Source organism: Erinaceus europaeus, chromosome 7, assembly GCF_950295315.1.
Source record: "Erinaceus europaeus chromosome 7, mEriEur2.1, whole genome shotgun sequence".
Lineage (NCBI taxonomy): Eukaryota > Metazoa > Chordata > Mammalia > Eulipotyphla > Erinaceidae > Erinaceus > Erinaceus europaeus.
Genome location: NC_080168.1, coordinates 19,552,972 through 19,841,329, shown reverse-complemented (window position 1 = coordinate 19,841,329; position 288,358 = coordinate 19,552,972). Strand labels below are relative to the sequence as shown.

Here is a 288,358-nt window from a genome sequence, read left to right as displayed (position 1 = left end):
ACACAGGTGTACTTTGACCTTGAAAGTGTAAGTCGGTTCACAATACTCTAGCCCCTGATGACGCCCCTCTAGTTTCTCTCCCTATTCCTCTCATTGCTCTATATCTTCTACTGAGTCTCATATTGACAGACTTCTCTTTTTCTTATTTTTCTACTTCACTTTGTTGTAGTCATTCAGAACTAAATAGAGTGCCAACCTCTGAACCAATCTATAGTATATTGCTGTGACCTGGATCCCATTTTCTCAGTTACCAATAAATTGCAATTCATCCCTCACAGCTTCCTGACATAACCTCTGACTGGTTCACACTAAATCTTTACTGTATCCCAGAAATCCAACCTGGTCAAGACCTGAGTTCACTTTTATGGTAACTCAACATATCTAAGAGCAGAGTTATCCTAGTTAGCACTATATATTTTTTTTCTTGAGGTTTGAAACAGTATTCTAATATTTTGGAGAGAATATATTAGTTATGGAGGAAGATTTAAAAAAACCTGTTTTCTTGAATGATGTATAATGCCTCGATGGAAATGCATTAAAAAATACCCCTTTTATAAAGTCACTCCAGCTTAAAGAAACGTGATACTTTTGTTACAGAATGGCTGAATTTGATATATATATATTTAAACTACCAAAGTATGCATATTTCTGAAGTCAAGGTTTTGCTTTGATAGGTTGGGAACTTTTCTGAATCTTTTCTATGAGAAGTAATTGGATGTGTGCATAAGATGAATTATAATTCAGGCTAGTCATTGCAAGCATACCAATTGGCATCCTTGAAGATATGGCATATTTACTGCTGTTGCATTCTCAAAAAATTAGTTTGGTGGAGGGGGAGTGGGGGGGCATAGGTTGTCAGATAGTGGTGCTCTGGGATAAGAGCACATAGTTCAAAGTGCAAGGTCCTGGGAGCCAGGCTGTAGCACAGCGGGTTAAGCACACATGGCACAAAGCGCAAGGACTGGAGTAAGGATCCCGGTTCAAGCCCCCGGCTCCCCACCTGCAGGGGAGTCGCTTCACAGGCGGTGAAGCAGGTCTGCTGGTGTCTGTCTTTCTCTCTCCCTCTCCTTCCTCCATTTCTCTCTGTCCTGTCCAACAACGACAACATCAATAATAACTATGACAATAAAGCAACAAAGACAACAAAAGGGAATAAATAAATGAATAAATATAAAAGAAATTAAAAAAAAAAACAACAACAAGGTGCAAGGTCCTGCACAAGGGTCCTGGTTCAAGTCCCTGGCTCCCCATCTGCAGGGAGGACACTTTACAAGTGGTGAACCAGGTCTTTAGGTGTCTTTTCCTCCACCTCTCTATTTCCCCCTTCCCTCTGAATTTCTCTCTGTCCTATCTAATAAAATAAAGAAAAAAAATGGAAGCTAGGATCAGCATAGTGGATTTATGGTGCAGGTACCACGCCCCATCTATAACTCAGGGATATATATATATTAGTTTGGCAAAGCAAGGCAGAAAAAAATGGTTGTATCTACTTATATTATTGACAACTCAATGTATAAATTAGTTGATATAATTGAATGTTTATCAGTGGCACAACTCAATTGAATTTTTTTTAACAGATAAGAGACCATGCTCCACTGATACCACTTTTTTAACGCAACCATCAGCCTGCCACTACCAATGAGAAACAGCACAACCTACCACTAGATTTCTAGATAATCCTTTCCAAAGAGAGAATTTATACTTCACTTTATATATCAATCTGGCTCCCATTGTCTGACATGCAACCCACACTGAAGATAGTATATGAATTTTTCAGGTGGAGAATGGAAAATGAAAACTTATTGTGGAGAGTTTATTCTCATAACACTGAAAAAGAATCTTCAACCACTTATTCTGTGGAATGACACTGAGTACAGAGAAGCACATTTGTGGCTGTGCATAAGCAGAGTAGACTCACAGCAAGAGGAAAGCCATAATGGGTCTACCTAAGGGCTCCACGTTTCCACTGGAAACTCTTGTTTGTTTCTGGCTAGATTCAGTTGATGCAATTTTAAAAATTATTGTGTAGTGAGGAAAAGTTTTAAAAATCCCCCAAATGGCATTTCTACCTGTTTCATCAGTGACTAAAATGATGCTATAAAATGAATGACAAGAAGCATACAGAAAGGATAGGTAACGAGATAGAAGGTGAGCCTCCTTGATCAAGTCAGTGTAGTACTGCCCAAGTCATCAAGTTCTTCAAAGTCATATCAAGATTTACTCCCTTAATATCAAGATACAGAGCTTTGGGATGAACCAAGGAAGATAACATAAATGCTGTAGCCTGTGGGCAAATGTCACTTTGGAAGCAAGAGGGAAGTCCTGCAGAAAATTCAGAACTAGCATGGTGGGGAGTACAGATTACAAGAAAAATAATAGAACAGAAACAACCTTCAGTTAGAGAAGTCAAAGCCTTCAATGGCTTACACATTTTTTTTTCCCCAAAGGAAGAAGTACTGACATGTGAAGTAAAGTTGTAAAGATTTAAACAAGATAGCGAAAGTTATATTGTTGTATCTGAACGTTAACATAGTAGGGAGCTTCTATTTTATTCGTACTCTTTATAGACTTCATGAATTCTATTCATATTCAGTGGTCCCCCAACAGGAGCTCTCCTGGAGCTGATGGGCAGCACCAATGGTAGGTCAATTAGGAGGCTGTGAAAGAAAGCAGTCAGTCTAGAAGACAGAGGAAAAGACTTTTCTTCTTGTAAAAGTCTCCAGTTAAACTACGAATTTTATAAAAAACAAAAAAGTCCCCAATTACAGTATAAGAATACCTTCAGGAACATGATGGGAGAGGACCCAGTTGGAGTTGTATTGTTATGTGGAAAACTGGGAAATGTTATGCATGTACGAACTATTGTATTTACTGTCGACTATAAAACATTAGTCCCCCAATTAAAAAAATATATCTTCACTAAAATGTGACTCAGTCTTCCTGCCTGAAGAGCATAGATGAAACTAACATATTCAACTACTCTGACACAAGGAAACTCCTTTCTGAATTGTGTTGAATATTTATCCCAAGGGAGTACAAATAATACCACCCAGTCTCCTACTTACAGAGACATTAATAGAGCCTCTCTTTATACTTATGACTCAAAGACGAAGAACAGAATATATGCACAAATAAGACAAAAGGAAGTTGAAATTGGGCTTATCCACATATTTTTTACGGAGAAAAGAAGAAATAAAAAGAAAAGGAAAGAACGCACCAGAAATTTCTCAGGGCTGGAATGAATTTAGGCAATCTTTTGAAGATGCTTGGAAGGGGATTCAACAGTAGAGAAAGAGATCTACTGTGAGTAAATGATGACCGCTGAGCATAAACTTATTTGCTGTTATTTCAATTTTCTCTTTGATTTCCATTGATTTCATCATGTTCATAGTTTGCATTTCCTAGCTTATGATCTTAACAGAATTTAAAAATGTATTTATTTATTTATTCCCTTTTGTTACCCTTGTTGTTTTATTGTTGTAGTTATTATTGTTGTTGTTGGATAAGACAGAGAGAAATGGAGAAAGGAGGGGAAGACAGAGAGGGGGAGACCTGCTTCACAGCTTGTGAAGCGACTCCACTGCAGATGGGGAGCCGGGGCTCCAACCGGGATCCTTAGGCCGGTCCATGAGCTTTGCACCACCTGCGTTTAATCCGCTGCGCTACTGCCAGACTCCCCTTAATGGAATTTTTTTTGTTATTTATTTATTTGTTTACTATAGTTCTGAGGAATGCACTCAGGGCTATGCACTTGGGTAATATGACTGAACTGCCTTCTAAGTCCTATGAATCAATCTTTCTCTCTGTTTCTTTCCTTTCTTTCTTTCTTTCTTTCTTTCTTTTTCTTCCTTTCTTCCTTTCCTTCTTCCTTCCTTCTTTCTTTCCTGCCTCCCTCCATTCCTTCCTTATTTCTTTTTTCCTTTCTCTTTCTTTCTTCCCTTTCTTTCTTTCTTTCTTTCTTTCTTTCTTTCTTTCTTTCTAGCAAAATAGAGAGGGACAGAAAGACAGAGAGAACAATACCTTTGCACTATTTCACTATCTATGGAGTCCCCTTGTTGAAGCAAACCTTAAATCCAGGCTCCCAGACATGGTTAAAGTTACATATGACAAAATGATACCATTCACACAGTTCAAGTTTGCATCAGTAGTATCTCGTTTCGTTTACTGAAGCATTGTTAGATGATAATAGAATAGGCCTTTGAATAACCACAATTGGATGAAATCTTTGCATCTCTCATTCCTGTTCCTAAGGGCTGCCTTTATTGGGTTCTAAGCAATCAGTATGTCTAGGGGTACAGTCATTACCTACTACCTGCTCACGTTTCCTGCTTTTTTTTTTTATAAAAAGTGTCCATCTATAGCATTGTATTTTATTTTTAATATTTTATTTACTTATGAGAAAGATAGGAGGAGAGAGAAAGAATCAGAGATCACTCTGGAACATGTGCTGCCAAGGATCGAACTCGAGACCTCATGCTTGAGAGTCCAAAGCTTTATCACTGTGCCACCTCCCGGGCCACACGTTTCCTGCTTTTACCACTTAGGAGGGACTAACGGATTTTCTGTTTGATTTAATTCAGATTAAAAATATATACCTTAGGAAGTGTAATACCCACTTTTTAAGAAAAAACTTAGGACCTAATTTAGTTTTGGTAATTTTATATTTCAAAAAAATTTAGATAGAGAGAAAGCAAAGGGAGAGAGAGAGAGAGTGAGACAGAGAGAGAGAGAGAGAGACTATAGCACTCAAACTTCAGCACAGTGGGGACTAAGTTTTTTTTTTTTTTTTGGTTCTAGATCTTATTTTGAAATATTTTTATTCTATTTTTAAATTTATTTATTTATAAAATGGAAACACTGATAAGACCATAGGATAAGAAGGGTACAATTCCCACCACTAGAGCTCCGTATCCATATCCTATCCCCTCCTGATAGCTTTCCTATTCTTTAACCCTGGGAGAGTATGGACCCAGGGCTATTATGGAGTGCAGAATGTGGAAGGGCTGGCTTCTGTAACTGCTTCCCCTCTGAACATGGGCGTTGACAGGTCGATCCTTACTCCCAGCCTGTCCCTCTCTAGCGGGGACCAAATTCTAACCTGGGTGGCACACATGGCAAACAGCACACTGTTCAGGTGAGCTATTTTGTCAACCCTGTGTTCTTATATTCTTAGGGAAATCACTCTAATTATAAATGTTTTAGGATCATGAAACCAATGTTAGCAAGTGTGGACATGGGTACAGCTGAGGAAGGGGATCAGGGAGTAGAACACAGGATTTGCATGTGTGCAGGCTCTAGATTCTAACTCCTACACTGCACTTCTCTCTCATAAAATACATGCTGTTTGTTTGTTTGTTTGTTTGTTTAAGGCTATGTCAGTTTCAGACTAGGTAAAATCTTACCTCTCCATTGTCTATCCTTGAAGCATTAAACAATGCCAAATTAGGGGACCAGAGAAGTTAAAATCATACTAGAGCTTAATGACTGAAAATATTGTGGCATCATTTGGACGTATGCTGATGTTATAATTTATAAGGAACATAGCGATACATTCTCAATGAGCACCCATGCAAAGACTCCGTGCTCTCTAGATGGGAACGGGGGAATTTTCTCAAGTATGAGCAGATTTTAGCCCAATATATCATCCCAGTGTAAGGACTTATTACTGAAGAGTTTGTGGGTGGGCTGGAGGAAAGTAGTAATAGAAGTTCAAAGCAGGGCGGGTGAAATGACTCATTTGGATATGTTGCTGCTTTGCTATGTGCACAACTCAGGTTTGAGCCCCCCCCCCTTCTGAAAGAAGCTGCAGTGCTGTGGTCTCTTTCACACTCTTTCTGTCTTTATCTAAAATAAATAAATATAAACATGTTTAATGCAGAATTTAGGAACTTATCATACAATGGAAATGATGTCAGTTATGCTTATTTTAATTTGCCATGAGATGCTTATTAAGATATATACATTTTTTTTCTTTGTCTTTTGCCTCCAGGGTTATTGATGGGGCTCGGTGCCTGCACTACAAATCCATTGCTCCTGGAGGCTATTTTTCCCCCTTTGTTGTTATTACTGTTGTTGTTGTTGCTGTCATTGCTGTTGGATAGGACAGAGAGAAATCGAGAAAGTAGGGGAAGACAGAGAAGGGGAGAGAAAGACACCTGCAGACCTGCTTCAATGGTTGTGAAGCAACTCTCCTGCAGGTGGGGGACCTGGGGCTCAAACCAGGGTCCCTGAGCCTATCCTTGCGCTTTGTGCCATGTGTGCTTAACCCACTGCACTACCACCTGACCCCATTAAGATATTTTCTACTTAAATCTCTGTTTTAGGAGCCCTCAGTAGGCACTGTTTATAGCAAACATCTAGTACAGGGAAGTGGGACTACTTGGTTAATACAAGGTAGCTAAAGAAGGAATGAAAGCAGTTTAAATTAACATAACAATAGGGAAGTTCTCATTTTTAAGTCTGTAAAACTTCTGTAGAGAAAATAATTGGCAAATTCCACTTTGCACACTGAAAGGAGATAACTAAAATTTAGGAATTAATTGTATCTGGTAGTCACTCCTTGAGAAAAAAAAAGGGGGGAGTCAATATTAAAGGCTAATGTAGCTAATTATACAGGTAAACTCCCAGGCACAGCAAGGCTTTAAATGCTATTCAGTTCAGCCATGTCGCCCAGGGAGTGGTGAAGAGAAAAGTGCTTTAATTAAGACAATTATTTTGCAAATTTTCTTTTTGTATGTTGATAGAAAAAAGTACCAGGGGTCGAGATGTAGAGGAAGAGAAAGAAACAAAGACACACATCTCTGAGAACCAAGAGAGGTTTATTGGAAGAAAGCTGGGTGTTTGGGTGGTGCAAGGGACAAAGTTGTTGTGGCTTAGTCATATCTTGTTTTGTTTGGAACTTCAGAGACTGGAACTTCCAAGGTCTATGATGGAAGCTCCAGGTAAGGTTAGGAACTATAGTGGTTTCTTCCTCATTCGGGATCTCTCATCTGACACCCCAAACTCAATGACTGAATTGATATACGTTTTGCTTTGTGCAACTTTATCATTTCTGAAAAAAATATAATGGGTATTTTGTATGTAAACCCAGATCTGGCGTGGTGCAGCAGTGTCTGCGTTCCCCTGGGTACTTCCTGTCATTTCTGACCTCAACAAAAGAACACTATTTATGTCTCCGTAGACAGCAGTTTGGGGAGAGGATGCACAAACATTGAAAAATAAATCCAGCTAAAAGTGGCTACTTCAGCATTACTGGTGACTTGAGTATCTGCTGTTTCAACACTCCATAGCAGAGCTGCGGAACTAAGGAGAATAATCCACGATGATACAAGAGAACAGGGTCATCCACTCTGCAGAGATAGCAAGACTCAACATCTGAATCAGTCTTAAAAATGAAAAGATACTGTCAGTGGAAAGGAGAATGGCTGGAAGTGTGGAAGCTGAATGTGTCTGTGTGAGCGTGTGTGTGTGTGTGTGTGTGTGTGTGTGTGTGTGTGTGTGTGTAAGAGAGAGAGATTGTTGAATAGATAGCAGTGAGTCAATGGAAATGTCAACATTACACTTATTTTATTTTATTTATTTATTTTTTTATTTTTATTTTTTTATTTAAGAAAGGATTAATTAACAAAACCATAGGGTAGGAGGGGTACAACTCCACACAATTCCCACCGCCCAATCTCCATATCCCACCCCCTCCCCCGATAGCTTTCCCATTCTCTATCCTTCAGGGAGCATGGACCCAGGGTCATTGAGGGTTGCAGAAGGTAGAAGGTCTGGCTTCTGTAATTGCTTCCTCGCTGAACATGGGCGTTGACTGGTCGGTCCATACTCCCAGTCTGCCTCTCTCTTTCCCTAGTAGGATGGGTCTCTGGGGAAGCTGAGCTCCAGGACACATTGGTGGTGTCTTCAATCCAGGGAAGTCTGGCCGGCATCCTGATGACACCTGGAACCTGGTGACTGAAAAGAGAGTTAACATACAAAGCCAAACAAATTGTTGAGCAATCATGGACCCAAAGCTTGGAAAAGTGGAGAGGAAGTATTAGGGAGGTACTCACTGCAAACTCTAGTATACTTCTGCTTTCTTACTTTGGTGCCATACTCCAAACTCAGTCAATTTCTGCTTTGTGTTTCTACTTCTTTTTTTTTTTTTTTACATGCATAACATTCCCCAGATTCCCATTTAGCAATACAACCCCCACTATTTCATTCATCATTTTTCATGGACCTGTATTCTCCCCACCCACCCACCCACCCCAGAGTCTTTTACTTTGGTGTAATACTCCAATTCCATTTCAGGTTCGACTTGTGTTTTCTTTTCTAATCTTGTTTTTCAACTTCGGCCTGAGAGTGAGATCATCCCATATTCATCCTTCTGTTTCTGACTTATTTCACTCAACATGATTTTTTCAAGGTCCATCCAAGATCGGCTGAAAACGGTGAAGTCACCACTTTTTATAGCTGAGTAGTATTCCATTGTGTATATATACCACAACTTGCTCAGCCACTCATCTGTTGTTGGACACCTGGGTTGCTTCCAGGTTTTGGCTATTACAAATTGTGCTGCCAAGAACATATGTGTACACAGATCTTTTTGGATGGATGTGTTGGGTTCCTTAGGATATATCCCCAGGAGGGGAATTGCAGGGTCATAGGGTAGGTCCATTTCTAGCCTTCTGAGAGTTCTCCAGACTGTTCTCCACAGAGGTTGGACCAATTGACATTCCCACCAGCAGTGCAGGAGGGAACATTACACTTATTTTGACAATAAACTGATCTTGGGTACAGAAGATGTCACAGCTAGTAAAATAGTACAAAGACTAGATGCTAATGCATATCTTTGGTTACTTATTTATTTATTTTATTATTGGATTGAGACAGAGAGAAATTGAGAGGGGGGGAAGGAGAGAGAGAGCGAGAGAGTGAGAGAGAGAGAGAGAGACTTGCAGTCCTGCTTCACCATTCGTGAAACTTTGCCCCTGCAGCTGGGGACCAGGGGGCCTGGAACTTGCATCCTTGCGTATTGTAATACATACTCTTAACCAGGTGCACCACTGCCTGACCCCTAATGCATATCTTTGTAGGAAAAGTGATACCTAAATCCATCTAGGTCTTTGTTTACAGGTTATTACTTTGTTATCTGCCATCTGGACTGAAGTCCTGCCTTTCCTACAGGTTAGACAAAGTCCATGAATCCATTTTGTCCGTATGACTGTTTCATTCTTATTTCCAAGGCCAGACTTCCTGTCTGCAGAACAGTTAAGTATTCCAAGTCTAAGCCTCCACTTTTTCATCAGGTTTGTTTGATACTTAAGTTATAGCACAGCTTTACTTTATACTTAAGTCCTTTATTATATGCCCTATTATATTTATGGAGTTATACCATAAAATCAGTTTTACTTATAGTATAACATTTTTATGCTATGTAAGTTTGGGATCACATGGATGTTTTTAGAGTTAAAATTATCAAAAAAATTAAAAGAGTGTATTATAATTACATTTAAAAGACAATAGGTCCAGAATTCAAGAATCTTCACAACAGCAAATACCACATCAAAAATAGGGAGAACTGAATAAATACTTCACAAAAGAAGGCAGGAACATAAAAAAAAATGCTCTTTTTCACTTAGTATCAGGGCAAGGCAAATCAAAACAGTGAGAAAACACCTCACACCTGTGAAAATGGGCAAGGTAAGCAAGACAACAATGAGCTAACACCTCACACCTGTGAGTATGGGCAACATCAAAAAGGACAGAAACAATAACTGTCAGTGACAATGTGGGAGAAAAGGAACATTTTTTACAGTTGGTGGGAATGTAAATTTTTTAATTGGGGGATTAATGGTTTACAGTAAACAATAAATACAGATGTTGATACATTTGCAAAATTTCTGTTTTCTACAAAACATTCTAAACTCTCCCTCTCTGCCCCTTGCCTAGGGCCTCCTTCATCATCTCGCACTAAGACCTAAGTGACCCCCCCAATCCTTTACTTCGCTGCAATACAGCAAACCTAGTCCAAGTTGTGCTTTCTTATTTCTCAACTTCTGTCCATGAGTGAGATCATCCCATATTCATTCTTTTCTTTCTGGCTGATCTCACTTAACATGATTCCTTCAGGTTCCATCCATGATGAGGTGAAGAGGGTGAAGCTGATCTTCTTCCTATAGGAAACAGTATGGGTATTTCTCAAAATATCAAAAATAGACCTACCATATTATCTAATAATCCCATTTCTAGCTATATATCTGAAAGAGACAGAAACACTTATTGGAGGAGTCTGGTGGTAACGCAGCAGGTTAAGCGCAAGTGGCACAAAGCACAAGGACCGGCATAAGGGTCCCGGTTGGAGCCCCCGGCTCCCCACCTGCAGGGGAGTTGCTTCACTGGCAGTGAAGCAGGTCTACAGGTGTCTATCTTTCTCTCTCCTTCTCTGTCTTCCCCTCCTCTCTCCATTTAACTCTGTCCTATCCAACAACGACAAAGACAATAATAACTACAACAATAAAAAAAAAAAAAACAAGGGCAACAAAAGGGAATGAATAAATATAAAAAAAAAAAAAAAACACTTACTGAAAACTACACACACACATACATCCATCACAGAATTATTTATAATTGTCAGGATATTGAAACAATCCAAGAAGTGAAGAATAGAGGAAGAGGTAAAGAAGACATGTCACTTGTATACACAGTGAAGTACCACTCAACTATAAGAAAGGATGCTACCGGGAGTTGGGCGGTAGCACAGCAGGTTAAGCACACGTGGAGCAAAGCTCAAGGACCAGGTTAAAGCCCCCAGCTCCCCACCTGCAGGGGAGTCGCTTCACAGGCGTTGAAGCAGGTCTGCAGGTGTCTATCTTTCTCTCTCCTTCTCTGTCTTCCCCTCCTCTCTCCATTTTTCTCTCTCTTATCCAACATCGATGACATCAACAACAATAATAACTACAATAAAACAAGGGCAACAAAAGAGAATAAATAAACATTTAAAAAAAGGATGCTACCTTGCCATTTATTATAACATGGATAGAGTTGAAGGGGGTCATGCTAAATGAATTAAGCCAGAAGAAAAAGGTCAAATACAGGACAATGGTACTCACATGTTGGATGCACAGAAATAAACAGTGCATGAACACATAAAGACAAAGTCAAACAAAAACAAACCATGAAACTCTGATGCAGAACTCAGGTTACCGAAGGGTGACCTACCCAGTGGACTTCAGAGGAAAAAGGTTGACTGACACCTTGAAGGTAGATGTGAGTCACAATCTGCAGAGAGGCAAAAATGCACAACTAAGATGCACAGTCTTATAAATCAATATTACTTTAATTTAAAAAAATGCAAAAATACAAAGGATACCAAACTAAAACTAATCATTTTTCTCCCTGTAACTTACTTGTAGTATTTTTATGTTAACTGTCAATTTCATTTTTCAAAAAGTTTGGCCAGGTGACTAAATAAACTTTGTTCTCTATAATATATTCCTTTAAAAAAAAGATTTCTAATTATCATACGATTACCGTATGACACAGTGTGATATAGATTATGGCTTACTTGCATCAATGTAAAGCTTATTGATAAATTATCTTGTTAACATCCAGAGCCTTCAGGCCATAAAAGTCTCACTAAACAAAACATGCTACCACAAGTCTTTTCATAGAAAGGCAAATATGAGTTTTAAAAAATGGGAAAAAGGGAGTCGGGCTGTAGCGCAGCGGGTTAAGCGCAGGTGGCGCAAAGCACAAGGACCGGCGTAAGGATCCCGGTTCGAACCCCGGCTCCCCACCTGCAGGGGAGTCGCTTCACAGGTGGTGAAGCAGGTCTGCAGGTGTCTATCTTTCTCTCCTCCTCTCTGTCTTCCCCTCCTCTCTCCATTTCTCTCTGTCCTATCCAACAACGACAACAATAATAATAACTACAACAATAAAACAACAAGGGCAACAAAAGGGAATAAATAAATAAAATAAATATTTAAAAAATGGGAAAAAAAATCAGGACATTTAACAATTTCTTCCTAAGGTATACTCAGCATTGGTAAGGGTTGAAAGGAAGCATTGAGAAGTATGGGAGCCATATCTGAAAATTATAGTGAGATTTTTTGGTAAATATCTGCATTTCTTTCCAGAGTGATTAAATCAGCTGCATAGGGAGAAGGTACTGGACAGTGGTGTATTTAAAATTTCCCCAGCTAATTCTAATTTGCATTAAGCATGAGAATGCTAATTGGAACAGCATCTTGCAAAGTGTAGCTCTTTGCCTGGCTACTTTGTAAATAGAGTTTTATTTACACAGTCACACCCACACATTTATGTATCATCTATAGATGTTTGGAGGTTATAAAGACAGAGTACTCTGAGTAAGAGACCTTGGGTCCTGGAAGCCTAAAATATCTACTATCAAGATTTTTAGGACAAAGCTTATCACCCCTGTTAAAAGTTAGTATATTATCATGGCATTTGAGTTATGCTATTTAGATGTGTTAAACTTATCTAAAGATGGCAGGATGTCCCCACCTGCCGGGGTGGGAGGAGCTTCACAAGTGGTGGAACAGGGCTGCAGGTGAGTCTCTTGTCTTTCTCCTTCTCTATCTCCCTTCCTTTCTCAGTTTCTCTCTGTCTCTATCCAATAGTAAAATAAAAGAAAAAAAGAGAAAAAAAAGATGGCAGGAAGCAGAAGAAAAGATTATGCACTCCTTAATTTCCTAACATTGCACACAGCTGCAGTACTTAAGTTCCGTTGCTGAGAACTTAATCACATGCTTCTATATTTTTTTTAATAATTTATTTCTTTATTGGGGAATTAATGCTTTACATTCAACAGTAAATACAATAGTTTGTACATGCATAACATTCCCCAGATTCCCATTTAACAATACAACCCCCACTATGTCATTCATCATCTTTCATGGACCTGTATTCTCCCCACCCAGCCACCCCAGAGTCTTTTACTTTGGTGCAATACGCCAACTCCAGTTCAGGTTCTAATTGTGTTTTCTTTTCTAATCTTGTTTTTCAACTTCTGCCTGAGAATGAGATCATCCCATTAGCATGTGAATATGGGATGATCACATGCTTCTATTTTGGAGCATGGGAAGCTCTATTGCATAGGGCAAAAGGAAATACCAGCATTAGGTGACTAAAGAAGTCTCTTCCATATCAGTCTATTTTCACATTTAAATTTTACGTCTAACTACTATAATGTAACTGGAAAAAATGCTTCAGATCAGAAAAAAAACTAGAACCTGACTGATCCATCAGTTGAGCTAGCCAGATATCCGCTGCTGAAAGAAAGGTAGAAAAAAAAAAAAAAAAAGAAGTACCATTGCTCATTCCTCCCATGACAAATGCTGGCATTTTATTTTAATTATTTTCAATTTTATTGCTTAAAAACTGATTTAGTATTGCTTAATATAGTATAAAGCTTAATTAAATAAATTTGTTTCTTTTTACTTGATAGGACAGAGAGAAATGGAGAAGGGAGAGGTAGATAAAGAGGGAAAGCCAGAGACAGAGACACACTTGCAGCCCTGCTTCAGCACTTGTGAGGATCCCCCTCCCCTGCGTGTGGGAACCAGGGGCTTGACTGTGGTAAGGAACATGCACGCTCATGCAGTGAACCACTGCTTGGCCCCCTAAAATTTTAAGGATATAATTCCATAGCTACACATGTGTTTAAAACTTTCCCATGCCTTACACTAAAGTTCCAGTGAGGGGATCTTACTGGTTTGTAAATTGCTGGTGTTTAAATTAATAAGAGAATATAGAGTATTTTTTTTAACTAGTGAATTTTTCTATACTTTATTTGATGGTTTTTTGTGGGGCCAAACATATTGTGGTAGTCATTATCTATAGATGCCAAAAGGTTGAAAAGAACTGAGTGTAATTTTTATTTATTAAATAGTAGGATTTTCAAAATCTACATAAGACAAATAGTAAAAAGACATGCTGTCAGCTCACAGTGAATTTAACTTTCAACACCTCAAAGTCTACTTCCTTCTCTGTCTTTTTTATTACATCTCCATTGTCATTACTTTAATTGGGTTCCTTGCTACCAATAAATTTACCTCCTTATTTCTGCACCACTGAGTCCCCAGAGCAAGCTTTCTAAAACACCAATCTTTAATGGGGGAGATAGAATAATGTTATGCAAAAGACTTTCATACCTGAAGCTCTAACGTACCAAGTTCTACCCCCAACAGCAGTGCTCTGGAAAAAAGGAAAAAAAAGTAAGAAAGAAAAGAGAGGGCCAGGTGGTGGTGCACCTGGTTCAGTGCATATGTTACAGTGCACAAAGACCCCCAGGTTCAAAACCTTGGTCCCCACCTGCAGGGGGAAAGCTTCACAAGTGGTAAAGCAGAGCTTCAGGTGTCTCTCTGTCTCTGTATCCCTCTATACCACCCCCCTCCTCTAAACTTCTGTCTCTATACAGTAATAAAAATAAATATTTTTTTTAAAAGAAAGAAGATAAAGAAAGAGACAGAATACAAATTTTGTTGATTTCCTTTTAGATTGACTGTATTCCAAGACTTCCCGCACTGCCTGTTCCATTCATGGTTAAGTTTTGACTAGAAAACATATTTTGTGGGGCTCGTTAAAAAAAATTAATATGTGGGGAAGTCGGGCGGTAGCATAGTGGGTTGAGTGCACATGGCGCGAAGCGCAAGGACCCGCGTAAGGATCCTAGTTCGAATCCCGGCTCCCCACCTTCAGGGGAGTCGCTTCACGGGTGGTGAAGCAGGTCTGCAGGTGTCTATCTTTCTCTCCCCCCTCTGTCTCCCCTCCTCTCTCCATTTCTCTGTCCTATCCAACAACAACAACATCAATAACAACAACGATAAAACAACAAGGGCAACAAAAGGGAATAAATAAATATTAAAAAGAAAGAAAAAGAAAAAAGATCTTAAAAAGAAAAAAAAAGTTAAAATGTGGTGTCCTGGTTCCAGAGACAGGGAAAATAGTGCCATTGCAGTTAACAAAATTTAATTTCTTTCGTGTTGTGCCTTTCAACTTATTGTAGTGTCATCATTTGCTAATTAATATTATTCTCAGTAAGGAAAAATTAAATCGTAAGTGAAAATTTTACTGTTTATTTTTATAGTACAAATGGATAGATACTGTTCAAATAAAGAATGGTGAAATAAGAGCAATTTTTAAAAGACTGTCTTGGGAGTCGGGCGGTAGCGCAGCGGGTTAAGTGCATGTGGTGCAAAGCGCAAGGACCAGGTAAGGATCCCGGTTTGAGCAACCTCCTCCCCACCTGCAGGGGAGTCGCTTCACAAGTGGGGATGCAGGGCTGCAGGTGTCTATCTTTCTCTCCCCTCCTCTCTCCATTTCTCTCTGTCCTATCTAACAATGACGACAACAATTATAACTATAACAATAAAACAACAGGGGCAGCAAAAGGGAATAAATAAATTTTTTAAAAGGACTCTTAGTTGTACCTATGTGCCAATAACTTTTCTGTAAACTATTAAGTCCCCAATAAATTGGATAACACTCTTTTTAAAAAATTTTTTTATTATTTATTTTCCCTTTTGTTACCCTAGTTGTTTTGTTGTTGTAGTTATTGATGTCGTAGTTGTTGGATAGGACAGAAAGAAACAGAGAGAGGAAGGGAAGACAGAGAGGAGGAGAGAAAGATAGACACCTTCAGACCTGCTTCACCACTTGTGAATCGATTCCCCTGCAGGTGGGGAGCTGGGGCCTCAAACCAGGATCCTTACCCTGGTCCTTGCATTTTGCACCATGTGCGCTTAATCTGCTGCACTACCTCCGACTCCCAGGATAACACTCTTAAAAAGGCTCTTTTAGATGTATTTAAATATACATTATATAAACTACTTTTATTATCTTTATTTACTTATTGGATAGAGACAGCCAGAATTGAGAGGAAAGGGGTTGGTAGAGAGGGAAGGAGACAGAGAGAAACCTGCAGACCTGCTTTACCACTCACAAAGCTCTCCCCCTATAGGTGGGGATTAAAGGCTCAAACCCAGGACCTTGCACATTGCAACATGCACTTTTATATACAACACATCTACATGCATACAATCCTCTATGTATCTTTATTTTATTTACTTATTTATTTTGTTTTATTTATTATTTTTATTAACTTTATTATTTAGAAACAGCTAGAAATTGAGAGGACGGGGGGTATAGAGAGGGAGAAAGACAGAGAGACACCTGCAGCATTGCTTCTCCACTTGTGAAGCTTTCCTTGTGCAGTTGAAGATTGGGGGCTTGAACCTGAGTCCTTACACATTGTAATGTGTGCTCAACCAGCTGCACCAACACCCAGCCCCTCTCCATATTTGTATCAATGATGTCATTTTCTCTCTAGCAACCTTCTATCTGTTCTATAACATTCTAAGAACCACATGTAGGTTGGATCATGTAGTATTTGTTTTTATATGCCTAACATTCTGCTTTCACAAAAATTTTTTGGTGTAAAACACTATTTGTATTTTATAGCTTGTGTTTCAATATGTAGAAATGTTGTACAAGATCAGCTCAAATATTTGCAGTTTACTTCTTGATTCATTACTCTCTCACACTACGTCTTGGCAAAACATTCCTTCAAACTGCTTCCTAGCACCTCACTTTCAGCACTTAAAACATTGAATGTTAATGTGGTTTCTTTCTCCTTTCAACTAAACTGTGAATTCTTTGAAATCAATAAACATCTAATCACCCTTGTTTCTCTAATGCCTAGAGAAAAGTAGATATTTGATACTTGTTTCTCTAATGAATAAGGAGAGGATTAGTGAATTAATTGATGACAAGACCTATTTCTTGATTTCCAATCCCCAGATCCTCAGATGGAATTGTAAATTAAGATTTTCAAAGATTCCCCAAAATAAACCCTATAGTCGTCTTATATAAATCCATTCCTAATACTTTAACAATTCGATTGTTTTTTCTGATTGTCACTTGTGTGTGTGTGTGTGTGTGTGTGTGTGTGTGTGTATGAATGTGACAGTCTCTTTTTAAAGAATCCTCCAATTTGGGGATCTTTCTCAAAGAGCTATAACCAATATTATGTCACACTGTTAATTCATAATAACTACCAAAGAGTAGATCTTCAAGAATGGTTTATCTTCTTTTCCCCCTGTAGACACCAAAATAGTTTCTACATATTCGCATAGAAATTATCTTGTGTCAGAGATAATTTTAAATTATAACACACAATGAATCCATTAGTGGCCCAAAATATTTTAAACTAGATCAATGTTCTTTTGTGTTTGTGTGGCACTGGCTATATTGTTTAAAATAATCCCCATGGGGCTGGGTGGTAGCACACCTGGTTAAGCGCAAATGTTACAATGTGCAAGGACCTGGGTTCAAGACACCCTGTCCCCATCTGCTGGGGGAAAGCTTTGTGGGTGGTGAAGCAGTGTTGCATGTGTCTCTGTGTATCTCTGCCTCTCTACCACCCCCTTCCCGCTTGACTTCTGACTGTCTCTATCCAATAAATAATTGAGATAATTTAAAAAATAAAATAAAATAATACCCATTACACAGTTTCCCTATGACTCTGCAATTCTTCTCCTGGGAATACATATACACATACACATATAATATACATATATACCCTAAGGAACCAAACATAACCATCCAAAAAGATTTGTGTACACCTATGCTCATAGCAGCACAATTTGTAGTAACCAAAACCTAGAAACAACCTAGGTGTTCAACAACAGATGAGTGGCTGAACAAGTTGTGGTATATATACACAATGAAATACTACACAACTGTTAAAAATGGTGATTTCACTTTCTCCACCCCGTCTTGGATGGAGCTTGAAGGAATCATGTTCAGTAAGATAAGTCAGAAACAGGAGGATGAATATGGGATAATCTCACTCATAAACAGAAGTTGAAAAATACTATCATGACACCAACCTGCCTTCCCTGGGCAGATGACCTCACCAATGTGTCCTGGAACCCCACCACCCCAGAGCCCTGTCCTACTAGGTAAAGACAGAAACAGGTTTAGGGTATAGATTGACCTGTCAATGCCCAGATCCAGTGGAGAAGCAATTACAGAAGCTAGGCCTCCTACTTTCTGCCTCCCTTTGAGATCTTTGGTCCATACTCCCAGAGGGATAAAGAAAAGGGAACCCTCCAATGGAAGGGATGGAATACAGACCTCTGGTGAGCAGGTGTTGGCGCACCAGGTTAAGCGTGCATAGTACAGAACTCAGGTGGTGGGGATTATATAGAATTGTACCCCTCTTATCCCACAATCTTGTTGACTATTATCAGATCACTAATAATAAAAGAGAAGTTGAAAAATAATAAAAAATATCATAAATAGTCCACATTACTAGTAAATTGTACACTATAATATATAATTTAATTTTATGTGCTTTATGCTTCAATATACTTGACAATATATGAAATAATAAAAATATACTAACATGGTGTCTTTTTTAATTTGTAGTATCTGTTTTGCTCTTTAAAAACAACCCTGAAATTTGAGAAGTAAATTAAATTTTTCACAGTTTTGGAGGATCAAGTTGTTGACAGGTTGAGTTTATGTTAAAGCCTCTCTCTTGCAGGTGACTGCCTTCTGTGTCCTTATGTAACTTTTTCTCTCTGCTCTGGTATTTCTCATGTCTTTCCTCTTACAAGAACAACAGTCATATGTCCCTTGTTCTAAAGTCCCCAGTATAACCTAATCACCTCTTTGAAGGTATTATCTCCAAATACATTCACATGGATTATGAGTCATTCTCTCTCTTTTAAAAAATTAATTAATTAATTATTGGCTAGAGACAGAGAGAAATTTAGAGGGAAGGGAGTAGATAGAGGGAAAGAGACAGAGAAATACCGGCAACCCTGCTTCAGCACTCATGAATCTTTCCCCATGCAGGTGGGGACCAGGGACTTGAACCTGTGTCCTTGTAGACTGTAACATGTGTGCTTAACCAGGTGCACCACCACCTGGCCCCTGCCATTCTCAATAACTCATTAACACTACCACCTCTTAAAAGGTTTTTATATATTATAATACTTTTATATATTGAGATGCTGGGGATTGAAACTCCACTGTGCACATATTGTGGGGACCACAGTATAGCTCAAACACCCCACTTCTTCTTTATTATTATAATCTTCTTCTCCTTCTCTTCTCCTTCTCCTTCTCCTTCTTCTTCTTCTTCTTCTTCCTCTTCCTCTTCCCGTTTCTCTCCCTCCTCCTCTCCATCCCCTTCCCCTTCTCCTTCTTCTCCTCCTCCGTTTCCCCTCTCCTTCCCCATCTCCTTCTTCTCTTCCTCCTTCTCTTCTTCTCCCTCTTCTTGTACTACTATTTATCCTCTTCCTCCTCCTTCTTCCTCTTTTTATTTTTCTTCTTCCTCTTTTTTAAAAAAAAATTTATTTATAAAAAGGAAACACTGATAAAAACCATAGGATAAGAGGGGTACAACTCCACATAATTCCCACCACCAGAACTCCATATCCCATCCTCTCCCCTGATAGCTTTCTTCTTCTTTTTAAAGATTTTATTTATTAATGAGAAAGATAGGAGGAGGAGAGAGAAAGAACCAGATATCACTCTAGTACACATGCTGCCAGGGATTGAACCTCAGCACCTTATGCTTGAGAGTCCAATGCTTTATCCATTGCACCACCACCCGGACCCCCCAAACACTCTTTTTTATTATTATTTTTTTATTTAAGAAAGGAGACATTAACAAAACCATAGAATAAGAGGGGTACAGTTCCGCACAATTCCCATAACCTGATCTCCATATCCCATCTCCTCCCCTGATAGCCTTCCCATTCTCTATCTCTCTGGGAGTTTGGATCCAGGGTCGTTGTGGGTTGCAGAGGGTGGAAGGTCTGGCTTCTGTAATTGCTTCCCCACTGAACATGAGCATTGACTGGTCGGTCCATACTCCCAGTCTGCCTCTCTCTTTCCCTAGTAGGGTGGGGCTCTGGGGAAGCAGGACACATTGATGGGGTCGTCTGTCCAGGGAAGTCTGGTCAGCATCTTGCTGGCATCTTGAACCTAGTGGCTGAAAAGAGAGTTAACATACAAAGCCAAACAAATTGTTGAACAATCATGGACATAAAGACTGGAATAGTGCAGATGAGGTGTTGGGGGGTATTCCCTGCATGCTCTTGTGTACTTCTGCTTTCAGGGATATATTCATATATTCTTCCCTAGTTTATGGGCACGTGTGAACCTATGCTCTATCTCAGGGGACCTGGACTATATCTAGGTTTGGGGACTTTTTTGGGGAGTGGTCCACCTGGGATGGAATTAGAGAATACTATGAAAGGAAAGGTCTCACCTGAGTGATGAAGCTGAAGGGTTGTCATTCTACACCTGAAGTCTCTGGTCACAGTCTGAAGTGAAACATGCTGGGGTGGCACTCGTTGCGTTGATTAGGTTGTGATCCGCAGATGCAATATTATTTGATTTGAATTGAGAGAAGCATGCAGGAAAGTGGGCCCCATCCTAAGGTTCCAGGACTGGGGGAAATATAGGCAAAACCATAGCATAAAAGGGGTACAGCTTCACACAATTCCCACCACCAGAACTCCGCATCCCATCCCCTCCCTTGATAGCTTTCCTATTCTTTAACCCCTCTAGGAGTATGGACCCAAGGTCATTGTGGGATGCAGAAGGTAGAAGGTCTGGCTTCTGTAATTGCTTCTCTGCTGAACATGGGCGTTGACAGGTCAATCCATACTCCCAGCCTGTATTTCCCTAGTGGGGCGAGGTTCTGGAGAATCAGAGCTCCAGGACACATTGGTGGGGTTGTCTGTCCAGGGAAGTCTGGCTGGCATCATGCTAGCATCTGGAACCTGGTGGCTGAAAGAGAGTTAACATACAAAGCCAAACAAATTGTTGACTAATCGTGAAGTTAAAGGCTGGAATAGTGCAGATGAAGAGTTGGATGGGGGTCTCCGTTCTGTAGATAGCTAGTAGGCATATTTTAGTTATAGTCCAAAGGACCTGTGGCTATACTAGTTTTTCCCCCCTGAGCCTGAAATCTGATATGCAGGTGAATCCTAGTTATTATTATTATTTTTTACCAAAGCGCTGCTCAGTTTACATCTGGTGGTTGGGGGATTGAACCTGGGATTTTGAAGCCTCAGGCATGAGAGTCTCTTTGCATAACCATTATACTATCTACCTCCACCCTAGCCACTGGTGTATTTTAAAACAAACTTAGACTATATCTTTCCTATTCTCAAATGCAATTCTAATGTTCCAGATTATATCCAAACATGGAGAGTACTTAATATTTGAGAAAATGCTGTGTTTCTATTTAACCTACTTTTTCCCTCATGGTCTTGCCTCAAGGACAGACCACTATGAATCAATTAATTAACAAAGTTGAGACTTTACTAGAACCACCATAAACCTCTTTTAGAACTGCATTAGCTCACACAGTATTATCAGAGAGATGACAGAAGCTTAGAAGCATTATTTTCTTTATGCTGATCAAGATTGCCTGAGTACTTGCCAATTTTTTTTAAGTTGTGAAGCAGTATCTCTGGATAAATCAACCATGAAAACGAGCTGCAGGTAAGGTAGGTTCTAGCTTTTAGAAGCTGTTTATTAGAGATTGTATGAGGTTGAATACAGAATATTCCATCATAGCAATAATGGGGCTAGAATAGAATTGCTTGCCTCTGGTTTGCTGCTGCTTTAGTACATAAATCGTAAAACCTGCTGTCAGGCTGGAATAAACAATCAAAATAGCCTGTAGCAGAAAAACATCATAAGCCAACGGTTCGCAAAGTAAAGCAGATGTAAGTCAAATTTCTGGAGCCCACTTCTTCCTAAGGCATAATTCACACTAAAAATCCTCTAAGAAACCTGCTCTTCTCCTGGCTAGGAGATAAATAGGTTTGCCTAAGAGGTAAGACAGGTAGATACATCTTCCATATTTCTCAAGTTTGGCTGTACAATTAGTCCTGATCTATAATGCCTCGCATCTTCTAGTGAGTTTATAAAAGCAAATACCTAAAAAGAAGAATGTGCTTTCACAAACATAAGTTACCTGTGATTGCCACAGCTTTGTTTTCCCAGAGAATAGCAACTGGATAGTTGGAAAATGTAATTAAGAGGTGATACTGCTTTGTCATTTCCAGTTTCTTCCTGTCACCCCCTCTCTAAGGTTACTCAGCTGAGGTAAGACATCTGCATTAGTTAAAACAATTCTTTCACACAGTTGGCTTTTCATGCCACTGGCTGTGGAATGCATGACACAAAAAGACCACATTTTAAAAGAGGCAGATTAACAATTTCTGTTAATCCTTATGTTGTTAAATGTCAATAGCTCCATGAAGGCTACAGTTTAAAGTAGCAATTATTTTAAAGTATGTCTCTTTTGTACACCACCAGTAAATTGGATTATGTTTTTCTGAGCCTCCCAGGAGCATTAGCCGCAGCATAATCTAAAGCTTTTTCTGTATTATAAATCATCTTTATAGGCTCACAGATATTTTATAATAAAGGTTGGGATTTCCCTAATCTTTTTAATATGAAATTCACATTTCCTTCTCTCCATTAATCCTTATCCCATTTCTGTGACTCCACTCACATGTTCAATTTATCCGGGCTATCAGCCCAAGTAGAGTGCTTGTTTACTGTCTCTGAAAGCCAGACTCTTCATCTAAATTATCTATGGTAGATTAGAACTCTGCTCTAACCTTGCTGCAAAAAAGTCAGGCAACTCAGTTATCTTCAACAGTGAGCAGGTAATAAGGCTTACAAATATCCCACTTGTTTTGATAGTATTACCTTAAAAGAGCCGTGTGTGTGTGTGTGTGTGTGTGTGTGTGTGTGTGTGTGTGTGTGTTAAAGACTGAAAAAGGTAAGATTATTCCCTTTGTGGACTTTGAGTTGAACTGCAACAATATGGTAAATATTAAAAACCACTATCATTGGCAATTTATAATATATATTTTTAATTTTTTTTGCAGACATCTAACAGGTGGAGTTGAGAAATTGTACCTTGTGTCAACAATTGAACGGTAAACCATGATCTCGCTAATAAAATAATTTGAAAAGATTCCCAGATCTCAATGTATTTTCATCCTCAGTTCTATCTGATTTTGAAGACATTCTTTACTAGCCCCACCCAAAATTAACAAGCAAACCAAAAAAATAATAAACAAAAATTTATTTATAAAAAACTTCAGCCCCCATAAAAATAACAACAAAAAATCAGAATGTTATGTTTAAGTGGGAAAATGTCATCAAGATCTGAATCTATTTGAATGTAACTTTAAAATCAAAATCAGAGAAAGAATTGTTAATGGAGAGATTTTTCTGTAGCTTTAGTAAAAGAATATAGTAGCTATGATTCAAATAAATGTACTTAGGGTATTATGTAATTATTTTTCTAAATAGCTATAGATTTGCAGTCTTAGTCAGCACATCTCTCAGTGCGGTGGTTTTCTCTTGCATTCTTTTGGCAAGTAAAAGACTCTTCTACTTAAATAGCTTTTACTCCAAGTAACATAATTATCTCATCAGAAGAAGTGCAAAGACTGGGTGCTTTCTGCATTGGTTCAACAGCTTAGTAATATTTTGAAATATGTAAATCTTTTGATATTTCAGTTCTCCATCCTTAAAGTCTTGTCTTGGGCCTTCATTTTATTTAAATCTCTTATATATAAAAATGCTGTAGTTCAGTTATCATATGTAAAGATGGCATCTACCATGAAAATCCAGTTTCCTTCTACATATCTTTTCTTCTTTTAATAGAAATTTTCTAGAATTCACTAGCAGATATTTCTTTTGATATTTCTAAAGATTTACTTATTTATTTATTTATAAGAAAAAAGATAGAGACAAAACAAACAAACAAACAAAAAAACCAGAGTATCACTCTGGCAAATGCACTGTCAGGGATCAAACTCAGGAACTCATGCTCCTGAATCCAATTCTTTACCTACTGTGCTACCTCCCAGGCCAGACTACCTTAGTGGACTTTTCTTTTAGTCCTTTCTGCTACAATTGAATTTCAAGTACATGACCTAACTGCAACAGAAGTTAAGAAAACCATGTGCAAATTTTTGAGTAAGGAAGAAATAGGATGGGGGGCAAAATATGCCGGTTGGGAAGATAACATTTGTTTATGAACAGTTTCTATAACTTTTTATCACTATATCTGCAAAATAAAGTTACTAAGAAGTAACATTTTATTCTAAATAAATGATTTAAAACAATTTTACAAAGATATTTGTATAATAAATTATATCTACCTGATAAAACATTCAAAGATTAACTCAAAGTAAAGCTCCTGGAAGCCTTTCAAGTGAATTTGCAAATGTCTTGCAAGCATACTTGGTAAAAGTAGACTTCTTATTGTGGTATTATTGGTCTAAGTAATAATAATAAAAACAACAATAATAGGATGTGATGAACTGGGAAACCAAATCACTTATTCAATGGAATATGGCAAGGACGAAGTGACTAGTGAAATAGTTAAGAAACAAGACCCTACACATAGACAAAGGCGCAAAGGAAACCAATCACATTAGAATGACATCAGTGCTGTAATTATATGCCACAGCAGATGCAGAACAGAAAACACCAGGGCACCTGTTTTGTTGAAATTGAAGCTAAATTTTGTAGGCACAGTTTGAGAGACAGAGGGCAACATTAAATCATTTCTCTTCATTTGACTTGATTCACTGGGGATGCATCTATATTTTCCAGGAGTAGAATAATTCCATTCAGGAAAAAAAAAAAAAAAGAGGCAACTTAAAAGCATCAAGCAACAGTAAGCAAAAATGTTAACTTCTTCTGACAGTTCCCATTCTAAAATATTTGAAAGTACATTTCTCTTTTCACAGTGTTCTAGTTCTGTCTGAAAGGAGGCTGGGGAAATAAAGTGATAGCTATGAATAAGTCTTTTTGCTGTTTATGATTTTTAAAAAATCTTTTGTTATTAATTTTTATCATTTTATTCAGGGATTTAGTGGCATATAGTACAGTTGTTGACACATGGGTATAGTATAATTTTTTCATCTCCCTGTGATTGCTGTCTGTAAAACACTCTTTTCCCAAACTGAGGTCCATTTCCACCATCATGCTTCTCAACCCAATATCTTCCCTACCCCATCCCTTGTCTACACTCAACCCCCTTCCTCACCCAGAATCCTTTGCAATTCAGTCCAAACTTGACTTTATGTTTTCCCTTTCTGTCCTTGTTTCTTAAGTCCCATCTGTAAATGAGATCATCTTTCTTTTTTTTGGGGGGGTTGGGTGGGGGACTGATATAACTTAGCATGATCCCTTCTAACTCCATCCAACATGAGGCAAAGGAGGTGACTGTGTTATATTTAGCAGTCAAGTAGTATTCTATGGTGTGTATACCACAATTTCTCATCCACTTATCTGTCATTGAGCATCTGGGGGACTTTCAAGTTGTAGCTATTATACATTGTGCTGCTGTGAGCTTTGGTGTCTTCGGACAGGTGTTTTTGTTTTCTTTGAATAAATTCCCTGAGAGAAATTTCTGGGTTATGGTAAGTCCATTTCTAGTGTTCTAAGGAACCTCCAGACTGTTTTCCAAAAGGGTTGGACTAATTTGTATTCCCACAAGCAGTGGGAAAGCAAGAAAAACTTTCTTTCCCCCCATATCCTCTCCAATACTTGTTCATGTCCTCTCTAATTTATGACATTCTCACAGATGTAAAGTGATATATCATTGGCTTTATGTACATTTCTCTAATAATCAGTGGCTTTGAGGTTTTTTTTTTTATTTTCTTGTCTATTGACGTTCTGCATCTCTTCTCTGGTGAAGATTCTGTCCATATCTTCTCCCTACTTATTAGTGAGGTTGTTTGCATTTTTATTGTTGAGTTTAATGAGTTCTTCATAAATTTGGTTACTAGCTTTTTATCTGATATATGGCATGTAAAGATCTCCTATGTAGGGTGTCTTTCTGTTTTCATGATAGTTCCCTTTGATATGCAGTTATCCTTCTGTTTGATGTCCCAATGGTTTATTTTTGCCTTTGTTTTTCTTGTTGTTGGACTTGGGTCTTTGAAGCATAAATTCTGAAGCACAGATTGTTGTTGGACTTGGGTCTTTGAAGCATAGATTATAAAGTACTCTGCCAATATTTTCTTCTATGTATTTGATAGTTTCTGGTCTAATGTCCATGCCTTTGATCCACACGGATTTGGATTTTATGCATAATGGTATGTGATAGTCATTTCATTCATATGCAATTTCAACCCAATTTCCCCAACACTTTTCTCCAATTAATATTTTGTGCTCACTTGTCAAAACTTTGTTGTCCATTTGTGTGTGTTTGGTCACGGTGGTGGGAGCGGCAAAAGACTATATACCTGAAACTCAGAGGTGTCCAGTTGAATTCTCTGCACCAATATAAGACAAAGCTATAGTATTCTGATTTAGAACATAAAGAAAAAAATGAATATAAGTTTTGCTCAGTACAAATAAGCTTTAATGCAAAATATAAGTCAAGGGCACTGTAAGCAGAGATTTGTGGATCTGCACACAACTTACTTTATTGTTTCCCACTTTTGACAGAAAGAAAACAAAATAGAGTTTAAGGTGAGTTATTTAGTAATCCCTCCAAAGCAGGAGCAGAACTAAAGACCTCTTTACACTTTAACCATAAAAGAGATCTTCAGGGAGTAGGGCGGTAGCACAGCGGGTTAAGCGCACATGGTGCGAAGCGCAAGGACCAGCAAAAGTATCCAGGTTCGAGCCCAGAGCCCCTGGCTCCCCACCTGCAGGGGGTCTGTTAACAGGTGATGAAGCAGGTCTGCAGGTGTCTCTCTTTCTCTCACCCTCTCAGTCTTCCCCTCCTCTCTCCATTTCTCTCTGCCCTATCTAACAACAATGACATCAATAACAACAATAATAACTACAACAATAATAAAAAGAACATTTAAAATAAAAGAGAGCTTCAAAGTTTCTACTAAATACAAAATGAACACAATTCTGGGAGCATTTAATTGAAGATTAATCAGAGATATAAAAACTACAGCACATTATTAAGGACCTATTCCACCTCCTGAAAGAAAGGTCCTTTTCTGGCAAAATAAATAAATAAATAAGCACTTTGTATAGAAATTTCCTTAGAAAAACACAAGCAACAACAACAATGTTCAGCCTAATGAAAACAGAGAAATAGCATTTTATTAATCTATTAATTTTTCAAGATTAAAGTCTTTTTATAGTCTTAATCATCCTAAAAGTCAAAATCTCCATTTCAATAGAGGGTATTTAAGGGAGGTGGAGGGAAGTTCTAATGAATATTTATGTCTAATTCTAACAGGATTTCCTTGGTGACAGAGGACAGAATTTTTTTTTTATGCTTTTGAAAACATGTGTGGATCTTAACATGAAAGCTGGAAACCACATCACACTCAATGCTGAGGCTGGTTGTATTCCAGCCTATTATTACAATGACCTTAAAACATTTTTAATTTTCATATAAACAAATGGCTTTTCCTCCAAGACAACAAAGCAAAACCGGTTGTCATTTCACTGCAGTCTAACTAAGCCTGAAGTGCCAGGTTTAAATTTAAGGAATATTTGAACCAATAGTCACAGTGCTTCTCCCTGAATATGAAGATAGAGCAGTGGACAAATATTTGGTTCTTCCTTCAATTTCCAGTCTGCCTGCCTGCCTTCTTTCCTTCAACCCTTCCTTCCTTCCTACAGTGCAGCCAGAATTGTATTCATTTTGTACTTAGTAGAAACTTTGCAGCTCTCTCTCTTTTATTTTAGTATTTTTTATTATTATTTATTTATAAAAAGGAAACACTGACAAAATCATAGGATAAGAGAGGTACAACTCCACACAATTTTCACCACCAGAACTCCATATCCCATCCCCTCCCTTGATAGCTTTCCTATTTGAAGCTCTCTTTTATGGTTAAAACGTAAAGAGGTCTGTGGTCTGGGAGGTGGTACAGTGGATAAAGCATCAGACTCTCAAGCATGAGATCCTGAGTTCAATCCCTGGCAGCACATGTACTAGAGTGCTGTCTCGCTCTCTGGCTCTTTCTCGCTCTTCCTATGTTTCTCATTAATAAATAAATAAAATCTTTAAAAAAAGTGTAAAGAGGTATTTAGTTCATTACTTCCTCCCTTCCTTCTTTCCTTCCTTTCTTCCTTCCTTTTTCCCTTCCTTCTGCCTTTCCTTCTTTTCTTCCACCCTTCCTTCCTTCCTGGAGTGGGATGTGGTATTCTAATACTAGTTTCTAATTTTCTAGCAATGATAGAAAAAGCAAACCATTTGTAGATACTCTATATAACCATTTGTAGATAATCTATATAACCATTAGTAGATAATCTATATAATACATCAGGTTTCAGATGAAGCATAACTTTATAGAGAGCTCTTGACTTTCCTTCCTCCAAATAAGACATATCTTAATACAATTAGCTCAGACATTAGTGGACTATGGTATTATGTTTTTTTTCCCCCTTACATTTATTTATTTAAACCACTGAAAGAAGATGACTGGGAAATTAAAAGCTGTGAATAGGCCAGTTAGTGGTCTACAAAAAATTCTGAATAGAGCAGAGGAAATAGGATGGTTATGCAAAATCTTTAATGCCTGAGGCTGTAAAGTTTAATCCCCAACACCTGGTTTAATCCCCAACAAGTGGTTTAATCTCTAACACCTGGTGTAATCCCTAATACCTGGTTTAATCCCTGACACCTGGTTTAATCCCCAACATCATCCTATAAATGAGGTCTAAGGAGAGCTTTAGTGTCTGCCTGTCTCTCTCTTTTAAATCTTGCTAACATGATGAACTTGAAAATAGAAAAATAATTTAAGATAAAGAATTACAAATTCCAGTACACCTTTAGATCTGCTGTTACCTAGTCACTTTGCCACTTCAGTAAACTGCTGTTATTTGAATTTTATTGTTTGTTGCTTTGCTGCTTTATTTCCCCCACATGAATGAAGTCATTCAGTATTTTTCTATTATATAATTTCCATTTGGTGTTTTAATTTTTGTGGGGCCAGGCTTTTACTCACGTACAGTTTCACTACTCTAGGCCACATTTTTCATTCAGAAAGAAATTTAGAGGGTGGGGAAAGATAGCATAATTGTTATGTAAAGAGACTCTCATGTCTGAGGCTCCAAAGTCACAGGTTTAATATCTCACAGTGTCATTAGGCCAGAGTTAAGCAGCCTAGGTGTCCAACAACACATGAACAGCTGAGAAAGTTGTAGTGTTTATACACAGTGCAATACTACTCAGCTATTAAGAATGATGAATTCACCTTCTTCACCTCAGCTTGGATGGAACTTGAAGGAATCATGTTAAGTGAGATAAACCCTGATGAGAAGGATAAGTATCGATGATCTCACTCATGGGCAGAAGTTGAGAAATAAGAACAGAAGGAGAAACACAAAGGAGAACTTGGACTAGGTTTGGTATATTGCACCAAGGCAAAGGACTCTGGGTGGGGGAGGGGTTTTAGGTCCTGGTGCCATGATGGTGGAGGACCTAGACTGAGAATGAGACCTACTTGCAGAAAATCAAGAAGTTTTACCCATGTATCAATTATTGTGTGTACTATACACCATGAATCCATCCAATAAAAGAAAAGAAAGAAAAACAGACAGACAAGCAGAGAGAAAGAGAGCTGAGAAGAAAACACAGTACTGAAGCTCCTTAAATAGCACAGAACTACCCACATGGTACAAAATCTTGAACTTGAGTCACACTTGATAATACAGTTACCCTATCTAGTCAATTGTCTCTCTGGCCTCCATTAGAACTTCTTCTGGTGTGAATTTAGAAATAATCTGTTCACTTATTTGGCAAATATTTGTTGAATGTCTGCAATATATTAGGCTGTGCTCTCTGCACTGGGGATGTTGCAGTTACCAAGACAGAGACTGTCTTTGTCAGACTGAAATTTTAATTCAGGATAAGGGTTATTTATTTATTTATTTATTTTCTACCCAGGAATGTTTGAATATTGATAACATTTCCAGGCCATACATAATAGCACCTAATGTTGTTATAAAAAAAAGTAAAAGCATCTGGATGTATTGAATTTCAATCCTACCTGTTATTGCCTTGGCAAGCCCAGATCAAATGATTTTTCAGACCACAGTCAACTCACAGGCCTGATGCTCCCACCTCTACCTACTTTAGGTCTAGATTATGGGGGATGGGAGAATAAACAATTAAACAAGTGGACAAGAAAGAATAAGTTTAGAGAATAAGTCTCATCAAGCAAACAGGAGAGTAAAATGACATTTAGGAATTTGTTCTGAATTTGAATTGTCAGAAAAGGTGTCTTGAAGTCCACAAGTCCCACAAGTCCCAGGATCAGGAGAAATTCTTAAAGCAATGGCCCCAACAGGACAGACTCTAGAGCCACAAAATATTCTCAAAATGATAAATTGGATTCGAAAAAAAGATAATAACATTCAACACCAAGTTTACAGGAACTGTTTTTGCAAGAAACAGTGTTACTATGAATTTGCAAAGAAAGAATAATGAACAGAAAAACACAGTTCATTTATCCCTGCATGTCTGCTGTCTTCAGAGCAAACAGCAGAGCTTCAGACCTATTACAGATGGGAAGGATCTGAAGACACACAATGATCCAGAAGGTCAGCTGACCTCTGATGACATCAAGACCCCATCTTGCTTTTTCTAATCCCACCTCCAGTTTTTAATGAAATGAGATAGAAAGTTGCAGTCTGTTTCTTTCTTTCTTTCTCTCTCTCTTTTTTTAATGTTTGCTTATTCCCTTTTGTTGCCCTTGTTGTTTTATTGTTGTAGTTATTATTGCTGTTGTTGATGTTGTCGTTGTTGGATAGGACAGAGAGAAATGGAGAGAGGAGGAGGAGACAGAGAGGAGGAGAGAAAGATAGACACCTGCAGACCTGCTTCACCGCCTATGAAGCGACTCCCCCGCAGGCGGGGAGATGTGGGCTCAAACCAGCATCCTTATGCCGGCCCTTGGGCTTTGCACCACCTGCACTTAATCCGCTGCACTACCGCTCGACTCCCTGCAGTCTCTGTTTCTATCTGTAAAAATACTCTCTAAAACCATGAGAGGGCATGCCCCTTACTCCTATAAACATTGGTCCCATTTTTACAAATCTAACACGGTGCTATTTGTGTCTGTGGCATCTGGCAGCAGCAGACATATGTTCAGATTCACTCTGAAGAGCCAGTAGCTACGACAAACCAGAGAAATGTGTGACTCAGGGCCAGGTGGTAGCGCAACTGGTTAACCACACATACTACAGTGTGCAAGGACCCTGGTTCAAGCCCCGGTCCCTACCTGTAGGGGAAAAGCTTCAAAGATGGTGAAGCAGGGCTGCCTCTCTGCCTCTCTCTCCCTATCACCCCCTCCCCTCTCCATTTCTGTCTCTATCCAATAATAAAACTAATAAGATTTATTTTAAAAAAAGAAAGAGAGAGAAAGAAATGTGTGTCTCCTTTGAACTTCAGTAAACTATTTCAACATGGCAAAGAAGATGTGACTCACAGCGGGGAGATTATCGTGCCATATAGACTCACATAACTTGTTACGATACTTTTTTGGTTTTTAAAAGAAATTTAGATTTTAAGGAAAATTCACTTTGTACTATAGGAAAATGAATAAAATTTAAAATATTTTGCCATGTGTTGCTTACCACTAAAAACAAGGACATACAAGGGATTGATTAGGTAGGATTCTGCTTGTGCATTTAATCTCTACTCTAAATATCTCTCTCAATCTGGAATATCTAATCTAAGAAGTTAACAAGACTTCGAATGTTAAAGACAGAAAATTGCCTGCTCTATATAACTTCCAGAGGTAATGTTTACAATTTAGCCAAGACATTCCAGGAAACGTGAAAGATGAAACATGCCAGAAATATTAAAACAAAAATTAAAAATAGGGAGTTGGGCGGTGGCTCAGTGGGTTAAGCGCACGTGGCGCAAAGCGCAGGGACCGGCATTAATGATCTCGGTTCAAGCCTCCAGCTCCCCAACTGCAGGGGCGTTGCTTCACAGGGGGTGAAGCAGGTCTGCTGGTGTCTTTCTCTCCCCCTCTGTCTTCCCCTCCTCTCTCCATTTCTCTCTGTCCTATCCAACAACAACGACATCAATAACCCCAACAATGTTAAACAACAAGGGCAACAAAAGAGAAAATAAATAAATACTTAAAAAAAAAAATGCCAGAAGGAGAGAGATGAGTCACTGTGACCTGGCTGTCTCCCTCAACTAACTGTTAGGCTTCCATCTATATTCCTATTCATTTTTCTTCTGTGGTATCCCCCTAATGTGGACATACAAAAGAATAATTAAAACTAAATTGATGGTAATTAGCCTGATGATTAAGATCATTTAGGTGGGTTTTTTTTTTATGGATCACTGTAGGTATATTTCTAACTATATTAATTTCCCAGTCATCTCCTCTCCCCTGGTTTAAATTAAAATAAATGGGAGGAAAGAAAATGAAAATTGGACATGAAGGTTCTTTGATTTAATAAGGGAATAGCATGTAGATATTGTCAGCAGTGCATTATACAATTAAAACGTGCTCTGTAGCAAAACGCAAAAATCTATTTGGTAGTTTCATCTTCAGCTTGCTTTATTTTTTAGGTTTACTTGGTATAATTTTCCATTGCTTCTTTTATCCAACTCCTTCATCATGTCCCAGCATCAATGTCAGATTCCAACTATGATTCTTGGGAAAAATATCACAACATATTAATACTTCACTATTTCTAAGAAAAGCTGCATTCTTCTCACACTGAAGCAGAGAGAGTATTGTAATGTTTCCTAATTAGTTTTTTTTAAGATTATCTTTTACAAAGCAGTGTTATGTTCACTACAAAATTGAGAGGACAGACACAGGGATTTATTATCTACTACCCCACCTCCACATATGCATATCCCTCTGTGTTAGAAGATTCACTCCTTAAAGTGGTATATTTTACCAAGCAGGACCATACACTGACATATCACAGTCACCCAAAGTCCATATTTTAACTTGGTTTTCACTTTTGGTTTTGCATATTACCTTATTTTGCACAATACCTTACTGCTTTAAAAATTCTCTAAGCTGGGAGTCGGCCAGTAGCACAGCAGTTTAAGTGCACTTGGCGCAAAGCACAAAAACCGGCTAAAGGATCCCGGTTCGAGCCTCCAGCTCCCCACCTGCAGGGGAGTTGTTTCACAGGCAGTGAAGCAGGTCTGCAGGTGTCTATCTTTCTCTCCCCTCTCTGTCTTCCCATCTTCTCTCCATTTCTCTCTGTCCTAACAACAACGACATCAACAACAACAACAATAATAACTGCAACAATAATAAAAAAACAAGGGTAACAAAAGGGAAAATAAATAAATAAATTCTTTAAAAAAAATTCTCTATGCTACTCACAGGCAGAAGTTGAAAAACAAGATCAGAAGAGAAAACATAAGTAGAACCTGAACTGAAATTGGTGTATTGCACCAAAGTAAAAGACTCTGGGCTGGGGGGCGGGGAGAGTACAGGTCCTGGAAAAGGATTCCAGAGGACCTAGTGGGGATTGTATTGTTATGTGTAAAAATGAGAAATGTTATGCATGTACAAACTATTGTATTCATTGTCAAATGTAAAATATTAATCTCCCAATAAAGGAAAAAAAATCTATGCTCTGCTTACTGATTCCCATGTTCTAGATTAATGTCTATTTTTAAACTTCAATATCATTTTATTAAGGAAGATTTGATTTATTGGATTGTTATTATCTCTGGCATAGTTTCATATCAGCCAAGATAGGTTGGTGAGATATACCTGACCCTCCATGAAACTCCCATCTTTCTCCACCATAGGGAGCTAGATCACCAATCTTCTTTCACTATCCCTTCTTTACCAGCTCTGAGTCTTCAGATATGCTATGACAGACTATAGCTTATTGAAGTTTCATCTGTAATGTTCTTTGTCTTGTTTTGTAGTTTTTTTCTATTAGTGAGGTCATCCAGTGTTCATCTTTTTTTTAAGTGTTTATTATCTTTATTTATTGGATAGAGACAAACAGAAATCGAGAGGATAGGGGTAGATAGAGAGGAAAAGAGAAAGACATCCGCAGCACTGCTTCACCACTCACAAAGCTTTGCCCCATCAGGTGGGGGCTGGGGACTTGAGCCTGGGTCCTTGCACATTATAACATGTGCACTCCACCAGGTGCACCACCACCTGGTGCCTCCTCTTTTTTCTTCTGGCTGTTTTTGCTCAACATCATTCCCTCTAGTTGCATCCACATCGCAGCAAGAGAAGACTCATCATTCTCTAGAGTTGTGCAGTATTCCATCCTACCACAACTCCCTTTAAACGCTCACCTGCTGTTGAATACTTGGCTTGTTTCTATGGTTCTGCAGGGGAGTTGCTTCACAAGTGGTGAAGCAGGTCTATAGGTGTCTATATTTTCTTCCCCTCTGTCTTTCCCTCCTCTCTCCATTTCTCTCTGTCCCACCCAACAATGATGACATCAGTAATAACAACAATAGTAACTATAATAATAAAACAACAAGGGCAACAACAGGGAATAAATAAATAAATAAATGAATAAAATATATTAAGCAGAACAAAATGTTTAATAAACAGGAACCAGAAAGCAGGAACAGAGTAGGTGAGAATGGGGATTTTAGGGTAGTAAGAAGTGAGAAAGTCTATCTTATGTATGTTCCTAAGGGTTTATGACTTGAGTAACTTTTGCTTGAGCTTGATAATTAACATGGAGGTGGACTAAGAATATTGTTTGGATGACCCCACCAAAGTGTCCTGGAGCCCCGTTTCCCCAGAGCTCTGCTTCACTAGGGGAAGAGAGAGACAGGCTGGGAATATGGATCGACCTGCCAATGCCCATGTTCAGCGGGGAAACAATTACATAAGCCAGACCTTCCACCTTCTGCAACCCATAATGATCCTGGGTTCATACTATCAGAGAGATAAAGAATAGGAAAGCTATAAGGGGAGGGGATGGGATGGGATACGGAGTTTTGGTGGTGGGAATTGTGTGGAATTGTACCCCTCTTATCCTATGATTTTTGTCAGTGTTTCTGTTTCATAAAAAAGAAAGAAAGGAAGAAAGGGAGAAAGGGAGAAAGGGAAAAAGGAAGAAAGGAAGAAAGGAAGAAAGAAAGAAAGAAAGAAAGAAAGAAAGAAAGAAAGAAAGAAAGAAAGAAAAAGAATATTTTCTGGGAAGATGTATTCAGAGTTGAGAATAGAACTAGAACTAGAAAGCTGGGTCAGGGCAGAGAGTAGCTCCCAAACTTGAACAGAATATATAAATACAATAAACTGCTTACCACATCAATCTGACTTGGGGGCCATGTATATTCATATTTAGCACAGGAACCTGTATAACCTCAGACTCCCTGTCATTCTGAGCTTTCAGTCCTTGATCACAGCTGGGAACATTCTAGGCTGCACTCATTTCAGGGCCTGTCTTCCTCAAGTGGTAGAGTAGGTTGGCTCAGCTTTCCTTTGGAGAGTGGGACAGTCACTACTACTATTTTATATTGAGGTCAAGGTCCTGGAGAGGCCCTCAAAAGGGCTTTTGATGATGCTCCTGATGGAAGAGAGCAGTGATGGTGGGAAGAAGGGACTATTAGAGGTGCAGGCCAATCATATCTATGAAGGAATCCTAGGGTTCCCTAACTAGGGCCCCAGGTGATGTGTAGGCCCATTTCTAATGTTTGGAGGAATCCCCAGACTGCTTTCTAAAGGGATGAACCAACTTACATTCCACTATTAAAGTATTCCTTTATCTCCACATACTTACCAACACTTATTTCCATAGTTTTATCTTTTCTAGAAGTGGAATAATACAATGATAGTCTTTTTATATTGGCTTCTTTCACTAAGTAATGTGCAGTTAAGTTTTCTCCATGTCTTTACATGTCTCTGCTTCAGCATTGAAGACTATTCCTTTGTTCAATGTGCCATAACTTATTTATCCATTCTCTTCATGAAGGACATCTTTGTTATGTCTATATATTTTATTAATTTTTATTATCTTTGTTTATTAGATAGAGACAACCAGAAATAAAGAGGATAGAGGGAGATAGAGAGGGAAAGAGACAGAGAGATGCCTGCAGCCCTGCTCCACCACTTGCAAAGCTTTCCCCCTATAGGTGGGGACTGGGAGCTTGAATCCAGATCCTTGCCATTGAAAACATATGTGCTCAGCCAGGTGTGCTACCACCTAGCCCCATTACATCTATATTTTGATGTTATGAAGAAAGCTACTATAAACATTCATATGCAAGTATTTTTTGGAGGGAAGGGTATATTTAAAGTTTTTTATTAAATACCAAAATATGTGATTGGTAGATTTTGAGGTAAAGAGAGAAAGAGAAAGAATTAGCAGGGCCAGGAGTAGAAAGCAAAATAACCCATCTTCCTCACGTGTAGCATAGAGTTATGTTGTCCATCCTCCCTTTGGAGGATGGAACATTCTCTACCATTATTGATCCAAGTTGAGGGCAAGGCCCTAAGGGGGCCCACAAAGGGGTCTATTTTGTTGTTCCTGATAGACATGACCAGTAACTACATACTCTATGCTACACTTGAGGAAGATGGGTCAATATTAGGGCAGCATGGAATGTTCCTACTCATGACCACTGAATGTGAGCTCAGATCTAGAGTGATACAGAGGTCACACAGGCTCCTAAGCTAATTATGGGCCCTAGATCACATCAAATCAATGGTGTTTACAGTCAACAATATTGATACCCCTTTCCCATATTAGGGAGCTACTCTCTTCCCTGATCCTGCTTTCTGGTCTTTTTTCCAGTCATGACATCATCTCCCCAGACAATAACTTGGATCCACTGGCATATCAGATTTCAGACTCAGGGGCAAAAAGAAAAGGGAAAAAAAAAAAAAAAACAACAACACAAAAAACTAGTATAGCCACACGCCCTTTGGAATTTAACTAAAATATGCCTACTAGCTATCTACAAAATGAAGGACCCCTACACCCACTCTTCATCTGCACTATTCCAGCCCTTAGGTCCATGATTGGTCAACAATTTGTTTGGCTCTGTATGTTAACTCTCTTGTCAACCACCAAGTTCCAGATGCTAGCATGATGCCGACCAGACTTCCCTGGGCAACCCCACCAATATGTCCTAGAGCTCCGCTTCCTCAGAGCCCCTCCCCACTAGGGAAAGAGAGAGACAGGCTGGGAGTATGGGTCAACCTGTCAATGCCCATGTTCAGCAGGGAAGCAATTGCAGAAGTCAGACCTTCCACCTTCTGCATCCCACAATGACCTTGGGTCCATACTCCCAGAGGGATAAAGAATAGGAAAACCATCAGGGTTGGGGATGGGATATGGAGTTCTGATGATGGGAATTGTGTGAAGTTGTACCCCTCTTATCCTATGGTTTTGTCAATGTTTCCTTTTTATAAATAAAAAAATTAAAAAAAAAGAGAAAGCAAAATGACTATACAAAGAGGCTCTCATGTCTGAGGTTCCAAAGTCCTAGGTTCAATCCCCCATACCACCATAAGCCAGAGCTGAGCAGTGTTCTGATTAAAAAAAAAGAAGAAGAAGTATAAGAATTAGCAATCTGGGGGTTCCCGGAAGATGGCGGACTGAGAAGCTGCTAGTGGCTTGAGCTCTGACCACATCTTCTGGAAACGGTAGGATTTTCTGCCTTTAGTAGGCCAGTCAATAAGGGGTCCTAGCGGTAACACCAAGGAGGTGACTATAACTTAATTTGAGTTAAAAAATAGAGTAGAAAAAAAGGGAAAAAAAATTTTCCTTCAAATTATTAAGCACACCTCCCCCACCCCATAACCAGTCCCTGGGGACTAGCACCTAGCAGGCTCCCCTGCTGAGCTTCTTTCTTTACCAAGATTCCTGTCCCACCAGGGAGTATCATTCATTCTAAGTCTATACCCTTCTGAAACCTCTGGCCTTTTTTCTTTCTAAGTAGCCAAACCCCCCCAGCTCACCCCGCATAGCTAATTAAATAATTAAAAATAAATAAATAAAAACTCTTTCCTTTCACTGCTCTTTTATGGCTGTTCTTTTTCTTATCTTTTTCTTTTTTCTCTCTCTCTTTCTTTTTTTTTCTTTTTCTCATTCTTGTCATCCTTTCTTCCTTAATCCTACAGCTTCCAAAGCCACAGGCCCCATCCCCCACACCACCAAACAGTGTGCTTTTTTGAATTCACTGATACACATTTGGGAATTATTTTGGGGAAGAATTCTGACTCAGAGTGGACTCTCACTGCGAGTATTGCTGCTCAACTTCCCTTCCTCCTTTAGCTACCCCTAGAATATACAGTGGATAGTAGATTTGCATAACTGTCTATTTCAGCTATCCTTGTCTAGTGTGAGGTTTTGTTTTTTTAAATTTTTTTTTTCTCTTTCTTAATAATCAGCTGCCTCTGATCATGAGGTTTGAGGTAATCTGGGACAGGGTTTTTTTTTTTTTACTCTGCTCTATTTTATTATTAATATTATATAAAGGCATATATCTTCCCCCCTTTAGGTTGATCAGAATTAACTCTTAGGGTATCTTTCATTGCTAGGGTAGTGGGCATCTTATCTATTGTGGGAGGAACTTGTCTCCTTACTCCTACCTCCTCTACAGACTCTCCTTTTCCTCCTCCTACTAGCTAATTAAAAAAATTAAATTAAATTAAATTAAAAATAAAGTAATAAAAAAACTTTCCTTTCACTGCTTTTTAATTACAGCTCTTTTTCTTATCTTTTCTCTTTTCTCTCTCTTGTTTCTTTTTTCTTTTATCTTGTCATACACTTCTTCCTTCCTTCTTCTTTGCCTTTCTGAATTTGTGAATTATTTTGGGGAAGAAATCTGACTCAGAGTGGACTCTCTATGTGTGTATCTCTGCTCTACTTCCCTTTCCCCTCTTGTTACCCCTAGAATATACAGTGGATAGCAGATTTGCATAACTTTCTGTTCTTGCTATGCCTTCTTTCTTTTCTCTTTCTTCTTCACTGGGATTTGGTTACTATTTTTTCACGGACTGGAGAAATTGTTTGGCCAAATGGTATTGATTAAACTGCTTCAATACTTGCTTCAGTTGCTACAGTAATTCCTGAGGTTGGTGAGTGCAATTGTCATAAAGGTATTTAGAACAGTGTTGCTTGTACTCAAGACACAACAACTGAGGAACAACAGAGCATAAAAAAAGAAACACATAAATAAAAAAAATGGGTATATCAAAAACAAATAAAACTGCTACTCCAATGAATGTAGACAGGAGCCCAGAAGAAACTACAAATCATCCAGAAGTAACCATAGATAAGAAAAGTATGCAAGCAATAATAAACTTATTAATCACAGAAATGAAAACAACATTGGAGGAAAGGAATGGCAGTATTAGGGAAACAACAGTTGAGACCCCCAAGGAAAATACTGATTATCTTGAGGCAATTAGAGAACTGAAAGCTGAAATAGCTGTAATGAAGAAAGAAGCTGAGGCAAGGGAAAGCAGACTAACAGAAGCAGAAAACAGAATTAGTCAGAGGATGAGTTAGAGAAAACAAAGAAAGAGGTGAAAGAGCTTAAAAAGAGATTGAGAGACACTGAAAACAACAACAGAGACATATGGGATGATCTCAAAAGAAGTAACATTCGTATAATTGGCCTGCCAGAGGAAGAAAGAGAGGAAGGGGAAGCAAACATTCTAGAGGAAATAATAGAAGAAAACTTCCCAGACCTGAATAACAGAAAGGACATCAAGATTCAAGAGGCCCAGAGAGTTCCAAACAGAATCAACCCAGACCTGAAGACACCAAGACACATCATAGTCACAATGAGAAGAAGTAAGGATAAAGAAAGGATCCTAAAGGCTGCAAGAGAGAAACAGAAAGTCACATACAAGGGAAAACCCATAAGATTATCTGCAGACTTCTCCACTCAAACTCTAAAAGCCAGAAGAGAATAGCAAGATATCTATTGATCCCTGAATAAAAAAGGGTTTCAACCAAGGATAATATATCCTACTAGACTTTCATTCAAACTAGATGGAGGGATCAAAACCTTCTTAGACAAACAACAGTTAAAGGAGGCAAGCATCACTAAACCGGCCCTGAAAGAGGTTCTAAAAGACCTCTTATAAACAAGAACATCACTATAATACTTGCAATATATCAGAGAAAACAAAAAATTTTTTTTGAACAATGGCACTACAATACATTAAATCCATAATATCAATAAATGTCAATGGCTTAAACTCACCCATCAAAAGGCACAGAGTGGGGGGATGGATCAGAAAACATAACCCAACCATATGCTGCTTGCAAGAATCCCATCTGTCACAACAAGATAAACACAGACTTAAAGTGAAAGGATGGAAAACTATCATACAGGCTAACGGACCACAAAAAAGGGCAGGAACAGTCATTCTCATCTCAGACATGATAGATTTTAAATTAAATAAAGTAATAAAAGATAGGCAAAGACATTACATAATGATTAGAGGATCAATCAGCCAAGAAGACTTAACAATTATTAACATCTATGCACCCAATGAGGGACCATCTAAATACGTCAATCACTTACTGAAAGAATTTCAAAAATACATCAATAGTAATACAATAATAGTGGGAGACTTCAATACCCCACTCTCACACTTAGACAGATCAACAAAGCAGAGAACCAACAAAGATACAAGAGAATTGAATGAAGAGATTGACAGACTAGACCTTTGGACATTTTCAGAGTCCTTCACCCCAAAAAACTGGAATACACCTTCTTTTCAAATCCAGATAACACATACTCAAGGATAGACCACATGTTAGGCCACAAAGACAGCATCAATAAATTCAAGAGCATCGAAATCATCCCAAGTACCTTCTCAGACCACAGTGGAGTAAAACTAACATTTAACAACAAACAGAAAATTATTAAAATTCACAGAATTTGGAAACTAAACAACATACTCCTTAAGAACCACTGGGTCAGAGATTCACTCTAGCAGGAAATTCAAATGTTCCTGGAAACAAATGAAAATGAAGACACAACCTATCAAAATATTTGGGACACAGCTAAAGCAGTACTGAGAGGGAAACTTATAGACATACAATCACATATTAAACACCAAGAAAAAGCTCAAATGAACGACCTTATTGCACACCTCAAGGACTTAGAGGAAGAGGAACAAAGGAACCCTAAAGCAACCAGAAGGACAGAAATCACTAAAGTTAGAGCAGAAATAAACAACATCGAAAATAAAAGAACCATACAAAAGATCAATGAAGCCAAATGTTGGTTCTTTGAATGATTAAACAAAATTGACAAACCCCTAGCCAGACTCACCAAACAAAAAAGAGAGAAGACTCAGATTAATAGAATTGTAAATGATGGAGGAGATATCACAACTGACACCACAGAAATCCAGAGAATTCTGCGAAACTTCTATAAAGAACTATACGCCACCAAGCTAGAGAATCTGGAAGAAATGGAATAATTCCTAGAAGCATATGCCCTTCCAAAACTGAACCAAGAAGAACTACAAAATCTAAATGCACCAATCACAGAAAAAGAAATTGAAACCATTATTAAGAATCTCCCCAACAACAAGAGCCCTGGACCAGATGGCTTCACAAACGAATTCTACAAAACTTTCAGGAAACAGTACCCATACTTCTGAAGATTTTCCATAAGATTGAAGAAACAGGAATACTCCCTTCCACTTTCTATGAAGCCAACCTCACCCTGATACCAAAAGCTAACAGGGACAGAACAAAAAAGGAAAACTACAGACCAATATCTCTTATGAACATAGATGCCAAAATATTAAACAAGATCTTGGCCAACCGGATACAGCAATATATCAAAAAGATTTTTCATCACGACCAAGTGGGATTCACCCCAGGAATGCAAGGCTGGTTCAACATCCGTAATTCTATCAATGTCATTCACCACATCAATAGAAGCAAAGCCAAAAACCACATGATTATCTCAATAGATGCAGAGAAAGCCTTTGACAAAATCCAACACCCATTCATGCTCAAAACTCTACAAAAAAAAGGGAATAGATGGGAAATTCCTCAAGATAGTGGAGTCTTTATATAGCAAAGCTACAGCCAACATCATACTCAATGGACAGAAGCTGAAAGCATTCCCCCTCAGATCGGTGACTAGACAGGGCTGTCCACTGTAACTGTTACTCTTCAACATAGTATTGGAAGTTCTTGCCATAGCAATCAGGCAAGAGAAAGAAATCAACGGAATACAGATTGGAAGGGAAGAATTCAAGCTCTCACTATTTGCAGATGATATGATAGTCTACATAGAAAAACCTAAAGAATCCAGCAGAAAATTACTGGAAGTTATTAGGCAATATAGCAAGGTATCAGGCTACAAAATCAATGTACAAAAATCAGTGTCATTTCTTTATACAAACACTAAATCTGAAGAAGACATCCAGAAATCACTCCCATTTACTGTTTCAGCAAAATCAATCAAATACCTAGGAATAAAGTTGACCAAAGAAGTGAAAGACTTATATGCTGTAAACTATGAGTTGCTACTCAAGGAAATAGAAACTGATACCAAGAAATGGAAATATCCCATGCTCATGGATTGGAAGAATAAATATCATCAAAATGAATATTCTCCCCAGAGCCATATACAAATTTAATGCAATACCCATCAAAGTTCCACCAAGCTTCTTTAAGAGAATAGAACAAACACTACAATCATTTATCTGGAACCTGAAAACACCTAGAATTGCCAAAACCATCTTGAGGAAAAGAAACAAAAATGGAGACATCACACTCCCAGACCTTAAACTATATTATAAAGCCATCATCATCAAAACAGCATGTTACTGGAACAAAAATAGGCACACAGACCAGTGGAACAGAATTGAAAGCCCAGAAATAAATCCCCACACCTATGGACATCTAATCTTTGATAAGGAAGCCCAAAGGATTAAATGGAAGAAGGAGGCTCTCTTCAATAAATGGTGCTGGGAAAACTGGGTTGTAAGATGCACAAGAATGAAACTGAACCACTTTATCTCACCAGAAACAAAAATCAACTCCAAATTCATCAAAGACCTAGATGTCAGACCAGAAACAATCAAATACTTAGGGAAAACATTGGTAAAACACTTTCCCACCTACACCTCAGGACATCTTTGATGAATCAAACCCAATTGCAAGGAAGACTAAAGCAGAAAAAAACCAATGGGACAACATCAAATTGAAAAGCTTCTGCACATCCAAAGAAACTATTAAACAAAGAGACCCCTCACAGAATGGGAGAAGATCTTCACATGCCAGACATCAGACAAGAAACTAATCACCAAAATATATAAAGAGCTCAGCAAACTTAGCACCAAAAAAAGCAAATGACCCCATCCAAAAATAGGCAGAGGATATGAACAAAACATTCACCTCAGAGGAGATCCAAAAGGTTAACAAACATATGAAAAACTGCTCTAGGTCACTGGTTGTCAGAGAAATGCAAATTAAGACAACACTAAGATACCACCTCACTCCTGTAAGAATGGCATACATCAAAAAGGACAGCAGCAACAAATGCTGGAGAGGTTGTGGGGATGGAGGAACCCTTTTACACTGCTGGTGGAATGTAAATTGGTACAGCCTCTGTGGAGAGCAGTCTGGAAAACTCTCAGAAGGCTAGACATGGACCTTGCATGTAACCCAGTAATTCCTCTCCTAGGGTTATACCCCAAGGACTCCATAACACCCAACCAAAAAAAGGTGTGTACTCCTATGTTCATAGCAACGCAATTCATAATAGCTAAAACCTGGAAGCAACCCAGGTGCTCAACAACAGGTGAGTGGCTGAGAAAGCTGTGGTATATATACACAATGGAATACTATGCAGCTATCAAGAACAATGAACCCACCTTCTCTGACCCATCTTGGACAGAGCTAGAAGGAATTATGTTAAGTGAGCTAAGTCAGAAAGATAAAGATGAATATGGGATGATCCCACTCATCAACAGAAGTTGAGTAAGAAGATCTAAAAGGGAAACTAAAAGGAGGACCTGACCAAATTGTAAGTAGGGCACCAAAGTAAAAACCCTGTGTTGAGGGGTAGACATGCAGCTTCCTGAGCCAGTGGGGGGTGGGAGTTGGTGGGAGTGATGGGTCACAGTCTTTTGGTGGTGGGAATGGTGTTTATGTACACTCCTAGTAAAATGTAGTCATATAAATCACTAGTTAATTAATATGAGATGGGGAAAATTAATTGTATGTCTCGAAGTTTTTCAAAACACAAACTGAATCTTTTTAATATATAGGCTGTGTATTTGATATGTGGACTCTCTCAAAAAGCATAGAGCAAGTAGATCAGAAGCAACCACTAGCACAGCTATATACAAGATACTGGGTACTGTACAGCAAACCCTAACAAAAGGACTTTTCAAATTTAACCCAATTACCAAATAATGTGATGATAACATTAACTATTGATTGTCTTTTTGAACCCTAAGACAGCAGGAACCTCAAATTTCCACTATAGAGCCCCAACTTCCCCCAGTCCTGGAACCCTTGGATAGGGCCCACTTTCCCGTATGCCTTTCCCAATCCATATCAAATAATATTGCATCTGCCGATCACAACCTAACCAACGCAATGATTGCCACCTCAACATGCTTCACTTCAGACTGTGTCCAGAGACTTCATGTGTGGAATGACAACCCTTCAGCTTCATTACTCGGGTGAGACCTTTCCTTTCATAGTATACTCTAATTCCATCTCCGGTGGTTCACTTTCTAACAAAGTCCCAAAACCTAGATATACACCAGTTTCTGTGAGAGAGAGCATATGTTCACACGTATCTGTAAACTACTGCAAAATATATACCTGAAAGCAGAAGTACACTAGAGTATGCAGTGAGTACCCCCCTAACACTTCCTCGCCACTATTCCAAGCTTTGGGTCCATGATTGCTCAACAATTTGTTTGGCTTTGTATGTTAACTCTCTTTTCAGTCACCAGGTTCCAGATGTCTTCAGGATGCTGGCCAGGCTTCCCTGGATTGAAGACCCCACCAATGTGTCCTGGAGCTCAGCTTCCCCAGAGACCCACCCTACTAGGGAAAGAGAGAGGCAGACTGGGAGTATGGACTGACCAGTCAACACCCGTGTTCAGCGGGGAAGCAATTACAGAAGCCAGACCTTCCACCTTCTACAACCCACAATGACCCTGGGTCTATGCTCCCAGAGGGATAGAGCATGAGAAAGCTATCAGGGGAGGGGGTGGGATATGGAGATTGGGTGGTGGGAATTGTGTGGAGTTGTACCCCTCCTACCCCATGGCTTTTTTAATTAATCCTTTCTTAATAAAAAAGAAAAGAAAAATAAAAGTGTACAAAAAAAAAGAAAAAAAGAATTAGAATCTAGAATTAGCAATGTGTTTCTGTAATTAAATACATATTTGTTCTCATTCTGTTTGTATCACAGTCAGATGGTGGTTTCTGACACACTTAATCAACTTTCATTTTTTTTTCATTCTGAGAGATTTCAGATCTACAAGAATTGATGAATATTAATCAGGTTTTTAAACATATTAACTACTGTGATCTTACTTTGAAAATCATTATTTAAACAATTGAGCTAAATCTAGTTGGAACAAACTCATTTGGAAGCCAAATTATTTACATTACAAATACAGTGAAAATTAAATTAATGGGGTGGTAAGATAATGCTCCCAGGAACATGACTGCCTTGTTATGCTGTTGACCGAGGTTCAAGGCCCCAGTACACCACATGGGAGTAATATAGCATTGGAGGAAAGCTGGGTACTGTGGCTTCTCTCTTTCTTTCTCTCTCCATCTTTCTCCTTTTTTTTTTATCTAAATATTAATAAAACGTGAAAATGATGAATGAAGGAATACCCCCTGCTTTATTCTCTTTAGTCATTAACTTAAAAGCATTATTTTACCTCTATTAAATCTTAATTCATCTACTTGTGTAATATTACCTTCACAGAACTCTAAAAGTATTAAAAATAAAGGTTGCTGCACTTCTTGCTTTTATTAAAGGTGCTTAAATAATTGAGAAATTATTCACAAGGCACAGTTTGCTGAATTATAATGAACCATTTCCTCAATCCACAGTGTGCTGCTATGTCGCCATTTTTCTGAAAGCAATAAATTTACTAAGAAAAGTTATTTCTCTATGGCAGTGCATACTCATTGATACATGGCACAATGCCTTAATGTCTTAATTGGATTGTTAGGTAGGATTTAAATGATTCACATATGATTGAGACAAAATCTCCTCTTTAAAAACAGCTCAACATGATTCATATTCTGTGATATATTCTAAGAAAACAGGAAAGAATAGAGCAATGACTCTGAAAGCAGATGGCACAAATACTTTAGAAGCTGTTTTGGTACCTATAAATGTAGAACCACCTGGCTGAACAAAGCAAGGAGTGATCATGGTAGCCTTACACGCCATAGCTGTTGGGAATAACTTCTTTTGGAAAATAATCACTCCAATCAGGCTCAGCTCTTTTGAACTTGGTCTGTGAAGGTTGCATGTGTATTCACTTTTAAAATTACATTGGTCTTACATGATGCATTGTATAAAAGTAAAGGACTTTGGTCTTACATGATGCATTGCACAAAAGTAAAGGACTTTGGTCTTACATGATGCATTGCACAAAAGTAAAGGACTTTGGTCTTACATGGTGCATTGCACCAAAGTAAAGGACTTCTCTATCCAGAAGGAGAAGGTGGATAGGAAGAAAAAAATTAGAAAAGTAGAGTAAGGTGGAAATGTTTCTGTTGTCTAGAGATCATCTACTGTGACTGCCTTGCTTAGGCAGACATTTTAAAGGGAATGGGTTTAATGAAACTTAGTTAAAGGGATTCATGGGATCAACAGAATGCAGGAAGTTCTTTACAAAATTGTCATGGTAAGTAGAAAAAGTCATTCCATGGAAACCTCTGCTTTTTGGATATTTCATTTAGATAACATACTATAAGTAAGCATTATTACTGGTCTCCATAGCAGAACTCAAGCCTTGTATTAAACTATTAATGAAGATATGATTTATGCCGAACTCATGACAATCTTTTTTTATATAATTTTTAGGTATAAAATAGAAACACTGACAAGACCATAGGATAAGAGGGGTACAATTCCACACAATTCTCACTACCAGAACTCTGTGTCCCATCCCCTCCTCTGATAGCTTTTCCTATTCTTTATCCCTCTGGAAGTATGGACCCAGGATCATTATAGGGTGCAGAAGGTGGAAGACTTGGATTTTGCTTCCCCACTGAAAATAGGTGCTAACAGGTCTATCCATACCCTTAGCCTGTCTCTCTCTTCCCCTAGTGAAGCAGAACTCTGGGGACATGGGGCTCCAGGACATATTGGTGGGGTCATCTGCCCATGGAACTCCAGTTGGCATCATGGTAACATCTGGGACCTGGTACTGAAAAAGAGTTAAGATATAAATAAAGCCAAACAAATCGTTGACTAATCATGAACCTAAAGGATGGAATATTGCAGATGAAGATATGGGGGGTCTCCATTTTGGGAAAAGCTAGTAGGTCTACTTTAAGTGTATTCTAAGGGACCCATGACTTTACTAGTTTTTGCCAGAGCCTGACATCTGATATGCAGGTGGACCCAAGTTATTGTCTGGGGAGATGATGCCCTAGCTAGAAAAAGGGCTAGAAAACTGGATCAGGAAAGAGAGTAGCTCCCAAATATGGGAAAAGTGTATGAGTATTATTAACTGTAAACCCTATTGATTTGATCTGGGGCCCATATTCAGCATAGGAGCCTATGAAACCTCTTCATTCCTGTAGGTCTGAGCTCGCACTCTGTGGTCACTAGTAGGAATGTTGCAGTTTGCACCATTTCAGAACCCATCTTCCTCAGGTGGTAGAGTACATGACAAAGTCTTTTCTAAGCACTTCTAACATCTATGCAACCCTCATAGCAATTCTGGGCGGTAAACACAATCATTATCTTTATTTTCAAGATGATTTGTAGGGAGTATAAGTAAGCTGGTCAAGGCCACCCAGCTAGTACAACTGCAAAGGAATTTCAAAACTGGGTGATGGACTTCAAAACGGAAAGCTGACCAAAGCAACTGATTGAACGGCCAATCTCTGATCTCAAAGTGGGTCCACGTTGCAGCAAGAATAGCATTGCTGTGATGCCAAACCTAGCCTCCATCACTAAGCCTACTCACCAGCATTTGCATTTTCATGAGATTCTGAGCATTCACACATACACTTCAGTTTGAGAATCAGTTCCCTAAATTCCAGTCTTATACTTCCTCTGGATCTGCTGTGATCTGTTTTATGAGCTGTGTATGAATGTGTAGATATAGTTACAATATATGTTGCTGACGCATGTGGGTTAGAGAGAGGAGCACAGACAAGAGCGTGGGAATAAAGTTCATTAGCTTGTTCTCTAAAACAATGATTTTGCAGTCTCTCAGAAGACAAAAAATCACTAAGGTACTTCTTAATAATACAAATTACTCACTAATCACTTAATCACTGAGTCAGAATTTCCAAGGGGAAGGGCCTAGAAAACTGTATTTTTAAAGCAAAGGACCCTAAGTGACTCTTATTATGAAGAAGACTTGGCAAATTTTACTCTAAGTTTTCCAATCAATAAATAATGAAGACACAAAATTCATACACCAGAGGAACAAAGTAAATCTTGGCTGAAAATACTTCATTATGATGTTGATTTATAGGTGTATCTAAAGGAAGTTGATTGCTCCTGAAATCATTGAAAAAGAGTTTTTCTTTTTCTTTTTTTTTTTTTGCTTCCAGGGTTATTGCTGAGGCTCGGTGCCTACACTATGAATCCACTGCTACTAGAGGCTATTATTTCCTATTTTATTGCCTTGTTGTAGTTGTTATTGTTGTTGTTATAGATGTTGTTGGATATGACAGAGAGAAACAGAGAGAAGTAGAAGACAGAGAGGAGGAGAGAAAGACACCTGCAGACCTGCTTCACCACTTGTGAAGCAACCCTCCTGCAGGTGGGGAGCCGGGGCTCGAACCGTGATCCTTGCTCTGGTCCTTGCACTTGGTGCCACGTGCATTTAACCCACTGTGCTGCCGTCCAATCCACAAAAAAGGAGTTTATCAAGACAAAGGATGATATAGTTCAGGGTTCGCTCAGGACTGATGAGGAAGGAAATTTTCTAGAGTCAAGAATGGGTCTTTTGAAGGTGTATCCTGTTATGGAGATAGATGCTTCAGGGGCTGGGTGGTGGCGCACCTGGTTGAGTGCACATGTTTTCAATGTGCAAGGACCCGGGTTCGAGCCCCCAGTCCTGACCTGCAGCGGGAAAGCTTTGCGAGTGGTGAAGCAGGTATGCAGGTGTCTCTCTGTCTCTCTCCCTCTCGATCTCTCCCTACTCTCTTGATTTCTGGCTGTCTCAATCCAATAAATAAAGATAATTTTAAAAAGAACAATATATGCTTCAGGTCTCAGCAAGCAATCTTCTGATTAAAGTTTGACTTCCTATGTACTTGTGGGGGAAGAAAATATGTCAACTAGGGAACAGGAATGCCTGGTTGAAGTTAGTATTATTATTATTTTTTTTGCTTTTACCAGAGTACTAATCAGCTCTGGTTTATGGTGGTGCAGGAGATTGAACCCAGCACTTCAGAGCCCCAGGCATGAAAGTCTCTTTGCATAACCATTATGCTATCTATCTTAGCCCATATAGTCCCTTTAGGTCATTAAGGAGTGATTCTGAGCTTGCAGAGAGAAGGCATGGTGGAAGTACTTAGCACTGTTCCACGCAAGAAAAACCTACCTGGATAGGACAGCCATGGGCTCTTTCATTTGCAAGTCATTCTCCCATTGGGGAAGGAGATAGAGAAGGAGGGAGACAGACACCTGCAGACCCGCTTCACTGCTTGTGAAGTGACACCCCAGCAGGAGCGGGGGTGGGGTGGTGTAGGGGGGCTCCAACCCGGATCCTTGTGCTGGTGCTTGTGCATCCTACTATGTGTGCTTAACCCAGTGAGTCATCGTTCAGCTCCCTAAGATTAGCTTTTAACACAGGATGACAAAGGAAATATGGCATTCCTCTTCAGCTTGCTGTTAGTATATGTAAGAATTTATGCTGAGAAACTTAATGATGCACGTAGACAAGTAGACTTGCAGGGTCCCGTGGGGTTAAGAGGATGCCCACCTCTCCCAGCACCCTGCCCTCAGCCAGTGGGTCATCTGGTCTTTACTCAGAACTTTAAACTCTCCCAGAAGAACAGATTAGGCAGGCAGAGAGCATATTTGAAGAAGGTAGTTGTGCATATCATTTTTCCATTTCTGTTTTTGCCTCAAATGTTTTAATATTATGAAAAGCAAATTTTGTAAGGTAAGTGAAGCTTGCTATAGTCCTTGGAGGTAATTTAAGTAACTCACAAAAAAAAAAAAAAAGTAGATTCTGGTGTGAGGAAGAGTGGAGGCAGTTCTGTGAGAAGTAGGAATTCACAAAACAGTTTCTTTTTTAAAAAAATGTTTATTTATTCCCTTTTGTTGCCCTTATTATTTTTTATTGTTGTAGTTACTGTTGTTGATGTCATTGTTGTTGGATAGGACAGAGAGAAATGGAGAGAGGAGGGGAAGACAGAGAGGGGGAGAGAAAGATAGACACCTGCAGACCTGCTTCACTGCCTGTGAAGTGACTCCCCTGCAGGTGGGGAGCTGGGGGCTCGAACCGGGGAAAAACAGTTTCTTTACTGCAAAGAAGCCCAAAGGGATATGAGTTCATTAAGTTTTTCATGAATATTCCTTACTTAAATGTAAAAGTGCACCAATAACTATCATAGGCTACATCTTTACAGACAAAAGCACAAAGAAGAAATACATGTGCAGAAATGCACAAAAGCAAAGCATTAGAATTCTGATTCCAAAGAAGGGACCCAAATTTTCCCATCCTAGTAGATTCATTGTGACTTCAGTAATACGGAGTTAGACTTGATTTTTTCTTTAGCTTCTTGAATAACTACTCCTACCTTGAAAATTTCACTGTATTCCAGAGATTGAAAGGACATTAGGATGTTTCCTTTTTTGACTACTATGTCAGCTTTTCTTTCTTTTTTAACCAGATTTTTTTTTTAAGTTTTAATTTTATTTATTTATTTATTTTTTGGGAGGGGTAGAGATAGAGGGATATTGAGAGGGAGAGGGAAGCTAGGAGGGTGGGAAGGAGACAGATAGATAGATAGATAGATAGATAGATAGATAGATAGATAGATAGATAGATAGATAGGAAGGGGAGATAAATTGGGAAAGAGAGGGGCCAGGCAGTGGTGTACCTGGTTAAGTGAACACATTACAGTTTGTAAGGACCTGGGTTCAAGCCCTTGGTCCCCACCTGTATGGGGAAAGCTTCAAAAGTTGTGAAGTGGGGCTGCAAGTGTCTCTCTATCTCCCTCTCCCTTCTCAAGTTCTCTCTGCCTCTATCCAATGATAAGTAAAATAAAAATTAAAATTAAATATTCTTTACAAAAAAAGAGATGAAAAGAGACAGAGACACCTACAGCCCTGATTCATCACTCACGAAGCTTTCCCCCTGCAGGTAGGGACCAGTAGCTGAACCCATGTCCTTGCACACTGTAATGTGTGCACTTAACAAGAAGCACCACCACTTGGCCCCTCTCTATTTCCCCCTTCCTTCTTGTTGTATTTCTGTGTCTCTCTACAATAAATAAATATAAAAATAAAGTTCATTCAACACTTCACTTTCACATGGGATCTCATTGATCACCTCTCTTCAGTATTTAGACTTTCACTATATCACAAGTTCCTCCTTCATCAGCTTATTCTCCCTTTTTCTTCCTTTTTATTTATTTATTTTTCTGTCATCATTATGCCAGACTGAAATTTTCAAATAGACAGAAATACAAATGCAGAGGGAGACCACAGCACTGAAGGAAGTTTTCTTTAGTACAGTGGGGGTGGGCTCAAATCTGGCTCATGCACATGACAAAGCAAGCAAGTCACTCAAATGAGCTATTTTGCCGGTCTTCTTCCCTTTCTATCTTTGGCTCTATGCAAACAACCAAGAGTCAGCATCATCAGCATAACACAAACAATTAACTGACCACCTCTCCCACTCCCACTCCTGTCATGTGGGCTCCCAGGGACACTTGAACTCTCAGAATTACAACTTCTACCCCAAAAGGTTTGTTTATTATAGTCATCAAAGATAACTTCTACTCTCAAAATAAATTGTTGCCATCCATTCTGTATCACTCATAGCTTGCTAAGCCACATTTATTTTAAGTTAGGATGTTTACGCTGACAGAAAAGGAGGAAGAACAATTCAGTCTGGTATCGCACCAGAGGAACTGGGTTTAAACCAAGAAAGTAGGGAAGGAATGCTACCACTTCTGAAGATAGTTAGCAAAGTACAAAGGGGCAACAACAAGTGAAGCACAGAGCAACATATGGAAAGAATGGAGATGTTAAGCACTGAAGAAATGGAAAGGAGGTCCTGCATAGTTGAACACTAAAAGGAAAGGAGAAGTGAAAGGAAGGGAGAGAGGTAGAAAGGGAGCAGGTCACATGGGGCCTTGCTGACTGTGATTCCAATGTCAAGTTTCTGGTTCTTCCTTCACAAAGGAAATGACATCATGGATTTTTGTCTTTTATATTGATATTGAGTTTATTAATTTTTTAAACAGAAACAATAGTTCCAAAGTTTCCAATGTACACACACACACACACACACACACACACACACACACACACTACATAAAAGCATCTCCCTCAAGAGTCATATAATTTGGCACTTTTAAGAAGTCTATCCTATCCTCATAAACATGTCCTGGGCCAGGCAACTAAAAAACTGAAATTCATCTCCATGTTCGTTTTCTCTGCACATGAATACTTCTTGCAAAGTAACCCTCAAAATGTGAGGTTTTCTTTCTTTTCTCTCTTTCTTTTTCTTTTTTGAATGAGTTAAAAAGAAATGTTGCTTGCCAGCAGCACTTGTGTTTCTTAGCACTTTTTAGAACTTGCATCTGCCCAGCTGACACACCCAGATTCCCCGAAGAGCAAGATGCTTCTTGCTCCTCCCTGTGCCTTAGTATTGCCAACTATGGCAAGTATAATCTAAACTTGGTCTACCACCAGGGTAAACTGCTCCTATAGTATTACTGTAGGATGAAACTAAATCTTGAAGTCAGTAAGAACTCATGTATTTGAAGGTACTAAAAATGATAGACAGATATTATGCCCTCTCTACTGCCATTGTGAACTGATCCTGAGTGCCTTACACGTCAATCACAGTAGCATCATGTATTCATGACAATGTTCATTCTGTTGTTTTCATTCTGAAGACAAAAAACATTCTGTTAGCTCACCCAATGCTAACTGCTCCAAACTACCTCACTCTTCAACGACTAATCATTGTGTTTTTGAAATTTTTATTGAGAGTAATAAATTAGGACAGTCATCTTCGGGTGGTTTCATCCTTGCACAGGAATCAGCAGCAGATCCAGGAGCACACTTGTAGTGTTGAGTATTCAGGAATTCCCATCAGGAGTAACAGCATCACTGACCTGAGAAGGAAAACTTTCATATGTAGGTTTGTGAGTCTTACACAATCATAACTTTCTGTACAGTCTAATACTTTAACAAGAAGATTTTCTGAGGAAGTGGCATCTTCTGTGGCTTTTGCTCAAAGTGAAGTCATTGGCTCTTTGCTGTCATTGAGTTTTCTGGAGGTATAACAACTACAACCGGTCTTCCTGTGAGTCAATACTGATGGTGGAGGCTTGACTACTGGTATCTGCAATTCCATAGGACTTTTGGTCTTTGGCAAAGTTGATGAAAACCTAATTGTTCAAGGGAAATAAAGCTATTAGTATCCAGTAAGTCAAATACTGAAACAACGTTGATTCACACATAGAGCACACAATCTCTCTCTTGTCCCACAGCCCCAGGGTGTACCAATGTTACACAGACACACTGGGAAACCAAGTAAAAGGGAAACTAGATTGTATAAGTGTACACACACACACACACACACACACACACACTCGTCCACATTGATTAGATGTCTTTTCTATAGACACTCAAATTTAACTGGGGCTTGAAAATGATAGTTGTGTCTATAGCTATAATTATACTTAAAGCCATATTATAAATCTAAGGGTACAACTGAATTTCTATAACCTCATATCTTTATGATCTGTATCAAAAGTTATCAGTGTAGACAAGGAGCCTGGCCTAAGACATTATCAAATGTCTGTATGATAATGTTAAGAGAAATTTCTCTAGTTTAAAGAATTAATATACTAAATTAACTAGGCATAGAAAATTCACATTAGCATTGTGTTTAGTCAGTCATTCTTTAACAGGCTTGACTCTTCTCACTTTGTTTAAAATCGTTAAATCTACAAGCAAAGATTCATCAAACTATTGAGAGTTTGCTTTTGCCAGACATGGTGCTGCCAGTTGGTTACAAGTCAAAGGTTAAATCTTTTGTGTTGGTAAAAGCATAGCACTCAGTAGTCTTCTAAGGTTTTACTTTCAGACTGATGCTAATGATCAGTGCAACCCAATCAGTTTGGTTGAGTTATACAAAATCGAAAGCGTGCCAAGTTGAATATGGATGATCCATAACACCTCAACTTATTGACTGTAAATGTCATTAAGTTCAGTGATGTGGGGATGGAACATAGCATAATGATTATGCAAAAAGATTTCTGGGCCTGAGACACCACAGACTCCAGGTTCACTTCTCAACATCACCATAAGCCAGAGCTGAGTTGTTCTGGGGGGGAGGGGGAGAGAAAAAAAAAGAACAAGAAAAGGGTAATGATAAGAGTGGAACAAAACAATTCTTTACTTGCCACTTCAATTGCCTGAATTTAGTAGATCTAGCACCAAATTCTCTCTAGATCTCCTCAGAATGTCCTAGTCTAGGAAATCAATCAGGAGATAAGATATTTTTTTATTATTATCTTTATTTATTGGATAGAGACAGCCAGATAAGAGGGAGATAGAGAGGGAGAGAGACACAGAGACACCTGCAGCACTACTTCACCACTCACAAAGCTTTCCTCCTGCAGGAAAGGGGCTTGAACCTGGATCCTTGAGCACTGTAATACATGCGCTCAACCAGGTACGTCACCACCCGGCCCCAGGACATGAGATATTTGAGGCAGTGCAGTGGCTCCTCCACTAGAGTGCACATATCGCCACGCACAAGGACCTGGATCAAGTCCTGGGTCCCCACCTTCGGGGGTGGGGGTGAGAGGGAAGCTTCATAAATGGTGAAGCAGTTCTGCAGATGTTTCTCGACCTCTCTCCTCTATCTCCCTCTGCCCCCTTATTTCTCCCTGCATCTGTTAAAAAGAAAAAGGAAAGAATAAAAAAAAGAGAGAGAAATATTATTTAAAAAAATCTACTGGGGGAACGTTGTGGTACACCTCGCCGAGTGCTGACATTAAAGTGCACAAGGACCCAGGTTCGAGCCTTTAGTCTCCACCTTAACTTCACAAGTGGTGAAGCAGGCTGCAGGTCTCTGTCTCTCTTCTCTATTTCCCCTCCCCTCTCAGTTTCTCTCTGTCTTTATCCAATCATAAGTAAATGAAAATTAAAAAAATATATCTACCAAGGAGAGAGCAAGGAAAGTAATAGACAATGATTTGTCTTACTTTACAAAATCATTTAACCTGATAGGGGCAGATGTCTTGAAGTAGGGACAATTGTTTTTTGTTTTTTTTTCTTCCTCTCCAGTGAGAAATAGTTAATTATTTTCTCATTTTCCCTGTCATTCCCAAATGTAGTTATAAATAAATTCAGCGAAGTTTTTCAGGTGCAATATGAGATATTGCTTCATTTAAAAACAAATTGAATGTCATTAAAAAGAGATAAGCAGAATGTGTAATAATTAATCTGTGACACTGTGACTATGAATCATGATAAGCTGCTCACCTCTTCCAGAGTAGTCTGGCTTACTAAGAAGTTTGTGATGTTTAAAGCGGTCTTGTTAGTTTCTAGCAGATCAAAAATATTTGCTACTCCTCCTGCAGTGACTGGTACATGATACTCGAGCATGCTGAGGTGCTGATCCTATAAGAACCAGAAGGGGAGGGGGAAGCTTACTTGGCCATATCAGATAATAGTAACTTAATCAGACATAACATGGTCCAGAATTATGGAAAATACTAAAGTCTATGCCACTGAAAATGATGCTGCAGTGTTAGCAGTGGGTCTGGTTTGTGAACCCAATAGCTTGGAACAAGGAGATGAAAGGTTTCATAAATTCCAAAGGGAAAATACAAAGTTAGTACAAATTTCAAAGCATTCTACATCCATGTGCAAGCGTCAAGTCATGACGGTCTTGCCTAGAACATCTATTCTGGACTGATCTTTCACAACTCTCATGAAGCCTCTCAGGTATCCCTCTTGAAAATTTCGTTCCTGTGCTAGTCCCCCACCACCGCTACCACAAGCGTTAGAGACTGGCTGTTCAGCATAAAGATGGCAGGTTTCAAAGGCATTGTTTAGGAGAAACTTCAAAGGTGTTGCATTGATTCTCAACCTACCTGCATATTCTCTCCAGTGTCTCTACTTTAATCTATAATAACATCAGTTACTAAGTGAAGTATTCCAAACACCTGGCTTTTTTTTTCCTGCCTACTTCATCAAGTCCTAGCATATCCTGTTTATTTTCCCTGTAAAATAACTTTCATATGTAGAGTTTGTTGTTAGTTTGTCCTATTCGTACTTAGTGTTTCTCATTCCTCATTGGAGTTCAACAACAACATCTCCAGAAGCCTAGAAGCCATACACACATATTCTGAAAAGAAAAGCAGCTAGGACAATATTTTGTTAGTGCTAGTTTAACCAGTATGCTTTTGTACTCCAAAATCTACCTCTGTAACCCATATGGGTCAGATCAAGGCTGCGTATCTCAGCCTAGTTTTCAAGACTTCACTTAGGCTTTTGTGTCTTGCCTTGTCACTGTCTTCAGGCTATCTTGTTTTTATCATCAAATTGTTGTTTCCTGTTATCCTGTTATTTCCTTTTTTTGAAGACTTTATTTTTATTTATTTTCCCTTTCATTGTTCATGTTGTTTTATTATTATTGTTATTGATGTCATCATTGTTGGATAGGACAGAGAGAAATGTAGAGAGGAGGGGAAGTGAGAGAGGGGGAGACAAAGATAGACACCCGGAGACCTGCTTCACTGCCTGTGAAGTGACCCCCCCCTGCAGGTGGGGAGCTGGGGGCTCAAACCGGGATCCTTAGACCGGTCCTTGCGCTTCACACCATGTGCACTTAACCTACCACCCAACTCCCTATCCTGTTATTCCTTTTCTGTAGACCTAGAAACCATCAAGCACTCATAAAGAATAATCTGTTTAGGGGGGCTGGGAGGTGGCACATCTGGTTGAGCGCAGATATTACAATGTGCAAGGACCTAGGTTCAAGCCCCTGGTCCCCACATGCAGGAGGAAAGTTTTGCGAGTGGTGAAGTAGTGCTGCAGGCGTCTCTCTGTCTCTCTCCTCTATCATCCTCTTGATTTCTGGCTGTCTCTATCCAATAAAAAAAGATAATAAAACAATTTTACAAAGAATAAACTGTTTAGAAAGAAATCATAGGTGTCCTCAAGTCACACCTCTCCAGAGCCCACCCCACTAGGAAAAGATAGAAATAGGCTGAGGGTATGGATCAACCTATCAATGTCCATGTTCAACGGAGCAGCAATCACAGAAGCCAGACTTTCCACCCTCTGCACCCTATAAAGAATTTTGGCCCATACACCCAGAGGGATAAAGAATAAGGAAGTATCCAGTGGAGGAGATAGGATACGCAACTCTGGTGGTGGGAAATATATGGAATTGTACCCCTGTTATCTTACAATCTTGTTAATCATTATTAAATCACTGACAAAAATAGAAAGAAATCATGGACTCTCAGAGCTTTGGTTCCATATTGAATAGCCTAAGTGACTGTAATCTCATCATTAAACAAGATATTACAACCCAGGAATTTACTGAAAGAGAAACCACTCTAACCGACACTATGTAAAAAAACGTTCTCTAATTTACAGAGTTGATTTTAATTCAGATGACAGGAAATGGGCATTGATAAGAATAAAAGATGGAACTATTTTCTGGAAAAGTTAGCCAACTCTTGGGAGGTTAAAGCAAAGCTACGTTTTAGAAATAAAGATTTGGGTTTTTTTTTTAATGCACTCTATTTTTCTCTCTATTTTTTTATTTTTTTATTATTGGATAGAGACAGGGAGAAATTGAGAGAGGAGGGGGAGGTAGAGAGGTAGAGAAACAGAGACACCTGCATCCCTGCTTTACCACATGGGAAGTTTTCTTCTTGTAGGTGGGGCCCAGGGGCTTGAACCTGGATCCTTGCACACTGTATTTTACTCTCTAAGACCAATTCACATTAACATGGTGCATTACACTTTGTGAAGTATATTTGTGGATATTTTATCATTTAGTTTTAATACCAACTTTGTGAAACAGACGTGTTACTCTAATTTGTAAACCAGGAAAATAGATCCAAGACATTAAATGTCTTGTTGTAATCCAACAGGTAGTACTGAATCTCAGCTCAAATCTTCTGACTTTCCTTCCTTCCTCCCTCCCCCCTCCTTTACTTCCTTCCTTCCTACCTTCCTTCCTTCCTTCCTTCCTACCTTCCTTCCTTCTTTCCTTCCTCTCTTCGTCTCTTCCTTCCATCTTATGAGTTTAAAAAGTTACAAGATAACAAGGGTACAATTCCACATCATTCTCACCACCGGAGTTCTGTGTCCCCATCCCCTCCACTGGAAACCACATTGATTCTTCTAAGGTCACAGATAAGGACTGACTATTATTTCTGTGTCTGTCTGTCTGTCTATCTCTATCTATCTATCTATCTATCTATCTATCTATCTATCTATCTATCTATTTATCTATCTATCTATCATCTATTTATATTTTTGCCCCTTTTTTATTCTAAGTGACATTTTTATTTGTAAGACAAATGGTATAAAATATGGAAGGTTTGATCCTATGATAAGTATTTCTGTACTATGATAAATTTACTTCTCATGCAATTTTAAATAAAAATTTTATTTATTTATAAAATATGGAAGGTTTATAAAGATTAGTATACTAGACTCCAGAAGAATTTCCTTTCCCTCACCTTTTCTCAGGCTTTCTGTTATAATGACCAGACTCCCAAGCCACGAAGTTCATCTCAGATTAGATTTCTTTTCTTTTTTTTTTCTTTTTATTTATTTATGAAAAGAAAACACTGAAAAAACCATAGCATAAGAAGGGTACAACTCCACACAATTCCCGCCACCAGAACTCTGTATTCCATCCCCTCCCTTGATAGCTTTCCTATTCTTTAACCCTCTGAGGTATGGACCCAAGGTCATTGTGGGATGCAGAAGTTGGAAGGTTTGACTTTGTAATTGCTTCCCCGCTGATCTACAAACCCCCCCCCCCCCACCTCTCCATCTGCACTATTCCAGCCTTTAGGTTCGTGATTAGTCAACAATTTGTTTGGCTTTATATGTTAACTTTCTTTTCAGCCATCAGGTTCCAGATGCTAGCATGATGCTAACCAGACTTCCCTGGACAGACAACCCCACCAATGTGTCCTGGAGCTCCTAATCCCCAGAGCTCCGCCCCACTAGGGAAAGAGAGAGACAGGCTGGGAGTATGGATCAACTTGTTTTGTTTTGTTTTTAACCAGACCACTGCTCATCTCTGGTTTATGGTTGTGGTGGGAGAGGAGGGAGGAAGGACTGAACCTGGGACTTTAGAGCCTCAGACACGAGAGTCTGTTTGTATAACCACCACACTATCTCCCCTGCCCTGCCCTGCCCATTTTTTTCTATGGTCTTCTCTTCCTTTTTAAGTCACATCTACACTTATTAATATGAATGTCTTTCCTTTTTTACTCTTCTCTTTCTGGGTCCTGATGGAATTAGAGTTAAGAGCCCTCTAGTTCTCTTCCCCTAACATTTCTCCCTTTCTGGAATATGAGCCAAAATTCTTTTTGGGGTGTAGAAGGTGAGAGTTCTGACTTCTGTAATTGCTTCTCCACTGGATATGGGCATTGGCAGGTTGATCCACACCCCCCAAGATGTTTCCATTTTTTCCGTAGTGGGATATGGCTCTGGAGAGAGATGAAGTTCACTCTCCCCTTCTTCTTCCTTCTTTCCTTCCTTCCTCCCTTCCTCCCTTCCTTCCTTCCTTCCTTCCTTCCTTCCTTCCTTCCTTTCTTTACCATTCTGTACTTTATTTCCTTTTAAAGCCAATATTTTCTTCTATAACTTACCTTTACATCAACAATTGCAACTTTTTCTATCAAGCACATTTGTTCCATGTATGTGCTATGTAAGAGCTCTATATCTATCTATCTATCTATCTATCTATCTATCTATCTATCTATCTATCTTTATGTGCATTCTGTGGATAGGTATACGCAAGATGAAATCAACTGATGCATGCTACCACTAATGGAGGACTTGAAAACTTCATTTCCAAGCACTTCTGCTCTAAGTTACGTTGTACTATCTTTTACTTTTAAGGATTAACAATTATTATCATTATTTACAATATTTATTGGATAGAGACAGAGAGAAATTGAGAGGGGATGGGAAGATAGAGGGAGAGAGAGAGGGAGGGGAGGAGAGAGAGAGAGAGAGAGAGAGACCCACAGCCCTGCTTCAATGCTCATGAAGCTTTCCTTCTGAAGGTGAGGACCAGAGCTTTACATGGTACAATATGTACACATAATTATGTGTACCACTGCCTGGAACCATGGATTTACCTTTTAAATTATGGAAGAAATAGGTGTAATCTATTCAACAGTTACATTCTGGAACTCTGCAATTTTTTTCTAAGAAAAAAGATATCCTTAATCATTAATACATGTCACCCAAAGACATATCATACAACTAATAAACTGGCAACATATATACAGCTCAAAAATAACACAGCAAGGTCCTAAAATCTTTGTGAGAAAGAGAGGTACACAAAAGGACTGTTTAATTTTTAAATAACTACAATATGCATATATGCGTGTGTGTATATAATTAGTTTGATGATTCCCTTTGTACACCAGCTGTGTGTCAAAGTATCATACGCTTCTTGAACTAATAAAGATACTGAGGTTGATAGAGCAGGGGTAGATAGCATAATGGTTACAAAAAGACATGAGGCTCCAAAGATCCAGGTTCAATCCTTCCACACCATCATAAGCCAGAGCTGATTAGTGCTCTGGTTAAAAATAGTAAGAACAACAGTAAAACTTTCAACTTTAATAAAGAGATTAATAATAAAGTTATGATCAACTTGAACATACCAAGAGTTGATTATAATACTAGATTATGACTACAGAGACCAACCAGGATCAAAAGGTGGACCACTTTCTTACTTTTAAGTATGTTTTTGGAAAGTGCAGCTGCATGAACCTTGTGAGGGCTTCCATGCTCACTTTGGTGTTCTTCAGGTGAACCTTGACAGTAAACCCTCGTCCAAACCTTGGAAAAAAGCGCAAAATATAATGTGAATTACATGTTGCTTAAACAGCTGCCCTGGAATTCTAGATAATGAAACAGTATCCAGGCTGACCATCATTGCTTCTTTTCTTATATAAAGACTGTCATTTTGCCATAAAAAGTGTGTTATAAGTGAGAAACAGGACAGGGCCATGATTTTTAACTTATTGCTGCCAGTATATAAAGTTAAACTCTGGATAAAAGCTACGCAAAGGTACATAAAATCTTTCTTTAACATCCATGAATTGGCAATTGATGTCACTTTTTTTAATTAAATAGTTTCTAACTTAAAGCAAACAAGGTCTTAAGAGACAAATTATTGGACGGTTGCTATCAACAGTCACCATTAAAAGCCATAGAGGCTTTAAAAATAAGCTAGTCAATTTAGTAGCTAATGGCTTTCATCAAGAATAGAGTTTGTAAACAAGTCACAATGGATTTTCCGATAACAACATATTCAAAAATCTCTAATTTTTATTGTTTAAATCTTAGTAAAAAAAGTTTAAAAAAATTTAAAATATTAATTAAAATAATTAATTAAAATAAATAAATAATAAAATTAAAAATTAAAAAATCTTAGTTAATATTCATTCTTGTGCTATGTAAGATCTCTATATCCATCCATCCATCTATCTATCTATCTATCTATTTTTATGTGCATTCTGTGGATAGGTATATGCAAGATGAAATCAACTGATTGCTAGTAAGCAAACTACCTGTTAGGCTTTTGTAAGAACTATGATGGAGATGGGACAGGGCGTGGGGCACAGGACTTTGGTGGTGGGTGTGATGATATACACACACACGCAGAAATATTTATAGCTTTGTAAAACACTGCCACGTAACAATATCAAAAGTAGTAAAAAGTCTGCTTTACTTTTTAACTATTTTTTAGGAAAGCTAAGTAGTTGTACAGATAAAGGTATAAAGTAACATCCTGAACTTTGAAGATTACCATGGGTTTGTATAAATATATATGAACTGTCAAATATAAAAACATTAATTTAATAGTATGGCATTTATGCATATTCCCCAACATATTTTTGAAAGGTTTTTAAAGCAGTAAAAATGATGAAAGAAACATATGCGAAATGGCAAATGAACCTGCTTGTTAAGTACTTGTCAAAAACTACTTTGTTATTGAGGAAACTCTTGAAACTGCTTCTTAAGGACATTTTGGCTGTGGATTTTTATTTCTTTTTTAAAGCTTTTAGATTTTTTAGAGTTTAAAACAAAACATACCAACCCTCAGCAAGACAATTTAACATAAAGGCAAGGCAATGAGTAATTCATTCACTCTAGTTTTACTATTCTTGGCAGGAAAGGCAACTGAGGTACTCCCTGAACTCAAAGGGAGGCGAGGATAGTACCATTTGATTGGATTACCCTCCACCATATGTTAAGAAGCACAATCATTCTTCACCTGCTCTTTATGTGCTGCAAAGATCCAATACACTGGAACCTTCCATTCACCATAATGGCTAACCTGGTGCAGAGGGCTTCACATTCTTCCATGCTGAAAAAGAGAACCACATCAGCATTCTAGGTACTAAAGACTGGATTTAAGTTCCTAAGCATATGCTTGACTGGTTCATTACTCCACATTGAACTATTGTTTTCATAGGAGAAAAAAAAAACTTAAAAAGTAGGATAGTAAGCAAACTACCTGTTAGGCTTTTGTAAGAACTATGATGGTGATGGGACTGGGTGTGGGGGCACAGGACTTTGGTGGTGGGTGTGATGATACACACACACACACACACACACACACAGAAATATTTATAGCTTTGTAAAACACTGCTACATAACAATATCAAAAGTAGTAAAAAGTCTGTTTTATTTTTTAACTATTTTTATTACTGACTTAATAGTGATCTACAAAAATATAAGATAACAGGTATAATTCAACATTGTTCATTGTTCCCACCACCAGAGTTCTATGTCCTGATCCCCATCTAGCAGAAACTTTAATAGTTTTCTCAAGGTCACAGATGGATAACAGCAAGAGACTGGCATTTGATGATGGCCCTTTTGGTCACTATAAGGCCACCCCATCGTCTGGGTCCCTAATCAGGGAATCCTGGGATTCCCATATAGATCTGATGGGCCAACACCTCTCTCCGCCATCCAACAGGAACAACACCATAAACCCTCTTGTAGTCCTCTACAGGACCTTGCCCTCAATGTAGAACAAAGGCAGAAAACTGCCCCACTCTCCGAAGGGAGGGTCAACATACTTTGCCACTCAAAGAAGACTGGTCCTGAAATGAGTACAGCCTAGAATGTTCCTAGGTATGACCAGGAATGCAAGCTCACACCAACAGGGGTGCAGAGGTTACACAGGTCCATGTCTATTCATATTCCTTTGCTGAATATGAATAGACATGGGCCTTTGGTCAAATAAGTAAAGTTTACAGTTAATGGTATTTATATACTTTCCCCATATTTGGGAGCTACTCTCTGTTCTGATCTAGCTTTCTAGTCCTATTCCCAACACTGACACAATCTTTCCAGACAATACTTTTAGCTCACTTGCATGTTATCTGTGGGGCTCAGGCAAAAATCAGTAAAGTGATAGGCTCCTTAGAATATACCTAAACTAGACTTCCTAGCTTCTTCCAACATGAAGACCCCAAATCTCATCTGCTATATTATTACCTTTAGATTCCTGATTATTAAATACTTTGTTCTGCTTTATATCTTAATGCTTTTCATCCATAAAATTTAAAATGCTACCATGACTCCAACCTGACTTCCCTGGGCAGACGATCTCACCAATATGTCCCAAAACCCCACCTCTCCAGAGCCCTACCCCACTAGGGAAAGATAGAGACAGGCTGGGGGTATGGATCGACCTGCCAATGCCCATGTCCAGTAGAGAAGCAATTACAGAAACCAGACCTCCCACCTTCTGCACCCCATAAAGATCTTTGGTCCATACTCCCAGAGAGATAACGAATAAGGACCCTTCCAGTGGAGGGGAGGGCATATGAAACTCTGGTGGTGGGAATTATATAAAATTGTACCCCTCTTATCCAACAACCTTGTTGATCATTATTAAATCACTAATAAACTTATTTTTAAAAAATCAAAGCTTCCCGGTGACAGACGTTACAGTCCTGGTGAAACTGGGGTCCACAGTCTTCTGATCATCTTCCCTTACCCCCTCTGGGGATATGGACTAAAATTTAAAACAACAACAACAACAACAAAAAACTTTTAGTTCCTTATGCTGTCTTTTTTTCCTAAAGAGAAAAACAAACCTTTAAAAATATAATTGAAATATCTTCACAGAGGCTTTACTACTATTTATTTTCAAACTAGAGGCTTTCTTCCTTTTCTGGAATCCCTTTCCATCAAACATAATATTTCTTTCAAGTTCGATTCAACATTTATGCTTCCAAAGACTGTTCCCAAAATAATACTATTTCCCACTAAACCTCGCATTTCATTTACTAATGGTTTCGTACTTTTGTAACTGGTGAATCTGTACTTGATTTTCTAAGTTCTATACTTGAAATTTCTACTTGTATAGACAATTTAATGCAAAATTATTTAATGCAAAAATTAATGAGAACTAAATGATTGGTTCTAGAGAACATAATATTCTGAGGCAGAGCCAGAATAAAGACATATCTCTTGATTATAAACAAGGGACAGTTTTCTACATGATAATTATAAAAGAATTAACTTGATACAAAGCCATTCTTACAAGAAATGTAGAGATAAAATGCTTAACAGTATTTTCATTTTACTGATTAGAAGTGCTTACTTTATGGAAGAAGAAGCCTGGCTAGGTGTTCCCAGCTGTGACCATGGAGTGCGAACTCAAACTGACAGGGACTCAGAGCTTACACAGGCTCATGCACTAAATGTGAATATATATGCCTCTAGGGCAGATCGATGGGGTAACCAGTGAATTATATTTATATACTTCCTTGAAGTTTGAGAACTACACTCTGCTCTAGTCCTACTTTCTAGCCCTATTCACAACTCTGGCATCATCTTCCCAGACAATATTTTTAGTCCATCTCCATGTTACCTATCAAGTTTAGGCAAAAATTACTAAAGCCCTGGGCCCCTTGGAACATAACTAAAATAAACTTCCTAGTTTTTTCCCACCCCACGATCCCTACTCTTGCCTACTTGGCTCCTGCTTTTTGGTTTCTGTTTATTAAACACTTTGTCTTGCTTGATATTTTATCACCTTTCAGCCACCATGTTGCAAATGCTACTATGATTCCATCCTGACCTTTGTGGGAAGAGGACCTCACCAATGTGTCTCAGAACCTCAGCTCTCCAGGACCCTACCCTACTAGGGAAAGACAGAAACAGGCTGGGGGTATGGGTCAACCTGCTACTGCCCATGTCCAGCAGAGAAGTTACTACAGAAGCCAGAACTCCCACCTTCTTCACTCCATAAGGGATTCTGGCTCATATATATACCCAGAGTGGGAGAAATGTTAGGGGGAGATGACCAGAGAGCTCTGAACTCCAATTCCATCAGGAACCAGAAAGATAAGAGGGAAAAAAGGACATTTGGAATTATTGAGGGACATTTAGAATTATTAATAGGTGTAGGTTTGACTTAGAAGAGAAGGCAGGATCATAGAAAAAATGAGCAAAAGTGTATAAATATAAACAGATAGTTATAGAAATACTAGTCAACCACATTCGCAATCTTGGGAGAACTACTGCAGTTTCCAATGGGGGGAATGGGGACAGAACTCTGGTGGTGGGAACAGTGTGGAGTTATACCCCTGTTATTCTACAGTTTTGTAAATCAATATTAAATCACTAATAAAATAAAAGAAAAATGGGGCCAGAAGGTGACACACCAGTTAAGTGCACATAGTATTATGCACAAGGACCCAGGCTCGAGACCCCAGCTCCCCAGTTGTGGTGTGATGCTTCCCAAATGGTGAAGCAGGTCTGCAGGTATCTCTCTTTCTTTCTCCCTCTCTCTCTCCTCTCCCCTCTCAATTTCTTTCTGTTTTATCAAATAAAATGATGGGGTGCAGGGGGAGGCCACCAGGAGCAGTGGATTTGTAGGGCCAGCACTGAGACCCAGCAACAACCCTGGTGGAAAAAAAATCATTCAAATTGAGTGACAAAAGTGGGTGACATTTGAATAAAAGACACAAAAGTTTAGATAATAAAAGATCTTACATACTAAACCTAAGAATTCTGAACTTAATGGCATATGCAACAGGAAGTCCTAGAGTTACGAAGGCCATAAACCATACAAATTTTGGCTTAAAAATGCATAGGTTTTGGGGGCCAGATGGTGGTACACCAGATTAAGCATATATAGTACTAAGTGCAAGGACCTGTACAACAATCCAGGTTCGCATCCCCAGGTCCCCATCTGCAGGGGGTATACTTCACAAGCAGTGAAGCAGGACTGCAGGTGTCTCTCTTTCTCTCTCCCTCTCTAAATCCCCCTCCCCTCTCAATTTCTCTATGTCCTATTCAATAAAATGGAAAATATGGCCTCCAGGAGCAGTGGAATGTAATGCAGGCACCGAGACCTGGTAATCTTGGACTAAAAAAAAAAAAAAAATCATAGGTCTTATCCTACTACAAGTGTAAGCTTCTCACCATGAACCTAGCTGCTTTCTCCCTATGACTATAAACAAAATACTTGTAATTCATAGGTGGGCCTTCATTATCAATGTATATTACCTAGGATTATTATTATTATTATTATTATTATTATTTTGCCTTCAGGGTTATTGCTGGAGCTTGGTGCCTGCATGAGGAATCTACTGCTCCTGGCAGATCTCTTTTTTCCATTGTTGTTGCTGTTATTGTTGTTGTTATTGGAAATGACAAAGAGAAATTGAGAGAGGAGGGGAAGGCAGGGGGGCAGAGATAGACACCTGTAGACCTGCTTCACCGCTTGTGCAGAGAACCCCCTACAGGTGGAGAGCCAGAGGCTCAAACTGGGGTCCTTGTGTGGGTCCCGGTACTTTGCACTATGCACTTAAGCTGGTGTGCTACCGCCCAGCCCCCAGATTATCATTTCTCATCTGTCATTCGAAGATGGTGGCATATGCTTTCAAAGGCCCCACACCCAGTTTACCTGTGAGATGTCAGGATAACAGAACACTTATTCTGCACTTCTTCTGAGATGATTTTCCAGAGGTGCCTCTTCGACTTAGGATCCATCCCAGAGCTTGGCTCATCCTTCACAGAGAATTACAAGAGAAATTTATCAAATTAATTAATTTTTGATGAGGTTCTTTACATGAATCACTGTGTTTCATTTGTGTGGAACAGAAATCACTCTGTGAAGCCCTGCGACCAACTTGTTTTATTCTTAATAGACTTGTTTCGGTTGCTGTCAAGAAAAGCTCAAAATTAATCATGTAAAATTGTCAATCTGTTTGAAAAGTGTCTCTGTAAAATAGATTCCCTGCTACTCCACACTTGTCTCTTGTATTTCTCTGGAAAACATTTTGTTTTAATTACTGACAAGGCAGAGTTTTACATTTCAATACTACATTGTCACATATATACTTGAAATGACATCAAAATTGCTACACTATCCCTGACAGCAGACTTGGGGTTGTGGGTGATGATTTACTTTGTGGAGTAGGAAAAAGACAATACATCTTTTTTATTTCGTTAACAAGTTTGAGCTATCTTTTAAGTTTTATGTTATTAATTGAAATTTAATACTCACAGGGAAATAAAAATAAGATCTGAACAAAACTGCCAAGTAGAAAAATACTAAAATGTAATTTAAAGTCAGTGATGTTTTGAAAAGGTGCTCAGTTATAAAAAAAAATAGCAATTAGATAATCTAAATAAGCAGTAATAGATCCTGACAGACAACTTAAAAAAGAAATCATAGGCCAATATTAAATGAAAATTAGAAATATAAATCTTTAATGGGATGTATGTGCATCAGATTGCCAGTGGCTTATTTGAGGTTTACATCTTAGTGATAGAGAGATGGAGAGGGAGGGTGAACTAGAGCATTGTTGTGGCATATGTAATGCTGGGGATCAAACTCCAGAGCCAATGCTTTAAAGCACAATGCCACCAGCTCCTGGGATGCTGTAAGCTTGTTTTTATAGTAAGGGGTTAAATTTAAATTTTAAGGAAGGAATGAATATTAATTTAGGGGTAGGAGAGAGGACATATTGTCACTTGTCTTATTTTTGAACACAAGAGTAAGCATGTACAGTAAATGCATATAGAAGACAACAAAGCTTGCATTTCACTACCACTCACTAATACATAACATTTGCATAGAACACTTTTAACACTTGAAAGTGCTTTACATCTATTATCACACAGGGGTGCCTAGGGATTGTTTTGTTCAAGTCAAGGGACACTCACACAATAGAATTTCATTATAAGCATCTATTGGCAGGGATATAATGCTTTCCAAACTTTTGGTGTAACTGAAAGATGGGTTGTGCATCACTCGGAGAAGATTAAATGATTTGATCTAATGTATGACTTAATCCCTGAAACAATGAGGTGATTAATCACTGGATTTTTATTGTATATATAGCTGAGGTCCTTTTGGAGTTTGCAGACCTTGCATGAAGGGGATCTTCAAAATAAGGGCAGGTGATTTCTCTGAAATAAACACCCTTGACAATATTTGGCCTGCAGAACAGAATGCTATGTCACCTCTATGCATACTTTATATTTTCAGGTGATCAATATAATTTATAGCTACAAACCCAAATATAAATGTGCATTTTGAAAGCATCTATTGCTTCCAAAAAAAAAAAACCCATAAATTGGTAACTCATATGAAGTAACAATGAAAGACTGTTTTTTTTTTTGCCCCCAGGGTTATCACTTGGTCTTGGTGAGTGCACTATGAATCCACTGATCCTGGAGGCTTTTTTCCCCCATTTTGTTGTCCTTGTTGTTGCCCTTGTTGTGGCTGTTATTGTTATCATAGTTGTTGTTGTTGTTGGATAGGACAGAGAGAAATGGAGAGAGGAGGGGAAGACAGAGACGGGGAGAAAGCTAGATACCTGCAGACCTGCTTCACTGTCTGTAAAGCGAGATGCCCCCCCAACCCCGCTACAGGTGGGGAGCTGGGGGCTCGAACCGGGATCCTTACCTTGGTCCTTGTGCTCAGCATCATGTGCACTTTATGCACTGTGCTACCACCCAGCCCCCAAAAGAAATTTTTTAACATAATGCTTTAGGCCACGTCTTTTTTCTTGAACAGAAATGGAAAATCTGACTGTGTATCTGATCGATCACTAACAGAATTAATTTCAGCAATAAGTGGGGGCTAGATTCTATCAAGGTTCATACTCTACCTCAGCCAAGTACTTTGAATCATTTTAGTTAACCCCCATTCCCATGTCCCGTGTTTCTTCTGAAACTAAGAAAAACATCATGATGAGCAGCTATTCACTAATATGAATTTCCTTCATAAAATAATATAAGGAGAATGCTTTGCAAAATTGCCTGCATATAAAACTATGACTGTTTTTTTTGCAGTAATGTAAGGAAATGCTGCCCACACAACTGGATACATCATTCTAATTGTAGAGCAGTGTTTTTTTTTTTTTTTTTTTCATAATTATTCCCTTACCAGGAGTAGAATGGTTGGTTTCCCTATTAAGGCCAGTGCAGTGGATAATTTTCTTTTTGTGCCATAACTACACATAGAGGTAGGTCTGTCCTTGAAGGGCATCAGGTGAAGTCTCCTAAGGAGTTTGTGAACATTCTGTGGGCATAAAAGAAGAGTCAGATTGGTGCTACTCTGCCAAAACCCTGTATGACTAGATGTCAAATTTACTTTCTGTGAAAAGAAAGTTTTAAGGTAAAGGTATATGTGACTGAAAAATTCAAGCACTTAAACTCAATATAGACTTTCATTTTTTTTAAATGTCCACTTAAAAACTAATCATCTTTTGAAGAGATAAAAGAAAATCTGTGGAGGCTCTTCATCCAAGTGGGATTTTCCGTGGAGTATGCATTGTGTTGTATGTGTATTTACACTTGCTCGTTCTACTGCATTACCATAGGGTTTCCTAGCAAAGCTTAAAGTAACTAAAAAAAAAAAAAAAAAGAATTCAGTTCTTCACAAGCTAGCTTTCTCACTGATTATCATTACTGTTTCTTCCTGCTCAGGGGCAAACTGTTACAAAGGCCTTCAGCTTATTTAAAACTGCCAGTGTGAACACTAATGTATTAACTTAGGGATCATGGTTATTTCTGTAGTTAAACAACTCTGGCAAAAATTGGACTCCTAGGATGATTTCAACAGGTTCCTGGGGTTGTAAAACCAGAAGAAATTGCTCTAAAGGTTAGCCACTCCATCAAAAAGGCAAATAGTTTCAATTTGAAATTTCAAATCTCACATTTGAAAAAACCAAAATGGAAGCTATCTCATTTCATTTGGACATTTTTTCAGGCAATTCTATGATTCGGCACTTTTCTGAACACTATAGAATTCTGAACTCTTCACTCAAGCTAGCAGCTAATGTAATTGACTGACGTCGCTATAAGGTGAGGGATACAGTGCTATAAATTGCTGTTTTCTTGATTAAAAGGCTAAAAAAAATAAAGGTTATGCAAAATATAATTCATATACTAAAAACAAACAAACAAAAAAAGGCCAGAAGAAACATGGGCTAAAAAGTTTCAAAAGGTGAATTCGTAGGTGTGGCTGTGAAGTCAAGACTGCAGGTACCTGCAGCTGGGTTGTAGCACAGCTGGTTGAGTGGACATGTTAGTATGTACAAAGACCCAGGTTCAAGCCCCTGATCCCCGCCTGCAGGGATAAAGTGGTGAAGCAGTGGTGCAGGTGTCTCTCTTTCCCTCTCTAGCTCTTCCTCCCCCTCTCCATTTCTATCTGTCCTATTAAATAAATAAAAAGGGAGGGAATGGCCACCAGAGCAATGGATAGGTCATGCAGACATCAAGTCTCAGCAATAATCCTGGTGAAAAAAAAAAAGACTGCATCCATTCATGATGGCAGGAGGAGAATGTCATTTCATTAGGTGCTGACATAATATTTAGGGTGGGTGGGTAGGGATCAAAAATATTACTGGGTTTTAAATGAAGTAATTTCCTACACATACTCACGTCTTTAATATCCTTCTCTGGAATCCCATGCACCCTGGCATAGAAATACAAATGTTCCTCTACGGTTACCAGGTCATCTAAGGCATCTTCCTGAGGGCAGTAACCAACCAGTGAACTATGAGAGTGAACGTGACCCAGTGATCTGATTTGAAAGAATAAAAACATAGCAGTGACAAAAATGTAGTATAGCTAGGCCTTTAAATATAAAACTGTATATCTGAAATGAACACTCTAAAAAAAACCACAGACAAGAAAACAAAACCACCTAGATGTTGGTAGATGAAAACTAGAATTTGGTTGGAAAGCATGTAGCATCTGCAGATTATCTAGTTATGACACACACCTAAGACAGACAGACAGACACACATACAGAGAGAGAGAGAGAGAGAGAGAAGTCAATATTGCTTCAATAACTATTTTTTATATTTATTTATTTCCCTTTTTGTTGTCCTTGTTTTTTATTATTATTGTAGTTACTATTGTTGTTATTGATGTTGTTGTTGTTGGATAGGAGGACAGAGATAAATGGAGAGAGGAGGGGAAGACAGAGAGGGGGAGAGAAAGACAGAAACCTACAGACCTGCTTCACTGTCTGCAAAGCGACTCCCCTGCAGGTGGGGATCTGGGGGCTCGAAGCGGGATAGTTATTCCGGTCCTTGCACTTCGCGCCATGTGCGCTTAACTCACTGCACTACCGCCCGACTCCCAATAACTATTTTTTTAAACTACATAAATAGACATACAAAAGGTATGTCTTGCTTGGTCCCCAAATAAGCTGGTGCTAGTGCTATTTTAGTTATGGAGATTAAGAGATAAACTCAGTCCACCCTTAGTCACACTTAAAGGGTTTAGCTTCAACTCGCTTGTGGAATTGCTTTCTCCCTAAGAATGTCATAACACAATCACAAAATAGCATAAAGTATACATTTAAATTATTTTTCTCATTTAATTATCTTTAGCTCAGTAAGCTGAGACATTAGTTTTTCCATACCCAGACTGATTTCTGATCAAAATGTTTCCACTTGAAGGAATTATGTCTCCAGTCAACATTTTGAAGATAGTAGTTTTTCCTGCTCCATTCACACCGAGAAGGCCAAAGCACTGGTTTAAGGGAGAAACAAACGTAAGGCAAACTTTAGTCCAAACCCAAAACACATTAACTACTCTCTCTTTCCTAGGTGAAAATTAGGAAGAATAATACCTCACTGGAATTAATCACGGATATTTTCATGTTCTGTCAGTATTTGGTAACACTTTCTCTTTTAAAACAAATGAATACTTACATAGCTTTTTTTTATCATTAACAATCCAAACACTTGTATTTATATATAAGACTTGTTTTTGCATATTATATTACCTAGCACACTTCTCAGTGCCATGATAAAATATCTCATGAGAAGTGCTAACCTGACAAAGTAATTATTTTACAGACTTCACATTATTCATATAAAATCACAACTTTTTGGAATAAGCTACTGAAGCAACAACTTCTTTATACTGTTGAATAAATCTGGCACATTTAGTTTGAAGCTCTTCTTGGAAAAGCAAGGGAAATGCCTACATTTTCTTTCTCCTTTTAAAATGCCATTATATTGCTTCTTTGCAAATGGCAAGACTACAAATGGGTGATATTCTAGCACCTCATCTCTGATAACTGACTTCAGAGGCTGTCTTCTGAACATGCCTGGGGACTGAAAGCTGAAGAGAACAGCTTCACACAGATTCATCAATGGAAGTCCATCTCAGGGAGAACTGCAGCTTGGGAAGGGACTCAGGGCTTGTTACGCAGTGAACTTTCCCCGCCAAATGGGGAGACTCAAAGGATAAGGAACAGAACATATGTACAGCTATTAGAGAATCCATCAAAGATATTCGTAGGTTGACTTTAGTATTTCTGGACAGATAAAGTTTCTTTTTCTTTGTTATTTATTAAGTCAATAAAAAAAAGGTTAGAAAGAGAACACTGGTGGCTGGAGAGGTAGCACCGCAAGTGGAGCACAGTCCTTGCATGTGTCAAGTGCTGAGTTTGACCCCTGGGATGGTATTTACCAGGTGTTGCCCTAGTCTCTCTATCTCTCCATCTTCTCAGTAAAGAAATAATAAGGAAGTAACTTTTTAAAAGAATGTGGCATCATTCCTTACTTCTCCAGCAGGTATCCCAATGCTGATGTTATTTACGGCAATAATCTTTTTGTGGATAAGTTGGTAGGTCTTTGTCAGCTGATGAAGTTGGACCAAGTCAAAGTCATCTGCACCATTTTCAACTCTTAATCTCTCAGCTCGCACATCTTCATCTTCATCTATTGTCTCCATTACAGGTGAAGAATGAAATTTTCTTAACAACAGTCTAAAATACAGTCCCAGTGATTTTTGTATTAATGATTTTGAAATGATACCTGTGATATGTTTTAATAGGCTTTCACTTCATTCAAAGAGGTACTAACACACACTAGGCATGTTTGCAATTTGTCATGTATTAGACTACTCAAGTAACTTTAATAAAAATATGGATGGTAATCACCATATTCACAATTCATACTTGGAAAACTTTTTTTTCTTGTCCATGCCTTTATGCTTAGAGATCTGTTATTATAACTCAGAATCTTAATTAGAATAATAAGGTCAGTTCGGGATTGAAAGTTGCATCCCAATCAAGAACTCAGACATTAGAGAGATTCAACACACATAGCCCTAGATTGATGATCACATTTTAAAATTCTCTCTACGGTTTAATCATCAGCAATATGAATATTATTCTGTATGCTTTACCACGTGTCTCACCAAGGGATCTAGGCAATATATTTAGGTTAGCAGTCCTGAAAACTCACATCTCAAATCCACCTCTGTAGTAACTCATAAAAGCAAAGCAAAGCAAATTTAAAACTCAGTAAACCATGTTCTGGGAGGTGGCACAGTGGCTAAGGAACTAGACTCTCAAGCATGAGGTTCCTGAGTTCAATCCCCAGCAGCACATGTACCAGAGTGATGTCTGGCTCTTTCTCTCTCCTCCTAAGTACTTTTTAAAATTTTCTACTTATTGTTTTTTGAACTCAAACGATAATATATTTTATACATTGTTCTAAGCCATGCATTTCTCTTTAATAAATATTATACAAAATCTCAAATATTACATAGTAAATTATAATAACTGCCTTGTTTTATTTATGAATCACAAATATAATTTAACCTGACCTGAAATGAAAGGCAGGCAGGTTATTTTCATTCTTTTTCTATTAGGAATGACTGTTATAAAAAACTTATACATGCATAATTCTGCTTACATGTGACATGTGCGTTCAACCAGGTGTGACACCACCTGCCCCCCCCGCCTACACGTGAATATATCTACCAGAAAAAAATTAGAAATAGAATTTCTGAATAAAATTTATATATATACTTTTTTAACTTTATTTTTTTAACTTTATTTTATCTGATAGAATAGAGAGAAATTGAGAGGGAGGGGGAGATACAGGGAGAAAGACAGAGAGACATCTGCAGCACTGCTTCAGCACTCATGATTTCCTCATGCAAGTGGAAACTGGGGGCTTGAACCTGGGTCCTTATGCATGGTAATACATACACTTAATTAGGTGTGCCACCACCCAGCCGCTATAGCTTTTCTTTTCTTTGTTTCTTTCCTGTCTCTTCCTCCCTCCCCCTTCCTTTCTCTCTCTCTCTCTTTCTTCTTTCTTTCTTGCCTCTAGGGTTATCGCTGGTATTTGGTGCCTACATGAGGAATCCACTGCTTTTGGTGGTCATTTTTAGTATTTTATTGGGTAGGACAGAGAGAAATTGAGAAGGGAGGAGGGAGGGATGGAGGGAGGGAAAAAGAGAGAGAGAGGGAGACTTGCTTCACCACTTTGAAGCTTCCTCCCTGCAGGTGGGGAGCAGAAGGCTTGAACCCAGACCCTTGCACAGGTCCTTGCACGTAGCACTGTGTGTGCTTAACTGGTGTGCCACCTCTAGCCCCCCTATATATTTTTTCAATCATGATTCTTTCCTTACTTTACCCAATATTCTTTTTTTTTTTTTTCCTCCAGGGCTATTGCTGGGCTCAGTGCCTGCACCATGAATCCACCACTCCTGGAGGCCATTTTTTCCCCCTTTTGTTGCCCTTGTTGTTATAGCCTCGTTGTGGTTATTATTATTGCCATTGTTGATGTTATTTGTTGTTGGATAGGACAGAGAGAAATGGAGAGAGGAGGGGAAGACAGAGAGGGGGAGAGAAAGATAGACACCTGCAGACCTGCTTCACTGCCTGTGAAGCGACTCCCCTGCAGGTGGGGAGCCGGAGGCTCGAACCGGGATCCTTACGCGGGTCCTTGCGCTTTGCGCCACATGCGCTTAACCCACTGCGCCACCGCCTGAGCCCCACTCCATATTCTTTACCCAACCTATTGGTATTATACTACATACTCAGACTTTCCCAATTTCTATGTTCCATCATTCCAAACTAGACTCAAAGACTACACCTTTTATGTAGACATTCTCTTTCCACCAGTAAATCTTGATCTCTGTAAGTCTAACAACAGTCTTAATTTAATTTTACTCCATTATTCTATAGTAATACTTGCACATAAAGCTTGATCACTGTGGAAATTAAACTAATTCTTAAACATTTTTTTTGAGAAAAACATTTCCATTTCACTTATGGAAACACTTAGACTATGGAGCCCTCCCTGAATACTTTGAGTTGCATTCTGTCAAGAAGTCACACAATATATTTTAATTGTATTTACCTGAGTTTCTTTATTAGCCATTCATTTACTAAGAGTCGTAATAAAAAGAATATGGTGCCCTGAGCAACCAAAGCCACGAACATAGCACCTAGTTTATTCATCTCAAAGGTTTCATTCGGATATTCTACTCCATAAGCTTTTAAGAAGTCTAGGACTGACTGTTGTTGAGAAAGTTCAATCAGACCATAGCCAAAACAGAATTGTGGGAAAATCAGGAAAATGCGCTTGAGGGTTTCCGAAATAAGTTCTAAAGTCTGAAATCAGAGAAGCAAAATTGAAACTCAGTGTTATACTTCCAACAAATTAATAAAAAATATCAAGCCAAAGGTAGACAAATAATGAAGCCTGAGAAGTTTATCTAGAATGGCAATTATTTCACACATATGTTAAATTACATATAAACATGTCCTATAACCACTGGAAGAAATGTATTAATGAAATAAAGCAGGAGAAGATTATGCATTTAGTTTTTTGAGCATAGCCTAAGAAAAAGGCTTCAGACCAAACAGAATATGCGCATACAGGGCCACTTGTAGACCTGCCTTAATATGTAGGCCTGTAGGAATATCGAGGGCTTGGGGGCTAGATGCCTGCGTCAAGAAGGTATTCAGTACTGTAGTTTCCAAGCCTAATGTAATTCTACTTAGAGATGGAATAAAATGGTGATATGGGATGGAAAAACAACCTATGCCTGAGAGGAGCAAATGGGTTCGTTTTAATGTTATTCACATTTAGGGCTGACCACTTGCACCTCGTGGGTTTCTTCTTCCCCCTGGAGTGGGCTAGTCTATTCCTCAGTTCTCTTCATTTCTTCTGCATTCTTTTGCATTCAGTCGCCTAGCCCTGTTAGTGCTTCCCTTCTCACTGACCTTAATTGTCAGCTCTGAATGGAAAGTGATGCTTGCAGTGAAGTAGTTAAACTCCAGTGCATGACTGCAAGGGATTTTCTTCTCTATGAATGTTCACATAAATCATAACCACATTAATACAGCTAAGTCACCATCCCTGTCTCCTTCATCCTATAATAATTTGTTAATCAGTAAAATGTTTAGCAACTGATTGGTTGGCCTTTTTGTAGTGCCATACAACGTATCTGATTTCACCTCCATCACCTCACTCAAACTCTATCAAATGTCAACAGTTGTGACATTGAATAAATAGTCATAGGCATGAATCTAGATGGAGTCTAAAAAGAACATTTAATGACTGTAGTTTTTCCTTTACTAAATTTAATATACAACAAGTTCTTTTTGTTCTATTCAGAGAATGCAAAATACAAAAAAAAAATCCATCTTTAACATGTTAAAGTTTTTGATACATTGACTGAGGTTAGCAGACAAATAAAAAGAAAGAAAGAAAGTAAGTAAGTAAGTAAGGAAGGAAGGAAGGAAGAAAGAAAGAAAGAAAGAAAGAAAGAAAGAAAGAAAGAAAGAAAGAAAGAAAGAAAAGAAACCTTACTGCATCATTAGGCTTTTCCTTGGAAAGAAAGTACACCACCGACAAAGAGACAATGGAATTGATGCCAAAAAACAAGTTGATGCAAACATAAGTGATGAAAGCCATTCCTGTCTCATGGAATAACCCAGCCAGCATGTACATCCAAGAGAACGTGGCGTATCTGTAAATCAATAATACTAAGAATTAAAATCATTTCTTAACAGTTTCCTTTATAAAATAAAAAGAATATGAGTTAGCTTTTTTCCTCCAAGGGGAAAAATATTTTAGGGTTGAACTGTCAAACCTTATAGCTAGAGTTCTCTTTTATCCATTGTTTATCAAAATGTTCAGAAGAATTTTAATGATTGTAAGAATCTTTTCTTTTAAGAAGTCTTAAGTAGTTCTATAGTATTACAACTACACATGTATTCCTCTTTGAGATGAATGGCATGTCCCCATGCAGGCAAGACAATTTTTTTTTTGCTTAAAAATACAAGTTTAATTAATATGTCTTATAGTTTAAGTGATGACTTTTTTTGTAGACTAGCTGAGCGGACAACACATGATTAGAAGTTGGATGCCTTATTTTCAACAAACACCTTAGCAATATTTTGGGCAATAAATGAATACTACCCATGCACTAAAGGCAAAAGAACTTTCTCCTTCCCTCCCTCCCTCCCTCCCTCTCTTCCTTCCTCTCTCTCTCTTTCTTTCTCTTCCTCTCTCTCTCCCTTCCTTACTCACTCACTCACTTTCCTCACCAGGACTACAGGCATTGGGATTCAGTGCTTATGTGAAAACTTCACCATACCTGATGGCCATTTTTTTTTTCTTTCTTTTTCTTATAGAGACAGAGAGAAACAGGAAATAAAAAGAGGAGATAGAAGGGGAAGAGAGATACTTGTAGCACTGCTCCACTACTCATAAAGCTTCCCTCTGGCAGATGGGGACCAAAGGCTTGAGCTCATGTCAACATGCACGGTAATATACGTTCTCTACAAGTTGTGCTGCTGCCATCCAGCATAAAGAATTTCAACACTGATTAAATCAATCTGTATTATCCTAGCAGAAAAACAATTTATCGGGGGCCAGGCAGTGACACACTGGGTTAAGCACACATAATATAAAGTGTAAGGACCTACTCAAGGATCTGGGTTTGAGCCCCTGGCTTCCTACCTGCAGGGGGGTTGCTTCACAAGTGGTAAACATGTCTGCTGGTGTCTTTCTCTCTCCCTTTCTATCTCCTCCACCCCTCTCAATTTTGCTCTGTCTTATCCAAAAAAACTCATGGCCACAGGAGCAGTGGATTCATAGTGCAGGCATGGAGCCCCAGTGATAACCCCATAGGGAAAAAAAAAAAAAGAAACAATTTGTTTTCCCACTTTGTCAATGCATAAATTCATTTTTGATCATTCTAAAGCATTCATTTTTATATAAATTAAATCAATATATAAATTGCTAAGCATGACACTGGATACCCAGTAAGTGCTTGCTAATGGTATGAGCTATTATTAATATCAGCATTAATTTTCAGAATTGTAATACTTTACAAACTGTGGACTAGTAAGTTCAAGGTATTGTTAGTCACCTTAAATGAACCCTGAGATAATTGCCTATTAGTTAATAAGATCTAGATCTGTACCTAGGAGCATTTAATTGCATTAATTCTTATGTCACTGCAGCTTACCCAAACAGCAGGAGGAGAAGAGATACAGCACCTAGATTGTTTTCACTGTAGAAGGCAGGTAACTTGAAAATTGCAATGACACCAATGGAAAATACTACAGGCACCAAGTAGAAGACCTAGGAAAATATGTAAAGTCTTATTTAACATGTGAAAAGCTTTGTTAAAAGGTAATCAATAGTCCATTTAATTTCAAACTAAAACAGGTGAGCTAGAAATATTTGAAAGGATAAATTTTTTACATCTATTCCTGTGGTTTATAACATTCAGCTTAGTTTACACTGATTCCACTCTAGAATTTGTCTGCTGCAGAAAGAGGTCACACCGGTCTCCCATCTTTATAGACAGACACAGAGTCCCTGGTGTTCTTGCCTCCAGGCTCTGAGACCTGACATCATTTGGTGACAGGGGTTCAATGAAAAAAGATAAGACAGCCAGGTAGCTTGGTATTAGAGTCAGTCCTAAAAGTATTGATTTCATTTTGAATGCTGGAACTCTCTCCGATGGCTGATTTCTAAGACTTGGTTATCAGTGAGCCACTCTGTGCAGAATTACAGGGCGGGAGGACCCACACATTCTTGGGATCACAGGTTTATGGAGAGCTAGGTGATACACTGTCAATTAAAAATATTAAATGCTATGGCGTCTGCGGCAAGATGCACACAATGAAAGAGATGGTAGTTTGATTTTGGGGGAAAAAATCTAACTTGGTATGAGTACTAGATACATACAACAGAATCTAGTAGTATGCAACCCATTTTTTTTTAATGAATGCTTTAGGCTTTCTTAACATTAGGGCTCCTATGAACTCATTACCATTCTTTTAGGTTTGACTTCTACAGCAGATCCATTTCAGACCTCGCTGAATACATTAACAAAATGGAAATACAATTAATTACTCTCCAAACCTTCAAACCAATGATCTTTACAACTACTCGGACAATTTCACCATAATCGCCAGGCAAATGCATACCCATCCTGGGCTTCTGGCCAATACTGGCACAATTGGAGTCAAGAAAAACCATCTGAACTTTGGAACAATTTTATGCAAATGAGAGATACCAATGAAATCCATCCTTTGTTTCCCCTCCTAATCCTCTCTAATGTGTCAGTCAGCAGGGACTGCTACTTTGAATTTTTCACTATTAGCTGATTAAATTTTTACAAGTGTAATTATTTGGTACCACCAGGTAAGGCTAAGCTATTTCTCCACAGTAATTATTCTCAAACTTCTGTGTGCATAAAATAACTTGGAGAATTTTATTTAAAAAGCTTGTTCTTCAGGCTTTACTCCCAGGATGCAGACACCACAGATCTGGAGTAGGGTTCAGGAATTTTCACTAAAAGTGTCCTTTGGATTCTGATAAAGAATGTCCTAAGATTACAGAAACGAAGTCAGGACAGGTGACTTTCCTTACCTCCAGCCACTAGATGAGAACAAGCTTGATTCAAATTACCTTCTTCCCTCTGTGTACTGTTTTCGTGGCAGTAATCTGAACATCCTAGCGTAAACAAATCTCAAGTATAAAACCGACATCTCCTGCCTAAATCAATCCTGTCTTTCTTGCCACAATTTACTCACCATGTCATAAATGAAGTTTGTTACCCAGTAACATGTCACACCGATGCCTGAAATGTGCTGCAACTGCTTGGCCTTGGTCTGATGCTCCCTTACAACATAGGTGACAAAGCTGGCTGTGGTGACAGAGTAGCCCATCAGGATGGAGAGTGCCACTAAAATATCAATTAAGCTGCTCATTCTGTAGCGAGCAATAGAGAGAGAAAAAAAGAGCACATGTGATTTTTTTTTTTTTAGAATGCTTTTCCTTTCAGTAAGATTCATGGCTAAAGCCATCAACAAAATAGTACAAGAGTTAGCTGTGACACAAATAAGTTTTCCTCCAAGTTCAGCCAGATAATATCTACTACATGACACAACTGTGACCCTGGGATAAATGTAGTTCCAGTGTATCTGAATTGACTGGGGACATTTGATAGAATAACCTCACTCTCCAAGGGTTACAGGATGTATTCAAGGGCTGACTTGTTCTTAAGCAGAGAAAAAAAGCACTTAAATGCTATGAAGGGAAGTTGAAATGATGAAGCACTTATACGCACTTGACTTCTAAAAGCAAAAGATTCTATGAATCTATGGTCAACAAGCTCTACTTGGCAACCCCACTCTACACCCTTTTGGAAACTTCCCTTTATCCCAGTCAGTCATTTATATTGCCAGCTCTTTTCGACTGACATTCATTCAGATACAACTATTATTTCCAATTATAGCACTTTATACAGAGGGCGACTGCCAAAGAGAAAATTGGCTTGCCAGATAGATCTGCTTACGTGGCTTGTTCTTGGTCTTGCACTCCTGGGTAAGGATGACTATACATGATGATGCCTTAAAGAAGAGACAGTTCTTTTCATTAGTAGGTATTCAGTAAATCAGAAATGCCGATTTTTAGATGAATAATGCATACACTTTCCTCCTTAGGCTACGATCTGAACAATTTTATTTCGAAGATATATTTTTAAAGGAAAACGGTCACCCACATCACATCTATTGCATTGATGCCATATAACCAGTGGCACATGCAAAAAAAAAAATCCCCCACTATGAAAATTGGTGCTGATCTCTGGAGCCCTTCCCCACTAGGGACAGACAGAAACAGGCCGGGGGTATGGATCGACCTGCCAACACCCATGTCCAGTGGAGAAGCAATTGCAGAAACCAGAACTCCCAAGAATTTTGGTCCATACACCCAGTGGGGCAGAAATGACAGGTGAAAGATGATTAGAGGGCTCTGAACTCTATCAGGATCCGAAGAGAGAAGAGGAAAAAGGGAAGGACATTTGGATGCAGTAATAGGTGTATGTATGACTTGGAAAGGAAGAGAAGATGGGATCATAGGGGAGGGGGAGTGGGCAAATATATACAAATATAGACAGTTGTAGAAATACAAGTTAAACCATATCTGCCACCTTAGGAGAATTGCTGTAGTTTAGTCTGGAAGGAATGGGGATGCAGAACTCTGGTGGCAGGAAAGGGAAGGTGTTGTACCTCTGTTATCTTGTATTTTGTAGTCAAATGCTCTACCACTGAGCTATACCCCCTTAGCTAGTACTTTCTGCCTTCTCTACAAATTATAAATCTCAAATAAGATGCTTCTCATTGACAATTGCTATTAAGACAGTAAAGAGTTTGAATAAATAGTAAGATTAAGAGTGCAATAAGAGTCTAGTTGTGTAAGATTTATTAGGGGAAACAAGCAAACTTATATTCTCTAGGAATAACATAATTTTCATGTTAAATTAACCACTAGAGGGAACCACATGAATATAATAGATATTGACACTGCAAAGGAAAGCTAATTAAAATATTTGTATTTGCATGCTAGAATCAAAAATAATTTCACCTAAAGCAAAAATATCAATTCATGTAGAATTAATAAAATGTCTTCAAACATAGCAACAGAATAATACAGTTAATTAAAAATATAATACTGCCATGGCAGACACCCATACAAATATTAAAAGTCAATGGAAGTATTAAAGTGACATTGATTTCTCCTTCCAAAGAAATCAATCTCCTTCCAAAGTGGATGGGAAGATAGCACTTTCATATTAAAAAATAAATTTCTTTTTATGTTCAATACAAAGTTTAGGTTCTAAAATCTTAATTCTGGGGGCCAGGTGGTAGTACACCTGGTTAAGTACACACATTACAGTGTAGAAGGACCAGATTCAAGCTCCTGGTCCCCACCTGCAGGGGGAAAGCTTCCTCAGTGGTGAAGCAGGGCTGCAGGTGTCTCTCTGTCTCTTTCCCTCTCTGTATTTCCCTCTCCACTCTTAATCTCTCTCCATTAATAAATGAATAAAAAGATTTAAAAATTTTTTTCATTTTGTATCTTCTATAATTTAAAACACAGTAGCAGGAACTGCAACTGCTTGCCTGCTGAAGTCCAGAGTGGTTCAGAAGGCTTTGGTCGTGGTAAAGAATACTAATTAGAAATGAAACCTGGAAACAGGTTTCAATAGCTGACCCTTCAAAAGAGGAATGGGTCTCTTGTTCTCACGTATGTACCCTTGTTGCATTCCCTCCAGTAGTTTCTATAGTTCTTATGTGTTCATTATCTGTCACAGCAACAATTCCCTTTTTTCCTGAGGAAGATATCCCACTGAAAGTCAAGAGCTCAATAGTATTTCACACTAGGTTATACTAGACCTAGCTAGCTTAAGTCACCTATTAATTTAATTTGTCACTTTTGTTGAGGCCCCATACTGATGCTCTGATCCAAGGCCTATCAGTCTTGTTATGTATTTCATGCTTTCTCCAGGAAGGAGAATGCCAAAGCAGTTGGGGAAAAAATGACCTCTTCTCTGAAATGAAGATTCCAAAATTTTCAGTTACTAGAATGAGCACTTGACTCTATATCTCACTCACACAATCATATGTAAAGCCAGTACACTTTATGTTTATGATGTCCAACACTATGGGGATCAAGGAAAAGTAGGTATCAGGTATGACGTGGAAAAGAAGTGAATGCAGGGTCATAGAAGTGAATAAAAATGGGTGAGAATACAGATAAGTAGATAGGTAGATAGATAGATAGATAGACAGACAGACAGACAGACAGATAATAGGCAGACAGAGATAATAGTCAAACCATATCTGTGACGTTGCAGTACTGCAGTTTCTTCTAGAGGAGGATGGGGACACAGAACTCCGATGTTGCTGATGGTGAGGAATTATATCTCTATTTTATAAAAGTATTTTATACTTTTGTAAATAACTATTAAATCACTAATGAAAAGCAGAAGAAAAAAAGAAAATGAATAAACAGAAAAAGGTAGATGTCACCATTCCTAAGAGATATATATTGTGTCTTTTTCTCTAACTAGTGATTGAGAAACTATTATTTTAGGCTAGAAACTTAGTCTTAACCAGAATTCAATCTTTGTCCATGGTCTTTGGCCAGTTACTTGGTCTTCCTTCATCTTTATTTTTATTTTGTAGATTCAGTATGGTTATATAATTTGAGGAAACCTTAAGAAGATGAAATGGTCTGATGATCAGTAATTGCATTAGAAAACAAAATCAAGTCTTTTGCAAACTCCAAACCCAATTTTAAAAAGTACATTGAAGCTTCTTGATAGATTCAACTGAAGCAGAACTGTCTTGAGTCCAGAGAAGTGAGAGAAACATGAAGTATGAGGTTTGGAGTATTAGAAACTGGAGAGGCAGAACTCTGATAGAAATATGTTCAGTTTTCAGTTTAAATCCTACTTCTGAGTCACAGAGGGAATAAAAATGTTTATCTGAAATGGGAGCTTGTAAAAATGAACTACCTCTCATTCAAAGGTTACATGGTAAGTGCTCACTTAACTGGTAACAATTTTAGTCAGGTATAGAGCTTTTAATATAAAAGCTTTGTCTCCATATCTAGAATTGTAAAAATACTTATTAGCTTAAGTAATTTCTATCTTTGGCTTATATGTAAGTTAATGGCTACAAAATCTTTCCCTCTGAGCTCTGACTACTAGGTCTACAAGTAGAAATAAGTGTGCAGTCAACTTTATTAGCCTGTCTTAATGAGGAAACGAAATTAACCTGAAGTTAAGATTACCTAGAATGTCCCATCTGGTAGTAGTTTGTACTTCCAAACTTCTTTTAAAGACCTGTGATTTAGTTACCATAAAATACATGCCACTGGGAAGAAACGGATCCAACTTGCATTTTTATATAGAAAGTGACCAAAGCAGCGATACCAAAAGCTTCTGAGTAGATGACCTTACCATGTCGGGCAGCATCATGTTGTGACATGTTAATTCGAAGGAGGAAATTGTTCAGACTGTTGAGATAAGCTGGCAGGGAGTGATAACCTTCTGGATCATACCAAACCTATTGAATTCCAAAGGAGGTCAACATCAGTATTATGTTTGAATAAATTAGGCTGTACTTACACTTGACAACCTAAAGAATTTATAAGAAAATAACAGCACCAATTCCCCAGTAATTTATTTCATTCTGAAGCATTGTCAACCATCTCTCAGAGTGTTGACTACAGATTTAGAGGCTTCTCACATACAGATGGGCAAGATAGAGATGCAAAGTTTTCTTTCTTTCTTTCTTTCTTTCTTTCTTTCTTTCTTTCTTTCTTTCTTTCTCTCTTTCTTTCTCTCTCTCTCTTCCTTTCTTTCTTTTTTTCTTTCTTTCTTTCTTTCTTTCTTTCTTTCTTTCTTTCTTTCTTTCTTTCTTTCTTTCTGCTCCTGTGTGACTAGCACTAAGTTTTTTTGCTACTCCAGATCTAGATAAAGCTGGAAATAAACTGGAGAAATCATTATCTCCGTTTCTGTGGCTGTTAGTTTATCCAAAGCTATAACTAAGATTCCTAATAATAATGATAATAGTAATACTAATAATAACACTAGTGGTAATAATAAGGGGTTGGAGAGGTGACTTTAGTGGTCTTACATTCCTGAGGCCCTGGATCTAATCCTTTGACATGACATAAGAGAAACAAAATTTAAAAAAGAAGTGAAACTCCATGGACAGTGGAATAGTTTTTTGGTCTTTCTCATGAAAGTAAAATAAATTGGGTCAGCGAGATAGTTCAAAGGAGAAGTTCATGCCACACATGCATGGGGGCCTGGGACTGATCCCAGCACCACTAAAAAAAAAAAAAAAGCAAATGGCACATGTTATTCTTTAGAACAACAACAACAAAAATCAATACATATACAAGCACTGTGTTCTTGGCAACAGGATTAATAACCTTGAAATCTCCCCACTAACTTTCTACTCTTACAGATAGCCAAAAAGTAATAAATTACTTTACCTCTTATGTTGAAAATCAGAGTGTTTGAAAACACAGTTCAAGAAAACCAGTTAGTAACTTAAAATTACAAATCTGATTCAGAGGGAAATTATTTAATATCAAAACTCTCCTTGTATAGAATATTCTATGTATGCAGTGAAGAATGGAACAAAAAATAGAGCGTTACATCTCTAGCAGGGATTTTTACTTTTGATAAGACTTTATGAAAATCTGTTAAAATAGAGCCAGCAAGATGTATCTCATAGGGATATTCTGAGGATAAAACAAGGTAGTTTATGTGAAAGGTGACGTGAGTTAGATTTACGCAGTCATGAAATGAATATCAGTTTCTCTGCTTTGTCCAAGATTATATGTCTTTTACTAGCAAATGAGAAATAACTGAAAGACACATTGAAATTCTTAAGACAACCATTGATCCTGTGCATGTGTGATTTTGTTACTTTAGTTTGTTTCAATCGTAGGTACAATCTAAAAGGGGATGGGGAGTCAATAGTGTTATTTATTTTTTCCATCAAATACTATCATGTTTTAACTTTAAAAAACCAAATGTATAGCTTTTTATAAGCATTTATTTAGTCATCATCTGAGAGAGAGAGAAAGAGAAACAGAACAACAATATGATATAGGAAGTGCCCAAGATAGGATTTAGGGCTTTTTCACACAAGTCCTGTACTCTGTCTACTGAACAGCTTCCTGCCACTCCATGGTTATTAAGAAACAAGGTGATAGCTAGCTAGTGAGACAGATGGAATCACTTCTCCCCCACCCCCACACCCCCCCACACACAGAGAAAAAGGAAAAAGGCACGGATTATCAATGCTGTATGTATGTATGTATGTATGTATGTAGCCTGCAGGGTTATCACTGGGACTCCGTGCCTGCACTACTAATCGCTGCTCCTGGAGGTTACCTTTTTCCCTTTTGTTGCTCTTGTTGTTTATGGTTGTTGTTATTAGATAGGACAAAGAGAAATGGAGAGAGGAGGAGAGACAGAGAGGGAGGAGAGAAAGATAGATACCTACAGACCTCCTTCACCACCTGTGAAGCGACCCCCTGCAGGTGGGGAGCTGGGGGCTGAACCAGGATCCTTATGCCGGTCCTTGCACTTCATGCCATGTGCGCTTAACCCGTTGCGCCACCGCCTAGCCCCCTCAATGCTTAATTTAAAAGAGATTGTAAAAGGAGTACAGTCACTAAACCCTCCTTCAAGTTGAGAAGGAAACTTTTCCAGTGTCCAGAACCTCTCACAGAGACCCTCTATGTCTTTCCAACTCATTTATGTTCTATCTCCCGAACAATATGGTTACTTTTTTGCCTACTCTCAAAGTTTATAGCAAATGCAATTATAGTTATAGATTACTTTTTGTCTTTTCTTTTTGCCTAGTAAGAGTGTTCAGGAGAGTTAGCCTTCTGATTGTATGGAACTGCGTTCATTCATTTCTGCTGCTGTAAGCTCTTTTTTTTTTTTTTACTTTTGTATATATATATTTATTTGTTTTCCCTTTTGTTGCCCTTGTTGTTTAACATTGTTGTGGTTATTGATGTCATTGTTGTTGGATAGGACAGAGAGAAATGGAGACAGAGAGGGGGAGAGAAAGACAGACACCTGCAGACTTGCTTCACCGCCTGTGAAGCAACTCCCCTGCAGGTGGGGATCCAGGGGCTCGAAATGGGATCCTTATGCTGGTCCTTGTGCTTTGTGCCACATGCGCTTAACCTGCTGGGCTACCGCCGGACTCCCTGTTAGTTCTATCAAACGAATTTATACAGACTTGTTTATTCTGCTTGATATGGGTTATGTGGGATACATTTTTGTATATACATTTTGTATATGTATTATGCATACCCATTTTCCTAAGGTGAATACACAAGTCTAGAACCACTGTGTTACGGAGTTTGCATTATTCTAAACTGCTTTCTAAATAGTGCCATGTTTAGTTTGTACCTCATGAAAATGCTTAAGTGCTTCTAGTTCACACATCCTCATCTGTCTCACACCCCAGAAGCAAGATCATGATTTACCTTGGCCAAGGTTCTATTGGCAGGGACTCCCGTTATATCAAAACGAAGATCATTAGTTAAATTCAGCCCAAAACTCCAGCCTCCATATCTATATAAAATAATGGAGTTTATATTAGTGTTAATGTAGAAAAAAAATCATGAACAGATCTACAATACTTAACAAGAGCTCTCATTTTCCCCTTCTCTTTAGGAATGCATTTACAATATGAAATAAATACTCCCTGACAAATATTTTACACATTTATTGATTTACCATAGTTTAGTCTAAATTGTACATCATAACTAGAATTGAGATTTCCTCCTAAGTAACTGAAAATGTGGAATAATCATTCTGAAAATAGTGATATGTAATTTAACCAGTTCCTCCAACTTAACTGGACTGTGCACCACCTCAAAAAATATCAGAATTTCAGAGCTTGTGTATCCTTTCTAGGTAATTGAATGCTAACATGATATAACATCGGTTCTTAACTGTTTCAAATGACTCCACTTCTTTTGTTCTCCTAACTCTCACCCTAGTTTGTGCCCTGCTTCTGTGCTTTTTCTCTTCCTGGATATGTGATGGTAAAGTTGCTTATGTCTTTATAATTACCTATCATTTCATCAGCACTTTGAAAGTAAAATTTGAAGAAAAAAAAGTTTAAGTAGTGATTTTTTTATTGTTGTAGTTATTATTGTTGTTATTGATGTCATTGTTGTTGGATAGGACAGAGTGAAATGGAGAGAGGAGGGGAAGACAGAGAGGGGGAGAGAAAGACAGACACCTGTAGACCTGCTTCCCAGCTTGCTAAGTGACTCCCCTGCAGGTGGGGAGCTGGGACCCAAGTAGTAATTGTAAGATTCAGCTAGTTTAAATACCTATCAAATCAGGGTAGGGCTAGATAATTACTAGTGTGTGAACAGGTTACAATGCGTAAGGACACAGGTTTGAGTCCCCAGTCCCACCTGTAGGGGGAAAGCTTTACGAATGGTGAAGCAGTGCTACAGGTGTCTCTCTTTCTCTCTCCCTTTCTTTATCCCCTACTGTCTCAATTTCTGTCTGTCTCTATCCAGTGACTAAATAAAGATAATAATTTTTTTTTAAATCACTTAAAGGAAAGATCCACTCCTTAGGAATTTTAACTATACAGAATAGTATTTTAATCTATAGTCATGATGCTATATTTCTCTGGGACATATCTTGCAAGACTGAAACTTTGTATCCTCTAATATCTCCCACCCTCCTCTTACTGGGAACCCTGACAATAACCATTCCACTCTCTACTTCGATTTAGAAAATTTTCACTTTATTTTGTACATAAAATTAGAATTATGCTATATTTGTCACTCTGTGTCTGACTTATTTAGTCTAGTGTCTTGGCCCATCCATATAGTTCCAAATGCAAGTCTGGCACTTTACTTCTTTTTTTCTTTATTTATTTCTATTTTTTTGTAGTATTTCCTTTGTTTCAATGAGAGAGGGTAGGGGAGAGAGAGATACAGAGAGAGACCAAAGCACTGCTCATCTCTGGCTTATGGTGGTGCTGGGGATTGAACCTGGGACCTTAGAGCCTCAAGCATGAAAGTTTTTTGTTTTTTTTTGCCTCCAGGGTTATTGCTGGGGCTTGGTGCCTGTACCATGAGTCTACTACTCCTGGAGGCAATTTTTTTTCCCTTTTGTTGCCCTTGTTGTTTTATCGTTGTTGTGGTTATTATTGTTGTTGTTGGATAGGACAGAGAGAAATGGAGCGGGGAGGGGAAGGCAGAGAGAGGAAGGGAAAGATAGACACCTGCAGATCACCACTTGTGAAGTGACCCCCCTGCAAGTGGGGAGCAGGGGCCTCTAACCTGGATCCTTACGCTGGTAGTTGCACTGCGCGCCACGTGTGCTTAACCTGCTGTGCTACCGCCCCACCCCCTGAAAGTCTTTTCACATAAAAACCATGCTGTCTTCCCAGGCCCCAGCTTTATTTCAGTAGGAAACGTGTACTGTTGCCCCTCAAGGACACACTCTAGTCATATGCTGAGATTACACTTTGAACTTTGATATATTTATCATGGACCCAAGGCCGTTTTCATAGAGAGTCTTGCCTTAAAATTCTCTGAGTTGTTCATTCAGCGGAGAAGCAATTACAGAAGCCAGACCTTCCACCTTCCACACCCCATAATGACCCTGGGTCCATACTCCTATGGAGTTAAAGAATAAGAAAGCTATCGGGGAGGGGATGGGATATGGAGCTCTGGTGGTGGGAATTGTACCCCTCTTATCCTATGGTCTTGTCAGTGTTTCCATTTTATAAATAAATATATTAAAAAATTCTCTGAGTTGGCATAATCCAGATAATAAATTAATAACTTCTCTTTAGCTTAAGAATATACAAATTTAGCAAGTCCTTTTTAGATATTAAAAAACTATGTTTTTAAATTTGCTCAAATAAATCTTAATTCAGTGATTAATTTTTAGTGTATAAGACTGTTAACAGAAGAGAATTTACCCATGTAAATAGCCAACAGAAATTTATATGTTTTTTCAAGTTCAGAAGGCAATTCCCATTAAGAGTCAAAAGCAAGATGTACTAAATAAAATGCTAAAAGTACTTTTTACCTTTTTTGCATAAACTCATTAGCAGTTGATATAAGGTAATTTTCCAAGCGGTGTCCAGTAAGGTTATAAATTACTTGGGAGGAGTAAGTTCTTCTGTGAGGGGGGGAGTAGTTAAATTTCGGACATTCCTGAAAAATAAAATTAAGAATTAAGTTCTTTGGGTTTTTTTTCTGGTTAATGTTGTGCAAACCAAAGTACCAAAGTCAAGGAGCTCCAATCTTGTGCCTTTTCAATTCTTATAACTGGTAGAGTGTGATAAGACTGTCTTCTGATTCTAAAAAACTTAGGAGGAACAATGCACAGGAGCCTGGGTTCCAGCCCCAGGTGTCTGCCTGCAAGGGAAGCTTCATGATATAGGGCTGCAGGTGCTGTGCAGGACTGGGCAATGGCACACTTTGTTGAGAACACACATTACTATGCACAAGAACCCAGGTTCAAGCCCCCAGTTCCTACCTGCAGGAGGGAAGCTTCACGCATGTTTTGCCTACTTTATATAATGGAAACCTGCCATATGTGCACTCTTATACGTGGCTTTAGTCACTCATCATTTGCTTTTAAGACTTTCCAAATGATGTATACAGCTGTAAGCCAATCATTCTCACTTTGCTGTACATAGAATTCTATTGTGGAAATATATTACATTTAATTCATCTAATTTCTGTGTGGGAGTTTGGGTGACTGTTATGAATAGTGTTGCTATGAATATGCTAGTAAGTCTCTTGGTGAACCTAGTCATATTTCCAATGGGTCTATAATAGCAATGGAATTACTGATTCTACAGGGTATGTACACCTTCAGCACTAGCAGACACTAGAAAACAGGTTTAAAATTATTTGTACTAATTTAGAGTTCCATGAACAAAGTAAAAGGTTGAAAAAAATGGTTAAGTCCAGCTAAGAGATACCATAAAATAAAATTATACTCTTTAGTAACCTTAATCGGTCTTTCAAGTTTTGATATTAACTATTTTATTTTTCCTATTTCACTGAAACTAAATTCTATCTTACCTGCATATTTTCTGAGCAGGAGCAAACACCAAAATTAGTAATAGGTTCTCCACTGGTGTCCCATTTTTCCAGACTATTTTCCTTTAAACACCTTCTGCAAAAGCAAAAAAAAAAAAAAAAAGATTCTTATGTAAGATGTGTGTGTATTCTCATAACATGAGCATAAAAGTGTTTGATACTGAGCTCAGAGATGTATAGTGCTTTGTGCAACTACTGATTTTTCATAACTTGAATATACCCTGCACTATCATTTTTAAGTGATTTAATACTTTATAAGGAATTGAGGGGGTGAGTGAGAACACTTGTTGAATAAGTAGTACTGATACCAAAATTCACCAACTTTATTAAGGTGGTAGGATCTTTCTTGACTCTTCTCTTTGCTCTTCATACTTTCCCTCTAGGATGGGACACCTTAGCATAACAATGCACTGAGTTTGTATGTGTTACTCTTATCTTGAAAGTTTGAATAAGCAACAGTAGGTAGTATAAAGAATCAAAAATGGAATCAAAAGGCTCAAATCTCAGTTTTAGCTACATAATCTACTGTCTCTTTTTAAAATTTATTTATTTATTACTGGATAGAGAAATAGAGAGGGGGGAAGAGTAGTTAGAGAAGGGAAGAAACAGAAAGACACCTGCAGTCCTGCTTCACTACATGCGATGAACTTGGGTCCTTGCACACTGTGATGTGTGGGTTTAACTAGGTGTGCCACTACCTGGCCCCTCATGATTTAGTTTCTTTAAAAAACATTCTTTGCCATTAGAACTTCAAGTTCATCATCTTGATTGAGAAGAATAATAATTCAAAGAGCTGTTGTGATAGTTAAATAAATGTGTTCTGGGAAAGGAAGGAGAGGGAGGGAATGGAGAGGACATTGTGGAACTGGGCGCATGATAGTGGGAAAAGACCTAAAGTGGTAGAGAGAGTGTTTTGCAGACACTTATCACAGAGACGTGAGATATTATGCCGTGTGTCAACAACTATGCTGTAAATCATTAACCTCCGATAAAATGGGGAAAAGAAGATCAGAAACAAAAATAAAATAAGTGAACACATGGTTTCATAAGATAACTTTGTGACTGATAAAGCATTCAACACCTAATTTTATAGTATTGTATTGCCATGGAATAAGTAAAAAAGGTAGATAAAATTTTCAAAATTTCTACTAAGGTGCTGCCCTTCTTCCAACACTGACCAAAAAAATAAATAAAGTAAATAAATACCTGTTCACCTACATACACACACATGCACACAAATGCCAACACACACAATTTGGAGTGCTGGGTGGGGGAGGAACAAGAACCACTTACGGATCACTAATATTCAAACATATGTTGTCAATGCCAGGGAAGGCCCACAGTGAAGAGACCAGTGCTTCTGTGCTTGGGTGCGAATTCCTGTAACAAGGAAGAAAAGAAATCAATTTGTGACTCCATCCTCAGATTCTCATATTAAACTCATGCTCATAAGTAAACTGAAGAAATGAAATATGTTTTTATTAGTGTTCTTTAAAAACTCAGACACAGTCTCAGAAACAATAAAATAAATAAATAAAAGAAGGCAAGAAAAAATTAGAAATGGCTGCCAGGGCACTGGAGCCATGCAGGCTGAGCCTCCATGATAAATAACCTGGGTAGCAAAAATTGTAATTATTATATATTACAACAGACTGGAAGTTGCAGCTAACCCATCTTGATTAATTTCTGGTCAATACTATAAATATCTACTTTATCATTGCACCAAGAAATTGCTCTTAAAAAGTTATTAGTGATAGCAATGTTATGTTGCAGTAACTCAAGCCATTCATTCCTTTGGCAGAATTAGGCACCATGGTTGCTGGCTTCTTTATACTTCAACATATCACAGTGTTCATTCTGACACAAGCACACCTTTGAGGGGGTATTGTGGAAATGGCATTTGAACTAAAGGAAAGAAACTTGTGGTCCGGGAGGTGGTGCAGTGGATAAACACTAGACTCTCAACTCTCAAGCATGAGGTCCTAAATTCAATCCCTGGCAGCACATGTACCAGAGTGATGTCTGGTTCTTTCTCTCTCCTATCTTTCTCATGAATAAATAAATAATTTCTTTTAAAAAAAAACTCACACATAGAAGGATGTCTGTTCAGAGGTACCGTAAAGAGATGGAGAGATCTCAAGCTCTGGATAAGTGTTGCTGGAATCTCTCAGTGTGCCAAGGCCCATGGCGGTAGTCACAAAGATAATGGGGAGGATCACTTGTGCAATGAAACCTTTCCAGTTCCTGCGGGTGTGGTGGAACCTTTTAATGAGGATGGCCATTATCTTCTTCAGTAGCAATCCCAAACCATCCAACCTCTCTCCTCTGGTCAGGACTTTGTCTGATAGAGAAAAACAGAACTATATGATTCTTGAAAATGTTAATAAGTCAGGTAGCAATGGTACCTTTAAAATATGGACATTATTCCATTATGTCATCAACTATACTGTAAGCCATTAGTCCTCGAATAAAGTGGGGAAGAGTATGGGTATTAGCAATTTGGATTGTGGGTCAAATGTTTACTCATCAGTCTTGGGTCAAAGCACATTCTTTAGGAAAACTGAGCATCATAATATCTATTTCATAGGGCTGATGTAAAGCAGTTTTGAAAATTATAAATCACTACATACAAAACAGACAAGAGTAGTTTTACATGCCAAAGTTAGCTGCTTAGAAGTTCATAAATTAATAATGTCCTTAATATCCAAAGCCTTAGTGTAGATTCAGTGTTATTATGAATACCAATACTCAAGTGTCTATCAAAAGATTGAATTCAAATAGTGCAAGCAGAAATCAAAAGATCGCCCAGTTGAAGAAGCCATTACTATTGTGGGCAACATAGTGATTGTAAGTCCAGTTGGTTTTCATTCTGATGTGAAGTGCAATGACTTTCCAAGTATGGGGAAAGGGAAACAGACTCCTCTATCACAATTTGGATTTATATACTTAATGATGACCTTCTTGTTACAAGCTTCGACTTGTTACAGAGCATTTCACAACTCTACTCTTTTTTTAAAAAAAAAAATTGTGATTTAATATGATTAACCAGATTGTAAGATAAGAGGGATACAATTCCATACAATTTCCTTCACTAGCGTTTCGTATCCCAGCCCCTCCAATGGAAGCGTCTCTGTTCTTTATCCCTGTGGGAGTATGGACCAAAGATCTTTATGGGGTACAGAAGGTGGAAAGTCTGGCTTCTGTAGTTGCTTCTCCGCTGGACATGGACCACAACTTTAATCTCAACACTAGAATCACAAGGAAGAACTCATTGGCAATAAGCTGTCTACCCACAAACCCTATCTGTCTAAATGTTTTTCAGGTTCTGAGGAAAATGCTATGACACTGGAGAGTAAAAACATCTGGTGAAGCCAGAAACCACTGCTTCCTCAGTGGCGTTCCTATAGTTGAAAATTTTAGTAGTGCCCTCACCCTTAAAAATAATTCTAGATACAGCATGCTGTCCAAAGGCCTGCTTCCCATCATTCCTTTACATGTGCTAAGATGACAGGATTTGTCAGCTCTGTATATGTTCTTAATTCTCCATCACAAAGTATACAGCATACACACACACATACAAAAAACAAACAAACAAACAAAAAAAACCATGATCTCCATTTAGCTGATAAGGAAAAATACAAAGCTGCTTAATTTGAAATGAATTCCAATTAAACAATCTCAACAAGTTTAAATGCAAACACACATCTCTGCAAAGGGGAATTGTAGGAGCTGAATATTTTAAGTTAATTAGTATGCTTTTCTGTTTCTTGCGAAATTACATGTGGATGACTTACAGGTGTATCAAATGGAGTAATTGTGCTTTCTAACATAATGTCAATGAGGGGAACATTTTGGTCAAAGGATCATTTCAAATAATGAGACAGAGGCAGGGGCAAATATGGAACACTTACTTCCTGAAGCAGATGACCACTTTCTTATTAGAGATGTTCTATAGACTCAAAAACTGTATCCCCTCAAAAAATGATAAACGAAGGTAATGTTAGAGGGCAATGAGTGTCAAAGTCCAGAATCAGACAAGCATCAGAAGTGATCTTTTCTTAGCTTTAGAGTCAGGCAAAGTTTAATTAAAAATTCTCTTCCTGGAGATTTTTCCTAATTTGAGTAAACTATAGAAATGACTGCTCAATCATTTATTCACTATTTTTATATGCTTCCTTAAGTAGTGCTGCCAAACATATAAATTAACTGTCAGGGAGAGGAGAAAAGAGGTAAAAGTTATTTTCAAAAGAGGCCAGTTACAAGAAGAAAAAAAAAGCCATGATTTTTCAAACGTGTTTTATATGAAGAACCGGAAGTGGGAGTTGCTACTATAGGCCCTTAGCAATCAGGTCCAGCTCTGTCAATTAAGAGGACTTTGGTGAGGTTGCCAGTAATACAGTCATGCATATAAAGAATGTGTTATGAACCCAGTCCTTATTTCATAACGCTAATTTATTTTTTTTAATTGTTGTTGTAGTTATTATTGTTATTACTGATGTCTTTGTTAGGACAGAGAGAAATGGAGAGAGGAGGGGAAGACAGAGAGGGGGAGAGAAAGAGAGAAGAAAAAAAAAAAGAGGCCCTTCCTCCAAAGCATTTTTTCTGCACCTGAATGATTTAGTGAAGGGGTGTGTGTTGGGGGGGGGGGTCACTAGATACTTGCTGGTGAAGTTCCATAAATCTTTTTTTTTTTCAAGTGCAGTTTTGTTTTATCATTGCCTGGCTTCATTGCTCCGGAGAGAGAGACAGGCAGGCAGGCAGACACAGGGGCAGGGCAAAGATACTACAGCACTGAAGCAGGCAGGCAGGCAGGCAGGCAGGCAGGCAGGCAGACAGACACAGGGGCAGGGGAAAGATACTACAGCACTGAAGCAGGCAGGCAGGCAGGCAGGCAGAGGCAGGCAGGCAGGCAGAGGCAGGCAGGCAGGCAGAGGCAGGCAGGCAGGCAGGCAGGCAGGCAGGCAGGCAGGCAGGGGCAGGCAGGCAGGCAGGCAGGCAGGCAGAGGCAGGCAGGCAGGCAGGCAGGCAGGCAGGCAGGCAGAGGCAGGCAGGCAGGCAGAGGCAGGCAGGCAGGCAGGCAGGCAGAGGCAGGCAGGCAGGCAGGCAGGCAGAGGCAGGCAGGCAGGCAGGCAGAGGCAGGCAGGCAGAGGCAGGCAGGCAGGCAGGCAGGCAGGCAGGCAGAGGCAGGCAAGCAGGCAGAGGCAGGCAGGCAGGCAGGCAGGCAGAGGCAGGCAGGCAGGCAGGCAGGCAGAGGCAGGCAGGCAGGCAGGCAGGCAGGGGCAGGCAGGCAGGCAGGCAGGCAGGGGCAGGCAGGCAGGGGCAGGCAGGCAGGCAGGCAGGCAGGCAGGCAGGCAGGCAGCCAGGCACGCACAGGGGAAAGATACTACAGCACTGAAGCTTCCTCGAGTGTCGTGGAGCCAGGCTGAAACCTGGGTCACCTGCACGGCAGAGTATGCGCACTACCCAAAGGAGCTGCTGTACCGGCCCATCGTGTTTTCCTTTTTTTTTTTTTTTTTTCTAGAGGGATTAATGGTTTACAGTAAATACAGCTTTTAATACCGGTGCAAAAATTTTCTCAAATTTCTCTCACCCCCAGCCTAGGCCCTGCTCCACCATCACGCACGAGGACTTGAGAGGACTCCTCCTCACAGTCCCCACACACAGACCACGCACACACATTCTCTACTTGGTGTGATACATCAAACCCAGTCCAAGTTCTACTTTGCGTTTCCCCTTTCTGTTCGTGTTTCTCAATTTCTGTACATGAGTGAGATCATCCCATATTTATCCTTTCCTTTCTGGTCTATTTCATGCTTTCTGGCCTTCACATGCTTCAAGCTCTATCCAGGAAGAGCTGGAAAGGGTGAATTCATCATTCTTAGCAGTCCATTGTGTATATAGATCACGACTTCTTCATTTTTAATGTTTTCACGACTGTCGTTCCACTTAAAAATGTCTAATACAGACAGCGAGCTATTTTACAAGGTAACTTTGTGGAGAGCACCAACAGCAAGGAGGATTTTAATTGTTTTACACAGATATGAAACTTACATCTTGAAGATGACTTCTGCTACAGAGAACTACTTGATACAACCGTAGCAATAGTCATTTACTTCCTTAAAATGCTTTCAAAACATAGAATTCAATTTGGTTTAATGTTTTATTTTTCAAAAGAAAGCATGGGGTCTAATTAAGCGCATACATTACCATGCGCAAGGACCTGGGTTAGACTCCCCACCCCTCACCTGCAGAGGCAGGGGTGGCTTCACAAGCAGTTGAGGTAGTGCTACATATGTCTCTGTCTCTCTCCCTCTCTAGCTGCCCCCCAGTGTCATTCTGTTCTATCAGATAAAGAAAAAAGCCCCTCTCCCCCAGCTACCCAGCTACAGGAGTGATAGATTCATTGTACAGGCACTGATCCCAGCAATAACCCCGGTTGCAAAAAAAAAAAGGTTATTTCTCTAGTGATTAAAATTTTAAAATTAATATTTAAAGTTCAAACAAACAAAATTGTCCTGCCACTGTCTTTTTTATATAAGATATTGGAGTTACCAATAGGACCTTGCCCTCAGCTGGATCAACAATGGTAGAGAATGTTCCATCCTCCAAAGGGAGGATGGACAACATACTCTATGCTATACCTGAGGAAGATGGGTTGATACTGGGGCAGCATGGAATGTTCCTACTCATGACCACAGAATGTGAGCTCAGATCTAGAGGGATGTAGAGGTCACACAGGCTCCTAAGCTAATTATGGGCTTCAGATCACATTAAATCAATGGGGTTTACAATCAACAATATTTATACACCTTTCCCATATTAGGGAACTACTCTCTTCCCTGGTCCAGCTTTCTGGTCCTTTTCCCAGCCATGGCATCATCTCCCCAGACAATGACTTGGATCCACTGGCATATCAGATTTCAGGCTCAGGCAAAAAAAAAAAAAAAAACCACAACAAACAAAAAAACTAGTATAGCTACAGGCCCTTTGAAATATAACTAAAATATGCTTACTAGCTATCTACAAAATGGAAGACAGGACCCACCCCCAACACTTCATCTGCTCTATTCCAGCCTTTAGGTCCATGATTGTTCAACAATTTGTTTGGCTTTGTATGTTAACTCTCTTTTCAGACACCAGGTTCCAGATGCTAGCATGATGTGACCAGACTTCCCTGAACAGACAACCCCACCAACGTGCCTTGGAGCTCTGCTTCCCCAGAGCCCTTCCTTACTAGGGAAAGAGAGAGACAGGCTGGGAGTATGGATCGACCTGTCAACGCCCATGTTCAGCGGGGAAGCAATTACAGAAGTCAGACCTTCCACCTCCCGCATCCCACAATGACCTTGAGTCCATACTCCCAGAGGGTTAAAGAATAGGAAAGCTATCAGGGGTGGGGTGGGGTGGGATACGGAAGTCTGGTGGCAGTAATTGTGCAAAATTGTACCCCTCTTATCCTGTGGTTTGGTCAATGTTTCCTTTTTACAAATAAAAAATAAAAAAAAAAGAATTTCCCATTAAAAAAAAAAAGATATTGGAATTAAGCAAAATATCCACATTAGGTTCATACCATCTCTGTCTGTGAAATTGCTGCTGCTCACAGATAGGTCATCAGGAGTCGTGATGCCATTGGCACTGGAGCTCCCAATGGTCTTTTGTGTTAAGTGCTCAAGACGTATATCACTAGTTTTTTGTGACTCTTTAGTCAGGTTCAGGAAGACCTAGGGAAAGAAGCCAGAGTGATCTGTTAGCACAGAAAATACATGTCTTTTCTGGCTTCTAACTTCAATTTTGATTTCACATTTTTGTCACATTTGAGACAAATGAGTGTGACTTTAAGTGAAAAAAATTATTTTTTTGTATCAGAAAAAGACAATGTGCTCTCTAGTCGAAGCAACACGTGTCCATTCTCACACATCAGTCCTTCTGTGGTAAAGAGAGATGACAAATTGGTGGTGGGTGCTGTGCTAACACCTGCACTGGGGAGGTATGAAACTACCCCAGTGACAAGAACAGCCTTGTAAATCAATAGTTCTTCAATGTCATTTTTCCCCCTAAAAGAATGGCATTGAAATCACTTGAAGATTTTCTCCTATTACTAAATATTTGTTAAGCAGTATTTCTTTTCTTTTAAATTTGGACCATTCATTCCAAAGAAAGATCAAATTACATCAGCTTTAAGAGCATTGGAAATAACCAGAAGTACCTCTTCCACTGTGGTATCTGAAATGCCATAGCAGCCAATGTTCAGGTCACCCATGCCAGTGTCCAGTGCTCTCAAGAGTGACAGATAGGCCCCTGATACGTTGGTGTTAAATGGAGGAAGCACATAAACAAGCTCTCCCCCGATGTCCTCCTTCAGGTAGGCTTCAGGGAGATGTGACTGGATCATTGTTGTCACAGCCACTGTGTCACACATTGCACTTGCATTTAGATTTTGACTCTAGAGACAAAAACTGAAATTAAACACGCCCTTCTCCTTACAGTGGGGAGGCCCCTAATCAAAGGTTGCAAGTTACTTTTGGCCATCCCAGAATCGAGTCAGACCATCCATCCATCACTTCTCCAGTTTTCCTTTCCCTCTTGGGGTCCCTTCACTTCTCTGTAAGTTGTAACTACTCACTCTTTTTTCTTTTCTTTTTAAAATTTCTTTATTGGGGGATTAATGGCTTATAGTCAGCAGTAAAATATAATAGTTTGTACATGCATTTCATTTTCTAGTTTTCCACATAGCAATACAACCCCCACTAGGTCCTCCTCTGCCATCATGATCCAGGACCCGAACCCCCCCTCCCAGAGTCTTTTACTTTGGTGCAATACATTAACTCCAGTCCAAGTTTTGCTTAGTGTTTTCCTTTCTGATCTTGTTTTTCAACTTATTTATAGTCACTACTCATTCTATTCCTTCACCCAGCACTCCTCCTTCTTCAAACTCATTGCCATTCTCTCTTTCACTTACTCCATTCTGGTGACAATAGTCTGTGTGACTGTCAGAGAGTTTCAGACTCAGGTGTATCCTGTCCACAGATCCTTCATAACTGTTATTTCCTTGCCAACATATTTTTGCCCCTCTCACCTTCTGGGCCAATTGTTACCTTTTCAGAAACCCCTTTTCTAACTATCCTATTACCAGCATTTCCCAATGCCCCTGTTCACTTTCTTTCTTCTTTTCCTTTTCTTTTTTACCAATGGCATTTATCTTGTGCTAATAAACTTGACTGCTTGACTATATCATCTGAATTCCCCCCACATTTCTTCACATTATGGACTCCATGAGAGTAGAGACTTTAATTTCTTCAGTTCTTTGTCCTTACTGTCTAGAACAATGCTTTGGGTGCACAATTAGGCACAATATACAACTAATCCATACATTCTGAATGAATTAATAAATATACCAATAGACTGCATACTTATTTTATCCTAGAGTTATATGAGAAGGAGGTATAAAATAAATGCTAGAAGTCAAAACCTGCCTCACAACATATACATCTTGCACAGTATTGAGTGGTACAGGGATCTTTAGTCAGCATTTGCGCTCTTCAAAGATGAAAAACCATTTCTGGTCTGAGTTAGTCTACACTACAGGAATGATGACCAGAAAGTATATACACGACTATATGTTCTATTTGTTTGCTTCTGATAGTGCAGAAAAATTCAACCTTTAGTCTTACAGGTTGAGATATTAAAAGAAGAATTAAAAGGATGAAAATAATTAAACAACCTGAATTTCCAATGAAAGATGACTACATAAAATGTTATGGGATATATAGTCAGTAGAACACTACTCAGTAATAAAAAAGTAAAGGTGAATCATTTGGGACAAAATGGATGTAACTAGAGGTGATGATGCAAAATGAAATAACCAAACAGCTGATAGACACTACATAATGGGTGTGTTTATACTAGAGTATAGCTAAAACAAATGAACTTAAAAAAATAATAGTAACCAAAATAATTTTAAGCTGTCTCTTAAAATTCATGGCACTATATTGGTTTTGAGGTGGGAAGGGGGCACAGAGTTTTTGTGGAAGGTGTGACGACTTATACACATACACCATGTGTGAGTGTGAAATTGCACCCCTGAAATCTTGTGGTTTCGTGAAGCACTGTTAAATTACTAATTAAAACTAATGAAAAAAATTGAAGACAGACTTTTATCACTAGCCTGAGGATAGAGACCATTTTCCACCTAGAACATTGCTACTTAGTGCACAATCCTCAGACCAGTAACATCTGCATCACTTGGGAACTCACTGAGCTGAAGTCCATTCAGGAGTCCCCTCCCAGATCAGCTGAGTTAAAAATTCATCAAAAGGAATCAGAATTCTAAGCTTAACCAAGACCAACCAGTGTTCGGTACCCACACACATTCAAGAAACAAGAATCTAAATTACAATAGTAATTTTTGCACAGATGGAGGGTTTCTTCCCAAGTTTCACATAAAACTCAATTTATGACTTCCCAGTGAGGCACTTTTTCTTCCTACAAACCTTTTTCTTGGTGAGTGTGAGGTGGTAGCCATCCCCAAAAGTCTCCTTGAGGTAGAAGGGTGACCCACAGCAGCGCAGCCCACCCTGTTCCAGGAAGGCAATTCTATCGCTCAGTACTTCAGCCTCATCCAAGTGGTGCGTTGACAGAATGATTGTTCTGGCTTGAAAATACAGATGAGAACAACCGAAAATGAAAAATGAGGTCACACTTCCCAAAATACATAGAGTTAGCACCAACCAATCCTGTGACTTATGAGAAGAGTCCCATTTTATAAACAACAATAACAAAAACAAACTATAGAAACTGACCAGAATGAGCTTCCAAAATAATGAAGAAATTCAAAAGGGTGTTCTTATGCCCTATGCTTCAATATCCGTCATTCAGTGTGGGCACGCACACAGCCTGTTATTCTGTGAAGTTTGTTCACTCGACTCTATTTCCATGCTCCTCACCCCCCCTTTTTTTTTTGCTATGAAAAAAAGCAGTGATTTAAAAAACTTTTTGCATATTCTTCTCTGATTAATCCACTCCACTCTGATTGCTCCTTTACTTCACATCCTGTTACCACTTATTTAGTCTGTTTTCAGTTTATTTTTATTTTCGTTTATGTATGTTTGGTATCTCTAATTAGATTCTGTGCTTCTCAAGGCAGAATTTGGAATTTCTATTAGATGCTATTCTATCCTATTTTTATGCTCTTAAAACAAGGCCAGTTAAGTGTTCAACTCACAGTGGGCACTACATAGATATTAACTAATTGACCCAGACATTTAGCTGGTAGGAGAGAAGAGAAGACGGGAACAGGAAGAGCCTGTTTGAGATAATCAGTGGAGATCAGAAACAGGAAAAGACTTCCACTTGTCTGTGAGCACCCCAGAGGGCAAAGCTGTGATTGATTGGGTGGGGAGTTAGAGGAAAAGTATTCATACCAGTTTTGTTCTTGCAGATAACATCCCATATACTTCGGCGAGAACATGGGTCAACTCCAGTAGATGGCTCATCCAAAATGACCACCCTTGACCCTCCAATGAGAGCGATGGAGATGGATAGCTTCCTTTTCATTCCTCCTGACAATGTTCCAACTCTCTTATGACGATGGCTATACAGCCCTGTATCTTTTAATGTCCTTCAAAAATAATGCATGGTGGTTATTTTTCACAGAAAGGACATCTGAATATTGGAAAAATACAATGGCACTCATTAATTTGAGAAATATTTGTGGAGTCTTTGTACATTCTGTTTTTCTGATTTATTTTATTTTATTATTATTATTTTGCCTCCATGGTTATCATTAAAGTTCAGTGTTGGCACTATGAATTCACTGTTTCTGGTAGCCATTTTTTCCATTTTTTATTGGATAGGACAGAGAGAAATTGAGAGAGGAGGGAAAGCTAGAAAGGGGGAGAGAAGAAAAAAGGGGGGAGATGATAGGAACCTGAAGACCTGCTTCACCACTTGGGAAGTGATATTCCCAGCAGGTGGAGAGCATGGGGCTAGAACCGGGGTTCTTGTGGTTAACTCAGTGCGCTACTGCCCTGTCCCCTCTTTGTACATTCTGTACACCAGTTCTAGGTGCTGGGAAAAAACAGCAGTGAGCAGATAACACTCCTACTCATATGGGAGTTGTGTTCTAGTATGTGCATTTTCATTCATATTAGGAGATACACGGGAAAAATTCAGATGATCAACATATTCCTAAATAAATATGTAATATGCCAGGTAGTAATAAATATCATAAGTCAGGGTATATGAGATAAGCAACTGTATAGGACTAGCATTTTTTAGGAATTTTTTAATTTTATTTTACCAGAGCATTGCTCAACTCTGGTTTTTGGTGGTATGGGAGATGAATCTATTTTTTCTTTATATTTTAATTGGGAAGTTAATGGTTTACAGTTACAGTTTTTGGCACATGGATACAACTTCTCATCTCACCAAGAGAGTTATCTGAAAAACACTCAGAGAAAGTGACGTTTGAACAGAAACAGGAATCTTGTTAAGTAAGTCAGATATATATCTGAGGAAGATGACTGAGATAGAGGGAATGGTAGATGAAAAGACCTGAGGGTGGAGTTAGAAAATCAAGCGTACAGCTGAGCTACTGTGCTTTGAGCAGAAACAGGGGGAGAGAAGGCGCTGGGTCAGAAATGAGTGGGGTAAGATAGTTATGCTAAGAACATAACTGAGCTTCACACTAAGTGTTCTAGGAAGCCAGCACACATTTTCTAAAGATTGACTGTATTTATTTCATATGAGAGAGAGGGGGGGTGAGAGAAAGAGAGAGAGAGAGAGAGAGAGAGAGAGAGAGAGAGAGAGAGAGAGAGGGAGAGAGAGAATAATGTCCAGGACATGTGCCAGTACTCAGGCATACAAATCCTGCACTCTTCCATCTGAGCTATTTCCCCAGCTGCCAGCTGCTGCCACAATGTTTTAAATCCAGGGATGACACAGTCTGATCTGTAGCTTGTAAAGATCACCCTGGCTCCTCTGAGAAGAGCAGACTATGGAAGGAAGGACACAAGCTTACAGTCTAGCTTGTAGCCACAGAGATCAGAAACATGTTTTCAGGCAATATGAGAGTCAGAGATGAAGAGGCAAACAATTCCAGTATAATAACTGCGTGATATAGATAATAATAGAACAGAACCAGAGAAGTAGAAAACCAGAAAAAAACAATTTTTTTGAAAAAAAAATTTCTGTTGGTATTTGTTCTGTTGCTTGACTTCTCTTTGAGAACAGTTAGCAATGTATGTTCTCATTTCTATTATCACTGACCTTTTCACTTCCTCATGCAACTGTTTTTTAGTCCAGTGAGGCACTTTGATGGAGCCATACAAGAGAAGGTGTTCCTTTGTTGTAAGGTAACTAAACAAGACATCATGTTGCATGCAGACTCCCATGTTCTTTCGAACGGTGTTTAGGTCTGTTTTAATATCTTTTCCATAAACGAAGATGGTACCTGCTGAGGCTCCAAACAGTCCAGTCAACATGGAGCTAGAAATGAAGAAAAGCTGAATTAGTTAAGAACCAAACTAGATTTTAAGACTATATTTCAGTTGTTGGGGGGGGGGACTATACTGTCTTCTTAGGCAAAGTTCTTTTATGAAAAAAAAAAGTGGTATTAAATGGGTATAAAAATTAAAAATTACTTTTAGGCTCTTAAAAATAGCGTGACCCATAAAGTCTATATAATAGTAATGGTGGTCATGGTGGCAGCCGTAAAACTGACAGAAATGGCTGAGTTTTTAAATTGCAAGTATACTGTCTTGAGCAAACACATTTGCTAGATACTATCTGAAGACCATTAGCCTTAAATTTTATCAATAGCTGAGACCTCATCACTCCACGTAGACTTGCTCTATACATTCAACAATGCTATTTCTTCCCGAGATGCCAGCAAACTCAATATTATTTCAAACTAAACTCATGATCTTTGTCCACACACCTGCACACTCATCTTCTACCACATCACAGATATACTTACAACTGATAGTTCTGCAAGCCTGGAATACAGAAACTGGCTTTTTGTTTGTTTGTTTGTTTTTGTAGCATCCTGCTACTTTAGGCTCAGAATTCCACCCATGTCTATTTTTTCCCCCAAAACACCACAGAACAAATCACCACGACTATTTATCTACATATCACTGTAGGCTCCTAACTACTTCCTACATGTTATTTGGCCATCTCCAACCCCTGATTTTATATTGTGACTAGAATGCTCTTTCCTAAGTAATTACTGAATGTTAGTAAACTGAGAAACTATTTAATATCCATTTCCTATCATGCTATATGGTGAGGAAAAGGATCTTTTTTTATTTTTTAACATAATTTACTTATTATTAGATAGGGACTGAGGCAAATAGAGAGGAAAGGGGGAGATAGAGAGGGAGAGATAGCTACAACACTACTGTACCACTCATGAAGCTTTTCCCTTGCAGGTGGGGGCCAGGGGCTTGAATCTGGGTCCTTGTGCATTGTAACATGTGCACTCAACCAGGTGCGACACTGTCCATCCCCATATCGGTGTTCTTACTACTCTTTCTTGGCATCAAATAAATGACTTGTATACAACAGACCTGTGGCGAATACTTGCAGATTAAACAGGTAATGGAGACAGTATGCATCTCTTTCCACAGATACACAATGAGATAAAAATAACATACTTCATTCTTTATACTCAGAAGAGTTCTAAGGACCTTCGCAGCTAAAATGACAACCACTTCAAAATTCTTCTCTATTCCTTTTCTTCATTGGCCTCTTATTGCTTCCTAGAAATCTCCCCCTCTAAGCATGTGCTCTCACTAGAAAGCCAACTATGAATCTAAACAGGTCTTATAAATGGGCATGGCTATGAGATTCCGGCGATGGCACATTCAGTTAAGTTCACCTATCACCATGTATAAGGAACTGGGTTCAAGCCACTGCTCCCTACCCTCAGGGGGGAATGCTTCACTAGCACTGAGAGCCAGGTCTGCAGATGTCTGTCTTTCTCTCTCCCACTCTATCTCCTTTCCCTTCTTAATTTCTCTCCATCCTGTCAAATAAAACTAAAAAAAAAAATGGGGGGAGGGAACGGCTGCTGGAAACAGTAGATTTCTAGTGCTGGCATTGATCTCCAGTGATAACCCTGATGGCAATAAAAATACAATACAATAAAAAATACAATACAATAAAAAATAATTAAAATAAAAAATAAATGGGAATGGCTGCATGCTCACTCATTTCATGACCCTTCATTTTATTTACCAAATATTTTTAACTTGAATATGTTTTGTCAGTTGCTGATCAGATTTATAATGATACTAAATAGGAGGCCCAGCAACTGACACTTCTTTCACAAATAGGGGCTTGTTGCTAATAGCATCTTAGGGCTGTCTCCAAGATAAGGAATGTGGGGCACTGGAAAGAGAAGGTAAAACCAGAAATTCAAAAGAAGATCTATTAAAAACATTTAAATACCTTTTGCATGAGAAAGTGCTATTTAAATGAAGATTGACAAGGACCAAGCCATGCAATTGTTTCTGGCTTATATGATCTTTATCTGATAGATGGGGAAGCTTTTGTGTTTTTACTAAACAAGTCAAGGATTCTCTGGCATGGGGGATGAGGCTGAATGCGTTCTTATCAGGATGTGTAACCAAACTTACACATGGACTAGGAGAGAATTGTAAGTAAATTGAGAGGATCAGCTTTACAAGGCTATCAAGATTGTTGAGGACTGGGGAAAAATCAGAAAGTAGAGACTCCATTTAAAAGAGTGCACCCAGCTGAGCACACATTGTTACCATGTGTCAAGGACCCAGGTTCAAATCCCCAGCCACACCTATAGGGGGAGAATTTCCTGAGTAGTGAAGCAGTGCTGCAGGTGTTGCTCTCTTTCTGTATCTTCCCCCCCCCCAACTTCTCTCTATCCTATCAAAATAAAAAGAAATAAGGAAAAAAGCCCAAACTCAGAAGTAGCCCTGGTGTAAATAGAGAAAAAAAAACAAAGGAAAGGAAAGGAAGAGAAAGGGAGGGAAGAGGAGGGGAGGGAAGAGGAGGGGAGGGAAAGGGAAAGGGAAAAGGAAAGGGAAAGGGAAAGGAAGGGAAATAATGTGCAGGGTAGAGACTCATTCTCATGCCTTAGATTCCGAAGTCCCAGGTTATATCCCACACACTACCATAAACCAGAGCTGATGAGTGCTCTGGTAAAAAAAGAAATAAAAGAAATAAAAGAAAGTAAGACAGAAAGAGAGGAAGGAAGGAAGGAAGGAAGGAAGGAAGGAAGGAAGGGAAAAAAAGAAAGAAAAGAAAGTCTTAAAGATAAAAGTCTTAAGAGAGAATAATCACCAATAACAACCCCCAACCAATGTTTCCTATGCTGTGTGAAATCAACATTATCAGAAGTCCCTACTATTTAAGATATCAGAAAAACTTGCCCATTTAAAAAAAAATGATACTAAAGAACCATTTTTTAAAAAAGTACTAGGTAGATCAGCACCAGTAGTACATGACCTGACTTTTCCTAATGTTATAGCTGGGAACCTCTGACTTAGACTACACTCTGCAGGATACAAGTTGTGCTATTTTTATCCTTCTGGGAGATTAAACAACTATCTTTTTGTGAATGAAAAGGCACAGCAAGTAATATGTTTCTATGAGAATCAGTGTTGAGAGGAAGCATACATGGTTGTCGTTTTCCCAGCTCCGTTGGGTCCCAGCAATGAAGTAATATGCCCTTCATAAAAGTTCAGATTGAGGTTGTCAACAGCAATTTTTGAACCATAGATCTTTGTGACTCCATGCAGGGCAACACCAACTGTGACATCTTTAGGTTCAGGTTCAATGTTTGAGGGGAACATGCACTCAGGACCTAGTGAGAAATCAAGAAAAGAGTTATAAGCTCAAAAAACAATAAAATAAAGCTCAAGCTTTCCTTTATCAAATATTCATCCTAAAATAACAATTCAAGTAAAAGGAAAATTGAGGCATGCATAGCCTCCTTCTCCTTGTTTAAAAAATGAATGCGAGTAGGGAACTATGATCTCTAAGGTTTATATTATGCACCTCTCTCTCTCTCTGAGAGAGGGAGGGGAGCAGGAGAGGGAGAGAGAGATCACAGCACTGAAGCTTCCTTCAGTGTGGTAGAGGCCATGCTCAAGCCTGTGTCCTACACCGGGCAAAGTGGCACACTAATTCCAGAATACAGTTAAATTTCTGGATTCTCATTTAGTAGATCTCAAATGTTCCATGACACATCTGAGCATTTGCCTCCACCTGGATATGATGATATTAATTGTGGAATTAACTTATGTATGTATATTACCATAAGAAGATTTACTAGAATTACTTAGGTTTATGGAATCCTGTTCACTAATTACTCTCTGCAACTTCATCAGGCATTACAGAAGGTCTTCTTAGATAAAAATGTGACTATTCAATGTCAGTAAGACGGAAACTTTGAGCTCATTTTTCCAGTGTTAATGGTAGCTTATGCTAAATTATCTACTTATTACATGTCTCTTTTTTGTGACTAATAACAGATGGTTGAAATTGAGGGTACGGACCGTGGCCAAAGAACAAATTTTTTCTCTGTGTGAGTCTAACTGGACCACAAAGGGAACTGTAGTCTTGGCCTAATTAGTGCCATATGCTAACCAACTGAGGTAATGAGCCTAGAAAGGGCCACAATTTAATTTCCTTAAGAGTCTAAACATATATGCAAAGACATATTCATCCATGACTAAAATGATGACAATTCTGTTATTTAGAAAACCATAATTAAAATCACAAGTCCTGAACATTTGATAACACTTCTCTTCAATATGTTGTTGACCTACTTGTCTTACTGGCAGATGGATTGGTGTTCTGCATCATAATATTTGTAAACATAAGGCCATTGATTTTATCATGGTTTACTTCTGCACAATCAAATCGCTCCTTCCAATAGGAGGGAAGGATTGGAAAATACCACGGAGCTGCCATACCATATGTCCCTGTAATAAAAATGAATCAGAAAAAATAATCATTTATTGATAAGAACATTGTTATCAGAAGCTAAACAACTGGGCAGCATGGAAATAATCATTTAGAACACAGACCTTCTATCTCTGAGGCCCCAGAGGCTGCAGGTTCAATCCCTGACACCATCTAAATCAGAGCTGAACAGTATTCTGGTCTATCCCGTCTCTCGTTCTTTTTCTCTCATAATAAATAACTAGTAAAAATTGATTATTAGAAAAAAGAAACTTAAAAAATGTGCACTGTTCAGGAATTATTTCCATTTCTTATTTTACATAACACTAAAGAGTGGTCTCAGCTACCAAAGTAAAGTTAAAAACACAGCCTTTAGGGCACAAAAGTAAAAACCCTGTGGTGAGGGGGAGGATGGACATGCGGCTTCCTGGGCCGGCGGGGGTGGAGGGTGGGATGGGACACAATCTTTTGGTGGTGGGAATGGTGTTTATGTACACACCTATTAAATTGCAGTCATATAAATCACTATTTAATTAATATGAGAGGGGGGAAAATTGATTGTATGTCTAACAAAGGGACTTTTCAAAGTTAAACCAATTACCAAATAATGTGATGTTAACAATAACTATCCATTGTCTTCTTGAACTCTAAGACAGCAGGAACCTCACATTTCCACTATAGAGCCTAAACTTCCCCCAGTCCTGGAACCCTAGGGTAGGGTCCACTTTCCAGTATGCTGCTCCCAATTCTTATCAAATAATATTGCATCCGCTGATCGCAACCTAATCAACATAACGAGTGCCACCCCAGCAAGCTTCACTTCAGACTGGGTCCAGAGACTTCAGGTGTGGAATGACAACCCTTCAGCTTCATCACTCGAGTGAGACCTTTCCTTTCATAGTATTCTCTAACTCCATCCCAGGTGGTTGGTTCACTTCCTAACATAGTCCCAAAACCTAGATATAGACCAGGAGAGAGAGCATATGTCCACACGTATCCATAAACCAGGGCAAATATATACCTGAAAGCAGTAGTACACTAGAGTTTGCAGTGAGTACCCCCCAACACTTTATCTCCACTATTCCATCCTTTGGGTCCATGATTCTTCAACAATTTATTTGGCTTTGTTAACTCTCTTTTCAGCCACCAGGTTCCAGATGCCGTCAGGATGCCGGCCAGGCTTCCCTGGACTGAAGACCCCACCAATGTGTCCTGGAGCTCTGCTTCCCCAGAGACCCACCCTACTAGGGAAAGAGACAGGCAGACTGGGAGTATGGATTAACCAGTCAACGTCCATGTTCAGCGGGGAAGGAATTACAGAAGCCAGACCTTCCACCTTCTGCAACCCACAACGACCGACCCTGGGTCCATGCTCCCAGAGGGATAGAGAATGGGAAAGCTAGTGGGGAGGGGATGGGTTATGGAGATCGGGTGGCGGGATTTGTACCCCCCCATCCTATGATTTTGTTAATGTCTCTTAAATAAAAAAAAAAAACCAGCCTTTCGGGGGCTGAGCAGTAGCACAGAGGGTTAAACACACATGGCGCAAGGATCCCAGTTCAAACACTCCAGCTACCCACCTGCAAGGGGGTCACTCAAAGGCGGTTAAGCAGGTATGAAGGTGTCTCTGTCTACCCCTCCTCTCTCGATTTCTCTCTGTCCTATCAAAAAAAACCCCACAGCCTTTCTTTTCAAAAGAGCATGGTATACAAGTCTAATGCTCTGTCAATTGAACCATTTTCCTAGCCACAAGCTAGAGAGGATAAGTATATCTTCTTAAATATTATATCTGATAAGTCAAACAATAGGAAGCAGATACTAATAAACTTGAAGTGGTGAACACTGAAGAGAACATGTGTGTGTAGAAAGCATGTTTGTACCTGGAAAAACGTTCCTGACATACCAGGCAATCAGGAAATAAATAAAAGAGTCAGCCAAGATAAAACAGCACAGCCAACCAAATGAGGTGGTGTCGTCCTGAACTGGAGAACTGTACATATTTTCCCACTGAAGACCTGAAAAGTCAACACACAGATTTATCCTTCTGTGAAACACATTGCAGTAGGGAAAGAGAAGATCCAGCGTTAATGAAAGCGAACCTACCAATACCCTGCTCCTCATATCGTGCGATGTATTGACTGGCATAACTGAAGGCTGTTGGGGACAGCAGACTCTGTGAAGAAAAAAAAGAGCATGGAGACTTCTTGCTCATTTCCTCCATCTCAGCAAGAAAAACCTCAGCATTCTGAAAACTTTGGATACATATGTGGATAAGATTAACACAAATTCTCTAAGTGCTTGAAAATACAGAGGCCCCTTGTTACACATGCTGTGTCTGTCACAGAAGGAGAGTGAATAGTAGACAGGTGGTGACACAAGGACCTAAATTCAAGTCCCCAGTTCCCACCTACAAAGCTGGAAGCTTTACCAGTGGTGAAGCAGTGCTGCAGGTATCTCTCTCCATCTTTATCTGCCCTATCCCTTTCAAGCTCACTCTATCTCTATCCAATAATTAAATAAATTGCATATTTTAAAAATGAGAGGGAATGGAAGGAAACAAAAATGGAAAAACTGTAACTTGGAGATTTGTTAAAAATATGACTATATATTCCGAACGTAAATGTTGCTCATCAGTTCATAAAATAGATAATTACAGGGTAATGCAATGTTAGGACTAAAATCAAGTGAAGTACTATGGGCTAGGAGATGTGTTTATACACTGATTTCAGGCACTATAAATACTACATATGAAACTATCAAAGACTTATAAAGCAACTTGTTAAACATTTTAAGAATCTAGAGCTAGGAAGATAGCAACAGTGCAACAGAGTTTGAAGTCTGAGGCACCAGAGGTCCCACCATAAACCAGAGCTAAGCAGCACTCTGGTAAAAGCACAACAACAAAAAAGATCTAAACCTTACATTATCAATGGTAGGTAACAGTGACTATTACCTATCACTTTCTATTCTCATGAATAAAATAGAAAGTTTTCATGCTACTCTAATAATGATAAGATTTGTGTCTGCTTCTCAATTTTCAGTTAGTAATCTTACTCTTTCTTGAAAATTCTTAAAATTGATTTAGTACATTTGAATTTTAAACATAGCGAAGAACTCAAACCTGATTCTGTGCTGCCAGTGCATGTACTATAACTGGTAAATTATCCTCTATGTCACTGAAACCATAAGAATTATTCATATATGAAAAATGCCAATAATAGAGAATCTAAATCAGGGAATTAGATTAGAGAGAATTTAGAATTCTTGATGGTGTTTAAAAGATGACAGATGATATTTAAACTATTCTTTCTTCAAAACCTATTTCTCAAGAGCATCACATATTATAGTTTTAAAAAGACATGGGGAAAAGCTTTCCTCTTCATAATCTTACAGGAAACATAGTAAGCCAGAAAAAAAACCCTAATTATCACTTGGACAGTTGAGCTTATGTCGCTATTACTGAAATTTTAAATGAATATAAATGCATTTTCAGTTTGTATGTTTGAATTTTGAAAGAAGGGATCCATTCTCTAGATACAGTGGCAACTGAGTTGGGACAGGAGACTCACCATGAATACTTTTAATACGTAGTTCAACTCATTCTCAACTGTAACCAGAACAATAAATGGGAAAAAGGCAATGATGTAGATGAGACTCCCAATGAGAGCTGCAATGTTGGTGTTGTTGAAGAAGACACTGATAAGATAGCTCATAGCAATAACTGAGAAGCTGTAGTCCGAAAAATACAGGAACAAAATGAACCCATTTGTTTTAGGGAGAATATTGCCAAACTTGAGTATAATAATGAGGAAGATGATGGTAACCAGTAAAAATCCAACACTCTCGATAAGCCAGGCAAAGAAATGACTGCAAGAATTCACACCCATCATCTTCATGTACTGGGGAAAAAAAGGAAAGAAAAAGCAGATGTTTCAATAAGCATTCCTGTATCATGTCAAAATGTCTATAACACTCTTCACATATATGGAACTAGGCACTTTGATGATTTATGGATTTGTTGTGCAAATCCATATGTGAAATTAATAAGACAATTTATACCAGCCCATCTTAGGCTGTGTGCTCCTAGAGTCCCATTAGAAGGGGAAACTCTTTGTCTCTTGTTTTGTAATTCCATTTTGTAACCTGCAGCAAAAATATCTCCAGATTAAATTAATTTAAAAGCGAGCATCAAAATTTATGGCTTTCCTTGAAGAGCTTTGCCACATAAATTTGACATTTGTGTAGTGAATATTTCAAGCTTTTGATAAAAGCGTGGTTTGTTTCAAATTCAGTGCCGAAATTGGCATATAGAACTCCATTTTTTAAAATGAAACATTAATGAACAATTCAATCAATATTCAAGTTCCTAAGAGAAGTAGAATACACCTAATTCTTAGGAACTTCAAACATGAAAATCTGAAGGAATACTTTCTGTCTTTTGTCATAGTGTATTCAAAGGCTGGCAGTTTTAATTCAGGGTTTATTCCCCTTGTTTTCCAAAAAGATATTTGTACCCCCAAAATGAAGTTTATGTATCTCAAATAATCTGCACTGCTCTCTCAACTGATATTTTTTTAAATAACTCAGTGACGTCCCTAGTGGTTAAAATATTCTACCCAAGTAGAATGACTGTCCAATGTGTTGTATTTGTGCATGAACTCAAAAGGATTTTGAAAGAAGTACAGACTCCTGGATGTTGGATGTTTTGAATTTGGTGACATGTTGTGCTTTGGGGGAACATGAATATCCTGGCTTCTAGTTTTAACAATTCATGATTAATGTTAAACTTACGAATACATGATCCCACATTTTAAAGAATGAAAGATGTTACAGTAACTGTCTTATAATCCAGGTTTTCATTTTGTTTTGTAAAATTAAGACTTTGCAATGCTAGGTCTGCCTTTCCACTGCCCACCCCCATCCCCAAGTCTATTAAGAACTTGTCCTGAAAAAAGAAAAACAAAGACAGAAAACAGGATCATTTGCTCAACAAGCAAAATAGTGAATTTTGCTTTCTACCTGTGAAACTTACCACATTTTGGTAACTCTGCTGCTCCTGTGTTACCATGGCGACAGTTACCTGACTTCCAACAGTCTAAGCTATGGACCTAAAACTAATCACCACCAAGAAAAAGCCTGTGACTTTTCCTCTTAACTTTGCCCTCTCCCTCTCCCTCATCCTCTTCTTTCCCTGCCATTCCTCTCCTCCCAGTCCCTTTCACCCTTTACAGCAGAGGCTCAACCTATGTTTTTATACAGTGGAGGTGTGGATCAGCACAGAATGACGATTTGCTGTGGAAGGTTTTCTCATTTTGATGTTTAAAAAAAGAAAACAACTCACAGATGTTATTTTATAAATTCATTCCCCATTTGAGGAAGTTACTATGACATGTACAGTGACCGAATTTCATATTTTTCACCTATTTGGATATAATGATCATGACATGCTAGCTATTTTTATTTGCCTTTCTAGCTATTTATGTTATGAGATGATTTTGTGAATTTATGATTATTTGAATATAATCAAATGGGGAGTCATGGGAATATCAACCCTAAATTAATATTCATCACCTAATTGTATGTGATTTACACATACAAACAAACAAAACCCCCATAGCAATGTAGGTATTTGGGGCATAGTGTCAATATATTTCTCAAGGTGAGTGGAAAATTCCCAGGACACTATCAAGAGTATGAATTAAATTTAATTTTATACACACACACACACACACACACACACACACCCTTTCCTATTTACAGCTGCAATAAAAAATAATTATATGTCTAGAAAAAAAATCAGTTCACATCATTGTTAAAAGATACTTTGGAAAACCTGAACATCAGGACTCAAAGTATTCATCATGAAAATTTTGAAAATTCTGGGACACAGGATCAGATTTATGTACCCAAGAGCTGGTGAACATTAGCTGCTGATCACTGCTTTGGATTGAAACAGATAAATTGGATGCTTCTAAAAGTATTGGCTACTTAACATTCCAACAAGCGACTTCAGTGCTAAACTTCAGGGTTTTATGCTAAGAGGAGAACAGCTGCTATTCATGAAGACAAAGAGCAATGATAACATGCTAGTCGTCCATAAATTATCCAGATATGCTGCTAACTTTGTTCTAATAAACAAGATCAGACTTGTTGATGGAGCACAGACTTCAGAGAACGCCTGGCTATGCTTTATTGGATGTTGTTAATTCCTCCCCAAGGTAGCAGAAGTGAGGTGCCAGCTTCCTGATGAAATAGTAACTTCTTTTGAATCTCCCAAACTTGCTAAAGTAATTTATAGAAAACTGGTAAAATGTGTTCCAGAGAAACACCTTTGTACAGTGGTTAAAGTCAGGGGCAAAAATAATGAGAAAAAAGCAATTCCATAAGAATTTGTTTAAATGTGTTACCACAAGCAAAGGAAGTTAAGAAATAATAAATATTCATACATTTACTTGACATCAGTGCTTTCATTCAATTCAACAAGAATGTCAAGTACTAAGTCATATGGAATAATAATATTTCTTGCCTAAAATTTTAAAATTCCCTTAACTGTAGACATGTATATTCAATTTTAGGTAAATTATAAAGGATGTTGTGATCATAAATTGGAATATTCCAAATTCCCACTAATGGGATATAAGGTATATGTTATGAAAGCATAAAAACTTGTCCAAAGGGAAGCACTAAAGCACTAAAAGGCATTGCCTAACTCTTGGTAACATTCAATACCCCATAGAAATATTAGGTTACCTGTCTGAACTTAAAGAGAACATATCCAAATCTTGTCTTCAACTGGATATGAGCACTGAAAAGTTCCATACAAAATTATTATGTCAAATAATGGAAACCAATTCATGGATCAAGAAATTAATATGAAAAAGAAGATTTCTATGTGTTACAAACTAGCTTTTTACAGGTTTGATGCTACCACTGTTTAAAGAAGTGCAGAGCAAACCTAATCAGAAAGCACTGTGAAATGGATTTTTAACTAAAATTTTAACTTTGTAAACAAACTTAAAAGGTATTAGTAGTTGTGTGAATTCATTTATTATATTACAGGAATTCACTGTAGTCAGAGCATAACAAGGTCAGGGCTTAATGGCTTTGTTGAAATTGCAACTAATTAGGTTTCCTTGTCTACATTTGAAAAGTACATAAGGTAAAATGTTTTCCTTTTTTTACCTTTTTTAATTTAATAGGAATGGGAAGGAAGAATGGCAACTTTAGACTTGATCAAATATTAAAATATATTTTGATAACAAAATATTAAATAATTAAAAAGTGGTTTTGACAAACCTTGTGAGAATAATGGTAACTATGGAGGCATGGAATTTTGGTGGAGGGTGTGGTGATGTATGTACCTTGTATAAGTGTGGATTTATATAATCTTATGAGCTACTATTAAACACTAATAATAAAAACTATAAAAAGTGGTTTTGAGTTTCTGGTCATACATGATATTATCCAGCATAACTTTGCAAAGTCCTGTATAATCTTTCTCTAAAATAAGATTGTCTGAAGGGAGGCAGTTATAGTATGGGAAACAAAGTAGCTGGCCATCAAAGCACTGAATTTTATACCCACATCTATAATTCACCACCTCTGTAGTTTTCAGCAAGTCACCTCTTAGTCTCTGGGCTCAGTGTTTTCATCTTTAAAATGAATGTTAGGACATATTATTTTGAATCTCATTTCAAGATGTCATTACTTTACATGCTCCCAAGAAAGCAAAAACACTATTAAATAATGGCACCCAGTGCCTCCCGATTTCAGAAGCTTTGAAATGTGAAGAAAAACATCATTATCTTAGAATTGATAAAAGATCATAATTGAACATTTCTGCAGTTCTGGCAGTAAGTGAACAACATTCTGGAGCTACAGATCTGAATGATGGTAAAAGAGTGTGCAGTTTAAGGGACTGGGCCTCTGTAAATATGAACTGACAGTCTCAAAAGTCTGATTCTCTGATCTCAAGTTCAGTGATTTCCACCATGTGATTTGACCTCAAGATCCAGTGGTGTCTGTAAAATGATGACAGAGTGACAAAACAGAAACTGGTTTACCATAAAAATGTATCTCATATTTTCAATTTAGAAAAGTCTCTTCAGGGGCCAGTTGAGCACACGTTGCCAAGCGCAGAGGACTGTGTTTGAGCCCCCACCCTTCTCCCCACCTGCAGGGAATGCTTCATGAGCAGTAAAGCTGGTCTATAGGCATCTCTCTTCCTCTCTGGCTCTCTATCTCTCCTCCTCTCTGTTTCTCTATGTCCTATCAAATAAAACAGAAAGAAAATTTTAAAAAAGGAAAAATATGGCTGCCAGGAGAGGTGGGTTTGTAGTGTCAGCACCAAGCCAGAATGGTAACACCGGTGGCAATAAAAATAAAAATCAATAAAAAGAAAATAAAAAAGAAAAGTCTCTTCATTATGTTTTTATTTTTGTGACATAACAGATGTAGAACACTATTTTCACTCAATAATGTGTATCATTATAAATACTGTGTATTGAATTAACATTAAGTAATTAATCTATGGATATGCAAGTGGATTATACATGTGTGTACATACATACTTAAAATTACTGTGTGCTTCTACCACAAGTGATTCTATAAAGGCAGACAGTTACTCTAGGTAAGAGAAATTCAATCTATCAGTTTTCTACTTCAAAGATTTTTCTTTAATCTGTGAAGATTTAGTTCTGAGTACCAGGAGACTAAAAGAGAAATTTAAGGTACAAGTTAGCAATCAAAATTATGGTCTGAGGCATGGATTGAAGATTCTGAACTGGAATTACAAAACCACTACACACTATCCCCTATTCAACAGGGCTCAAACTAGCTGATGAGACATTTATCAAACTGTAAGTGAAATATAAAAAAAGCAGTTGTAAGGATCAACCAGAGAATTTGACCAGAGAAGGTAAAAAGTATTGGATCAAATTCTAGGATATCCTTAGAAACTGGTGTAGTTCTAATACAAATATAAAAAGTAATTTATACCTTGTAAGGAGAAATAATCACTAGCCTAGAATCATTGCAAAATAAATCTGAAAAGTCTAAGTCAACTAATGGGTCATTATTTCAGATTGTCAGCCCTGCCCCAGATTTGAAATGTTTCAGTGTTTTTATTTTCATTTTAACTTTGTGAGTAAGTATAAGAATGGACTCACTCCAGGATGAACAGTTAAAATAATTTCTATCAATAATCACATAATGTTTTTTCAAAAATTCTAAAAACAAAGATTTTGGATGTAGGATAATAATGAAGAATACGCTTAATAAGAGATGATATTTACATCTCAAGTCCTGTCTTCAACTATTATATTATAAACCAAAGCAATAACACAATGGGAAATTCTCGATATGCAAATCATGAGTCAGCAGGCTAAAGAGGTAAAGGTAATTGAAAGAGACAGGTATGTTAGGAAGAGAATTTGTTTCTTAATAACTAAAACAAACCATATGTCTATGTCTACAACTTTCCCTAAAATATCTCTGTCCTCATTTGTTCTGATTTAGTCATTATGGCAACAATCTTTTTTTTGTGTTAAAAGTTACTACTATTACTATGGATACTCTCTTTGATCCTGGGTATTACTAGTAATTTCTTCACCAAAAGTTACTCTAATGATACTAAATTGTACTAGGTTTTTAATAAGAAGCAATCAACCTTTGATTTTCAGAAGAGCTTCTAAAATAGCTTCTACTTAACATTTCGGGAAAACAAAATATTACCGTATCAACTTCCTTTATCATTTACAAAATATGTTTTTTCTTTATTAATACAATATTTATTTTGTCTTCCCTCTGTCAAACCCTGAGCCAACCACTTTCCCCAGGCTACCTGGGGAGGTATGGGAAAAGGAATACCCAGGGCAGACAAAACATAGGAGAAATAACGATGGGAGGTGAGATTGCTTCTTCACATGTTTCTATCTAGTTCACAATATATAGGTCAGGATTTCTGGGTTTCCTAGGCATGATAAAAAATTATAGTAATTAATTATTATACAAATATGGCAAATTCAAAATGAGATGATATTTCCAACATACCTCATGAAGTCTAAGATCTTTCTCATACACAAGCTTTTTTACAAATGCTGCTATAAATACAACCCAGGCAACCATGAGCACAATTGGAAGAGAATAAGAGACACTGGTTAAAAAGCTGTAAAGAAAAGAAAAAAGAATATTTATACTTGCAGATTGTAATATATAAATATTATCTCCTCTTATTTTTGAAATTATATTTCAGTTTTGAAACTGAGAATAATCATTAATATTATTCCTTTATTCCTAAAATGTGTCAGATCCATGATTTTCTTGTTGTAATTGTACAAAGTGATGAAAAACAGCTCTAGATTATTAGATAGCATTGGTATATAACTTAAAGTATGTTTGACTCTGTCCTATCCAGAGAAATAATTATTACAGAAATATAATTGCAAAACTCAAACTATTTTGTCTAAACTAAATTCTTACCCAAAAGGAAGATTTAAAATAAGATGATGATTGGTTTATCTAGCTAAAACCTCTATATTCCCAAATTACTATATTTATTTATTCTTCAGAAACTTATAGTTATTATTAATCTAAATTCCTCAAAATAAAATAACATAAGGCTCAAAACCTTTGATTTAAAATGCAGATAAAGAACCTGGATTCCTCAAAGTAATGTTCCAGGCCAAGTTTCTCATACAATATAGAAATGTCTCTTCTATTAATATGTTAAACAACAAGACGTATTATACCCCAAATACATCCCTGAATGCCCCTGTCCATGACAAGTTCAATTGCAGTGCTCCTCAAAGTTGACATACATCAGAATCACCTTTTTAAAGGGTATATTAAAATACAGCTAATCCATAGGCTTCTGATTTTATTTTATCTGTGCTGTGGTGAAGAATCTTCATTTTAAGTAACTTTCCTGGTGGTACTAATACTGATGGTCCAGGGACCCTTCTTTGAGAACTGTGGTTCTGATACTAGATACCTTATCTGAGCAAGGGCTTAGGCAAAGGTAGTAAGAAATTTTCAATGAAAGAAACTTAAAAGATTATCTATTATGCATGCTGTCCTCTACCGAAGTTTTCACTTAGAGAAGAAATTCAAAGCCAGTTCCTTGTTAGTCCTTGTGACTAAAAAATTCCCTTCAAACAACCTATACAAATGGTGAATTACTAATGATGCGTGACATCACTATCACTTGCTATCAGTGCAGAATGAAAAAGGTTATCACCATCAGAGCTATGAAGTTTGCTTCGGTGGGAGAAGAGTAATGGTTAGAGCCATATGCAGTCTAGGTTCCTGGGAAAGTGCCTGGGCTAAGCAATTAAAGAATATCTATTGCATGAGTTTTGTCTTAGTGCAGGTCCACATTGATAATATTTCTGGCTGTACAACTAATTAGGCAGGAATCCTCATTCATTAATTACGAATCCTCTGCAATGTGTCTTCCCACTGAATGTGTGCTTTCAGTCTGGTATACAAGTATAAAAAAGAAAATTCTGGTCTTTTAATTAAAGAGCCAACACAGTGCCAGCTACACAATTTAGGTCAAGTTATATAACCTTCTGGAAGTCATTTTTTTCTGTAGAAAAATGTGGCTGTAATATTGCTCTTGTTTGTGAGTTTTTTGTGTGAAACAAATGAAGTAAAAATGTGCAAAAGCATTTGCACGCAACAAGTAAGTTATACGTGTCTATAAGACATCATGATCATCCTTCCATAAAGACTGCACCGTACAATTACTTTTTCTCTTAAACACCTTGATACCCACCCCCCTCCACACTAAAACATGCGAAAGGAAAACAAGTGAGACTTCTCATTCAAGAGAATCCACAAGTTTTTACTAGCTATTCCAGTTGGGAGAGTTCACATATGTTTCAGGCAGCAAAATCCTAATTGACCTCCACAACAAGCAGATAACCTTGACCTACTTACTGATGGAATGCTCCCCTGTCTCTCTATATTACTGCTGCACATGGTTTACATAACCATATCTTATCTACAGCTATTGAAGCAGTCAAGGGAGACCAAGGGATCAATAGACAGAAAAAAAAAAAAAAAAAGAAAGCTCCAAATCGTCCAAATTGCATATGAAATGCAATAACTGGGTGGAATAACAAGTAGCATCCCTTTGAGGTAATACTCAGCCTCCAGCTTTTGTGGGGGCAGATGAGCTTAAAAAAACAGTTTTCTGACCTTATTTTTTCATTGTGGTCAGAGTAAGGGAGCTGTTGAGAGCTACCCAGCAAGCAGATTTTCTGAACACTCTGACTCAATTGTCTAAAAAAAGCATGATCTTGGCTTTTCTTGTTCATTTAGCAAAATCATTTTAGATCAATGTTCCTAGCCAGTGGAGTAATCGGACATAGAAAAGGCTGTCAGATGGCATAATGTTTAACTTAGAACGTTATCCATGGTGTACTCTACCAAATTTTCTCATTAAAAGTGACCCACTAAGCACACACAGATTTTTACAAGTGGGAATTTGGAGACATTTTGGGGATTATCTTTTTTTACTACTGATTTGATCAGAGAGTGGGTGCCATGAAACTCATACAGCACTGCTCTCAGGTCTGGAGTCCTTGTCTCTGTCTTCCAGGGTCAAGGTGTTTAGAAAGCTAAGAACTGTGATAAAGAAAACATGGATCTGGCGCAAAACCCAAGGACTGGTGTAAAGATCCCGGTTTGAGTCCCCAACTCCCCAACTGCAGGGGAGCCGCTTCACAGGCGGTGAAACAGGTCTGCAGGGGTCTATCTTTGTCTCTCGCTCTCTGTCTTCCCTCTTCTCTCCATTTCTCTCTGTCCTATCTAACAAGGATAACATCAATAACAATAATAACTACAACAACAATAAAATCAAAAACAAACAAGGGCAACAAAAGGGAAAATAGTAAATAAACATTTAAAAAAAAAACATGGATCTCTTTATCATTATTTTGATAATAGTGAACAGTGGAATGAATCCATGTCCTACAGTGCAGACCCTTTCATGAAAACAATCTCCCCACAAATGTTTACTGAACTTTATTCCTTACACTTGACATGAATAAACAGAATGAATGAATAAACAGAATAATAAACAGAATGAATGAATAAACAGAAATGAGTTCTCTGATGAGAAACCAATTATTACAAAGGGTTCCTAATGTGGAGACTTACTTGTCTTTCATGTAGCAGGGGTAAGGAATTGCTTGGACCTGGACTGCTATTTCCTGGGAGTTCCTGCCAGTCTGCAATTCTACAATAGCTCTTTCAATACTATCTTGCAAGTAAATAAAAGCCCTGCCATAGATCTGGTTGTGTGAGGGAGAGTTGTGTGGTCCTGGGGCCCAAATCTTGGTTCTTATGCTTCTTGTGGTCTGTGCAGTCTTGAGGCTCATGCGGATTGTGTATTTTACAACAGGAGGAAGAGAGACACTTTCAGAGTCATAGCCCCTGTGCAGGCTTCTTTTAGATGGGAGCTTAAAAATAACACCTAAAAATAGAATGGGAACAATAGTAGAAAGGTTACTTTGTGGTTGACATTATTAATTGTTTAGAGGGGATGCTTTGGGGGCAGCCAAACAGGCAACTGAGTTAGTAATGTGACAGCAAGTTCAGGCTCCCAATTTATAGAAAAGGTGGTTGGTTAATTGGAAGTGACAACTGGAGAAACTCAAAGCAGGACTTTGAGAATATAATCACAAACTAAGTGCCCAGATTAAATATATCACTCTAAGCCACTTACTGAAATTAAACACACACACACACACACACACACACACACACACACACACACACACTCTAAAAAGAATAATTTGGACTGATTATGAGGATGGACTCAACTTCACCCCTTAGTGAAGCAATCCTTTTCTGTCTTGATTTTAAATGTATAGAGAACACTGCACATACTTGGATGGATCCTCAGACAAACAGAATCGGTTCACCACATGAAAGATTTTCATTTGTAAGGACTTCAGAGGGGACAGTGAATGTCCCTGCTCTGACTACTTTTCCAAGTTCTGGATGAAAAAGGTGATGGAAGAAGTGGACCAATTTTACTACAAAGAGAAACTCAAAGTCTAGTGGAATAACACTTACTTCCAAAGAGCTCATTTCTTTTGTACAGCTTTTGAGCCTTGATCTCCATTTCTTCTATGGTTTTTTCTGCCTGTATACGATCATACAACACACAGGAGGAAATATTTACTGTCAGAGTAGAGAGCGTGTTGAGATGATCAACAAGGTCAATGCTGTTCTCTAATTTCATCCTAAGAACATCTGAAGAAGCAAAACAAAACAGATAAGAATTTTGGAATTTTGCTTCTAGTAGAAAGAACATAAAGCACTGATTTGGGGTTAAGTATTAAGTGTTAAAATACTTCAAAGATAATGGGAAGCTGCAGGACTTATTCTGAAAATACTGGGTACCATCAAGGATTAAAATAATACTGGACTTAGTACCCCGACTCCGACTGAAGAAAACATGCAGAAGAATATTAACATCCTTGCAAATCTAAGTTAAAAGAATGATACAGGTACATTTGAAAGTATATTCTGCTACAATTTAATTAACCAGTTAAAAAAGGTAAAAAGATGCCTATAGATAGTTATGAAGGAAACTACAAACTAGAGATGAAAGTCTTGAATGAATGGAAATGCTTGATTGGTTTGGGGAATGTGGATGTAAGAAATTAAATTTCACAGCGTTTAGGCAGACTGTGTAGAGCTACTGATTCACTAACTGCACCACAGGATCATCTCTGCAGAGACTGAGAATCGGTGCCACATAGTCACAACATTCTAATGTTTGATTTAAGACCTTACGTAAGTTTTCTCTGTATTAATCTAGACACAATGATCATGATTTTACTTCAGCTAATTACTCCGGTAGAAAGAATGTTTAATTGCTCTTCTATTTCATGACTCTCTATGAGGAAATCAACAAAGGGTAAATATAAAATTGCAACTTAATAAATCACTTGGTCAATTAAATTTTCAGTGATTTGATCATCATAGATGCTGAGAAAGCTATGAGCATCATAAATCTCTCCTCACAGAGGGCAAGCATATCTCTTCTATCATTCAGTATAAACCTAAATTTCTCACAGAGTGCAGTTTCTTTCTTCTTTCCTTCTTTCTTTCTTATTGAATAGAGACAGGGAGAAATTGAGAGAGGCAGGGGAGATAGAGGGAAAGAGACAGGGAAAGACCTGCATCCCTGCTTCACTTGTGAAGTTTCCCCCCTGCAGGTGGCGACCAGAGGCTTGAACCTGGGTCCTTGCACACTGTAATGTGTGCACTTAACCCAGTGCACCGCTGAGCATCTTGCTTATTTATTTGTTTATTTTACCAGAGCACTGTTCAGCTCTGGTTTATGGTGGTGTTGGGAATTGAACCTGGGACCTTTGGTGCCTCAGGCACAAAAGGCTCTTTGCATAGCATTTTGCTATCTCTCCAGTTCCAGAGGGCAGTTTCTTACACACTTTCCTCATTAGAATTTGAGATGTAAATGTTTTTGCTTGATATAGATTTGATAAAGGAGTAATGTTGCAGGTGAATGATGGTCTCCAGTGACCACCAAAAATTAACACACTGAAGGATTCCTGAGAAATGCTAGCAGAACTGTGATTTTGGACTAGTATAGTACAACATTTAAATTCTTAGCTACTCTAAGTAGTTACACAAGCAATTTCATAAACATCAAGTCTCACTGAACATTCATTTTAGCCTTATTTTAAAATCTCAAATTGACTTCCTACATACGAAGCTAGAAATGATAACCTTTATATAAGCATTCTGTCGTATATTCCAGATGTTTTGCTCAAGTGGTTTCTTACTCAAACAATACTTCGAGTAAATCCACTTATGGCTTTGCTGAATCAAACTTGGCTGGCTATCATAAAGTATATACAATAGTGTGTAATGCAAATGTAGGCATAATTCCTCCCTGCTGGTTTATAACCTTAGTTACATGTGCCAGCAGCACTGAGAAGGAGGAGGGGCACTTGCTCTACTGCTGCCAAATTCTTATGCTCTCAATCCCTTCCTCATACTTCCAGTTGCATAGCAACAGTGAATCAGGCACAACTGAATTAGATGGCTTGTATCCCTTAGGTTGAAGGTGGGGTATAGCAGAGGGAATGCACAAGATCAGACAGCTTGCTTTGATCTTCTCTGGGCTGTTCCCTTTAAATGACCCTGAGAGTAAGATCCAACCCTGAATGCTGATTTAGATTTATTTTCTTTTGTGTCTCAGCATTGCATTGTTTAGCTTTTTACTAGCTTTAGACCTCACCCACTTATATTCTGGGTTACTCCACGTGATATTGAGGCCAGTGGAGATAAGATGTTAAATGCAGCAAAAAATAAATCATTTCGTTTTTCTTTGTCCTGAAAGGCTCTTTAAAAAATATCAAATTAGCAAAAGAAAGCATCCTCTTATTTGCTGCAACCTGTCTAGGATAAAATGAAAAGCTGCAGGGCTGGGAAGACAGCATAATGGTTAGGAAAAAGAATTTTCATTCCTGGGGCTTTAAGGTCTCAGGTTCAGTTCCCAGCACCACCATAAGCCAGAGATGAGCAGTGCTCTGATCTGTCTCTCTGTATGTCTCATTAAAATAAGGTAAGAAAAATATTTATAAAAAAAGAAAGAAAAGCTGCATTTATTCAGAATTATTGAATTATAATTACTGAAATTAACTAAATCAAATTATTGAAACTAACAGAATATTTAAGTAACCATTACTACCTGTAATTGTACAACTGGGTATTTCACTTTTCTTAAAATAATGAACTTGAAATAAAATAGAGAACAATATAAAAAGTTCTAATGGAACAATGACTTTTCACAGGCCTGGCATAATAGCAAATAAAAGTTTGCTGAGGGAGTTGGGCGGTAGCGCAGCAGGTTAAGGACACATGGCGCAAAGTGCAAGGACCAGCGTAAGGATCCCGGTTCAAGCCCCCGACTCCCCACCTGCAGGGGAGTCACTTCATAAGCAGTGAAGCAGGACTGCAGGTGTCTATCTTTCTCTCCCCCTTTTGTCTTCTCTCTCTCCATTTCTCTCTGTCCTATCCAACAACAACAACAATAATAACTACAACAATAAAACAAGGACAACAAAAGGGAATGAATAAATAAAAAAAAAGTTTGATGATCTGGACTTACCAAGTTCATCCATTTGTTTCAATAGTTCAACAGCATCAAGTCCCACAGAGAATTTTATGAAAACTTGCACAAAGGGGTTCCTTAGAGTATTCTATGAATTGTAGGGAATCAGTATCAATATAAGAAGAAAACAGTTTTTATCACTGTCACTTTACTAACACCCACAGGAAATGATGTAACTTCCACTGGGCATCAGTTTACTAAAGATTTTGCAAAGACTCCCACACAGATACTGAGAAAAACTTGAAAGATTGGACTTTTGCTTGGTCAGCATACTAAAGGGGTCAGATCCAACTTTAATTATCAACACTTGAAATTACATTCATTTAACAGTAGCTTTCTCTATAACTACTACGTAATGTTTTAGATACGCTATAGACAACTGTGGTGGTTTGTAGCTTAATTTTTTACAACTGATAAACAACAAAAATTTTTAGAAATCATGATATCTGCAATGAATATGACACCACAACTGATTTTCTTCCCCCGATTTTTACTCAGTTGTAAGACTTTCTGCAAGTCTTTCCCAGCTTCAGATGAATTTTCTATCAAGTGGGAGTGACTCATTTTATCAGAATAGTCCAGTGTTAATTATTACAGCATCATTGTATACTTAATAAATGAAATTACATAAACTTAGAAAAAAGTAGATAATAATTTAAATTGCTATGTATCCATGAAAAGACCAAACACTTAAAAAATGCTTTCAAATATAGAGGCTTTTACAGTTAATATCTAAATTAGAAGGAATCATACCTTTCACAGTAGAAATACTATTAGGTAATACTTTTGAGATATTATTTGCTGGGCACTAATAAAGTTACCTTGATTTCTCATCTTGATTAATCAACCTTGATTAGTTTTTGATAACACCTTGAGGTAAATAATACTGTTCTCGGTCAAGAAAGTTAATGCTAAACTAGGTTTAAAAATCCTCCTAGATACAAACTATTGTATTTACTGTTGAGTGTAAAACATTAGTCTCCCAATAAAAAAAAGAATAAGTAGCCCTATGGTTGCAAAGAAAAAAAAAATCTTCCTAAGGTACAAAGCTAGTAAGGGTCAAGGGAAAAGTTGAAGGGGGAGAATTCAACTTGATTATAAAGACTTGTTTATTCATTTTATGTGTAAATCTATGGCTTATTTTTCATGTGAGCTAGGCTGAAATTGGTTTTCCTTTTTGGACTGTAGGGCTGTTCAGTACCACTTATTACCCCGTTCTTATTTATATCCTCTGCTTTGCTATGATGAAGATAATTGATTACGAATAAAATGTATTAACACAGTATACATAATGGAATTAATTTTCTCAGTTCAGGGTTGCTGAGGGGTCTCGAGTGGCTGCTAACACTCAGTGCTATCATCCTACTACTAGACACTGTGACAACCAATACTGTTCTTCAGAATCGAATACGTACACATTCTTTAAAATCTTGAATCAGAGCTTCTCTACCTAGTGCAAATCAGAGATAAAACTCTGTTAATGCCTTATTTTCATTCTAGCATCCTTTTACTGTCAGTCCTTTCAAATGGTTCATCCATTTGATCTTCATGAACTGGATAAAGGGTCATCAAATACCCATTTTAGAGATTTATAAATACCATTCACCTAAGGTTCACAATAGGTAAAGCCAGGTCTTGTATTAAAAGCTTGAAATGTGAAGTTCTGCATACATATATAGAAATAAGTTGTCTAAATTAGAAGGAATCATACTTTTCACAGTAGAAATACTATTAAGTAATACATTTTGAGATATTATTTTCTGGGTACTAATAAAGTTACCTTGATTTTCATCTTGATTATTCAACTTTGATTAATTTTTTTAAATTCTTTTTTCCCCAAAGATATCTTAGGGATGCATTAGTGTGTATCCTGCTATAATTATTGATATCAAGCTTTTCTCTCTTAAATTCTTATGTTGTCATCATTCCTGGCAGTTTTCTCTTCTCTGATTGACAACTGGCCTCTTAATGATTCTGTTCCATCTTTAATTGCCAATTACAACGGTAACTGGAACATCCTTTTCTGCATTATCTTCAGAAATTGTGAATCTTTTAAGAATTTCAAATTATACTTTTGAGTCAGTGTGCACTGTATTTCAGTTGCATCATTAAATGACTGACTTGCAATTAGAGAAGGCGCCATTCAACAGGTGAAGATGATTATGAATGTCAGTGATAAATTTGTTGTCCCGTCTCAAATCTACTCTCTCTGGAAGAGAGTTCACTTCTGCTGAATATGAGTTCTAAGTTATAATCATCTCCTTCATATAATGGAGGGGATTAAGAGCTCAAAGAATTGTAGTTATTATAAAGGTGAATGATAGGACAGTTTCCTACCTGGAGCATTGGAATTGTCTGGTTTAGCAGGTGGAAGGAATTCATGAACAGTGGTGACTTATCCATCCACTCTTGAGATTTTTCTCTTAATTCCGCCAGCTGCCTCAGAGTTATGTTAGACTTAAAGACAAAGAACAAAAACAAATCTGGTCTGTTAGTATTTTTGTTACATTTCAAAAGAGATATCTTAAGGTGGTTTTGTCATGAAATTTTAAGAAATTGTTTTAAAAAGTGGAGTTAGTAAAAAAAAATAAATTTTTTTTCCAGAAATACTCAACCCCTCCAGCCCCCAATAAGGTCAAAAGCTTTCAAGTGGTAGTTTTTGTTATTGTTCTTTCCCAGCACACTGTTCAGCTCTAGTTTAAGGTTGTGTGTGAGACTAAACCTGAGATTTTGGAGCCTCAGGCATGAGAGTCAGCATAACCATTATGCTGTCTCCCATCTCCCACACCCTTTATAGTGAATTTATAACCACAGCAAAAGTATGCTTTTCAACAATGGTAGGGACCACCTCAGCCTCTGAAGGGAGGCTGGGTCATCCTGCCTTGCCACTCTAGGAAGACTGGTCCTGAAATAAGTGAAGCCTGCAATGCTCCCAGCTATGGCCATGAACTGCAAGCTCAGATCAACAAGAACTTATAGGTTACAAAGGCTCCTGTGCTAAAAATAAATATATATGGGACCTGGATCAGGAGGATGGGGTAAACAATTAATTTTTTTAAACAATTTTATTCATAGATTTATTTTCAAGACTGGAAGGTACTCTCTGCCCTAATCCAACTTTCTAGACCTTTTCTCTACTCTGATACTATCTTCTCAGATAATATTTTTGTCCAACTCCATGTTAGCTATCAAACTATGTTAGCTATCAAAACTCCATGTTAGCTATCAAAAACTATGATAGTTGCGGGCCCCTAGGGACTTGCCTAAAATGGACATCCTAGCTTTTTCACCCTAAGACCCCTATTCTCATCTTCTTTGTTCCTATTTTTGGTTACTGTTCATTAATTATTTTGTCCTGGTTTATATATTGCCACTTTTTAATCACCAAATTGCAGACATTCCAACCTAACTTAACGACCTCATCAATGTGTCCTAGAACCTTGCCTCTCCAGAGCCCTACCCAACTAGGGAAAGGTAGAAATAGGTTGGGGGTATGGACCAACCAGCCAAAACCCATGTACAGTGGAGAAGCAATTACAAAAGCCAGAACTCCCACCTTCTACACCCCCAAATGTAATTTTGATCCATACTCCCAGTGAGGGAGAACTGATAGGGGAAAGTGACCAGAGGGCTCTGGACTCCAACTCCATCAGGACCCAGAAAAGAGAAAAAAGGGAGGGACATTTAGAGGTAGTTATAGGTGTATGTATGACTTGGAAAGGAAGAGAAGATGGGACCATGGCGGGGGGGGGGGGGATGGGCAAATCTATATAAATATAGACAGATAATTGTAGAAATAATAGCCCATATCTACAACCTTAAGAGAACTTCTATAGTGGAGGGATTGGGGATTCAGAATTCTAGTGGTGGGAAAGGTGTGAAATTGTACCCCTGTTATCTTACATTTTGTAAATCAATATTAAATAACTAATAAAAAATAAATGGATGCTGGAGGAAAAATAAAGAAATAATTTTAAAAAGCATGCTTTCTGGAGTTCTCACAGGTTAATCATTTTTATCTAAGGTATATTTAATGTCACTGTAATTTAAATCACTAAAGTCAACTTCCAAAGTGAGAAAGAGGGTTGAGAAAACAGTATAATGTTTATGCAAATTGCTTTTAAGCCTGAGGATCTGAGCTCCTAGGTTCAATTCCCAGTATAACCATAAACCAGAGTTGGGCAGTACTCTGATTAAGAAAGAAAGAAAGAAAGAAAGAAAGAAAGAAAGAAAGAAAGAAAGAAAGAAAGAAAGAGAAAGAAAGAAAGAGAGGAAAAGTGAGATGGAATGCTATTATTCATACTATTACTGTCTTTCTCAGTAAGATATTAAACTGTACTATCAAATACAAAGCCAAGAATTTATAATTTAGGGACTGTTTTGTTTAAACTGATTACATAATACTTAATACTATTTTTACAATGCCATTACTTTTACATACTTTGAAAAAATTAGATGACAGTTTTAGGATTTTTTTTTCTGCTTTTGGAGATAAGTTAAAATGAAGTCTTGATTCAACTAACCCCATTTCCAAGGGTCAACATGGTTACTGCCCAGTCCACACTCTTCACACACAAATAACACAGGAGTTTAAAAAAAGAGTCTCAGAAAGTCAAAGATAACAGTGGGTATGTTACAAAGAAATCCAAGTCAGCTAAAGTACACTGGGAAATTGACTCCTTTAAATTACATAATACTCAAGATAAACACATTGATTAAAAATGGTCAAACCTTTTCCATTATTGCCTTTGTGGTGGGGGTATATGGAGCATATAAAATCTTTCCCAGTAACATCGGTTTCAAGAATGCCCAAATTACAGGTCCAGCGGGCATATTAATGATGTCTTTATAAAGGGAGAAGCAAAATGGTGCTGGAAAAGAAAAGTGTAATCACACCAGTTAGTATATGTAGTCAAATCATTTCCTTATGTTAAACTGACAAAGATTATAGCTATCCTATCCCCAAAAAGACATGCCTAAGCACTTCCTTTTTTTTTTTTTTTTAATATCAACAAATGTGAGGTATCTGTTACCTAAGAAAGTAAAGTAACAAATCTATCTTGGGCAAGAAAGCTTATCCCAGTAAGTATGCCCATTCTGAATGATGGCATCTTGTCATGATGAGTGAGTGACTAAGGTTGAAAATAACTTTTCAGAATGTTTTCCAAGAGGTCCACTTCACTAGCACTTTATATATATATATATATATAGGCTGTTACTAAGAGATACATACAATCAGTCACCAAGTGCTACCACTTGGAAGAGGATTTAATTGATCGTATTTGCATCTCAAAGTCTAGATCAAGTTAATGACTCTAATGTGCCATTAATATCTGTAATTCTTTTGCATTCATCAAAGTCCTCTACGTATGATAGAGATTTTTAATTCTACAAAGTTAAGAAAAATATTGAACTCAGCAGATTGGAGACATATTTTTATAGTATCTGTTGGCAAGGACTCACAAGTTCTTAGTGTTGTGGTTAGGAGGCTAGACTTTGCAGAAAACTATGATCTATGGTTCAAACCATAGATCCAATCCTTCCACACTGGGTGATGCTTCGGGTGACTTGATCTTGTTCCCATTTGTTAAAATGGAGACAGAGTAGTGCTTGTGCCCAAAGAATTGTTGTGAAGATTGAATGGATATATGTAAAATGCTTGACATGTTCTGTTTGTATTCTTAGAGAAAACCTAATTTTATTTGCCATCAAAAGCACAGATATGTTGCTTTCTATGTGGTGAGGGAGACTACATTTGGAATCTCTCTCTGAGTTTCTTTCCTGGTTCTATAATGAATTAATTTTAACTAAATTAAGTAATTAATTTTAAATTAATCAATCAATTAGTTTTGTGAGAAAAGAGAGAGCAAGAACAAGCATGCATAGCACTACTTCATAATCCATAGAGTTCCTCTGGTTTTCGTTTCTCTGTTGCACTGACGTGGTGACATGATTACGGACTGAACCCAGGGTCTCAATGTAAGGTTCTCTACTGCTGAGTAACCTTCTCAGATCCAAAGACATATAATTACAAAGTTCCATAACCATGTTGATACTGAAGTACACTTACTGGTATTTATAGGGATTCCATACTTGGCAGCAATTTGCTCTTTACTTAAATTGTAAGTCAACATATCCTCTGTGCGGTTGCCTGTTTGCCTCTGGGAAGAGGGGAGCAAGGCAGTTAAATATTCTGTGGTAATTCCTTGGGAACACAAAGCTTGTGAAATGGTACTAAATGATCCTTGGGGTGTGTTCATTCTGTTGCCTCTGTATATAGCCTGTGAAATATAAATCTTTCGTTTACTTACATCGTATCAGCTACGAATGCTACCAATGACAATATAGAAAGAAAACCTTATAATACTTTGGGGTATTCTTATGGTTTCCACAATTCAATTAAATCATTTGTCCCAAATATAAATGCATAATGTTAAACTTCATCAATTTATACAAGAAATGTTGTCAAGTAGAAAAGTATTTCTGTTGGTGGCATTTTCCAATGTACTATCCTTGTAGTTGAATGTATTAGAGCTCATTATTTTTTTCTTAGTTTTATTTATAAAAAAGAAACACTGACAAAAACCACAGGGTAAGAGGGGTACAACTCCACACAATTCCCACCACCAGAACTCCATATCCCATCCCCTCCCCTGATAGCTTTCCTATTCTTTATCCCTCTGGGAGTATGGACTCAGGGTCATTATGGGTTGCAGAAGGTGGAAGGTCTCGCTTCTGTAATGGCTTCCCCACTGAACATGGGCGTTGACAGGTTGATCTATACTCCCAACCTATCCCTCTCTTTCCCTAGTGGGGAGGGGACCTGGGGAAGGGGGGCTCCAGGACACACTGGTGGGGGTCCTCTGCCCAGGAGTCTGGAGCGCATTTCAAATGAAAGTTAATGTGACAAAAGGAATTTTCCATGAAGAATAGTATTGAATGATTTTTCTACCTGTGTTAATGGGACACTTCTGGGCAGATGCATTTGTTTCAGGGACCTCATTTTGTCTAGCAGCGGACTAGTGCCAGAAGCCAACTGATTGAGAATCTCTTTTAGTCTTATGAAGAGTTCCATCATCTTTTCCACTGGCTTTTGATCTTCCCTAGGGAAAAAGACCTGACAGAAGCAGAATAAAAATAAAGAATTTATGTGAGAAGCTGGAACTGTTAGTGAGAATACTAAAGGGACTAAGTAAGACATTTTGGAAGTTTATTAAACAGTAAAACATATACTTACTATATATTGTTGTAACAATTGCATTCCTACATACTTACTCAGGAGAAATAAAAACATGTCTGCACAAAATTTGTATTTTAGTGCTTATAATAGTGGAGAAAAAGTCTTCTAGTACTGAAATGTGTCTTTAGCGAAAGGATAATTTCACAGGAGTGGCCTTAGAGGAAAAATTAAGATTATCTTTGAGAAAAATCTTCCTTTATCTCAAAAACAATCTGCATTATTTTTGGAAGGATCTAGATTGTTCAGTGGTGGGACTTAAGGTTTACAGGTCTTTGCTTTACATATATACATATATATATATATATATATATATATATATATACACACACACATACATATATGTATGTATATATGTGTATATATATATATATACTGGTAACTACCTAATTGGTTGTTCTTCTCAAGTCCTGTGCATTAGCAAAATTATTAAGAGTATGTTTAAGGCCAACTGGTGAATTACTTAGAATTTCTGAGGTTGATCCATGTGAATAGAAGTTATACATTTTATTCATTAATTCCTCTTTATTTTTTCTCTTATTAATGTGCTTCATATTTGTTTGGTTATTTATCCATTCTCTGATGAACTCATGGGGGTATAAGGCAATTTTCTTTTCACATACCCCAATGAGGTGAGTCAAACAGAACTAGCAAAAGTCAGGAAACTGCTTGGGTTCCAAGACAACTATGGAGAAAGTAGATCTAGGACCTCTGAACAAGTTGGCAAAGAATAAATAATTAAACCAAATGAGACAACTTCTCTCTCTCTCTCTCTCTCTGTCTCTCTCCATGGAAATATAGTGAGAACTAAGTAGTAAAAGATGTTCTATTTATCTCTCTTAAGACTGGTAAAAGATTAAGTAAAGACATATAAATTTGAATTCCACCCTTTCTACAGATCAGATCCTCCCTAAGAGGATCTTTTATTTCAAAGACAATCTTCATTCCCCTTCCAGGGACACGCCTAGGAAATTAACCTTGTCCCAAGACATATTTTGGGAGTGGTGGGATTTTTTTTGTTATTTATTTTAACAAATTTAAGATAACAAGGATATAATTCACAATCGTTCCTGCCACCAGAGTTCTGTGTCCCCATTCCCTGCACTGATAATTACAGTAATTCTCCAAAGGTCACAGAGATGGGTTGACTACTATTTCTATAATTGTCTGTCTATATTTATAAATATTTGCCCATTTTTTCCATGGTCTCATCTGCTTTTCTTTTCCAAGTCACATATACACCAATTATCATTTCTGATGTCCTTCCTTTTTTCCTCTTTTCTTTTCAGGTCCTGATGGAATTAGGAGTTTAGAGTTAATCTTGCTCCAATCATTTCTTCCCCACTGGGAATATGGGTAATAATTATTTTTACTGGGGTGCAAAAGGTGGGATTTCTGGCTTCTGTAATTGCTTCTCCACTGAATATGGGCATTAGCAGGTCAATCCTTAACCCAAGCTTGTATCTATCTTTCCCTAGTGGGGTATGGCCCTTGAGAGGTGAGGTTCCAGGACACATTGGTGAAGTTATCTGCCCAGGGAAGTCAGGATGGTATCATGGTAGCATCTGAAACTTGGTGGAGAGTAGCAGGATTTTTACTTTACTTTTTAATTTTTTCCATTTTTTTTTTTTTACTGCCACCAGGGTTATTTATCACTGTGGCTCAATGTCAGCACTAGAAATCCATAGCTCCAAGCTATCATTTCTTTCTTTTCTTAAGAGATTTTCTTTATTTATTCATGAAGAATGATAGGAGAGAGAGAGAGAGAGAGAGAGAGAGAGAGAGAAGAAACCAGATATCACTTTGGTACATGTGCTGCCAGGGATTAAACTCCGGACCTCACGCTTAAGAGTCTCACATTCTATCCACTGTACCACCTCCTGGACCACAATTTTTTCTTTTTTTTTTTTCCTATTTTATTTGATAGGATAGAGAGAAATTGAGAGAGGAGGGGAAGTAGAGGAGAGAGAGACACCTGCAGGCCTGCTTCACTGCTTGTGAATTGTCTTCCCTGCAAGAGGGGAGCCTAAGCTTGAATAAGGGTGCTAACATGTGGCAAAGGTACAGACTCAGCCAAGTGTGCCACTGTCTGACCCTTGATTTTTGCTTTTCTATAGTAACATTGCTCACAATTGCCAAAAAGTGGGAACAAGTCACATGAATGAAGAAATGACATGTATAGCTTTAAAATGGAATACTATTTGGCAGTACAAAGAAAAAATCCAACATGTTACAACATATATGAATTTAAAAAAATGAAAAAGACAAACACAAAGCCACACATTATATAACTCAATGTATATAAAAGTCTAAAAAGTACTAGTCTGTAGAGACAAAAAATGATGCAGAAGTTGTCTACAATAGGGGTCATAGTGAGAAATGAATGAAAATGGACACAGAGCTTCTTCTTGGGTTGACAGAAATGGACTGTGGCTACAGTTCCATAATTATATACATCCACTAAAAAACATGGGGGGACTAGGTATTAAACAACCAGTTAATAAAAGGAAATATGGAGAAGGAAGAATTTAGCCAGGAAAACAGAGGATATATTTCCAAGACAATATTCAAAAAGAAAGAAAAAAAAACAACAAATCATGGGTGGGTGTGGGGGTGCACTTAGTTGAGTGCACATCACAATGCGCAAGGACCTGGGTTCAAGCACCCGGTCCCCACTTGCAGAGGGGAAGCTTCATGAATGGTGAAGCAGTGCAGCAGGTGTCTCCCCCTTCCTATCACCGCCCCCTTCCCTCTTGATTTCTGGCTGTCTCCATCCAATAAATATAGTAAAATAAATAAATAAAAGAATCATAGGAAGAATAAAGAGGTTATAGGTAGAGGAAGAACATGTGTCATGTCTATGAGTTGGGAAAGCTCTTGACATGATAAAGGAATTAAAGGTCAATTTTATAAGCGCAAGAAAACTTGAACTGAGTGTGCTATACTGCAACAAAGCAAAGGACTCTGGGGCGCCTGGAGAATGAGGGAGTAGAAAGGGCCTTGGGGCCCTGGTGCACAATGGTAGAAAAGGACCTAAGCTGGGGGTGAGAGTGTTTGCAGACACCTATCATGGGGGGATGAGAAAGTGTGTCCATGTATCAACAACTATGGTGTACCCTACCCACTAAAGGACAAAGGACAAAGGATCTGAAAATCAAAGCCCAAGAAACAGAGAAATAGCACAAAAGTAAAGCTGCCTCATAAGCCCAGCTACTAATTGCAATCAGATTTTTCTAAATGAGAATCAACATTTTTTCTTTCTTTCTTTTTTTTTTTTTTTTACTTCCTTTTAGCTTTGCCAAAATTCTAAGCATCCCTTTAGTGAAGTGGAAGAAATTGACTAATGATGACAAATTTTCCATTATTTACATTTGCAATACTTAAAAGAATTAGAAATGGTCTGCTGCTTATCAAATGCACATGTTTAATTACTAGACTCAACAGGAGATAGTTGGCTTGATATCAGCTCTGCGGAGGCATTATAAAATAAGCTTCTGAGTTTCGATGAGCACAATTAGTCATTTCACTCCACATGCATTTCATCTTATGGTTTATGTAAAATAATCATCTGTTTAGTTAAGGAGACTTTTGTTAAATTCCTCTATGGGCCAGGCACAGTTCTTGCCATTTGAGATGTTTCAAAAACCAGAGACCCTTAGAAAGCTAATATCCTTATGAGGATAGGCAGAAAGTAAATAATAGAAAAAAAAGTAGAGTATAAGGTAAGAAATGTAGTATGATGGAAGTGCAATAGAAAACGGGGCATGAAAAAAAAGAAAGAAAGAAAAGAAAATGGAACATGGAAAGGAGACTTGAGTGAGGTAGATGAGGCTGGTTGCTTTTTCAATAGGCCGCTTAAGGTAGACCTCATTGAGATGGTCAATGTTGAGTAAAGACAAATAGCTTTGCAAATCATGTGAAAGGCAGCTCTTGGAGTAGTGCCACACAACAGCTGTGAGTGCAGAGAGTAGTCAAGTATGAAATGGGATTTTAGAGACAAGAAGAGCTTGAACAGCTAATAAGATTTAGGAATACTACATGAGTAAACTGGGAAGTTATTGGATGGTGGCAAGCAAAGGGGATACAATGTAATTTAAGCCTTGGAAACATGACTTACCATCACCCAAATAGACCCCTTACAAAATGGGAGATCTTTACATGCCATATATCAGACAAACAACTAAGAACCAAAGTATATGAAGAGCTCACCAAAGTTAGCAAAACAACAACAAATGACCCCATTTAAAAATGGGGAGAGGGTATGGACAGAATATTCACCACAGAAGAGATACAAAAGGCCAACAGACATGAAAATAATGTTCCAAGTAATTGATTGACAGAAAAAAGCAAATAAAGACAACAACGAGATACCACCTCATCCCTCTTGAGAATGTCATACACCAAAAACAACAGCAACAATAAATGCTGGAGAGGATGTGGGGACATAGGAACCTTCCTGCACTGCTGGTAGGAATGTAAATTAGTCCAAACCCTGTGGAGAGCGGTCTGGAGAATTCTCAGAAAGCTAGAAATGGACCTTCCTTTTGACCCAGGAATTCCTCTCCTAGGGATATATCCTAAGGAGTCAAAGACATTCATCCAAAAAGATATGGGTGTACATATGTTCATAGCAGCCCAATTTGTATTAGTCAAAACCTGGAAGCAGCCCAGGGGTCCAACAACAGACAAGTGGCTGAGAAAATTGTGGTATATATACACAACGGAGTAATATAACTCAGCTACTAAGAATAATGAATCCACCTTCTTCAACCCATCTTGGATGGAGCATGAATAAATTATGTTAAGTGAGATAAGCCAGAAAGAGAAAGATGAGTATGGGATGATCTCACTCATATACAGAAGTTGAGAAAGAACAGAAATGGAAACACAAAGCCAAACTTGGACGGGATTTGGAGTATTGCACCAAAGTTAGTCACAGGGCGGGGGGGGTGGGGGGGTACCTTTTAAGCTCATCTGTAGGTGTTGGGCATAGGGACATAGATCTATGGTGGTGGTGGGAACTATATTCAGCTATATGCCTATTAAATAAATTTAAAAAAAACATTACTTAGATGGCTTAGGGCAATGTTTAAATAAGAGGAGGGGCAAATGTAGAGGCAGGGAGATCAGTGAAAAAGCCACAACAGATAAAGATGTGGGATAAATTATTCCAATTGGGATTATTTATAATTAATTCTGAAACTATTCATCCAATTTGCTATAATGTTTCAACAACATAGGTCATCTGTATTGCTTTCAGGTTTTCTTCAAAATGAGAAATATGATTATAATATAATTTTTGTATTTCACACTTAAATATAGTCTATTTAATTTCTAGTCTTGGATACACAAGCTGAATGGAGAGTTAGTAAGGCAATAATACTATTTTTTAAAATCTACGAATGTGCAAATTTGCAAAATATGATCCTGATGGTCCCTGTTAACTGTAAAATAAAGTTGTAACCCTCCAACATTGCATAAATGGGTTTCATTCCTTATTGGATCTGAGAGCACATATGTGTGCGGTCAAATATCTTGATATCAAATTATGAATATAAAAGCACTTTATCAACAGCAACTTGCCATGTATGTGAAGTTGTAAACATCTAAGTGGTGTAGAAGGGTGAGTCCAATCAGGTAAGACTGGTGGGATCTCTCTGGGAGAGGCAGGCTGCAGAATTCCTTCATGGCATTTTCCAGCTTGGGACTGGTTCTATTAGCATCACAAGAATGCAACCAGAACACATGAGAAATAATCTGTGAGTTGAAAGAAGAAACATAGTTTAGCTGTGAACCCTACAGGAGCTATCTGTTCTTTTGGAGAAAGTTTTCTTATACTCTGTGACTGCACTTAAAAATATGGCAAGATGGGAGTAGGGCGGTAGCACAGAAGGTTAAACACAGGTGGCGCAAAGCGTAAGGACAGGCATAATGACCCCAGTTCAAACCCCCGGTTTCCCACCTGGAGGGGAGTCGCTTCACAAGCGGTGAAGCAGGTCTTCAGGTGTCTATCTTTCTCTCCCCCTCTCTGTCTTCCCCCCTTCTCTCCATTTATCTCTGTCCTATCCAACAACAATGACATCAGTAATAACTGCAACAATAAAACAACAAGAGCAACAAAAGGGAATAAAGTAAATAAATAAATAAATCTAAATATGGCAATATTATTGGGGATGGGTGGTGGCGCACCTGATTGAGCACATGTTACAATGTGCAAGGACCCAGGTTCAAGCCCCCATTCCTCACCTTCAGAGGGAAAGCTTCAGGAGTGGTGAAGCAGTGTTAGACCTCTCTCTCTCTCTCTCTCTCTCTGTCTCTCTCTCTCTCTGTCTCTCGCTCCCTTCCCTCTTCATTTATGGCTGTCTCTACCCAATAAATAAACAAAGATAATTTTTAAAAATTTAAAAAACTATGGCAAGATTATCTTCAGAAACAAGTATTTTTTAGTTAATGCCCTAAATTACTTAATAATATTGTGGAAGAGTCTATAGTTCACTGGATAGCTTAAGAAATCAGACAGGAAAAAGAGAGACAATTATCTATGATGATTCTGGTTTGCTTTCTTGAATAACTGGATGAATGATGAAAAGGACTGAGTTGGAGTGAGTTTGGAGAAATTGCTAATTTAAGCTTCAAGCTGCAATTAAATTTTCACTCTTGGTTTATTCTAATTTAATTTCACTAACACTTATATTTTGTGTTTAGAATCTTCTGAAGGTAAATAATAAATAAACCATGGAGCCTAGAGGTAAAAAATAAATAAATAAAGCTAGGCTCACACAACACTGTGAATTAACCATCCTGCACAGTGATCTGTGTGAAAAGTAAGGTGTGAATATCAGAAGTACAATGTCACCTCTATGGCTGCTGAGCTGAAATAAAAAGAAATGTTTACGAAATTCAAGATTGTAGAAATATTTCTCTTTTCCTTTTCAAAAGCAGGAAGAACATATACTGTACGTTTTCATGTTATTATTTACTAAAAGAAATCTGAATCTTTAGAAATGAAAACCATGACTACTCTAATTGGATCTTAAGATCAAAGAAGCAAAAGAGTGAAATCAGAAGGAACAGTGTATAAATATTATTGGCGAGAACAAGAGGGACAAAATCAAAGTAAAGCAGTTTTGATTCTCATGTAGGAGAACCAATTAAAATGACATAAGTTAACTTACATATTTTCCAAAGGCAGTCTTAAAGGATTCTAAAAAAAAAATTATCCAATATTGGAGAATAACTGGACTGTGCTTAGAAATGACACACTCTGTCATGGTTAAGTTTTGAATGGATGAAATCTTAAGCTGTACAGTTCTTTTGGAAAATTTCTATGACATTTTCATACAGTGGACTAGGAAAACGGATAAAAGATAATACCTTTAAGTGGAAAACTATAATAAAGCTATCTAGGAGGGAATGACATTATTCATTTTCATACCCAAAAGATACTGTACACACAGTACAAACAAACCCCCCTTTTAAAAAAAAGATAGTAGCATTTCTCTTTTGATTATTATTGGATAGAGATAGTAATTCAGAGGGGTAGGAGAGATAGAGAGGGAGAGAGACACCTGCAGCGCTGCTTCACCACTTGTGAAGCTTTCCCCCTGCAGGTGGGGACTGGGGGCTTGAACCTGGGTCCTTGCACACTGTAATGTGAGTGTTTAACCAGGTGTGCCATCACCTGGCCCCTAAAAAAAAAAACCCTTTAGAACACTTACACATTTGCCTAGAATCCCACTGAAAATATACATCTATACAATGCTTTGTCTTTGGACTTTTAAAAAGTGAAAATAAGTACTCATTTTTTATTTTAGTTTCAATAAACTGTATTTTTTTTTTTTTGCCTCCAGGGTTATCTCTGGAGCTCTGTGCTGATGGAATCCACTGCTCTTGCCCACCCCCACTTCTTTTTTTTTTTTTTTATTTTTTGGCTAGGACAGAGAGAAATTGAGAGAGGAAGGGGAAGATAAGAGGAGTGAAAACCACCTGCAGACTTGCTTCACTACTATGCTAGAACCCGGATTCTTTCACGGGTCTTGCACTTCACACTATGCACACTTAACCCAGTGTGCCACTGCCTAGCCCCCTTGTAATATTCTCTGTTTTCCTTCATTCCCTTTCTCCCCTCACCTCAACAGGAACTTGACGCCCAGAAATGGGAAGAGGTAGGGAGAGAGTTGGGTCCTAATGCATGACAGTGTTTAGGACCTAACTTGGGGGGTCAGACTGTTCTGCAGACACTGATCACAGGAAGATGAGAAATTGTACCCATTTGTCAGCAACCACGTTGTAATCCCTTAAGCCCTCAGTAAAATGATAACACAAAAGGAAAACTTGACTTTAGGTGTCATTATAGACGACTGTGGGCTATTACCTCTGATAATAGGATTGTGATAGTCAATTAAAAAAAAATGGCCCTTGGATGGTGCGTTCAGTGAGTTAATTACACTCCCAGATAGAGATATAGGTGTGAAATTATATTCTAATAACTTATAACATTGCAAATCAATACTAAATCAATTAAGTGTTTGTGTGTTGTGTAAAAAGGAATTGCTTATGACACTGTTCAAGAAGACTCTCTAAGGGTAATAAGACAAAAGATACCAAAGGAAAGAGAAATCCAGCTAGAAAGGAACACAGTGATAATACTTTCACTTCCATACTTTTTTTCAATTTTCACTTATAACCAGGCCTCTCATTTTATCATTTGTGGGGAAAATTCCACAGATTTACAAGCAGCATACTGATAACTGCTCAACACATAACAAAATACTAATCCAGTTAAGCCTGGATTTAAGCACAAATATGTTCCCCTCACCTCAGCTCTATTACTGGGGATGGGAATGGCCAGCAAATTGTCAGTACTTCTGTTGGACATTCCTGTTCTACTCAGTTCTTCTTTGAGCTCTTCAACATTTTTAAACATTTCTATTAACTGACCTGCAAAGAAAAGGACACATGTCAGCTGCATGGTAACTGTTTTTAAAAAAATTAAATTATTTGAAAAAAAATTATTTATTTTCTGCCATCAGGGTTAGCACTGAAACTTAGGGCCTGCAATGAATGACGCTACTGTTCCTGGAAGCCACCTTTTTTTAAATATATAGGAGTAAGATAGAGAGTGACAGAGACACAGAGAAAGAGACACCTGTAGCACAGTTCATGAAGCTAGGTGGAAACAAGGTTCTTGAGATTAGATCCTCTTGCATGGTAATATGTGTACTCAACCAGGTGTGCTGCCACTTGGTCTCCACACAGTAATTCTTTTTAGTGGAAATAAGATAGAGAACGCTTCTAGACCAAAACATATATATTCAATGTATGTGCCTGTGTTAGGAACAGATGTTCCCCAGTTTTGACAAACTGCATCTATTTCTGTCTGATTTAGATTTGCTGCTATTATGATATCATTAACCTAAGATAACAGATTGCTCTCGGTTATAAATTCTCTTTTGCTGTCTATGACACAAGGTTGATCCAAAGAAAATATGGTTTCCTTACAAGCTCTGATCACATAATGCACTCTGTATATACCTCTCCAACTGATTTAAAACATCACAAACATTCAGAATGCTTTTTAACTGCGGATCATATAATATTGTCTTCTTAGGAAAGGGCTTGCTAAATTGGAAACATAATGTCACAGATTATTTTCTTCAACTTTGCTCAGAACACTGACTTACAAAGGGTTTTCACAATCAAAATTTCACTTTTAAATATAATGTTTTTAATTCCAAACTCACTGAGGGCAGCCACTGCAATTATCTAATTTTTGGAAAATTTAATAGCAAATGATATTTTGAATTTATTTTAATAGATTGCAGTCTGTATTTTGCAAAGATTTTTTTTTTCTACAAAGCATCCCTCATGCAAATATACCTTCTTTATCTCTGGACATACGGCTCTTCTAATCCCCCCCCTTTGTTGCCCTTGTTGTTGTAGCCTTGTTGTGGTTATTATTGTTATTGTTGATGTTGTTCGTTGTTGCATAGGACAGACAGAAATGGAGAGAGGAGGGGAAGATAGAGAGGGGGAGAGAAAGATAGACACCTACAGACCTGCTTCACTGCCTGTGAAGAGAATGCCCTGTAGGCGGGGACCTGGGGGCTCGAACTGGGATCCTTACACTGGTCCTTGTGCTTTGTGCCACATGTGCTTAACCTGCTGCACTACTGCTGACCCCAGGCTCTTCTAATTTTATGGCTGTCTGCTGTGGAAAATTCTGAATGGCTTTCAGTATTGAGGCTTTCTGCAAAGAAGAAATGTGCTGCATGATGTATCAGGCTCAGAATACTAATAAGTGGTTCTGAATTGAGATTTCCATGGACAGAAACACAGTTTTTAAAAAATCCAGATTCTCATGGAAGTAAATAAGTCATCCTAGCTCATGTTACTGATTATCAAATATGCCATAATGTATCTTAAAAAAAGATGAATGATCCAATTAGTTGATTATTACTATTATATTTATTTATTTATTTTAACAAAGCACTGCTCAGCTCTGATTTATGATGGTGCAGGGGATTGAACCTGGGATCTTGTAACCTCAGACACAAGAGTCTCTTTGCATAACCATTATGCTATCTATCCCTGCCCTAGTTTACATTTTTAAGGTTTCCTCCCTCCCTCATTTCCTTCCTTCTTTCCTTACTTTCCTTCCTCCCTCCTTCCCTCTCTCCATTCTTCTATTTATTTATTTATTTAGTGGAGTCAGACCTTTCTGTTCATTCTCTGCTAGCTTCCCATGTTTCACTTTAGACAAGTGATCATATTTGAAAGCTCTGGTTTTCTCATGTATAAGAACAGGCAGTAATACACATTTGGCTAGTGTCTTAAAAAAAAAAAAAACTTCTCTTAAACTGATCCATAAATATCACATGAATTCTAGCAAGACAGCATTGAAAAAAATAGATTGGGAAACACCTGTTTTTTTGGTAACATCTCTACTACTATTTACATGCAGCATGGTTTCTATGGTTAGCATTAACCGTGTGATATTTTCCAAGTAATTCATTTGCAACGCCTTTTCAAGAAACCTGGAACAGAGCAGAAGAGAAGAAAATGAATGAGGCATATCAATACTTTGAGAAGGGATTTCACCAAAGAAGACGACAACGGAAAAACTCACTCATCCATATTTAAATTAATTTTGCTTGGATCCCCAGTAAGCAAATCCCTCAGATTTTTAGATATGACATTGTCACGGTCCAGTAAGCTGGTTGTTATTTCAGTGCTAAGTTCTGCTGCTTCAAGGAGTCGCACATCAAATACGCTTTCTTCACACAGGTTCCCAAAGTTCATATTAGATTGCGGGCACATTTCCTCTATTGAATTGAAAGTTTCAGATTCACAAAGAAGTTCAGTCAAGTTTCGTAGCTGAGAAAGCTTTCCAGAGAAAAGAGTGGGAGATAGATTAGTTACATTCTTTTAATATTTAGTACTTGAAAATAAGCAAATGAAATTGATTTATCTCAAAAAGCATTTTTTTTCCCAAAAAAGCATTTGTATATGCACTTAGTTAGCATTTGGCTACAGATTGCTACAAAAGTATTATTTTGCTATCTGAGAGTATGGTCTCTTGACAATGCTGTAGATCGGATCTTGACAATGCTGTAGTCGGATCTTTTCTTTTTAATTTTTTTATTGGGGAATTAATGTTTCACATTTGATAGTAAATACAATAGTTTGTCGTGAGATCTATTAGTTCTATTAATCCTAATTGTATGTTCACCTCACAGAATCATATGTTTTAAGATAGAGCTTAGTGTAATCCGGTTTTAAGTTACAAATACTAAAATTAATTTTATACATTAAATTGTGTAAGAAAAGACAGCAAAGCACGTTTGGTGTGAATTAAAAAAAAACTTTCTTCCTCACTCACATTAGAATGGTTATATAAAACAAAACGTATCAGAAAATAACAAGCAAGGATATAGAGAAACAATTTTGTCTATGGTTGACAGAGATGTAAAATGATCTGTTCACTATAGAAAACAGTATGGTGGCTCCTCAAAAAAGTTAAAAAATAGAATTATCATGTAATCCAGAGACTTCTGTATGTATTCAGTGTATAGAAAGCAGGATTTCAAATACACATGTACAGCTGCATTTGAAGCAGCATTATTCACAACAGCCAAGAGGTGGAAGCAACTTTTTTTTTAATTTGCTTTTTCCCCCTTTTGTTGCCCTTGTTGTTTTATTGTTGTTGTAGTTATTACTGTTGTTATTGATGTCATCGTTGTTGGATAGGACAGAGAGAGATGGAGAGAGAAGGGGAAAACAGAAAGGGCGAGAGAAAAATCTATATAGACACCTGCAGACCTACTTCACCGCCTGCGAAGTGACTGTCCTGTAGTTGGGGATCCAGAGGCTCGAACCGGTATCCTTATGCCAGTCATTTTGCTTTGCACCACGTGTGCTTAACCTGACGCGCTACTGCCAGATCCCCAGGTGGAACCAACTTTGCAGTGTCTTTGTCAGATATATAGACGAGAACAACACAGAATGTATATACAACTGAATGTAATTTAGTCTTAAAAGGGAAATCAATTCTTATAAACTCTACCTTAATTATACAATGCCAAGAGAAATAAGTCTATCACAAAAAGATGTATATAGTATTACCACAGTTATGTTAGTACCTATAGAAGTGAAATTTGTAGTGACAGCAGATAGATTTGGGATTGTCAAGGGTTAGGGGGAGAATATGCCATGAGGGCCTGTTCAATGGGCATAGGACTTCAGTTCTGCAAGATAAAAACGACTTTTGGTGGGGGGGAGCTTGTGTAGTAATGTGAATGTATTTAATATTCATAGTGGATTTACATAGTTAAAAGGGGTTAAGATGTGATTAATTTTTTTGTTATGAGCATTTTACCACAAGTTAAAAAGTTTAAAAACTTGGGGGGGGGGCTGGACAGTGGTGTACCAAGCTAAGTGCACATAGTACTAAGCACAAGGACTTGCTCAAGGACCGGAGTTTGAGCCCCAGGCTCCCCACCTGCAGCAGAGATATTTCACAAGCGGTGAAGCAGGTTTGCTAGTGTTTACCTTTCTATCTCTCTCTCTATCCCCCCTCCCTCTCAATTTCTCTCTGTCTTATCCAGTAAAATGGGGAAAAAAATGGCTGCTAGGAGCAGTGGATTCATAGTGCAGGCACTGAGCCCCAGCAATAACCCTGGAGGCAAGCACTTTTGTAAAAACTACATTGGGATCACATGCATTCTAATAAGGATGTATTTTAAATGTAAATGGGGATAACTTTGTTTTTCAGAATGTCCACAGTATTGTTGGCATTATTTTTACCCTCTTACCTACTGAGATGCTTTTGTTTCTTGCAAGTATGTAAAGATTATACAATTTGACACCCAGAGGAAAAGGAGAAAAATGAAAATCAACTCACTCCAATCCTGGATCCTGCCAACTATATTCCTCTCTGCAATTTACTAGTTCACTATGTTCTGTGTATTCTAAAGATATATCCCCAAGTCATACTTCCTGGGGAAAAAATTATGCCTCTGGGAAAACCAGTTAGCTTATGCTTAGAAGTTACCCTGGAGCTATTCCTTTTAAGAAATAAAATAATTTGGTACAGTATCTAAAGAAGCAAAAATAGGTGTCACTCATTGCTGCTCCGTCAAATCCAAAATTGCATTTTGACAGAAATGAAATATCTTAAGGTTTCGGCAAATACTTAGGAATATTTTTTCTACATAACAAATGAGAAAGACACAATAGTGTGTCTTTGATGAGAAGCATACAATAACTACGCCTAAGTGATAGTAATTAAACACCAATAACAGTAAGTGATAAATATCATTTGTCAATCTTCCACTTTGTGTAACAATCTAACTCACTACTGGATTTGAACTATCTCACAAATGGCCTATGCACATTAAAATTCTACTCACTAGTCTTACTGCTGTGAGAATTTTCCATTAGTTATTTTACCAGTTGTAATTATATGTTTGCCACTCCATTTCTTCCTTTGATTTTCCAAATACTAGATATGATTAAGCTTCTAATAAATAGAGTCAGATCTTCCTACTACACCTTCTACTGACTTATTTTGGTGATGATGATTGTTATTATCATTTTTATTGAGAAGCTGGTGAAATAGCTTTCCTGGGACGGTGTCTGCTTTACCATGCACAAGACCCTGGTTTGGAGTCCCCTTGACACACACACACACACACACACACACACACCACATAGGCTATTATGACTCCAGCTAGGCACATGACTATCTGTCCTGCTGGTTCAGCTTCTGTCTTCTTATCTCATCTGAAATGTAGGTCCACCCTGTATTTATTTCTGGTTCACCCTCTATCTGCTTGTCTCTTATCTGAAACATGACCCCTTCTTGCTTTTATGACTGACAGGATTGCAGTTAATCAATAAATGAAGCAAACAAGTAAAAATAACCAAAAAGACAACAGAAAGTACCTAATGAAATAGTTTCTACTTAGACCTAGATACATCCCTCAATCACTCCAAAGCCAAGCTTGTCAGACAGTAAGGACTACAAAAGCTGAATAAGGGCAAGAGACTGGCATACTTTAATGATGACTCTTTAGTCATTACCAGGCCACCCCATCATCTGGGGCCCTTGTCAGGAAGTTCTGGGATTCCCACACAGACAAGATGGGCCTAGACATCTAACAGATCTCTGTCTCCACTGTCACTGGTCATCTCCATCAGGAACAACGTAATGGACCCCTTTGCGGGCCCCTGTATCAATGTAGATCAACAAGGGTAGGGAATGTTCCATTCTCCAAAGAGAGGTTGAATAACATATTCTACCTACCACCTGAAGAAGATGTGTCCTGAAATTAGGGCAGCCTGGAATGTTCCTAGTCATGACCACAGAATGTGAGATTAGACCTGCAGGGATGCAGAGGTTACATAGACCCCTGTGCAGACTATGGGCCCTAGATCATATTGATGGGGTATACAGTCCACAATATTTATATACTTTCTCCATCTTTGGAAGCTACTCTCTTCCCTGATTCAGCTTTCTAGTCCTTTTTTCCAACTATGATGCCATCTCCCCAGACAATAACTTGGGCCCACCTGCATATTAGCTGTCAGGCTCAGGCAAAAACTCGTAAAGTCATGGGCTCCTTGGAATATACCTAAAATAGATCTACTCGCTACTTCCAAAATGGAGACCCCAAATCTCCATCCACAATATTCTTGCCTTTAAGTTCATGATTAGTCAGCAATTTGTTCTGCTTTCTATCTTAACTCTTTTTCAGCCACCAGGTTCCAGATGCTACCATGATGCCAAACAGACTTCCCTGGGCAGATGACCCCACCAATGTGCCCTGGAGCTCTACTTCCTCAGAGAGAGAGAGACAGGCTGGGAGTGTGGATCGACCTGTCAACACCCATGTTCAGCGAGGAAACAATTACAGAAGCCAGGCTTTCAACCTCCTGCACCCCATAGTGAACCTGGGTCCATACTCCCAGAGGGATAACGAATAGGAAAGTTATCAGGGGAGGGGACTGGATACAGAGTTCTGGTGGTGGGCATTGTGTGGAATTGTACCCCTCTTATTCTGTGGTCTTGTCAATATTTCTATTTTATAAATAAAAATTTTTTTAAAAAGACTCACAGGAAGCATCATCACTTCCACAGATTTCTCTCTGTCTCCCTGTCTTAAAGTCTGAACTAGACACCCTCCCTCCCCACACCAAATCCTGCCCTCACACAGGCACAACCCTTTCCTCTGTGTCATCATCACTGGCTTGCTTTACCATCTCACTCACTGAAGTGACCATGAGGATTCTGGGAGTGAGAGATGATGTCTTTTAAATAAATGAGCAGTATTGTGGGAATACAAATGATGAATGAAATGAATGAATGGATAAATATTAGATGTTCACAAACCATTATCACGGCTAGTAGATAGGGAGAGAGGCAATATTGTAAAGTTCTTTTTAAAAAATTTTTTATTTAAGAAAGGATTAATTAACAGAACCATAGGGTAGGAGGGGTACAACTCCACACAATTCCCACCACCCAATCTCCATATCCCACCCCCTCCCCCGATAGCTTTCCCATTCTCTATCTCTCTGGGAGCATGGACCCAGGGTCATTGTGGGTTGCAGAAGGTGGAAGGTCTGGCTTCTGTAATTGCTTCCCCGCTGAACATGGGCGTTGACTGGTCGGTAAAGTTCTATGAGTGACATTCAAAGGATGTCACTCATAGAACTTGAAGGATGAGTATGGATTTTCCAGATGAATGCATAACTTCTCATTTGCACAATCAAATTAAGACAGTACTAAATTAAGTACATGAGAAATTTTGATTTGTGTACAAGACTAAGACTAACGTAGGTAGTTGGACTAGCATATTTATTTGTAATATACATGGACATAATGATTAGCATGCTTGCTTAATTATACCATGCTGACTACAGAGCACGTCATTTTGCTTGCCCTGAATAAACCAGTTCTAATTTTACTTTATCTCTGCCTACATAAATCCAATTAAACTGCTGTTCTTACTAGGAAAGTTGCTTTCAAAATTTAATAGGGTTATTTAACAAATGAAGAGAATTTCATGATAACCTGTACACTATGCACGCAAATTTAAACCAAGAATAACAGACTAATGAAAATGAACCTTTTCAGACAAATTTCAGTTTAAAATTTTTTTTCAGTTGATTTTCTTTCATCCAGTAGCATACATTTTAATATGATTTATGAGTTTCTGCCTTTGGTGACAATAATAAAAACAAGGTGAGTTACTTACTGAGATTTTTTGTACGCTGTGCTGTATGAAACATCAGCTTTAGAAATAAAAGTTTGGAGTTTGGTGAGGGGGGTTTTCTGGTCAAGTGCACATGTTGTCATATGCAATGACTTGGATTCAAGCCCTGGTCTTGCAGAGGGGAAGCTACATGAGAGATAGAATAGTGCTGCAGTTGTCTCTCCTCTCTGTATCTCTTTTCCCTCTCTATTTCTCTCTGCCTCTCATCTTCTAGCAAAGAAATGTGAGCTCAGCTTTATCTCTGCCTACATAAATCCAATTAAACTGCTGTTCTTACTAGGAAAGCTGCTTTCAAAATTTAATAGGGTTACTTAACAAATGAAGAGAATTTCATGGTAACCTGTACACTATGCAAGAATAACAGACCACACCTGTGCACCTGCCTTTACCTGGGGGGGGGGGATTGAGAATGGTGATAATGGTGGAGTTATGATGCTGGTATTAAGCCTGAGCAATAATGGTGGTGGCAGGAAAAAAAAAAAAAAGGAAAAAAATTATAGTTTTGAAAACTACGGGCATCCAAGTGAGAATCATATTTGGAAGATTTTTTTTTCTTTTTCAAATTTCAAAGCCTAGTGAGATAACTATATTGTTAATCGTTCCTTTTTTAAAAAATATTTTATTTATTTATTATTTGATAGAGACAGAGAGAAATTTAGAAGGGAGGGGAAAACAGAGAAGGAAAGAGAATTGAGAGGGGCGAAAAAGAGAAAGAGACAGAAAGATATTTGCAGACCTGCTTCACCACTCATGATGCTTTCCCCCTGTAGGTGGGGACCAAGGGTTTGAACCTGGATCCTTGCCCACTGTAATGTGTGCGCTCAACTAGGTGTGCCATTGCCTGGCCCTGGTCATTCCTATGTTTGTGCATACTAGAATGCTTACAGGTCATTTCATGCTGAGGCAGTCACTCAAGAAAAACAAAATACTTTTACATAGCATCAGTGCATATGATATATATATATATATATATATATATATATATATGTATATATGTGTGTGTGTGTGTGTCATATACATCTGATCAGTGCTTTTGTTACTTTTTCCCTACATCAATTTAGAGTTAAAATATGATAAGTATTTTAAGAATGTCCTGATTTAAAACTTAAACCAAAGATATGTCTTGCCAGAGCATTATGGAAGTCTTGAGGTTTGTTTATTTCATAGCTTACTTTTGATTTCAGAACTTCAGGAACTGACAGGAAATAATCCTCATAGGAACCGTTTTGAAGAAAAGATTTTTTAAATTGAATTGTGGACTGCAGGAGTCTTAAATTTTCTGTAAAGGAAGGAGGAAGAGTTACCATATATGAATTATAAGACCTTTTAGGAAGCCCATTTGAAAAACACTTTTATCCTAATTTACTACTAAGTTTTTTTTTTCTAAAATAATAGGCTAGTTCAATCTAAATATCTGATAAGTGAAAACTAAACCTTTCCTTGAACCATGAAGACTCTGGAGTTTATTATTTTTTTAAATATTTATAGATATTCTCTTTAGAGACAAAAAATATTTCTAATGGATGTACTACAGTTTCAGCTTTCCATGGGCTAAATGTATGTTCATTTCTGATTTTGGTACATACTATTCGGTAGAAATATTTGGCAAACAGGTTTTATAACTACTATGACACAAATATGCTTCTTCAACCTTGATAAATTTTTGCCTAGTAAAGAGACCAAGCTAAAATATTTCTTGTACTTTGTACTTTTTTTGCTTGCATTAATTCTCCAAAAACTACCTGGCATAGGTAGAATGAATATATATTACTTAGAAATTATGAAAAATATTTTTTCTTTAAACGTTGAATGTTTTATTAAAGAGAAACTTAACAATTGCTCATGTAAGCAGAAAATTGAAAATAAAATGTACAAGGATTGAACGTGAAAAGTTGTTTGTTATAAAAGCAAGTTTATGTACTTTATATCTGCTTTTTGATGTTTATATTATTACTCATTGTTTTTTGCAATTAAAGTTACTAAGGGCCTAGGAAATATCATGCAGTCCCTAGAGGCCCTGGACACTAAAATAATTTGTCCAAATGGCCATTACTATGTCACCTGTTAACATGACCATTATGCATTCACGTTTGCTCAGGTGGACATCTGGGTACTAGTAGCAGTAGAAGTTTTTTTTTTTTTTTTAGTTAGCTACTCTCTTCACAAATCAAATCACCGAAATGAAACTAATGCACAAGGAAACCAAGATTTTATTTATTTTCTTTTTAAGCAAAGATCTTTAAAATTTAAAAAAAAACTACTTGAGCACAGAGTTAGAAATTATGATCAGTGTTTTAACTACTTTCTTAACTATTAAGAAGAATACTACCTTGTGATCCTCTGGCTAAATTGTCGGTGACATTTCTCACACATGCCAAGTAAGGGACGTAAGGACTATCTGCTGATATATTTAAGAGAGCATCTTCAAAGTTTTCCAGTATAAGGAGCCTTCAGAATTAGAAAAGAAGATACAAGTTAGTCACAGAAAAACAAAGCAAAGGTATTTTGTTGAAATTATTTGAGTCCTGGTTGTTCAGAATTGGCTGACTTGGGCACAGAAACACTGCTAAGAGGATATCTTTCCCTACTGAGCCCAAATGTACAAGTAACACTAGCTGGATTCTTTGAACGCTTACTTTTTCCATAAGCAATGCCTTTTTATCTGCTTTTTCAGTCATAAGTGCTTTTGCAAGTTTTTCTATGAAAGCAAAAATCACAAGATTAGTATAGTAAATAACATACAAGGTTCTCAGTTGAGTTTAAATTTTAAATAAGCATTAAGAAGACTTGTGGAGCATACTTACATTGAAAAAAAAAATGACCTTCCATTTTAATGGGGAATTAGTGGTATAAAGTATGGTTGTTGACACATGGGCATAGTTTCTCATCTCCCCATGGTAGGTGTCTGAAGAACACTCTCACCCCCAAGTTAAGGCGTTTTCCATCATCATATACCAAGACCTAGGGTTAGGTTCCCAACACTCACATGGGAACCTAAGGCAACAGTGCTTCATAAATTTGAAACAGTGCTGTGGTGTTTCTCCTTCTGTGTGTGTGTGTTTCACATCCTCTTTCTAAGGAAAAAGAGTCTGCTGGGAATGGTAGAACTGTGTAAGTTCCAAAGTTCTAGTGAAAAGCATAGTGACAAACAAGAAAGGAGAAATAAAGCAAAAGAAAGGAAGGAAGGGAGGGAGGAAGGAATACAGACCAATTCAGTGTTTCCAATGTAACCACTTTCTGGTTTCTTCTGTCCTCATATGTAATATAAGGACATTGTCTAAGACTTGTGAGGCAGATGAATGTGAGTAAATAAGTGTGTGCTATGTATGCCCTGTCACTTCAATTGTGAGGTTTTATCTCTATTTTTGTAGCTTCATCCTTTAGTGTTACTATTGAATTTTATGTTCAATAGATAAAATGATTATCAAAGGCTGTTTTGGGGAAGCATGTTTTGAGTCAAACTACACAAGACATAAATTACCTAATCATGCCAAATGTATAAGTTAAATTCTATTCAAATAGAAGCAGAAACTAGACACATCCTGACATACTAGAGAAATGTCTGCATTAACATTAAAGGAATTTCTGGTTCTCGAAACATGGATTATCTACATACTGGGCCTTTGAGGAGTTTTTTTTAAAAAAAACAGATCATAGCAAGAAAATGAAAAGAAGATTATAGCAAGAAAATGGGTTAACTGGGATAAAAGTTAATAGTTAATTGATTAGATGGCTGATCCTCATTTGAACAAAATTATGGACTCCATATTAATAATTTAAAAAAAGCACCAATCCTTAAAGTATTCCTGCTTTTGCCTATGCATTTCCTTGACCAGAGCCTATTAATACTATTCTACATGGCTATCTCAGCCATTGAGCTTTTAGAAAGTTGCATTTCTTTTCTTTTTCCAAGGATATACATCAAAATAAACTCATTTTTCCTATAATAAGAATGAGTTGGCCTGAGTGTGATGTATTGCACAAAAACATAGGACTTTTGGTAAGGAGGGAGAGAGTAGGGGTGAAGAGGGTTTTAAGAGTCTGAAGAGGGTTTTAAGAGCCTGATGCATGATAGGGAAAAGGACCTAATTCTAGGTTGAGATTGTTTTGCAGACATCTATCACAGAAAGAGGAGAAATAATACCTATGTATCAAGAATTGTACTTTAAACTATTAACCACCCAGTAAAGTGATTAAAATTTTTTTCTTTTACATATCCGTTTTGTTTTGTTTTGTTTTGTTTTGTTACCAGAACACTGTTCAGCCCTGGCTTATGGTGCACGTGGGTTAAGTGCACGTGGCGCAAAGTGCAAGGACCGGGTTAAGCATCCTCCTCTCTGTCTTCCCATCCTCTCTCAATTTCTCTCTGTCCTATCCAACTACAACAGCAATAACAACAACAACAACAATGATAAACAACAAGGGCAACAAAAGGGAAAAAATAGCCTCTAGGAGTTGTGGATTTGTAGTGCAGGCACCGAGACCCAGCAATAACTCTGAAGGCAAAATAAATACTTGCATAAATTAATTAATTAATTTAAAAATATGAGCACAGAAAAAAGAATGTAATACATGAACATATATAAATAACAACCTTTGATAAAAATAGAGTTGTAAGAAAGAACTATGTGAAAAAGTACTTTGAGTAGTTTTCTTTTAAAATAATTCAGGACCAGAAAAACTTTTATACCAACTAGCATCACTCTGAGATTATCTTTAAGTGGGGATGGACAGGAAGTTTAAAAACAAGAAATCCCTTAATCTTATCACTCTCAATAAGAGCTGTTATAATTAAGTGTTGAATTCTTCTTAATAAATTGTCAGCAGTCAACAACTAACTGTGTTTGCTATAGAACTTTCAGGTCGAAAGTACTGGTACTACTAATGCTATAAATGCCTCAAGGAGCTGATAATATCTGCTCAGGAACCAGGAGAGATTTCATTCAGTACAGTGTCCTTCTTACCAGGTGCAAGAGCCTAGGATTCAAACCCTGGTACTACATGGAAACACTATGGGTAGACTTTGGAGTGAGCAGGAGTGGGGGGAAGTTCTTTGAATGATGGAGTGGTAGTGTAGTGTCTCCTTCTCACCCCTTTACTTAAAGTAGATAAATGGGACACTTGGTCCAGAGGAAGGCCCTAGATATGCAAGATCCTGACACGTCTCTTCTTTTTAAAAGGAGACAGTTTCAGTAATAAGTAACCAGATATCTCAAAGCAAAAATCACACACACACACACACACACACACACACACACACACACACACACACACACACAATTAATGGCCTATATGGGTTGTTGAAAAACTCATGACACATTTTTGCATTAAAAAAAACAGGAAAATACAATATGACTTTTCTGGCAATCCAGTATATGCCATATATAGAAATTTCTATATATAGAAATGGAATGCATTTAAAAGACCCAAATCTGGCATCCTGGCCAGAGGGAAATTGTCCAAGACTCTTCCATGGTTCTAGGAGAAGCATCTGATCTGTTCGCTTATAGGAAGAGACAGGTAGGAGTAGAAGCAGGAAGTGGTTGTTTATGGGAGGGCTCTTCCTAGAACTAACCCAGAACTAGAGAATACCTCATTGAATAATAGGAAGTTTATAAACAGCTACATGGGTTCTACTTTAGAAAAAGAAACAAATGGTGAAAAATAAGTTATACTATTTGTTTTTACTTGTATAAATTCCGATTAGCACAAAAATGTATCCTTCGGGATTAAAATCAAAGAATTCCAATAGTATAATTTGTCAAACTCAGACAACCTTTATAGAACAGATCATCTGGTCTTTGAATTTCCCTTGAACTTCAGGAATTTACCTCATTCAGCTTCTACAGGCAGCTGCTAGCATTTCTTGCCATAATTATTATAGTGACTTGAGGGGACCGCTTACTTTTTCATAGTTCTTCTAAGGAAAGCCTGCTGCTGTCATTCCTGTTGCTTTTTCCAGGCAATGACATATTTATATGTCCCAGTAAGAAAACCAAAATTCAATTATCTATAACACGTTTGCCTGCCTAAATAACACAGATGCAAAATAATTTTGCTATAGGAGTATTGAGTAAGATAAATATCTTGATTTTAAAAATTGAAATAAGTAGTAAAATGAAAAATTACAGGCTTTGGTATCTTTTATGATGAATGACCCTTAAAATAAGTTGGAAATTGGGTCTCTAAGCTAGATTCTAGATTCTCCTCATAGACATAAGGTAGCCAATACAGACAGGACACAGTGGGTCTAGTTACATATTCTCGCTGCTCAAAATGATATCTTCATGCCTCATTATCCAAATTATCCAACACCAAAAAAATAATGTTCATCTATCTATCTATCTATCTATCTATCTATCTATCTGCTCAATTCTGGCTTATACTGGTACTGAGGAGGATAAAATTTCTTTTGCATAACCATTATGCTATCTCCCTAGCCTACCAACAAATAACTTTCAACTTTACTACATTTCAACTATATCCTTTTCTTTGATGGTGAATAATTGATTTTTCTATTCTACAGTTCCACACACTAATAAAAGTATTGTGTTTATATGTGGCTTTGATTGCTTATTCACTCAAGGCACTCAATAATTTAGAAAGAAACCAACAAAGAAAGACTTACTGTGCGGCCAGGCTGCTTGGAGACAGAGACTGTCCATCATCTTCACTCCACATGTGTGTTGTATTATTGGAATTGCCTACTGCAAAAGCAAGTGTGCAGGTGAGCATTTAACTTCCTTGCTTAAATAGTTTATCTTTTCTAGAAAGAAAAGAATCATCCTTGACCGAAATAAAAAGAAGAGTAGGAAATCTGAAGGATTTTTTCTTTAGAGGATTTCACAAAAGAAACCTAGTCTTGTTTTTTTTTTAGTATTAATAATTGACATTTATTGAACTATAAGAAACCTAGTCTTTTGTTGGTAAACAAAGGGCATTTATAGGCAATAGATGCTTATTAGTAAAATAAAATAAAATAAATGGTTGGCCACACCAAGGTGTCCCCACAAAGTTTTCATATACCAACCCAGTAGATATAAACAATTCTTGAATATTATAGTCTCGTGTAGATTATAGTGCAGATTGACAAATGACTTGTTCATAACATGGAACCAAATTTCATCCTGTGGAGTCACTGGAGTTACTTATTTCTTAATATCCAGTTATCTAGAATGTAGCCTCAGGAAACATCTGCAATCAGGAATCTATATTTTTTATCTTTTTTTTAAGATGTCTCAATTGAATGCAGCTGTGAATACAGATTGGCTCATGTTAACAGAAGTGTTCTCAGTGGCCTCAAATAATACGAAGGTTTGGGAGGTAGAAGGTAGGCATTAAGTTGGATCTAATAGAAACCATGTGAGATAGATATCATATTCAATAGCATGCATTGCCCCAGAAGTTAAAAAGGCCTCTGATTTAACTTGCCACATAATGTTGTAAATAAAAGACTATGTGTGTCACCATGTTCACATGAAAAACTGAAAATTAAACTACTTTGAATGGCTATTGCATAAATAAAAGCATCACAAATCAAGAGCTTTCATTGGATCCTTTTAGGGAGGTCAAATACTATTCAGTCTTCCCTTCAGAAAGTACTTAGTTCCATTTATCCTGCAGTGGTTTTCATTGCTGTCATTCTAAACATTTGCCTAATCCCTTTCAACAGGCTATTTTACTACCAACTTTATCAGCTCTTCCCCCATCTCTGCAGAGTGTGTCTTAAAGTCTTGTAAAAACAAACAAACAAACAAAAAACCAAGTCTGCCAATCCCAACCTAATTAACGCAACAAGTGCCACCTCAGCATGCTTCACTTCAGACTGTGTCCAGAGTCTTTAGCTGTGGAATGACAACCCTTCAGCTTCATTACTCAGGTGAGACCTTTACTTTCATAGTATTCTCTAATTCCATTCCAGGCAGTTCACTTCCTAACAAAGTCCCAAAACCTACATATAGACTGGTCCCATGAGATAGAGCCTATGTTCACAGGTATCCATAAACTGGGGTAAAATAATATACCTAAAAGCAAAATACACAATAGTATGCAGTGAGTACCCCCCAACCCTTCATTTGCACTATTCCAGCCCTTAGGTCCATAGTTGTTCAACGATTTGTTTGGCTTTGTATGTTAACTCTCTTTTCAGCCACCAGGTTCCAGATGCCAGCCTGATGCTGACCAGACTTCCCTGGACAGACGACCCCACCAATATGTCCTGGAGCTCCATTACCCCAGAGACCCAACCTACTAGGGAAAAGAGAGGCAGGCTGGGAGTATGGACTGACCAGTCAACGCACATGTTCAGTGGGGAAGCAATTACAGAAACCAGACCTTCAACCTTCTGCATCCCACAGTGACCTTGGGTCCATACTCCCAGAGGGTTACAGAATAAGAAAGCTATCAGGGGAGGGGATGGGATACAGAGATCTGGTGGTGGGAATTATGTGGGGTTGTACCCCTCTTGTCCTATGGTTTTGTTAATGTCTCCTTTTATAAATAAATAAAGTCCTACTGCAAAACTCTGCAATCATCCACACTCTCCTGATGCAGATCATCTAGCTCACTTAAATCAACACATAAAAAGATTATCATAGGCTGGGCAGTGCTGCACCTGCTTGAGCACAAGGATCTAGGTTTGAGCCCCCGGTCCCCACTAACACGAGGGAAGTTTCACAAGTAGTAAAGCAGTACTGTAGGTGTCTCTCTTTCCCTTTCCTCAATGTCTCTGCTCTTTCAAATAAAGAAAGAAAGAAAGAACAAAAATGGCGGGAAAATGGCCACAGGGAGTGGTAGAATCAAGGTGCAGACACCTAACGGCAATAACCCTGGTGGCAATAAGTAAATAAATAAACAAATAAATGTATCTGCCTGTCTACTTCTGTATCAGTAGTGTCTGAAAGGAGTTAGCACCATTCCTAGTAATTGGCAGAGTGGATTTTTCAGTTCTGTTCAACAGAGCAGTTTGTCTATGATCTGTTGGAGGTACGGCTCAATGTCACAGCTCTGACAATAGTAACACACCAGTGAGATAAAGGATCAATAATGAAAATATTCAGAATAAATAAATCTAATATAGCAATGCCTATTATTTATTGGCATGTATGTAAATCTCTCTCTGCATATATGCATATGCATTATTAAGGATAGAACTCTGCTGAAATGGTTACTTTCATCATGTAAAAGTATATAAAAACTATTTTTCTAAGAACAAATCTTGTTCATGAACTCCTATGAAAAGTTAACTGGCATTTGTACATTGCGTGGTTAGTTTTTCTTACTCATCAAGCTATCAAAACAAATAATTAATACAAATTAACTTTGCATGAGTCAGTGATAGACTTGGCCCTGCTGAGTTAAAAAGGGCCTTTTCTAGGTTGGGAGTATGGATCGATCTGTCAACACCCATGTTCAGCGGCAAAGAAATTACAGAAGCCAGACCTTCCACCTTCTTCCTCTCACAGTGACCTTGGGTCCATACTCCCAGAGGAATAAAGAGTAAGAAAGCTATTGGGGTAGGGGAGGGATACGGAGTTCTGGTGGTGAGAACTGTGTGGAGTTGTAGCCCTCTTATCCTATGGTTTTGTTAGTGTTTCCTTTTTATAAATAAGTTAAAAGAAAAAGAAAAAGTAAAAAAAAAAAATACATGCAGCACCACCGTAAACCAGAACAGAGCTCTGATCTCTCTCTCTCTCTCTCTCTCTCTCTCTCTCTCTGTCTCTCTACTCTATCCCTCTCATTAAAATAAAATAAATAAAAAATATATTTTTTTAAAGAGCCTTTTCTGTTTGGCCACTTTTCCTTCTATACTGAGAAGTATCTTAGAGAAAGATGTTGCACTAAATAGGCTTTAATGAAGTGGAAAAATGTCACAGACCTTTAAAAGTAAAATTTGGCTTCTTTTTTATTTGTAGGATTAAACGTATTTTTTTAAAGATGCTCATAGAAATAGAAAGAAATCTAGTACACAGATAACCTCTTCATCAGGAAGGATGGCTTTCTATTTAAGAATGTAATTTCATATGATTTACTGGATTTTAAAGTGCACACTTCAGTGAGTCCCATAGGTAACCTCTGTTCTCAAAAAATCACCAGTTACAAAAAGAAATATACTGAAGTGTTTTAGCAGTGAAGCAGAGATCCTAGCTGGAGAAAAGAAGCAGATCTCTTATGACAGGAAGTTAAGGGACAACCTTTCTTCCAAGGCTATATTTGCTTCTCCACATCCTCATGGCTGCTCAGGGGGCTCTTGAAGGAACCCTGGAGAGTGAGCTTAACCAAGGTTGAATCAGAGGTAGACACGGGTTGGTGTGTGTGTGTGTGTGTGGGGGGGGGGGGTTGTAGAAATCTCTATGGTGTGGAAGAATGGGAAGATGACTGTAGGAAGATGTATCATGTGAGAAGGGAATGTGGCATGATAACTCCAACACAATTAGTGGTTGAAAGAGCCATCCTGAAGACTGATGGCAAGTACTTGCATGTCCCAGAGAGATTTCCTGGAAATACATGGATATACAGATATAAATATATAGAGATAAATAGCTATCCCTGAGAATAAATGTGAATGGAGATATCCAGCAAAGACCTCAAGGGAACTGGTCTTGGGGATATGCAGAAGCAGGTTTTAAGCTGAGTTCAGTCACTTGCAGGATGTATAAGACAAGTCATAGGTGTCGTCTCCCAATGGTTCAATTACCTTATCTGCAAAATGGGATAATACCTATACCTCATAGGGTTGCTTTATGATAAAAGGGATGCAATATAGACAATAATTACTGGGGACACTCCTGCACTGTTGAAGCATGTTCACTTAGTTAGCCTTCATTAATGACAGTAAAAAAAATCTCTGGGTTGAGGGTGAGGGTGGATGTTCGGCTTCACTGGTGGGGTTGGGGGGTGGGGGGGTGGGAAGGGAGGAAGATGGGATAGGACACAGTCTTTTGGTGGTGGGAATGGTGTTTATGTACACTCCTATTAACTTGTAGTCATATAAATTAGTATTTAATTAATATGAGAGGGGAAAAATTGATTGAATGTCTCAAACTTTTTAATAAATGCACAGACCATAGGCCAAGTCTTTGAAATATTGACTCTCTTAAAAGCTTAGACCAGAGAGAATAGAAGCAACTGGTAGCATTACTCTATAAGACAGAGCTATATACAAATAATGTCAAAGGACATAAAATACAGTGATGTTGTGTATGATACAGCAAATCCTAACTAAGGGATTTTCAAAGTTAACCCAATTGCCAAATATTTTGATTACAGCAATAACTATCTATTGCCTTCTTAAACTCTAAGACTGCAGGAACCTCCTACTTCCTTTATAGAGCCTATATTTCCCCCAGTCCTGGAACCTCCAGGGTGGGGCTCACTTTCCTACATGCTTCTCTCAATTCATACTAAATGATATTGTATCTGCTGATCTCAACCTAATCAACACAATGAGTACCACCTCAGCAAATTTTATTTCCTTCTATTTTTGATCATTCAATGCTATGTTTTAATACATGCCAAAATCATTAGCACACCCAGAGTAGTGAGACATGGTCATTGTGAAATATTGAAAATTGAGTTGTATTGTTCACCCAGAAAAAGTGTTTGCTGTCTCATTCTCACCTAAAAAGAACTACTGTTTACTTCTTTACCTTTAAAGGCACTGACGAGCTTTTGTCCTTTGTAAGAAAAAATTTTAACTCTGTCCCTCTACTTCATGTAATTATAACGTGTGAGTCTAAAGATGAAAAAGGAAAGGATTCTATGAAGAAATCTGAATAATAAGGTTTTCTTTAACTGAAAATAAAAGAAAATAGAGGAAATAATTTTTGTAAGTTGGATTATCAGGTTTTCTGCTCTGGACTATTTTTAAAGACTAAGCATTTTTCCCTCCAATGTTCCCCAAGACCATTAAATTTAACAATAATGAATCTTGTAAGGTAGTTAATTCTGCACTTGGAGAGACCAAAAAATACTCTGGAATAAAAGAAATTGGTATCTAAGAGTGAATTAGGCCTGGGACCAAGCAGTGCTACTGAACTCAGTTGAATGCACACATTACAGTATGCAAAGACTTGGGTTCAAGTCTCTAGTTCCCACCTGCACAGAGGAAGATCCAGAAGCAGTGAAGCAATGCTGTGGGTGTTTATCTTACTCTCTCCCTATCTCACCCTTCCCTCTTGATTTCTCTACAACTCCAACTAATAAATCACTAATAAAAAGGAGATTAAAAAAGAGTTTGTCAGGCTCTCCAATGAAAATCCTTCAAAACCTGGGGCCGGGTGGTGGTGCACCTGGTTGAGTGCATATATTATAGTGTTCAAGGAGTCAGGTTCGAGTGCCTGGTCCCCACCTGCAAGGGGAAAGCTTCACAAGTGGTGAACCAGTGCTACAGATGTCTTTCTGTCTCCTCTATCTCCCTCTTCCTCTCAGTTTCTGGCTGTCTCTATCAAATAAATAAAGATTAAAAAACAAATAAATAAAATCTATTAAAACCCTTTAAAAACTGCTTTCCCTATGAAAACTAATAGTTTAAGACCTTATATTAAAGCATTATCTTGTGACTTGATCTTCTCAGGATACGTGCTTTGTAATCCTGAGATAATGTGGACATACTTAAAAGCTTAAAAAAAAATCAGTTAAGAAACTAAACTCACTCTGGAGAGGTAAATACTGATCAAACATATTACTTGGGACATTGGGCTTTATTCCCTCTAGCATGAATTTTTGTATGTGTCTGTGTATATATGTTTGCATATTTATGCATGACTGGTATATAACACTATTTGAGAAATACAACATTGACATTTTTCTGACTCACTAGCAACTTGATTTGCTGGTTGGAACAACCAATTTACATTGAGCTAATCAGGTTCTAAGGTGCATGATGTATTTTTCAAGATGGTTGGTTTAGGGGTCTATCTTTACAAGTGAGTGAATTTTCTTGACACAAAATCAAATATTAGAAACGAGGGCCAAAAAAAAAAAAATTCCTACAAATTAGCTTAGGCCTTTGTTTTAACAAGTAGCTATAGAGATCTACTCAATTCCCTGAGGTTTACTTTCCATAGCAAGCATAAGCATAGTTTTATAAGCTTTGAAAGTTCATTGTCATCTAAATAAACATAGCCTTTTTCCTAGTCATTTCTTTTTTTTCTTCACATTGTGATTAGCTAGAAATTCAGATTTAGTCACAGCATACGCCCCCATCTAAGAATAATATCACCTGTAAAGGATTATTTTGATTGCACTATTTTTTATGTTCCCAACAGGCCTTGTGACAAAGAATTGAACAAAATAAGATGAAAATATAATACCTTGAACTGAGGAGTCCAGAGTGTACAGCAGATGTTTAACAGATTTGTAGAGAGTTCGGAAACCTTCGTTAGCTATGACACGTGGATAAGCCTTCTGCACGACCAGCAGCACACTAACGAGCAGAAAAACAATTAAACCAGATTGCATTTCAAGGTTTGCAGACAAAAACAAAAGGTTATTCAAGGAGAAAATAGTTACTGTATAGAAAATAATTTCTAGCATAAAAGACAAGATGCTGCTTTTGTCATTTAATTACTTGTTTGTCTGCTCATGCACAAAATCCCAGGAAAATATTCTTGAACCAAACAGAGCACTTCATGTATTCAGGATCCTAAAACTATGGCAGTCAGGTCTTGAAAGCAAAGGAACAAAACTCAGAACAGTCATTTCTGTCCTTATTTGCAAAAGGAATGATACACATTTCTTGTCTTTAACTTAAGGGGAAAATTAATATTGGAAATTATTTCCATTAACAGTCAAACCCAGGTAAAAGATCCATTTCAGGAATAAGATATAACTATTTGATAATGGATCTTTTAGGAGTTTTATGTTGCCAGTAAAATGAGTGGTCTACACTGGGAAGCAGAACTTGAGTCTGGTACCTTAGACCACATGACTATCCTAACAGCCCCCCAGAGTGATCTCCATTGGGGACATACAATTAGCAAATTCACTTAAGTTTGCATTTACTTCAGATGTCCAAAAAGTAATTTATTTCTTAAGCAACGGATTTTTAGTTTCATTATTGATAGAACTGAAGGATAAACCCCAATGTGTTCAGATATATCTCTTCAGGAAGACCAGAACAGGCCTCCTAAGACCCATCGCCCAGACATGTGGATTTCAAGCTAAGGTCAACCAAGGCCTGTCTGGATTTAAAAAAAGAAAAGAGAAAAAAAAACTATGACCACTCCCTTCTATTCATGGATGAATGAAGATCAGAGGTATTATCCAGATTTAGGGTTATATCAAGAAAAAATAATCTTCCTTTTCTTCATCTCTTTATTCCCTCCCTCTTTTGCTTTCTTCCTTCCTTCGTTCCTTCCTTCCTCCCTCCCTTCTTTTTGTCTGCCACAATTATTGCTAGAGCTTAGTGCCTACATTACAAATCTACCACTCCCAATGAACATATATATATGTGTATATATATATATATACATATATATATATAGTTATTTGATTGGAAATACAGAAATTGAGAGGGGAAGGGAAGATAGAGAGGGAGAGAAACAGAGAGACTCCTGCAGCACTTGCTTCACCACTTGTGAAGCTATGCCCCTGAAGGTGGGGAGCAGAGACTGAACTGGGTCCACATTCATTGTAATTAATATGCTTAACCAGGTGTTCCATTGGATGGCTCCCAGGAATAATCTTTCAGTTGGAGCAACCTACCTAGATAGCCCAACAAATGTTTAGTTACGGATCATCTAATTCCTGTCATATGACTCATCTTTCTTTCTCTTAAGCCCCAGGCCTCAATCCCATTCCTTAGCTCAGTGTAAGTACACCAAGGGTGTCCTTTTTATACTGGATTTTAAATATAAGGAAATGACCCATACCTATGAAGTTAAATATGTTCTTTTCCCCCTACTAATATGATGGTAATTTGATTATTTAATCAGTCAAGGAAGAACACAGAGATGGGGGAAATTTCCTCTCTTTCCTGATAGGACGTTAAAAAATATTGACAGTGGATATTGAATTTCCTGAATACTGTGATTTATACCAATGGTCAAGACTGAATATTTTAATTTGCTTGAGTATTTATGAGGGCAGAATACAGTTAATAATTTGCCATCGTCAAAATCATTGCTTTTCCTTATGTATTGTTAACAGAAGGCTCACACCAGCGACAGAAATAGTAATGTGCTAGGGCTGAAGATAGTTCCCATGGTAGATAGATTCCTTATTTTGCATGCAGTTCAGGCTTAAATCCTGGCACCACATTAGGAGACTCACAATACCAAGGCAAGCTCCGCTGTAAATGTCTCACCCATTTTTTTCTGTTTCTGTCTATGTATTTGCCTCTTTCACTTTCTCTGTCTGAAGTGAAAAGAAGGAAAAATTAGCCTGGCAGTGAAATTACACATGCACAAAACCCTAGCACCACAAAAGTAAAAGAAAAAATAGGAAAAGACCGAAAGAAAAGAATTGTGTGTGTATATTCTATAGTGTTCTTGAATTTTTTAACATCATTTTACTTCACTAGATATAAGGAAAAGCCATTTAGAGAGCTCAATTTTGAGCAAATTATAGTTGGTTTCTAGTATATTAAACACATATAAGAATATGTAGGGAAGGGAGTCGGGCTGTAGTGCAGTGGGTTAAGCGCAGGTGGTGCAAAGCACAAGGACCAGCATAAGGATCCTGGTTCCAGCCCTGGCTCCCCACCTGCAGGGGAGTTGCTTCACAGGCGGTGAAGCAGGTCTGCAGGTGTCTATCTTTCTCTCGCCCTTTCTGTTTTTCCCCTCCTCTCTCCGTTTCTCTCTGACCTATCCAACAACAATGACAACAATAATAACTACAACAATAAAACAACAAGGGCAACAAAAGGGAATAAATAAATAAAATAAAAATTAAAAATTAAAAAAAAGAATATGTAGGGAGTCAAGTGGCAGTGCAGCAGGTTAAGCGCACGTGGCACAAAGTGCAAGGACCAGCTGGAGGACACCTGTTCAAGCCCCCAGTTTCCCACCTGCAGGGGAGTCACTTCACAAGTGGTGAAGCAGGCCTGCAGGTATCTATCTTTCTCTCCCCCACTCTGTCTTCCCCTCCTCTCTCCATTTCTCTCTGTCTTATCCAACAAGAATGACATTAATAACAACAACAATGACTACAACAATAAAAAACAAGGGCAACAAAAGGGTTAAATAAATATTACAAAAAAATTTAAAAAAAGAATATGGTAACTGTACATAAACAAGCATATGTAGTATAAAGCTTAGTGCTCTACTAATTGCATAAACTGAATTTGATTTGTCCAATATTATAGAGACAATTTGGTTAAAAGTGTCAGACAAGAGACTAATCACCAAAATATACAAAGAGCTGAGCAAACTTAGCAACAAAAAAGTAAATGACCCCATTCAAAAATGGGCAGAGGATATGAACAAAACATTCACTATAGAGGAGATCCAAAAGGCTAACAAACATATGGAAAACTGCTCCAGTTCGCTGATTGTCAGAGAAATGCAAATTAAGACAACACTGAGATACACCTCACTTCTGTGAGAATGGCATACATCAAAAAGGACAGCAGCAACAAATGCTGGAGAGGCTGTGGGGACAGAGAAACCCTTCTGCACTGCTAGTTACGGTAATGTAAATTGGTCCAGCCTCTGTGAAGAGCAGTCTAGAGAACTCTCACAAGGCTAGACATGGACCTTCCATATGACCCAGTAATCCCTCTCCTAGGGATATACCCCAAGGACTCCATAACACCCAACCAAAAAGATATACCTATGTATACCTATATTCATAGCAGCACAATTCATAATAGCTAAAAACCTGGAAGCAACCCAGGTGCCCAACAACAGATGAGTGGCTGAGAAAGCTGTGGTATATATACACAATAGAATATGATGTTGCTATTAAGAACAATGAACCCACCTTCTCTGACCCATCTTGGAAGAGCTAGAGGAATTATGTTAAGTGAGCTAAGTCAGAAAGATAAAGACAAGTATAGGATGATCCCATTCATCAACAGAAGTTGAGAAAGAACAGAAAGGGAAATTCAAAGCAGGAGTTGATTGAATTTGGAGTAGGGCACCAAAGTAAAAACCCTGGGTGCAGAGTGAGGGTGGATGTTCAGCTTCATGGGGGCGGGGGAGGGGATGGGACACAGTCTTTTGGTGGTGGGACTGGTATTTATGTACACTCCTATCAATTTGTAGTTTATAAATAACTATTTAATTAATATGAGAGGGGAAAAATTGAATATCTCAAACTTTTTAAAGCAGACTAAGTCTTTTTAATAGATAGGCTGAGTCTGATACGTTGACTCTCTTAAAAGCTTAGTCCAGGGAGAACAAAAGAAACTGGTGGCATAGCTATATGCAAGTAATGTCGAAGGACATAAAACATGGTGAGAGTGTATATGATACAGAAAATCCTAACAAAGGGATTTTTCAAAGATAACCACTTGCCAAACAATGTGATTATTGCAATAACTATCTATTGTCTTCTTAAACCCTAAGACAACAGGAATCTCCAGCTTCGTCTATAGAACCTATGTTTCTCCCAATTCTGGAACCTCTGGGGTGGGGCTTACTTCCCTGCATGCTTCTCTCAAGTCAGGCCAAATGATATTACATCTGCTGATTACAACCTATTTAATGCACCAAGTGCCATCTCAGCATGCTTCACATCAGACTGTGTACAGAGACATCAGGAATGGGTTGCCAACCCTTCATTCACCCTCATCACTCCAGTGAGACCTTTCCTTTCATGGTGTTCTCTAATTACATGCCAGGAGGTTCACTTCCTAACAAAGTCCCAAAACCTAGGCCAGGTCCCGTAAGATAGAGCATATGTTCACATGCATCCATAAATTGGGGCAAAATATATACGTGAAAGCAAAAATATACAATAGTCTGTAGTGAGTCAATATGAAGTTCATAATGAAATAGTGTCCACTTAGACTTAGATACCCTCCTCACCTACTACCTATTACAGTTCTCTCACTCACCCCAAAGCTAACCTTATCAAAGCAAGGACTGCAAAAGCTGAATAAGGGCAAGAAACTGGCATACTTTAATGATGACTCTTTAGTCACTATCAGGCATTCCACCAGCTGGGGCCCTAATCAGGGAGTCCTGAGATTCCCAAATAGACTTGATGGGCCTAAACTCAAATAAATCCCTCTCTCCATTTTTTCTGGTCATCTCGATCAGGAACAACAAAATAGACCTCTTTGTGGGCCCCCATAGGACCTTGCCCTCAACCTGGATCAACAATGGTAGAGAATGTTCCATCTTCTGAAGGGAGGATGGAGAACATACTCTGTGATACACCTGAGGAAGATGGGTCGATACTGGGACAGCATGGAATGTTCCTACTCATGACCACAGAATGTGAGCTCAGATCTAGAGGGATATAGAGGTCACACAGGCTCCTAAGCTGCATATGGGCCCCAGATCACATCAAATTGATGGGGTTTACAGTCAACAATATTTATTCCCCTTTCCCATATTTGGGAGCTATTCTCTTCCCTGATCCAGCTTTCTGGTCCTTTTCTCAGCCATGACATCATCTCCCCAGACAATAATTAGGATTCACCTGCATATCAGATTTCAGGCTCAGGCAAAACAAACAAAAACACTAGTATAGCCATAGGCCCTTTGAAATATAACTAAAATATGCCTACTATCTATCTACAAAATGGAGGACTCCCCAACACTTCATCTGCACTATCCCAGCCTTTAGGTCCATGATTGTTCAACAATTTGTTTGGCTTTGTATATTCAGCCACCAGGTTCCAGATGCTAGCATGATGCAACCAGACTTCCCTGGACAGACAACTCTACCAGTGTGCCTTGGAGCTCCGCTTCCCCAGAGCCCTTCCCCACTAGGGAAAGAGAGAGACAGGCTGTGAGTATGGATCAACCTGTCAACGACATGAAAGCAATTACAGAAGCCAGACCTTCAACCTTCTGCATCCCACAAGGATCCTGGGTCCATACTCCCAAAGAGTTAAAGAGTAGGAAAGCTATCAGTGGAGGGGTTGGTATAAATAGGTCTGGTGGTGGGAATTGTGCGAAGCTGTACCCCTCTTATCCTATGGTTTTTGTCAATGTTTCTTTTTTATAAATAAAATATTTAAAAAGTTAAATCACTGAGGCCAGGTGTTGATGCACCTGGTTGAGCAGTGCACACGTTACAATGCACAAGGACCCAGGTTCAAGCTGAAAGTTCCCACTTACAGGGGGAAAGCTTTGTGACTGGTGAAGCAGTGCTGCAGGTGTCTCTCTGTCTCTCTTCATCTCTAGCTCCCGCTTCCCTTTTGATTTCTGACTATATCTATCCAGTAAATAAATAAGGATAATAAAAAAGTTTAAAGTTCAATATTAAAAATGGTTAAGTCACTTACACGAGATTATCCCACTAGCAAGAAACAGATCTGGTTCTGTTCATATTCCAAGTCCACAATGTGGGTTGGTGGTATTAGTGGTGAGCATAGCTGCCTTCCAAGTCCACGTTCCTCCTATTCTTTTCTGTCTCTCCCACAGAAATTTTACCACAATGTTGTGGGGAAGGAGAAGAGCAGAGTATTTCTACACAGAACCTATAAACATTATTAATTCATTATCCCAGTTCTGTGTTTGGCCATAGGGAATGGATTATTATTTTCACCTCTGCTCTATATAAGACAGTCCGTATCACAATGATTTTCATATGTGTCCCCAAGAAATCTGTGGTTCTCAGATTTAGGGTTGCTTTTGGACACTAGTGATCATGCAGATTAGTTAAATGGCCTCAGGATATACACCTCAGCCAGTCTCCTCCCAGCCTGCCTTTCTGTCTGACTCACCTGCTCTATTGTATCAAAACAACACCTTCAAAGACTGAACATTTGGTGATCTCATTAAAACTGTATCATTAAAACTAAATTTGCACATTCTTCATTCCCATAGTGTAGACTGACACCTTACTGGAAAAAGAAAACTCCAAGGAAAGTGACAATTAGCTTGAATATTAATTTTGAGCTACCCATGGAGCAGTGACTCATTAAAAGTGTCAGTATTATTGTTATAAATTCCATTAATAAAATTTCATTAAACTTAATTCATCTCTTTCCAGCAAAATGTAACTTAAAAAAATAGTGACACCTGGTTGCCATTCTGAAGCTTTTGACTCATAAGTGAATTTTTTTTATTTTACTTCACAGATATTTTTTCTTCTCTTAACAATATAAAAATAGAAGTTATCCAAGATTTTATGAGTCATCCCTCAGCATGTCATTCTTCACAAATGCTAAAAATCATGCAGGAGGCTTTTTTTTTTTATTTTTCCAATAGCCTCCTGATTCCATAGTGTTTGTGTGTGTGTGTGTGTGTGTGTGTGTGTGTGTGTGCTTGAGAGTCCCAATCTACAGGTGCCACATCATCTCCAGCTGCCACAAAGGCTCAGTTTTTTTTTAAGTTGTTGAGGGGGTCACGCGGTGGTGCAGTGGGTTAACTGCACACGCAAGCACAAGGACCAGCATAAGGATCCCGGCTGAACCCCTACCTCCCCATCTGCACAGGTGGGGGGGGGGCGCTTCACGGATGGTGAAGCAGGTGTGCAGGTGTCTTTCTCTCCCTATCTCCCCTCCCCTCCTCTCTTGATTTCTCTCTGTCCTATCCAACAAAAACAACAGCAATGACAACATAATAATAACGACAACAACAAGGGCAACAAAATGGGAAAAATGGCCTCCAGGAGCATTGGATTCATAGTGCAGGCACCAAGCCCCAGCAATAACCCTGGAGGCAAAAAAATAACAATAATAAATAAAATTTAAAAAAAAAATTGTTGAAAGAAATGATGAAAAGTTTTTATGGGAGCTATTTGTCTTATTTTATGGGGTTTATTTGGCCCATATTTTTTAACTGAAATTTGTTGTGTCATGAAGTAAGTGGGTCATGATTTCATGACAAAAATAGTAATTTTAAGGAAATTATGACTTTTAAGGACATGCTCAGTTTAAAGGAAGTAAAGAATATTGAGCAAATGGTCTATAAAGAACTACCTAGCATACTACTATTTAATGTTAAATATTTAATACATAACTATCTTCTATTTAAATAATTTTAAATCAAAATTTTATGATGGCATTTAAAAGGTTAAGAGGAACATGAAACTAATTTTAATATTTTTGTTAACCCAATAATTTAATTCAATGTTAGCCTAAATAATAAGTTAATATATAAGTTAATAATATAGCTTACTTGTTAACTTAAGTAATATCATTTCAAAATCTACTCAATATAAAAACAGTGTTGACTTGAGAATGTATTGTTATTTACTCATCTACGCTTTCATTTTAATAACTGTCCCTTGCTTTGCTTAGATCCTTGTATGGCCCTGGTCATGGAATCTTCACATGTGTCAGATAACAAAACAACAGAAAGAACCAAAGGGACCCTCCCCCACTTCCATAATATGACTCTCCCATTTCCTGTTTCATTCTGATTTGCTGGGTTTTTTTTTTTTCCTGGCTTACATAGTGTGCATGTGGAATGTAGTTGTCCTTCCAGAGCATGTTTACTGAAGATACTACACAACAGTTCAAGACAGCTCTGTAGTTTAAATGTAATAATGGATATCCTTGGGACAATATACCTCCATTCAGTTTCTGGCCATTATATGGAATACTTCACTGAATAATTAATCTTCTGTCTCCTTAATATTTAAAATCTTACTTGGTTTCCCTTCCTCTTTCTTTTAAGCTTGTCTATCCTTGCTTCCAGGGGTATTCAGGAAACTAAAAATCCCTGCACTTTTATGAAATCTTTTTCATTATTTTTTGTTTTTTTCTTTTTTTAATATATTTTTTTGTAATTTTATTTATTTATCTTCCCTTTTGTTGCCCTTGTTGTCTTTTTATTGTTGTTGTAGTTGATGTCGTCGTTGTTGTATAGGACAGAGAGAAATGGAGAGAGGAGGGGAAGACAGAGAGGAGGAGAGAAAGACAGACACCTGCAGACCTGCTTCACCGCCTGTGAAGCGACTCCCCTGCAGGTGGGGACACGGGGGCTCAAACCGGGATCCTCATGCCGGTCCTTGCGCTTAGCGCCACCTGCGCTTAACCCGCTGCGCTACCACCCGACTCCCTATTTTTTGTTTTTTTCTAATCTTTGTCTCATGCAGACACTGGTCTTGATTTCATTTGAACACAGGTATTTTCCTAAACAAAGACATCTGAAGCCAGTTTTCACAAAGATACTTCATTTCCTCTTTGCTGACTTTCGATAATACTGTAAATACAGCTTTATCTATTTTGTCATAGTCTAATTATTGGGCGTATTTCTTCATCTTACTTCCAACTATTAGTAAATAGAATGCAATATAGTCAAATAAAAATTATCTTAAAAACATAAAAAAATAGGGTTGAGATAATATTGGGTCTTTTACTGTATTAAATTTTTAGATCTACCTGATATTTTAAACCTGTAGAGCATCTCAATTCAGTTGCTAAATTTCCATCAAAATCTCTTTGTATCTTTAGATATCATTAAGAGTTGCAGATAAAAGCAAAGGTTCACACAGCCATGTTGTTTCCAACAAACTGAAAAGTTTTCAACTGAATTCAAACATCAGTAGTTAAAAGTTAATTTACTTAAATAAAATTCAATTTCTTCTTAATTCATTTAGTGTGTTTCAAGTGTTCAAAAGCCACACGGGTATCACATGAGAAAGAACAAGTATGTGAATTGGCAGTAAAAATAAATGTAGTAGTAGTAGTAGTAACAAGTTAATCACATAAAAGTTATTCAAATTAGGTACAAGTAAAAATTATTATAATTTGAAATTTTATTTAGTTCTTATTTAGATTATTATACAGACTAGTTTGTAATCTATATTATTATTATTGGCAATGTACTTTATAGCTTAAAATTATAATATGAGCAGGCAAAATAGTTCAACTGGATTGTATGCCAGCCTTGTCATGTACGTGACCCACATTCAAGTCTAGCCTTCACCACATTGGAAGAAAATTAGGTGCTGTAGTGCTTTTCCCTTACTGTCTGTCTGTCTTTTCCTATCTGAAAAAAGTCAGCCCGGAATGGTGAAGCAGTGGCAACATTCAGAAATAAGTAAAATAAAACTATAACATATAATGACTTTATTTCAATTTGTAAATTATAATTCTATGTTCTTTCTTTGGAATCAACACCATCAAATGGTGCCCAAAGTAGTATTATTTATTTTTGTTTACCTAAGTATTTTAGATCTTCTGTCTTCTATTACATATTGTTGAGAGATTTTAAAAATTCTGTTATTTTTTAAACAAACTTTACTTAGCTATAATTCATATAAAGCATAGTTTTAGATTACAGTTCAATGGATTTTGACAAATACATACACACATGTAAATACCATGCTAGAAAAATATGAGATGTTTAGACAACTGCAGAAAAATCCCCTTATGTTCTAAACAGTCCCCCTAGGATTCAGTGATCTGACTTCTACAACTATTAATTAGTTTCAGCAGTTTACAGACTTCATTTAAATGTAATAGTAAAATATCAAGCACATACAATTTATTTTTCTTAGATTTTTCCCTAGTATAATAGTATAAGATTCATTTATGTTGTGTGATTTAATCACTGTTGTTGAAAAACTTCAACATATAAGTAAATACAGCATTTCTTTTTGCTTATGGATATTAGTTTTTCTACCAAATTTTTTTTTGCTATTATGAATGAAACTGCTAAGAAATGTTAGCAGACAACTTTTTATGTGGGGATATTTGTTTTCTTATGTAAGTACCCAAGAGGATAATACTATATCACATGGATTTACTGTTAACATCATTAGAAACTGTCACAATATTTTTCACAATAATTATATCATTTTACTAACAATTGCACTTGCTTTTAAAATCTTCACCATTTCTATATATGTGGAATGATCCCACTCATAGATAGAAGTTGAAAAATAAGAACAGAAGGGAAAACACAAAGCAGAATCTGGACTGGATTTGGCGAATTGAACCAAAGTAAAGTCTTTGGGGGGAGAAGGGGACCTGTTCAGGTCCTGGAACATGATGATGGAAGAGGACCTAGATGGAGGGTTAGAGTGTTATGTGGAAAAATAAGAAATGTTACACATGCACAAACTATTGCATTTTATTGTAGACTGTAAACCATTAATCCCCCAATAAAATTTTTAAAAAGTGCTTCAAGATAAGTACTCTAGTAAATACATAATAAAAGCAAAGATACATAAGTAAAAGTAGACACCAACTTAAAAAATTTACCATTTCAAGTGAGAGTGTAGTGATATCTTAATTGTGACCTGAATATTATTATGACCCTCTTCATTGATACAGAATACATTTCAAAGCCTCTTCTTTAACTGTACCTGTTTGCTTTGTAAGACTATAATTAGGAGCAGGAAGATTAAATGTTCAAAATCTGAAGGATTACAATTTTTTTCTGAGAGCTAAACATGAAAACCAAATAAAAGAAACAAACTTCCTAGTACCTTTCTCCTTCTACAATTAAATTGTGGCATGTTCTTGTGGAAAGGACCTGGATTGCTTGGGTTCCGGTTCGAGCTTTGCCATACATTTACTAGCTGTAGAACCTTAGGGAAGTCATCTGACCTCTGGTGAAGGCTTATTTGCTATTCTATAAAATGTGATATCTGTTTTTCAATCTCAAAACACTATTGTGAGACTCAGGTGAGATTAATGTACTCTCACACAGTTTATTGTAAAGCCTTTGAGCAAACTCAAAATCTTGGGAGTTTTCCAAAGAAAACATGAACAATACTTTTTAGTGCTTTAGATATCACAAATAAAATAGATCCTGATCTTGATAACGTGCTAGGGAGACATCCAGGGTTTCAAAGTGAGAAAAACAGGTTCAAACCCTCTTAGTTGCATGATCATAAAACATTTAGATTTTATGAACTTCTTTTACCTTGTTTATAAAATAAATGAAAATTTGTTGCAAGATTCAATGTGATTGATTTAGGATGAAGAGTTTAGTAAAGTCTCTAGTATGTAATAAACACTCAAAAACTGACAGTTACTGATGTAGTTGTTAATGTTTTTAACAAATATTTCCAAAACTGCTCAGCAGGGCGTTAAAAACTATATATAAGTCCATTAAACTCTAAATGCCAGATATACTCCCTTATGAAGAAAGCAACTGTTTAATTGCCTCTAGGGTTATTGCTGGGGTTCTGTGTCTGCATGGCAAATCCACTACTCTCAATGGTCTTTTCTCTCTTCCTTCCTTTCTTTCTTTCCTTCTTTCTTTCTTTCTTTCTTTCTTTCTGTCTGTCTGTCTGTCTGTCTTTCTTTCTTTCTTTCTTTCTTTCTTCCCTTATATTTTGGTAGGACAGAGAGAAATTAAGAAGGAAGGAAGGAAGAAGTAGAGAGGGAGAGAAAGAACACAGCTTTATCACTGCTGAAGCTTCTCCTTTGTATGTAGGGACTGGGGGCTTGAACCTGGATTATTATGCATAATACTGTGTGCACTTAACTGGGTTTACCAACGCCCAGCTTCTTAATAAAGCAACTTGTAGAATGGAGTTCATCTGAAAAAAAAAATAAAAAGCCAACTCCTCAAGTTGGGTATACGTCAAATAAAGTCCAACCAATACTCAAGCTTAGAAAGCCAATATTTAAGCTTATCTCTCATCTGGCTAGTGTATGAGAAAGACTAGCACTTTACAACTACATGGTGAAAGACTAAACAATGACCTTTTACATGATACGGCAACAAAAAATCTCAGTGAGAGAGTTTCTTTAGGAACAGTTTATGTTTTTACTTTAATATTTTTTTTAAGACTGATGGTAATGATGGTGATTTAGATAGAGAGACAGAAATGGCAAGGAGGCAGAGAGAGACACTGAAAGATACTACCACAACAAAGCTTCCTTCAACGTGGTGGGAGCCAGACTTGGGTCATGTACGTGGCAAAGCAGCAAACTACCTAAGCGTGCTATTTCGCTGACCCTCTGGAAGAGTTTAAATAGCAGACGCAGAGATCTATTTGCTCTCAAATGTACCTCTCAAATGTATTGTACCTCAAATGTACCTGTCAATATCCCAGTGTGCCACTGGGCCCTGCTAAACACCTTTCTTATAGCTCTGGTACGTCATGTGAGAAATTAATTATGAAGCGTAGTGTTCCTTTATACTTCCTTATATACTACACACTTCCATAATGCTGATGACCAAATGTACATTTCTTCTTTGAAGAATATTCTCACTTTCATGGATAAAATCTGTGACAAGGTATTGAAAGACTAGGTGCTTCATATCTAAATAACTTGCCTACTAGTGATCCTTACAAATAATAAGAACAGTTACCTGTTTGCATTACGTAGAACATCAAATAGACTGTTCAGTGTTGTGACATTTTGGAACACGTTTGGAAAACTGGAGAGAAACTGCCACACTGCTGACTCCTCTTGTACTTGTGAGAAGAATGACAGGACTTTGACCATTTCCTGAAATACTGTCTTCTGGTTGTTGGGATCACTTGATATCTTAAAAAAATAAAAATAAATCCATATAGGATGATGTGAAATGACAATGTTTGTAATCACAAGACTTTGAAAATATTTTGTAAAGCTATATATATATTTTTTTGCATAAGCAATTCTATAGGTTTTAATTTAGTTTGAACTGTTTCTAAAGTACTTAAGCCTGACTGTGTATTTCCCTTGACCTTCAGAAACTGGCATATTTAATATTTGCTCAATGAAGTTACATTTATACAAATACTTTAAATTGTATTTTTGAAAAATAAAATTAATTTCTAAGCATAACATTAGCTTCTGTAGGTGTAATATTTCCATTTTTCCTAAGGACTTTAGGAACTGCAGCTACATTTCTCTTTATCTGTTTGCAGATACCTTTTGACTGGGGCTAATGTTTACTAGCTCTTAGTGACTAAATTTTATATTATTTGGGTGGCGAACCCTTAAAATAATATACAGGCATATGAAAATGTTGATTACTATAAATGTATATACATAGTGGAATAAGATATTTTTTAAATTCTGTTGTGGACTAAGGAATTAAATTATAATAATGATTTCTAATGGTGAATATAAGTAATAATCATATCTTGTATTGTAAGAAAACAGACAGACAATAGCCATGATTTCTGTGGTCACTGTGAATCACAGTATTCCACTTGTACTTTCGCCATTATTTGCCCACCAAAGGCAATTTTCTTAATAAGCTCATACACACTAAAAAAAATTAGATTTTATTCTGTCTCAATTCAAAGTTTCATTAGGTCTTTTGTTGTTTTATTTTGTTTTAGTCATGATATAATTTTATTGAGCCAAGTCCATACTACACCAATAGCAGCAAATAATTAAATTAGCAGAAAAACAAAGAGGGAGTACAAGCCACTATGTTTCAGCTCTGGAAGTGGGGTGAGATTGGAGACAGTTTGAGACTGAGGGTTTCCTATAGTTTCTGTTTAAAAGGAGGGAAGGTTCACTTCTCTGGGATGAAGACCTCAGAAACTCCTACAAAGAAGGCTTCTTGGCCACAGGTAGAGATCAAAAGCTGTTGGAGTTTAGGCCCCATTCCAGGCCCAGTGTTTCACTGTCAGTCAGAAGTGTGATATCAGAATCAACCTTGACTGGGTTAGCTGCTAAGTCATTCTTTATCTCTCACCCCCACCTTTGCATCCATGGGGGATGAGTGGCCCCTACCAGCTAGGTTACTATTCTACTGAGTATCTCCAAACTTTTCATATGTGCAGCCTAGAGATTTCCATCAACTGAAGTTATTGCACTGCAAAATGTATAGTCTGTTCTGTCAGGATTAGTACACGTACCACTCCACGCATATGACATTTCATTGTTGCATTAAAACATCATCTGTTTTCCCATAAGTACTGGTGTGTATTTCATCATTTTCAACCCACAAGTCCTCCTCATCTTTCATATAGTCTAGGTTCTGCTTATTTGGTATGCAGGATATTTAGTGTCTCTGAGGGCTTGTGTAAGAGGAAACATATGGGATGGGGTGATGCAAAGTCCCACCTTTAATGCTTTCATTGCTGCCCATTGCCTTAATTCCTACAGCTTCAAGTGCAGATGATTCTGTGTGCTGGTCATCTCAAGTTTGACAGCAGCTGCCCTTAACCTCTGAATCTGACTTTCAACTAGGTTACACCCTGAGCTCCGGCTTCTTTAGTATTTCCATACCCAGAGGGTCTATATTGTTCTCATCATTTTTTGTTTTTTTTTTAATATTGCTTTTCAATTCAAACTTTTTTTATGCGAAGAGTGTGACTTTATTTTTTTTAAGTTTTTTAAAATTTATTTTTATTTATTTATTTATTCCCTTTTGTTGCCCTTATTGTTTTATTGTTGTAGTTATTGTTGATGTCGTTGTTGTTGGATAGGACAGAGAGAAATGGAGAGAGGAGGGGAAGACAGAGAGGGGGAGAGAAAGACAGACACCTGCAGACCTGCTTCACCGCCTGTGAAGGGACCTGCCTGCAGGTGGGGAGCCGGGGGCTCGAACCGGGATCCTGATGCCGGTCCTTGAGCTTAGCGCCACCTGCGCTTAACCCGCTGCGCTACAGCCGGACTCCCAAGAGTGTGACTTTAAACATAGCTTTTGTTAGCCACACATTCTGCTACATATGACTGCTAAATTAATTAGGAAAAGGTTTTAAGTGCTCCATATTGGATTGGGGTTACTATTAACAATGTCTCTAATCTGATTCATTTAGAAACCTCAGATTACTGAAGGATAATTTAAGCATTCTGTATTTAATAAATATTACAATAAATTGAGAGAATTGAGGGAAAAGTACTTGAAATAGATATGTTTCACTTATTCCTGCTAATAAAATTCTCAAAACTCTGGATATTTTTGTGACGTTTCATTCTATGTGTAACGTAGATCATCGGCATCTTATTTTCAAGTTGTAGTTTAAGATCAGAATATACAAGTACTCATTATCACCATACAACGTAATATTCTAGGTTCTCATGTATAATACATTAGGGAGAGAGATAGGTCATTTCATCAAAAAAATAAAAAATAAAAAACAAGCCTTTCAATTTAAGTTTGATATCAGTAGGAAAACTTCTAAAGGATTACCCATTATTCCAACTACTGAGAGTTATGCAAATCCAGCTCTTTTACTACATCCTGAGTAATCTTATTTAAAGATCTCAGAGGAACCAGTCAATCTACATTTGCTATAAAGTAAAATCAGTTTTCATCTACAAAGATTTGCCTATATTAACCATAATGTAATCTTTTTGGCTTAACATTTAAATCACTTCCATCTTGCATATTTAAATGGAAAGCACACATTACACAAAATTAGACAATGTGCACAACGCCCTGTATGGAGAATCCATGCCTAAATTAAATATAAAAGTCAGAATTTCCCAGTCTACATGAGCTGTGAATTTGTTTTGATTCATGTTGAGTTGCACTGTGAACACAAGAATAGAAACAATGTTTCCTTCTATCATTTATGAGACCTTGATCATACTAAAATATTTACACTCACCTGAGACAACTGGTTTGATAGTTCTTGGAGAGTAGACTCTAAGAGGGTTGTGTTGAACAGGCAAAATTTGCTAAAAACATTTTTCCCTAGAGTTGTCCAAGAGAAAGCATAATCAGCAATGTATCTTGGGTAGTTCTCACACAGTTCTCTTCGTATATCTTCAGATGTGGAATTTTGTTTTAATAGCTAAAATACATGAAAGAAGTAGGATAAAATTATTAGTGAAGTCTCTCCAGATGTAGCAGTGGTAGGGACTACACTACTTTCTGAAGGGAAGCTGAGTCATCCTACTCTGCCATTCAAAGAACTCATGTTCCCACCTGTGACCATGGAGTAATGAGCTCAGATTGACAGAGATTTGGAAATCATACAGGCTCCTGTGCTAAATGTAAAGAAAAAGGGAAATTGGGTCAGATTGAGGTGGTAAAAGGTTAATTGTATTTGTGTATTTTCTTCAAGTTTGGGAGCTATTCGCTGCCATTCTTCTTCTTCTAGCTGCCCTAATTCAGCTTTATAGTTCTCAACTCTATTCTCAACTCTGACTACATCTTCTCAGATAATATTCTTAGTGCACCTCCATGTTAACTATCAAGCTCAAGCAAAAATTACCAAATTTATGAGCACCTAGAAACACACCTAAAATAGATTTTCTTGCTTTTCACTAACCTAAAAGTCCTATTCTATAGAGAGGTAAAGAAAGATAGACACCTGCAGACCTGCTTTACCACCTGTGAAGCGACTCCCCTGCAGGTGGGGAGCCAAAGGCTCGAACCGGGATCCTTACGTCGGTCCTTGCACTTCGCGCCATGTGTGCTTAACCTACTGAGCTACCGCCCAACTCCTGCACTATAGCTTCTATTAAGACAGTACTAGAGGATATTTGCCCTGGAATAATTATTAAAATGCTGTGAATGTGTTATTTCTTAATTTGCCATGATTTAAAGGATTTATGTACAATTACTCAACTAAACTTATTTCCTACCCCTGCTCAGAGAACCTGAATATATTAGACCATTTCTGAAAAAAAAAAAAAAAAACTTCAAGGTCAAATATGTGAATTTTACTGGGTTAAACTTGGCAGTAGAGAGCCAAGGGGTCTCTGTGATCCTTTATGAGAAATTGACTGTGAGTTTTGCTTAATTAATTAATTAATTAATTAACATTGTTGAAACCAGGACCTTACACAAGTGTGATGTCACTATGCTGGGTAATTTTTTTCATTGAGGTAGAGGCAAAGACATAGGGAGACAGGGAGAAAAAGACAAGAGAGAGAGAGAGAGAGAAAGACACCAAAGCACCGAAACTTCCTCCAGTGGCATAGCATCTCCTGTGGACCTGAGTGCCAGGACTCGAACCTAGGTCACCTGTGTGAATACAGGCACTGTATTCAGTGAGCTGCTTCTTTCTCTAGTCCTTCTTTTTTTTGGGGGGGATTTTAATTTTTTTAAATATTTATTTATTTCCTTTTTTGTTTCCCTTGTTTTTACTGCTGTTGTAGTTATGATTGTTGATGTTTTCGTTGTTGGATAGGACAGAGAGAAATGAGAAAGCAGGGGAAGACAGAAAGGGAGAGCGAAAGACAGACACCTGAAGACCTGCTTCACCGCCTGTGAAGCAACTCCCCTGCAGGTGGGGAGCCGGGGGCTTGAACCGGGATCCTTACACCCGTCCTTGAGCTTTGTACCACATGCGCTTAACCCGCTGTGCTACTGCCCGACTTCCTCTAGTCCTTTTTTAAGTATAAATTTTCATTACTGATAATTTAGCATTGAGTTACAGAATTTCAAGACTTTAGGGTTATAGTTTCACACTTATATATGTCTGTATACAACTCCGTGACTTCGAGTATGTCCAAATATAAAGAACTTCAAAGTCTATTATCAAGACCAATAGGGCTTATTTAGAGACTAAACAAGGGAAACAAGTTAGAGAAAAGATGGGTTATATTTCATTTGAAAAGTAATCTTTCCATTTAAGAATTTTGCATGTAAATAAAAAGAAAGGCACTTATATGTAAATTCACAAAATTAAATATTACCAAAAGCAATCACTGGAAAGCATTTTCAAAATAAGATAATTGGACATCTACACCTTTCATAGCACAGATTAATCACAACTATAACAATATTCCCAGGTATATGTTGATTCCATTTAGCATTTTAATATTGTTTAGATACTAATAGAGCTAATTATCTTTAGTTGTGATATTTAACAAACCCTTTCTAGCAAGTGACTCATAATACTGTCATGTGAGGGCTAACTTCTTCTTTCTCTGAAGTTTATGCCAAAGGTGGGGGGGGATCTGTATGCTGCCTTCCAGTGCCTCAACTTCTAAATGCAATAAAACAAGACAGGATCCACTTTATTCTAGGATGCACTGTAAGTGCCAGATCTCCCAGTCATTCATTCATATCTTTCCTAGCATTACACATAAACTCACCCCAAAGTGATTTCTCTACTCATTCTTGCAACAGTTGCAAAAAGCAATAAAGAGAAAGAAGAATCAGAGAGATTGCTGACACAGGCATCAATATGTCATCTTAATTTTTACATCCCTTCCTTGCTCCAACTGCTCTGAAAATATGAATCTATACATAGGAAATTCATTTTTACTTTTCTCCACTGGATATATGACTCTGCGCTGCCTCACAGAATTCTGAAATTTTATTTGAGAAAGAGAACCTGAGAGTCTCAGTGCAACAAAGCGATATTTTTTAGAAGAGCACTGCTAATCCAAATACTAAAGAATTTAACTGATAGAGTACAAAATTCTCTGCTTCTAGGAATCATATGAAAAAAACAGAATGAAGTGAAATAACATCCCCAGCTTACATACTGATCTGCTTTGAGGACGTTTTAGATAGGAATTAACCAGACACATTCGGGAGCTTTCTAAAGCTCTATATTAACTAGACTTTCAAAGTATACACTGGGCTAAGTGGAAAAATATTATTTCAATCAGTACTGGCAGTATTATCTTGATAGTCAAGGTGTCTTTTCCTGGCAAATATTTCTATGCTGTCCTCTGGCTTATTCACAATGATTAATTTTTTGAGATACCTCAGTTTCTAATTTTTTTCCCTAAGTTTCATGATCTTTACTATTTGATAGAGACAGCCAGAAATCAAGAGGGTAGGGGGAGATAGAGAAGGAGAGGGACAGAGAGATACCTGCAGCCCTGCTTCACCACTAGTGAAGCTTTCCCCCTGCAGGTGAAGACCAGAGACTTGAACCCAGGTCCTTGCACATTATAACACGTGTGCTCAACCAGGGGAGCCACACCTGGCCCCTGAGATACCTCAGTTTTACAGAATGCTAATTTACTAAGAGAGACATGTTGATCAACAATGGTTATATTCACAGAAATGTGAACAAGGTCAGAGATGCTCCATGATTATGGAAGGAATACCTCTAACCATGAACATAGTACTGTAAATGCTTGCGTATAGGGATGGGGAGAAAAGGTAATTGTCTCTCTACTGCAAAAATACTGAAAATTACATTAATTTCTGGACTGTCCAGGTAAAACAAGACTCACATGCATGTTAAGAGGCAGTCACATGGGAGTCGGGCTGTAGCGCAGCGGGTTAAGCGCAGGTGGCGCAAAGCACAAGGACCGGCATAAGGATCCCGGTTCGAGCCCCGGCTCCCCACCTGCGGGGGGTCGCTTCACAGGCGGTGAAGCCAGGTCTGCAGGTGTCTATCTTTCTCTCCTCCTCTCTGTCTTCCCCTCATCTCTCCATTTCTCTCTGTCCTATCCAACAACAACAACAACAACAATAATAACTACAACAATAACAATCAACAAGGGCAACAAAAGGGAATAAATAAATAAAATAAATATAAAAAAATTTTAAAAAAAGAAAAAAAGAGGCAGTCACATAACATAAATATGAGTCTGCCTCAACACAAAACAATAAAGAAAAATGATGGGTGTTAGTTAACAGAAAAACACATATTCTACCTAAAAGTATTTAAACTTGATTTCTTAAAATCCCCATATATGCATGTGTGCATACACTCATACACACACATTTAGCTTGTGGGCTGACATTTTTAACTCTCTGATAGACCTTATGTTTACTATTCTCCCGTTTAGGAAATTGTTAAGTGGATAGTGAACATTGTGAAATCTGTAGGTAAGCTCTCTAAAGTATGATAAGAAAATAATTTCACTGCTTTGGGGAGAAATTTTCTTTTAATTTCTTATATTTATTTATTTATGAGACAGTAAGAAACTGAGAGGAAGGAGGTGACAGTGAGGAGTGGAGAAAGAGAGAGAGAAAGAGGGACCTGCAACACTGCTTTACCACTTGTGAAGCTTTCCCCCTGCAGATGAGGACTAGAGGCTTGAACCTCTGTCTTTGCACATTGTAACATGTGCGTTCAATAGGTGTGCCACCACCTGGCTCCAGGAGAAATTTTCTTTATATATATATATATATAATTTTTATATATTTATTTATTGGATATAGACATCCAGAAATTGAGAAAGGGGGAGAGGGAGAGAGACAGAGAAACACCTGCAGCACAACTTCATCACTTGTCAAGCTTCCCCCCTGCAGGTGGGGACTAGGAGCTTGAACCTGGGTCTTTGTTCATTGTAATGTGTGTGCGTAACAGGTGTGCCACTACTCGGCCCCTCAGGAAAAATCTTCCATAGCTCTAAGTTGCTAGAAGGCAACTTAGAGGCAAGAAGTTTGATGAATATATTATAACGTCACTTGATTTCATATAGCTTCTCTTTTTCCCCAATACAGAAAATTAAAAGATCAGACATAATGCTGTCTTATTTTTTACTAAATGAAAACATTAAGTCTTAGTACAGAAATTAATAGGAAAGTAAATAAATGTCCAAGACATAATGGGATGCAAAATGTCTTAGAATTAAGCTATTTGTCAAAGGACTTGTAAGAAAATAACCTCCTGAGATATGACTCCAAATGAGAAAGGTGCCTGATACTTCTTCCTACTTGAGAGATCCCTCTATTAACCTGTAAGGTTTTTGTTTAATTGTTCTTTATAATCTGGATAGTTGAAAACGAAATGAAATTACCTTTTCCAGGGTAAGAATCTGTGTAAGCAGCTGACTACCATTGAACGTATCTGTTCCAGTACTTTCCAAATCAGAACTCGGACTGGGAAATACTGTAGCTGTAGTAGGAGAAAGATAAGATTAGCATTCCAAACACACGCATACACACACAGGCAGCTTCTCATAAGAATCCATAAATATTACTTTTGCCCTTAGATACTCCTTAGCAAGACTTTGCTCAAATAGACGTGTTTCATGAAAGTTTCATACTAGCAAAATGGAAAATTCCATTAATTTTTCTCTTCACATAAAACTGTGATGGTTCTGGTCTGCTCTTGGTTTTTTATCCCAATCACTTTAGATGTCATTTGCTTGCATTCTAGTTTATATCATTAAACTTCATTACCAATATTATTGCCTAATAAGAGGAATCATTTCTGTGCAGGCCTAGAGGATTCGAGGTTCCTACACTAGCTCCACAGATCCATCGTGTCCAACATCTGTTCAAAAGATCTGCCAATGCACATCTGGTGATAATAGTTTTCTTTTTAATTATTCAATGGGGATGCTGAAATCTGCTTAGGATCATAAATTCTCTCCTCCCAAATGTGGTTTCTGAATGATATTTCACATCACATAAATGGGATAAAGCAATTAGTTTGGTCTACAGTACACTCTAAGTAATCCCAAAGTGGCCTCAGCTAGTACTATTTATAATGTGCCAGTGTTCTGGGAGGACCATTAGTTAGAAGAGTATATCCCTATGTATAGCATGGATGTTCATTAAGTTAGCGTGTCAATTTTTGTACATTTTAGACAGAAATACTGTGCTATCCTTACAGAAAATAGTCTTAATATTCAATGGTACAGTGGCCTATCAGCAGTTGGGTCTAGGCTTTATCATCATTTCCACAGAACTGAAAAATTTACCGACTGGTTGCTCTAGACTGAGGCAATACATTTGTGAGATGACTGGCTAGAGTGAGAAACATAATCTGAGGCTACTGAGCAAAGCAAAGCTTACTGGACCAGAGAGCTATCTTATTTCTGTGTGCTTTAACTTACTCAGCCAAACTGCCACAGATCATTCACAAGAGAACATTAACTCCTCAGAACCATTCAACACCATATTCCTACTCTATTAACACAATACTGTTTTCCATTCAGTTCATCAATTTGAATTGGAATGCTACTTAGCATCACAGAATCTTAAATACTCCATGAAATGTTTTAAGGGTATTACTATTTTTTGTCAGCATGCCAATAATATTCCAACACAGAGATCTTTATTTTTCTCATTAATATACGAGGCTTTCAGTAAAAGACATGATGTATTTTTCTATGCAAGATATAAGTCAAGACATTTCTAACAACTCAATATATAGCTTCAGTACATATTACAGTACTGCTTAACAGCAGGGACCAAATAATTCTTTGTAGGCTGAATAAAAAATAATACTGCTACTGTTGAGAATTTACTCGCAACCTGTGGCTTCTAATGAGTGTTTCGCAAAACCATCTGTATTAGAGAATCACTTGGACATAAGCTGAGTAATCTTAGCCCGATGGTTCTCTGCACACTGGTTTCAGGATCACTGGCTCAGCAGTGACTGAAGGAAACATACAATCTGAGTATGGAGTGGAAGAAACAAAAGCCCTGCTGGGAGAGCTCTAGCCTGGCAGGTATTCTAGCACCAGTTTCTTTGTTGGTTCTCATCTTCTTTATCTGTGAAATGGAAAATTGGAATAAATATCTGAGACTCTATCCTAGGGATTCAGCCCCTATTTTTATTACTGGAACTTTACACTTATTCCAACATTATTCAATTGCAAAGAACTGGGAAAAGTTCTTTGTCAATTCTGGAAAAATGTGAATTTCTCAGTTTTACATCAGTACCAGCTAGGTATTTGCTCCAAGAGAGTTTTTCTAGTAAAAGTTTAACTTCCAATTATTCTCAAGAACTTTGCCTAATTGCACCGCCACACTCAGGCAACCATAAAGCACACTTAGATCTCTCAGGGATAGTCGAGGCATTCCATCTTCAAAAAGTTAAGAAGTATAACTCTTTTAAAGATTAGAGCTTTCCCAGCTGTTCTGAAAGGCCCCCTCCTACACTCAAAAGAAGAGAATAGCTTACCCAGTGATGCGTGCCTCCTTTCTGGAACTTTAGTGCTCTGCAGTGATAAATTGCTGTCCTTCTCCACGTTGGATGACTTTCTCAGAATTCCACTAGAGAAGAAACAGCAAAAACTCTATAACTTCATCCACATTAATTTCAGTTAGTTACAGCAAAGTGTGATGTGGCAGATTCCAGGACTCTCTGAGGATTTTCAAATTATTAATTTACTTTGTAGGACTTCAGTAGACAAAGTCACCTAAGCAGATGCTGGTGCACATAAGGTATTTATTTGTCCAGAGAACACTGCCTCGCGATATTTAAAATAGTCACAGTAACCTTGTAGAAATAGAACAATTTTAAGAAGAAATAGGAGTTAAATACTAAACATATTTATGACATTTTTCCTGTTTGATTTTTTTTCTTTTTTTACTACTAGAGTTATTGGTGCTTGCAACATGACTCCACCATTCTCAATGGTCACTTTTATTTTCTTTCTGATAGAGGCAAAGAAAGAAGTGAATAAGTGACACCTGCAGCATTGCTCTACCAATAGTGAAGTTTTCCAGCTGCAGGTGAGGACCAGGGGCTAGAGCAACCCAGGTCCTTGAGAGTGGTGTTATGTGCCACTGCTCAGCGTTGGTATTTTCCTTCTTTCAAAATGGTAATGGATCACAAAGAAATGAGAGTCCAAGGGTGACTTGGGGAATGAAGCAAAGGTCTGCTTATTTGTTAGCAATGAAAGCAAAACAACTTTTCTGTTTTAAATTTTGGCTGGAATTTTGAAGATTCTCTAAAGTAGATATCTGTAAGACAGATTCAAGGAAAAAGGAAAAGGAAACATTTTTATTAGTGATTTAGTAATGATTTACAAGATGATAAGATACTACAGATATAGTTCAATACTACCTCCATCAAATTCTTTACCCCTTCCTTCTCAGGATAATCATCATAGTTCTCCTAAGGTCTTAGAGACAGGTCAGCTAGTGTTTTTTAAAAAAGTTCATATGTTCTAATTTTTTATATTCCAGATATAAATGAATACATCTGGGAGTTGTCTTTCACTTCCTTACTTACTTCACCAAGCATAATCACTTCCAGTAAGGGCACACATTTCCTGAGCATCTAGTCTGTGCTAGGTCCCATGCTTGATGTGATCACAGGGGACACTACAGTTTGAAATGAATGACGGCATGATTGCAATGTAAACTTTTTTTTTAAATTATTTATTGGGGAATTAATGTTTTACATTTGATAGTAAATACAATAGTTTGTACAAACATAACATTTCCCATTTTCCATATAACAATATAACCTTCACTAGGTCCTCTGTCATCCTTCTGGGACCTGTATTCTCCTCACCCACCCATCGCAGAGTCTCTTTACTTTGGTGCAATACGCCAATCCCAATTCAGGTTCTACTTGTGTTTGCTCTTCTAATATTGTTTTTCAACTTCTGCCTGAGAGTGAGATCATCCCACATTCATCCTTCTGTTTCTGACTTATTTCACTTAACATGGATTTTTCAAGGTCCATCCAAGATTGGCTGAAAATGGTGAAGTCACCATTTTTTATAGCTGAGTAAGTATTCCATTGTGTATATATACCACAATTTGCTCAGCCACTCATCTGCTGTTGGACACCTGGGTTGCTTCCACGTTTTGGCTATTACAAATTGTGCAGCTAAGAACATATGCATACACAGATCTTTTTGGATAGGTGTGTTGGGTTCCTTAGGATATATCCCCAAGAGAGGAATTGCAGTATCATAGGTTAGTTCCATTTCTAGCCTGCTGAGAGTTCTCAAGACTGTTCTCCACATAAGTTGGACCAATTTATGCAGGAGGGTTCCTTTGACCCCACAACCTCTCCAGCATTTGCTGCTGCTACCTTTTCTGATGTATGACATTCTCACAGGAGTGAAGTGATATCTCATTGTTGTCTATATTTGCATTTCTCTGACAATCAGAGACTTGGAGCATTTTTTCATGTGTTTCTTGGCCTTTTGGATCTCTTCTGTGGTGAATATTCTGTCTATGTCATCCCCCCATTTCTGGATGGGTTTATTTGTTGTCTTGTTGTTGTATTTGGCAAGCTTTTTATATATTCTGGTTATTAGCCTCTTGTCTGATGTATGGCATGTAAAGATCTTCTCCCATTCTGTGAGGGGTCTCTTGGTTTGGGTAGCGGTTTCTTTTGCTGTGCAGAGGCTTTTTAATTTGGTGTAGTCCCATTGGTTTATGCTTGCCTTAGTCTTCTTTGTAATTGGATTCATTCCATTTAAGATGTCTTTAAAATTTATGCGGAGAAGAGTTCTGCCAATATTTTCCTATAAGTATCTGATAGCTTCTGATCTGACATCCAAGTCCTTGATCCACTTAAAATTTACTTTTGTATTTGGTGAAATATAGTGGTTCAGTTTCATTCTTCTGCATGTTCCAACCCATTTTTTTCCAGCACCATTTGTTGAAGAGACTGCTTTCCCCATTTAATAGTTTGGGCCCCTTTGTCAAAGATTAGATGTCCATAGGTGTAGGGGCTCACTCTGGGCTCTCAATTCTAGCCCACTGGTCAGTGTGCCTATTCGTGTTCCAGTACCAAGCAGTTTTGATAACAATGGCCCTATAATACAATTTGAGATCTGAGAGTGTGATGCCTCCAGTTCTGTTCTTTCTCCTCAAGATTGTTTTGGCAATTCTAGGTCTTTTCTGGTTCCAGATAAACATTTGTAGCATTTGTTCTATTCTTCTAAAAATGTGGTTGGGATCTTGATGGGGGTAGCATTAAATTTGTATATGGCTCTGGGTAGTATATTCATTTTGATGATGTTAACTCTTCCAACCCATGAACATGGAATATCTTTCCACTTCTTTGTGTGTTTTTCAATTTCCTTGAGTAGTGACTCATAATTTTCAGTATACAATCTTTCACTTCTTTGGTTAGGTTTATTCCTAGATATTTTATTGTTTTTGTTGCTATAGTAAAAGGAATTGATTTCTGGATTTCAACTTCCTCTAACTTAGTGTTTGCATAGAGGAATGCCACTGACTTTTGAATATTAATTTTGTAGCCTGACACCTTACTGTATTTCCTGATGATTTTCAAAAGCTTCTTGCTAGATTCCTTAGGTTTTTGTTTTTATATGTATACTATCATGTCCTCTGCAAATAGGGGGAGTTTGACTTCTTCTCTTCCAATCTGTATGCCTTTAATTCCTTGCTTTTAGAGGAGACCTCTCCTCCCTTCAGCTGTCCCCTTATTGGTGAAACAGAGTGGGGGGGGTGCTGTCTCAATTGAATAACTGCAGGACTATTACCAGCCAGTTAATCTCTCCCAAGGTGCCTCTGTGTCCATGAGCCACAGGTGTTTGCACTCACTGGTGATTTGGTGGTTTCCTAAAGTCGTTCTAGTCCTGTCTTGTTGTGGTACCAGGTGGTCTCATGAGGCAGATGTACACATGTATTCATAAATTAGGGAAAATATATACATTAAAGCAAAAGTGCACAGTAGTTTGCAGTGAGTCAGTAAATGAAGCAAGTAGAAAGACCTAAAAAAGACACCTTAAAGTACCTAATGAAATAGCTTCTACTTAGACCTAGATACCCTGCTCTACTTCCTATTATACTTCCCTCAGTCACTCCAAAGTTAACCTTATCTAAGTAAGGACTACAAATGCTGAATAAGGGCAAGAGACTAGCATACTTTAATGATGTCTATTTAGTTACTATCATGGCACCCCAGTATCTGGGGCCCTAGTTGGAAAGTCCTCGGATCCCACACAAACACAGTAAGTGTAGACTTCGAATAGATCCCTTTCTCCATTATCACTGGTTGTCTCCATCAGGAACAACATAATGGACCCCTTCCGGGACCCCCATAGGACCTTGCCCTCAATGTGGATCAACAATGGTAGAGAATGTTGCATCCTCCGAAGGGGAGTTGGATAACATACTCTATCTACCACCTGAAGAAGACGGGTCCTGAAATTGGTGCAACTCGGAATGTTCCTACTGATGACCACAGAATGCAAGTCTGGACCTACAGGGATGTAGGTGTTATATAGGCTCCTGTGCTAAATATGGGCCCCAAATAAAATTGATGGGGTTTACAGTCAACAATATTTATACACTTTTCCCATATTTGGGAGCTACTCTCTTCCCTGATCCAGCTTTCTAGCCTTTTTTCCAGCCATGACATCATCTCCCCAGACAATAACCTGGGTGCATCTGCAAATCAGATGTCAGGCTCACTCAAAAACTAATAAAGTCATGGGCCCTTTGCAATATACCTAAAATAGACCTCCTAGCTATACCCAAATCATCTGCAATATTCTAGCCTTTAGGTTCATGATTAATCAATTTGTATGGCTTTATATGTTAACTCCTTTTCAGCCACTAGGTTCCAGATGCTACCATGATGCCAACCAGACTTCCCTGGACAGACAACCCCACCAATGTATCCTGGAGCTCTGCTTCCTCAGAGCCCTGCCCCACTAGACAAAGAGAGAGACAGGTTGGGAGTATGGATCGAACTGTCAACGCCCATGTTTAGTGGGGAAGCCAGACCTTCCACCTTCTGCAGCCCATCATGACCCTGGGTCCATACTCCCATAAGGTTAAAGAATAGGAAAGCTATCAGGGGAGGGGGTGGAATACAGAGCTTTGGTAGTGGAGATTGTACCACCAAAGCTTATCCTATGGTCTTGTCATTTTTCCATTTTATAAATAAATGAATTTTTAAAAAAAGAAAGAGAAAAAGTAAAAAAATAAAGAGACCCCTCCTTTAAAATATTTATATTGATTTATTTATGATGAAATATAAACAGAAAGTTTCACATTGAAAGAGAGCCATGAGAGTACTAGTCTAGTGCGTGCAGCAGGAGTGTCAGGCATGGGGGTCCCTGACAATCTCAGGTGAACTGTCTTCCCTGTTAGGTCAATCACAGCTGCACGGGAACTTACTATACATAAAATATGTGCCTGAAGTGAGTATGCATGTTTGTTTCTTTTTCTTTCCCCCCCTCCACTGGTATTTCATCAGGGCCCTGTGCCTACAATTCCCAGTACGTTTTTCCTTTTTCAATCACAGATAAAAACAGAGGGAGGAAGGGAAGAGAGAGAGACAGAGAGTGAAAGGAGTGATACTTCAACACTGTTACACCACTTGTGAAGCTTCTCTTTCTGCATGGTACTCCATGTGGGGCCAGAGGCTTGAACCTGGGCCCTTTGGCCCAGGTGTTCTGCTGGATAAGCTCTTTCTTGCCCCCAAATGTGAATATTTTATTAGCCAGATGAAACTAATTGCCTGTAATATGAATATGGATTAGAGTTCCTAAAAATTCAAGAACTATGTGTAGTTATTTGTGATTTTTTTTAAAGCTTACTCAAGGTAAGTACAGATGGATATTAAAAGAGCAAACAAGAAGTTCTGCTTACTACTGTGCTTCAATATGACTTTTTTAAAGAAAGAATCCTGGTTCCAGTGTACTTTGTGATTTATAATTGGAAAAAGTATATAGGTTTTTTTTTTCTCAGTGTTTCCTTTTAATAAAAATGATAAGAAGAAGTGATATTTGTTTTCTTTCCCTAGTGTTTCTCTAATATTCTCTATAAAATGTACTGGTTGCTCCAAAATTTCTGCATTCTTAATGTAGCTTTGAATTATTCATGACTATGGCTGTATTCCCCTAAATCTTTTTACATTCCTTATGCTGACTATTTGGATGGGAAAGCTATTCAGATAAAAATAAGAGTTGACCTGAACCTTTTCTCTTACTCAAACTGAAGTTTTAGAAAGTTTGAGAAATTCAGGTTCCCTTCTCTTGACTTTTTTTTTTTTTTAGTTCATCTTGAAATACTACCAGGAAAACTGTTGAATATAAACACATATAAGAATTTTAAGGAACTGGGGACAAGAACAAAAACCAAAGGGAGAATGACAAAGATCAAAATGAACAAAGAAGCAACAAAAAAGAAACAAACAGAATAGTGAATGTGTGCAGGGAAGAAAAATAAACCAGAATGATAAGAAACTGAGCAAGTGGAAGCTTAGAGAAGCAAATCTGTACTTACAGAAGACGCCATCACCACATATCTTTCCACACTCAGATAAAAATGCTGAAACGACACCTTCAACTAGTCTTTCAATAATAAAACTCTTGAATAAATAATAACTAGTCTTTCAATAATAAAACTCTGGGGAAGGAGGAAGAGGGGTGAGATGAGGGGTTCTGGAGTCCTGGCATATGATGTTAGAAAAGGACCTAGGTTGGGAGAGAGACTATCTTGCAGATACCTACCATGGGGAAATGAGAGGTGGAACCTGTGTGTCAACAACTATTTTCTAAACTATTGTCTCCACAATAAAGTTATTACAAAAGAAAAAAATAAAAGTAAAGAAAACATCCTCTTCCTTGTAAGTTACTGGGTCAAAAAAATCTAGATCTGTCCAATAAAATGGTTCCTTTCAGTAAAAGAACTACGTAAATTCCTGATGAACAGTGACTGTACTTGACTAGAAATGTCCATGGTTACAAGACTGCCCACACATTTCAGATTACGGGAGTAGATAAAAACATGAACTAAGCTATAAATTAAAATTATTTTTTAAAAAAGTTTATTTCCCTCTATATAAAGGCAATTCATTCTGTGAACTCTCTCTTCAATTATCAAACAAGGGCAGGAAATGAACCTGAGTTACTGATACTCTCTGTGCTTTCTAATTAGTATCAATCAACACACTTATGGGCAAAACACTGCATGTTTCTTAAAACTATAATACATAGTATATACAATACTTTATTATTTCACAAAATTTAAGCAATTTGCACATACTTAGCTTATATAATTTTAAATGTAGTGTGTGTGTACACCTATCCCTTCCATTTTTGGCTATGGCATATTTGAGAGTAGGTATTATGACTTTTCCTTATACCAAAGATCCAGAACAGAACTGGCCTATAAGGCCTGGTGCCTCATTAAGTGGAGACAGTATTTCAGTGTTATGCCAGAAATAGCTTTGGAGTTACTGCACTAAAATAAAGGACTCCGGGGTAGGAGGGAAAGGGGTGGAATGAAAAGACAGTGGGGTCTTGGTGTATAAGGGAAGTGGGAGCCCTGTATTGGGGAAATAAGTGTTTCTCAGGCACCTATCGGACAGATGAGAAATTGTACCTATGTGTCAAACACTGTGTTGTAAGCCATTAAGCCCCCTGCTCTCAATAAAAGAGACATTTGGAGTCCCAGTTTGCCTCTTCCTAAAAGATCTCAGCCACGGCTTTCTTCACCTTCAGACTAAAATAGACACACCTACCTTGTAATGCTATTTTAAGTACTGTAGGAGACCTGTTTACCAAGTATCTGTCTAGGTACTGTCACCACAGGGATTTGTCTATATTAACTCTGTCAAACTACCATGAAAGAAGATAATGCAGATACAATGCTTTCTCCACAGCAGAGAGCTGAAGCTCCTTAGTTCAGGAATCTCTCAAGAAAGAATCCCCCTTAAGTCCTAGGGTTATCCTGAGGTACTGGATATCAAATGGATCCACCACTATCATTCATAGATCTGGAAACTATAAGCATTGGCTAATGAGGTGAGCAAGATAGGCTTAACTTTAATTTCTTTATCAGATTATTCATAGGAAGACATTTTCATTTGTAGCAATGACTAACTGTCTCTTAGACTACAAATGTCTTTTTCTTTTTTCCTGTTAAACTACAAATTTCTTGAAGAAAGTCTTCAGTGCACAGTGCTGGCAGATGAGAAGAAGTCTAGCACATTGCAAGCACTGAATAAATAATACATAATAAAGGATATAACTCGGAAGAACTGATAACTAAGAAAGCAACATCTTTAAAAAATACACCAACCTACTCTCTATTGTTGAACACCGAGTTCTCCAAAGATCCTCAGAAGAAACGGTAGGGGATGACACCACAAACACACATCTTATACTGTATCTACTGTTTCTATTCATCAATTACCAAGCACTGCAGGTAATCAAATAAGATAACCAGGTATAATAATACACTAATTGTGGGGCCGGGCGGTGAAGCACACATGGCGTGAGGTGCAAGGACCCACATAAGGATCCCAGTACAAGCCCCCCCACTCCTCACCTGCAGGGAGGTTGTTTCACGGCAGTGAAGCAGGTCAGCAGGTGTCTTTCTCTCCCCCCTTCTGTCTTCCCCTCCTCTCTCGATTTCTCTGTCCTATCCAACAACAGCAATGGCAACAAACAATCACAATAACACATAACAACAACAAGAGCAACGAAATGGGGAAAATGGCCTCCAGGAGCAGTGGATACATAGTGCAGGCACAGAGCCCCATCTATAACTGGGAGACAAAAAAAAAAGGACTTGCACAAGGGATGAGAATCCATGTTAAAGAACAGGATCCTAGAGACTGTGTCTCTTGGAGCCTTAGTATTTTTTTTTTTTATTCTTTCACTATTAACAGTGGTTCTTAACTGATAGAAATTTTGTCTCCTTTCTTCCAAAGGGCATCTGGCAGTACCAGCAGACATACTTGGTTATCACTACCAGCACGGGAAAGGGGGTCAGGTAATTGGCATCTCGTGGACAGAGGCCAGGGATACTGCTAAACATCCTACAACACACAGGACATGAAACAATCACTGGATTCCAAGACGTAATGCTGAGCCTGTGAAATCACAAACTGGCTGTAATAAACAGGCGGGGTATTCCAGAATGACTCATCCCTGTGTCCACTGCCTAAAACCAACTTGGGAGACATAGAAATCTTACTCAGAAACTCAGGATAGCCCCAGTGAAGTCTCTGAAAAATCAATCTCATATTGCCGTGTACATTAAAGAGGTATGAACTATTTCTCTGTCTCCTGAGTCTTACAAGCAGGCTACCTGAATGCAGAACATTAAACACCCTTAGGTGAGGTACAAAGCACCCTGACTCACATCTTCACATGGCCCATGGCATCATGTCTTTTTACAAAACTCATCCATATAAATCATGGAAGTGGTCATGGGTCTTTCTTCTGAGATGTTGAAGAAGTAGATTCTGCTTCAGTGGCATTTATGGGAATTCATTTTGGAAGGTAATGCAATAAAGGAAACGTCTTGGATTTCAGATGAGTTATTGAGTTTAAGAGACCAGGAGATAAACTAGTCCCAGAGTAGGTTTTAGCTCTCAGACGTATCTCCTAACAGTTACATTTGGAGAATGTCACATATATAGATGTAACCATAACAGTAAAACTTAAGCGTTTATTCTTTGTATTTCCTGTAAGTTAGAAAGACTGTGTAGGTGGTATCCAGGTGTGACATGCTACATTTGGTCTATAAAAAGAATCCCTACCAGAAAAGACACATATGGCAAATGCCTGAGAGAAAAGGATGATATATTTTTTCCCTGTTTCTACAAATTAGTTAAGCTTCTTATATTTCCCTCCCTTACCCCAGAACTGTAATTACATGGGTGTGTATTGAGTGACACCCAGAAAGATGTGAAATGTGCTGTACACCCAGTTCTAATTCATGTTCCACGCAACACTCATTATTGACTTTTAACTATAATAATGTTGCTGCAATGGTACTGAGATCCCTCATTGATTTGCTGTAATACTCTTTTCTGGCTACTCCCAAATATAAGTGATTCATAAGAAAACTTTCTTTTTCTCCATTATTTTCATGTACTTCATTTTGATCTGCACTCATTCAGGGTCATCTATACTTCAGATCCAACTGCTTCCTGTCCATGTTCAAAATACTTGTCTCTCTTCTCGGAGGCCCATTTACTAATCAGCTGTTCACCTCTAGTTACACATATATTACAGCCTTATTCAGTGTCTTTACAGTTTTGTTTGTATGTTATTTAAAACATGCTTCATTTTTTTAATAAACTAAACTTAAAAAAATTTTAATCTTTATTTATTTATTGGATAGAGAGGGAAGGGGTGATAGAGAGAGAGAGAGAGACAGAGAGACACCTGAAGCCCTGCTTCACCACTCACAAAGCTTTTCCAGTGCAAGTGGGGACTGGGGGCTCGAACCCAGGTCCTTGCACATTGCAACATGTGTGCTCAACCAGGTGTGCCACCGCCCAGCCCCATAAACTAAACTTTGACTTTCTTTTTACATGGATAATGACTAAACTGTTTACTAAAAACTAGCTTAAATAGTTCTCAAGTTAATATGTGACCCATATACTTCTTTCATCTATATTGTTAAATAAGAACACATTAAAAAAGCAGGGGGGGGGCGGGTAAAATCTGAGTAACTATGTTTCATGGTCTGCAGAAACCACTCAAGAGGAACATGGAATATGTCAGCGAAAGGTCATAGAAGACTGTCGGCATGAGGGAGACAGGGAGCAAAGTCACAGAGGCAATTCCTATGCAGGGTCTGTGAGACTGCTGAATCTCTCCTCCAAATAATGACCCTGTGAGGTCTGGGAGATAATCTGCTCCATTCTCTAGGCTGTGTAAGTAATGGTACAGTCAGGGACCCCCACTGTCTAGCTGTGTTCTCAGAGGCAGTGTAGAGACCAGGAGGGTCAGCCCCATGATGCTGAATCATTCATTGTGCAAATGAGCAAGAAAACCATGAATGTAATTGTAAAAGATCTCCCTCCCTCGCTCCCTCCCTCTTTCTCACTTAGCTAGTTAAAGTGGATACTAAATATCATTCTGGATATTTTAAAAGCACCAACCACATCCTGAGGTGAATGTTCAGGAAAGTATGAGTTTAATGACAGACGGCTGGCACCAGTGCAAAAAGTACATTGAAACATTAGTGGCTGGCCAGCAAGGGGTGATTGTTGAGTGATTGTGCCTGGAAGACGCGAGCAGAAGCGCATTCTCTTAATATACATATGATGGACCTCTGTTAATGAGCCCAACTATGATATTTTCCCCTCACTTACAAAACAGAAAAAGAAAAAGAAGACTCCTTTGTTTCTTAATGAAGCAATTCAGTGGAGTGGCTTACCCAGTAATCATGTCCCAGTTTTCACTGCAAATCTATATAAAACATATATAAAACATAAAAGTTGATAGGATGGTAGGAAATAGCATTTATGTAATTTTATTATTGTACATAATTTTCCAAATTAAACTTCAAACACTTCATAATTTAGAGAAAATGCTGAATATATAGCAATATATAGCTTGAACTAGACACCTTACCTGGAAGTTTAGATAAAACTAAGAGAAGCAGATATGATCATCTTGGCCCAATTCTAAACCCAACTCCACAACTCATTTCAGGTGACCCAATGGACTTGGTTCTCCATTCTATTACATAGAAAAGTACTTCTCTAACAACAAACAGAAAATTACTAAAAAGCACAGAATTTGGAAACTAAACAACATACTGCTTAAGAACTGCTGGGTAAAAGAAGCACTCAAGCAAGAAATTCAAATGTTCCTGGAAACAAATGAAAATGAAGGCACAAGCTATGAAAATATTTGAGACACAGCTAAGGCAGTACTGAGAGGGGAACTCATAGCCATACAATCACATACTAGAGAACAAGAAAAAGCTGAAGAAAACGACCTTACCGCACACTTTAAGGACTTAGAGGAAGAGAAACAAAGGAACCCTAAAGCAACAAGAAGAACAGAAATCACTAAAATTAGAGCAGAAATAAACAACATTGAAAATAAGATAACCATACAAAAGACCAGAAACTATCAAATACTTAGAGAAAAACATTGGTGGAACACTTTCCCACCTAAACCTCAAGGACATCTTTGATGAAACAAACCCAATTGCAAGGAAGACTAAAGCAGAAACAAACCAATGGGACTACATAAAATTGAAAAGCTTCTCATACAGTCAAAGAGACTATCACACAAAGAGGCCCCTCACAGAATAAGACAAGATCTTCACATGCCATACATCAGACAAGAGACTAATAACCAAAATATACAAAGAGCTCAGCAAACTTAGCAACAATAAAGCAAATGGCCCCATCCAAAAATGGGCAGAGGATATGAACAAAACATTCACCTCAGAGGAGATCCAAAAGGCTAACAAACATGAAAAACTGCTCCAGGTCGCTGATTGTCAGAGAAATGCAAATTAAGACAACACTGAGATAGTACCTCACTCCCATGAGAATGGCATACATCAAAAAGGACAGCAGCAACAAATGCTGGAGAGGCTGTGGGGACAGAGGAACCCTTCTGCACTGCTAGTGGGGATGTAAATTGGTCCAGCCTCTCTAGAGAGCAGTCTGGAAAACTCTCAGAAGGCTAGACATGGACCTTCCATATGACCTATTAATTCCTCTCCTGGGGATATACCCCAAGGATTCCATAATGCCCAACCAAAAAGATATGTGTACACCTATGTTCTTGGCAGCATAATTCATAATAGCTAAAACCTGGAAGCAACCCAGGTGCCCAACACCAGATGAGTGGCTGAGAAAGCTGTGGTATATATACACAGTGGAATACTACACAGCTATTAAGAACAATGAGCCCACCTTCTCTGACACATCTTGGACATAGGTAGAAGGAATTATGTTAAGTGAGCTAAGTCAGAAAGATAAAGACAAGTATGGGATGATCCCACTCATCAACAGAAGCTGAGAAAGAAGAACAGAAAGGGAAACTGAAAGCAGGAATTGACTAATTCTAGAGTAGGGCACCAAAGGAAAAAAACACCCTGTGGTGAGGGGGAGGGTGGATATTCGGCTTCCCTGGGCGTTGGGGGGGGCTGGGATGGGTGGGTGGGAATGGTGTTTATGTACATTCCTGTTAAATTATAGTCATATAAATCACTATTTAATTAATATGAAAAGGGAAAAATTGATTATATGTCTCGAAATTTTTAAAGCACAGACTGAGTCTTTTTAATATATAGGCTGAGTCTTTGATATATTGACTCTCTCAAAAGCCTAGACCAGGGAGAACAGAAGCAGCCGGTGGTGCAGCTATATACAAGATGTTGGGTATTATACAGCAAATCCTAACAAAGGGACTTTTCAAAGTTAACCCGATTACCAAATAATGTGATGATAACAATAACTATCCATTGTCTTCTTGAACCCTAAGACAGCAGGAACCTCACATTTCAACTATAGAGCTTATATTTCCCCGAGTCCTGGAACCTTAGGGTGGGGCCCACTTTCCTGCATGCTTCTCTCAATTCATATCAAATAATATTGAATCTGTGGATCACAACCTAATCAATGCAACGAGTGCCACCACAGCATGCTTCACTTCAGACTGTGTCCAGAGACTTCGGGTGTGGAATGACAACTCTTCAGCTTCATTATTCGGGTGAGACATATCCTTTCATAGTATTCTCTAATTCCATTCCAGGTGGTTCACTTCCTAACAAAGTCCCAAAACCTAGATATAGACAAGGTCCCCTGAGATACAGCATATGTTCACACGTATCCATAAACTAGGGCAAAATATATATCTGAAAGCAAAAGTACACAATAATCTGCAGTGAGTACCCCCCAAGACTTCATCTGCACTATTCCAGCCTTTAGGTCCATAGTTGTTCAACAATTTGTTTGGCTTTGTATGTTAAATCTTTTTTCAGCCACCAGGTTCCAGATGGTAGCATGATGCTGACCAGACTTCCCTGGACTGACGATCCCACCAATGTGTCCTGAATCTCTGCTTCCCCAGAGGACCAACCTACTAGGGAAACAGAGAGGCAGACTGAGAGTATGGACTGACAAGTCAACGCCCATGTTCAGCGGGGAAGCAATTACAGAAGCCAGACCTTCCACCTTCTGCAACCCACAATGACCTTGAGTCCATACTCCCACAGGGATAAAGAATGGGAAAGCTATTGGGGGGGGAGGGGATATAGAGATCTGGTGGTGGAAATTGTGTGGAGTTGTACTCCTCCTATCCTATGGTTTTGTTAATGTCTCCTTTAAAAAAAAAAAAAAAGAACAGGAAAGTTTGCAAAAAAAAAAAAAGAATGTTAAAAAAAAAAAGAAAGAAAAGTACTTCTGTAAGGAGAGGTACACTTCAGCATGTGGCCTTACAGTGACACACAACTAGTGTTGCACAGGGAGGAATGCTTGTATGTAGCTAGCTTAGCCATATTAGTCTTGGATATGACACGTCAAGCTTTCTAGTCCTATCTCCAACTCTGTCTTCAGATGGTCTCCAACCATCTTCCCAGACAATAATCGCAGCCTATCTGCACATTAGCTGTCCTGCCCAGACAAAAATTAGTAAAGTCATGGGCCACTTAGAATATGCCTAAAAGAGACTTCCTAGCTTCTTCCAACATAAAGACCCCACATCTCATATGCTATATTCTTAACTTTTAGATTCCTGATTATTAAATAATTCGTTCTGCTTTTTATCTCAATGCTTTTTAGTCAACAAGTTACAAATACTACTGTGACAACAACCTGACTTTTCTAGGCAGATGACCTCAAGATTGAGTCCTGGAACCCTACCTCTCCAAAGCCCTGTCCCATTAGGGAAAGATAAAAGTAGGTTGGGGCTATGGATAGACCTGTCAATACTCATGTGCAACAAAGAAGCAATTGTAGAATACACACCTCCCACCTTCTGTATCCCATACTCTCAGAAGGATAAACAATCGAGAACCTTCTAATGGAGGGGATGGGATGTAAAACTCTGGTGGTAGGAATTGTGTGGAATTGTACCCATCTTATCCCATAATCTTGTCAATTATTATTAAACCACTAGTAAAATAAAATAACTATTGGATGGGGGAGGCCAGTCAGTAATGGTACACATGCATGAAGTCCTGGGTTATTCCAGTACCATATTAAAAAAATAAAGAAAAAGGAAAAAAAGGAAAGAAGGAAGGAAGAAAAGAAGGAAGGAAAGAAAGGTGCCTATATTCCTTATCTTTATTTATTAGCTGCTTCACACACCATAAAGTAAGACACACATTAAACTTTTTCAAAGGTTGCTGAGCTGCCATGAGCTCCAACAAGCAGCAGCTTGCAACCTGGGATTCTCTGGATAGGGTAGGATAGTGGGCTGTTTGTGGAAGGGTGAACAGGGGCTAGTCAGGGTGTCACCAAAATACAGTCCCATAACTCACTCTTGGGCTGATAAACAGAGGCCAGGGTGACAAAGAAAGGAAAATCTTTTGATTATTTCTGAGCTCACCCCCCACCCAAGAACCATCCCCCAGGAGCTGGACAATGGCTTCTAGCAGGCTTCCCACTGAGCTATTTTCTTTACCAAGAATCCTGGCTCACCAGGGTTGTCATCCCAAGCCCTTTTCTTTTTGTTTAACTTCTCTTTTTTTTAAGTGGCTGGAGCTCTATTTGAGTGACAAAATAGCCTCACTCCTGCCTGAGAAAGACTATCTGAAGGTTGCTTTTTTTTTTGGGGGGGGGGGTACTTCTTACAATTGGCTGTCTTTCCTCAGGCTGCCAGCAGCCAATCCAGAGCAGTCCAAGCTGCAGACACTGTTAGGGGTTATTTACTCTATTTTATTTTATTATTACTATTATTATATACATGTGTCCCTTTCCCCTCCTCCTTATTCAGGTTCACCAAAATTAACTGTTATTGTTTTATCCATTGCTAGGTGACTGCGTGTCCTATCCATTGTGAGAGGAACTTGTTTCTCTCTACCTCTTCCCTCCACTCTCCTTTTTCCCTCTTCCTAGCTAATTAAAAAAAAAAAAAAAAAGCAAAAACAAAAACAAAAATCTCTTTCCTTTTACTGCTTGTCCTTTTTTTCTTTTCATTTTTTTCTCCCTTCCTCCTTCTTTTGCTTTCTGAATTCACTGATACTCGCTTATGAATTATTCTGGGGAAGAAATCTGATTCAGAGTGGAGTGTGTGTGTGTGTGTGTGTGTGTGTGTGTGTATGTGTTTTCTCTGCTTTCCTTCCTCCTCTTGCTTTCTCTAGAATTTACAGTGGATAATATATTTGCATAATTGTCAATTCTTGCTTTCCTTTTTTTTTCCTTTCTCTTTCTTTTTCTTTTGGATTTCGTTGATATTTTTTCTTGGACTGGAGGTGTTATTTAGCTAACTGGTATTCGTTAAACTGCATGAATCCTTGCTTCAGTTACTATGGTTGCAATTTCTGAGGTTGGTAACTGCATCTGTCAGAAAGGTCTTTAGTAAAGTGTGACTTATACTCCAAACAAAACACTAAAGAACGATAGAACAAAAAAAATAAAAACCACATCAATAAAAAAAAAGGTTAAATCAAGAGCAAGTAAAACTACTACCACAGTGAATCAATACAGGAGCCCAGAAGAAACTCCAAATCAGTCAGAAGTATCCAGAGATACAATCTAAGTATGCAAGCAATAATAAACCTAATAATCACAGAAATGAAGACAACTATGGAGGAAAGGGCTATCAGAATTATGGAAACAACAGATGAGACCCTCAAGGAAAACATAAACTACCTCGAGGTAATAAGAGAATTGAAAACTAAAATGGCTGAACTAAAAGGTCAATTAGCAGAACAAGCTAACACTATAACTGAACTGAAAAAAGAAACTGAGGGAAGACAAAGCAGGCTAGCAGAAGCAGAAAACAGAATTAGCCAAACAAAGAATGAGCTAGAGAAAACTAAGAAAGAAGTAAAAGAGCTCAAAAATAGATTGAGAGACACTGAAAACAACAACATTTGGGATGATCTCAAAAGAAGTTACATTAGTATAAATGGACTGCCAGAGGAAGAGAGGAAGGGGAAGAAAACATTCTAGAAGAAATAATAGAAGAAAACTTCCCAAACCTAAACAACAGAAAGGACATTAAGATTCAAGAGGCTCAGAGAGTCCCAAACAGACCAACCCAGACCTGAAGACACCAAGACACATCATAATTACAATGAAAAGAAGTAAGGATAAAGAAAGGATCCTAAAGGATGCAAGAGAAAAACCAAAAGTCACATATAAGAGAAAACCAAAAGATTATCATCAGACTTCTCCACTCAAACGATAAAATCCAGAAGAGAATGGCAAGATGTCTATCTAGCCCTCAATGAAAAAGGGTTTCAACCAAGGATAATATATCCTGCAAGACTTTCATTCAGAGTAGATGGAGGGATCAAAACCTTCTCAGACAGACAACAGTTAAAGGAGGCAACCATCACCAAGCGTGCCCTGAAAAAGGTTCTAAAAGACCTCTTATAAATAAGAACATCAACATAATACTTGCCATATATCAGAGCAAATAAAAAATTGTAGAATAATGGCACTACAATACACTAAGTCCAAAATATCAATAAATGTCAATGGCTTTAATTCACCCATTAAAAGACACAGAGTGGGAAGATGGATCAGAAACACACCCCAACCATATGCTACTTGCAAGAATCCCACCTGACCCAACAAAGCAAACACAGACTTAAATTGAAGGAATGGAAAACTATCATACAGGCTAATGGACCACAACAAAATGCAGGAAGAGCCATTCTCATCTCTGACAACATAGACTTTATATTAAATAAAGTAATAAAAGATAGGCAAGGCCATTACATAATGATCAGGATTAATCAACCAAGAATATTTAACAATTATTATTATTATTTTATATTTATTTATTCCCTTTTGTTGTCATTGTTGTTTTATTGTTGTGGTTATTATTATTGTTGTCATCGTTGTTGGATAGGACAGAGAGAAATGGAGAAAGGAGGGGAAGACAGAGAGGAGGAGTGAAAGATAGACACTTGCAGACCTACTTTACTACCTGTGAAGCGACTCCCTTGCAGGTGGGGAGCCAGGGCTCAAACCGGGATTCTTACTCCAGTCCTTGCACTTTGCGCCACCTGTGCTTAACTGCTGCACTACAGCCTGACTCCTGATTTAACAATTATTAACATCTATACACCCAATGAGGGACCATCTATATATATCAAATTCCTACTGAAAGAACTACAAAAATACATCAATAGTAATACAATAATAGTGGGAAACTTTAACACTCCACTCTCACACTTAGATCAACGAAGCAGAGAATCAAGAAAGAAACAAGAGAATTAAATGGAGAGATGGACAGACTAGACCTCCTGGACATTTTCAGAATTCTTCACCCCCCAAAACTAGAATATACAATCTTTTCAAATCCACACAGAACATATACTCAAGGATAGACCACGTGTTAGGCCACAAAGACAGTATCAACAAATTCAAGAGTTTTGAAATCATCCCAAGTATCTTCTCAGACCACAGTGGAGTAAAGCTAGCATTTAACAACAAACAGAAAATTACTAAAAGTCACAGAATTTGGAAACTCAGCAACATACTGCTTAAGAACTGCTGGGTCAGAGAGGCACTCAAGCAAGAATTTCAAATATTCCTGGAAACAAATGAAAATGAAAGTGAAGACACAAGTTATCAAAAGGTTGCTATTGAAGTAAGTATAATTCAACATTACTACTTTGATTTCTAGACCTCTAATTTTCTTATTTGCCTGTCTTGGTGTCTGTTCTGTCAGTAAGTATCACAAAATAATATAAATATGTATTCTCAAAGGAGATTATATCCCCAGCAATGCCCTTCATTTTACACCAGTGATCAAGTAGTAAAGCAATGAGTTACTGAGAGTTTCTTCTGTTTTTTTTTTCCTTCATTTTATTAGGGTGTTAATGATTAATAGTGCAGATATTGACACACAGCTACAATTTCTCAACTCCCCATGACAGGTATCTGCAAAACACTTTCATTCCCAGTGTAGGTCCTTTCCCATCACTGGGCACCATGAGCACAACATCCTCTCTGCGCTTCCCCCCTTCCTTCCCTAGTCTTGCTTTGGTGCAATATACCACATCCAGACCAAGTTTCATTTGGTGTTTTCCCTTTCAAAGTCCTTGTTTTTTTAATTCCATCAATAAATGAGAGCATCTGGTATTTGTCCTTCTCTTTTTGTCTCATTTCACTTAACAAGTATTCCTTCAAGTTCTGTCTAAGATTGCATACCAGTTATGTAAATGGATTTCATTCCTGAGGATCTGAAGTCATTGATGGTGTCAAGTGGGATATTCCTTGAAGGAAGGGAAGACACATTTTGCCACCCAGTTTATGAAACAAAGTTTGATTAATTTACTCACACTAGATTATGCTTACTCACATATATATCTTCAGTTTGTGCCCACTTTGCTCATTCATTCTTAAACCATCACATGAATAGAGACAGAAAACAAAGTTATATATCTAAACTAGAATGGCTTTATGGATACCTCAAAAAAGAAAGAAAACAACAACAACACACACACACACACACACACACTCACATACACACACACACACACACACACACACACACACACACAAGATTTGATCTCTCAAAACAAGAGAACATACTTAGGAAGTGATCCTACCTGTCTTTCAACAGTGCATCATTAATCCCTTTCCTATGTAGCAGATCTTGGGGTCCATAGGGTGTGTCTTTGCATTTAGAGTCTGTATCACAGAGTAGGGTTTGCAGAAATGGGAAGAAGCCAGTACTAGGAAGGTTTCGAGGAGCAAGGTAACCTGAAATAAAAAAAAAAATACACACACACAATTATTACTGTGATGTTTATCTGGCAAAAGGAAAGAAGTACAGTAACCCTGTTTTTTGAAATTACTTTCTAGATTATGATTGTCCGGGCCTCCTGCTCATCATAAGATTTAAAAATATCTGTTATCCCACAAATTTTATCTTCTTGGAATTTTTTTCTAAGGAATTAACTTAAAAATATTTGCTAGTATTTTAAAAATAAATCACAGTGCATCTACATGGTAAAAAAATATAGTTAATAAATGTCAAAGAATTGAGAGACTGTTTAAAATATGTTGCTTATATAAGAGATGAGAAAATTGTAACATCAAAATGGCTACAATCTTTAAAAATATGTATATGCATATTCCAAAATTTAGAGGAATTTTTCACTGGATATTATTTCAGTATTTTCTTGATTTCATTGATTCTCTATATTAACTACTTTCATCCACACTGTACATGTCTTAGTTTGCAGTTAAAGTCATTATGAATGCAATCATTTTTCCATATATAAGAAAGTATTTTGGCTGCCTCAAAATTTGACATAATAACTAAATTATTTTATATGTACTTTTCCCTATTTAAAACCTAATGATAATGTCATGAATAAGCATACAGAATTTCTACACTAAAGCCACAGGAGAAAAATAACAACAAAGGTTTTTGTGGCCTTTACTTTAACATTTACTTGATAAATTATGATGAAAACTTATATGAGGAAAGACAATTGGCAATCTGTGAAGCACAAATGCGTTCATGATTAGTTCTGACATCAAAATCTAAATTTCTCTGTACAGAGGCAATGAAATTTTGAAGAAGCAGGTTTAGAAAACATGAAGACTAAGCAACAACATTTTTACTTCCTTGTGAATGTATTAAAAGAGACTTGGTATATGTCTGCTTTCATTACATTAAAAAAAGGCAAGAAAATATTTTTTCCTTTTTTATTTTTTATTAATTTTTATTTATAAAATGGAAGTACTGACAAGACCATAGGATAAGAGGGGTACAATTCCCACCACCAGAACTCCATATCCCATTACCTCCCCTGATAGCTTTCCTATTCTTTTTTTATTTTTATTTATAAAATGTAAACACTGACAAAACCATAGGATAAAAGGGGTACAACTTCACACAATTCCCACCATCAGAACTCCATTATCTCATCTCCTCCACTGATAAGCTTTCTTATTTTTTTAATATTTATTTATTATTTATTCCCTTTTGTTGCTCTTGTTGTTTTATTGTTGTTGTTATGATTGGTGTTGTTGTTTTTGGACAGGACAGAGAGAAATGGAGAGAGGAGGGGAAGACAGAGAGGGGGAGAGAAAGATAGACACCTGCAGACCTGCTTCACCACCTGTGAAGCGACTCCCCTATAGGTGGGAAGCCAGCTCCTCAAACCAGGATCTTTATGCCGGCCCTTGAGCTTTGCGCCACGTGCGCTTAACCCGCTGCGCTACTGCCCAACCCAGCTTTCTTATTTTTTTAACTCTCTGGGAGTATGGACCCAGGGACATTATGGGGTGCAAAAGATGGAAGGTCTGGCTTCTGCAATTGCTTCCCTGCTGAACATGAGCGTTGGCAGGTCAACCCATACTTCCAGCCTGACTCTTTCTTTGCCTAGTGGAAAACAGAACAGCATGATTAAGTATGCATTAAGACATTAACTGAGAGAATAATGGGAATATGGCATAAACAATTTAAATGCAAAAAAAGAAGCAGGGATAGAAAAGTTGGCCAGGACAAAAAGTGGAAGAGAACAATAGATAAAGGAGTAAGAGGTTGAAATATGTTACAATATTGACTTTGAATAAGAAGGCAAGAGTTTAAAAGCTAAGTGGGCCACCTCTACAAGCTAAAAAAAAGGAAGGAAACTAGCTCTAAGAGCCTCCACAAAAATACATCCCTGATGAACACCTTAATTTTAACCAAAACAATTTATTTACCTATTTATTTATTTGTTTTATTTATTTATTTTTACCAGAGCACTGCTCAGCTCTGGTTTATGGTGATGCAGGAGACTGAACCTGGGACTTCGGAGCCTCAGGCATGACAGTCGGTTTGCATAAGCATTATGCTGTCTCCTAGTCCCCCAAAAGAAATTTTTAATGATTTTTTAAATGTTTTAATTATCTTTATTTACTTATTTTATAGAGACAGTCAGAAATTGAGAGGGGAGGGGTGAGATAGAGAGACACCTGCAGCACTGCTTCACCACTTGTGAAGCTTTCTCTCTGCAGGTGGGGACCGGGGGCTTGAACCCGGGTCCTTGTGCCAAAAGAAATTTTTTTAATATTTATTTATTTTCCCTTTTGTTGCCCTTATTATTGTTGTTGTTGTTGTTGATGTCATCATTGTTAGGACAGAGAGAAATGGAGAGAGGAGGGGAAGACAGAGAGGGGGACAGAAAGATAGACACCTGCAGACCTGCTTCACCACCTGTGAAGCGACTCCCCTACAGGTGGCGAGCAGGGGGCTCGAACTGGTGCCAAAAGAAATTTTAAACTTCCACTTTACAGAACTGTACAGTGATAGCTTGACATTGCTGTCTTTTCTTTCTTTGGTCCTTCCTTCTTTCCTTCTTTCTTCCCTCCCCCTCCCCCTTCCTCTTTCCCTTTTCTTTCTTTCTCCCTTTCTTCTTTCCCTCTTTTTCTTTCTTTATTTTTTTTTACTTTCTTTTTTAAATTAAAAAAATTCTTTTTTAACCATAGCACTGCTCAACTCTGGCTTATAGTGGTGCTGGAGATTGGACCTGGGACACTGAAGTCTCAGATCTGTATTTTGGCCTAACTAATTATACTATGCCCCTAGACCTTGCTGGCATTTTTAAGACACTAAACATAGCAATTTTCTATAGCAGTCATAGGAAATTAACATATTGGTAGAACTTTTTGAAAATTCAAAAGAAATTGGGAAGACCTTAAAACTGCTAGGCTATTCACTGCTACCTTCTAAGATGTTTCTTTCCAACACCAAAGTGAACAGTTTTTCTCTTAATATTATATCCAAATGAAATTTGCAGTGAATCATGGATGTTTTTACGATAGCAAAACTCCCAAATAAGCTAGAGAACAGTGGTCAAACTGCATGCTAGTTTTTAATATTATCCTTTAATAACAAAATTCTGTCACAGTGAGCTGTCTAGAACAAGACTTTTATAATTAAGTAATGAAAATACACCATTATTGGAAACCTATCCTTTATCTAGATTCCAACCTAAGCTACTCACTTGGGGAGTATATCTGTAAAGAAACTTATTCCTTTTTTAATATTTATTTATTTATTTATTTATTCCCTTCTGTTACCCTTGTCGTTTTATTGTTGCAGCCATTATTTTTGATGTCGTCGTGTTGGATAGGACAGAGAGAAATGGAGAGAGAAAGAAAGACAGAGAGGGGGAGAGAAACATAGACACCTGCAGACCGGCTTCACCGCCTGTGAAGTGACTCCTCTGCAGGTGGGGAGCCGGGGCTCCAACCGGGATCCTTACGCTGGTCCTTGCACTTTGCGCCACGTGCGCTTAACTCACTGCGCTACCGCCCAAATCCCGAACTTATTCCTTTTTGAAGAAGTTTCTGATCCCAGACTTAGTGATACTTGTTAGTGGAAATACTACTCATTGTTACCTTTGCATCTATGTTTGCAGAATATATGTTGTTTGTCTGCCAATTACATTCCTTCGACTAATATGCCATATGGCCTATCTTTCAGGCTCTGTTCCATTACCAAAAGAATCCTACTCTAGGGCAAGGTCTGGATATGTCAGAGATTTTTACTAGCCCACAGGAAGAAAAGGGTTGCATTACCCCCATGCAATCACCCATAACTTATGGTTGCCTACTGCCCTGAGGGTCTGGAGAATATACATGGGATAACTAGAATAAACTCAATATCTTACAGCATCAACGGATGTAATGACATTTGGACAATGACAATTCTAAGCACCATTACCCTTAGACATGTATTGTGGTCTTTATCTATATAGTGTATAACCACCTGTTATCTGTGTCTTAACATTTACTCCTAATGCATATTTTACTTAAGACTTTTTTTTTAATCTTCCTCATTCCTTTTTGATGTAAAGCATAATTTTACAAATAAATACTCCTGGAAGTCTGGAATGGACGGACACACACTTGACACTGTCCCAGCTCAGGATATGCTGTGTGTCCCACCTGATCTCTTCTGATCAGCTGCATGGCAACTGTTTATTCTCTCTCCACCGTGAGATGTACTCTGAGGACCCTGGCATCTGGCTACGGTTCTCACCCAAGTATTCCCCCTACCTATTGTAACTCAAACAATGCAATGGGTCATTTGAACTGAAGGAACACAGACAGGCAACTGTATAATAGCCACGTTGTTGTCTGTCACTTTTTCAGGTGATGGCAAGACTGAGTAAATCTATCTTTAAATCAGTGTTGGTGAGGAGAAGTCATATCATAGTATGAATAAAATAAAATAAAAAGAAATATGGCACAGCGAGAAGGCCTGGGATGAGGTAGCATCTTATATCCAATTTTACTTCTCACATTATTTACTTTTTTTTTTTCCAAATTACTAGAGAGAAGTTTGGAAAAATTTAAACCTACCACCACATTTTTGATAGCATAAACTAAAGTCATGCCTATTTTGTAGGAAAAAAATTATCACTGGATTGCTTTAAAAACAAGAAGCTCCTATGGTGTACAGTAAGTACAGGTTTTATACGGGTTGTTTTTTTTTTGATAACTGATATTAACACTGTTTAAATAGATTCATGCAAAGGAGTTGTTGAACTTAACAGAAATGATCCATTTCAGATGCTGCCCATGATCTAGTGATCAGAAACCCTGAGGCTGGATTCAGCATCTATTTTGATAAGCCTTTCTGAGCTCTGGGTGGATAACCTTTCTGACTATTCTGTTACCTGTTCATTCCTGAGTTTGCTTTTTCCCTTACCCCTTCTTTTCCTCTTCCTTCATCTCATTTAATCTACTTCTTATCCTCTATTTCTCAATTGATTGTTCTTTACATGTTTAAATAAATTTTTTATATTTATTTTCTCTTTTGTTGCCCTTTTTTAATTTGTTGTTGTAGTATTATTGTTGTTATTGATGTTGTCATTGTTAAATAGGACAGAGAGAAATGGAGACAGGAGAGGAAGACAGAGAGGGAGAAAGAAAGACACCTGCAGACCTGCTTCACTGCTTGTGAAGCGGCTCGCCACGGGAAGCCGGGGGCTGGAACCAGGATCCCTTTCACTTTGTGCCACATGCATTGAACCTGCTGTGCTACCACCCGACTCTCCATTCTTTACATTTTACTTACCACCTCCTTTACTTAATGAGTTTCCAGTTCTCCCTCCACTCTTCTCTCCTTCCCTCCCTCTCTTTCTTCCTTCTTTCCTTCCCCCACTACTCCCCTTTGCCGCCTACCCTTCTCTTTATGCATTGATATAGCCAAGAAGGTAAGCTTCTCTCAACATCCTCCCTTCTTTCTTTCTAAGCACTACAGATGTATTTTTCTACCCACTTTCATAATTAATTCAGAAGCACTGGAACTATCTATGGAAGTGCTATTTTCTATTTATTGCGTCATTAGAGATAGAAATGTCACAGTCTTTTCAGTAATGATGCCACTTCCATTTGCTATCACTAGACTTGGGAAACATTCTGTGGGCTGCCTTGGTGACAATTGTTGTTATTATAATATACTAAAATTGGACAACGTCCACTGTGTCTCTTTGTGCTTTTCTGAAAGCATAACATAACACATCTGATGTTGTATTTTTGTGTTTCCAGGTAAATGGAATTTATTTTTTTACCTTAGTGAAAAGAATAATAAATGTTGAAAGGAAAAACTGGACTTTTAAAAAATATGGAATCACTCATTAGGGTGGGGGTAGATAGCATAATGGTTACGTAAAGAGACTCTCATGCCTGAGGCTCTGAAGTCCCAGGTTCAATTCCCCACACCACCATAAACCAGAACTGTTCAGTGCTCTGTTTCTCTCTGTGTCTTTCTCTCTCTGCATCTCTCTCAAAAATAAAATAAATAAAATACTAAAAAAAAAAAAACACATATGGAATCACTCATTTGTCAACATTACATTTTTCTTATCTTTTTGGATATGGGTCACATTAGCAGAATAAGTATCAGAATTTTGTATCAGACAAACAGTTAAGTTTTGTAAAACACCATGACAAGAATGTGTCACCATGACAAATGCTCAAAAGAAGACTAGTATGTCTAGAACCATCATTTGTAAATACTCAAATAATTTGTAATGAATAAATGATGTGGAGGAAAAAAATGAGTCTCAGAAGTCTATTAGCTATTATTATCATTGCCACCATGTTTAGTGTGCTAGGGCTATCATGAAGTGCCTTCCTTGTAGGTGAGGACTAAGACCTGAATTAGTATTGGGTGTGCTCAACCGGGGTCCCCTTAGAAGCCTATTTGTAATAATTAATTCAAGTAAATCTTTTTTACTCTTCTTGTGGTTTTTTTTTGTAAAATTCATTGTCTATTCCATTTTTTGAAAATACAATAGTAAATTTCATAAACCTGGCCTCTTAATTTATTTCATATTTCAATAATAACCCATAGGCCTAACCCTGTTCTTCAGATGTGCTATCTTTTCTTTAAAATTTCCTTTCTGGGGACCAGGCAGTACCACACCCGGTTAAGCACACACATTACAGTGTGCAAGGACCTAGGTTCAAGCCCCTGGTCCCCACCTGCAGGAGGAAAGCTTCACAAGTGGTGAAGCAGGGCTGCAGGTGTCTCTCTGTCTCTCTCCCTCTCATATTCTCCTCCCCTCTCAGTTTCTAACTCTATCTAATAAATAAGTAAATAAATACTTACAATAAAATAAGCTTTTCTTTCTTTTATTTGATAGGACAAAAATAAATTAACAGGGGTGAGGGAGATACAGAGAGAAAACAAGAAAGAGACACTTGTAGCACTGCTTCACTGTTCTCAAAGCTTCCTACCAACCCCCTGAAGATGGGGACTTTTGCCTTGAATCCAGATCCTTAAACTTGATAACATGTGTACTCAACCTGGTGCAGCACCACCTAGCCCTGCAAATGCACTTTATTTAAATTTCTTTCATTTGTCATTAATAGTTTGTTACAAGATTTTAAAATCATCATGTATAATTCCACACCACACCCACCACCAGAGTTCTGTATCCCCACCCTCCAGCCCACAAAGGTAATCATCATGGTTCTCATAAGTAGTATAAATAGTTTGCTTGCTTCTGTTTTGTTTGGATTTTTTATTTTTTTGAAGTTCATGTAAATGCACTTTCAACTGGCCTCCCTGTAGCCAGGGAGGTGATGCAGTGGTAAAACACATGATTTTCAAATCTTAAGTTACTGATTCCATCCCTGTTACTGCATATACCAGAATAATGCTCTTTTTTTTTTTCTCTCTCTCTCATGTTAAAAAATAAATGGAAACTTAAAAAAAAAAATCCATGAGGAAAAGTGTCTTATTTCCTACTTGAGAAGTAAAGCTCAACTACACTAGCTCTTCCTGACACAAGTGCCTCTGAATAAGAGATTTTGCACTTAGATGTGCCTGAGAAAACAGGCTGGAGTTAAAAGCAGATAGGATTTTAAATTTTCAGGTACAGGCACTAGTCTTTATGCAATTCTTAGCACAATGTTTGAAACACTGCAAATAATTATAAGCTCTATTGATGAAATCCATGAATGAATGAACCCTGGGTCACATGAAGAGGGTCACATGAAGATTATGTTTTAGAATTTTAACATAATATCTATCTGTACCTATATTATTTGAAGGACAAAGTTTCAACTTTTATCCTGATACAATAAATTCAATGAATAAAGAATATAGTTAAGTTCCACAGATAGTAAAGCACATAGATAATACTTCACTACATTCCTAATAAAATGGATAGCCTTATAAAATGGATAGCATGATACTGATGAATGAAATAGCTGAATTATTATCAACAAAGTAAATCTACCCATCAATTATTCAGTAGATATTTACTGTATATGTGCTGTGTGTTTGTTACTGCTAAAGACGATTCTATATTAAAGATAATTTTTCTTTAAATTTTTTAAATTTTCTTTATACAGTTGTCCCTCACTACTTCGGGCTTCAACTTTTGCGGCTTCACTCTATTGAGGTTTTTTTCAAATATGTTCATTAGAAATTTGATCAGGACAGTGAAAATAATATAGTGTGCACTCAGTTGTCTGAGTCAGTTATAAAGCCCTGTATTACAATTACAAAAACATTCGATTTGTAAATAAAGAATCCTACTTAGCAGAAATTCACTTATGGTGGTAGAGTCTCAAACTGATTAACTGTGACAAATGAGGGACTACTGCATATTGGATAGAGACAGTCAGAAATCAAAGGGGTGAGGGGGTGGTAGAAAGGGAGAGAGACCTGCAACACTGCTTCAACATTTGTAAAATTTTCCTCCTGCAGGTGGTTGACCGGGGACTTCAGCCAGGGTTCTTGAGCATTGTAACATGTGTGCTCAAGTAAGTGTGCCACCACCTGGCTCCTTAAAGATAACTTTTCAATGAAAAATTAAAACTAGTTAACTGGTAGTGTGTGTGAAGAGAGAGAAAAAACAGCAAGTGCAAGCACTTGTTTCAAAAGTCAATACACTTTGATTACATAATATACACAAAGAGGCCTTTGATTTTCCCGAACTGTCAGAAATGCTATAAATAAATGCTATTTATTTGAAATAAAGAGTAAAAATCGGATTTAAAAAAACTTCACAATTTTTGTAGGAATTAACCATAATTTCACTCAAGACTCAGGACATTTCTGTAGGATAGGCAGGGAAACTGTAACAAACATTGTGTAGAAAATCTCATAAAAATTAGACAACCTTCTCAAGTTCACATGAAAAATGAGGTGCTACAGATGGACCTAGAACTATGTGATAATAGTAAAAAGCAACGTTTTGCATAGCTAAGTTTTAGCATGTCTTGGTCTGGTTTTGCTGTCGATTCATTGAAATGTTGGGGGGTAGGGTAAATTGACCACTTTATGTCCCTATTTCCAAACCTATCAAATTGAGAATAATGAGGCTTGCCACCTCACCAGATACAAGGAAGATCAGTTAGATAAAGCTTTGGAAGGGCATGTAAACATTGAAGAGGAAGGACCCATAGACCCATGAGTTACCATTGCTCATCAGATTGCTATTGCATCATTTGTCTTATTTTCCAAGCAATGTCTTGGGTCTTTGCTGCTTTACCTCATCTCCCATCTCTATGTCTGAAGCCAATGAATGTTCTAGAGTGTTGCATGATGTGCTTCTCTCCTCAGTAATTCGTAACATGTACCTGTATCAACTGGTACAGTGCTTCAGTTACTGAGTACTCAGGGTGTGGTGCCATGACACATTCTTCCTAATTCTCCCCAGGCAAGTCTTACTTCATTGTGCAGGTGCATTTCCAAGTTCAAATGCATTGAGAAAAGGGCAGAGTGCTTTTGGCAGTGAGAACTGAGGCAAGATACCTACCCTTTAAAGCAGTAGGTAAGGAAGGACTGTAGTCAAAAGGTGGCATCTGGATGTACGTTCAATGGCTACAGCCATTGAGGATAGGGACAAACCTTGCTTGGTATATCTGAGAAGGTGTCCTACACTCTGGGACATTTCCTATATTCCCCAAAGACCTCAGAGGTGCTCCCAAACAGGACAGACAATAAACAGGTTTTGAAAAGGCTAAGAAAAGTATATTTGTGAGGATAATGTTATGTCTACAGCAATGGTGTTGTAGATATAAGAGAAGGTGGGGGAAGATAGGCCAAATTATACCTTCTTTATATCTTTGGCTTATTACTACTACTACTTTTTTAAGATAAAAGAATAAAGCAGTTTGGTCTCAAGACCTTGCTCTTACTTTGGAAACTTTGTCTCTACCCCTATCCTGGCACTGATAGTCCAAAGGACTCCACTTCCCCACCTAATTAACTTTGCAGAACAAAATGTATCTCTGTCCTTTCTGAATGTTAGTAGTCCCTGACGGATGTTTAAATTGATGTTGTTTAAATTGTAAACAAAATCAGATAAAGACTGCAGATATAACAGCAACATACACCACAGATGAATAAACTCCCACTCAGACTAAATATGGAAAAGTTTGAACATAGAATTTTCTTAGTCCTTTTCATAGCATTGCCAAATAGCAGGGGAGGTTCAATTTTATAAATCATCTCGGGTGGATAGAATCTGTTGTTGTGAGATGGGTGCAGCCATGTTTTTCTGAAACCTGTCTATAAGTAGCAAAGATGCACAGCTGCTTTTTTTCTTTTCTCTTTTTTTTTTTAAAAATCCCCCTGTGTGGTTATTTGAAAATACATTTTTGGCAACTGTTTTATTTCCTTCTAGTATAAATTAAAGTTAGAAAGATGATGAACCATAATCCGGGAGGTGGCGCAGTGGATAAGGCATTGGACTCTCAAGCATGAGGTCCTGAGTTCAGTCCCCTGCAGCACATGTACCAGAGTGATGTGTGGTTCTTTCGCTTTCTCCTATCATTTCTCATGAATCAATAAATGAAATTTAAAAAAAGAAAGATAATGGCTCTCCCTTCCCCTCTCCCTCTCTTTTTCTCTCTCAAATTAATCTCTAAATTCTCCTTATATGTGCCCAGTCAGAAAAAAGTAGCCTTTGGTCTCTGGGTCACGGTTTATCTGGACCTGGGATTATAATGGTATGACTGTGCCAGCTGTTAATAATTAAAAGACCCAGTGCTGGTAGGTTGAGAGCCCCTTTGTGCTGGGCCCCATGAATTGCAGACCCTCTACTGAGACAGCAAACCCAGAAGTTCCAGTTAACACCAAGCCAAGGGAAGTGTGCTCTGGAGGAGTGTTCTCTGGAGGTGTTGGAATCGGTGCTGCCACATCTGTTCTAATTTGTGAGAGAAGTGTTGTATTAATTATTAACTAACTATACTGCATATCACCCAGGCATCTAGGGACTTCACTTACAAAGTCTACACTGGGGGAATGGACTGAAGATTTAATTCCTCTTCATTAAGATAGTCTCCAATGTGATATTGGAGATTGGGAGAATGGGGAGTGGGGGAGCATCAGGATTTCCATAAATCAGGGGTCAAATGAGTTTAGAAAACTAAACTCTTATGTCCTGTTCTGGGAAAGCCAGAATATATTTGTGTACTAAATACTCAAAAGTTTTTCAGTAAAAAGCCTGACTAACTTTGGTTGATTTTATATTTCCACATGTTCAACTACAGACTTTTTTCTTTTCTTTTCTTTTCTTTTCTTTTCCTTTTTCTCTTTCTTTTTCTTTCCTCTCTGTTTTCATGGAAACACTAGATAACACCTTAGGAAGGAATATTCTGTCAAGCACACTTTGGGAAACAATACCTTAGCCCGTGATTGCACACATTCCCAGCTAAAAACAAACCTGGAACTGGAAATTAATGGGGTTTTTTTCTCCTAAGAGAGCATCTTTTATATACAGAAATATCTTAGCTTTAAGATATTTCTTATCTGTAAACTGCACTGATTTGGCTGACACATGACAATTTAGTAAACACCTTAGTGTGAATCTGTGGAGTTCTTTACAACTGTGATTACTATTTGTGGGAGTCCTTCAACAAAACTTGTCTAAGACATTGCTTGGAGAAGAGAAGTTCATTCCAGAAGGATTTGGGGAGGGTTATGAGGGTCCACGTTCTATAAAGAGGAAAATAAGGTAATGAGGGAATCAGTGAAAGCAAACAAGGACAGGGAAAAATAGAGTCGGGATGACGATAGATGCCAAAGTTCTAAGTGTGACTGGAGGCTGGCCACAAATTTGAATCAGAAGCTCCTAAGCAACCGAAATAACTAAAAGAAATGATCATTTCACTAGTTCACAGTGTCTACAAAACAAAAAAGGTAATCAATAAATGCACTGGGGGAGGCTTAGTTTTCCCTATCTAGAAAGAATACTTCTCAGGCATACAGAGCTGTACTTCAGCAGGTTCTAGTGTATTTGACCCCACCACTCAGCACAGGAAAACCAATGAAAATCACTCATCAACTCAACAGCCCACATATAAAGGGAGCTGTAGGAGGCAAAGACTGGGAAGTAATAAGTGCTGTTCTCCCTTTACCATTTAACAAGGGATCACCACCAAGCTACAGCACGATCACCACACAAAACACTGAACAAGACAGAAAAGAGTGTAAAGATTATCAGGAGAGTCTAGGGGGAAAATGACCTCTCTAACTTCTCCCTCAAAACATTGCCTTTCTGGTGGCTAAGCTAAGTTCTGAGCTGTTACCAGGTGCTCTATATTGGCAGACATTTTAGGAATTATTCTAGGGAGTAAAGTATGAGACAGAAGCAAGAGTTAAAAAGCATCCTTCTAAACCTAGCATTGCAAGTGATTTATTAGGAACCATGACCCTTCATCTTGAGTCATTTCCTCATTTATGCAGGAAAAATAAATCTGAACTGTCCATCCATCACAGCTATTACAAGCATGAGACTCTCCTGTAAAAGAAGATTAACCATGTTGAAATATTAAGCACTTAATATAAAATGAAAACTATGTTTGGAAATTAGAATGTGATTTCAGTAACCCATTAAGAGTAATGCTGTATAGAAAAGATTCTCAGTAATTACCTCTGTAGAGATACGTCACTAACAACCTTTTCTGTTTCATTCAGAAATCTGACTTAGTTATTTTCATAGAGCTCTTTGTGTGTGATAGATTGAAAATAAAAGTCAGTAGGATACATTGCTAGGATTATTGTGTAATGAAAAAAGAAAAAAAAAAGACAGAAGCTTAGGAACTTCTCTAATTCAGCAGATGGTTTATTGTCTTGGGAAGAACAGGGTCTGATTCTGGATCCCATCACTCCTCAGCAGTTTCTGTAATATTTACGTCTTTGGTATTCATATTCAGTTTATTTACAAATGATAACGTGTGACAACCTGCCAGTGGGAAATGTATGTGGCAACCTTTTCTTTCAAGCAGCACTGGTGACAGGTAGCAACCCCATCTTCTTGTCAGACTTGACTTTCTCCTCAACCAAAGATTCTCCTACCAAGACCTCTGCCAATCAGAAGGAGACAATTTAAGTGACCGTTGGCTTGCTTTGTAACCCATAACATATTACTAGACCTCTCTCTCTCTTCATGTAGAACCAATTTCCATCAAAGATAACATCTCATTAGGAAGAATAAAAGGCAGGGAAAAAATTTCCCCAGTGAGGGGCAGAGCCGAGATGGAGACTTACAAACAGCAGGTGGCATGAGCTCCAACAAGCAGAAGCTTGTGACCTGGGATTCTCTGGATAGGGTAGGCTACTGGGTCATCAACAGGAGGGGGAATAAGGGATCCAAAGGGTGAGACCACTCTTGGGTTAGAAAACGTAATTCAGAGGGTAAAAGAAAGGAAATCTTTTGATTATTTCTGAAGCTCACCCCTCCCCCCTCAACCAGCCCCCAGGGGCTAGAGAGCCTCTCCTAGCAGGCTCCCCGCTGAGCTGTTTTCTTTACCAAGATTCCTGGTTCACCAGGGGAGTCATTCCAAACCTTTTCTCTTTTTGTTTTCCTTCACTTTATTTATTTATTTATTTATTTATTCCCTTTTGTTGCCCTTGTTTTTATTGTTGTTGTAGTTATTATTGATGTCCTTTTGTAGGATAGGACAGAGAGAAATGGAGAGAGGAGGGGAAGACAGAGATGGGAAGAGAAAGATAGATACCTGCAGACCTTCTTCAACGCCTGTGAAGTGACTCCCCTGCAGGTGGGAAACTGGGGGCTCGAACTGGGATCCTTATGATGGCCCTTGCGCTTTGTGCCATGTGTGCTACTTGCGCTTAACCTGCTGTGCTACTGCTTGACTCCCTCCTCTTTTTTTTTTTTTTTTTTTTTTTTAGTGGCTGAAGCTCTATTTGAGTGACAAAATACCTGACTAATCAGAGCCTCATCCCTGTCTGGGAAAGACTACCTTGAGGTTATTTATTTATTTATTGGATACTTCTATAATTGGCTGTCTTTGCTCAGGCTGCCTGCAGGCAATCCAGAGCAGTCCAAGCTGCAGACTGACTGATAGGTTTTTTACTCCATTTAATTCTATTACTATTATTATATACATGTGTTCCTTTGGCCCCCTCCTTCTTTAGGTTGACCAAAATTAACTGTTGTTGTTTTCTCCTTGCTAGGTGACTGGGTGTACTATCTAGTGTGAGAGGAATGTGTTTCTCTCTACCTCTTCCCTCCACTCTCCTTTCTCAGTCCTCCTAGCTAATTAAAAAAACAAAACAAAACAAAACTCTTTCCTTTCACTGCTCTTTTTATTTCTTTTTTCTTGTTCTTGTCTTCTTTTCTTCCTTCCTCCTTTTTTGATTTTTTAATTCACTGATACTCATTTGTGAATTATTTGGGGGAAGAAATCTGACTCAGAGTGGACTCTGTGTGTGTCTCTCTCCTTTCTAGTTCCCTTTTTCCTCATGCTATCCACAGAATTTACAGTGGACAGTAGATTTGCATAACTGTCTATTCTTGCTTTCCCTTTCTCTTTCTTTTTCCTTTGGATTTGGTTGCTAATTTTTCTCAGGTAGGAGGTGCTGCTTGGCTAACTGGTATTGGCTGAACTGTATCAATCGTTGCTTCAGTTACTATTGATGTAATTTATGAGGTTGGGTGACTACATTTTCAATAAAGGTATTTAATATAGCGTGGCTTTTACTCAAAACAAAACAATTGAAGAACGACAGAACAGAAAAAAAATCAATAAAAATAAAATGGTTAAATCAAGACCAAATAAAACTGCTACCACAACGAATTAAGACAGGAGCCCAGAAGAAACTCCAAATCAGGCAGAAGTAACCATAAATAAGAAAAGCATGCAAACAATAACAAACCTAATAATCATAGAAATAAAGACAACTATGGAGGAAAGGGCTATCAGAATTAGGGAAACAACAGATGAGACCCTCAAGGAAAACACAAACTACCTTGACATAATTAGAGAATTAAAAGCTGAAATGGCTGAACTAAAAAGTCAACTAGCAGAACAAGCTAACACTATAACTGAACTGAAGAAAGAAGCTGAGGGAAGGGAAAGCAGGCTAACAGAAGCAGAAAACATAATTAGCCAGACAGAGGATGAGCTAGAGAAAACTAAGAAAGAGGTAAAAGAGCTCAAAAATAGATTGAGGGACACTGAAAACAACAGAGGCATATGGGATGCCAAAAGAAGTAACATACAAAAGAAGTAACATTAGTATAATTGGCCTCCCAGAGGAAGAAAGAGAGGAAGGGGAAGTAAACATTCTAGAAGAAATAATAGAAGAAAATCTCCAAGACCTAAACAACAGAAAGGACATTAAGATTCAAGAGGCTCAGAGAGTCCCAAACAGAATCAACCCAGACCTGAAGACACCAAGACACATCATAGTTACAATGAAAAGAAGTAAGGATTAGAAAGGATCCTAAATTGTGCAAGAGAAAAACAAAAAGTTACATACAGGGGAAACCCATAAGATTATCATCAGACTTCTCTATTCAAACTCTAAAAGCCAGAAGAGAATGACAAGATATATATCGAGCCCTGAATGAAAAAGGGTTTCAGCCAAGGATAATATATCCTGCAAGACTTTCATTCAGAGCAGATGGAGGGATCAAAACATCTTCTCAGACATACAACAGCTAAAGGAGGCAACCATCACAAAGCCTGCCCTGAAAGAGGTTCTAAAAGAGCGCTTATAAACAAGAACATCAACATAATACTTGCCATATATCACAGCAAATAAAATACTTGTAGAATAATGGCACTACAATACATTAAATCCATTATATCAAGAAATGTCAATGTCTTCAATTCATCCACTAAAGAGCACAGAGTGGGAGGATGGATCAGAAAACACAACCCAATCATATGCTGCTTGTAAGAATCCCATCTGACTCAACAAGATAAACACAGACTTAAAGTGAAGGGGTGGAAAACTATCCTACAGGCTAATGGTCCCCAAAAAGGGTAGGAACAGCCATTCTCATCTTTGAAACCATAGACTTTAAATTAAATAAAGTAATAAAAAAGATAGGCAAAACCATTACATAATGATTAGAGGATCAATTACCCAAGAAGTTTTAACAAGTATTAACATCTATGCACTCAATGAGGTATCATCTAAGTACATCAAACACCTACTGAAAGAACTACAAAAATACATCAATAGTAATACAATAATAGTGGGAGATTTTAACACACCATTCTCATACTTACACAGATGAATGAAACAGAGAATCAACAAAGAAATGAGAGAATTAAATGGAGAGATGGACACACTAGACCTCCTGGACATTTTCAAAATTCTTCACCCCGAAAATACTGTAATATACATTCTTTTCAAATCCACACAGCACATACTCAAGGATAGACCACAAAGACAGTATCAACAAATTCAAGAGCATTGAAATCATCCTAAGTATCTTTTCAAACCACAGTGGAGTAAAACTAGCATTTAACAACAAACAGAAAATTACTAAAAGACACAGAATTTGGAAATTCAACAACATACTGCTTAATAACTGCTGGGTCAGAGAGGCACTAAAGCAAAAAATTCAAATGTTCCTGGAAACAAATGAAAATTAAGGCACGAGCTATCAAAATATTTGGGACACAGCTAAAGCAGTACTGAGAGAGAATCTCATAGCCATACAATCACATATTAAGCAACAAGAAAAAGCTCAAATAAACAACATTACTGCATGCCTTAAGGACTTAGAAGAAGAGGAATAAAGGAACCCTAAAGCAACCAGAACAGAAATCACTAAAATTAGAGCAGAAATAACATCAAAAATAAGAGAACCATACAAAAGAGCAATAAAGTGAAATGTTGGTTCTTTAAAAAAGTAAACAATATTGACAAACCCCTAGCCAGACTCACTAAAAAAAAAGGGGGGGGGAGAAGACTCAAATAAATAGAATTGTAAACGATAGAAGAGATATCACAACCGACACCACAGTAATCCAGAAAATTATGTGAAACTTCTATGAAGAACTATATGCCACCAAGCTAGAAAGTCTGGAAGAAATAGAAGAATTCCTAGAAACATATGCCCTTCCAAAACTGAATCAAGAACTATAAAACTTAAATGTACCAATCACAGACAAAGAAATTGGAACCATTATTAAGAATCTTCCGAACAACAAAAGTCCTGGACCAGATGGCTTCACAAACGAATTCTACAAAACCTTCAGGAAACAGTTAGTACCCATACTGCTAAAGCTTTTCCACAAGATTTAAGAAACAGGAACACTCCCTTCCACCTTCTATGAATCCAAGATCACCGTGTTACCAAAAGCAGATAGGGACATAACAAAAAAGGAAAACTACAGACCAATATTTCTGATGAACATAGATACCAAAATATTAAACAAGATCCTGGCTAACCGGATACAGCAGTATATCAAAAAGATTGTTCATAATGACCAAGTGGGATTTATCCCAGGAATGCAAGGCTGGTTCAACATCCATAAGTCAATCAATGTCATTCACCACATCAATAAAAGCAAAGCCAAAAACCACATGATTATCTCAATAGATGCAGAGAAAGCCATTGACAAATTCCAACACCCATTCATGCTCAAAACACTACAAAAAATGGGAATGGATGGGAAGTTACTCAAGATAGTGTAGTCCATATATAACAAACCTACAGCCAACATGATACTCAATGGACAGAAGCTGAAAGCATTCCCCTGCAAATTGGGGACTAGACAGGAATGTCCATTATTACCATTACTCTTCAACATAGTATTGGAAGTTCTTGCCATAACAATCAAAAAAGAGAAAGAAATCAAAGGAATACAGATTGGAAAGGAAGAAGTCAAGCTCTCATTATTTTCAGATGATATGACAGTATACATAGAAAACCTAAAGAATCCAGCAGAAAACTACTGGAAGATATTAGGCAATATAGCAAGGTGTCAGGCTACAAAACCAATGTACAAAAATCAGTAGCATTTCTTTATGCAAACACTAAATCTGAAGAAGACATCCAGAAATTACTCCCATTCACTGTTGCAGCAAAATCAATAAAATACCTAGGAATAAAGCTGACCAAAGAAGTGAAAGACTTGTATACTGAAAACTATAAGTAACTATTCAATGAAATAGAAAATGATATAAAAGAAATGGAAAGACAGCCCATGTTCATGGATTGGAAGAATAAATATCATCAAGATGAATGTTCTCCCCAGGGCCATATACAAATTTAACATGATACCCATAAAGTTCCGCTAAGCTTAAGAAAATAGAACACAAACTACAATCTTTTATCTGGAACCAGAAAACACCCAGAATTGCCAAAACAATCTTGAAGAAAAGAAACAGAAATGGAGGCATCACACTCCCAGATCTCAAACTATATTATAAGGCCAGCATCATCAAAACAGCCTGGTACTGGAACAAAAATAGGCACACAGACCAGTGGAACAGAACTGAAAGCCCAGAACTAAACCCCCACACCTATGAACATCGAATCTCTGATAAGGGGACCAAAAGTATTAAATGGAGGAAAAAGGCACTCTTCAATAAAAGGTGCTGGGGAAACTGGGTTGAAAAATGCAGACGAATGAAACTGAACCACCTTATCTCACCAGAAACAAAAATCAACTCCAAATGGATCAAGGATATGGATGTTAGACCAGAAACTATCAAATACTTAGAGGAAAACATTGGTAAAACACTTTCCCACCTAAACCTCAAGGGCATCTTTGATGAAACAGCCTCAATTGCAAAGAAGACTAAAGCAAAAGCAAACCAATGGGACTACATCAAACTGAAAAGCTTCTGCACAACCAAAGAAACTATCTCACAGAGAGACCCCTCACAGAATGGGACAAGATCTTCACATGCCATACATCAGACAAGAGACTAATAACCAAAATATACAAAGAGCTCAGCAAACTTAGCAACAATAAAGCGAATGACCCCATCCAAAAATGGGCAGAGGATATGAACAGAATATTCACTTCAGAGGAGATCCAAAAGGCTAACAAACACATGAAAAAATGCTCCACGTTGCCAATTGTCAGAGAAATGCAAATAAAGACAACATTGAGATACCACCTCACTCCTGTGAGAATGGCTTACATCAAAAAGGACAGCAGCAACAAATGCTGGAGAGGCTGTGGGGACAGAGGAACCCTTTTGCATTGCTGGTGGGAATGTAAATTGATCCAGCCTCTCTGGAGAGCAGTCTGGAGAACTCTCACAAGGCTAGACATGGACCTTCCATATGACCCAGTAATCCCTCTCCTAGGGATATACCCCAAGGACTCCATTCTTCTTCTAGCATTTGCCCAAGGACTCCATAATACCCAACCAAGAAGAAATGTGTACACCTATGTTCACAGCAGCACAATTCATAATAGCTAAAACCTGGAAGCAGTCCAGGTGCCCAACAACAGATGAGTGGCTGAGAAAGTTGTGATATATATACACAATGGAATATTATGCAGATATTAAGAACAATGAAGCCACCTTCTCTGACCCATCTTGGGTGGAGCTAAAAGGAATTATGTTAAGTGAGCTAAGTCAGAAAGATAAATATAAGTATGAGATGATCCCACTCATAAACAGAAGCTGAGAAAGAATAACAGAAAGGGAAACTCAAGGCAAGATTTGACTGAATTTGGAGTAGGACACCAAAATAAAAACCCTGGGTTGATAGTGAGGGCAGATGTTCAGCTTCACGGGACCGTGGGGGGGGGGGGGGGAGAGGGAAGGGGAGGGGAGGTTGGACACAGTCTTCTGGTGGTGAGAATGGTGTTTATGCACACTCCTATCAATTTGTAGTCATATAAATCACTATTTAACTAATATGAGAAGGGAAAAATTGATTGAATGTCTCAAACCTTCTATATCACAGACTGAGTCTTTTTAATACATAGGTTGAGTCTTTGATATATTGACTCTCTTAAAAGCTTAGAACAGAAGCAACCAGTGGCACAGCTATATACAAATAATGTCAAAGGACATAAATTATGACGATGTTGTGTATGATACAGCAAATCCTAACAAAGGAATATTTCAAAGTTAGCCCAATTGCCAAATAATATGATTATAGCAATAACTATCTATTGTCTTCTAAACCCTAAGACAACAGGAACCTCCCTCTTCCTCTTTACAGCCTATATTTCCCCCAGTCCTGGAACCCCTAGGGTGGGGCTCACTTTCCTGCATACTTCTCTCAATTCATACCAAATGATATTGAGTCCACCGATCCCAACCTAATCAATGCAAGGAATACCATCTCAGCATGCTTCACTTCAGACTGTATCCAGAGATGTCAGGCATGGAATGCCAATCCTTCACCCTTATCACTCAGGTGAGACCCTTCCTTTCCTGGTATTCTCTAATTCTATTCCAGTAGGTTCATTTCCTAACAAAGTCCCAAAACCTAGATATAGGCCAGGCCCCATTAGATAGAGCATATGTTCACATATATCCAGAAATTAGGGCAAAATATATACCTGAAAGCAAAAATACACAATAGTCTCTAGTGAGTCAGTATCAGGTACATAATGAAATAGTGTCCACTTAGACTTAGATACCCTCCTCACCTACTTCCTATTACAGTTCTCTCACTCACTCCAAAGCTAACCTCATCAAAGCAAGGACTGCAAAAGCTGAATAAGAGCAAGAAACTGGCATACTTAACAATGACTCTTTAGTCACTAGCAGGCCACCCCATCAGCTGAGGCCGTAGTCGGGGAGTCCTGAGATTCCCAAACAGACATGATGGGCCTAGAGTCAAATAAATCCCTCTCTCCATTGTTACTGGTCGTTCCTATCAGGAACAACACAATAGACCCCTTTGTGAGCCCCCATAAGACCTTGCCCTCAACTTGGATCAACAACAGTAGAGAATGTTCCATCCTCCGAAAGGAGGCTGGACAACATACTCTATGCTCCACCCAAGGAAGATGGGTTCTGAAATTGTGGCAGCTTGGAACGTTCCTACTTATGACTGCAGAATGTGAGCTCAGATCTACAGAGATGCAGAGGTCACATAGGCTCCTAAGCTGAACATGGGCCCCAGATCAGATCAAATTGATGGGGTTTACAGTCAACAATATTTATCCACCTTTCCCATAGTTGGAAGCTATTCTCTTCCTTGATCCAGCTTTCTGGTCCTTCTGCCAGCCATGACACCACCTTCACAGTCAATAATTAGGATCCACCTGCATATCAGATTTCAAGCTCAGGCAAAAAAAACAAAAACAAAAACCCTGGTATAGCCACAGGCCCTTTGGAATGTAACTAAAATAGGTCTACTAGCTATCTACAAAACGGAGACACCCCCCCCAACTCTTCATCTGCACTATTTTAGCCTTTAGGCCCATGATTGGTCGACAATTTGTTTGGCTTTGTATGTTAACTCTCTTGTCAACCTCCAGGTTCCAGATGCTAGCATGATGCCGACCAGACTTCCCTGGACAGACAACCCCACCAGTGTGTCCTGGAGCTCCACTTCCCCAGAGCCCTTCCCCATTAGGGAAAGAGAGAGACAGGCTGGGAGTATGATCAACCTGTCAATGCTCATGTTCAGCGGGGAAGCAATTACAGAAGCGAGACCTTCAACCTCTGCATCCCATAATGACCTTGGTTCCATACTCCTAGAGGGCTAAAGAATAGGAAAGCTATCAGGGGAGGGGATGGGATACAGAGTTCTGGTGGTGGGAGTTCTGTGAAGCTGTACCCCTCTTATCCTATGGTTTAGTCAATGTTTCCTCTTTATAAATCAAAAATTAAATTAAAAAAAATCTTAAAAATCCCCCAGTGGCATGTTTCCAAAGTTCCTATTTTTTTTTACTCTGATTTTTTTTTATTGGGGAATTAATGTTTTACATTCAACAGTAAGTACAATAGTTTTTACATGCATAACATTCCCCAGTTTCCCATATAACAAGTTCCTAACTATTAACACAGTAATTAACGTTTCTAGTGTTACTTTTAAAAACTTAAGTCTCTCTGTAAAGAGAATACGTTGATAAACGCACACTGGAACAAGAGTTCTCATTTTATACTTCTCAGATTGGCAAAAGTTGAAAATGTGTGCTAATACCAAGTGTTGGATAAGACTTCTCATCCTATGATGCAGGCAAAGTAAATTAGGCCAGCAACTTTGAAAGGCATCAAACCACATTCAACAAAGTTTAAATATGCATAGCTTTAGGTATTTATACTAGAGGCATATGCATTTATATATAAATAAATGTATAAAAGAAAATCCATCACAATATTATCAGTAATAAATTGAAAAAATAAAGAACCTAGATGCTCACTGAAAGACTATAAATATGTCATGATATATAGATATGTAGAGTGTCTGATCAAAATTAATAGATTGAAGCTATGGAAATCAATAGATGACTCAGTATTACCCAGTCAAGGCACAAATACTAAAGTGGGGGTGGGGGGCCGTGGGCAGTGGTGCACTTGGTTAGGCATACTTAGTATGAAGTGCAAGGACCCACAAAGGATGTGGGTTTGAGCCCCTACTCCCCACCTGCAGAGAGGCTACTTCACCAGCAGTGAAGCAAGTCTGCAGCTATTTATTTCTCTCTCCCTCTCTCTCTCCCCCTCCTATCTCAATTTATCTCTGTCCTATTTAATAAGATGGAAAAAATGTCCTCCATGAGCAGTGGATTTGTAGTGCCAGCACCCAGCCCCAGCAATAACCCAGGAGGCACACACACAAAAAAATTCTAAAATGGATCCTTTCTAATACAATTTCTAATACAATTCTCTCCTTGGGATTGTACCCTCCCTATTTGTAAGGAGTAAAATATTCAACAACAAAACTAAATAAGAGTTATTTTAAAAATCACAGAATTTTTTTAAACCTGGGAAAGTAATACATAATATAGTTAGGTATATACATATGCAGTAAAAAAAACCACAGAACAATCATGGAAAAATCCCAGAAAAAAATGAGATAAAAGTGTTAGAACTTGGTAATGTTAGGTAGATACATGAATGTGTCATCTTTATGCTGCCAATGTGTTTAAAATATTTCACTTTTCTTTAGGGTTTTTAAAAATGTTTATTTATTTATTTTCCCTTTTGTTGCCCTTGTTGTTTTTTTATTTTGTTGTAGTTATTACTGCTGTTTTTATTGATGCTGCCATTGTTAGGACAGAGAAAAATGGAGAGAGGTGGGGACGACAGAGAGGGGGAGAGAAAGATAGATACCTGCAGACCTGCTTCACTGCTTGTGAAGCAATGCCCCTGCAAGTGGGGAGCCGGGGGCTCGAACCAGGATCCTTGCGCCGGTCCTTGCACTTCGCACCACCTGTGCTTAACCCGCTGCACTACCACCCAACTCCCTTTTTAGTGTTAATACACTAGAATTGCATTACAATTTAACAAGGAGATTTTAGCTATTGAAGACCAGAGAAAGCTCATAATAATGGAATCTTAACTACAAAACAGCTCAAGAATAGCTTTCAGACAAAGCTCTCTTGATTGATAAATTCAATCCACGACATGCAACTATTTGAGTAACTCATTTACCGAGGTTTCCCCCACCCAAGCTGTCCTCCTTGCCCTGTTTATTATGAAATCAGCTGGGATATCTCTTCTTGAGAGGCAAAGCTAATCCAGACCTCATTAAATGCCTGACTCCAAAGTGCTCATTATATATCACCTCCATCCTCCCTCCATTGAGCCTCATCTGCTATTGTGTTTACCCCATTACCAAGCTTAATTACATCCTTCAAGATTTTCTCATAATCCTCCCAATTTCTTGGTGTTGGCAAATATGTACCACTTATTTGCAGTATCTCTGCATTATTAATAAATGTGTTTTTAAATTGTTTCTAGGTTCTCAAAACTCATCTCACTGTTCAGTCTGAATGCTATATACTCATTTTACATATCTGCTCACCTCAGCCTATTTTCAGAATTATCCTAGGATCTGACCTTTCAACTGTTAAGTTATATACTGGAACTTATTTAAAGGACCCTTCATTCTGAGCCTTGTGGAGTAATCACAGCAAAGTATCTGTCACCGGATTTTCTAATTGCAAACATTTATTTCTTTCAAGAATTTTAGCAGTTTAGACAGATATAGCTGGAGCCAGGTGGTGGCGCACCTAGTTGAGCATACACATTACAGTGTGCAAGGACCCAGGTTCAAGCCCCCAGCCTCCATCTGCAGGGGGAAAGCTTCATGAGTGGTGAAGCAGGGCTATAGTTGTCTCTCTCCCTCTCTCCCTCTACCTTTCCCTCTTGATTTCTGGCTGTCTCTATCTAATAAATAAAGATAAAAATTTCTTTTTAAAAAAAGAAAGATATAGCCAAGAATTTTAGCTAAAGATGCAGCTTAGTTTATTGAAGCTGCACCAAGCAAGCTACCTGGGAAGTTACTTCATTTTCCTGCTACAGGAAAATTTTGTTCACATCTCATGTGAATTCCCAGGTTCTCTCTTCTTGCATTTAAAAAACAGGTTAGCCATTATCCAGCTGGCATCTATTTAAAGATCTTCTCATAATTAATAGTAAATGACATAGCCTTATTAGCAGGTCAGTTACATTCTGCAATGTCTTCATATTTTTTTTTAAATGATCGCCATGGGATGTGATGTCATTCCATTGCCCCAACCTCCTACAGCTTTCATTGTCTGGTTCACGTCAGAAGTCTTCCCCACTGTGTAGAGCAACACAACATATCAGGTGCAGCCTCTGCCCTCATGGACTTTCTGGGAGATTAGCTATCTAATAGACTCCTCTGAATTTACTACATGGATGTGATAACAGAATTCTCGCTATTTGCTAAAACTAGGGGCATTGTTACTTTCAAATCTCCTCTTAATCTTAAAAGTGCTGATTCTTAAGCAGTTCCAGCTGGTGTTCGCTTGTTGTCAACCTTAACTTGAGTAGTTTATTGCTCCAGTACGTTGTGTCTAAATCAGCAATGGAGCATGGGTAGACATCTATTTGATCATTTAACACATGGCCATTGAACAACTTCTACATATAGAATGTGCAAATGCCGGTAATGGACAGGAGTAATACAACTGTCCCTTGCTGAGGGAGGCTAAGGAAAGAGGACTGGCATGCCGACCCTAGTGACCACCTCCTGTTATTTTGAACCATTAATAGCTAAGAATTACATCTAATTGATACAATAAATTACAGACAATGATCCCTCTTTTCCTACTTTGGAATTGCTCTTCCAGGGTTAGACTTCTGTGAGGCAACAAGGATGTTAAATCCTTCCTATAAATCTAATAGTTAAAATAAACTGGGATATGAGTCAGCATGGGAACTAGTAGCATAGTATATTTTACATCTTTCTTCTTATCCCTTTTTATGTTAATTTAGTAGATTTGGTAGCAGCCTCTTCTACATCTGAGACAAGCAGATGTTTTTATTCTCTTAGCCTAATGATGTAGAGAGAAACAGAAGGCTGGTGCAATTTTTGTATCTATTATCTCTCAAGTCTTTTCCCAGCTTAGCACTTGGGAAGGGTAAAAGAAGCATACAACTAGCAGTCCAGGAGGTGGCATAAGGTAGAGTGTCCAGTTCCCAAGCACAACATCGATAGTTCAAGCCCCTGCAAAGTATGCTTATATTCCACAGTAGCAATCTGGTTCTCACTCTCTTCCATATCCTTTCTCCCTCTTCTCTCTTCTCTTCTCTTCTCTTCTCTTCTCTTCTCTTCTCTTCTCTTCTCTTCTCTTCTCTTCTCTTCTCTCTCTCTCTCTCCTTCCCTCTATCCTTCTCCCCCTCTTTTTTACCAGAACACTTATCAGCAGTTCAATGTGGTGGTGGTGCTGAGGAGTGAACTTGGATCTTTGGAACCTCAAGCATGAAAGTCTTTTTGCATAACCATTATGCTACCTACTCCTGACCTCCTCTCTCATAAATCTTTCTTTTAAAGAAAGCAGTCCTTCTGTGGAGAGTAGTGGGTTTGCTTTTTTTTTTTTTTTTTCTTTTTTGCTTCCAGGGTTATCGCTGGGGCTGGGTGCCTGCACTATGAATCCATTGCTCCTGGAGGCAATTTTTTCCCATTTTTGTTGTCCTTGATTTTATTGCTGTTGTTGTTGGATAGGTCAAAAAGAGAAATCGAGAGAGGAGGGGAAGACAGAGGGAGAGAGAAAGACACCTGCAGACCCACTAAACAGTCTGTGCAGCGACACCCCCCACCCCTGCAGGTGGGGAGGGGAAGTGGGGCTTGAACCGGTATCTTTATACTGGTCTATGCGCTTTGCATCATGTACTAAGCTTAACCCACTGTGCTACTGTCCAGCCTCCACGGGTTTCCTTTTTAGAAAAAGGTCACTAACTATATGAAATAGAAATATTACATCTTAGAAAGCTCAATACTTTCTACTTCTGAGACAATAACATGTAAATTATAAGAAGTTACTAAATATTCAAAATCAAGTCTTCTGTGCCCACACTGGAGAATAGGGATTAAGAACAGAAATGAAGCATGGATGATACCTGAAAGTTCAGATCAACTGACAGTGCTCAGTATCAAAACTGCTATGATTTCTCAGACTGCACACTTTACTTGAGAGAACAATAAAGTCAACGTGAACTTTATCAATTTCTTCCAGTTTAATTTCATCTTTCCCTGGCCACTGTTACTGTTGCTATATATCACTCAAGTCCACAAAATAAGTTGACCCTTTTTCTTATTGCTATTCAATGTGCAAAGATTTGACATAAGCACACATGATTGTTTCCATTAAGATTGTACAGCTCTTTAATTTTGTGTTATTTAGTGAAATTTCTACAAAAAAGTTTTGTTAATTTTTATTTATAAAATGGATTAAATATTGACAAGACTATAGGCTAAGGGGGTTACGTTTCCACACAATTCCCATCCTCAGAACTCTGTATCCAAACCCTTCCCTTGATAGCTTCTCCACTGTTATCCCTCTGGGAGAATGGACCCAAGATCATTATGTGGTTTAGAAGGTAGAAGGTCCGGCTTCTGTAATTGCTTCCCTGTTGAACATGGGCATTGATTGGCAGGTCGATCCATACTCCCAACCTGTCTCTTTCCTGAGTGCGGCAGGGCTCTAGGGAGGCAGAGCTCCAGGACACATGGTGAGGTAGTCTGCCCAGGGAAAAAAATATTTTTAACCTCCAGGCAAATAACCTTCAACATAAGAAAAGGCTGATGAGGGAATGACTGGGCATTGGCATACTTGGTCGAACATACAAGTTTCAATGCACAAGGAAAGGTTGGTGAAACTGGGCACAACATGCAAAGTCATAAAGAAATCAAAATCAGATATACTCACAGTATTAATGTACTAAAATATGGTTTGAACTAAATTATTCAATGAATAAGTAGGTAAGTGGATAATATACATCTCTTTACAGAACACAGTGTTTCTAAATATTTAAAAAAATTCTAAGTGAAAATTTTCTTTCTTTATATATAGTATATAGGAAAGTCCAACGTGTATTTAAAAGACCTGTTTAGTACCATATCATTTTTCCTAATGCTTATGAAAAAATTAGGCTTATTATCAATAATTTCTAGTATCATTAAAAAAAATAATGTAGTGGATACTGTCCTTAAGGACTGACAAAACTGGCAGAGGCTACAAGTATTTACCAAGTAACTAAGACCTATGTCTAATGAAGTTTTAAAATACTCTGAAAATATGTATCAACAAGTCTAAGAAACAATTGCCATAGGCTACATAAGAGAAAAAATTACAGATTTGAAAACAAAAGCATTTTAGCACTGAATATGCCAAAGCCAAACCAATCAGGTGCCATAATACTAACCAACCCTCCCTTTCCCCAGGTTGCTCTGTTAGGAAGTCGAGATAGTATCTTCACCAGCATATTTCACTCAGCAGTTTGGTTTCTCAGCACTGCAGTAATCTGGGGTTTCTGAGAGTGCTAGAATTATCAGGTAACATTTCTAATAAATTCTAAATTAAGCTTCTCTTTCCTTTCCTTCCAATAAGCTGGGAAAGAATGTAGAATTAGTTACTAAAGATGATAACTACTAGATTCAATAATTAATTTGTAATTCCTACTCTAATAGAATAGTTTATAGCACTAATTCTGGGCCATGAACAGGATACCAATTACCTTTCCACTATATTACATTTAGAAAATCCAGTTAAATTTCACTTTAATTTATTATCTTTGTCTACTTGGTTTTACTTTTTTAAATTTTTTATATTTATTTACTTATTTTCCCTTTTTTGCCCTTGTTTTTTGTTTATTGTTGTTGTAGTTATTATTGTTGTTATTGATGTCGTCATTGTTAGATAGGACAGAGAGGACAGGAGGGGAAGACAGAGAGGAGGAAAGATAGAAACCTGCAGACTGGCTTCACCACTTGTAAAGTGACTCCCCTGCAGGTGGGGAGCTGGGGGCTGGAACCGGTATCCTTATGCTGGTTCTTGGGCTTTGCACCATGTGCGCTTAACCCGCAGCGCTACCGCCCGACTCCCTGCTTTTACTTTTTGACAATAATAAACTTGAAAGGAGGAATTTAGATTCAGCTACAGGCCCCAAACAAAGGTTACTAAATTATTATGGCCCTATCAGAATTATTAAAGTGTGATACTTTGACACACACTACTTTATAATTAAGAATAATTCAAAAAGCACACATATATATGGGTACATACTGCATCATGTACTACATGATATTGAAATATACTTATTTACACATATACACAATATACATGCTTTAGGAACATGCAAGAGTACATGTTGAATCATGGAACAGAAAGGGCAATCAGGAAGAAAAGAATTTTGTTCTCCAATGTAATCAGTAGAAAACCTTGAACTTTCTAACATTAAACTAATATTTAGAAGGCACTGAATAATTGTTTGTTATTCTATTACTAGAATTGTCTTAAGAATGTTACTCAAGTTGCGCAGACATCAAAATAAAATGTGATTCCATTATGAAGTTGTATATATCTATAAATTACACTGAAATAGTTCAGCTCTTCCTGATATTTGAGTGATCAGTTTTCTGAGCAGTTCACCAACTTCAGGGTGAAGTCCAAAACTCAGCATTAAGTAGGATTTCTGCCCGCTCCTACCCTCTACTAATTCCCCATGTAGGAGAGTATATCCCACTTATTAAAATGAATCATTTTGTTTCTATTTTGTGATAAGACATAACTCTGCCAGTGAGTTCACAGGCACATAAGCTTAGGGATAATGATATTCCTGTTAAAGTACTTGTCTTCCTTCTCCTCATTAATTTCAGGCTGATGGTCTCAAGTCTGGACTTCAGGAGAAAGAAGAGTCAGTGTTGCATTAATACGTAGGTCTGTGATTCCACATACAAGCCCCTTGCTAATTCCTGGTCCTCTTGCTATTATTATTGGAATGTGTGTAATTGGTTCTAGCTACTTGGAGCTAGAGTCTCAGCATAGTATCTTTCTTAGTTACTTTAGTGATCACAGATATCACTATATGTATCTACACCATGTTTTATGCTCTTTAGTTTTAAAATAATTTGACAAATAACATCACATTTGAGTCTCATTCACATAGCCATAGGAGGTAAATATCATTTCCTCTTTTATGGATTAGGTAATAAAAGCTCAGTGACATTTGTAAGTAAACAAAATTGGAACTTTAAATACAGAAATGTGATTTCAAAATCCATACTCTTTCTACCATATTATTTGGTTAACATTGTGTGATCTGAAAGCCGATGGAAGTTTGGAGGTCCAACTCCTGTCTTTCATGCATACCTTGTCTTTCCTAAGTTGGTCATGTGGTATTTCCACATAGTAATGATTTTCTAGGGATAATGTATGCTTAAGATAGATTAATAGATTATGTTCCCTGAGGTGTATAAGACATTGGATATCCGACACATCCCCAGGGATTACTGTCTGTTAGTCACTACGATGTAAGTTACATAGCACACATTTATGGCAATGAATCGTGAAAATGTGAAAGTTAGAGAAAGGAGGTTGGCTCTGTTCTGAGCACAAGGCTGTCCCTACGTAATATTTCAGAGAAGGCTGGACATCAGGATTCAGTACAGACTTGTCAGAGAGAGTGTGGGGATACAACATCAGGACTAAAGACAAAGGATAGGGTTGTCTCATGGTTTGAAATCATTCATTGCCTTTGGTGATTATGAGAGATTGTATGTCAGTGTTTCTTTATACTGGACAAAACATGATCTACAAAAACAGGGGGGAAATAACCATGTATAGTTGTTTTTTGTATAAGTATAATATTTCTTTTCATAATGTCTCTATAGTAGACTAATAAGACATATTTCACAACTCTAGTGCTCTCCTGGGGGCAGTAAGATGATAACATAGTTCATGAAAGTCTACCAAGGCACAGAGTGACTTACATAATATTTCAAGTGACGTTATCTTGAGTATTCATTCCAATGACAGAGGCATCACTGTAATTGATATGCACATTTTCCCTTTAAACCACCACTCCAGAATGAAGATAATTTTGGTACGACTAGCTCCTTACAATTTACATGTTTACCACTATAGGTATAGGTGTATTTGACCTTTTGTCTTTCTTATAAAGAATAGCTTCAATTTGCATATTCAGTATAAATAAATAATTCATATTGACTCACAGCTTGTGCTTATGGGAAGAATTACTTTAGAGACCAAAAAAAAAAAACTGACCCTTTATATATCAAATGTCAATCTGAGACACAACAGTTAATTATCTTATTATCCAAATTAAACAAAATAGCTGCACACTTGCCTTCATGCAATTCTTTAAAAGCAGAGATGGAAAATTGGAACAGAAACTACAAATGCTAAGGTCAAGGACAGTCCTCTGTTGATCTGAAGTAGCTATAAGATTAAAGCTTTTCAACTACTGAGACTGAATTGAATTCTTTAACCGTCAAATGAGGGAGCTTGGCCAGAAGCTTCTCATAACCATTATTCAAACTGCATAAAGATCAATGGGCTCATTTGATCCCAGAAACCGATTGAAAGTTACAACTCTCCATGAAGGTCAACTGGCCTTACTGGCAAGTTTTTACATATGTATTATGCCATGTATAGACTTCTCACAATATGATTAGAGTAGGAGCTCGAGTGGTACCTCTGTGGATGCTCGCATGATAACTATATATCCCTGTTAAAACGAGTTCACCATACTTTAGATGTACTAGACTTTCACTGTTGTAAATATTAATTGAAATTAAATGAACCAGATCGAGATTTCAAATTATCTTTTGACAACAGGCTATAATGAGGATTTGTAATTTGCAAGCTGTTAGCCAAGACCTAAACTCAAAGCTTGTCTCCAGTTCTCCCATTGTTTTAGCCAAGTGATTTCACTTCACCTTCTCCTTTGGGGGGGGGGGAGAAAATGGTATTAGCAGCATCTACTTCTAAGTGATAGTGTGAAGACCAAAATAGAAGTTGGATATAAAAGATTTACCACAGTACTGAACACAGTAAATGTTAATTCGCCCATACACACATTTTACAGTGGAGTTTACTTAATCAACTACTAAATCAAATCACCTTCTTATGTAAAATTTCTGTCTCTTCATTTTAGCATTATGTCTATAGAGATAAGGTTCTCTCTTCTTTAGCTTGGATTCACTTATTCATTCCACAAACAATTTAGCACTTTCCATATTTTAGTAACTGTGCTGGCACTAGAGTTGCTGGCATTAAATTTACTGCCACAAAGATGAGAGAGAAAAAAAAGATAAGGAAGGGAGGAAATGCTCAACAAAGTATCCATCTGTTTCCACAAGGAAATTACATGTACTGGCATTTGGAGAATCAAGCAACTTTATGTATTCACCACACTCCCAAATATAAAGTGAAAAAGACCTTGATACAATTATAATGAAAATAATACTAGGGAATAATGGTGGTGGAAGAAGACAGAATTACTGGATTCAAGACAGGCCATGGAAGAGCCATCACAACTGAAGACTGAAGATGGTAAAGAAAGGAAGGGAATAGTTTAAGCTGTAGCCGGAGACTATCTGTCAACTAACCAATTCTGCCAGTAAGAATCTGTTGCTTCAGGCAGTCGGGCAGTAGCACAGTGGTTAAGCACATGTGGTGCAAAGCACAAGGACCCGAGTAAGAATCCCAGTTCGAGCCCCCGGCTCCCCACCTGCAGGGGAGTTGCTTCACAGGCGGTGAAGCAGGTCTGCAGGTGTCTATCTTTCTCTCCCCCGTCTTCCCCTCCTCTCTCCATTTCTCTCTGTCCTATCCAACAATGACATTAACAACAACAATAAAAAGAAAACAAGGTCAACAAAAGAGAAAATAAATAAATATAATTTAAAAATTTTAAAAAAAGAATCTGTTGCTGTCAACAACTCTTATTGTGTCCTTAGGAGTGAGGCTGACAAAAACCACAGGGACTGGCCAATGGGTCCACCAATTAATTGACAAGATGTAGCCTAAATTTTACTTAAAACACATCAGGGTACAATAAGGTGTATGCTCATTTCTCTAATCCACTAACTTTAAAATTAATTCTAATCTAAAATCCAGAAGTTTTCAGTTGACTTTTGAACTCCCTAAATCAGGAATTCACAATCCAGCAACAGCTACATAAGAGATCTAGAAAGATCTGAGCCAGAATAGCCCTTTGCAAAGGCGATACTTCTCCCAGTTTTACTTTTGTCAGTTCTCAGATGTGTTAGGTAACATAGGGTGTGACAGAGTAGCAAAATGACTGCTATTTCAAGTTAATGTTGCTTAGAAATATTGTAAAGGTTCCTCCCCTTTGGCATGAACAAGGTGTAGAAATCAGCTTACCTATGATTCTGACTCTTTTGAGTCAGTGAATGTTCTAAGGGTACTACATCCTGTACTCTAGCACTGACTAGTTGATTCTGGACCTCTAGCACTGACTAGTTGATTTAGTGCCCACTGCTACTAAATATATTGCTACACATGCCTGAAATGAATGCATCTCCAAAGAAAGTGCTTTCTTTCTCTCTTTCTTTATCTCTTTCTTCCTTCCTTCCTTCCTTCCTTCCTTCCTTCCTTCCTTCCTTCCTCTCTCTCTCTCTCTCTCTCTTTCTTTCTTTCTTTCTTTCTTTCTTTCTTTCTTTCTTTCTTTCTTGCCTCCAGAGTTAGTTATCACTGGTGCTCAGTGCCTGCTCCTGGAGGACTTTTTTTTTTTTTCCAATTTTGTTGCCCTCTTGCCCTTGTTGTTGTTGTTAGATAGGACAGGGAGTGATCCAGAGAGGAAGGGAAGACAAGGAGGGGGAAAAAAAGATAGATACCTGCAAGACCTGCTTTACCGTCTGTGAAGCAAACCCAACGCAGGTGAGGAGCCAGGGCTTGAACCAGGATCCTTATGCCTGTCCATGCGCTGTGCGTCATGTGCACTTAACTTATTGTATTACCACCCGGCCCCCAGAAAGTGCTTTCTTAGGGTTCTTTCAAGGACAGAAAAGTAAGACTTCACCAAGCCTCACAAATAGGCTTGCATGATGTGTGTGTGTGCATGTGTGTACACAGCTGCTAATGAATATTTTTATGAGTAGCAAACTGCGAGGTTATTTTTCATCATAACTACCAATACTTCCAGCAAAGCTGAAGGGGAGGAAACCCACAGAACTCATGATGTCAAGCTATGCAAGAATAATAATAGTACAAAAAGAACCTAGTGATTATGAATGACAGATTTTACTTAGGGTATTCTTAACATACTGAAAAACACTAAGTAACACTAATACTTATTTGTTACTGGAAATAGATATATCTTTAACTTCCATTTAGATAATAAATCTGTTCTTTGTGATTACCGCAGGTGGTGGATATTCAGAGCAAAGGCTGGTATGAAAAGTAAAGTTGTTACTCTAAAGATGAGTTTACAACCACTTCAAGTGGAGGTACATACATGAACATGTGTATTTGATGTGAGGGCCTTAGGAAAACAAAATAATGCAAATGAGCACATGTCTAAAAAGTGCAACAAGCACCTTGCAATTGGCAAGGTGCTTGTTCTATGACAGGGTCATGTACTAGATATGCTATTAAAGTATGAGATTTAGACTCCTGACACACTTTGGCGGTTAAAGGTAGTATGGACAGGTAGGGGTTAGTTAAAGAAAGGGTACCTTCCATGAGCTTTGAAGGACAAGTTGGAGCTATCTGTGAGTATAACACGGAAAGGAGAGAATAATATATGCAGAGGCATAAATGTATGAAAGCCCTTGAGGAGCCTGAAGTACGATAAAACCCCATGATAATGCAGTAACTTGGATTCAGATATAAAGCAGTTGGATCTCCAGGTCATTTCATGATCCTTGTAAAACAAGCTCCTGCATTTTAAATGACTATGTTCTGAACCCCACTTGTAACATGACGGCAGTGTTTCCTTTAGTTCACTGAAAGGGGTTGGTGTGTAAAGTACATGGCTGTAAGTGATGGCAAGAGGTTTATGAATAGAGATGGCACTGAAAAGTGAGGTCAGTGATCAGGAAAGTTTTAAGGAGATAAGACCTAGAGCCTGAATTTCATCCCAAAAGTAATATCAAATCATTAAGTGTGGAAACGCCACGTACAGATAGGTATCAGAAAAGTCATTCACATTAGTAAAAATAATGGGTTGAAGGGGGTTCGATCAGGGGCATGAAAAGATGATTTTTAAAAAAGCTATTACAGATATAACAGAGAGGATGACAAGTAAAGCAAAGGCAATGGAGAGAAGAGAATTTTCAAAATGCAATAGGAGAAACAAATAGACAGAACTTGATGACTGAAGCTGCTTTGGGAGAGTGAAAAGGTGGTAGGTCTATTTCCCACATTCTGAAGCAGCCAGTTTCAGAGGATGGGAAAATACGGGGTTTAGTGAGAAATTGGTTAAACATTTACAGCAAACTCAGGTTCCCTTCATTATTTTTTTTTAAGTTTTATTTATTTATTATTGGATAGAGACAGAGAGAAATTGAGAGGGGAGGGAGAAGAAACAGAGGGAAACAGAGAGACACCTGCAGCTCTACTTCACCACTTATGAAGCTTTCCCCTTGCAGGTAGGGCCCTTCATTATTTTTTTAACCTTTGTAATTAGGATTTTCTAAAAAGAAAAAAAAATAGATCACAACAGCTGAAAATGAACTAGATTAGATTTATTTTTTATGATTTGAAGGAGAGATTAGGAAACGGAGCTATCTGGAGCTCTAGTGGCACATTCTGTTAGCACTTGGTACTTCTATGGAAAGGCAGCTGTCAGTAGCTTCGTTGGGGTTATTTGTCATAAGTCCAAAGAAGGATTTGAAAAAATAGAAGAGGTAACATTTATTTCATTAAGGAAAAAGAAACGAGAAAGGAGACACCTGTTTTTGGTTAAGAAACTAGCTACTTCCCAATATGGAAATATAGTACAGGTGGAATTAATTCCAAGCTAATTCCTTGCATTTGTGACTAGTGACGCTGAATGATACTGGTGATAGGACACAGTGGTTCTTTATGTGAGTTTTGATAGCAAAATAGCAGTTAATATTTTAGAGAAAACCTCAATGGTGCCTTGACTTAGTCACTCTAGATGGCATTCATATTTTCAGCCAACTAAGAAGTATTTTTGATAGCTTGCTAAATCCCAGGGAAAGCTAGGAGCATTTAGATAAGAAATCAGATTTTGAGTAGAACACTTTAAGAAGGTCTTGGTACTTCCAGCCTCTACTGTGTAAATAAAAATAGCAGATATCACCAGATGTGATCACTTGAAGCAAGGTGAAAAACATGTGAAGAGGAATGGAAGGGACTTAGTGAGCACTGGGCATCCAATACACAATGGTGCCACAGGACCCAAGTTGATGGAAGGAGTAGTGTGTAGATGCCTATCATGGAGGGATAAGAAATTACAGCCAGTTAGGGAAAGAAAACTAGAGGGCTCTAAACACCAATTCCATTAGGACATGGAGAGAGATAAGGGAAAAAGAAAAAAAAAAAAAAAGGAAGGATACTCACAAGTAGTAGGTGTGACTTAGAAAGGAAGGGAAGGCAGGACCATAGAAACATGGGCGGGGTTCCCGGAAGATGGCGGACTGAGAAGCTGCTAGTGGCTTCAGCTCTGACCACATCTGCTGGAAACAGTAGGATTTTCTGCCTTTAGTAGGCCAGTCAATAAGGGGTCCTAGCGGTAACACCAAGGAGGTGACTATAACTTAATTTGGGTTAAAAAATAGAGTAGAAAGAAAGGGAAAAAAATTTTTTTTCTTTTAAATCATTATTCACAAAGTGCAGCTCCTCCCTCTGCCCCCCCCCCCATAACCAGTCCCTGGGGATCAGTTCCTAGCAGGCTCCCCTGCTGAGCTTCTTTCTTTACCAAGATTCCTGTCCCACCAGGGAGTATCATTCATTCTAAGTCTATTCCCTTCTGAAACCTCTGGCCTTTTTTCTTTCTAAATAGCCAACCAGCTGCCTCTGCTCAGGCAGCTCCTCTCCCTCGCCCCGCCACATATAGCTAATTAAATAATAAATAAATAAATAAATAAATAAAAACCTCTTTTCTTTCACCGCTCTTTTATTACTGTTCTTTTTCTTATCTTTTTCTTTTTTCTCTCTTTCTTTTTTTTTTCTTTTTCTAATTCTTGTCATCCTTTCTTCCTTAATCCTACAGCTTTCTGAATTCACTGATACACGTTTGGGAATTATTTTGGGGAAGAAATCTGACTCAGAGTGGACTCTCTCTGTGAGTATCTCTGCTCAACTTCCCTTCCACCTTTAGCTACCCCTATAATATACAATGGATAGTAGATTTGCATACTGTCTATTCCTGCTATACTTGTCTAGTCCTGAGTTTTTTGGTTTTTTTTTTCTTTCTTAACAATCAGCTGCCTTTGCTTGAGGTAATCAGGGACAGGGTTTTTTACCCTGCTCTATTTTATTATTAATATTATATAAAGGCATATATCTTCCCCCCACCCCTTTAAGTTGATCAGAATTAACTCTTAGGATATCTTTCAATGCTAGGGTAGTGGGCATCTTATCTGTTATGAGAGGAACTTGTCTCATACTCCTACCTCCTCTACAGACTCTCCCCTTCTTCCTCCACCTAGCTAATTAAAAATAAAATAAAATAAAATAAAAAATAAACAATTAAAAAAACTTTCCTTTCACTGCTCTTTAATTACAGCTCTGTTTCTTATCTATTCTCTTTTCTCTCTCTTGTTTCTCTTTTTTTTTTCTTGTCATACACTTGTTCCTTCCTTCTTCTTTGCCTTTCTGAATTTTTGAATTATTTTGGAGAAAAAATCTGACTCAGAGTGGGCTCTCTATGTGTGTATCTCTGCTCTACTTCCCTTTCTCCTCTTGTTACTCCTAGAATATACAGTGGATAGTAGATTTGCATAACTGTCTATTCTTGCTATCCCTTCTTTCCTTTCTCTTTCTTCTTCACTTGGACTTGGTTGCTATTTTTTTACAGACTGGAGACATTGTTTGGCTAACTGGTAGTGATTAAACTGCTTCAATACTTGCTTCAGTTACTATTGTAATTGCTGAGGTTGGTGAGTGCAATTGTCATAAAGGTATTTAGTACAGTGTTGCTTGTACTCAAGACACAACAACTGAGGAACAACAGAGCATAAAAAAAGAAACACATAAATCAAAAAAATGGGTAGATCAAAAACAAATAAAACTGCTACTCCAATAAATGAAGACAAGAGCCCAGAAGAAACTACAAATCAGCCAGAAGTAACCATAGATAAGAAAATTATGCAAGCAATAATAAACTTATTAATCACAGAAATGAAAACAACATTGGAGGAAAGGAATGGCAGTATTAGGGAAACAATAGTTGAGACTCCCAAGGAAAATACTGGTTATCTTGAGGAAATTAGAGAACTGAAATAGCTGTAATGAAGAAAGAAGCTGAGGAAAGGGAAAGCAGAAAAACAGAAGCAGAAAACAGAATAAGTCAGACAGAGGACGAGTTAGAGAAAACTAAGAAAGAGGTGAAAGAGCTCAAAAAGACATTGAGAGACACTGAAAACAACAACAGAGACATATGGGTTGATCTCAAAAGAAGTAACATTCATATAATTGGCCTGCCAGAGGAAGAAAGAGAGGAAGGGAAAGGAAACATTCTAGAGGAAATAATAGAAGAAAACTTCCCAGACCTGAATAACAGAAAGGACATCAAGATTCAAGAGGCCCAGAGAGTTCCAAACAGAATCAACACAGACCTGAAGACACCAAGACACATCATAGTCACAATGAGAAGGAGTAAGGATAAAGAAAGGATCCTAAAGGCTATAAGAGAGAAACAAAAAGTCACATACAGGGGAAAACCCATAAGATTATCTGCAGACTTCTCCACTCAAACTCTAAAAGCCAGAAGAGAATGGCAAGATATCTATCGAGCCCTGAATGAAAAAGGGTTTCAACCAAGGATAATATATCCTGCTAGACTTTCATTCAGACTAGATGGAGGGATCAAAACCTTCTTAGACAAACAACATTAAAGGAGGCAACCATCACCAAGCCTGCCCTGAAAGAGGTTCTAAAAGACCTCTTATAAACAAGAACATCACTATAATACTTGCAATATATCAGAGAAAACAAAAAAAAAATTTTTTGAACAATGGCACTACAATACATTAAATAGATAATATCAATAAATGTCAATGGCTTAAACTCACCCATCAAAAGGCACAGAGTGGGGGGATGGATCAGAAAACATAACCCAACCATATGCCGCTTGCAAGAATCCCATCTGTCACAACAAGATAAACACAGACTTAGAGTAAAAGGATGGAAAACTATCATACAGGCTAACGGAACACATAAAAGGGCAGGAAAAGCCATTCTCATCTCAGACACAATAGATTTTAAATTAAATAAAGTAATGAAAGATAGGTAAGGAAATTACATAATTATTAGAGGATCAATCAGCCAAGAAGACTTAACAATTATTAACATCTATGCACCCAATGATGGACCATCTAAATACGTCAAGCACTTACTGAAAGAATTTCAAAAATACATCAATAGTAATACAATAATAGTGGGAGACGTCAATACCCCACTCTCACACTTAGACAGATCAACAAAACAGAGAACCAACAAAGATACAAGAGAATTGAATGTAGACGTTGACAGACTAGACCTCTTGGACATTTTCATAGTCCTTCACCCCAAAAAACTGGAATACACCTTCTTTTCAAACCCACATAAAACATACTCAAGGATAGACCACATGTTAGGCCACAAAGATAGCATCAATAAATTCAAGAGCATCGAAATCATCCCAAGTATCTTCTCAGATCACAGTGGAATAAAACTAACAAAAATAACAAACAGAAAACTATTAAAAGTCACAGAATTTGGAAACTAAATAACATACTCCTAAAGAACTACTGGGTCAGAGATTCACTCAAGCAGGAAATCCAAATGTTCCTGGAAACAAATGAAAATGAAGACACAAGCTATCAAAATATTTGGGACACAGCTAAAGCAGTACAGAGAGGGAAACTTATAGCCGTACAATCACATATTAAACACCAAGAAGAAGCTCAAATGAACGACCTTACTGCACACCTCAAGGACTTAGAGGAAGAGGAACAAAGGAACCCTAAAGCAACCAGAAGGACAGAAATCATGAAAGTTAGTGCAGAAATAAAACAACATCGAAAACAAAAGAACCATACAAAAGATCAATGAAGCCAAATGTTGGTTCTTTGAAAGATTAAACAAAATTGACAAACCCCTAGCCAGACTCACCAAACAAAAAAGAGAGAAGACTCAAATTAATAGAATTGTAATAGATGGAGGAGATATCACAACTGACACCACAGAAATCCAGAGAATCATGCAAAACTTCTATGAAGAACTATACGCCACCAAGCTAGAGAATCTTGAAGAAATGGAACAATTCCTAGAAGCATCTGCCCTTCCAAAACTGAACCAAGAAGAACTACAAAATCTAAATGCACCAATCACAGACAAAGAAAATGAAACCGTTATTAAGAATCTCCCCAACAACAAAAGCCCTGGACCAGACGGCTTCACAAACGAATTCTACAAAACCTTCAGGAAACAGTACCCATACTTCTTAAGCTTTTCCATAAGATTGAAGAAACAGGAATACTCCCTTGCACCTTCTATGAAGCCAACATCACCCTGATACCAAAAGCTGATAGGGACAGAACAAAAAAGGAAAACTACAGACCAATATCTCTGTTGAACATAGATGCCAAAATATTAAACAAGATCTTGGCCAACCGGATACAGCAGCATATCAAAAAGATTGTTCATCATGACCATGTGGGATTCATCCCAGGAATGCAAGGCTGGTTCAACATCCATAAGTCAATCAATGTCATTCACCACATCAATAAAAGCAAAGCCAAAAACCACATGATTATCTCAAAAGATGCAGAGAAAGCCTTTGACAAAATCCAACACCCATTCATGCTCAAAACTCTACAAAAAATGGGAATAGATGGGAATTTACTCAAGACAGTGGAGTCTATATATAGCAAACCTACAGCCAACATCATACTCAATGGACAGAAGCTGAAAGCATTCCCGCTCAGATCAGGGACTAGACAGGTCTGTCCACTGTCACTGTTACTCTTCAACATAGTATTGGAAGTTCTTGCCATAGCAATCAAAAAAGAGAAAGAAATCAAAGGAATACAGATTGGAAGGGAAGAAGTCAAGCTCTCACTATTTGCTGATGATATGATAGTATACATAGAAAGACCTAAAAAATCCAGCAGAAAACTACTGGAAGTTATTAGGCAATATAGCAAGGTATCAGGCTACAAAATCAATGTACAAAAATCAGTGGCATTTCTTTATGCAAACACTAAATCTGAAGAAGAAGACATCCAGCAATCACTCCCATTTACTGTTTCAGCAAAATCAATCAAATACCTAGGAATAAAGTTGACCAAAGAAGTGAAAGACTTGTATACTGAAAACTATGAGTCGCTACTCAAGGAGATAGAAACTGATACCAAGAAATGGAAAGATATCCCATGCTCATGGATTGGAAGAATAAATATCATCAAAATGAATATTTTCCCCAGAGCCATATACAAATTTAATGCAATACCCATCAAAGTTCCACCAAGCTTCTTTAAGAGAATAGAACAAACACTACAATCATTTATCTGGAACCTGAAAACACCTAGAATTGCCAAAACCATCTTGAGGAAAAGAAACAGAAATGGAGGCATCACACTCCCAGACCTAAACTATATTATAAAGCCATCATCATCAAAACAGCATGGTACTGGAATAAAAATAGGCACACAGACCAGTGGAACAGAATTGACAGCCCAGAAATAAATCCTCACACCTATGGACATCTAATATTTGATAAGGGGGCCCAAAGAATTAAATGGAAGATGGAGGCTCTCTTCAATAAATGGTGCTGGGAAAACTGGGTTGTAAGATGCACAAGAATGAAATTGAACCACTTTACCTCACCAGAAACAAAAATCAACTCCAAATGGATCAAAGACCTGGATGTCAGACCAGAAACAATCAAATACTTAGAGGAAAACATTGGTAAAACACTTTCCCACCTACACCTCAAGGACATCTTTGATGAATCAAACCCAATTGCAAGGAAGACCAAAGCAGAAACAAACCAATGGGACTACATCAAATTGAAAAGCTTCTGCACAGCCAAAGAAACTATTAAACAAACAAAGAGATCCCTCACAGAATGGGAGATCTTCACATGCCATACATCAGACAAGAAACTCATCACCAAAATATATAAAGAGCTCAGCAAACTTAGCACCAAAAAGGCAAATGACACCATCCAAAAATAGGCAGAGGATGTGAACAAAACATTCACCTCAGAGGAGATCCAAAAGGCTAACAAACATACGAAAAACTGCTCTAGGTCACTGATTGTCAGAGAAATGCAAATTAAGACAACATTAAGATACACCTCACTCCTGTAAGAATGGCATCATCAAAAAGGACAGCATCAACAAATGCTGGAGAGGCTGTGGGGACAGAGGAACCCTTTTGCATTGCTGGAGGGAATGTAAATTGGTACAGCCTCTGTGGAGAGCAGTCTGGAAAACTCTCACAAGGCATGGACCTTCCATATGATCCAGTAATTCCTCTCCTGGCATTATACCCCAAGAACTCCATAACCTCCAACCAAAAAGAGGTGTGTACTCCTATGTTCATAGCAGCACAATTCATAATAGCTAAAACCTGGAAGCAACCCAGGTGCCCAACACCAGATGAGTGGCTGAGAAAGCTGTGGTATATATACACAATGGAATACTATGCAGCTATCAAGAACAATGAACCCACCTTCTCTGACCCATCTTGGACAGAGCTAGAAGGAATTATGTTAAGTGAACTAAGTCAGAAAGATAAAGATGAGTATGGGATGATCCCACTCATCAACATAAGTTGAGTAAGAAGACCTGAAAGGGAAACTAAAAGCAGGACCTGACCAAATTGTAAGTAGGGCACCAAAGTAAAAACCCTGTGGTGAGGGGTAGACATGCATCTTCCTGGGCCAGTGGGGGGTGGGAGTGGGTGGGAGGGATGGATCACAGTCTTTCGGTGGTGGGAATGGTGTTTATGTACACTCCTAGTAAAATGTAGTTATATAAATCACTAGTTAATATGAGACGGGGAAAATTAATTGTATGTATCGAAGTTTTTTAAAACACAGACTGAGTCTTTTTAATATATAGGCTGTGTATTTGATATGCGGACTCTCTTAAAAGCCTAGACCAAGTAGATCAGAAGCAACCACTAGCACAGCTATATACAAGATACTGGGTACTGTACAGCAAACCCTAACAAAAGGACTTTTCAAAGTTAACCCAATTACCAAATAATGTGATGGTAACATTAACTATCCATTGTCTTTTGGAACCCTAAGACAGCAGGAACCTCACATCTCCACTATAGAGCCTCTACGTCCCCCCAGTCCTGGAACCCTTGGATAGGGCCCACTTTCCCGTATGCCTCTCCCAATTCATATCAAATAATATTGCATTTGCCAATCGCAACCTAATCAACGCAGTGATTGCCACCTCAACATGCTTCACTTCACACTGTGTCCAGAGACTTCACTTGTGGAATGACAACCCTTCAGCTTCATTACTCGGGTGAGACCTTTCCTTTCATAGTATACTCAAATTCCATCCCAGGTGGTTCACTTTCTAACAAAGTCCCAAAACCTAGATATACACCAGTCTGTGTGAGAGAGCATATGTTCACACGTATCCATAAACTACTGCAAAATATATGCCTGAAAGCAGAAGTACACTAGAGTTTGCAGTGAGTACCCCCCTAACATTTCCTCTCCACTATTCCAAGCTTTGGGTCCATGATTGCTCAACAATTTGTTTGGCTTTGTATGTTAACTCTCTTTTCAGCCACCAGGTTCCAGATGCCATCAGGATGCCGGCCAGGCTTCCCTGGACTGAAGAACCCCACCAATGTGTCCTGGAGCTCTGTTTCCCCAGAGACCCACCCTACTAGGGAAAGAGAGAGGCAGACTGGGAGTATGGACTAACCAATCAACGCCCATGTTCAGTGGGGAAGCAATTACAGAAGCCAGACCTTCCACCTTCTGCAACCCACAATGACCCTGGGTCCATGCTCCCAGAGGGATGGAGATTGGGAAAGCTATCAGGGGAGGGGGTGGGATATGGAGATTGGGTGGTGGGAATTGTGTGGAGTTGTACCCCTCCTACCCTATGGTTTTGTTAATTTATCCTTTCTTAAATTAAAAAAAATGGGCAAATATATATAAACATAGATAGAAAGTTATAGAAGTAATAGTCAACCCATATCTGTGAACTTGGGAGAATTAACATAGTTTCCAATGGAGTAATAAGGACAGATAACATTGGTGGTGGGAAAAGTGTAGATTAATATCTAATCAATATTAAATCACTAATAAAAATTTTAATTGTATCCATGTGACTCCAATTAGCTTGTAAATCATTATTTCCCTAATGAAAATTTTTTTTTAAAATGGTAAAATGAAAAAACCTCTCAGATATGATAGGAATAACTACTGTGGATTAATACCTACTCAAGTTGGATTAAATTCTTTCTAGGTATAAATCGTTATCTTTTTGAGGGTTACTTATGTTCCAATAATAGATTCCTCATAAGCTATGCAATGTTTTTTACTTATTGTTTCACATGTGTATTCCTTCTTCTAAGAATGTTTGGAAAAGAGCACGATAAAAGGAAAAGAATTACTGTTACTGTAAAATCACTTGGAAGTTCTATGTTCAAGAATATCAAGAGAAATACTAGCAAGTATGTGATAGTAAAAACAAGAGCTGCCTTTATAAATTAGCATGCACTCCATACAGCCACTTAATATTTCTGCTCTCAGAAAAACATTTTCTTAACAATTTACCTCTCCTGCATACAATTTGGGAGTAGAATTCTTTCAAATGTTGGTTCTATTAAAATGTACTTGGCTTCACAACTATAAACAGTTGATGTAGCATCTTTATTGCCTCCAGTTTTAAAGTGCAGAGTCACAAAGTGAAACAAGTCCCATTAACTGTGGTTGTCATTAAAGATTATAGGAGTAATTTACCATTAAAATGATTTGTATTCAGTATGTTTCTCTTGGCAAAATTTCATATATATGACCCAATACATGAACATAAAAACCAAAGAACAATTTAGTTTCTTTTGCAAGTCTTAGGATAATTTAGGTTGGTGGAACTGAGGCTGACAACAATTCTAAACCCTTAAAAAAAACTTATTGTATCATTGCCATGGCCTCATCATTCCAGGTTGAGTTTTTCAGATAGAAAGAGAAAGAGTGAGAGAGGGAAAAATGTCATTGGCAGGCACTTCCCAGGAGACTTGTCTTGCAGGCCCTAGGATGAGTGGCTTTTAAAACATGCTTTGCAGTGAACAGGTTAAGAAGTAACCAAATAATATTTTATACCTTGATCCCTGTACCTTTAATTTTTCTTCCAATAGCAACATATACATGCAGTAAACACATCGAAAGGACAAGGTTCAAGTACAAGCTCTTCTACTTACTGTTTAATTTTAGAAAACATCTAATCATAGTAATCACTAAAAAAAAAAAAAAAAACCCACCTTAACACTGAACAGAAACATAGTATGTACCCTTTACATATGTGATAATGGGAAGAATAAACATAAAGCCTCATTAAGACTCGTATATTCTCTGGTGATATATCCTTAGGAACCAAACATACCCATCCAAAAAGATCTGTGTATACCTACGTTCATAGAAGTACAATTTGTAATAGCCAAAACCTGGAAGCAACCCAGGTGTCCAACAACAGATGAGTGGCTGAGCAAGTTGTGGTCTATATGTACAATGGGATGCTACTCAGCTAGTAAAAATGGTGATTTCACTGTTTTCAGCCAGTCTTGGATGGAGCTTGAAGGAATCATGTTAAGTGAGATAAGTCAGAAACATGAGGTTGAATATGGGATGATCTCACAGGCAGAAGTCGAAAAACAAAATCAGAAGAGAAAACACTAAGCAGAATTTGGACTGGAGCTTGTGTATTGCACCAAAGTAAAAGACTCGGGTGAGGAGGGTTCAGGTCCTGGAACATGATGGCAGAGGACCTAGTGGGGGTTGAATAGTTATGTATAAAACTGGGGAATCTTATGCATTACAAACTACTGTATTTACTGTCGACTGTAAAACATTAATCCCCTAATAAAGAAACTTAAAAAAAGACTCATACTCTCTGAGTCTCAGTTTCCTTACATGCAAATAAAAATAAAGTACTAAATTGTTTAGATGATACTCAGTGGTCAACACTGCACTACACATGTACAAGCACACACACACACACACACACACACGCACACACACACACAATTACGAAATGCTTACTTGTAGCCATGCACTTTTCTAGGTATTTAGCAAGTATTAAATCATTTAATCCTCAAACAATTCTATAATATGGGTACAATTATTAACCTCAACATATAGTTATGGAAAGTAAGGCTCAGTATTTACCAGAGGTATATAAGGTTTGTGTGAACCCAGACTGTCTGAATGGAGAGTTCATGTTCTACATCTGTACACTGTTTATAAATATTATCGTCATCATCATCACAATTTAAAAGTAGTTGGGTAAATATATCACTGGAACAAAGATTTTGTCTTTTAAACCAGAGAGAGAATGACAAATACCAGATGATTGCTTTTCCTCTGTGTAGGGAATAAAGAAGCAAAGCAAGGAAAGACAAAAGCAAATCAACATACACCCTTGGATTCTGACTGCAGGTTTGAGCTTTTCAGTAAGGTGGGAAGAAAGGGAGTAAAGGAGGAAAGGGGGTCTAAAGGACTGTGGTGAAGGGATAGTGATACTTTGTTGATAGGTATAGAGTAGGCACCTGTATCTCTAAAGCATATTTCTTAAGCCAATGTTACCTTAAAAGTTATCTAGAACTAATTAAATGTATTTATTTAAAGAATTTTGTCACAACATTGTTCATTTATGCTTCATGGTAGTGCCAAGAATTGAACCAGGTGCTTTGGAGCCTCAGTCATGAAAGTCTTTTGAATAACCATTATGCTATCTCCCAAGTTCTAAAAAAAAAATTCTGTAATGTGAAAATATTACATGCCATTCTAATTCACAGTGAAATTCCAGCTAACCAAAGACCAGTGAATACTATAAGGAATGACATTTATTTTACTAGAGATACTTCAGTTTAAAAAAAAAAAAAACTAGTTCATTATTCAAAGTAAAGGACATGTTGTAACCTAATCAAAGGGAATGAGAAAACTTGAATAGTGAGAGTAGCATAAAATGACCAAGGTTTGATAGGCCAGGTTTCCTGGGTGACACTTAGAAGACTAAATAAAATAGTCACTTGGGAAAGCACATGGTCAACCAACCATGTGCCAGACCCTCACCTGTGAGCTTGTGTCTGGGCTTTACGCCCTCTCATAAGTGAACAGGAATTGAATGAAATCACTTTGTTAAATTTAGCTCTTGGGGGAGTCGGGCTGTAGTGCAGCGGGTTAAGCGCAGGTGGCGCAAAGCGCAAGGACCAGCATAAGGATCCCGGTTCGAACCCCGGCTCCCCACCTGCAGGGGAGTCGCTTCACAGGTGGTGAAGCAGGTCTGCAGGTGTCTATCTTTCTCTCCTCCTCTCTGTCTTCCCCTCCTCTCTCCATTTCTCTCTGTCCTATCCAACAACGACAACAACAATAATAACTACAACAATAAAACAACAAGGGCAACAAAAGGGTATAAATAAATAAAATAAATATTCAAAAAAAATTAGCTCTAAGCTTCCAGTGGCACACTAGAAACATCAACTCATCTTGCATTCTCCACAAGTACCATTGCTATACTTGTAAGAATTTTATAAATAATCAATATTTCATCTTAACATATATCCTTTGCTATTGGAGCTCTCTATCTGAGAATAACAGGAGTCTTTCTGTTGTTTATGAGGGGCAGGAAAAAGAAAATATGTAGCTCTCATAGCCAATTGCAATAAGCCAGTCTCCTCTGGGAAGCTTGAAGGGAGATCATAAATAGTAGTGACAATGCAGAATGGATAGGAAACAAACAAATAAGCAATCCCTCACACTACACAATCAAAATATACTCTTTGCTCTTTATTTTTCTACTTATTAAATTAAGTTTTCTTGTACTTACTTCACAGTATTTCCGGTTTTCTGATGCAACTCTGTGTACTAGCCTAACAGCACAACCATTAAGAAATCTTTTCATCATGTTATCTGACATTAGGGTGTGTCCATCTGTATCATGTGAGAGAATGTCAGTATTTCAAGTCAGGAGATGGGGAAGATGAGCAGCAGAACCAGAAGTTGTCACTGTCTCTTAGAATGTTACAAGACCACGTTTACTTCCTGATCTGTGCAGAATACAGGAAGAATCACAATCTAATCCCAACCCGTTTCTATGTGCATTACAAAATCTATATGCAATCTACCCTTTAAAGTGCCAGTGATGTTCATCTGATGTTTTTAACAACACACTTGCTGATGGAAAAAATAAATGACAGGACTTTAGCTGTGGAATCCAAAAGCCATTCCAGTATCTTGGGGGGACTTTAGTAAGAAGCAGAATTTAAATCTCTCCCACTCAAAAATCTTTTGTATGTGTTCACAGGTGCTCTTACATGTTCATGGTGGAAAGCCCCAGGTGAATGTAGCTAGAGAGGAGTGATGGAACTTTATATTAATTTTCTTTTCTCAACATTAGTGTCACATGAATTTTTAATAGCACATCTTAACCTAAACATGAAAAATAAAAATTAAACTAAAAGTTAACATCTTTTATCCCTTTTCTCATTAAAGATTCACATTGAGATCTTTAACTACGTTTAGGTGACTTCTGGAATTATATCACCTATATCAATCTTCAGACTGTATCAAATTCTGACCAATATATTGCATTCCTATTTTGCTTCCTATGTAAGGAACCATGGTGTATGTGAATGAATGTGATATTAGAAGTAACTTCCAATTATTCTGCTGTATCCTCTTCAGTGACTGAGCTGAGATTAAAGCATAAAGCATGCAAAGACCACCATGGGTCAATATATCATCAGCAACAGAGATACAAATCGAGGATAATTGGAGTTTGGTTGATCAAGAAAATCAAAAGGGCAGAAAATAAAGTTAACAAATAAATGAGAATTTATTTTCTGACAGACAGAGGCTGAGACCTGAACACATGCATCTGATTGGGAATGAGCATGGGATATGTGTAGGACTCAGAAACATCACCAATACAGGCATGGACATCATACTGCAGAACAGAAAGGAAAATGAATCCTAATTGTAACAGTCTCAAAAGTCAGAGAAAAAGGAGCTGAAACTCAGTAAATCCAGAGAATAGTTTAGGGGGTTATATGATGTGGAAACATGAAAACAAGAGTCAGCACTTGTAGAGACTTAACAAAAATACAAAACAAACCCCTAAGAAAATCTAGGCACAAAATACTAAGCCAAACGGTGGTAGAAATAATAGAGGGAAGGTAACTCTAGGACACATTTCTCAAGATGGATTCTGACTTAAACACTGGGAGGTAAAGGAAATACTGGAGTCAGGGATGACTCAGAGGTTTCTAACCTGCGAGAAAGCCTACTGGAACTGGCACTAGTGACAATGGAGCTGTTTGATGGAGTAATCCACAGTAGGAGATGAGTGGTGATGAGTTCTGAGTTTCCCAGAAGATCTACATCAGTTTTGAGCCAAGTGAGATAGCAAAGGCAATGATTTACACTGGGTTCCTCAAGGATGATATTAAACCCTGGGTAAGCAAAAGAACATGGTACATGCAGAAAACCTGTCCTTGTTCACTTCATGAAAACATATCATGTGAAAAGGCAGAAATTTGGAATCAGAAAATAAGCTCGCTGCTCTGACTTTCATAACCTTCACCTTGTGCCTCCGGGACTCTTTCAGCACAAAAACAATACAATAGCTTTCTCTTAACAATTCAGGTACCCAAGGCCTAATAATAGAAAGTATGGGTTCCTAAGATAGCAGGAACCTCACATTTCCACTACAGAGCCTATATTTCCTCCAGTCCTGAAACCTTAGGGTGGGGCACACTTTCCTGCACGCTTCTCTCAATTCATACCAAATAATATTGCATTCACCAATCACAACTTAATCAACACAACAAGTACCACCTCAGCATGTTTTGCTTCAGACTGTGTCCAGAGAATTCAGGTGTGGAATGACAACCCTTCAGCTTCATTACTCGGATGAGACCTTTCCTTTCATAGTATTCTCTAATTCCATTCTAGGTGGTTCACTTCCTAACAAAGTCCAAAAACCTAGATATAGACCAGGTCCTATTTGAGATAGAGCATATGTGCACACATATCCATAAACTAGGGCAAAATACATACCTGAAAGCAAAAGTAAATAATAGTCTGTAGTGAGTACCCCCAACACTTCATCTGCACTATTCCAGCCTTTAGGTCCATAATTGTTCAACAGTTTGTTTGGCTTTGTATGTTACCTCTCTTTTCAGCCACCAGGTTCTAGATGCTAGCATGATACTAACCAGACTTCCCTGGACATTTGACCTCAAAAATGTGTCCTGGAGCTCCACTTCCCCAGAGACCCACACTACTAGGCAAAAAGAGAGGCAGGCTGGGAGTATGGATCGACCAGTCAATGCCCATGTTCAGGGGGGAAGCAATTACAGAAGCCAGACCTACCTTCTGCATCCCACAATGACCTTGGGTCCATACTCCCAGAGGGATGAAGAATAGGAAAATTATCAGGGGAGGGGATGGGATACGGAGATCTGGTGGTGGGAGTTGTATGGAGTTGTACCCCTCTTATCCTACGGTTTTGTTAATGTCTCCTTTTTTAAATAAATAATAATAAAAAGTACGGGTTCCACAAACAGCTAGTTAATCAGTAATTTCAATCTTCCTTCTCACATTTTTTTCCTATAGCTGCTAACAGATAGAAAACCCTATTTAGTTCACTTTTATGGCCATATTCTACCTATGGCAGTGCAAGCAGGTAGTATGAGAAAGAAAAAGAAGCTATCAGCATAATTCAGATCTTAGGGTTGCCATTGTCAGTACTTAGGACCTGGGTAAAATCATTTTACCCATGAGTAAAGACTGTGGTTAAAATCCAGACATGTGTGCAAAGTTACCACAGGAGTGCTGATGAATTCTGTCACATTTCTGCCTCAGTTTTTATCACCTTTATAACTGAGCTTTGTGGTCTGGGAGGTGGCACAGTGGATAAGGCATTGAACTCTCAAGCATGATTTCTAAGACCAATTTTCAGCATCACATTTGCTGGGGTGATGCTTCGGTTCTCTCTTTCTCATAAATACATTAATAAATCTTTTATTAAAATTAAAAACATATTATTGAATTCAAAAAGGTGATCTGACTTTTCATTGAGGAAATACATACTAAGTATTTAGCATAATATCTGATAATGGTAAAGTATTCAGTAAATGTTTACCATTATTATTATTATGGTGATGATTATTTCACCCCTGGAAATAAATGGTATGCTCTGAAGGTCAAAAGACATGCTAGGAATGAGGATCTTGCATTGATTTGGCAAAGCTATTGAGTCCTAGTAGAATATACACAGGTAGCTTAACCCTGTGTTAAGATAAATTTGATATAATTCAGTTGGCAGTTAGTCCCTTTCTTCTACCAGCTCCTATTTTCAGATGTTGGATGGCTGGATTTCTTATGTAACTGCTGAGGAGGCAGGGATATTGGGAAATGTCTGCTTTTAGATAGATAGGAAATAATTTCATGATCATACTTGTACAATATAATTTCCATTGGGCTTTTAGTGGTATTTTCGACCACTTGAAGAAACTGTTTTTCATTAACTTTGTAAAAACGTGACTCCACATTTGGCAAGGCTATATTTTTGGAGAGCACTTATCTCATTATGGCAAGGTTTACTGTTGCTAAAAAGTCATCAATTCCATAGTAATTAGGAGCTGCTTACCCATTCTTTCAGGGGTCTGATGTATTCAAAGGAGACAGTAAAAAGAAAAAGAAAGAAAAGATCACTACACATTATTGCTTGACTTAGTCTAAATGTGTTTGGGGGAGTTTTGTTTTGTTTGTCTTTGCTCCTAAACATGGGCTTAGGGCTTCAAAATATACCTCTTGACAAGCTACTGCATGCAGTGATTACAAGAGGTTGGACCTATTTCAAACTTGGCGCCTGAGCCCATTTCCTCTCTCTCTCTCTCTCTCTCTCTCTCTCTCTCTCTCTGAAATAGAGGCAACTAGGCTCTGGAAGCTTTCTTTACCTGGAACTTGTTTGTGGAGGCCAACTACTTCTGCTCCTTGTTTCAATACAAAACCGGCATTTTGCTCCAGTTGGCTGCTCAACACAGCAGGCAAAAGACCTTTCCTTATCCCAAATCCAAATATGCATCTGTCAAAATGACTAAGTAGGAAGTCCTTGGAGTTATTAATTACATTTTACTCAGAATAATTTACCATTCATACAGACCTGCCCATCTATTCTGGGAGCAGACTGTACCCACAGGATTACTATGCCACTTCTCACCATAGCTGAGTTTCAACTGGGGTGTAGTCTGTAGTTTCATCTTCATTTCTTTATTGCCCAACTAGCACACAGAAGTCACTGTAGTCCAGAGAAGATTTTAACTCTGTTAAGTAGAACTTGATTTCTATGATGCTGTAACTACAGTGACTCATGCAAAATCACTTAGACAGAGGCAGTATTCTGCATGGAGAAGAATTTAGGAGAATTCTCACATATATCACAATACACCTCTTATTCATGTTTATTGACCTCATGATAGAGAATGAAAGTGTTTTATAATTTCTCATTTTCAGCTTACTTATGAAAAAACCTAAATAATGAGATCTAAAGTCTAAACCAAATTTAAAACATGAGAAATAGTACTAGATGTTGGGAAAAGTGAATCCATGAACTGAAAGCCAGACTCTGGAGCCAGATTATCTGGGATCAAATGCAGACACCAGGACAAGTTAATGGTGCCATCTTTTTTTATGTAACTTTCTCAACTGCAAAATAAACAACACTGGCATTACTTCACTAAGTGCCTTGTACAACAATAAAATCAAGAAATACTTAATTTTCTTATTAGTTTATTTTAATCTTTCAGTATAACAGACTGAAAAACAAAGACAAGAAACAATATTAAAGGAAAAACATTAAAAGTATCTAAGTCCAATCTGTCTTTTAGAAGTGACTCCCTTTCTACCACAAGAGAGAAAAATAACTGAATCTATAATGGTTTTATATTCTCTAAATTGCTGTACAGAAAAAGCAACTTAATTATAAAAATTAAATTTTATACTCTATTGATTATAGAATGAACTAAAATCTTGGATATAATTTCTATTTGATTCTTTAGTAAAAGGGGTAGATGTAGTTCAAATCTCATAAACAATGAATAAGTAAGGTAATTTTCAATGCCTTTCTCTACTACTTTATATAACTAAATAAGTTAGGCAAATTAACACAAGAACCCAGCAGTTTCATCTTTAAAGTGAAAGGGTCCCTAATACCTCTAATAGCAAAACCAATAAACTGTTTCTAGACTGATTCACATACAGTCTAAAAGACTTGCAAAAGTACTTTCAGTGGTTGAATCATCCTTAAGTTTTATTCTCACTTGTCTACTAACATAATCAACCCACAGCTAGTTACTATTACATTATGGGTATTAGTAGGTCATCAGTAATAAAATGGCTACTGATCACTCATCTGTTTAGATATTATATTTTGTAGAGCCTTTAAGAGTGGGTCCACCAGATACTTGTCACAGGTTGTTTTTGTTGTTGTTGTTGTTGTTACTTAGTGAAATAAAAGAACTCACCATGATTTTCTCCACAAATCTCTAAATTTTACCAAATACTACCACTTACTTTAAGACTACTAACTCGTATTTTTTAAAAATTTTTTTTTATTTTTTAAAATATTTTATTTTATTTATTTATTCCCTTTTGTTGCCCTTGTTGTTATATTGTTGTAGTTATTATTGTTGTTGTCGTTGTTGTTGGATAGGACAGAGAGAAATGGAGAGAGGAGGGGAAGACAGAGAGGAGGAGAGAAAGACAGACACCTGCAGACCTGCTTCACCGCCTGTGAAGCGACTCCCCTGCAGGTGGGGAGCTGGGGTTCGAACCGGGATCCTTATGCCGGTCCTTGTGCTTTGCGCCACCTGCGCTTAACCCGCTGCGCTACAGCCCAACTCCCCTACTAACTCGTATTTTTTAAATTCCTCTCCTGGAAGTATTATAAAAGGTATTTTACATTACTGAAAAATTCTTTAGAACAAAAAAATGGTGAAAATAAGTTGCCTAGTGGGACTAAAAAGCTATGACTACCATTAACAAATTGATGACTACTACCTTCTGCCAATAGTCCAAAGAGTATTTTCATGTGCTAAAAAATGCATTATTTCTGAAGTCTATGTGCTTTAATATATGCAAGGATACATAAATTCAAAGAGTACACTATGGAATTAATATGTTCTAAAGGGCTCATATGCCCATTCTTGGGCATTTATACAGTAGACACTCAAACACTAATTAGAAGAGAAAAATGCACCTCTATGTTCATAGCTGCATTATTTACAATAGCCAAAGACTGGAAGCAGCCCAAATGTCCATCAACAGATGACTGGCTAAAGAAGTTATGGGATATAAACTCCATGGAATGTTACCCTGTGATCAAAAAAAGATTATCATCTTTGGGACAAAATGGATAGGACTAGAGGTGATTATGCTTAGTAAAATAAATAGATATAAAGGACAACTACTAGATGGTTTCACTCATAGGTAGAGTCTAAACATCTGATTCATATGAACTTGCCAAAAAAAAAAAATCCAAGCAAAACAGAAGCAAGCAAAGTGTTTAGAAGACTTGTGAGAACTCTGGTGGTTATCTCTGGGAGGTGGGAGGGTAGGGATATGGAACTTTGGTGGTGGGTATGGTGTGGAACTATACACTATAATCTTATAACAAACTATTAATAACAAATAAAAATACTTTTAAAAGAGCTCTTGTGCACACAATGCAGAGAGAACAAAATTACAGTCATTTCATAAACAATAAACTCTCCTCAACAACTCAACAAAATAATTTGGGCAACAGTCTTTTAGAAACAGCAAACTTCTGTTCAGACATAAGGGATTGTTTTGTTTTAGTAACAATACTTTAAATGCTTCATAGTAATTGAATAATATTTTCTCCTGAATTACCCTATTGAGTCTGATTCAAGTAGATGCCAACATAGCTCTTGCTTAAGACTTGGTGATTGAAAAAGACTATGCTTATTTTTAAAAAATCACTGGCTCATTATTCTCTTTCCAAATAACTTAGCAGTGCATTCTATTATGTAGCAAATTGTCATAATTTGTCTGAAACACAATCTGATTACAGAAATATTATTTACATGTTTTTTAGAAGATGAATGATCTGTGAATCATAAGACTTCTAATGTGACTTTCACTCTTCTAACAAAACAGGGTCCGATTTAAAAAAATAAAGGAAAAAAATGCTGAAAATATTAGGGTTAAAAAGTTCATCCCCTTCAGTTCTGAGAACTGTCTGAATGCAAATCCATTCTGGAACCAAACAGTAAAATAATAAATTGAATTGGGCATTATGTTCATTATATACATACTGGCATTGAAACCAAGTATAACTGAAGCATTACTAATTAAAAAAACAGACTTCTTTTAAAGTTACTATGATGATACATTTGTACCACTCAATATCAATTCTAAAAAGACATAAGAGGTTTTTATGTAGTAATATGTATTTTAATCTTTCAATTGATAAAAATCCAGTCTCTTGTTTCTGCTACCATATAAAAGCAAATGATAATAGACCTGATGAGCTTGAGACTAATGTTTGATTGAACAGTGTATAGTGCAGTGAGTGACACCTATGAGATACGTAAGTTTAAACATTTTATAGGTAAACGTTTAAATTTTTCTTTGCCGGGCTTGCATTGGAGTTGGTGCACTGCAGCAAAGTAAGACAAAGGGTGGGGCAGGGGAGTTCAGGATTTGGAACATGATGGCGAAAGAGAACCTAGATGGAGGGTTAGATTGTTATGTGGGAAACTGAGCTCCATTACAACAACAATAAAAAAACAACAAGGGCAACAAAAGATAAAATAAATAAATATAAAAATATTTCTTAAAAAGAAAACAGAAATATTACACATGTACAAATTACTATACTTTACTGTTGACCGTAGACCATTAATTCCCCCAAAAAGAAAATAAATAAGTAAATAAATAAATATATCCTGCCTTTTGCATATTTTTCTAGGTAAATATTACAGGTTAATTCTAATTTTAATGACCACAATAAAACATAGTAAGTGTTTATATGGATATTTACAATTAAAAACACTATTGAAGAATAAATTTTAGAATGAAATATTAAAATGGTAGCAAAATAAGTTCTAACTAGAATCTGAATTATTGAGAAGACAAATACATTTCATTTACTTACAAGTTGGCTTTGCTTTTGGAGGGAATTTGGTCCTGGTAATAGCCAAAATTATGAAAATAATGACTGGCCATAAAATCAAGACAAGTGTCCAAAGCTGAAAAATAATGATGGGAAAAATGTTGATTATATTTCTGATAGGAAGGACATCATACTATAAAATTTCAACACAAGTCAGATATTTATCAGCATTTAACAAGAATGAAATGTTAAGTCTGTAAAAATGCAAGACAGCTAAAATGAACACAATTTTCCCAGGATTAGAAAATTGAAATAATATTTGAAAGTCCCCTTCCATGTCACCTCTCATGACTTTGCCAAGAATAGTGACCTTAAACTTAAAATCTGACCAATAACTTTTTTTTTTGCTTCGGTTTTCTCTCCACCAGGGTTATTGCTGAAGTATGGTGTCTCCACGATGATTCTACATTTCCTGGAGGTCATTTATTTCCTCCCTCCTCCCTTCCCTCCTCTCTTCCTTTCTTCCTTCCTTCCTTCCTTCCTTCCTTCCTTCCCTCCTTCTTTCCTTCCTTCCTTCCTTCCTTCCTTCCTTCCTTCCTTCCTTCTTTCCTTTTTCTGATAAGAAACAAGAGAAATGGAGATGGAAGGGAGAGAGAAAGAGAGATACCTACAAGGGCTGGGAGATGGCACACCTGGTTAAGTGCACATATGACAGTGCACAAAGTCCCAGGTTCAAGCTCCCAGTCCCCCACCTGCTGGGGGAAAATTTTGCAAGTGGTGAAGCAGAGCTGCAGATGTCTCTTTGTCTCTCTCCCTCTCTACCTTCCCCTTTCCTCTCCATTTCTATCTCTATCCAGTACATAAATAAAGAGAATGTTAAGAAAATTAAAAACAGAGATAACTTGTAGCACTACTCCAGTGCTTGTGAAGCTTCCTCCTCCACAGGTATTTGTGTGTTGAGTGTGTGTGTGTGGGGGGGGGGCTTGACCTTGGATCTTTATGCATGGTAGTGTGTGTGTTCTGCCAGATGAATCACCACCCAACCCCTGGCGAGTAACAGCTTCCCAGCTGGTCATTAAATAAAGTCCAATATTCTAAATAGGGCATATAAATTCAACATATTTTTCACCTACATCTATCTTATCAATTCCAATGTCAGCATTCAGAACTCTGCCACTATAGTATGTCATTGGGTAATAACTCAATAAGCATTGTTAAACAAAGTAGTGAAGAGCTATTGATTCATTGAATAAGTGAACAGACAGGAACTTCTGAGCAACCACATCCTATAACATCTAAAGAGCTTCTTGTGTTTCTTTCTACCATAGACCTTAACATATTCTTATAGTCAGTTATTTTTTTTATCTAGCTTACCATATGTACTGGCAATTCTTTTCTAACAGAAGCTCTGTGCTATTAATTCCTGGAGTTCCACTGATGCAAAATAAATACCAAAAAATTGTATGCTGCATTGAAATTTCTATTAGTGAATCTCACTAAAAGAACTTCAGATGTGATATTCCTGCACATGTGTGCGTACACAGAGAGAGAGAGAGACATACACACACACACAGATACACACACACACACACACAGATACACACAGAGAGAGAGAGAGAGAGAGAGAGGGAGAACAGATTCAGTTCACAAGACACTAACTACTTTTTATTTTACAAACCTATAAAACCATTTCCAGGGCAATGAAAAATGCTTATTCACAAGAACATTAACTGTGATATGCAAGTAGTTATCGTGCTCAAACTAAGCCACACAGAACAAGTCTTCTCTCAAGGTCTCAAGAGAAAGTTAGAGCTGTATCTCTGGCTATGCCCTCAGACTTCTTATCATTCTTCCTCCACTTTTAAAAGACAATTTGCTTCTGCCAAATCTCAAATGATTGCCTGAGGCTCCTCAAGACTTTAAAACCATCTAGCTGCATCCTGTTACTGATGCGCAAGCAATTTCTAACCTAAATCGTCTATGAAAATCTCCACTGTGAGTTTAAGAGCACTATTCACTCTGGTGGTAGGCCAGATCCCAATATCCTGGGCATTGGGTTAAAAGGCAAGTTTTTCACTTTCTTGTTTCTTTCTTTGCTGAACCAAAGCCTCAGACATGTACATTGTCACAACTCCTGGGCTGACTTTTTCACTCACATAGGGAAAAAGACTGCACGAGAGAAATGCAGCACTAAAGCTTCCCCCCAGTGTCAGAGTAGTTCCCCTTGTGGTGCCAGGGCTTGAGCCTAAGCTAATCACATGGGAAGGCATTTGTGCCAACCACTGAGCTATCTTTCCAGGCCAGGTCAAGTTTTCAAAGTGAGCATATGACTATACATCAAAGGCACTTGAATTTATTGTATGTTAAAAACATAACTGTAGCCTAGAATATTCCCTGTTGGGACTATAGACTGTACACTCAGACTATGCTAAATGTGGATATATATATGGGCCCTATGTCAAACTGATGGGGTAAATAGTTAATTGCATTTGCATACTTTTTTCAAGTTTGGGAGATACTCTCTGCCCTAATCCAGCTTCATAGCCCAATTTTCAACTCTGACACCATCTTCCCAAACAATATTTTTAGCCTACCTATCAAGCTCAGGAAAAAATTACTAAACTCATGAGCCTCATGGAACATACCTAAAAGAGACTTCCTAGCTTCTTCTCACCTGAAAACTCCTAATTTCATCTGCCCTATTTCTACCTTTTGGTTCTTGTTTATTAAACAATTTGTCCTGCTTTATATCTTACTGCCTTTCAGTCACCAAGCTGCAAAAGCTACTATGATGCCATTCTGATTTCATGGTCAGATGATCTCACCAATACTTCCTGGAATGCTGCCTCTCCACTACGGAAAGATAGAAACAAGCTAGGGGTATGAATCCCCCTGCCAACACCCATGTCCAGTGGAGAATCAATTACAGAAGTCAGGCTTTCCACTCTCTGCACCCCATAGAGAATGTTGGCCCATACTCCCAGAGGGATGAAGCATAGGGAAGTTTCCAAAGGAGGGGATGGGACACAGAACTTTGGTGGTGGGAACTCTGTAGAATTATACCCATTATCTTGCAACCTTGTAAACATCATTACTAAATCATTAATTTTAAAAAAGCAGATGAAAAAAAAATTATTTAAGTTGAATGTTTTAGTCTACAACAGCTCTTCTTCAGCATCAGTGGGCCAGCTATGTCACCTGGGCATCATGTAAAGACAGACTCAAACTACTGAACTGGACGTAACAAAAGAGAGTCTGCATTTTGTTTCTTTTATATGTATTTGATTTGATAGAGCAGAGAGAATTTGAGAGGGGAATGTGAGACAGAGGGAGAGAGATACCTGCAGCATTACTTCAACACTTGTGAAACTTCCCCTTGGCAGCTAAGGATGAGGGACTTGAATCTAGGTGCTTGCATGTTGTAATGCGTGTGGTCAACCAACTGCGGCCTAGCTCCCAGACTTTGCATTTCTAATCAGTTCCTAGGAGAGTGATGCTGGTGTCACCGGTCTGTAAACCAGACTGGAACTAAAGCTGTTCTACCTAATTAGACTTGTTTCTAAAATGATGAATATTTTGTTGGAAAGTTGCCTTAAGATCTTCTAATTGTGGGCCAGGAAGTGGTGCCCTTGGGTGAACACACACATTACCATGTACAAAGACTCTGGTTTAGTTCCTGGTTCCTACCTGCAGGGGGAAACTTCACAAGCAGTGAAGCAGGAATGTAGGTGTCTCTCTGACTCCTTCCCTCTCTATATACTTCTCCTCAATTTCTGTCTGTCCTATCAAATATAAGAAAAATTAATAAATAAATCATGCTCTTTTCTAAAATATCTAATGGTTACGTTTTAGGCATTCATAAATTTAGATAGGAAAAAAAAGATTAGAGGCCAGGTGATGGCACACCTGGTTGAGTGCACACATTACAATGTGCAAGGACCTGGGTTCGAGCTACTGGTCCCCACCTGCTAGGGGAAAGCTTCCTGAGTGGTGAAGCAGTGCTGCAGGTGTCTCTCTGTCTCTGTCCCTTTATCTTCCCCTCCCCTCTCAATTTCTCTATCCAATAAAAAATAGTGATACTATTTTTATTGGATAGAGATAGCCAGAAATCAAAAGGGAGGGGGTGGTAGGGAGAGAGACACAGAGACACCTGCAGCACAGCTTCACCACTTGCAAAGCTTTTCTCCTGCACGTGGGGACCAGGGGCTCGAATCTGGGTCATACACATTGTAATATTTGCACTCAACCAGGTCCACCGCCACCGGGCCCCATAATAATTTTTTTAAAGTAACTGACTTTGCCACTAATCAAGACCACATATATTTTCGAATCATATCAGTGTTGCAGATACATCTGAGTGCTATTCATACTCACATATTAATATTTATATTAACATGATGGCAGTTAAAGACCCACCAAATATACTTGTTTAATGTTCTAATATAGAAATACACTCTGCCACATCATATATTTTCTTTTTGATTATTAGGGAATAATAATATCCTACAGTGGTAGATGACAAGTTGTTGGGAGGTGTGGTGTGATGACACTAATTATGAGAGATAAGACACTACAACCTGTGACAGCAGTCTTATGAATCAACATTTCCCAATAAAATGATTATTTAAAAATACTGACCTATTTAGTTTATCGATCTAAAAAACCTGATTATCAAAAGGCAAACAGGTATCCAAAAGGCGTAGTGGATAAAGCATTGGACTAGCAAGCATAGGCCCTGAGTCCCCATACCCAGCACTGCATATTCCAGAGTGATGCTCTTGTTTTCCCTCTGGGGTGTGTGTGTGTGTGTGTGTGTGTGTGTGTGTTTAATTAAAGGACATGGGCTTCACTAGCTTACTAATGACATTCATACCACAGAAGGAGCTAAGGATACCTGACCTGCTTCAACTCTTTTTTTGTTTTGTTTTGTTTTGTTTTGTTTCGTTTAATTCTCCTATTTTGAAATTTATTCCAGGGTGCAGAAGGTTAGCATAAGTCGTTGCAAGTCATGTATCCAGCTGGGAAACAGCAGGGGACAAGGCTATGAATATCAATACACTGAAGCTAGGATGCCTTTTAAAATTATCTTACTGTGATGAGGTACAAACAAGAAAGCATATTGGAAAAATACAAGTACTATAGAAGTAGAAGAAGTGTTATTATTCTGGCCTAGTCGCTGATGTATTTGAAAATTAGAGTCTGCTCTTCAGAGATACTAGATAGAAGGTACCATTTGCGTGGCTCATTGAAAATGTAGACTGTAAGGAATTAGGTTAAACATTCTACTATTTGTGGCATGATTGGTTTTAGATTTGTGGCCATGGTTATTATTTTACAAAAGATTCTGTCCAATAAGATTTAATGCCTTGTAGCTAAGTTTGAGATCATCCATTAATTTTGTATAGCAAACCTCATGAGAATTTGGCAAACAACAGACATCTATTGTACTAACACAGGTACCAGGGGTGCATGTCAAGCAATATCTTTAAGTTGTCTGTTGGTTGGCTGTAATTTGATGGTGCCATGAAGATGCTTTGGTAAATTTTGTAATTAATTTTAGATGTGATATAAGTCCAGACAAATATGTCATTTACAACAGAATAGGTTAAGTTAATTCAATCCCTGTTAAAGGCAAAACCATAGCAACCCCATAAGCAATCATTATCACAAGATTTCCCTTAGGGTTTTAGGTCAGAGAGGTTTGGAAAACATTTCAATATACTGTATTTCAGAAGCATAATAAATACAAAGTGCTCTACACAGTGATCTCGGCAATGATAAGGTTGACAGTTAATCACAATAGCAGGAAATAAGCAAAATTAAAATTTTCATAGCAACAGGACTGATCTCAATATGCCTCTGGATATTATCATAGATAACTCAGAAGCAAATGAAGTATCAAGGAGGCGAATACTAAACCAGTGAGCCCTGATTTTTGTTTGTTTACTTATACAAAAGATTAATAAATTGATTGTATGGAGATAGTCATTGGGGCTATGTGGAAATTTGGAGAAGGGGAGATTTAAGATTTTCATGGTTTGGGATAATATACTGACTGTCACACACTTGCCTGTATAGTTAACTCGCATTCTATCTCTCCCTGTATTTCTGAAAACTAAGTGCTTAGCATGCTGAGTAGTTTATAATTCATTAGTGGGCTAAGATATATATTTCATTAGCCAGGATTTATTTTCTATCAAGATGCCCCATTTTGTTCTATCTCTATCTCTGTCATCTCTACCCCTATCCCTCTCTCTCTCTGAAAAAACTCAGTGCCCAGAAGTCTACAAATGATGCCTGGCAAGATAAGTTAACTAACTGTAGATCTAAAGACATTACAGTGAGGGATTTGAGTCCCTTGCAAAGTGACAGGACATTCAGTGCAGCATCAAGGTCCAAGTGGGATAAAGAGGGTAAAGATGGTGTTTGCAGGGCAAACAGAGAGCAACTGTGTTCACATGATGAGGTTCACCGAAACAGTAAATATGCCCCCTTTTATGAGGAGATGAACTTCTTCTCACTATCCATCAGGGGCATCATAAACTTGGAAAAGGAGGAAAATAGAATGAGCTCTATAGTGCTGGGTTAGAATTAGCAGTGTAGGTATAAACTCCTGACTTCTACAGTGCACATAATGACATAGTATAGATAAAAAACTTGTGCGCACAGTGGATTTATATCTTACTTTCTTATACCACAAGTAGTATCTGGGTCATCTAACCCCTTCTCTGTCTCAGTTCTGAAAAATACCAATTTTGACAAGAAACGCTAACTTGTTGTAACGGACATCTGAATATGAGATGTGTTCCTTGCTTACTGAGGCATCATTATTTCCAAACCAGGACATAGGCACAGGATATATATAAAATATATGTAGAAGACAGAGGTAGGAAGGAAAAATAAGTGGGTGGGGTGATAGAAAGACAGAATAAAGGGTAAGTGTGTTGGATGGAGAGTGAGAAAACACGAGAAGTCTTTCAAGTAGAAGATACATAGGAGTGACGATCCATAGATGGAAAGAGGACACAATGTTCCAGAAAAAGAAGTTCAGAATGACTGACAAATCAGGAGTTAGAAATCTTTCCTGAGGGAGTCAGGCGGTAGCACAGTGGGTTAAGCACAGGTGGCACAAAGCCCAAGGACTGGCGGAAGGACTGCCGGTTCGAGCTCCCGGCTCCCCACCTGCAGGGGAATCGCTTCACAGGTAGTGAAGCAGGACTGCAGGTGTCTATCTTTCTCTCCTCCTCTCAGTCTTCCTCTCCTCTCTCCATTTCTCTCTGTCCTATCCAACAACAACGACATTAACAACAATACAATAATAACTACAACAATAAAAAAAGAAACATTGAAAAAAAAGAATTCTTTGCAGAGACTAGAAATCCCCTATTTTAGGAGATTTATTATGGGACAACTCACAGTGCTTGATCCTTTTGCTCATACTACTGTGAACTGTTTCTTCTCATGACTAAAAATCATTTGTCTTATTTAGCCTCATCTTCCACATGAGAATTCTCCAAGTATTTGAAAAAAATTCCCCTCTCCTGCTAGATTTCAATGCCAGTTGCTTAAACAATTTCTTATAAAATGTATTTTCAAAGTGTCTTCCTTAGGATTAGTAATACTTGTTTCAAGTGGTCTTCTTATAACTAGTATTAGAATTCAAAACAGTACTCCAAATGATAACAGCTAATATTTATTGACTGCTTAGAATGTTCAAGATGTTATGCTAAACACTTCACATGCATTATCTCATTTAATATAATCACATCATTTCCTTTTGCAGATGGGAAATTAGAATCTTAAAGAAATGAAATATGCCTTCATCATATAAGTCACTAAATGCTAGATCTGGTGTCTGAACCCAGAGAGCCTGGCTTCTACACCTGCACAGTTAACCACTAAGCTAAATAGCTAAACTACTACAAAATAGATTAATAGTTCTCTTTGATCATATTATTATACTTTTATTACTACAAGAGCATTGAAAGTCATTTAAAGGTCATTTTGTAACCTATAGTGAGAACTTTTTATTACAAACTTGAAAATAAAAATTGTTTGACCTTCCATACATCGAGTATACTGTCTCTTCTTTCTCTGCCTTTCCTTTTGCATGGTCCAGTAAGTTAAGGGTGACTTTTATTTGGTGGTAACAAAAAGACTTCAAGGTTCATAGTCCAACCTCAAAACAAAAAATAAATAAAGTGGAGTTCTCAGTTAGTTGAGCTTGTTATTTAACACTGTCATCATTTAAATGGTCCATCAGAAAGTTGGAATCAAGAAAATTATATGAAATATATATTGTCTAGGTTATATTTTGAGATGGATAACTATTTCATGATGTATATAGAAATGATATATTGTATTGGGTGTTTTTGCTAATTTATCTATTGACCTCATTTCTAAATATTCATTTTATTTACTTTTTATGACTGCTTAAAATAAGAAAATGGTGTGTGCCTGCTATGCACCAGTAATCATACTGCACAGATAGATTAAATTTATTTAACAAATAAAAAGAAGGCTTAGGGCAAGGGAGATAGCATAATGGTTATGCAAAAAGACTTTAATGCCTGAGGTTCCAAAATTCCAGGTTCAATCTCATACACAACCATAAGCCAGAGTTGAGCAGTCTGCCTGCCTGCCTGCCTTCCTTTCTCTCTCCTTCTCTCTTTCTTTTGTTAAAACAAATAAAATATTGATACATTTTATGTATAAAGAGGAAACTTGATCTAGTCCGTTTTAATCTGATTTGTAATTACAGATTAGAGCTTATTCCTAACTTGTTTTCATTTAAACAGTATTCTAACACAAGTACCATTCCATCCACAATTTCAAAGTTAACTATTTCTCTTTTTCCGGTCACTGTGAAGGAAAGATTTGTGAGCAACATGCAAATTGTGGCAATGGTGTTAACCTTTATCAAAAGTACTTAAAATTGGGATAAATGTTAAAAACGATGAGTAAAGGGCTCTGAACCCCAATTCCATCAGGAACCTGAGGAAGAAGGAAAAAGGAAGAACATCTGGAAGTAGTAATAAGTGTAGGTGTGACTCAGAAAGGAAGAGAAGGTAGAAACATAGAAAAAAAAATGAATGAAAATAAATAGACAGACAGACAGATGGACAGATAGATTACAGACAGATAATTACATAAATAATAGTCAACCCGTATCTGTGACTTTGGGAGAACTTCTACCATTTCCACTGGAGGAAAGGGGAGCACAGAACTCTGGTGGTAGGAAGAGTGTGGAATTATACCCCTGTTATCTTATGGTTTTGTAACTCAATATTAAATCACTAAAAAAAAAAAAAAGTACTATAAAACATGGAGGGGGAAAGTATTAAACATTTATCAATTCTATCATGTGGGAATGTCCATGAGAGAAAAATTAGATCTAGCAGGAGCTGCGCGTCATGTGGTTCATTAGTCAGACAGTTACAACAGGAAGTGTACAGCTGAAGCTGACTTCCCTTCTGGAACTGGATTCCGCTTCCACAGATATCTGAAGTCGCCCCTTGGAATGCCTGTTTAGAACCCACTTTCTTAATGAAAGATAAACCTGGGTACTCTCTAGTCTTTTGGCTTGATGCTGGCAGGACTGTTGGTTTTCATTAACCAGCATCATTTCATTAAATCAGTCTCCCTACTGCTAACTATCTCTAGTGGAGTATATCTTCATTTTTTTTCATTCTTTTCAGGCTTAAATTACAAGTCCAGCACGGTGGCAATAACATCTAATTGATTTCCACTATTACCTAACATTTCTGTAGGTTCTTAATGTATTTTTTCACACTCCTTTCATATTCTTTTGCATTATGGCAAATTGACTGTATCACTAAAAGTCAGCAGTAAGTCTAAGGCTTACTTGGCAAAGTCTGATCTCTTGCTTAGTGAGCTCCACTCTGAACAGGGATCAGAGGTTTCTAGGAAATGACTCTCAAATAAGGGAGGGGCATTAGGGATGCAGCAAAGGTAATGAAGGGATTCAATCTGTTAAGAAGATTGCACTTTGGATCCTTGAGCTTACTATATGGCTTTGGACAAGACTCTGGAGCTCTCTGGGAATCCGTAAAGTTAAGGTAATTAGATTATTCTAAGTAATTCAGAATTCTAATATTTGATTTTACAAAATGCATTTGTGAGGTAGGTCAAGCCAAAAATTAAGGATTCTGGAGCTGGAGAAATAGTTCACCAGGAAGGGCTCAGGTCTTGCTATGTGTGCAACTTCCATTTGAGTCACACATCACGTGAGAGTATCCTGATACTGGGGGTAACTCTGGGGTTGGTGCTTGTTTGTTTGTTTTTGCAACCAATGTTATTGCTGGTGCTCAATGGCTGCTCACTCTGCCAGTCCTGATAGTCATTATTAAAATTTTCTTTATTTTTCATAGAGGATGAGAGACAGAGTTATGATATAGAATGTAAAAGATTCCGGCAGAAAGGGAGACATTTGCAACACTATCCATCACTCATCAAGCTTCCCCTCTGCAATGGGTCATCTTCTTTTTCTTTTTCTCCATCTGCCTCTTTATCTGAATAAAAATGTTGGCCCAAGAGCTATAAAACCATGTACCACTACACACACACACACACACACACACACACACACACACACACACACACACACACACACACACACACACGTTTTTATCTACCAGGGTTATTGCTACAAATCCACCGCTCCTGGCAGTCTTTTTTCTTTTTTTTTTTTTCCTTCTTTTCTCTTTTTTTCTTCCTTCCTTCCTTCCTTCCTTCCTTGTCTTCCTTCCTTTCTTTTTTCTTTCTTTCATTCTTTCTTTCTTCCTTTCTTTGTTTCTTTCTTTCTGTTTTTCATTTGATAGGGCAGAGAGAAATTAAGGGCCAGGGGGGTGACAGGCTGGGAGAAAGCAAGACAGACACCTGCAGACCTGCTCCATTACTTGTAAAGCATGTCCCTGTAGGTGGAGAACTGGGCCCAAACCAGAATACTTTGTGCACTCAACGAGGTATGCCACCTCCTGGCCCCCCTAGCTCATTCCTTTGATGGTCAATTTCTCCCAGCATACAGTCACTGGTAATTATCTTACTAATGTGTATTTTTACATTTCCTTTTTAACTCCCACTCTAATAGTTGTATTATATTTTGTGGTTCTTTTCCTTGTAGATCAATTTTCTATTAATAGATTCCTAACTTCTTCCACTATAATTGATTCTCCCCATCACCTTGCTTTGTTGTAGAATCTTGTAAACTTCTCAAACATTAAGGAAGGGCTACACAATTCAGATGTAACATAACTTGAGTTTTGTATTTCTGGCTATAAAAATAGTTTTAAGTGTCACATTTAGAAAGATAGAAGTTTAAAAAAATCTTTCATCTAAGTCCTTGTGTGATGGGTAACAAGGTCCAGTTCTTATAAAAAGTCTACATGTCCTTGCCTCAAATTTATATACACCTTCTTTCCATGTCCTTAACTGTTTTCATTTTATCTCCCTTCTGATCTTCCATCATTATTTTTCTAACATTCCAATTTTCTTATTCTTCCCTCTTAAGCAACAATCTCACACACAGACCCTCTCCATCTGTGTTCCGAAATTATTTTTCTAATTCTGAGAGATGGAGCTACCTCTTGGAAAAACTTTGAAGAAAGAAATACATCTTTCTTCATCATCTTGTTCTTCACTTAGAATTCTCAGTCTTACTCTTTTTGGCACCATCATCTTCAGAAGGTCTCTTGTGTCCCTCAAGCTGGTTATAATGTGTTCAAGTAACTTTCACTGCCCCCACTTCTGGACTTCACCTAGTCTCACTTGCTACAACCAAGATTCTTCTGTTCTGAGTACCATTTTTGCAATTGCTCTTAAGAGCTGAGTCATTTGATATTCCAAAATGAACTAATAGTTCATATATACTCTTTCCCTAGGCGAAAGCACAGTTACTGGAAATAATCTTCAAGGGATTTTGATTACATAGGTATCATAGGAAACATTTTAGCAAGGCTGACATCCACATCTTGTAAACATAACATGCCCAGCAGAAACTGATGAGATGGAGAGGAAAAAATCTCTAAAGTTGCTTTATAGACCAGGAAGAACATCTATTAAAAATTCTAGAAACAAAATTTCTTAATTAAACAGTGTATTCACGGGAGGTGCAGCTATGGTATAGCAGCTGTTTCAGATCATGCTTCCTGATAAACTAGGAAAAAAATAATGAAAAAAAATCCCTTGAAAACTCGACAAAGTACAACCAGGATCTTTCTAGAAACTCACTAAGCCACAGTCACCAAATTGTGAATGCTACTATGATTTCATCCTGAACTCCCTGGGTAGACGACCTCACCAATGTGTCCCAGAATCTAACTCTCCAGAGCTCTACCCTACTAGGGAAAGACAGAAACAGGCTGGGGTGTGGATCAACCTGTCAGCACCCATATCCAGTGAAGAAGCAATTAGGGAAGCCAGAACTTCCACCTTCTACACCCCCAAAAGAACTTTGTCCCAAACTCCCAGAGGGTAAATGTTATGGGAAGATGACCAGAGGGTTCTGAACTCCAATTCCATCAGGATCCAGAGAGAGAAGAGAAAAAAATAAAGGAAGGACATTCAGAAGTAGTAGATGTGACTTAGAAATGAAGAGAAGGCCAGACCATAGGAAAAAAATAGGTAAATATAGTTGTAAAAATAAGTTAACCCATTTCTATGATCTTTGGAGACAAATGTAGTTTCCAATGGAGGGAATAGGTATACAGAACTCTGGCTGTGGGAAAGGTAGGAAATTATACCCCTGTTATCTTATAATTTTGTAAATCAATATTAAATCACTAATAAAAATCTTAAAAAAAAAACATATTCACCTGAGGTATTTTTTTAATAAAATGGAGTTGTAAGGAAAATATCCTCATCATTCCACTGATCAATAGCAATAATTTTCAGTTTGTCTGCATTACTGCTAATAACTATTAGGTCTTCATCATTTAAGAACACTACTGTATGTTTTCTTCCTCTTGAATACTCTCTTCTTCTGAAATTCCCTGTCACCACAGCTATGATGTGTCATGTCATCATCACATTGTCCCAATTTCATCTATATTTGCCATTTATGTTTTGACCATTTATAAAGGACTTTAAATTATTCTACCATATTTAGTCCTTGCCATCTCATGAAGGATATGATAGACCTCATGATCATTTTACAAATAGAGAAGCCAATGCTCACAGAAATTGTGATTTGCCACCTAAGTTATGTGACTGATGAGAAGCAGAACTAAGAGTCTTTCTCTCATCTTCTGATCATATCCACCTACCTAAATTCATTGCCTCCTGAATTCCACATAGGTCCTACCTGGGGGAGATAATAGGACTTAGTGTATTGCTTTCAGTTTAAAAACAATAAGATGGGGGGCCGGGTGGTGGTGCACCTAGTCGAGTGCACAGGTTACAAGGCAGAGGGACCAGGGTTCGAACCCCCAGTCCTCACCTGTAGGGGGAAGACTTCACGAGTGGTGAAAGTGTTGCAAGTGTCTCTCTTTCTCTCTTCCTCTCTATCACACCCCTCCCCTCTCAATTTCTGGCTGTCTCTATCCAATAAATAAATTAATATAATTTAAAAAAAACAATAAAATGAAAATGTTAACAATTATCATTTGATGTCCATACTCCCTACCTACATAAACAGACTACGTTAAGATTGAAAAATACTAATTCATAAACTACAGAGAAAGAGCAATGGCTGCCCATGAGATTTCCATGCTTGAGGTCTGGAGGTCTCAGGTTCAATCCTCTGTACTACCATAGGCCACAGATAAACAGTGGTCTAGTATCTATCTTATAAAAAAAAATAAGATACATAAATCTCCAAAAAATAAATATAATTTGAATTCACGAGGTACATGAATATATACTTCTTTCACTTGACGTGTAAATGAGAACACTTAAGGCACCAAATACTACTAGCAAACCTAGTGTTGATAAGGTGCACAGATAAAATATTGGTTTCAGTGATGCATACTATTTGCATAACATTCCTACTCTTCATTAGAGGCCAGAGATTCCTAGTCTAAAATAAGGTACATTGAGGGCCTCGCTGGATTCCCCTGGCTTTCAAACCTTCCCTGAATATGTGACAACTCACAGAAGCCAATTTCCTTCCTAATCTCCATGGACCCTATCTGATGGGGACCTAATAGCTGACTTGGTAATTTAAAAAGCAAACATGAATATAAGAGCACAAAAAAAAAGATATTGTAATGAGCAAAGTAAACTGACTATAGCAGTAAAGTTTAGTGATTCAGAAATACCTTTGAAGCATGGCACATAGTTGACTCTTAATGTGTCATTTCTAGTAAATACTATTTAGATGCTAAAATTTACAAACAGCTGTTCTATACCAATAGCTTCCAAATTTATCCACTTAGTTTATTATTTAGCCTGATTTGCTATTGCTTTTGTTCTTTCAGTATTTCCCTCTCTCATTTATTGTATCATTCACTTGATACTTAATTTACTTTAACATTTGTTAAATAAAATGTCTAAAATCATTTTCATCCAGAAACCCAGAGTTCAACACTTATTCCTATTCAACCAGTAACAAAGCAAAGCCGTTTCTTTTTCCAGAACATGTCCTGGCTTTTTCTTTTAATTTACTTAAATCAAAAGGCTGCTGGGGGGGGGGGGGGGTGCATGTTTAGATTTGCCCCATTAGCTGTAAGACAGATGCAGAGATGATTTCTAAAGATCTCATTTCCTGCCCTGGGCAATTCCCTAAAACTCTTCTCTTTTTACCTCTCTTTATCACCTCTTGGGATTGCCTAGAAATTTAAGGTTACCCCTTTTACTCACCGGCTGTCTTTTGACACCTAGCCAATTTTTCCAGACCAGAATCCGAAGCTGATGGAACTGGGAAGCCATCCTTCAACCACAATGGATACGTAAATTCCGATCTTTACTCCACCTCTAAAAGAAACGATTGGTACCCAGTCCAGTTTGCTGAGTGTCGATGGATGAGAAGCCTTTTCACGGCATAGCTTTCTTGAGGGCTGGGGTAAAGAACCCAGAGTTCTTCTCTTCCTCGTGGATATTCTCCTGGGGATGAACCTTGACAAGAATACTCTCAGTCAACTCTTCCTCTCAAATCAGGGTTCAGCCAAGAATCTTTTCAGTGACTTCTGCTTATTTTAAAATCTCATCTACTTGTTGCTTGTTGCATCAAATCCAGACTCAAAATAGAATGAATGTCACTCCAGTAATGGCCCAGTGGTGGTGGTGGGGGAGCCAAACCTACAACTCCTACTCTCCATTAAGTTAACTGCTTAGCCACACCTTCAAGAAGGTGTCACCCGCACTGACTGAGCTCGTCATGAGGAATTAGGTGGGACCCTGGCCAAACCAGTAGGACCTGTCCTACATTCTCACAAGTTCTTTGCTACATAGTGCCTGCTCGGCGGCAGGGCACAGACAGCATTTTACAGATGCTAGGTCCAGTGACTCTTAAAATGTGTCCAATGTCATTAAGATAATTTGTGGCTGGGGAGTCGGGCGGTAGCACAGCGGGTTAAACACAGGTGGCGCAAAGCGCAAGGACCGGCAGAAGGATCCCTGTTCGAGCCCCGGGCTCCCCACCTGCAGGGGAGTCACTTCACAGGCGGTGAAGCAGGTCTGCAGGTGTCTATCTTTCTCTCCCCTCCTCTGTCTTCCACTCCTCTCTCCATTTCTCTCTGTCCTATCCAACAACAATAATAACGTGATAATAACTACAACAACAAAAGGGCAACAAAAGGGAATAAATTAATTAATTTAAAAACAGATATTTTGTGGCTGGAGAGGTAGCTCAGTGGGAGAGCACAGACCTTGCAGGTAAGGTCCTGAGTTTAATCCCCAACACTGTGTATAATGGAGTGATGCTCTGATTCTCCCTCTCATACCCTTTCTTTTTCTCTTGCACCAATAAATTATATTCGAAATACTATAATCAGATGTAGCTTAAGATATTTTAAGTGAATATGGTTAGAATGCAACTGAAAAGCTCTGAACCTCAGCCCAGCAAAATAGTGGCCAAAGTCTCACCTTTAGTTCAGTTGAGTGTCAGAGAGCTACCTCACTGGATGGGATGCCTACACTCCATCCAGTGAACCACTCAGGTTCAAGTCCAGACCCACATGGGAGGTGGTGCTTTGACAATGGAGGGAGCTCTAATGTTTCTCTCTCTCTCTCTCCCTCTCTCTCTCTCTCTCTCTCTCTCTCTCTCTCTCTCTTTCTCTCTCTTCCTCCTCCTCCTTTTTCTCCTTTTCCTCCTCCTTCTCCTCCTCCTCCTCTTCCTTCTTCTCCTCCTCCTGCTTTTCCTCCTCCTGCTCCTCCACCTCTTCCTCCTCCTTTCTCTATTTCTCTATCTGAATAAAAATAAAAGTGGCTCAAAGCAGTAAAACTGAACATGCAGGAGATGGACTACACACACACACACACACACACACACACACACACACACACACGCGCGGCGCAATACTGATTTTAGAGGAAATGTCTATGTTAGCTAGATCCCAGTTTCTACCACAATTTATTGAGTGAAGTAAGTGAAACATAGAGAATAAAAGATAGGTTATAGGTAACATAAGTGATAGACAATTAATTCCCTCATTTGAGGAGGTGGGTAAGTGGAGATTCACGCATCTACCACAATAAGACCATATTTTTTCAGGCTTTTTTTTGTTATTTTTTTTTATTTAAGAAAGTATTAATTGACAAAACCATAGGGTAGGAGAGGTACAATTCCACACAATTCCTACCACCCATTCTCCATATCCCACCCCCTCCCCTGATAGCTTTCCCATTCTCTATCCCTCTGGGAGCATGGACCCAGGGTCATTTTGGGTTGCAGAAGGTAGAAAGTCTGGCTTCTGTAATTGCTTCCCTGCTGAACATGGGCGTTGGCCAAAAAAAAAAAAAAAAAACAGATATAGCTTGATCCAGAATATTTCTGAGTTTACAACATCACAGCATTCTACTGCTCTTGAATCAGAAGAATTTATCTGTTATAGATCAGGGAAAAAGAAAAAGGTTCTTAAACTATTCAGAATATTTTATAATTAAGTAACTTTGATTATGATTTATCTATTTAATGGAGAATTCTGTCATAAAGGAGTAACCATGCTTAAGCACTTCAATGGCAATCCATCCCTTCTTATGTCCAATGTTTATATACTTTGGATTTAGTCAAATTTCTAATCTCATTTCCCAACAGTCTATTACAAATGTTTGAACTCCTGCAAAACCGGTATACACTACAATGAGCAAACACACCTGTGCTTTCTGGTCCCTATATGCTTCTGCTATTGCTTCTACCAGGAATACATTGCTCCTCTATAAGCATCTAGCTCTCTAAATTATACTCAACTTGACCTTTTCCACAAAACTTTTTTATATGTACCCTGTGAGATATCATCTCTCCTAGCTTTGAACCCAGCAAAGTTCTTTATCTTACTCTCAACTAACTTACATTTTGACCTTATTTTTATTTTTAGATGTCTTTTTACTCCAACTGGATGGTAAATTCCTTGCGAGCATGGGATAGCTTATATCCCTCAAGACTTTACACTGCTCAATAATCATGGTTGAATTTAATTGAATAGGTGGTTTGCCCTAAGGCAGATGAAACTCTGGTTGGAGAGTCAGAACTTTCTATGGCTGATTCAGACTGTCTACTCAGTTAAAGTCTTGAGCTCTGCTTCAAACTAGGAGTCAGTGATGGTTTGTTTCCTCGTCCCCAAATTGAGCCTGCACTGATGACAACAGCCAGCTGACTGGGGCTGACTGGAGCCATGTTGCCAGATGCTCACTTCAGCAATGCTGGGGCTGTCCTTACCACAAGGAGCCTAGCCCAGCACAAAGCCCATGAGGCAATCAGTCCTGAATATCTAGACTTCAGTCCTTTACATTTTTTTCTGTATATGGTTAAAGATAAGGTGTTTTGTAGACATCTTGGAGATTGGAGACAACTGAGGGTCTCTAATCACACTCTTCTTCACTCCTCTTCAAATACAGTGCTCAAGAGTCATCTAACCTTCTCTAGTTACGGCTGATGACTTGTGACCCTGAATTCTTGGCCAATTTCTTTCATTGCTCACATTCAGAATCTCTAATTATTTGATTCACATCACTCAACAATGAAGAGGGGCAGAATCTGAGGCTCTGACTCTTGATGTCAAGGGAAAATACATGTCATTTGGTCAGGGTATGACACGTTTAAAAAGTACTAATTCACCACATGACTGATTCAGGTGAAAGGTCAGCTCACCAAGCCCCAATGGTTTCTCCCAGCAGCTGCTCATCGTTTTTCTAAGGTAATCTGAGATTTTTTTTCCTTGTGGTTGCTTATTTAACTTTAGTCCAAGATTCTCCCAGACTGCCCTCTTGCTCAGATGACTTCATCCACTACCTCTAATTTTATGATGAAGATAATCTATTTTACTATAGCTCATAGCATCCCAGGAGGGTTATTTCTTCAAAGTAATTTCAGAACTGTACATTAGATGTTTAAAACATGTGAAGTGTTTCTTCATACTTGAAGGCACATGATGTAATAGTTCCAGATGCCATACTTCCCTGGGGGCTGGGGTAGTCTTTTATGAGATATAACTCAAAGTAATTTAAATGGGGGTACATAGATAATCATACCCCACATTCTGCCCAGCTCTGTCTAATGGTCTGCACCTCAGGTCTCACTTGAGTATCTGCTTCTTAAAATTTTCAAATATTTTTATTTGACAACCTGGTATTTAAAAGAGCTTTAAAAATTCCATAGCTAAAAAAAAATACCATACATAACATTAATCTTGGATGCTATTTCTTATGTAATTCAGTAATCATAACCTCTTATCAGAATAAAACTTGAAGTGATAGAGCCAGGTGGTGGTGCACCAGGTAGAACGCACATGATACAAGGCAGAAGAACCCAGGTTCAAGCCCCCAGTCCCCACCTGTGGGGGCAAAGATTTGCAAGTGGTGAAGCAGTGATACAGGTGTCTGTTTCTCTTCCTATCTATCTCTACCTACCCCCTTGATTTCTGTCTGTATCCAATAAATAAGTAAAGATAATTAAAATAATAATAATAAAAAAGAACTTGAAGTTATTATTAAACCAACCCCAAATAAACAAGAGGCCATGGGCATAGGTTAAGTACAATAAAATATATATCCTTTTGTTGTTGTTGCTGTTGTCACCAAGGATTCAGTGCTCCAAGTCAATTATTTCTTCACACAGAGATAGAATAAAAGAGGGAAGGACATGAGAACCCTTAATCTTCCCACAACATGGTGGGGACCAGGCTCAACTCTGGGTCTTGTACATGACAAAATAGGTACACTATGTAGGTAAGCTATCTTGCCATATTTCCTTATTTATTTACTTATTTATTATTACACATATGAGGATATAGTTTTTCACCCCACTCATGGTTAAGCGCACACATTACAGTGTGCAAGGACCCCACCTGCAGGGGGGAAGCTTCACAAGTGGTAAAGCAGGGCTACAAGTATCTCTCTGTCTCTTTCCCCTCTCTCTATCTCCTCTATCTCCATTCAGTCTCTCTTTGTCTCTATCCAGTAATAAAAAAAGATTAAAAATAAATTAATGATTTTTTTTAAAAAAGAAACCTGCACTCAGAATACATACCTGTTGAAATCTGTTTATCATTAATGCAAAGAAAGTGGACCCACTGCCTCTTCTTCTCCTTCTAAAAAGAAGGGCCAAGGAGGTGGCTCAATGGCGATTTTCATGAGTGAGAGCCTGAGTTCAATCTCTGCCACACTCCTCATTCCTTCCAACACTTCCGCCAGAGGCCCAAAGACCCAGAGTGACTGTAAAAATGCCTCCCACATCCCAGAGCATGTCTACCTCTATTTCCTTCCTCTGTAGATGATGACACAACTCTTTAGAGGTCTACAGAGATGACCTTTCAATAGTCCAGGCATCATCACATCTATCAGACTCTAGGCAGTGTTGCTATTGTGCATGTATGTCTCCAGCTGTGAAAAAAATAAAAATAGCTTTATCGTGTAATAACTTGTATAAAATGTAACCCCAGGACTCCAGAGGTCTGCTTTCCTGGGCTCTGGTCATCACAGGTGAGCCAAATAGGACTGAACCACATCCAGCATGAGTTTTAAGCACACATGGACAAACTCTTGAGGTTGGCTTCCTATGTCTCCTTGCCACTTGAATATAGGTATGTAAATAGCTTTTCCAGGACTGTATAGCTATGTCACTGATGGAAATTATAAACAATGCATGTGGCAGTTTCTGTCAGCTAATTTGCATGTATCTCATTCTAGGATCAGGAAGAAGGGGCCAGTCAAACCGTGAATAAGTAGGTGGCTACTTAGGACCTATTGAATAACTGAGTATCAAAGATCTGTTAAACATTTATCAAATCATTACAGAAGATAGAAACTGACATTATACTCATGTGTTTAAATTTTATATGTTATTTTATGTAGACAGGCAAAAATAGAAAGTGAAGGGGGGTCAGGTGGTGGCGCACCAGATTAAGCGCCCAGGTAAGGATCTTGGCTTGAGCCTCCAGTTCACCACCTACAAGGGAGGTCACTTCACAAGTAATGAAGTAGGTCTGTAGGTGTCTTTCTCTTACCACCCCCCTCAATTTCTCTCTGTCCTGTGGCCGCCAGGAGCAGTGGATTCATGCACTAAGCCGCAGCAATAACCCTGGAGGCAAAAGAGACAGACAGGGAGAGAGAGAGAGAGAGAGATCTGTAACAATACTTTACCACTTGTAAATCTTTGCTTCTGCAGGTGGGGACTGGGGGCTTCCTGGGTCCTTATGCATTGTAACATTGTACTCTTAACCCAAGTATGCCACCACCCAGCCTCACCCATCTTCAGATGAAAAGAATGACTGCCAGAGGTAAAATATAACTTTCCTAATTCACCCTGTTAGAAGAAGAGATGGTGGGAATAGCAGGGAAGAAATGCAAATTCTAATTTTGCATTTTTCCTTTTTCTTCCCTGCTATCTCAAATTCATGTATTGCACTGAACCAAAGAATTCAGAAGAAGAGAATTTTAGGGTACCTTCTGGATTAGCTAGTAATTTATCCCTAGTGGACAGATTAATTAAAAATGGAAATATACCCACACTTATATAGACAACTATTTTTGACAGGAATATTCAAAATATCAAATGGAGAAAGGAGAGACTTTTCAACAGATGTCAATGGAAAACCTTGGCTGAAAATTGCAGAAGAATGAAGCAAGACTACCCCATATCACCATGCATAAAAGGCAACTATAAACAGGCCAAAGACAAATATTAAAGATTAAGAATGATATACTACTTCACACCTATGACAATGTTATAGGAGTGACAAATATTAGCCCAATATCATGTAAATTGGTCCAACCCCTATGAAAAGTAGTCTAGAGATTTCTCAGAGCACTAGATATGGTCCTACCCTATGAACCACCAATCACACTCCTAGGGATTCTACCCAAAGAATATAGAAAACCCCATCCAAACAGACCTCTGTACCCCTACGTTAATAACAATACAATTTGTAATAGCTCAAACTCAGAAACAACCAACATGCCTAAAGACAGATGAGCAGCCAAGAAAGCTGTTGTATCTGTACACAATACAATACTATACAGCCATTAAAAATTATGAGCTCTTCTCCTTCGCCTCACACTGGATAGGACTTTGAAGGGATCATGTTAAATGAGATAAGCCTGAAGGAGGATGATGAATACCAGATCCCACTCGTGTGTCGAAACTAAGAAAAAAGAAAAAATGAGAATGTGTGAGGTGAGATCGGTCTGGGAATGGTGTGTTGCAGCAAAGTAAAGTACTCTGGGGGGAGGTATGAAGGGATGGATATCAGGACAATAGTTGAGGAAGACAGGTAGGTGGTGGTAGTGGTTAAGTAGACACCTATCCGGAAGAGATGTAAAGTCTGTGTCAACAACTGTCCTGTAGACCATTACTCCCTCCAATTGAATGATCTGGAAAAAAAGGAAATGTATAGCCAAAACGAGTGCTGAGTCATTGCACCAGGAATTCCAGAAAAGGAAGGCTGTTCTCTCCATCCTTGTTGGTAGAGCATCATAGACCTTGAAGTTCCATCAGTGGGTCTCTACATTCTCAGCATCCCTCTTGCCCTCTGCTGTAATGCCTTCGATGAGGGTCCTTCCACCTCAAGCTCGGGTCATATTGCTCCCCTGTCTAAAGTGCGATCACTCTCCTTCTCAAATGATAGACTCAAATGTTATATTCTTCTCAGACTTTCCCACAGCACCAGGAACATCTCACCTTCCTACCATCATGATTGACTTTCAAATAAAGGTACTGTGGAACATTCATCACATATACGATGGTTTGGTCTAATATCTATGTCATGTCTTTTTACAGTGAAGAGGTAGTATTATGGACCTCACAGTTTCATTATAAATAATACTATTGTAGTCCAGGAAGTTGTGCAGTGGATAAAGCATTGGACTCTTCAAGCATGAGGTCCTGAGTTCAATCCCTGGCAGCACATGTACCAGAGTGATGTCTGGTTCTTTCTCTCTCTCCTCCTATCTTTCTCATTAATAAACAAATAAAATATTAAATAATACTATCTCTTGGTTAATGATGAAGAAGCAAGCTCCAAGTGGCTTCTCCCAGCCCCATAGTTAATGAATATCAGAGCAGTGACTTAAAGCCAGTTTCTGATGGCTAGAAGTCTGTTCTCTAATGCCCTTATAAAGTAGGCATGGGGAAGAAAAAAGACATGACGTGTACACAGTTAACCAAACTTATGTGCAATAAGTTTGTAAATTAAAGCTAACTCATAACAAAAAGAATACCAGCCTTCTTTTATGAAGAGGGTGGGGCTCACCAGAGGCTTAAAGTAATGAGACATCAATTGCTAATACCTCATTACCTCAGATCCACCTGCCATGGAAGGTGGTGATAGCCAATGCTATGGAACAGGTATGTGTGAGGACACTATCAGATTCAAGATTTTCAAGTGCTTTATCAGCACTTAGAAACTCCAATAATAATGTGAAAAAGAGAACTGTGCTGGAAGCAAAGGGTAGCGCACTGGGTTAAGTGTACATAGTATGAAGCACAAAGACCTGCACAAGGATCTCAGTTCAAGCTCCCAGCTCCCCACCTGCAGGGGGGTCGCTTCACAAGTGGTGAAGTAGGTCGTCAGGTATCTATCTTTCTCTCCCTCTCTCTAATTTCCCTTCTCAATTTTTTCTGTTCTATCCTATTAAAAATAAATGGCCTCCAAGGGCCGGGTGGTGGCACACCTGATTTAGTGCACATGTTACAATGCACAAGGATCCAGGTTTAAGCCCCTGGTCCCCACCTGCAGGGGGGAAGCTTCACAAGTGGTGAAGTAGTGCTGTGGGTGTCTCTCTGTCTCTCTATTCCTCGCCCCCTTGCCTCTTGATTTCTGGCTGTCTCTATCCAATGAATAAATAAAGATAATAATTTTTTTAAATCAAGATAAGAAAAAGAATTTTTTAAAAAAAGGCCTCCAGGAGCAGTGAATTCGTAATGCTGGCACTGAGCTCCAGCAATAACCCTAGAAGCAAAAAAAAAAAAAAAAAAAAAAAAAACCTGTGTTAAGAAGCAACAGAAATATATATTCAATGGAACCAAGAGGCAAGACACATGTAACACAAGTTCAAACAAAACTCACTCATCTCATACTGAAAGATGAGACAGTTTCTTTCTCTGAGAAGAAAAAATGGGTAGAAAATGCTCCATCGCAAATAACATGATCTTACCAGGAGAGCCACTTTGATAAGCTGTTTATCTTACCACTGAGTCGTGTAAGTCTGGGAATTTCAGGGTGATTTATAGTCTTGCAAAGGATTACTCATCCATTCATCCAGCATGAGTAATAATGTGCTTAGTTAAACTGGTAAAGTATGTTGCATTAATTATTTTACTAGTGTGTCGCTATAATCCTGTGGGAATAAAAAATAAAATAAATGTATAATGAGTATGTGTGTGTGTGTGTGTGTGTGTGTGTGTGTGTGTGTGTGTGTGTGTGTGTGTGTGGTGTGGTGTGGTGTGGTGTGTGTGATGGGGGGAAGGAGAGGCAGAGAGCTGGTCAACCTAACAAAATTTCAAAACAGAGTTACGGTTAAACAATATTAAGAAAGGTCAGTTTCCCTCCTTTGTGTGTGTGTGTGTGTGTGTGTGTGGTGTAGGTGTGTGTGAGTGATGGGGGGAAGGAGAGGCAGAGAGCTGGTCAACCTAACAAAATTTCAAAACAGAGTTACGGTTAAACAATATTAAGAAAGGTCAGTTTCCCTCCTTTCACAGTGGGAGTCTAGATCAATTCTCCCCTATAGAGGAGAAAGTAAACAACATTATTTTCTTCTCAGTTTATGCTTGATTCCCATATCTACATCAGCTTAAAAGACAAATGCATGTTCTTATCTAGTATCACTTATTACTTTACTGAATAAGAGGCAAGAAACTCATTTTGAATATGTCTTTGGTGTCTAGCCTGATCTCAGATAAACTTTAAAAAGAATAGCACAAACTTTAATTGTGTCTATGTGTATGTGCAGCATGAACTCTCCTGAATGCAACAGAAACCATTTTCTAAAATCTTGGTTTTTCTTTTAATTGATAAATCAAACATTCCTAGGTTTTTAAAATCCAAATTTTTCTGCATAGAAAAATTAAATTGTCCAGTCATCTGTCCTCTTAATCGTCAGCAACACACATTTCCCCCATATACTTATTATGTGAATCACATTGAAAAGACAAAACTGAGTAAAAAGGGTACCTAAGGGGGGGGGGAGTGGGACTGGTCAGTGATTTCAGCTCAAATCAATACTACTATATTTTAGTTAGAGAGGTCTACTAATTTAAGCACTAACTGGCAAGTCTGCAGAGAAATTAGGTCTTTTGTTTCCACACGTCTGTGGAGCCTCTTTTCATAATACTGCCCTTTCATCACATCCCCACAACCAAGATTGTGAAATCAAGGCAAAGCAAAGGGGAGAATGAAAGGGAGCAACCAATAGTCTTGTATATTGGCATCTGAATACTCAGGTTTTTGAAAGAGGTGCATATTTTAAACAAGGTAGAATACATTTACAATTCCCTAAGACATCCATATAGACCTTACTATATCTTCCCAATAAATATTTCTTCAAGGGCATATAGCCAGAGATACAAACCATAAGCATGGAAAAGAACATCCACAAAATTCTATCCACTGTATAGGCAAACATGGACTGTAAATGGAAAGAAAGTGGTACATAATAAAAATGAAACATCTGG

The 288,358-nt window shown here is 38.0% G+C and overlaps 1 protein-coding gene across 1 annotated transcript; it reads right to left on the bottom strand.

Moving 5' to 3' along the window:
- Window positions 1-53,353: 53,353 nt before the first annotated feature.
- Window positions 53,354-278,317, bottom strand: ABCA12 (ATP binding cassette subfamily A member 12). Its single transcript, XM_060193951.1, has 53 exons — window positions 277,894-278,317; window positions 263,119-263,212; window positions 206,989-207,142; window positions 187,718-187,809; window positions 185,601-185,698; window positions 180,545-180,730; window positions 177,355-177,533; window positions 164,323-164,435; window positions 157,638-157,713; window positions 153,339-153,457; window positions 152,182-152,288; window positions 145,360-145,616; window positions 145,155-145,267; window positions 143,050-143,171; window positions 139,815-139,988; window positions 133,947-134,111; window positions 133,065-133,275; window positions 131,726-131,865; window positions 129,332-129,451; window positions 126,992-127,082; window positions 123,922-124,101; window positions 123,001-123,316; window positions 119,887-120,001; window positions 113,406-113,735; window positions 111,940-112,009; window positions 111,717-111,851; window positions 109,701-109,856; window positions 108,547-108,733; window positions 105,157-105,375; window positions 103,311-103,507; window positions 102,381-102,541; window positions 100,097-100,333; window positions 99,461-99,611; window positions 93,979-94,231; window positions 93,184-93,270; window positions 91,873-91,966; window positions 90,866-90,993; window positions 88,282-88,369; window positions 85,217-85,322; window positions 81,767-81,821; window positions 81,003-81,180; window positions 79,424-79,539; window positions 77,758-77,917; window positions 76,300-76,553; window positions 73,703-73,907; window positions 72,552-72,661; window positions 71,561-71,702; window positions 70,062-70,196; window positions 67,569-67,672; window positions 62,907-62,999; window positions 61,360-61,465; window positions 55,889-56,026; window positions 53,354-53,781 (listed from the first exon to the last, which is right to left on the bottom strand). Exons 1-53 carry the CDS (start codon window positions 277,960-277,962, stop codon window positions 53,680-53,682), a joined length of 7,788 nt encoding a protein of 2,595 aa, XP_060049934.1. The 5' UTR covers window positions 277,963-278,317; the 3' UTR covers window positions 53,354-53,679.
- Between the last annotated feature and the right edge of the window lie 10,041 nt (window positions 278,318-288,358).

Bases quoted from the DNA above. Each gene is read 5' to 3' on its own strand.
- ABCA12 (XM_060193951.1), bottom strand. From the start codon at position 277,962: ATGGCTTCCCAGTTCCATCAGCTTCGGATTCTGGTCTGGAAAAATTGG. The intron at 134,112-139,814 runs GCAAGTTGCTGT...TGCTTCTGTCAG, and splicing joins TTTACAACTTCACATACATG to GTCTTTTTCCCTAGGGAAGA. The intron at 53,782-55,888 runs GTGAGCAGCTTA...TTGAACAATTAG, and splicing joins GCCAGACTACTCTGGAAGAG to GTTTTCATCAACTTTGCCAA.